Source organism: Hemiscyllium ocellatum, chromosome 19 (genome assembly GCF_020745735.1).
Source record: "Hemiscyllium ocellatum isolate sHemOce1 chromosome 19, sHemOce1.pat.X.cur, whole genome shotgun sequence".
Classification (NCBI taxonomy): Eukaryota; Metazoa; Chordata; class Chondrichthyes; order Orectolobiformes; family Hemiscylliidae; genus Hemiscyllium; species Hemiscyllium ocellatum.
In genome coordinates, this window is record NC_083419.1 from 39,301,456 (window position 1) to 39,589,813 (window position 288,358).

The 288,358-nt window shown below is 40.7% G+C and overlaps 2 protein-coding genes across 2 annotated transcripts; one reads left to right on the top strand and one right to left on the bottom strand.

Annotated features, from left to right (window-relative positions):
* Positions 1 to 21,521: 21,521 nt before the first annotated feature.
* On the bottom strand, positions 21,522 to 149,390 carry LOC132825061 (chromatin remodeling regulator CECR2; the record flags this gene model as incomplete). The annotated part of the gene is made up of 17 exons (XM_060840068.1): positions 149,262 to 149,390; positions 97,934 to 98,028; positions 82,310 to 82,493; positions 80,356 to 80,492; positions 78,953 to 79,072; positions 75,810 to 75,877; positions 68,527 to 68,702; positions 63,398 to 63,487; positions 60,070 to 60,226; positions 59,002 to 59,131; positions 52,931 to 52,968; positions 52,723 to 52,814; positions 51,291 to 51,417; positions 35,509 to 35,903; positions 28,145 to 28,961; positions 26,350 to 27,865; positions 21,522 to 21,552 (listed from the first exon to the last, which is right to left on the bottom strand). Coding segments are annotated over exons 1-17 (4,302 nt in total), but the record flags the coding sequence as incomplete, so codon positions are not given.
* A 643-nt stretch (positions 149,391 to 150,033) lies between these two features.
* ada2a (adenosine deaminase 2a) lies at positions 150,034 to 215,253 on the top strand. The gene is made up of 9 exons (XM_060839843.1): positions 150,034 to 151,072; positions 168,414 to 168,636; positions 174,338 to 174,548; positions 183,460 to 183,587; positions 187,479 to 187,569; positions 207,722 to 207,830; positions 208,386 to 208,543; positions 209,097 to 209,299; positions 213,389 to 215,253. The coding sequence occupies exons 1-9, from the start codon at positions 150,664 to 150,666 to the stop codon at positions 213,498 to 213,500; spliced, it is 1,644 nt and encodes a 547-aa protein (XP_060695826.1). The 5' UTR covers positions 150,034 to 150,663; the 3' UTR covers positions 213,501 to 215,253.
* Positions 215,254 to 288,358: the final 73,105 nt, after the last annotated feature.

A 288,358-nucleotide genomic window follows, 5' to 3' on the forward strand; every position in this document is an offset into this window, starting at 1 on the left:
TGCATTATTCTATCTGTAACTTTTTCTTATTCTGGCTTGAAGCAATGTATAAACAGAGAAATTACGTATTTCCAGAATTACAACTGGCACATTAAATGTGCCTTCCATATTGTATTTTATCTGGACAATTGTCTACATTGTGAATTTGGTAATGCTTTTTAAGGTATAATTCTGTAGGTGCTGTTGAATTGCAACACCTTACCCAAGTGCCGTTGGGTGTTGAGAGTTTAGTTATTAAATGTTGACAGGCTATTTGACTGATTGGAGTGTAACAGCTGAGCCCCATGACATCTACATGTGCGTACTTTCCAGAGGGGAATGCTCACTTAACCAACTGAGACATCAAGACTCTTCTTGTCATGGAGATTCTATAACTGTGATTGTTCTAAACAATATTTAATGGGAAATTTGCAGCATGTTTACCTGTATACCATCACCTCTTTTGTCATTAATGAAAAATGGGCTGATCTTCAATATCTGAAAACAGATTGGTTCTTTCTTTTATTTGTAGAAAAACACATTTGTGGCACAATGTATTGCTGATATATATGAAAATAGAAGTTTTGGTATCCCAGTATATCTATTCATGTGCCAGTATTTATTGCCTTCTACATTATCATTCTCTTAATTTGATATAGCAACCAGCTTTAGTATATCTATTAACAGCTGAAGGATACAGATGCTTTAGGCTTTTATATGCCAGTCACAATATATAATTTCAGGTTATTAAAATGCTAAATAGCAAAATTTATGAAGGGAAGCAAATAATGTTTTCTCTCTGTAGCAATGACAAATGCTGGAAAAAGAGTATCAATGTACCAGAAAACTCTAATAAGTCATCCAAATGATCATTCCTCATTGACAAACTTTGCCATTGAGGCCTGGAAATTGGATTGTGTCCAGCATGCTAAAGCTGATGATTCAGACACAGGATTCAATCTGGAATATTCCTGATGTATAGAATGACCATGTAATCTACTCTAAATAAGTTCATTTAGTTTCTGATGAAGGGCTTGTGCCCGAAACGTCGAATTTCCTGCTCCTCGGATGTTGCCTGACCTGCTGTGTTTTTTCAGTACCAGTCGACTCTAGATTCATTTAACTATGTTCAAGCCATAAAGAGACAGTGAAAGCTGACATGTTTTTTGGGTCCAATAATTTCAACTAAGACTTAAATTACATTATAATTTCTATTTGTTGTGAACAATGAAATGGATTACAACCTTGTACTCTGTCAACTCTTCCACTAACTTTGCCATAAAATCAAATTTCTTAATGTAAATCACATTATTCATAATGCAGGTATCTAGTTTTAATGTTGGAAAAGTCATTACTACAGAATAATTATATTCCACAATTTACAGGATTATAGTCTGTCATGGCCTGCCTCAACAACAGCTCCTGTTCTGGTCAATTACCCTCCTTTACTGGGTATACACTCTCTTGAGAGTCTGAAAAATACTCCCATACTCAGTCTCAGGCACAAACTCTAGCTTTTCACCAAACAAGAATTGTCCTCAGTTCTCCCTGCCCCTTCACCACCACCAAGCTCTAAGCTTGCTCAGCTGCATAAAACAAACACTGCTTTCAATCCCCTCTGTCAGTTATACTGAACTATTAGTAACAAATGGTTTCTTTTCGGCCCCTATAGTTCACAGGACTCTTCTGGAACCCTGATTCCAACAGTGGTCAACTAACTCCTACAAACCCCTTCTGAATTCTAACAATATTAAGATATTCAATTGTTTTAGGTTTCTCACCAAGTCCCCTATGGAGAACCTTTTTAGTGCAATTTTTTTGCTGCAAAAGAACAACTAAAAGCTGTACTGCTTATCATGGAGTCTACACCTCCCGCTCTCATCCTGACTTTCCTAACTCTCTATAACCTCTGAAACTGTGCTGAGTGACATATTGAAAACGTTACAATAAACCCAGTCTCTTTGGCTGGGCCGAATTAAATACAGCTCCTGAGCAACATTTAGGACTGAGTGTGCACTGAATGTTACAAATCACAGATTTGTGATTTTCCCCCAGTACAATTGGATACAAATAGAAATATATTTACATTTCATCACACCATACTGCTCTGTATTTCAGAGCTCTGCAATCTCTCATAATTTAGACATGCTTCTTTTTTACGCTGCTAAAGTGGACAAAATTTCATTTTCCCATTTTATACACCGTTTGCCAGATCTTTGTCTAATCAACTTATCTAAATCCCTCATGTCCTCTTCACAACTTACTTTCCACCTATCATCCCATGAGCAAAAAAATGAAAAGAGTACATGCAGCAAGTTGGGACTCAGAGGTTACTTAAACATCTTTCCGTAAAAATGATGACTGAGTTATAGGGTTACAACAACTGAACTACACTCAGCCAAGTATTCCGCTAATTGACATTGTGTGCTGTAAAGAGGGCTTTCAAGTAAATAGTGGGATTATTGAGATTCAGGAATGATCCTGTTTGAGGGTGTGGGAACATTTGGACAGATTAAAAACTTGAGCATAGGTATAAGGCATAGAGTTGAGTATTTACGTGTACCCAATCGTACCAAAATTGCAATGAATGTGACTAAAGAAGTGATCATAGAAATGATGGGATCATTCAGTTAGTCTTAGGCTCTGCTGCACTATGAGATGCCCGTTTGACGTGGGAGGTGTGAATCCAGGCTGTCTTTCCTCGGACCTTGACAGCCGACTAGGTGACAGCAGCACCTGGTGTGGGTTCTTCTCACTTTGTGCCTAAGGGTTCCTTGTGGATCTTTTTCACAAGAACCCACTCTCCTAGTACGATGCCTGTGACCTCCCTCTAGCAAGTCCTTCTGGGCACCAATACTGTGAGGAAGCAGAACTTACAGAATGGATTAGTGCTTGACAATAGGGTATCACTGATAAGATGACAGTCAGGTTCTCACCTACCACCCCACCAACCTCTGCATACAACGTATCATCCGCCGCCATTTCCGCCACCTCCAAACGGACCCCACCACCAAGGATATATTTCCCTCCCCTCCCCTATCAGCGTTCTGCAAGGACCACTCCCTTCGTGACTCCCTCGTCAGATCCACACCCCCCACCAACCCAACCTCCACCCCCGGCACCTTCCCCTGCAACCGCAGGAAATGTAAAACTTGCGCCCACACCTCCACACTCACTTCCCTCCAAGGCCCCAAGGGATCCTTCCATATCCGCCACAAGTTCACCTGTACCTCCACACACATCATCTATTGCATCCGCTGCACCCGATGTGGCCTCCTCTATATTGGGGAGACGGGCCGCTTACTTGCTGAACGCTTCAGAGAACACCTCTGGGCCGCCCGAACCAACCAACCCAATCACCCCGTGGCTCAACACTTTAACTCTCCCTCCCACTCCACCGAGGACATGCAGGTCCTTGGACTCCTCCACCGGCAGAACACAACTACACGACGGCTGGAGGAGGAGCGCCTCATCTTCCGCCTGGGAACCCTCCAACCACAAGGTATGAATTCAGATTTCTCCAGTTTCCTCATCTCCCCTCCCCCCACCTTGTCTCAGTCGGTTTCCTCTAACTCAGCACCGCCCTCCTAATCTGCAATCCTCTTCCTGACCTCTCCGCCCCCACCCCACTCCGGCCTATCACCCTCACCTTGACCTCCTTCCACCTATCCCACCTCCATCGCCCCTCCCCCTAGTCCCTCCTCCCTACCTTTTATCTTAGCCTGCTTGGCTCTCTCTCTCTTATTCCTGATGAAGGGCTTATGCTCGAAACGTCGAATTCTCTATTCCTGAGATGCTGCCTGGCCTGCTGTGCTTTGACCAGCAACACATTTGCAGCAGGGACATTGGCCTGCCTGTCACTATTTCAAATGGGCTCAGACTTGTCCTTTTGTTGGGGGCAGCTCTGGTGCTGCACAGAGCTATTGGTAGAGCCCGGGGCAACATTGTGTGGTCCCTTGTGGTGCTTAACAAGTCGCTGTTTGAGGATCTGATTCATTCCTTCTACCTGGCCCGATGCTTGTGGGTGATAGGGACAGTGAAAGTTCCAGTCAATCCTCAACAGCCGGCAAAACTCCTGACACACTGTCCCCATGAAATGGATTCTCTGGCTCGAGTTAATTCTGGTGGGTGACACCCACTGGGCATATAGATGTTACACAATACTTTGGCTGTGTGATTGGCTGTGGCTTTCACCCACCTGGAAAACTTGCCCACAATTACAGCCTGAATAGCCTTGACAGCGTGAGAGTGAGAAATAATCAACCTGCAAGTCCTGGAATGGCACTGGAGGTGCTGGTTCTATCAGTTGGGAAACTTACACTTTGGTTCTAGTTCTTCTGGCGAGCGAGGCAGTGGTCCACGACCACGCGGGCATTTTTTTTAAAAACTGGGCTGTCATTTATTCAGGCCCCAAATGTCCCTGGGAATGAATTGTACTCGGTATGGCATCAAGGCAGGGGGTGCGACTCATCGATTTGATTCCTGATATCTCCAAACTCCATCCTCCCATAGACCAGTTTTGTTCCATTCCCACTTCTCTCCCTGGGAACATTTATTCTGCATTGTCTGCAGATTTTGATTTGCGGTCCCAATGTTGAGCCAGCAGATGTGTGCTTGAGGCTCTTGGCAGGAATGATTGGCTGTGTGTTTTGGCTGCTTGATCTTCCAGTGCATAATCCTGAGCTTCTATTGTGGTATCTTGAGCGTGGGATTTGCACTTCAATACGAGCACTTTTCTGGGCAGCTGGAGAACTTCTTTTGCCTTCTTTCCCATTTCTGATGGGGTTTCCTGCAGCTGTTAGGAATCCACGCTGTTTCCACAGTTGGCCAAAGTGGTGGGCAACCCCAAAAGCATAGCGCGAGTCTGTATGAATGGTGGCAGACTGATCCACTGCTTTTCTGCAGGCTTCGGTCAGAGCCTGTAATTCTGCTTGCTGTGCCAATTCTCCAAGGGATAGGCTTCATGATGCTATGATCGGTGAAGTGTGGTGACAGCCCAGCCAACTTTCTTTATACTCTTCTCCACGAGAAAAGATCGGTCTAGGATTTGCAAGGCTTCATTTCTCATATGGTTAGTGTCCTCCAATTCCTGCAGGATCCCATTGCAATCATGGTCACCTCCTTCCCCTTCTGTAGGCATAGGTAATAGTGAAGCTGGGTTGACCGGGCTCACATGAATCTATGTGTAGATTAAGGGCTTCTAGGACTGTTCTCCATTGGGTCCACCTGACAGGGTTTACCTGGGACACTCTGTTCATGGAAAGCAAAGTGTGTACAGCATGTAGGCATTTAACTATCAAATTCTGATCTAACACCAGATTCATACTAACTTCCACTCCCATGCACACAACTTGCACCGCTCTCAAACTGCTCCCCTATCCGAGGACTACACTGTCCAATTTCCCAGAGTAATATCCAACAGGTCTCACCTGTCCCCAAGTTCATGGGCCCACCCCGCTATCATCTCGCCCTCCGTCCCGTGAACAAATAAAGTAAAGGGTTTCCCGTTATTGGGGATGCCTATGCTGACGCGGAACAAAGTGCTTTCTTTAGGTCCTGGATGGCTTTTTCCTGTTCCCTTGTCAGTACAATTCGTACTTTGAATTCTGTTTCCCTTTCAAGATGTCTGTCAAAGGCTGGACTATTCAGGTGTATGAATAGCGCCTCATCTTCTGCCTAGGAACCCTCCAACCACAAGGGATGAATGCAGATTTCTTCAGCTTCCTCATTTCCCCTCCCCCTCACTTTATCTCAGTCCCAACCCTCAGACTCAGCACTGCCTTCTTGACCAGCAATCTTCTTTCCGACCTCTCCGCTCTCACCCCCTCTCTGGCCTATCACCCTCACCGTAATCTCCTTCCACCTATCACATTCCCAACGCCCCTCCCCCAAGTCCCTCCTCCCTACTTTTTATCTTAGCCTGCTTGGCACACCCTCCTCATTCCTGAAGAAGGGCTTATGCCTGGAATGTCGATTCTCCTGCTCCTTGGATGCTGCCTGACCTGCTGCGTTTTCCAGCAACACATTTTTCCGCTCTGATTTCCAGCATCTGCAGTCCTCACTTTCTCCTGTATGAATCAACCCAGCATCAATTAAAGTTACACAGACCCAGGAAAGCCCTTAGTTCTTGGATTGCAGTGGGCTATTTGGCAGCCTAGGTGAAAGTGAGGATTGCAGATGTTGGAGATCAGAGTCTAGATTAGAATGGTGCTGGAAAAGCACAGCAGGTCAGGCAGCATCTGAGGAGCAGGAAAATTGACATTTTGGGCAAAGCCCTTCATCAGGAATGAGGCAGGGAGCCTCTGGGTGGAGAGATAAATGGGAGGGGAATGGGGCTGGGAGAAGGTAGCCAAGAGTACAATAGGTGGATGGAGGTGGGGATGAAGGTGATAGGTCAGAGAGGAGAGTGGACTAGATAGATGGGAAGGAAAATTGGCAGGTAGGACAGGTCATAACATTGGTGCTGAGCTGGCAGGTTGGAACTGGGGTAAGATGTGGGGAGGGGAAATGAGGAAACCGTTGAAGTCCACATTGATGCCCTGGGTTGAAGTGTTCTGAGATGGAAGATGTGGCGTTCTTCCTCCAGGCGTTGAGTGTGAGGGAGTGGCAATGGAGGAAGACCAGGACGTGCATGTCCTTGGCAGAGTGGGAGAGGGAGTTGAAATGTTCAGCCACGGGGCGGTTGGATTGATTGGTGCAGGTGTCCTGGAGATGTTCCCTAAGGCTGCAGTCTGGATTTGGGTGATTTCCCTTTCACATATGAGATTTTTTTGTCCAAGATAGACAACCTCTTTCTGGGCGAGCTGAGCCTTCTCAATACAGGCCTTATGACCTTTCTGTTGCAGGTGGTTGAGAAGAGAGGTGGTTTTGTAAGGCCATGTGGTATTCAGTCGTGTTGTTGTGGAATCCCTGTGGGAGTCAGGTCCATGTGCCCTATTGTTTCTGTACATGAAAGGCAAACCATAACTGTACTTCAGGTGCTAAGGATACTGACCAGAAGCTATTAGCCATATCTATGACTGAGAACCGCTTGTGGTCTGATGTTAGGGCATTGAATATTGTTGAGGGGTCAGCTACCAGTGAGGTTTGTGGTCAATATTTTGGTTAACTTTTCTATAACCTATGGTTAATCTCCATTCCCCGTGTGCCTTTCGCACGGGCTCCACTGGGCTTTTAGAGGTGTTGTGGGTTTTTACCAGGATTCCTTTCTCCTCTAACTTCTGTATTATCAAAAGGATTCCTGAAATACACATCAAGCTGATGGGATACTATTTGATACAAGGTGGGGGTGTTCCTGCAAAGGTGGCAGGTTCCATTTTAAATAATCCTGACCATTCTGCCTGACCATTTTTTCAATCTTTATTTTCCTGTCTTAAGGGGATGTAAAAATGGTACCAAGGATATACAGTTCTAATTGCTTTCACTGCTGGAGTCCCTCTTGTTTCCCAAGGGCATAGCTTTGTTTTCTTGAATCACTTCCTGGATGTCTGGGGAGGTTGGGTACAAATTCTGTGTGGGAACCGGGGAAGAAACTGATAGGACAGTTGTTAAGGATGAGATCACGGTCCTACCTGCTATCCCCACTGCTGCAACACTAAAGTTGAAAGGACTTTACTTGAGCTTGCCTGTAGGTTTTGCTGAGCTATTGCTTTCCAAAGCCTCTTGAGCCAAACATCACTACTTACTCTGCTACCAACAACATGTCTCTCTCTACCCCTTCACATTTAGTTTTGGTTAGGGAAGGAAGGAGACACTGCAATGATGCAGCACTTGGTCATTAGGCACTCTTTGACACCTGGCCACTGACCACCTGCTCTCCCTACCGGGGCAGCATGGTGTTTGGCACTGCTGCCTCACAGAGCCAGAGATCCGGGTTCAATTCCTGCCTCAGACAACTGTTTGTGTGGAGTGTGCACATTCTCCCCGTGTATGCGTGGGTTTCCTCCGGGTGCTCCGGTTTCCTCCCACAGTCCACAAAAAAAATATGAACTGGCCATGTTAAATTGCCCGTAGTGTTAAGTGTAGGGGAATGAGTCTGGGTGGGTTGCTCTTCGGAGGGCAGGTGTGGATTTGCTGGGCCGAAGGGCCTGTTTCCACTCTGTAAGTAATCTAATCCTTCAGTTTCTTGTTGTCTTTTTCAAGCTCCTGATTCTTAAGGTGAACCGTTTCCTGTTTGGATCTTTCTTTCTGCAGCTGTTCATACCTTGCTATTAATTGCTCCGTAAGTTGGGACATCGGGACATGATTCCATTTCGCTGGCGAACTTGTCCCATTAATGCAAAGACCATTTCATTCTGTCTTTATTTTTATGTCAGGTAGTTTCTCCTCAGACCCATCTTAAGTCATCTAGGGTCGGTCATCCTTGGAGCATATTATACTTCTGCCCAATTTTGGTTAGGGTCTTCCTGAACGAGAACTGTACCTCAAGCTAGTTCTGCAACTGCTGCAACATTTCTTCCTCAGTTATGTCAGGAGGGAGTAGCCCACCTCTGGACATCGTAGACAGGTTCCAGGGTCACTCATGATTCACCCTAATTCACGAGTTGTGCGTAATTCTCTGCTGTGGGTAATTCCTGGTCGTAGACGACGATAGCCGAGCTGAGGGATAGATGTGGGGGATTCAAAACAAAATAGCCAACTCACGAAAGGTTCAGGATTGCGTTCAGGGACTAGATCATGACTTAAGAAGGAAAATTCTTACCCTCAAAGAACTGTCAGTGACTCGTCAGTTCTTACAAGGGCAGACAGTAATGGAATTTTAAAATATGTAAGAACTATGGTGTTACATTTCTTTATCTATAGTACACAAAGGTTTGACGGACTTCTGTTCTGGGAGTCAGGAGACAGGTTAAAGCATGTGCTAAGTGCTGGCTGCTACTTCTGATGGGATGTCTGTCTAGACTGCTTGCATAATTAGGAGGTGTTAGCCCTTTTGTCTTTTAAGTTCGTAACTTAGTCAAAAACCAGGCCTGTAAGTTAGAAATTGTACATATACTTAATAAATAAAGCATATTAAACATATTACTACAGCAGGGTTGTGAGATTTATTTACTATTTGCCGGCATGAGTTTCATTCATTGATATAACTTCATGGAAGTACTGTTTTGTTAGTTAGTTTCTTAAATACCTTTTAACTGGGCCACTAGCCCTTTAACAGGTAGTTAATCTATTCAGGTTCAGGAGATGGTTGGTAAGGGCTGAGTAATATTATAATGTTTCATGGCCACTTGATGGGGATGGTATTATTCTGCATGCTACACTTAATCAGAGGTAATCAGTGTTTGTAGATAAGGTGTGAAAATGCAGTATAATAGAACCTCGATTATCTGAACGTGGGTTGTATTTTGTTTGGATAACCAGAAACAAGAGGTAATTTATGAGTTCCTGATGAAGATCTTATGCCTGAAACATCGATTCTCCTGTGTGTCAGATGGTGCCTGACCTGCTGTACTTTTGCAGCAGCACTCTCAACAGTAGTTTACGAGTGTCCGACATCTGAACATTTCTCGGTTATCAGGCAATGTAACGCCATAACGCTGTTTACCCAATAACTGCTCTATCATAAACAAGCGGTAATTAGAGTGCCGGTTATCGAACATTTCTTGGTTTTCCGGCAACGCAAGCCATAATGCCACTGAGCTGATAACTAAATGTTGAGTTGCCGAACGCAGTTTTTACAGGATCTTGAGATCTTGTTTGCATAATCCGAAATTCGGCTAACTGATGTTTGGATAATCCACTGTAATGAGTTTGAAAGGGCTGTTTTTAAATTTGGATCCTATAGAACTGCGATTTAATGAATGAAACCGTGTTTAGTAAATAACAGGTTAGGATAGGGTTGTGAATGAACGAATGGGTATCCAAAATTAATTAATATAGCGAGTTGGTGAGTGAGTAATAAAGACAGCCTACAACACAATATCTCACATTAAAGATGAAGTGCCAATCACGTCAGCTATGTTATCATGGAAGATATCAAGCTTTTTGAATGCTATTGGTGCTGTACTCTTCCAAGCTTTGGGAAATATTTCAATACACTCCTGACTTTTACTTGCAGATGTAATTTAGCATATCAGCAAGTGAAGTCAGATAATTTAAAGCATTTGTAATAAATAACCTGACAGCTCAAATAGAAATAAACGACTAAGATATGCTAGCTATTGAAGAGACATGGGTGAAATGTTCCCATTCGTCAAAGCACTTTGACAAATTATGTTTTTGGTGCCTGGTCTGCCATGGCTTGGAATGACTTTCTTCATGTAGTCTTCTGTTCTCCACCTTATTAATTATGTATCCACGTCCTTGGGCATTTTTCTCAGGGAATCATGTGGCTAGAGAAATGGAAGGGTTAGCCATTGCCAGGATCAGCTAGTTTTCATCCCTCTGGTGTCACATTTAAACCCAAGATTCTGCAAACCAAGAATGACTCATTGTGCTCCACTGTTATCATCCAACATATGACCCAAAGGAAAGCAAATTTTATGCCCAAGTTCCTGGATAGGCATTTGTGTGGTGCTGTTAGAGAGGAGGGCCAGTTTTTTCCTGCTGACTGCAAAATGAGGACATGTCACCACACCAAGGCAGCCTGCACTCAAATAGTGGATGGTTACCGTGGTGTCCCAGGTGATTGTAGTATGAAGCAGCGCAGGAAGGACATCAATTATCTTCTGTGTTACAATAAATACTGTCACCATCTTCTCTCTGTTACCAAAAACTCCACTATATCGGCTATTGCACATAGCTCACACCAAGGCTTATGGGCGATGATGCTCAGTGAATGGAATTTTGTATTAATGGGTTTCATCAACCCCATCCTCCCAAACTACTAACATTTTCTGCCCTCTGAGTTGCCTATTCACTCGCTAGGGACACCTCATCATCTCCCCTAAATTATTCCTCACTGTTCTTTCATTCATTTCTAACACAAGCCTTCCCTTATTGGCTCATTGCAGGAGAAATGGGCCCCAATTAGCATGCATTCCTCTGGCTGCTTTCATGAACAGATTGGTGACCACCTTGGATAGCTAGGTCCAGCAGACTCAATATCTGTCAGGGAAATGCACAGACCTGCAGCATTGCATCTCTCTGGCCATCATCATTAATAGCCAGGTGTGGCGATAGGTACCTTGACCTCATTAATGGTGCCCATTTCTCTCAGGGAGACAAGTTGGGCAACTGGAGCCAAACACAGGACCGCAGATGCTTCCTCTGCAGATATACCTGACTCCTCTACCCACTTCCTGTCTGTCATCCACAAGCTTGCAGAGATTCAAGCTGAGGATGCTAAGCCTGCTTCTTGACAAAATAATCAACTGGCCTGGGTACTAAAGGCCCAAAGGCACTAGGGAACAACCAACCAAAAGCCCCAAACCAACAGGATTAGGTGAACTCAGCTGTGAATATCAGGCCAACACTTACATGTAGTGGGAAGCAAAGGAAGGAAAGAAACTGAGGCCAATTAGGTATCTATTACTTGCTTTGTTAAAATGTCTGTTCAAATGTCATTTTCATTTTTGGACCTGGTTAAATTGCACCACGCAGCCATAAAGGATGAAAGCCATAATGACCAAGCATTGCTCATCTCATGAGCAGAAGATTGTCTCAGACATCAGGGATTCATGAACCATTGCATTAATGACTGCAGTCAAGGGGATTGTCCTAGACTCTGGTCTGCACATAACATTCCACAGTTACACCCACATTGCGGGAGAGAGGACAGAATCAGTGATTATTCCACACAGTTCTAGAAAGGTTCAGGGCTGGGAGATGTACAATGGGCTCTTCACAAGTTCACTCTCCCCAGTAATACATTTGTTTGCTGGGAATAGCTGCTTAAAGCTCTACTTTTCACAGGTTTAACACGAGCCTCGATAATGTCCAAACATTTCAGGGCAACTTTACAACCTGCACACATACTTGTGTTTGTATAATAACATTACATGCCGCAACCATGAATCTAAATATTAGCAGATACAGCCATGAAAACATGCCCATGCTGATTTTAATTCTGAAATCATCACTTTCTCTTTTGTAATTCAATATGCTGAAGGTTGTTAACTTTTAGGAGTTTATAATTTTTCTTTTTGAGCTAAGCTTTAACACAAATGAGTTGGTGCCACTACAGTGAGCTATAATTCAAATCAAATTCAGAATATGTCTTGTTGTACAAGTGTAATATTTATCAATTATTCCCTTCTTTGCAGATGATTAGGCACATAGGTGAAACTGAGAGATATGAGAACAAGTGGTGTCCCTGCTAAAGGAAGGATATTGTGAAACTTGAAAGGGTTCAGAAAAGATTTATAAGGATGTTGCCAGGGTCTGAGCTATATTAAGAGGCTGAATAGGATGGGGCTATTTTCTCTGGAGGGTTGACCTTATACAGGTTAATAAAATCATGAGGGGCAGGGATAGGGTGAATAGCCAAGGTCTTTTCCCCAGGGTAAGGGAGTCAAAAACTAGAGGGCATAGATTGAAGGTGAGAAGGAAAAGATTTAAAAGGGACTTAAGGAGCAACACTTTCACAGGGGTGGTGCGTGCATGGAATGTGGTGCCAGAGGCAGCTGGTACAATTACATTTAAAAAGGCATCTGGATGTGTATATATATAGGATTCTTGATGAAGGGCTCTGGCCCGAAACGTCGAATTTCCTATTCCTTGGATGCTGCCTGACCTGCTGTGCTTTAACCAGCAACACATTTTCTCCTGCCATGACAACCAATCACAGGCCAGTATCGATGGTCCTGAGCAGTGTCAAGGGAGGCATTGGCTGCTGCAAGAAAGCCACCTACCAGAGTTCTAGGATCGCAGAGCTACCCTGGCCACAGGCAAGCAATGCAGAGATTACCGGAGGCTCATGCAGAGAGGGTGCAGGAATGCCAGCAATATTGGCAGGGAAGTGGCCCTTAACTGATACCACTCCATCTACTTTCCAGATCCTCAATCAGGCACCAAGGTGCCAAGCTGGCCACAAGGTTTTTTTGCCATGATCAGTACAGTGACAGACTCATTCCCCTTGTAATTTAATGCTACGTTTTTAAAAACATATCTCCTTTCAACTTACATTATGCAATGATTGTATGCTCAGTTTAAGTATATAATAATGTGCAAACGTTTACTGGTTTCATTAGAGTATATAATAATAGAGGCATCAGTTTCTCTATCTGTGTGCATGCGCCTGTGCACGTGTTGAGATACAATTCAACCTGCATTCAATCTGTAGAGCAGACAGAAGTCCCAAACTGTAAGTAGGAAGCTGGGCTCAAATGAGGTGGGTGAAAGGACTCATGCACATATATTTAAAATCAGCAGGATTTTTAGACAGACAATGGCCTTCACACACTCATTGCCCTGTATTTGTTCTAGGAAATTGAGGATAACTTTAACAGTGATCCATATGTTAGTTTTAAGAATAATTCTAGAACTGCATTTTTATTCAGACTTATATTTTACATACTTAAAGATAAAGGAAATGTCATTATATAATCTTACCAGACCATAGGGCTGCTTTCTCATTAGAGATGTGACTGGTGGTGATTTAATTGGAAGGCCACCATGTTTAAGTGAGGGGTGAGACTGAGAAGGACAGTCCTTTGTGGTAACCTCAGCTGATGCAGAAATCGAAACCACACTTGTATGCTCAGTTAGCTGGATGGCTGCTTTGCAATATAGAGTGATGCCAACAAGACTGAATTATTGATTCAAATAAAGTTTTACTACAGTACAACACATAGATAGACTCCACTAGTTTGAGAGTTTCAAACATTTATTCTAAGTATGTACAATATAGAAAATAGTAAATTCATATGGAAAATAATCTATGTCAGTCAAGCAACAATAAAAATGTTTTCTTACATAAGGGCCCTAGTACAGAACAACTGAGGTATGTGTCACAACTGTAACCAAAGTGACTTGACATTGCATTTCATTAAAAAATTTCAACATATACAAAATATAAAGTACAAATAAATAGGTTTTATGTTTCCCAGCATCTAGTGCCTTGGAAAAGATTAAAATACTGGCTGTAGCTAGTGCAGACTTGGTGGAAGACTGCAAGACTGACAGTCTGAGGTATGTTTTGTCTTTTATATAATTAAAAAGTAGCTAAAATCCACATGGTCAGATCAAAGATCATCAATTGTTGGAGTGTTTAAGTTGTTGTATGTTAGCTGCCTTCAGACAAGACAAATATCCTTTATTAAATGGGAACATCAAATGCTACAGCAAGACATTGATAAAGAAAATGTGTGAGATTATTGCTGCATAGATTTTCCAGAGTTTTTGGAAACAATTCAAGAGGCTGCAAAGAAAGTAAGAAATCGAGAAACAGAATCCAAAACATTTTCATTGTTCTCAATTTTTGTTCCACTTTCCCAAAACGTGCTGACACTAGTGCCAGCATGGCTCAGTGATAGCACTCTTAACTCTTAAGTCAGAAGGGTGTGGATTCAAGACCCACTGCAGGACTTGAGTGAACCTAGGCAGATGTTCCAGTGCAGTATCAAGGGGTGCTGCTTTTTTGGAGGCAAGTTTTTGGATGAGACATTAGACAGAGACCCTGTCTACCTGGGATGAGTGAATGTAAACAATCCCATGCCACTGTTTAAACAGGATCATCTCCCCAAGTGTCCTGGCCAACATTTATCAATAATCACAGAAACAGATTATTTCAATGTTGTGCGTGAAACCCTCCTGTATGCAAACTCACCACATTTGTCTCCAAAACTACAGGACCCACATTTTATAAATATAGAAGGTAATCTGATACATCGCAAGGATGTGAAAGCCATTAATTCAATGCAAATTTCATGCTTTGTATTAGGGTACGGATGCACAGGTGCTGGCAATCCTCTTGTAACTCAAAAATGGCCATTCTTCATTTAAGAGTGCAAACATTACATCAGCAAATGTTTAACTGAAAGCAGCTTCATAATCTAATCCAAACCTGCCCTGATTCAATTCCATACATACACATACATGCATGGGTTTCTAAAAAGGACTAACCAACAGTAAACCATAATGGGAACCTTTACTAGTTTTCCCCTGCAAGCCCAGGAAATTTAAAGATAGATGTCACTGACATCTCTATCCCTGAACAAATCACTGCGTTGAAATAATTGGTGAAGAGGGCATAGGAGCTGGTTGGTACTGATAAAGTACAGCAGATTCATGTCACACTTCATGCTTAAGAATCGTAACAGCACTTTTGTATATGAGCCATGCCCCACCTGGTCAAACATGACCCTTAACTTTTTAAATTTTTAGATCAATTCAAAAGGACTAAATGCAAACGTCCTTTCACTGGTGCAGTTTGGTGGTGACCATTTGTACTGATTAATAAGCGCACAAGAGGAGAGTGATGAGGACAGAGGCAATATGCGTCTGAATGTGCTGAGGCTTCATTTGTGAGAGATAAATTAACTTGCCCATTTGACAACCAAAATAAAAATGGAGACGATTGACCAGGATGAGGGGACCCAGAGATCATACTGACTAATTCCAGTACCCAACTGGTGTATTTTTAAAAACATGTTATGCACAATTGCGCTATTTGTGTTTTTGAGGCTGCAATACCATGGAGTTGCTGATTGCATTCAATAATAAAAGACCAATATCCTATCTTTTACCTCAGTTGATTTATACAGTACAGGAACAAATGGTTTGCTGGTGAACCTGTATCAAATATTTTAAATAAAATAAAGTTTATTTTAGTGTTGTCTCGGGTTTCTTACCAGAATTTAGTATTTGTGATATAGCCACTGCAAGCAAACCTGAGACTGGCGATTAAATATTTCAATTTCAGCAGCAGAGAACACATCAAATACAAAAAGACAATATTAAACAAAGAAATGCAGAACAACTAACATTCTGTGCATCAGTGCAGAATGATTTTCATGTCAACAATTTAGTGTATCAAATGTAACATTGTTGAATAACGAGGAGGAAATCATACAAATTAGAAAATAGCAATCCTGCAACTAAACTACTGTATCACAAAAAAAAACCTGTTGCTGTATGTATTGGTAACAATAACAGATTTCTACAGAAATCTAAAATGATTCTGAGCTTGTTAAAAGGATGCTTGAGTATCTCACTGCAGTGCTACATCCATAAGATATTGCTTTTTTTAGTTGCTACCTGTTCATAGATACATTCAACAGACTAGAGAAAAAGGCATCATTTATTCTTGTAAACCAGTTTTAACCAAGTCCCTACACAGATAGAAATGCTACAATTTAAAGTACATTTTTTACACCTGAGATTCTCATAATACCTATTTTTAAAAAAATGAAAAATTGCATCTACCCATTGAACTAGAACACTGAATTGCTGTCACAACAATGTCCTCTTAGATCTTGGCTCCACTCACAACCATCCATCTTGCTCATTTCTGTGGGATAGAAAAGGACATCAGTGTTCATTCAACCAATATAAATGAATAATAACCAGCATATTAGTTTAGGTAGTAGTTGCAGGTCAAAAATATCCATCTAAATATAAGTGGATAAGACTCATTCAGCACTTTGATAAACAAGACTCATTCAGTAGTTTCAGTTAGATAACTATACTATTTGATATAATAAATAAAATATTCAAGCAGAAAATGTAAGTTTTTGTGTGTCCTAGTCATTATAGATGCTCATTTGCAATGAAGCAATTAAATGGAAATAAACATATTGTAAAACTAACTTTAAAATAGAAGGCACAATTTGAAGAATTGCAATAAGTTTTATAAAGCCTCATTTTGCATAATTTTGCCACTTCCCCCAAGTCATGATCTCACCAAATCCTCCAGTGGCATGAGAATCTTTGTGCATTTTTGAAAAGGATGTAATATGCTTTAAATGTACAGAATACTGCAATAATTAGCACTGGACTTGAATTAGTACTGCAGTACTATTGCCAACAAGACATATACAGCAGGGAGGAAATCTAGCATGTGCTTAAACTCATCTTATGTAAGAGGCTCCCAATTCAAACTGGAAACCTATGTTTTTTAAGAATCCCTACAGTGTGGAAACAGGCCTTTCAGCCCAACAAGTCCACACCAACCCTCTGAAGAGTAACCCGCACGGTGGCTCAGTGGTTAGCACTGCTGCCTCACAGCACCAGGGTCCCAGGTTCAATTCCAGCCTTGGGTGACTGTCTGTGTGGAATTTGCACATTCTCCCCTTATCTGCGTGAGTTTCCTCCAGGTGCCCCGGTTTCCTCCCACAATCCAAAGATGGGTCTGGGTGGGTTACTCTTCGGAGGGTCGGTGTGGACTGGTTGGGCCAAAGGGTTTGTTTCCACACTCTTTAGAATCTAAACTAAACCCAGACCCATTTCCCTCTGACTAACACTATGGACAATTTAGCATGGCCTATTCACTTGACCTGCACCTCTCACTATGGGCAATTTAGCATAAGCAATCCACGTGATCTGCACATCTTTTGGACCGTTGGAGGAAATCCACGCAGACATGGGGAGAAGGCTGGAGTCGAACCTGGGTCCCTGGTGCTGTGAGGCTGCAGTACTAGCCACTGAGCTACTGTGCCGCCCACCACTTCTGTTTCCCCATCACATTTTCCTGTCAGTCAGATGCCTGTTCACAACAGTCTGATTACTACTTTGACCATATTGTAAAAGTAGTTCATTGGCTAGCAAATACATTCTGTATTCATGACACATGCTAATTAATGCAGATCTTCTCTTCCATACTTAGCATGGTGTGAAAAGGACTTCAATCCATAAGCACCTGCATGGCATATAAATTCTTCTGAGATGCTCCAAGGATGTGAAGAAGTTTTAAAAATTAGAATAGTAGCTGGCCATTCAACTGATTAACCTGCTCTCTTACTTTATAACATAATGGCAAATTTGATTGCAACCTTAAATCCACATTCCTGCCTGTTCACCATAACCCTGAGCTCCGTTGTTTCCGAAAGTATGCTCAACTCAGCCTTAAATATATTCAATGGATCTGATTCAAATGTGTTCTTGGGAAGAACATTTCAAAAGGCTATGAAACTTTGACAAAAGAAATTCCTTTGCATCTCAGTCTTGAATGTAGGACTGGGGTGGACAAAGTTAAAAATCACACAACACCAGATTACAGTCCTTTCAGAGAGTTGTGAAAGCTTGTACTTCCAAATAAATCCGTTGGGATTATAACAGGGTGTTGTTTGATTTTTAACTTTGAATGTAGGATTTAAAAAAAATATATTCTGGATTTCCCCATGAAGGGGAGCATCTTCTTTAGCATGTGAGGCAAGGTATCTCATGTTTGCCAATAAGATGATCTCTAGGTACGGAGTTCAAAACTGTACACTTTATTCTTTACGCGATCTCACCTATATCGATACCGTTGTTGCAGGACCTCCCTACGTTTATACTCCATCCACCTTACAATAAAGGCAAACATTTCATTTGCTTTCCTAATCATGACATGGTTTTGTGATTCATGCACAAAGGTTATAAGTACACTTTGTACCCTAGCATTCTTCAGTCACTCGTCATTTAAATTCTTTTTGTTTTTTTCTACTCTTCCTGCCAATATAGACAACATCACATTTTCTCTCACATTAAATTCCATTTATGAAATTTTACCTATTCACCTAACCTACCTCCAAATGTTTCTACACTTCACAACTTGCTGTCAGGCCTGTTTTTGAATCAGCACAAAAACCAGCTACAATGCAGTTGGTTCCTTCAACCGAGTCATTAATCCAGACTGCAAATAGTTGAGAAACCATTACTGTAACATGCCACTAGTTACAGTGTGTCACCATGAAATTGATCCATTTATTCCAACACTGTTTCTGGACAAATAGCCAATCCTCTATCCATTCTAATATATCACTCCCAAAAGCATAAGCTCTTACCTTATGCCATAATACTTAAGTGCCATACCTTATCAAATGCTGTAGGAAATTCAAATATGCATATTCAGATTTTCCTTATCTACCCTGCTTGTTATACATGCAAAGAATTCTAATAAAATTATCAAATATATTTTCCCTTTCACACCACCACACTGACACTGCTGATTGCAATTTGACTTCCAAATGTCTTGCTACTGCTTTCTTAATGATGAATTTCAAGATTCCAATGATAGATGTTAGATGAAAGGTAATGGCCTATAGGTTCCTGGTTTCTGCCTCCATCCTTTCACTTGTTACATTTGTGATTTTCCAATTGATTGGGACATTTCCAGAATTCAAGGGTTTTTAGATTATAACCAATACATCCAATGATTAAGCAGTCATATATTTTAAGATCATAGCATACAGTCCATCAAGTTCAATATTTGGACCTTTAGATGCATTCATTTTCCTAGTGCATTTTCTTTCATAATTGCGCCAATTTTCATTTTCTCCCTGGCTTCAACCTTTCGTTTTTCCACCATTTTTAAGACTTTTGTCTTCTAGTGTGAAGACAAATATAAAACACTCGTTTGAAATATCTGCCATTTTCTTGTTTCCCATTATATATATATAATGCTCACTTTAGATATATTTTCTTTTTGCTGTCTGTTTTAATGTGTCTTTCTTTTGTACTTCAACTTCTCCCTGATTTTGAATCATTTGGTCTTCTTTGCTGATATCTCCTAACCTTTGCAGCATTGTACATCTTTTCTTTCAATTTTATATCAAGCTAAACGTCTTTGGTTAGTCATAGATGGTGCATCCTTTTTGCAGAATCTTTCATTTTCAATGTAATATTTTTGTTGAGAGTTATGAATTGAAAACTGAAAGAACTGTAATGCTGGAAATTAAAAAAAAACAGAAATTGCTGAAAAAACTCAGCAAGTCTGGCAGCTTCTATGGAGGGAAATCAAAGTTGACTTTTTGGGTCCAGTGACCTTTGTGAATGATTGCTGAGTTTTTCCAGAAATTTTTGTTTTTGTAACTATTTACCTAGTCCAATTGAGACAGTCCATATCTTTGTAACTGACTTCAAATAAGTTCAAACTTCAGATCCACACTTCTTATTTTCAACTTAATGTGAAAATCTGTCAGGTTAGAATTATTCCTATCAAGGATCTTGGACTATGGGGTCATTTGGTAACTATGTCTCATTCAACATTACCTGGACTAAAATACTCTAAGTTAATTGATTCCAGAATACATGCTTCTTAGAGACTGTCTTGAGTACAAGACAGTTATCCTCCAGGCTAACTTAGCTGATTGATTTGTCCAATATATAAGCTGATTGAAATATCTACAATAATTGCAGCATCTTTCTTGTAACCCCCAATTTTTCTCAACTTATACTTTATGCCACACTGTTGCATTGTTAGAGAGCATACAAACAGCACCCAGTGATTTTCTTCTTTTACTTTTTTTGAAAACTGATTCCATATTTGAATTCTTTGAACCAAGGTCACATCTCACTACTGTACTGATCATACCACCATGCTGCCTCTGCTGATTGCAATTTGACTTTCAAATGTCTTGCTATTGTTTTCTTAATAATGAATTCCAAGCTTCCAGTACTCTCCCAATGACAGATGTTAGATGAAAGGTAATGGCCTAGACTTTCCTGGTTTCTGCCTCCATCCTCTGCAGTGATGAGGAAATGTATTTATTTTTGGCAGCAGGCAGGGGAAACAGCTTTCGAGTCTTGTGCTCTTAATTGTAGAGGTCAATATCTATTTCCTTAACAATACTGTCCACTACCACAACTATATTCCTTTTAATTCCCTGACTTGAATTACTCCTGCACTACAGTTCTCTGTTCAGTTTACTCTTCCTCCCTGCAATCCCGGTTCTTGTCCATACAAATAGCAGGAATTTTAAACTTGTTGAACAAATACAAAGGTTAAAGTTCTTCCATTGATAGAGAAGCCTATACCTGCCACACATTGTCAAACACACTCTCTCTTGACCACAGAGCAATTCTGAAGTACTTAGCTTAAGTGCATAATTGCCTTAAGGAACGAAATGCCCATGGTACTCTCTCCTTGAACCATCAAAGTGTCCAAAGCTTCAATTCTGTGGTATTTGACATAAATAAAAATTTTGATTCTTTTTTCAAATGTTTTAAATTTAATATTGGAATATGGTCAAATAGAATCACGATGGCATTATTCCCAGAACACACTAATATTTAGAGAGAACTTCATAACTCGAAATAATTCCCTTATTTTCAACTTTAACTCATACTTAAAGTCATAAGCACAGGAGCTAGCCTAATGCCTGCATCCTAATCACACACAAAGTCCTGAGCCACACAATCTGGAATTCTCTCTCAAAAGTATTGATCCCCAGGATCTCATTCAAGATTCCCATAGAAGCTATTTGTTTGACCAAACGTTCAGTCTTTCCCCTACAACTTCTCTCTTTGGTGCAACATACTTTTTTTTTTATTCTGCCTTGGGATGTTTTTCGATGTAAAGACTCCATATGAATACAAACTTTTGAAATGTTCTCAATGCAGGATGTAAAGAATAAAAGTACCTTTATTGGATTTTCAAATATGTAAGAATGAATACTCACATCAGAAAATGAAGCAGGTATCTTCTGCTCAACTTCCTTACCCATTTCTGTTCCTGATACAGATTTCTGAAATGGATTTTCCTGTACTGACATCCTATGAAAATCAAAATTGAAAGTAATATCAAAAGTATTATAGAACTCTATAATGCTTCCATACCAGTTTGTGAAAGTATGTTTCCTGAATTCCAGAAGAGGAGACAGCTTTATTTGGCATTTAAGGAGTAAGTATTTTTAAAAATGCCAATAATTGTTTCTCAAACAGGGGATGTCATAGTTCATTACAAATACAAAGACTGGAGGACTGTAAATTCCGCTGTGGTCATTTAGAGTCAGAGTTATAGAGATGTACAGCACGGAAACAGATCATTTGGTCCAACTTGTCCATATCGACCAGACATCCTAAACAAATCTAGTCCCATTTACCAGCACATGGCCCATATTCCTCTAAACCCTTTATATGCATATACTCATCCAGATGCCTTTTAAATGTTGTAATTGTATCAGCCTCCACTACCTCTTCTGGCAGCTCATTCCATATACACACCATCCAATAATTGAGAAAGTTGCCCCTTACGTCCTTTTTAAATCTTTCCCTTCTCATCTTCAACCTATGCCCTCTAATTTTGGACTAACCTACTCTGGGAAAAATATCTTGACTGTTTTTTCTATCCATGCCCTCTCACGATTTTGTAGACATCTATAAGGTCACCCCATAGCCTCTGACGCACCAGGGAAAATAGCCCCAGCTTATTGAGCCTCCCCCTAACAGCTCAAACCCTCCAACTCTGGCAACATCCTTGTAGATCTCTTCTGAACCCTTTCAAGTTTCACACATATAGCAGACAAACCAGAATTGCATACAGTATTCCAAAAATGGCCTAATTAATGTCCTGTACAGCGCAACATGACCTCCCAACTCCTATAACCAATGCACTGAACAATAACGGCAAGCATACCAAATGCCTTCTTTACTATCCTGTGACGCCACTTTCAAGGAACTATGAACCTACACTTTAAGGTCTCTTTGTTCTGCTACACTCCCAGGATCTCACCTTTAATGGTAAATCCTGCCCCGGTTTGCCTTTCCAAAATGCAGCACCTCATATTTGTCTAAATTAAATTCCATCTGCTACTCCTTGGCGCCAATCTGATCAAGGCCCCGTAAAGATCCTGAGAGGTCTTGAACAGGTGGATGCTGAAAGGATAATTCCTCTGTGGGAGAATCTAGAATTGGGGTCATAGTTTATAAATAAGAGGTAGGTCATTTGAGACAGAGATGAGGAACCCTTTTTCCCCTGTCTCAGAGGGTTGAGTGTCTTTGGAATTCCCTTTCTCAAAATGCAGCAGATCCAGAAGCTTTACATAATTTTAAGGCAGAAGGCGATAGATTTTTGACTACCAAGGGAATGTAAGTAAATATTATTATTGGAGTAATGCAGAAATGTAAAGTTGCAATTAAAATCACATCAACCACGATCGCTTTGAATGGTGGAACAAGCATGAAGGTTTGGGCAGCATACTCTTGTCCTTTGTTTGCATGTTCACATCAGTAAGTCCATGACAGTCATCAACTGGAAAAGAATCTGTAGCATGACTGCCAGCGGGCAAAATATCACGACTGACAAATTTAACCTATAAAATATATTAGAATAATTGCCCCTTGGGTAAATAGAACTAACAAAATCCAGACCCCTCGATAGTTTCTATTGCTTTTCTTAAAAATTACTACTGACATATTGGTATGAATTTCTATTATCTATTAAAAGCCTAGCTTCTAAACATGTGGCTAAGAATAACTACCAAACAAGGGACTGAAACTCACTAACAACACATTTCAAGAAGTGAAAAGGCAACATTTTAATCCACTTTTTTTGTTTGAATAAATACAAGGTTTGTTTTCTGCACTATCTGAAAGCAATTAGATTGGTTGCAATACTGCTGTATTTCAAAACCGAAATTTTGTGCTTCTGTTTGTTGGTTAAGAACTTTGAATCATTCAATTGTTGAATGTGATTAACAAAACATTTTCTCTTGTTTCTTATGGGAAAGGGAGGCCCAGCCCAGTAAATCTGTTCTGCCATCCAATTACGTAATGACTTATCTACACCAATGCCACTTTCCCATGCTATCCTGATACGCCTGATGTCAGTATTATTCAGAAATGAAGGGATGTTTGATGATTGAGGTGGAAAATTCCAAAGAGACATTACCCTCTGATTAAATAAACTTTTCATCCTAGTATTAGAGGTTTTACCCTGTAATCTGAGATTATGCCTCTAATTCTAGATTCACCAGCTAGGGGAAACAATCTATCCATTTTCACTCTGTCATATCCTGTAGGATTTTGCAAGTTTCAGTGAGTTTACCTCTCATTCTTTGAAATTCTAGAGAAAACAGGCCAAGTCTCTTCAATCTCTCTGCACAAAATAATCCTGCCATTTTAGGGCTTAATCTGATAACCTTTATGGCAAGTATACCCTTTGTTTTCTAAAAAGGCCATAACTGTACATAATACTCAAGGTGTAGTTTCACTAAGGCTGTATTTAATTGAAGCCAAGACATTTTTATTTCTGTACTCAAATTCCCTTGCAATGAATGCCAGCATACCATTTACCTTTCTAACTTTCAATGAATCAAGAACAAGGACATCAAGGTTGGATATCAATACTTGTAACACCCTCACCATTTAAGAAAAATACTGACTTTCTGTTTACTAAAGTGGGTATAATCTCTATTCATGAATTAATTTAGATGTAAGCAATTGGTTATACATTTCAGCATTATAGCTAGGATGTTATGTGGGGCTGTAGCTACTGCTGCATCCAATGCAAATATGATGCAGTGTAGGCTACATCACAGTTGAGCTATATAAAATGGTGAACACTTCAGGAGGAGGCTGAGTAAGATCATCCACTCACCACTTTGACTAAAGACAGTGAAAAGCAATCTTGTCTCTTGCATGCACCTACCGACAATCATGGCTCAGATATAATGATTCTGCCGCCAATCTCAAAATAGATGTAAAAGGGAGAAAGACCTTTGTTCTGAAATGTAAATGGAGGACCAGCCCCTAAATATTTAGAGTTTAGAATATAATAAATCCAGTGTGGTAGGTCTGACAGGTTCAATCTAAGCTATGCCTGCCACTGTTAATGTTACCATTACAATATGCTTTGAACAAGAAGTGAGGTATGTGCTGGACAACGAGATTAAGATGATGTACAATTCTATTACTAATAGTGATCAAAGCTTCATGAATTCCACTGTCATTAAAACCATCTATTTCATTCTTCAGATATTTGTCTAGTTTTCACTCAAATACATTAAAATATTTGCTTTAATCTATACCTGTGATAACAAGTTCCACATTCTTATAACTTCTGTGAAAATAAATTTATTCTGAATTCCCTGTGGGATTTCTTGGTGACTTTCTTGTGTTGATAATCTCTGGTTAAGCACTTCCCTACAGTTGAAGCATTTTCCATGAATCCATCTCAAAACCTTTCAGGGTTACAAAGACCTCTATCAGTTTATTCTGATTTACTTTTTTCCAGAGGAGACTGTGAATAATTTCATGATATGGGGCGGCACTGCTACCTCACAGCACAAGGGACCCAGGTTTGATTCCAGCCTCTGGTGTGGGTGTGTGGAGTTCGTACATTCTCCTAGTGTCTGTGGGTTTCCTCCGGCTGCTCCGGTTTCCTCTCACAATCCAAAAGATTGTAGGTCAGGTGAATTGGCCATGCTAAATTGCCCATATGTTAGGTGCATTAGTCAGTGGTAAATATAGGGTAGGGAAATGGGTGGGTTACTCTTTGGAGGGTCAGTGTGGACTTGTTGGGCTGAAGGGACTGTTTCCATGCTGTATGGAATCTAATCTAATATATTTATCCAAGATATTTCTGGTACCATCCTCTGCATCCTCTCCAATACTTTAACATCTTATGTTAAATATGTCTGCACAAAATACTCTTAAGTATCATTTAAACCAGGAAGCAGTACAGGTTGAACATAACTTTCCTTTTCAATTTTATCCCTTTATAAATAAAACTTAGTGCTTGGTTCGCCTTTTTTTTAATGACCTTGCTAACCTACGGTGTAACTTGTAACAACTTTTAATATCAGTATTTGTACTGTTAGATCGCTTTACTCCTCCGCTTCACCTGGAAGAGCAGCTCTAAAATTTCAGCCTCTCCATATTTCTCTCAGGGTTTTTTTGGCACGTTGTTAGCATCCAGGTTCTAAGCTAGTGGGTCCAGGTTTAAATCCCACACTAGGAGTCGATGGCCATGGAAGCGGTGCTCAAAGTGACTAAAATAAGTTTGATTATCCACTTGTAAAGTTTTCAATACATCTTTGTCAGGCAGTAAGAGGGTTAGAGTCTCTTGGTCCATTCCTGTTTCAGATGGAATGGTGACTCTTAAGCTACAGCCTCTGGTGAAAGCTGATACTGACTTGGCCCAGGAGACGTAACCATGGAAATAGGTGTAAACACATGTTTTGTCTGCTGCATAGGTGGAATGGAATTAAAGATGATTTTCTCTCTCTCAAAATGTACTACCTCACATTTATCTGTATTGAATGCCATTGCCAACTATTTGCCGATTCTGCAAGTTTAGCAATGTCTACCTGAAAATTGGTGGATTCTTCAAATTTACAATAGGTTGCACAGGTACAAGACTAATAATTATTTAATTGATCAATATGTTTAGTTAGAGTATTTTAAGACGACAATTTATAAACTGAAAGCATTGCATACTGAGTGTGCTTAGCTTGTTATATTTATCAACAGGCCCTGTTGGTGAAAGAGCTTGGGGCCAGTCCTCTGTAGGAAACTCTTGCCCTTGGAAATAAACACTACATGAAAACAAAATGCAAGAGATTGCCTTACCCTCTTATGTTGTAACGTTCTTCTGCTGGTGGTCTAATTCTCTGTTGCTGCATCATTATATTTTGATACTGACCCATTCTTTCATCAGATTGACTGTACAAAGGCATTCTGGTTTGTGGCTGGCCATTTATCTGACGAGGTGGGATACGATGGCGTGAAGCTCCCAATATGGCCTGAGGTGGTCGCCGAGTTGCATAAGGATTAGTGTTAAAAAGAGATGAAGACTGGGCTGTATAAACAGATGAATGTGAAAGAATCCCATGGGGGCCTTGAATCCCAGGATGTACAGCAGGTCCTCTGTATATCAGTCCACTTACAGGTTGTGCATTGTGTCTTTTAGCAGCAGCATTATGACTGTCTAGATCCAGGATTTCCTTTGGACTTTCAGGCCTTTCGTGTTCTTTATTTAATTTTTCATCCTTTATGGTGTGTGACATATTATTAGTCCCCTGGCTCATGTCATTGTTTTCTTTAGAGTTTCCATTCATCACTTCCTGTGTTGCATTTGCTAATGTGTGACTGTCTGATGATCCCTCCGAACCCTGCAAAGGAATACCAGACACTGATGTTTTCCCATTTCCATTATGTACTGATAAATGGCTAGACTGCTGGAGATGAGGGCCTGTTGGTGACAGGGCTTGGGGCCAGTCCTCTGTAGGATACCCTTGCCCTTGAGCATAAGCATAGTAATGAGAATGTTGATATTGGTGGTATGGTGATTGAATTTGTTGCTGGGAAGCATGATATGGATAACATTGGACTTGGTGCTGATATGCAGGGTATATCCCCGGTGGCAACTGCTGAGAAAACCTTGGATTGGGAAAAGGCTGTGTGTTCGCAAATGTCTGGGGTCCACCCATATTTCTTCCAAAGGGTCTGCAACCATGATTCATACCATACTGACCTGCAGCAGAGTACTCTGGATTATGTCCATATTGTGTGTGTGCCATAATTCCCATCATCCCAGGATTAGTTCCATTATTTTTTCCCTGTTTGCCTTGTATTAAGGTGTTCGTATTTTTTACAGACTCCTCATTTGTGTTCAGCAAACTATTGGAGGCTAATTGGTCTAAAGATTCAGCGTAATGTATGAGGTTGGGGGTACTTTGGTTGACCAGGTTATCATTATGGTTCTTAACCTCAGCTTTTGTTTGATTTTTGACTTTTTTCTCTTTGTTTACTCTGCCACTGAATTTTTTATTATTCTTTGCTCTGCTCTTTATGGCCCTTTTTTTGGAATCTGCAATTTGTTTGCTCGTCTCTTTCTGTGTCCTTCCAACTGAACTACTAATATCTTTCAATTTAACGTCACATTTTTCTTCGTCTTCAACTTTGATGGGTCTCAACCCATTACTTTCACTTGTGTCCGATTCAATAAAATTGGTTGGATTCAGTTTGATGTCACCTTCGGAGGGCTGTTGTGCTGTTGGTTCGGTATTTGGAGGAGAGATGCCTGAATCTTTGCATTGTTGTTTTTGTTCACCTCCAGTTAATGTGTTTTTGATTGACTCCGTTTCTGTTCAAGGATAAAAAAAATTGCATTTAGTAACAGCCATCAACAAAGTTAGATTTTCAATCTCAAGTTTTTTCAGGAAAGAAGGGGGGTAACTGGTAGTCAACACATCCATTATCAATTGGCTCCACTCACTTTAAAATAAAATATTTGTATGGGAAAGAGGAAAAGCTATTTGGATAAACAATTTTAGCTTCTACCATCAACCCATTAAAAAGGTATCTTTTTTCCAAAATCTCCTAGTTTTCTGGACTTCAATGTTTAACACACAAACACACTTACCTTGAGTTTCTTCAATATCTGTTGGCATATCAGTATGCTGTGATGCCCCTAATGAATCAGCATTACCCTCCAAAGCGTGTTTGTGAGATTGCTGGGCTTCACCATGTTGCTGCTGTGGTGCTGGTACACGGGCACCAGAAAGATATGCTGAAGAATGCCCTGGTGGACAGACGGGGGCAGAAAGTTGCTGCATTGCAATCATCTCTGGACTAGACAACATCGAATCAATGTGGAGACCTTGATGTGGATGTCTCAGGAAAGGAGGTGGCATTCTCTGTACACTAGGTGCTTGAGGTGAATTTGGAAGTCTGGGATATCCTGGTGGCCCATTTTGAGGTAGACAATCTGGTTGATCTGGCCAATGATTGAGTGGCACACTTGGCCTTATTAGACTGCGCTCCATCATTTGGGGAAATGGACGATGCTGTGACTGTGGGGACTGACCTGGAGCAACCAGTCGATTGTTTTCAACAGATCCTAAAGGTCTTTCAATTGAACCATCATTATTACTGTCCCAGACATGACGAGGCCCATGACATGGGCCATTTGGGCGACCATATGGATTATAAACATGCCTCCCCTGAAAATCAGAGTTTGGATGGTGAACTGGTCCTTCTAAACGGTGCGCTGTGTATCCTGGTTGAAAAGGTTGGCTTGGGTACATACTTCCTTCCTGAGGTGGAGCATTCACTGTTCCATGAGGCACTGATGGGGGTCTAGGACCGAGAGAAGGTCCATGTACTGGCCCAGGAAATGTTGTTTTATTGCCAGCTGCTAACATCCGAGGGCCCTGACGGTCATTCACAGTTACTTGATGCTGTAATTAGATAATAATACACCATAGGTTAACTATTTTTGTATCTCCAAGCAGGTTTAAAAAGTTCATACAGTATCCAATCAGACTCAATCACTATTACAGCCGAGGAAAAACCTGTTCTGAAGTTGTTACATAATTAGCCAAGAACTACTTTGATTTGTGTTGACAGATTTTCCATGATGTACCAAAACACTGAATTGTAACATTGCTCTTATTTAAATCCTCTTCAACAGACAGTGATTGGGGATACAAGCTCAAGCTGAGGCAGAGACTCAGAAAAGCTGAGGCTTCTAAGTTAAAATCTGTATGAAGATAATTTTAAAGGAAGGACTAATTAATTTATGGTGAGATGTTTTATTTGATTTGTGTTTGTGTTTTACAGTTTATTTCTAACCATTTTATCTGTGAAAAGTGAGTTGGGTGATGGGAAATACTGGAAAAATATTTTGGGTAATTGAAGTTCAGGTTTTGCTTTTTGGGAAAAGAGTATGGCAATTCTTCTTGTTCATTCCAAATTTCTTCCTTTTATCGACTTTCAAACAAGTAATAGCATGATATCAGAGTATTCTGACTGATATGAGGATGATTACAAACTACTTCATCAAGTTCTATTCATTTCACATATTTATCGTGGATTTTATGTTCAATTGTTCACAACATTAAAATGTTATTTTGTAAAGACAAAAATATTTGTAATGAGGTATTGATTGCTCTGCCATAAAGGTTTAAATAGGTACTTCCCTTTAGATTTGAATTCTCATTGCTTTAAGTCAACTGCAGCCAGGATCATTGAATTCTTTTGTTATCTCAAAGTTGTGCACCTTTGTGAATTCCTTCCACACCCTCCCTTCTCTGATTAATCTGATTTCTCAACAGTGGTTTGTCTACAAATTTAAATACATAAGGCAGCATTTTCAAGAATTCTGTCCCAACAGAAAGACTGCTATCTTGGTCCTGGGTCTGATTAGAGGAACCTCGATTATCTGAATACCAATTATCCGAAAATCGAATTATCCAAAGGAGATCTCGAGGTCCCGATAGAAACATTACATCAAAGACATGCTTCCAACAGTGATCGTGTCATTTGTTTACAGTGATTAAACAGGGACCGTCTCCAAATGACTAACCTCTCACCCTCTCTCTCTTCCTACACTTTCCCTGGAGTTCTACACAGGGGTGTACTCTAAACCACAGCCCCTCCCCTCCTTTCCCAGATAATCTGACCAACATTGTCTTGTACAGGGCAGAGGTGGAACTTGTCAAAATGTTGCAGTAAGAAATTGTGTGGGGGGCTGTGGCTGTGCGTGTGTGCGTTTGGAGACTTACCCCACAAAGGTAGCAGCAGCAACAGAAGGAGTCTTGTTGTTGGTGTATAGTCTGGCTGCCCCGGAAAGAGGGCAGGAGGGGACGGGGTAGTGGTGTGGACTGGATTGGGGGTGGAGGGCAGTGTTGGACAGTTGGGAGCGGAGGCAGGCGAGGGGGCAGTGTTGGACGGGGATGGGAGATAGTGTTAGGATGGTTGGAGGGCCGGGACAGTGTTGGACAGAGGCGGGGGGTGTTGGATGGGGTTGAGGGGCGGTGTCTCACGGGCTGTGTGCTGCTGCAGTCTCCTGAAGCAGATTTTAAACACTCTGAGCTCCTGAGGAAAGGCATTTAATCGATTAACCAAATAATTGATTATTTGAACAAAAATAGTACCCACCCATCTTGTTCGGATAATTGAGGTTCCCTGTACATTGTTTCAAGTATTTACAGAACTTTTACTACCATATTGAAAGACAGTGGCCAAGTCATAGATCAGAATAATCCAGAAAGAGTTAGAGACAGTTCTTAGGGCTTAAGGGATCAAAAGAGTATGAGGAAGAAATAGCTGCTGAATATTGAATTAGTGGATCAGTCATGATGATATTGAATGGCGAAGCAGACTTGAAGGGATAAAATAGCTGTTCCAACTCCTATTTTATAAGTTTCTACACCATGATGGAATTTGAACCAATGACCCCAGAGCATTTGCTTGGATTTCTGTAATACTAAAACAGTGACATTATCACTGCGTTACCATGTTGGTTTCCAAGACTGACTCTCACAGACTAATTAATTGATGGGGAAAAAGTATTTACTAATGTCAGAATGTGTGTGTCAAACTGATAGCAATCTTTTGCATTTATTGATTTTAATATGTCAAAATTTTCTAATCAACCTGTTCAGACTTCTTATGACATACCTCTCAATCAAGTGAGACTTGAACCTGACCTTCCCAATTCAGAGGTAGAGACACTATTACTGCACTACAAGAGCCCCAAATTAATTGTTGTTACTATAAAGGATAGAGTTATAGGACACAAACTAACAATAACATGCACAATTCTGTACTTAAGAGCAGATTGCTCTCTACATAACTGCTGTTGTGGCACAAATTGTGATGTTGCTGTCACTTTCACAAAGTTATTTTGTTCTTGGGTTTTTTAGAGAGAGGTTGTAAAGGCAGAGATGCTAAGGGAAGAGTCTGGTTTAACAATGGAGGGGAGTGGGCAGTTCTCCCAGTTCAGGTTTTATTCTGGATGGGTTTAGGTGTAGCAGTCAGAAGATGCTGCAGTGCAGAAAAGTTCCAAGCTTCAGCAGGTGATTCCTGAGTGACTTTTCTCTCTGAAACCTCTTTGGAAGTTGCTCTTTCCTGCCTGTAAGAACCTGTGTTTGAATTTACCTTTTGCCAAGGGGGCTGTTTATGGGATGTTAAGGGATTGAAACAACTCCCTCGTTAATTTCCTGTTTCGGTTACATTAAGTTTTCCAATAGTTAAGTTATTCTAAATTCTTTTGTTTGTGTTTTAACCATAGTGTTTAAATAAATTCTGTTGTGCTTAAAGCTGAGTGGTTTGACCAGAAACACCTGGAATATCAACTTCACATCTGCTTTTAAAATAAGAAAAAAAATTAGGGTCCAGGCTACCTTCTTAAAATATTTTTGAGAGGTTCTGGCCTGGTCCACAACACAATTAAGCAGACAAGTTTTAAAATGTGGAGATCCATATTCAGCAACAGTTTTAATTCCATCATGGCCTTTCAAAAACCTAAGGAATTTCAATTTTTTTCAAGCATTAGAGCAAATTTCAAAAAAGATTTGGCTAAACATTAAATATGAATTGTAAAAAAAAAGTGTTTATAATTAATAAAATTGACCATTTAAGCAGCTAAACAGATCTATCTAATAAAACCATTCTGTTGCTTTTTTCTGCTTAAGAAGCAGAGCTAAAAAGAGGCAGATTAGGCCCGAAAATCCTGGTCACCAGCAAAAGGGCGCACTGCCCCAAGTTGGTCTTGATGGAATTCATAAAGAAGTAGGGGTTGGAAGCAGCACCTTTCATTTAGGTTTCTATCTCCTCTGGCCCAGTGGATGAACAGGGAGGAGAGAGGAGGAGGAGAAAGTGTGTGTCCTTGCACCAAGCAGTGTGTGATACATGATTCCAGTTTACTTGTAAACTCAGTTCTCACTCATTTCGTTTCATTCATTCAGGCTACTATATGAATGAGAGTGTGGTGTAATCGTCTGCAGGTAAGGAAGAAGGAATGAGTTTGGGAGAGAACCGGAGACAGGCAGTTATGGTCACTCACTCACAGACACTCATCTCTTAGGCCCAGGAGATTTAAAGATTAATTTTGCGGTTCTTTTCTACCCTGGGACTCCAGCTTTCCTCAATACTAGCGTTGCTGCAACTGTCACCCTTGTGGCATTTCCTTCAGCTACCTCGACTCCAGCAGTCCACTGTAGTAGCAGAGGTTGAGCAGGAGGGCAAGAGCCCTTACTTTCTACTTTAAACTATAAAGACTAGTTTTACTTTCAAGCTGATCTTCATACAGAAGATCACCTACTTTAGAACAAAGCTCTTATAATGTTACCTGCATGATAAATTGGTGATGCAATTGCTGCCGTACTTGATGTGTCAGCTGTGGTTCCCTTGGGGAACAATATTGATACTGGGTCTCTAAAGTAGGCCGAGATCCAAACATACATGGCACCGAGGGTCTCTAGATGAAAAAAACACTTCATTTGTGGGCTATCATCTTGAACAGAATGGGAGAGGTAAGGGGTAGGGTTGTGGTGGGTAGGGATGGGGAGAAGGAGGAGGACAGAACTTGCATGTATATATCATCTTTCATGACCTTCAAACATACCAAAGCGTTTTAGGACCAATAAAGTATTTGAGACGCAGGCACTGCTGTAATGTAGGGAAATGGGGTGGCAGAACTTGCACACAGCAAAGTTGGACAAACAATGATTAGGCAAATTGCTATACAATCTATTTCACTACTGTTGACAGATAAATATAGCAAGAGAACCCCTTGTTCTTGTTTAAATATGCATCAGAATTTCTTACACTAATAAATTGCATTTATAACGTGGGTGTAACATTTCTTAAGCTTCTATACATTAAATTTAATGTGCAGCACCACAGAAAGATATTAGAATATATGACCAAAACCTTGGTCAAAGAAGCAGGTTTTAGAGGAACAATTCAAAGGAAGAAAGAAGCAAGGAGGAGGAAGAGGATCAGGAAGGAAATTCCGGAGTTGAAGTCTAGCCAAGTGTAGACAAGGCTGTGAATGGTAGAGTGGAAGTAATTAGAAAGTGCAAGTAACCAGAATTGAAGGCACATAGATATCTCTGAAGGTTGTACGATTGAGGTTATAGGAATGAGGTTACAATGGCAAGGCAATGGAAGAATTTGAAACAAGGATGGAAATTTTAAATGAGTTATTCCTCAAAGTTCAGGAATGAATAATCAGGATTTGGTTCAGGTTGGAAATAGGTGGCAAAACTTTGTTTCAGAGACTGATGGAAGACTGGCCAACAGAGCATTGGAACAGTCAATTCTGGAGGTAACAAATGCATGATGTAGATTTCCACACAAGGTACTCAGAGGAAGTGATGGATGTACCAAAGAAAGTAGACGTTGCCTTGATTTAATGTATCATTAGAAATGCGACATTTCTGACAATCCAGCACTCCCTCAGCACTGCACAGATGCATCTGCTAAGATTATACATCTCCTGATGTTAAGGCTGAATCCACAATCATCTGTTTCAAACCAGATAACTTTTTAAATTTCATTAAATCTAACAATAGATTTTCTATTATTTTTCTATGCGTTACTAGACAAAATTTTACTTAGCAACAGTGTTCACTTCATTAACTCAAATGAAGCCCAATTGTGATCACTGGCTTAAATAACAATAAGTAAACTCAACAGCACACTTGGAATCACAACTGCACTATTGGATTAGTTTCTGTCTTACATAAGGTTGCAATGCTTTTTATAAATTATTGGATCCTATCAGTGGACAAATACCCAGCAAAACATTCTTCTTCACTATTTTAGTAGAGGTGTTAATCTTACGTAACATAAGTGGATTAATAATCCCAGAAAAAGTAGAAAAATGTCACATGTTTGTTAAATATGATCTGCTAATATCAAGAACAGCAATGTTTAATTTCAGTACAAGTAATAAGAGACCAAGTTACAAAACATGGAAACAGACCTTTCAGTCCAACTTGTCCATGTCGACCAGATATCCCGATCTGACCTTGTCCATTTGGTCCATATCCCTTTACAGGTAAACCCCTTCCTACTCACATACCCATCCAGATGCCGTTTAAATATGTAATTGTACCCACCTCCACCACTTCCTCTGGCAGCTAATTCCATACAAGCACTGCTTCCTACACAAGAAAGGCCCCCTCAGGTCCTTTTCAAATCTCTCCTCTCACACCCAAAACCTATGCCCTCATTTTGGACTTTGCCAGCCTCGAAAAAAGAACTAATCTTTCAGCACTGAAAATAATTAAGATCCTGTTTATTTGATTTTTTAAATGTTTTATAATTCTATTTTATACTATTAGATCACAAATCTGATCTCATCTGATTTTGTAGTCAAATGGCAAAATACTTGTACAATTAGAAGAAACAATATTGATTTGATCGAAAAAAAACTGAAATGATACGTTTTAATTTGCCCATTTCCACAATTAATGATTGTGTTAAGATCCCAGTAAACAACAATAAAACAAATTTCTCTAACAGGATTGCACTGTGTATAATCAAATATTTGATCATCTCATGCAAGCTCTTGTCCATGGGTCACAATAAAAAAAGGGCAGCAATGATGACTGCAAAAACTAAGGATCATGTCTCCTTCCACATTCTCATTTTGAACATTCCTTCAATACTTGCCAAAACAGATGTTAGGGATTGCTACAACTGATATGAGTGTTTATAGACTGATAAGGATGAGTTAAAACTAAGATTTTCATTATACCTGTTTGCTGCAACTTGTATTGGGCTTCAGGCAGTTGAATGTCAGACAAGAGAGAATATGGCGGTTTTTCGGTTGAATAGTCTACAACTGGCTAGGTGCACAAATGAACTTGCAAGTGCACACCAGCAAAGAGTTAAGAAATTCAGGAAAGGTTAGCACAAAACTAAACGGGGGAGCAAAGTACTTAATTACCAACACAAATGTAAAATTCAAAGCAAAGAATTACATCTTACTTGTTGGCCTTGAAGAGGATACATTTGACGTGCTGAATCAGTACATGACATTCCCTTGTACGGTGGTGAAAGAGGATAAGTCTGCCCATTTACTAGTCCTAATGTCCTTAAAGGAGGCCCATGCTGCAATTGGTCACTGTTCCTCTCAGCTCCAGCACTTTGCACTTCTCCATTCACTTGTTTTTGCTGTCTTAGAGATTCATTGGTCATTTTACTTAGAGTTTCAGTGGCTTCTTTTCCAAAGCGGCTTGACTTAGTCCGTCTCCGGTCTTTCTTTTCCCTATCTTCCCACCTTAAATTGAACTCTTCATCACTGTCAGCATCGTCTGCAGGGAAGTGTTTTAACATTGATTTGTTAAAACACCTATCTAGAGCTTCAGCCATCTTTGTGTATTCTATGAGAAAATGAAAATTTAGTGATTATCAATGAGGGCATATAACCAAAAATACAGTCAGTCAGTCAGTCACCAATAATGTTCCAAATGATTTCATACAAGAAAAAATGTATAACTCTTTAGAAATAACTGGTACAACTTAACGGTAAACCCATAGTTTAGTACAGTAACAGTAAAAGAATTAGCTTAAGAAAACAAGTTGTAAAAATTATTAACACTGAAACATGTTGCATTAGTGTGATTCTTATTTCGTTCAACCATATAAAACTTTCTCCCAATTATGGACAGGATAAATAGACAAAATCTTTCCCTGGGGTGGGGGAGACAGAACTAGGAGGCATAGGTTTAAGGTGAAAGGGGAAAGATAGAAAAAGGGACCCAAGGAGCAATTTTTTCATGCAGAGGGTTGCGAGTGTATGGAATGAGCTGCCAGAGGAAGTGCTAGAGGCTGGTACAATTGCAGCATTTAAAAGGCATCTGGATGGTATATGAATAGGAAGGGTTTAGAGGGAAAAGGGCCAAGTGCTGGCAAATGGGACTAGATTAGGTTAGGATATGTGGTCGGCATAGACGAGTTGGACCGAAGGGGCGGCATGGTGTCTCAGTGGTTAGCACTTCAGCCTTATAGCACCAGGGACCTCGGTTCGATTCCAGCCTCGGAAGACTGTTTGTGTGGAGTTCGCACATTCTCCCCATGTCTGCGTGGGTTTCCTCCGGGTGCTCTGGTTTCCTCCCACAATCCAAAGATGTGTAGGTTAGGGTGAATTGGCCATGCCAAATTGCCCACAGTGTTAGGTGCATTAGTTACAGGGAATTGGGTCTGGGTGGGTTACTCTTCAGAGGGTCAGTGTGGACTTGTTGGGCCACATGACCTGTATCCACATTGTAGGGAATCTAATCTAAAAAATGAGGTCTGTTTCTGTACATCTCTATGACTCTAGGAGAAATGAACTTGAATTCTACCCACATCTTCAATTTGTTACAATGGTGGATATTTAAAAAAAAATCAAAGCATATTTGTTAAGTTTGACACTTTTTTTTTAAAAAAGGTGAATTATAAAACAAAACAACACACAATATATCACTCACTTTATATGATTACATCATTGGTTTAACTAACAAGCAATGGCTTTCTTTTTCTGGTTATCATCCAAGTTTCATTAGGCAAGATTTCTTTTTGAATTTCCGGTGATAAACTATTGATTTCATTAATAAAGTAAAAATCCAGATCTAATAAGTAATAAAATTTACACTTTCTTCCTTGGTACAACAAATTTATCCTAAGATATAGAAACATCAGTAAGTATCAGTACAGTTATGTCTTCAGAACAAGAAAAGATGCATTGTTGGGCTTGATTCTTGGAAATGAGTGGATGATGTCAGTGGGGGAACATTTAGGAGATAGTGATTATCGCATTGTAAGGTGTAGGATAAAGGTGGAGAATGACAATGGTTAATGCAGAGTTTAAAAAATATCAATTGATTGAGAAATGATCAACGGGCATGAGCGAAGCTGGGCAGATTGACTGGAATGAAAAGTTGGTGCGAACAATTATAACTGAGCAATGGGTTAGCTTCAAAGAGAAGTGGCAGGGAACCTTCCAGAAACACATATTAGCAGTTGAATTAGTAGTAACATGAAAAAAGGTGGATTGCTTAGGAAGAACCAGCATAGATTTCTCAACGCAATATCATCTTTGATTAACTTGGGAATTTTTAAGATATGGAGCTAGATAGTTGGATACAAAATTGGCTTGAAAGCAAGAAACAAGGGTGGTGGTAGAGTTGTTTTTTAGACTGGAGGCCTGTAACCAGCAGTGTGCTACAAGAGTCAATGCTGGGTCCACGGATTTTCATCATTCACATAAATGATTTGGATGTGAATATAGGAAGTATGGCTAGTAAGCGTGCAAATAACACCTAAATAGGTGGTGTAATGGACAGTGAAGTAGATTATCTCAGTACAACAGGACCTTGATCAAATGGGCCAATGGACTGAGGAGTGGCAAATGGAGTTTAATTTGGATAAATATAAGGTGTTGCTTTTTGGTAAGGCAAACCAGGGCAGGACTTATACAGTTAATGGTAGGGTCCTGGGGAATGTTAGGCAAAAGTGAGGACTGAAACGTTGGCTTTGGCCTGAAACGTTGATTTTCCTGCTCCTCGGATGCTGCTTGACCTACTGTGCTTTTCCAGCACCACTCTAATCTAAACCCTGGGGAAGATTACCAAACAAAGAGACCCGGGGCGTAGGTGCATAGCTCCTTGAAAGTGAACTCACAGGCTGACAGTGTAGTGAAGCAGGCATTTGCCATGCTTGCCTTCATTGATCAGAACATTGAATAAAGGAGTGGGATGTCATGTTGTGGCTGTACAGGACATTGGTGAAACCACTTTTAGAATACTGCATACAATTCTGGTTGCCCTTCTACAGAAAGAATATTGTGAATCTTGAAAAGGGTTCAGAAAAGATTTACAACAATGTTGTCAGAAACTGGAGGGTTTGAGAAAGGCGAGGCTGAATAAGCTGGGGCTTTTTTTCCCCTGCAGAGGAGGCTGAGAGATCACCTTATAAAAGTTTGTAAATTCATGAGGGGCATGGATAGGGTAAATAGACAAGTTCTTTTTTTCTAGGGTGGGGGAGTTCAAAACTAGAGGACATAGGTTTAAGGTGAGAGGAAGCTTTAAAAATGATCTGAGGGGAACCTTTTTCACGCAAAGAGTGGTGCATTTATGATTAGATTTGATTAGATTACTTACCGTGTGGAAGCAGGCCCTTCAGCCCAACAAGTCCACACAGACCCTCTGAAAAGCAACCCACCCAGACCCATTTACCCCTTCACCTAACAGTACGAGCAATTTAGCATGGTCAATTCACCTAACCTGCACATTTTTGGACTGTGGGAGGAAACCGGAGCACCCGGAGGAAACCCACGCAGACATGGGGAGAATGTGCAAACTCTACACAGACAGTTGCCAGAGGTGGGAATTGACCCGGGTCTCTGGTGCTGTGAGACAGCAGTGCTAACCAATGTGCCACTGTGCCGCCCAAGGTACAAGCTGCCAGAGGAAATGGAGGCTGGTACAATTATAACATTTATAAGGTATCAGGATGGGTATTTGAATAGGAAGGTTTTAGAGGGATATGCTGGAAAATGGAACTAGGTCAAACAGGGATGGCTAGTTGATGTGGATGAGTTGGACTGAAGGATTTGTTTCCGTGTTGGATGACTTTGTAACGCGAAGGGTGAAAGGTAGTGCTGTTGATGTAAAATCTGAAAGAACTGCAGATGCTTTAAATCTGGAACAAAAACAGAAATTGCCAGAAAAGTTCAGCAGATTTGGCATCAGTGGATGAAAATCGAAATTAACATTTCAGGTCCAGTGATCCTTCCTCAGAACTGATGCTAGCAAGAAAAATGTTGAGAATAAAAGCACTTTGGAGTACAGACCAAATTACTGGAAAATGAAAGACACTGCAGAAGTCTGCTTTATTGAGGGTCAAGCTATATTGATGATTGCTAAGCGCCTAGTAACGTAGGCCATGTTCAGCAATGAAGGTACACATTGAAATACATAGTAAAAAAAAGTTAAAAATTTGTGAGACACAGGTAAGGCTGTTTGATACCTGGGGGATCCATAAGAACAACATCTGCTTCTGGGGATGAATAAATTTCTGCTAATGTTATTCTAATTCAAAATAGCAATAGCAATATGATACCATAATCAAGAATTACACATCCATTGGTTTAAATTGGGTAATGGAAACTATTGTTCATTAATAACTTGCAAAGTTATATAAAAAAAACATTGTATTATCAACAATAAATCAAATAAACATTGTATTATCAACATGACCCACAAATCAACAATATTATCAAAAGTCAATATGTGGACCTTTAAGAGAGAAGTGTGGTTTACAGAATGATTGGATTTTTTTGATTAAAGACTGGCTTGACAAAAGGTTACTGCAGGTTTTTATAAATGTTGCAAGCTCTTTTATTGTTCCCAGTAGTAGGACCAGAGGGCACAGCCTCAGAGTGAAGGGACGACCCTGTAGAACTGAGATGAGGAAGAATTTTTTAGCCAGAGGGTGGTTAAATCTGTGGAACTCACTACAGCTGAGGGTTTTGGAGGCCAAGTCATTCAATGTATTTAAGAAATAGATAGGCTGTTGATAAGGGGACCAAAGGGTTACAGGAGAAGGCAGTTAAGAAACATTAGCCATGACCGAATGGTGAAGCAGACTCGATGGTTGAATGGCCCATTTATGTTCCTAAATCAACACCACATAAAATTACAAGTAGTACATGACCTCAACAGGATTTCATCATTTAGTACAACCAGCAGAGTGCATCATGTAAGGAGAGGGCAGCAACAAATTCAAGCAACAATCTCATGCCCTCCTACCCATCAACAGCACAGAGGTGAAATGAATGGAGTCTGTCAAGCTCCTGGGAGTGGCCATCCACAACAAGTTTTCTTGGACTATTCACGTGGACACAAACTGGTTACAAAGGTCCAACAACGTCTCTTCTTCCTCAGGCAGCTGAGGAAATTTGGCATGATGGCAAATACCCTTGCCAATTTTTATAGGTGTACCATCGAGAGCACTCTGTCTGGATGTATCACTACCTGGTATGGCAACTGTACCATTCAAGATTGGAGACGGTTACAGAGAGTGGCGAGCTTGGCCGGACAATCACAAAGGAGAAAGTGAGAACTGCAGATGCTGGAGATCAGAGCTGAAAATGTGTTGCTGAAAAAGCGCAGCAGGTCAGGCAACATCCAAGGAGCAGAAGAATCTATGTTTCGGGCATGAGCCCTTCTTCAGGAATGAGGAAAGTGTGTCCAGCAGGCTAAGATAAAAGGTAGGGAGGAGGGACTTGGGGGAGGGGCGTTGGAAATGCGATAGGTGGAAGGAGGTCAAGGTGAGGGTGATAGCCGGAGTGGGGGTGGGGGCAGAGAGGTCAGGAAGAAGATTGCAGGTTAGTAAGGTGGTGCTAAGTTTGAGGGTTGGGACTGACGGGATCGACGATGCACTCCACCGCATCTCCTCCACTTCACGCTCCTCTGCCCTTGAGCCACGCCCCTCCAATTGCCACCAGGACAGAACCCCACCGGTCCTCACCTACCACCCCACCAATCTCCATATACATCATATCATCCGTCGTCATTTCCACCACACCAAACAGACCCCACCACCAGGGATATATTTCCCTCTCCTCCCTATCAGCGTTGCAAAAAGACCACTCCCTCTGTGACTCCCTCGTCAGGTCCACAACCCCCACCCGACTCAACCTCCACCCCTGGCACCTTCCCCCACAACTGCAAGAAATGCAAAACTTGCGCCCACACCTCCCCACTTATTTTCCTCCAAGGCCCCAAGGGATCCTTCCATATCCACCACAAATTCACCTGCACCTCCACGCACATCATTTACTGCATCCGCTGCACCCGATGTGGCCTCCTCTATAGTGGGGAGACAGGCTGCCTACTTGCGGAACGTTTCAGAGAACACCTCTGGGACACCTGGACCAACCAACCCAACCACCCCGTGGCTCAACACTTCAACTCCCCCTCCCACTCCACCAAGGACATGCAGGTCCTTGGACTCCTCCATTGCCAGACCATAGCAACACGACGGCTGGAGGAAGAGCGTCTCATCTTCAGCCTAGGAACCCTCCAACCACAAGGGATGAACTCAGATTTCTCCAGTTTCCTCATTTCCCCTCCCCCCACCTTGTCTCAGTCCCAACCCTCGAACTCAGCAACACTTTCCTCATTCCTGAAGAAGGGCTCATGCCTGAAATGTCGATTCTCCTGCTCCTTGGATGCTGCCTGACCTGCTGCGCTTTTCCAGTAACACATTTTCAGCTCAGACAATCACAAAGGCCAACCTCTCATTTATAGCATCCATCTATTAGGCCCGCTGTCAAGAAAAGGCTGCCAGCATTCTCAAAGATCCATCCCACCCTGGCAATGTTTTTCTACAAACTCTATCATCAGGGAGAAGGTACTGAAACCTGAACACACGCACCAGCCTGTTTCGAAACAGTTTCTACCCTATTGTTGTTAGAATACTGAATGGACTCTCAAACTTTTAACATTTGCCTGTACCTGTGTTTTTTTTTATTTTTGCTGCTGTTTACCTATTATTTACTTATCTATGCTACCTAACTATGTGATCTGCCTGTATTGCTCGCAAGATAAAGCTTTTCACTGTGCCTCGGTACACATGACAACAAATTCAATTCAATTAAAGAAGTTAGACCAATTTAAGAATAGGATTTAAAGCATATGGAGTTAAGCACTAAAATAATCTAAACTAACTTGAAACAAACAAGATTTTTCTCCCCTTTACACTAAAAACACTGCTCTAGGTCTCTTCATTTGGTTGCTTATCTCAGTGTATGAACCAGCATGCATTCCAGAATGGAGGAGGGAAAATTACAAAAGCACTAATCCTGTTTCCCCCCAAAAATCATTACCAGAATTATGTCAAATGAATAGAAGGGAGAAAACAAACCCAAAACTTCCACATAAAAACTGGCTGAACTGCAGATGCTGGCAATCAGAAACGAAAACAGAAATTGCTGGAACAGCCCTGCAGGTCTGGCAGCAACCGTGCAGAGAAATTAGTTACTGTTTTGGGTCCAGCGACCCTTCCTCAGAACTCAGCTGGCCCTTCCACATGTTACTTTCAAGTTGTACACCACCATTAGTAAAGTGGCAGATCAGCTCAGGGAAAAAAATGGTGAAAGGAACTATAACTTGAACAATCAGATCCTTAAAAGAGTAAAGAGGAGAGATTGAGGAGCATGGATGGTAGTGCAGGTAGGTAAAACCAACAATATGTCAACTGGAAGAATGAAAAATGTTGTGTTAAACACAGGAGGCCATTCAACATCATATCAGAGCTGGGAACTTATTATGTAAATTGTTGTTTATTCTGATCCCATTTCTTTGCCTTTTGCTCATATTTTTCAATCTCCATTTTTTGTTTCTCCCAGCAATTGCTATTTCAGCTGAAGTATTCTAAGTTCTATCCTACAATTTATAACCTATCCCACAGATTCACCAAACAGCAGACAAAATATCTTTTGCTATTTACTTAAACTCACTTTGATTAGGTTTCATCTATTTGTTCAGTAAGAAAAGCCTCAATTTTTCTAACTTTTCTTCATAACTATAATCTTGTACCATATAACATTCTTATGAATCGTCATTTTATATTTTTCACATCCCTGGTATCATTTTATGGAGGAACATTAGAGTTGCGTGCAACACTTCAATTGTGGCCTAGGTGTCAGTCTTTGCTCACAGTACAGCTTGCTATTGAGTCCTCAGCTTTAGTGCCTAATCCCTTAACTGAAGCAATGTAACACTGTGGAAGGTTCAATTTTTAGAATAAGCAGCTATACTGGAACCCTGTATTTCTACTCACTGGACACAAAAGACACAACAGAATAACATAAACAGGAGCAGTACAGTTTTCATACTGTCCTGACAAATAAATAAAACTAAAGAAGAAATGGAATTTCTGGACACTTTATTGTATAGTGGGAGCTTGCTGTGTACACATTGGCAAACATTGGATTGAGATTTTAAAAATAATTCATTGTCCAAAAGGTACTTTGGGACATAATGAAGTTGTGAAAAGTTCTATATCAGGGCTACCTAAATTTTGGGGACTTTAGGCGTTGCAAACTCTGTCGCAGCTTTGGTTGTCATAATGCTGGGGCTGAATACTAAGAGCTGTGAGGGCTCTTTAAATCTGTACTATTTTTCTATTGGTAGTCATGGCCTAATGGACTGCGCCCTCAGACCTGACTCTTCCTACAGAAAAGCCTGTGAGGTAGATTTTATTTATTGGAGGAACCTACCGTTTTCATCAACATTATTTGCCATCTTTTCATCAAGAATCAAAACCCCCACTCCTCACCAAATGAAGTCTTCTCCTCCTTCAGCAATTTAATCTCAGCCCTCTGTCCACCTTGATTGCTCAACAATTCTCATAAACCTGAATTACTTACTTGTGTTACACAGTCAGAAACAAAATATAGCATCACATGGGAAAAGGTGAAGGAAGCACTATATACATGCCAATTTTTCTTTTTCTGAACATCTAAATTAAAATAGTTCAACTGAATTAACATGCCACCGTTTATTTTGTTCACACAACACCTCGTTCCATAATTTCATCCTTTTTTTATCCTTTTCTACTAAATACTTCTTCACTTGCATAACTTACCTCAATTTTTTTTGTTGGTGCTTCTTTCTTAGCTTATATTCTTTGTAAATGACTTCCCTTTCATCTGTTTGTCAGTTCATTAGTTTCCTTCAGAATAGCTGCATTTTCCATAACTCCCCCATCTTCTGCAGAACTAGAGTCCATTAAAAAAAACCTCATCCTGACACCATCTCTATAATGATATGTTCAGCTTCCTAATCACCTTGTCCCATATCTGAAGGATTAATCCAAAGATTACCATACGTAGTAATGCATAAATGTATCCCTTAATCACGTGTGTACCTTTTCCAGAACATGGGTCCTTCCTTTCACACGTGTAATGAGTCATCGTTCTGAAGTTTCCTGTAGTAATAGTGGAAGATGATAATCTGTCGTGCTTATAGGCTTTGTATGCAAAAGGTGGCACAGCTTTCAGGAAGGCACTAATTGTCATGTTTCGTGCATACACAATGCTGGCCATCACCTTATAAGAAAGATGCAAATATATTTGAGAGTGCCAAAGTGATTTATTAGAATGGCACCCAGTATGAGACTTCTGCCACAATGATAGATTGAAAAAGTTGGGACGGTTTTCCCAGGTACATCAGGTAATCAGGAAGGCAAATGGAATACTGGCCCTTATTTGAAGGGAATTGGAGCATTAGAGTAGGTATGGAGAACTTGTCTTATGTGCAAAGGTTAAACTGTTTGGGACTGGACTCACTGGAATTTAGAACAACAACAGATGGTCTCATTGAGACATAGAGGATTCTAAAGGGACTTGACAAGGTAAATTCTAAGAAGGTGTTTCAACTCATGGCAATGTCTGGGGCCAGAGGCATAGTCGCAGAATTTAGGGGAGGCAATTTAATGCTGAGATGAGGAAGAATTCCTTCTCTCAGTGGGCTGTCTCTCTTTGGAACTCCCTGCCACAGAGAGCTGTGGAGGCAGAGTCTTTGTGTGTAGGATTTACAAGGATGTTGCAGGAGTTGGAGGGTTTGAGCTATAGGGAGATACTGAGGGAGAGGTTGGGCCTGTTTTTCTTGGACTGCTGGAGGCTGAGGGCAGACCTTATAGAGGTTTATAAAATCATAAGGGGCATGCAAAAGGTATGTAGACAAGGTCTTTTTCCTGGATTGGGAGAGTCCAGAACTAGAGGGCACAGGTTGAGAATGAGAGGGGAAAATATAAAAGGAACCTAAGGGGTGACTTTTGCCCGCACTGTATAGAATGAGTTGCCAGAGGAAGTGGAGGAAGCTGGTACAATTGCAACATTTAAAAGGCATTGGGTAGGTATATGAATAGGAAGGGTTTAGAGACATGGGGTCAAATTCTGACAAATGGGATAGATTAATTTAGGATATCTGGTCAGCATGGATGAGTTAGACTGAAGGGTCTGTTTCCATGCTATATATCTCTATGACTCTATATTTAAGGCCAAGATAGATACCCGATTCTTCATCAGCAGAAGAAACAAGGGCAGGAAGTAGGCATGAGGAGTGGCGGATCAGCCAAGACCCTATGCAATGACAGCGCAGGTTCAAAGAACCAAATAGCTTATTCCTATTTCTTATGGTTTCAGGGAGTGAAGAGAGCTGAGAAGTCTGACTGAGGTTTTTAACATTGTGAGCAGGCCGCACAACATAGATAGGATGAAACTGTTTCTACTTCTAAAAAGAAACAAGAATGACAGGGTATAGATTTAAAGTGATGTGCAATCAAAGCAAAGGTGATGTGAAAAAAATCTTTTTCATGCAGTGAGTCATTAAGGTCTGGGATTGACTCCCTTGAAATGTGGTGGAGGGAGGTTCAAGAGGACATTGTTTCTATCCAGAAATCCATCCAGTGTCGAGGGATATGGGAAAGAAGGCAGATCAGCACTAATTAATAGACTGTGCAGGCTCAATGCGCCGAATGGCTTCTCTCTGCGTTGCTATAATTCAGCGATTATTCAGCTGCTATTGCTTGAAACTTGAATGAACTCAGGTTGTAAGTTTGCTTAATGAGCTGGAAGATTTGTTTTCAGGCATTTTGTCACTATGCTTGGTAACATCATCAGTGAACCTCCAGTGAAGCGCTGGTGTTCTGTTCCACTTTCTATTTATGTGTCTTGGAGATACCATTTTTGGTTCTTTTTCTCAGATGTTGGTAAATGGTGTCCAAATCGATGTGTTTCTTGGTGAAGTTCTGGTTTGAAAGCCAGGCCCTTAGGAATTCTCATGCATGGCTTTGTTTAGCCTGTCCTAGGATGAATGTGTTGTCCCAGTTGAAGTGGTGTCCTCCATTGCCTGTGTAAGGATACTAATGATATGTGGTCATGTCAATTGATGGCTAGTTGGTGCTAGTTTCCTGCCTGTCTATCTGATGTAGTGTTTGTTGTTGTCCTTGCAGGGTATTTTGAAAATGACATTAGTTTTGCTGGCTATTGGCACAGGTTCCATTAGGTTCATCAGCTGTTTCAGTGTGTTGGTAGGTTTGTGGGCTACCCTGATGCCAAGGGTTTGGAGTAGTCTGGTCATCATCTCAGAGAGGTCTTTGATGTGTGATAGTGTGGCTAGAGTCTCTGGGCATGTTGTTTTCTCTTGTTTGGGTTTGTTGCTTAAGAATTGGTGGACTGTGTTTATCAGGTATCCGTTGTTCTTAAATACGCTGTATAGGTATTTTTCTTCTGCCACTCATAGTTCCTGGGTGCTGCATTGAGTTGTGGCCTGTTTAAATAATGTCCTGATGCAGCTCCATTTGACAGTATTGGGATAAACAATAGACAAGAGGTGCAGGAGTATGCCATTCTGTCCTTTGAGCCTGCACCACCATTTGATATGACCATGGCTGATCATCCTTAATCAGTGTCCTGTTCCTGCCTTATCTCCATAACCCTTTATTCCACTATCCTTCAGAGCTCTATACAACTCTTTCTTAAATGAATGCAGAGGCTGGGTCTCCACTGCCCTCTGGGCAGAGCATTTCACACAGCCACCACTCTCTGGGTGAAGAAGTTTCTCCTCATCTCTGTCCTAAATGGTCTACCCCGTATTTTTAAGCTGTGTCCTCTGGTTTGGAACTCAATAAAGGTAAACTCACTACTCGCAGATACCAACCCCTAACAACAGGTGGCGATGGACCAGACTCTACAGCTAGAAAACTGTATCTCAGCATTACTGAAGAAACTTCACAAAACAGGTAACAAGACAGATCCAAAACACCACATTTCTATGGATTACCTAAGGTACACAAACCAGAGGCCCCCCTCAGACCCACAGTCTCACTTCCTTGCATACTTACATACAGACTAGCAAAGAAACTTCATCATAAACTGAAATACCTCATACAAAACTCATGCCACACCACCCACTCCACCGAAGAATTCCTGAACATCAAAGATACCAAAATAGAAGAACACAAAATCATGGTTTCCTTCGACATGATGGCCCTATTCACATCCATTAACATCAGCCTGGCCAAAGAAACACTGACCTTACTACTAGATGAAACAAGGACACAAACACCAGACAGCACCAACTCCATCAGCAAGGACAGCATTCTCAAGTTAGTAGACCTGTGCCTCAATACCCATTTCACCTTCAGCGATAAGACCTACAAACAAATCAATGGAACACTCATGGAATTACCAATATCAGGATTCATAGCAGAAGCAGTTATGCAGAGACTCGAATGAACAGCCCTCCCCACGAGTCAACCCAAACTTTGGATCCGCTGTGTAGATTACACCTTTGTCATCACGAAAGGAACAAGTTGGAAGAAACCTACAATATTGTTAGCATCCTTACTGGCATACATTTCGCCAAAGAGGAAGAGAACAATAACAGACTCCCCTTCCTCAATTTCACAGTAAAACGAACAGTCAATGGAAAACTGCAGACCGGCGTCTATAGGAAAGCAACACACACAGACCAGATACTCAACAGACTAGATACTCATCCCAACACCCACAAATGGAGCTGCATGAGGACATTATTTAAACAGGCCACAACACACTGCAGCACCCAGGAACTACGCGTGGCAGAAAACAATTATCTATACAACGTATTTGTGAACAACGGGTACCCGATAAACACAGTCCGCCGATTCTTAAACAACAAACCTAAACAAGAAGACACAACACGCCCAGAGACTCTAGCCACACTACCATACAAAGACATCTCTGAAATGACGACCAGACTACTCTGAGTCCTTGGCATCATAGTAACCCACTAGCACATGGAAGCAATTACTGATGACCCTAAAGGACCCTGTACCAATTGCCAGTAAAACAAATGTCATGTACAAAATATCCTGCAAGGACTGTAACAAAAACTACAATGGACAGGCAGGAAACTACCTCCAGGATATATGAGCACCAACTAGCCACCAAATGATACGACCAACTATCACTAGTATCCTTACACACAGGCGAAGGAGGACATCACATTCATCCAAGACAGGCTAAACAAAGATGCACATGGGAATTCTTAGAGGCTTGGCATTCAAACCATCAATAACCACATCGATTTGGACCCCATTTACTACTCTCTGAGAAAATGAACCGGAAATGATATCATCCACCTTAACAGACCAAGACACAAATAGAAAGCGGGACAGACACCAAAGCCTTCACTGGAGGCTCACTAATGATGTGTCTTAGCATGGTGACGAAATGTCTGAGAACAAACCTACCAGCTCAGTGAACAAGCTTACAACCTGAACCTCAACCTGAGCTTCAAATCTTCTGAAATATCTGAATGAACCAGATTACAATTCACTACATAAACGGGGTCCACAATGGTATTCCTGATCAGTTCACATCACTCCCTGAGTGATGGGAGCAGTTAGTGAGAGAACTAAGAGGAGGGAAAAACATACTTGTCCTCAACCTAACCTATCTACTGACCGCAGTTACAGGTCTCCCAGATATTATTGGTTGGAGTGACAACCACAGTGTGTGCATGGAACCAAAATCCCATCTTCACATTGAGGATATACATCATGTTGAGAAGCATAATCACCTTGCTAAATGGGATGGATTTCAAACAGAACTGGCACCTCAAAACCAGCCATCCATGAGGTGCTGTGAGCCAACAGCAGCAATTAAATTAAATCTGACTACAATCTGCAACCTCATTCCCAGGCATCTGACCCACTGTACCATTACCATCAAGCTGGGTTGTCAAGAGTGCAGGTGGATATACTAGGAACATCATCAGTCAGATCAATTTTCTTGCATCCTGCCACATCCAGTCACAAATTATGATGGAAAATTAAATAAATAGCAGCAGGCAGCTCCGCAAATATCTCCATCCTGAACGGTGGTGAAGCCAAGGACATCAGTGCAAAGACTAAGCTGAAATATTTGCTAGCAATAACAAGTGGATGACCCATCTCAGCATCATTCACAGGTAGTCAGCACCACAGATAAGAGCTAGAAAGAACGTAAGGCACTGCATACCACAAAGACTATGGTCCTAACAACATTCCAGCAATAGCACTGAAGACTTGTACTCCAGAACCAGTCATACCTTAGCCAAACCCTCCCAGCACAATGAGAACACTGGCATCAAACTGGTAATGTAGAAAATTGCCCAGGTACGTCTTGAGCACAAAAAACAGGACAAATCCAATCCACTTGTCACCCCAGTCTACTTTTGATCATCAGCAAAGAAATGGAGGGGGTAATTGACAGTGCTTTCAAGCTGCACTTGCTCAGCAATAACCTACTCACATGCAATTAATTTGGGCTCCACCAGACCATTCAGTTCCTGACCTTATGATAGCCTTGGTTCAAACAGTGACAGAAGAGTTGAACACCTGAAGTGAGACATATGTAACTACCTCTAGCATTAAGGATACATTTGATAAAGTATGACATCAAGGCACTCCAGCTCAATGGGAGTCAATGGAAAATCAGGAAGAAAGCCGTCCATTGTTTGTAGTCATGCCTAGCACACAGGAAGATGTTTGCAGTTATTAGTGGCCTATTATCTTAGTCACAGGACATCACTGCGTGAATTCCTCAGGTTAGGGCTCTCCTCAGTCCAACTATCTTGAGCTGCTTCAGCAATGAACCTCCTTCCATCATAAGGGCAGAAACTTGAATGTCCACTGGTAATTGCACAATGTTCAGCACTGTTCGCAACTCTTCAAAAAATGCAGCAGCCTGTGTCTATTTCAAGAAAGAGTTGGGTAACATCCAGTCTGAGGCTGATAAGTGGCAAGTAACTATTCCACTACACAAATACGAGGTACTGATCACCACCAATGGGTGAATTTAACCACCTCCCCTTGACAGAATGGATAGCTATAAATAAAGCCACATAACAACTCTTGCTTTAAGTACAGGATTGAACTAGGGATTGCATATGCCTAGATAAATGCAACTCCAGCAATACAAGCAGCTAGATAATGCAGCTCCAGCTTGATACCATCCAGGACAAAGCAGCAGACTTAAATGGCACCCTCTACATTACCTTCAGCATTTGTTTCCTTCTCCACATACATATCATGGCAGCAGAGTTTATTAAACACAACATACAACGCATTGCAGTTCACCAAGACTCTTTTGACAACAATTTCCAAACGTCCAACCTTTACCACTTCGAAGGACAAAGCCAGCAGACACCCAGGAGCACCAACACATTGTACATTATACATTATAAGTTTCCCTCCAAAACATATATCATCTTTACATAGAAATACATTACCATTTTTTTCAACTGTTACTGGATTCAAATCTTTAAACTCCCTTTCTAGCAGCATTATTGAAGTACATACACCCCAAGGATTGCAGTGGTTAAGAATGCAGCTCACCCCAGCTCCTTCTCAAGGCAATTAGATTCGGCAAGAAATGCTGACTCATCAACGCCTATAACCATGAACAAGTTGGATACGTTAAGAAGCGAATTTAATCCCTCAAGAGTTCTACAACTTAGTCTAAACAGGTCACTTCTGGTTGACGGTGGATGAAAATACTTCAGCCTTACCTTTTGCACTGACGTGCTAGAGTCCCCCATCATTAAGGATGAGGATACTTATGTAGCTTCCTTTTCTTGTTAGTTGTTTAATTGTCCAGCACTGTTCATGACTGGATACTTTGCTCTACTAAAATTAATTGTCAAAACAATGTTGATAAAAATTGTAAGAACTTATTGCTCCAGACTCACCATTTCCTTCGCCATTATATTCCAGACAATCTTCAAACATAACCTTCATATCAGCAACAAATTCTTCTTTCACGGTATATTGTTTTTCATTAAGTTTTCTTTCAATGGTGGATAGATCCATAGGTGTCTAAAATGTTAAACATAGTTTGACGTGGTTGTGAAAAATTGTTTAACAATACTGTATGCCAAGCAATGGCTGCTCAAGAGATTTCTTAAAAAAACGAACAAAAGAAACTTTTTTCTGGTTACGTATGAATTACTTAAATTTTCATAGCTAATCTCTCTGGTTTCAATTACATTTTGCTGCACTGTAGTTTGATAGTACGTATGGGTATTAAGAGTTCACCATAGTTTCACAATCAGAATTTAATTGAGTGAAATTTCCTAGTGACAGAGGGCTGATAGCGATAGCTTGAATGTGTTCCTTAAACAATATTAACTGGCAACTATATTCAAAGTACATTGAATGACTAGAAGAGCAAATGGCAAAAATGTCAGGATTGCTGCAACAGCAGTTTTCTGAAATAGACAAGGAGGAGGCTGGAAGAACACAGCAAGCCAGGCAGCATCAGGAGGTGCAGAAGTCAATATTTCAGGTATTGGCCCTTTTTCAGGACTAGTCCTGATTGCTGCCTGGCTTGCTGTGTTCTTCCAGCCTCCCGCTTGTCTACTTTGGATTGCAGCATTTGCAGTTTTTTTGTCTCTAGCAGTCTTCTGAAGACAGGTATATTGTACAGCAGAGTATTTGTATTTAACAGTTCCAAACTTGAATGTGCTTCCTGCTGACATGAGGTACTTAAAATGGAACTGTAACACACAAGCACTAATTTTCCTAACCTTTGAGATCAACAAAAAAATCAGATTCTGTTCATATTGATTCACAGAAATTCAGTTTACTGAGTGAAAATTTCCTATTTGCATGCCACTAGAGTTGGTCCAAAGTGACCAGCAGTTGCTCAATGCATAACATTAATCTATTATTACCAGAATAACATTAGAATTACTTTACTGCCTGCACTTGGAAATGAGCGATCCAAAGGAGACTAAGTTTTCCATGTAACAATTCAGCACATTCACTTCAAAACTGAATTTAATAGATGACACCAGTTCAAATTTCCGTCTCTTTACTTATCAAAGCAAAGGCAAACAAGGAAAATGACTTGACATTAATTCATAATAAGTAGATATAAGTGATCCCATCTTTCTTCTAGAATCACTTTTAAAATATTGTGCCTAATCATCTCTGCAAAAAAAATCCTATTCTTAATCTGTAATTCATTGTAAACCCATAAGTTTTGGCAATAGCAGTTCTATTTTGGCATTGTCAAAAATGCCTGGCTGATTTACTTTTTCTTCTCATTTTTACTGAGACAATCCATCCAAAATACATTTTAATAATAAATACAGGATGCAACAAGAACAATATTCTTACTTCAATTATCTCGTAGTAATTTGGGGCATATGATTCATCTACAGGTTCAAGAAAGGGCCAAGAATCCTTGTGAGCTTTCACAGCATCTAGGACTGATGGAGAAAAAACACAATGAATCTCAATGTACAATGTAAATAAGTTCCTACTTGTGAAAAGACACCCAAGTTATTTAAAATCAAACATCTTTGAAAAAAAATTACTTGCTTACCTTTATACATAGCAATATAATCTTCATCGAGTTCAAATCTACAACAGAAGAGATTTAAAATGAATCAATAATTTACTTTCCTTTACCGATTAGGTTTCTCTAATTATTTTTGGTCTGCGATAAATTCTAATTTTAACATCTATAACCCAATGCACACAAGAATGATTTTAAAAAGAAACTCCATTTAGAATAAAAATATACAGCACTTGTCAACACAATCTACTCCCATTACTGACATGCAATAGATATTGCTTCTTGTTAATATATCCAAAATACCAAATCTACTCACAGAGTAGTACAACTAGGAACCAAATCACCATCAGAAGTCTGTGTACCAACAGCGGGCAGCGCTCTAGTGTACTTTGTAAAACTCATAATTCTGAAGCACATTTTGTTACTTTACAGAAGTGCTAAATGCCAAATACATTCTATACTTCAAAACATTTGTTTTGATTGTAAATTATAACAGACACAAAGTGAAGAGAAATGAGCAACAGTATGAGATGGATGGCATTATAGAAAGGCTTGGGGGGGGGAGGGGAGGGGAGGGGGGTGGGCGGGGGGAGTCTCAGATACAGTCACATAGATGGGCTAACTCCAGGAAAGGTAAGAGAGGTAGGCAGCTAGTGCAGGAGTCTTTTGTGGATATACCCATTTCAAACAGGTATGCTGTTTTGGAAAATGTAGGGGGTGATGGATTCTCAGGGGAACATAGCACGATCAGCCAAGTTTCTGGTATTGAGACTGGCTCTATTGCAACGAGGGGTACGTCGGGTTCCAAGAGATCAATTATGTTAGGAGATTCTCTAGTCTGAGGTACAGACAGACATTTCTGTGGCCAGCAGTGAAGAAGCAGAATGGTGTGTTGCTTCCTGGTGCCAGGATCAAGGATGTCTTAGAGAGGGTGCAGAATGTTCTCAAGGGGGAGAGGGGACAGCAAGAGGTCATTGTAGACTTTGGAACCAAGGACATAGGAAGGGAAAAGGTTGAGATTCTGAAGAGAGATTTCAAAATTCGGCAGAAATTTAAAAATGAGATCCTCAAGAGTAGTAATATCAGGATTACTCCCAGTGCTAGAAGCTAGTGAGAGCAGGAATAGGAGGATAGAGCAGATGAATGCATGGCTGAGGAGCTGGTATATGGGAGAAGGATTCACATTTTTGGATCATTGGAATCTCTTTTGGGTAGAATTGACCTGTACAAGAAGGACAATTGCACCTAAATTGGAAGGGGACTAATATACTGGCAGGGAGATTTGCTAGAGCTGCTCGGGAGGATTTAAACTCAAAGTTTGGGAGAAGATTTGTAGCTCGGGTACTTGTTGTTGTGGTTCTGTTCACCGAGCTGGGAGTTTGTGTTGCAAACGTTTCGTCCCCTTTCTAGGTGACATCCTCAGTGCTTGGGAGCCTCCTGTGAAGCGCTTCTGTGATGTTTCCTCCGGCATTTATAGTGGCTTGTCTCTGCTGCTTTCGGTTGTCAGTTCTTGCTGTCCGCTGCAGTGGCCAGTATATTGGGTCCGGGTCAATGTGCTTGTTGATAGAGTCTGTGGATGAGTGTCATGCCTCTAGGAAATCCCTGGCTGTTCTCTGTTTGGCTTGCCCTATAATAGTAGTGTTGTCCCAGTCGATTATTATAGGGCAAGCCAAACAGAGAACAGCCAGGGCATTCCTAGAGGCATGGCATTCATCCACAGACTCTATCAACAAACACATCGACCTGGACCCAATATACCGGCCACTGCAGCAGCAGAGACAAACCACTATAAATGCCGGAGGAAACGTCACAGAAGAGCTTCACAGGAAGCTCTCAAGCACTGAGGATGTCACCTAGAAAGGGAACGAAACGTTTGCAACACAAACTCCCAGCTCGGCGAACAGAACCACAACAAGGATTTAAACAAGTAAGGTGGGGCGGGGGTGGTGGTGGTGGGAACCCATGGAGATAGTGAAGAAGGAGATCAATCTGAGACTACTACAGTTGAGAACGGAAGCGAGTCAAACAGTTAGGGACAAGGTAGGACTAATAAATTAAACTGCATTTATTTCAATGCAAGGGGCCCAATAGGGAAGGCAGATGAACTCAGGGCATGGTTAGGAACATGGACTGGAATATCATAGCAATTACAGAAACATGGCTCAGGGATGGGCAGGATTGGCAGCTTAATGTTCCAGGAAGGATAGAAAGGGAGGCAAGAGAGGTGGGAGAGTGGCATTTTTGATAAGGGATAGCATTACAGCTGTGCTGAGGGAGGATATTCCCTGAAATACATCCAGGGAAGTTATTTGGGTGGAACTGAGAAATAAGAAAGGGATGATAACCTTATGGGGATTGTATTATAGACCCCCCCCCACCCCCAACCGAAGAGAAATTGAGAAACAAACTCGTGAGGAGATCTCAGCTATCTGTAAGAATAATAGGGTGGTTATGGGAGGGGATTTTAACTTTCCAAACATAGACTGGGACTGCAATAATGTTAAGAGTTTAGATGGAGAGGAACTTGTTAAGTGTGTACAAGACAATTTTCTGATTCAGTATGTGGATGTACCAACTAGAGGAGGTGCAAAACTTGACCACCTCTTGGGAAATAAGGCAGGGCAGGTGACTGAGGTGTCAGCGGGGGAACACTTTGGGGCCAGCAACCATAATTCTATTAGATTTAAAATAATGATAGAAAAGGATAGACCAGATTTAAAAGTTGAAGTTCTAAACTGGAGAAAGGCCAATTTTGACAGTATTGGGCAAGAACTTTCGAAAGCTGATTGGGGGCAAATGTTCGCAGGTAAGAGAAAGGCTGGAAAATGAAAAGCTTTCAGGAATGAGATAACAAGAATCCAGAGAAAGTATATTCCTATTAGGGTGAAAGGGAAGGCTGGTGGGTATAGGGAATACTGGATGACTAAAAAAATTGATGGTTTGGTTAAGAAAAAGGAGGAGGCATATATAAGGTATAGACAGGACAGATCGAGTGAATCCTTAGATGAGTATGAAGGAAGTAGGAGTATACTTAAAAGGGAAATCAGGAGGGCAAAAAGGGGACATGAATTAAGGACAAATAGAATTAAGGAGAATCCAAAGAGTTTTTACAAATACATGAAGGACAAAAGGGTAACTAGTGAGAGAATAGGGCCCCTCAAAGATCAGCAAGGTGGCCTTTGTGTGGAGCCACAGAAAATGGGCGAGATACTAAATGAGTATTTTGCATCAGTATTTACTGTAGAAAAGGATATGGAAGATATTGACTGTAGGGAAATAGATGGTGACATCTTGCAAAATGTCCATATTACAGAGGAGGAAGTGCTGTTTGTCTTGAAAAGCGTAAAGGTGGATAAATCCCCAGGACCTGATCAGGTGTACCCGAGAACTCTGTGGGAAGCTAGGGAAGTGATTGCTGGGCCTCTTGCTGAGATATTTGTATCACCAATAGTCACAGGTGAGGTGCCAGAAGAAGAGAGGTTGGCAAATGTGGTGCCACTGTTTAAGAAGGGTGGTAAGGACAAGCCAGGGAACTATAGACCAGTGAGCCTGACCTTGGTGGTGGGCAAGTTGTTGGAGGGAATGCTAAGGGACAAGATGTACATGTATTTGGAAAGGCAAGGACTGATTAGGGGTAGTTAACATGGCTTTGTGTATGTGAAATCATGTCTCACAAACTTGATTGAGTTTTTTGAAGAAGTAACAAAGAAGATTGATGAGGGCAGAGCAGCAGATGTGATCTATATGGACTTCAGTAAGGCGTTCGACAAGGTTCCCCATGGGAGATGGATTAGCAAGGTTTGATCTCATGGAATACAGGGAGAACTAGCCATTTGGATAGAGAACTGGCTCAAAGGTAGAAGAGAGAGGGTAGTGGTGGAGGGTTGTTTTTCAGATTGGAGGCCTGTGACCAGTGGAGTGCTACAAGGTGCCAGGTCCTCTACTTTTTGTCATTTACAGAAATGATTTGGATGCGAGTATGAGAAGTACAGTTAGTAAGTTTGCAGATGACACCAAAATTGGAGGTGTAATGGACAGCGAAGAAGGTTAGAGCTGAAAATGTGTTGCTGGAAAAGTGCAGCAGGTCAAGCAGCATCCAAGGAACAGGAAATTCGACGTTTCGGGCATAAGCCCTTCTTCAGGATGCTTATGCCCGAAACGTCGAATTTCCTGTTCCTTGGATGCTGCCTGACCTGCTGCGCTTTTCCAGCAACACATTTTCAGCTCTGATCTCCAGCATCTGCAGACCTCACTTTCTCAGCGAAGAAGGTTACCTCAGATTACAACAGGACCTTGGCCAGATGGGCCAATGGGCTGAGAAGTGGCAGATGGAGTTTAATTCAGATAAATGCAAGGTGCTGCATTTTGGGAAAGCAAATCTTAGCAGGACTTATACACTTAATGGTAAGGTTCTAGGGAGTGTTGCTGAACAAAGAGACCTTGGAGTGCAGGTTCATAGCTTCTTGAAAGTGGATTTGCAGTTAGATAGGATAGTGAAGAAGGCATTTGGTATGCTTTCCTATATTGGTCAGAGTATTGAGTACAGGAGTTGAGAGGTCATGTTGCAGCTGTACAGGATATCGGTTAGGCCACTGTTGGAATATTGCGTGCAATTCTGGTCTCCTTCCTATTGGAAGGATGTTGTGAAACTTGAAAGGGTTCAGAAAAGATTTACAAGTATGTTGCCAGGGTTGGAGAATTTGAGCTATACGGAGAGGCTGAACAGGCTGGGGCTGGTTTCCCTGGAGTGTCGAAGGCTGAGGGGTGACCTGATAGAGGTTTACAAAATTATGACGGGCATGAATAGGGTAAATAGGCAAAGTCTTTTCCCTGGAGTCAGGGAGTCCAGAACTAGAGGGCATAGGTTTAGGGTGAGAGAGGAAAGATATAAAAGAGACCTATGGGGCAACTTTTACACACAGTGGGTGGTACGTATATGGAATGAGCTGCCAGAAAAAATGGTGGAGGCTGGTACAATTGCAACATTTAAGAGGCATTTCGATGGGTATATGGATAGGGAGGGTTGGGAGGGATATGGGCTGGGTGCTGGCAGGTGGGACTAGATTGAGTTGGGATATCTGGTTGGCATGGACCTATTGGACCGAAGGGTCTGTTTCCATGCTGTACATCTCTTTGACTCTATGAGAAGCAGAAGAGTGTTTAAATGATGAAACATTCAGGAAGTTGACCTCTAAATGCACAATGCTATTTTGTTGTGGAGAATGAACATAGCTTTGCTCAAATGGTAAACTTATTAACTGTGCACTTTTAATTTGGAACTTCACCTGTTGGGGGCTGATTTGGGAAATTATATACATGGTTAGAATTTGAAACATGCTACCACAACATATAATGTAATAGTATAGATGCCTATAAGAGTAAGTTAGATAATTACATGACTGAGAAAGAAATGGAAAGATATTGTGATAAGATTAGATAAAGTTAATTGGAATAAGGCTCATGTACAACATACTGAAACCATCACAGACAAGTTGACTTAAAATGGGTAAATATTGCAAATTGTATATAATGAATAGAAACTGTAGTGTACACATACAAATGTCTCCTGATGTACCTGACTGGCAAGGCTTCTCGTTAGAAACATACAAATATAATATTTCTATCTCAGCTTTTCGCATAAAGTATAATTTAAAATTCTATTAGTCTGGTGGACTTTACTCATGCTGTTAAGTAACTGTTTTGGTATTATATTAAATTAAATATCAAAATTAATATTAAAACAAACATTATACTGGAGATGCAATTCCCTTTTTGTCTACAACCAGAAACTAAAGCCATGGTTGAATTCTCATTGATGAGAAAGCATGGCTGCCATATGGCTTCCACCCTCATGTGCATAATAATTCCTTTAATTCAATTTGAAGAACCATGCAATTCTCTCTCTCATTTAATTATCAGTCTCATAAATATCATCCAGATGGGGTTTTCCAGCTTGATTCCATTAACCATTAAACAACTTCTTCCACATTAAGGCTTTACGTAAATTTTATTATCTTTTGCTATTTTCATGAAGAATCAGTGACTGTATATAAGACAAACTCAGCTTTCACTATCCACCTGCCCAAGAAAATACATACAAGTCTTTTGTCTTCTTATCTTTCTTTTTAGGGAACAGTGGTTCAAGGTTCAAAAGTTCAGGAGGCAATTCTTTTCCCTGAGATAGTAACCAGGCTCGCTCTTCTCTCATCTTCCTTCTTTTAGCACGGCCTGGAGATAAAGCAGCAAATTGATATTTACAACATTTGAAAAGTTTAGGAATGTGTAAGCCTACCTTGGAAGATAAATGCACCTCCAGCTTAAAGATCAAAATAACTAAGCAAAAATAACCTATTTACTTGAAAATTGAATTATAACATTGGAATATAAATGGCAAGATCTTTCAAAAACAGAAACTAATTGTTGAAATTTCCATCTGGAGATGTTACAGATTTCCAATAACGCAAGAGACAAAATGGATGAATTTGGACATTAGATGTACGTTGTCTCATTTCAGATTGGTGATCATTAAAGAATAAAATATACAACACATTTTTCATCTTTCTTGAATACCCTATTCCATGCCAACTTAATTATTTACCATTGTTAGCATTGTACTGAAACTTTAGATTAGTGTTACCCTGATTCCTATATCAGGGTAAAAGCTGTAGGTTGCCTGAAAATTTTAGTAACTATAGACAGGAGAGCTAGCCCTGAATTATAGGTTTGCATTCAGTGGTATATTTATATCAGGTGGGCGTGGGTGCCATCCTCATCTTATGCTGACAATCCCACAAAACCCTCCCACCACGTGGAAATAACCATATTATTCACAGAATAAACATTGTTACGATTGGGGTGCACTTTAGAGTTTGTGATTTTATCAATTTGCCTGTGTCCCACTACTACATCAGGGCTAATGTAGGGCAGAGCACAAAGATACAAAAACAACATCTTATTCTCCAAGCTCAAAGTCAGCCACATCAACAAACTTTGCCAAAATCTCTTTCATTTCAATAAAGAGCCAATATGTATCTAACAACATTCTTTACTTTTGGGCAGCGCTGCGTAATTATGGGCAGAAACCAGCAACAGTCTGGTGGCTGCATTCCTGCTTCATGAACCACTCACTGCAACTTCTCTATTGCTTGTCATTCCAGATTTTATACCTTCTACAGCTTTGACTCTTTCTTCAAACTCCCTCCTCCTCTCTTCTTCCATGAGTTGCTCTTGTTCTTTTTTCTGCACAGCCAAAAGTAGTTGACGTTCTGCTTCCTCTTCTCTTCGTTTCTGTTCTTCTACTTTTGCAATTGCAGACATTTTTTCCTGAAATATGCGTTAATACCTAATTAGCTTTTATATCAGCAACAGGGTAATATTACATAAGGTTTCTCTTTGATATGTTTTTCTCTGAAAGTTTAGGTAGACCAAAATATAGCAGAGTAGAATTATGCTTCATACGTGATCATGATGTTGAACTAAATTGCACTCAAAATTGTGTTGTTTAGTTCAGTTCTACATATAGGTGAAAATAATTCACATAATTGGAAACGTAAAACATTTGGTGAATTGAAGCTATAGTGCAGCAAAACAAAACACATGGTTTGTTTTTCTTCCCTTTGCACTTAAAGATATTCCTTGATATATTTAAAAGTGGCAGCCTGATAGAATGTTCTTAAAGCAGCTGAAAATTATTATTATCACCAAAAAAAAGCCATTTTAAAGGTGTCCAATCATTCAACTAAGTAAAACCATGTAAGTCAATAAAAGTGATTTCAAAACAAAATATTCTGAATTACTGATGTGTACTGGTCAGTTTCTTATTAAAGCTTTTTCAAATGACTACGAGTGCCTGTGTGCCTAGGAATATGAAAGCCATGCGAACAGCGTTTTTGAGTCACGGTGGAAACTTTCAATTTTGACTGGGGGACGGGCCAGCTTTGTTGGGTGGGATCTGATATCGGCAAATTAAAACTTAAATTATTGTAAAACATGAATGCCAATAGTTTTGGGCATCGCTCACCAACTTTTAAGGTTCTCTGATCTTCTGGATAACTTTGCTCTATTCCACCCCAATGTGCTGATATTGCTAGTGTTAAACGGGGACGAACTCTAAGCTGTATTTTAGCAAAGTAACTATAGTCAGCTGTATTTCAAAAAGACTTGTTTTGATTTAGTCTGTGTACTGATTTTTGCACACAATCTCGGGAAATCTATAGTGCTTAGGGAAGCTATCTGGTTGAGATAGATTCCTGGACTGAAGTTAATTGCATCAGAAATTCCCTCAGGCTTTCGAATTCTTTAAAAAAAAAAGTAATACCTATTCATGTATTTAGAGGTTGTTGCTAAAGTTAACTAGTTGCTCTGCAAGTTATGTATGAAAAGCTTAAAGTACCAGAATGGAGTGAAGCCTACCATTTATATATTCTTTATCCAAAAGGGCAAAATTGATTAACATTATTGCCTGCCTTGTGAGAAACAATTCTTCTGTTGCTTCTAGAAATTGGTCTTCATCTCCAAGTGAAAAAGGAAAAAAACCGTAGGACTGCTTCTGTAATGTTCAGTTTCCTACTTATAATGAGAGTACTTTGCAGTTGACCAAAAATTTGAGTGAAAGCTTAACTGGGAAGTTTTACTCTTTGTAACATTTCCAAAACAATTTGAAGTACAATTTAAGTATTGTGTTTCCTCTATTGAACAATTGAAAAGAGTTATGCATTCCACTTTTGAGAGTAAAGAGCACCATTAAGAAGCTATGCATGTCTCCAGTATTCAATGTTCCAGTAAACCATCAAAGGTATGTCCAGGAACATATGAGACATGTGTGAGGCTGTATTTCAGTTCCAAGGAGAGGTTTAAATTCCTCCTCAGTAGCTGATCTCAGTTACTGATGGATTGGTTTTCGATGAATTGAGCATCTCAGTTGAAATCTTTGGCTGTCCTTAGCATACATGATGGAGGCATTCCAGAACTCCTTTAAAGAAACAGTTAAATTAATTGTGCCAAATGATTAAATATCAAACAACTTCAAAGGTATCTGTAAGAATTTATGACTGCTTTGACAAGCAAATCATGTCTTTCTCTTCATTGTTATCCCTGAACACACGTGCAGAAATACTGCAGTTGCACAACCATTTGAGGTACATGTAAGACTTGCTCAGTGAAGAGGAAACTGCTCTTTTGCCGCAAACCCAATACATTTTGGAAAAAGTCCAAATTGAAACCCATACACCACATTTGAGTAACTTCCAAGTTACACCATTTATTTGGATGCATTTAATGTAATAGATTCAGCTGCAAACAAATCTGTTGGTGATAGTGGTTAATAGTTCCAGTTTGCAATATAATGAGGCTTTTCTCCAGTTCCTCCTGAAAAAAACTTAAATAATTCTAAGTTCATACATGACATTGATGCACAAGGATTTTTCACTCACTCTTTTTGAAGCTGTTGATTCTTTGCTTGGGCACAGTCCCAAGTAATAGCCTTTCTCCAGAGCTTTTATTAAGAGTTTGGAATTAAGATTCTGACTATAACTATGTCATCGATTATCCGAAGAAAAAATCATCTGGTCAACTAATGTCCTTTAGGGAAAGAAACTGCCATTCTTACCTGATCCAGCCTACACATGACTCCAGACCCACAGCAATGCGTTTGGACTCTTAACTGCCCTATGGGCAACTAGGAATGGATAATAAATGCTGGCCTAGCCAGTGATGCCCTCATCCACGGAATGAATTCAAAAAAAGCACTTCCAATAGAGACTACTAGTTAGGAACCCGCTAACTATACATAAATTACGTAAACTGTATCAACTTGAAACAAAGCCAGAGTCGTCTTAGTCTCAATGACTGTTGCTCATTCAACTGATCCAAAACAATACAATAATGAATGTTGCTGATATCCAAATCAACAAAAGAACTGGATAAAATGATGCAATACTTGTGTGGTTAACTATTTAGTTCAAAAGAGCCAGTATTATTGTTCACATTACTGAATTTCCAATCTCAGGCAGATCCACGTTGCATGATGTAAGCTGAGACTGGATATTTCCCCACAGGCAGGGAAGAGAGAAAAAAATCAGAGGCAATTCTATTACTGAGCAAGTCTCACACATCCCTTAAATGATTGTGCAACTGCATTATTTCTGCATGCATGTTCAGGGGTAACAATGAAGGAAAAGACTTATTTTGCTTGTCAAAGCAGTCTTAAATTCTTCCAGGTATTTTTGAAATTGTTTGATATTTAATCATTTGGCACAATTAAGTTGACTGTTTCTTTAAAAGGAGTGCTGGAATCCAGAATGCCTCCAAGATCATCATGTATGCTAAATACCATTGTAGATTTCAAATGAAATGCTCAATTCAATGAAAACTCATCTATCAGTTGCTGAGATCAGCTACTGAAGAGGAATTTAAATCCCAGAGAGTTTTATGAGCGTTAATGGAATGACCAAGTTTAGCTTCAAAACTGATATTTTGAAACCTGATCTGCTTTACCTCTTCCTCCTGCTGCAACCGTTTTAGGGTCAGGCGGTCAGAAATTCTCCTGGGAGCCATTTCAGACAGCTTCTTCTGCAGCTGTTTCTCCTGGAAATGAAAGCAAGAGGGGTCAGAGGTCTAACACACAGCTATTACAGACAGCCTGTTAATGACCATGCTTGGCACTGCTATAACCCCCTTTCGGATACAGATCTGATAGATTGATCACAGACTATATTCTGATACTTGTCAGTCATCATAAACTAATCATTACAACTTTTGATTTCCATTTGCCCTGCTGGGTCAATCCAACTCACTATTTTGTTTTTATATGAAGCCCCATTACCATGATGCTACCTATCACTCCAAAACTCAGCCAATCATTCTTGTAGAAATAAATCAACTTCTCACAAGAAAGCAGGGTGATTTTGATATGCATGGGTGCTGCACAACAACAACTCAATCCATATCTGCCTTGAGTAGTATGTTCATAATAAATCAGATGATTTAATATACTAAGATTTTGGCGTGAGATGAAGTGAGGAGGAGTGTTCTGACTGCTAAGGTTAATAATTCTGCAAGTAGAAAAAATAACAGAGTTCAAATAATAAGTCAGAGTTCTGTGGGCTAAACATACCCAGGGCTCAATCATCAATCTTTACAAAGTGACTGAATGAGAGTTCGAATACAGTAGCAACCATTCTCAGCACTCCTGCATTAGGGAAATGAACATTGACCTGTTTCCAATTATTATCCTGTGATCTTTGTCAGGTCATGTTTGGCCTCAGATTGAATTGGCCTTGACTGCCACTGAGCAGATTCCCAGAATTGACCATGCCCCACACTGCAGACAGTTAGACAACCCTGACTGCCGAGTGGCCAGATCCCTAACTGATCTACACGCAGTTCTCTGAACTGGCTGCACTGGACTTCCAAGACTGAGCACAATCCATTGCCTAGAGTGTTGTGATAAGGAAACCCTAACCCTGAACCAGGTTGGATGACCAGAGGAATAAATGGTGAGCTGGAGTCCCCAAGTACCTGCTCTGACATCCATGTCAGGAATAGTTACCATTTAGCTTCAATGTAGTGAGTGGGTAAATGGGAAACTGCATAAAAATGAGGCAAGATAACAAATAAAGAGATGCTAATGCAAGAAAAGGAAAGAAAATAGGCCTATCACCTATTCCTCCCCAGCTGTATAAAACTTTTGCTTTCTATGCTGAGAATCTCTTTTCTGCCAATCTCACTCAATTTTCCCAAATTTTGCCCCATTGCCTGTGTCAAAAATTGAGAAGATTCTACCTACTAATTTCTTCCTCTTAATTAACATCCTAGTCACAGATTGTAAGTTTGCTCGCTGACCTGGAAGGTTTGTTTTCATTTGTTTAGCCACCATGATAGGTAACATTATCAGTGAGTCTCCAGGCAAGCACTGGTGTTCTTTCCCGCTTTGTATTTGTGTGTCTTGGTCTGCTACAGTAGGTAATATAATTTCCGGTCCTTGTTCTCAGAGGTTGGTCAATGGGGTCCAAATCAATGCGTTTATTGATGGAACCACAACCACCTGATGAAGGAGCAGCGCTCCGAAAAGTATTGTGCTTCCAATTAAACCTGTTGGACTATAACCTGGTGTTGTGTGATTTTTAACTTTATTGATGGAGTTCCGGTTTGAGGGCCTGGAATTCGATTTAGACCACATTTATCAACCTCGGAGAAAAAAGATCCAGAAATGACATCACCCACCTTAACAGACCAAGTCGCATAAATAGAAAGCAGGACTGTACACCAGCTTCACCAGAGGCTCACTGATGATGTTACCCAGCACGGTGACGAAACGTCTGAAAACAAACCTTCCAGCTCAGCAAGCAAACTTATAACTTGAACTTCAACTGAACCAGAAATCTTGTCAATAATGATGTTCTAGTCACATCTGCTGTTCTTTATAATCTGAGCAACCACTCATGTTTGCGTAATTGTATACTTTTGCCTTAAATTGGATGGTTCCCCGAACTTTAGTTAAGTAAGGATATTGGGTCATCCCTTTGGAATTTTTCTTTACAACATGAATACATTTACCTTGATTATTCTGAGTATCCCTTTGTACACATTTGACACTTCTGTATTGATCAATCCCCTAGACTAGTAACCCCATTCACTTCAGCTTGGCCAGCTTTCTTGCCCTTATTTAGGTTTGACATAGAAGTCTCAGACACACTTTTCTTTTTAAACTGGATGTAAGATTCAATCAGGTTATCACCTAGAACACCCTTCACTCTGACATCATTAGTTATTCCAGTCTCATTACATGACGGAGTCTAATATAAACCTGCTATTTAACTGTGTTACTCAAAGGATTTCTATCTAAAGCGTTCTATAAAATCCTTTTCCATGCCATCATTCCCAACTTAATCATCCAGTAAAAACATATACTAAAATCACTCACACTATTGCCATTCCTTTTGCATAACTGTCCAATATTTCCTTTTAGTTACCTTACTTTCATCCTATATTGTAATTACTGTTAACAGGTCTGTAAACCACTCCCACTAGTGACTTCTTTCCTTTACTATTCCTCACCTCCAAACCAACTACCACAATATTCTGATCTTCTACTCCAAGGTCATCCTTAACCAAAGAGTCAATGCCATCTTTAGTTAATGATGTTATCCCTCCATCTTTATTTGGCTTCCTATTCTGCTTTAATGTCATATGCCTCTCAATATTCAGGACTCAATTTTGGTTATTCTGTAACTATGTCCCTGTAATGGCTATCAGATCACATTTATTTACTTGGAAGTGCACCAGTGTGAATGCTGTGTGCATTCAGATATATAGCCTTTAGTTTTGTCTCTTTGCTATATATGTGAGACTATTTTGATTATTAATGTATTCTTATTTTTCCCTGCCATTCTCTGATTATTGCTCTTCTGCCTTGGCTCACCCTTCATTCGCCACATCTATCCAAGTTTGATCCCTCATCTGTTATTATTTCAAGTCTCTCTCCATTTCCCTATCTATGTGGCTCACTCACTCAAACACCAGCAAGGTTCAGGTGTAGATCAGCCCAACTGTCCAGATCCCCTTTCCTGGATACTGGTATCCATGTCTTGTGAACTGGAACACATTTCTCTCAAAACAATGAGTCATTTTTTAAAAAATCATTCCTAAGATGTAGATATTGCTGGCTGGATGAAGTCAGAATGGGAAGTGGGTTCAAGGAGAACTTGAAGATGTTGGTCTTCCCAAATATTGGCAACACTGTCAGTATAAATGGTAGTGGTCCTGGATTTCAAAGTTATGATCTAATCAGCCTGGGCGAATTTCTGCTGTGCATTTTGTAGATGTTTTACTTTGCTACTACTGAGCATCAGTAGTGGAGGATTCAATACCTTTAACCTGCTCTTGTACCCTTATCCCAGTTGGCAATAAATCTTAGAGACCAACTTGGGGTGTATATGGTTGAATTTTGCCTCAGGTGTAAAGCCAGCTAAATGCCCAATTTATTACTGGGTATCCTGCAGCTAATACTAGCCAGAGTCAAAAACTGGAATGCCTTCTTGACCCGACATCCTTGTCCATCTTTCTTCCCACATACCTACTCCATCCTCCCCACTGACCTGACACAATCATCTCCTACCCGCATCCACCTATTGTCATCACTCATTCCCCAGCTCCGCCTCACCCCCACTACTTATCTCGCAGTCCACTGCTCCTACCACATTCCTAACGAAGGGCTAATGCCCAAAACATTGACTCTCCTGCTCTTTGGATGCTGCCTGACCTGCTGTGCTTTTTCTAGTGCCACGCTTTTCGACTCGGACTCTCCAGCATCTGCAGTCCTCATTTTCTTCTAATATCAGCCAGTCATGGGGTCTATCTAGTTGGTGCATGTGTTATTTTTTGAATTATGCAATTAATATAATGTGTGCAACTTGGCCACTGTAGATTTTGACAGAAAATATAATGGTTTATGGCCTGGTTGAGGTTCAAGTTAATAATCTTGGCTGACTTTTCTAAGTCCATTTCAGTGTTGGTTTGCTCAGCTTTATTGAAATCATAATTTGAGATGGGTTTCTTACAGGAGTGCTCTTTCAACACTCAGAATATTAATATTTTAAAAGTACTTTATGATCTAGAAATGAATCAGGAACAAAACCAACATTCTTGGACAGAAAGTAAAGTATTTCTGGAAGCTAATTTAAAACAAATAAAGGTTTTGTTTAGTAAACTACACTATTCACTAAACATGCTTTTCAATATATTTCAAAAGACCACTTTAATTTTCACTTAATGAAATGGTGGAATAACTTTGCATCATTGCTTCTTAATCATCTTTTGCCACCAGCCCCAAACTTTGCCTAAACGAAACATTCTTAATATGCTGAGTCAAGCAAAGTGATTTTTGCATCTTCCACAATTTCTAAACACCATCACTACTTTTTACCCATAGCAAGACTGGAAACTGAAGGCTTAAATAGCAAGATATAATTGGTAAGTGCCTCCAACTGGAAGCCCTTTTGAGCGCTGCAGCTAAATTACCCAGTCAACAGGTAATTTGAGGAAACTCATCAACTGACACCAATGGAGCTGAACCAAGATCTGAACTGTGATCAAACAGGTTAATATGGCATTTACTCATTCTGCTATTAAGGCAGCTCAAGAGCAATAATCACATTCTCCTTTATAGACATTTGCTTTAAATTACATTTGTTCAAATATCTTCTGTGCAATCTTGAGAGCTGACCGATTATTACAAGGGAGAGTACAGTTAATCACACCCTTAATACTTATTAAAGCACTAGTGTTTCAATACAGGATGCAGATTGCGAAGACGCTGCAGAAAAAGTGACAGTAACACTGGGATGGCTGTTTCCACAAGTTATAGTGCTATCCACAGTCACATTATCATATTCACTAAATTGATTATTATCCATTAAACAAGACTTTTTTTGTATATAACTGAACGTACATTAAATGTAATGTGCTTTGAAAATGTTTATTGTAATTTTCCAATGGAGAAAACATCTTTAAGTTGCAATTTCTCCTGTTAAATGAAATAGAAGATTTCATAAAACTTTACATATTTTGTATTATTCAAGGTAAATTCTGGAGCACTGCCATGAAGTGCTAGATTGTCAACAAACCTTATGAGCAATCATATTGCAAATTTCAGGAAGGAAGTCTTCAGTGAGAGTTGCATGCAGCTGTCTTTCTTTAATAGAAGTGTTTGTCTGGAGGCCTTCCGTTAATTTCCTCCATTCTTCCTCTGTCTGACACACTAGCTCCCAAGTGCCACAACTTCCAGGGGTTTTCAATGGATCTGGAAGGCAAATCTCAAACAATATAGTCCAACAAACACACCATGTTAAAATAGCCATCCCCAATACATCTGATTCTTTCTGATTTGGAGGAGGAAGCAGAGCTTGCATATCACAGATCAACTACAACAAATCCTGGAGGATACCAAAATGCATAATTCAAGATGATTAATATATCTTACTAAAATTCTCAGCCATATGTATTCTATGTCCTGAAGACCCGCCCACTAGAGTATGCAGAGGAACCTATGACACACTTTTCTGTTGTGCCCCACTGTATTATCTACCACCCTGTCAAACAGTAGAGTCATCAGTCCTAGACACAGATGGACTTTGGTGTGCCTTTTTCAGTATTGGAGCTGATTTCCTTGACTTCTACGAGCAGTAATTACTGTTTTATAAGCTGTTGCATTGTTTTGGAACTTTTGGGGGGGAAATAAGATCAAAACAACAGCACTTTAAAAAGGAGGAAGACAAATAAAGGGTAGTGACTCATGAGCAGTGATTCAAACTGAGATAGAAACCGACACTGCTATCTGACCCAGCAGTAACCTTACAGTTGCTGCCTTTGCTGTCTGCTTTCAAGTATCTCTGGACATTGGAGCTCATTGTAAGAAAAATAAACAAATGGCAAAATTCACAGCTGACATTGGAGAAACCTCTGCATGGAAGCTCACAGCAGGGGAGCAGCTCAGCAGCTTTTTAAAATGTAACCATTCTGTTATTATTTTGGTAAATTCACAATAGTGAGTAGAGCATTTTCTTTCTGACTATATGTTGTTATTGAAATCTGTCTCTGAATTAAACTTTAAAAATATAAAAAGATAAGTACTAAGCTAGCTTGTAGCACTGTTCTTAGAGCAGTAACACTGCTATTTTCTGGGTCTGTGGCACGGTGGCACAGTGGTTAGCACTGCTGCCTCACAGCGCCAGGGACCTGGGTTCAATTCCCGCCTCAGGCGACTGACTGTGTGGAGTTTGTACGTTCTCCCCGTGTCTGTGTGGGTTTCCTCCGGGTGCTCCGGTTTCCTCCCACAGTCCAAAGATGTGCGGGTCAGGTGAATTGGCCATGCTAAATTGCCCATAGTGTTAGGTAAGGGGTATATGTAGGGGTATGGGTGGGTTGCGCTTCGGCGGGTCGGTGTGGACTTGTGGGGCCGAAGGGCCTGTTTCCACGCTGTAAGTAATCTAATCTAATCTAAGGTGCAAAGATGGCCTTTAGGAGAGTGACGTGCTCTTCCTGTTGGATGTGGGAGATTAAAGAGAGTTTCCATGTTATTGATGATTATGTCTGCAGGAAGTGTGTTTGCTTGAGAATCATATTGGATTGCAAGGATCAGTTAGAGCTGCAGTTAGAGGCAACAAGGAAGTTACAGGAGCAAAGCGTTATGATGGATGGAGGTTGCAGGGAGAAGATAAACCACAGTCAGGTAGATGGGTGACCTCCAGGAAAGGTAGGGGAGAGAGGCAGGAGTCTCCTGTGGCTCTCCCCATCCCAAACAAGTATACTGCTTTGGAAAATGTAGAGGGTGCTGGACTCTCAGGGAATGTAGCACTGACGCTAGCTCTAATGTAATGAGGGATACTTCGGGTTCCAATCTTTCTAGCTGGAGGCACAGACAGGCATTTCTGGGGACAACAGTGAGACATCAGAATGTTGACTCCCTGGAACCAAGATCAAAGATATCTTGGAGAGAGTGCAGAATATTCTCCAAGGGGAGAGGGACCAGCCAGATATCATTGTCCACATTGGAACTAATGACATAGGAAGTTAGGCAGGAATTTAAAAAGCAGGCCCTCGAAGGTAGTATTATCTGGATTTAATCCTAGTGGCATGAGCTAGAGAGGATAAAAATGGAGGACAGAGCACATGAATGTGTGGTTGAGGAACTGGTGCATGGGAGAAGGATTCACATTTTTGGATCATAGGAATCTCTTCTGGGATTGCACCTGAATTGGGAAGGTGACTAATTTACTGACAGATAGGTTTGCTGCTCGGGAAGATTTAATTTGATTGTAGGGGTGCTGAGAGATAGTAGCGATCAGTCTGAGACTGGTACAGTTGGGGGAAAAAAAAAGAGTAGATCTAATAGACAGGGCAGGTAGGACTGAAATAGAGAATGAGCTAGGACTGATATATTAAACTACATTTATTTCAATGCAAGAGGCCTAACAGGGAAGGCAGTTGAACTCAGGACATGGCTAGGAACATGGGACTGGGATATCACAGAAATTACAGAGGCGTAGTTCAAGGATGGACAGGACTGGTAGCTTAATGTTCCAGGGTATAGATGCTATAGGAAGGACCGAATGAGAGGAGGAGGATTGGTGTTTCCGATTAGCGATAACATTATGGCTGTACATAGGAAGGATATTCCTGGGAATACATTCAGGGAAGTTATTTGGGTGGAGCTGTGAAATAAGGAAGGGATGATCATCTTATTGGGATTGTACTACAGACCCACCAATAGTCAGCAGGAAATTGAGAAACAAATTTGGAAGGAGATCTTGGTTACCTGTAAGAATAATAGGGTGGTTATGGTATGGGATTTTAACTTTCCAAACATAGACTGGGACTGCCTTAGAGTTAAGGGTTTAGATGGAGAGGAATTTGTTAAGTGTATACAAGAAAATGTTCTGATTCAATATGTCGATGTACCTACGAGAGGTGAAAAACTTGACCCACTCTTGGAAAATAAGGCTGGGCAGGTGACTGAGGGATCAATAGGGGAACACTTTAGAGCCAGTAAGCATAATTCTATGAGCTTTAAAATAGTGATTGTAAAGGATAGATGGGATCTAAAAGTTAACATTCTAAATTGGAGGAAGGCCAGTTTTGATGGTATTAGGCAAGAACTTTCAAAAGTTGATTGGGGGCAGATGTTTGCACCTAGAGGGACGGTTGGAAAATGGGAAGCCTTCAAAAATGAGATAACAAGAGGCTGGAGACAGTATGTTCCTGTTAGGGTGAAGGGCAAGGCTGGTAGGTGTAGGGAATGCTTGGTGAATAGAGGTTTTGGTTAAGAATAAGAAAGAATAAGAAAGGTGTAGACAGCAGAAATCGAGTGATTTCCGACAACAGTATAAAAGCAGTAGCAGTATACTGAAGAGAGAAATCAGAGGAGGACAAAAAGGGGACATGAGATAGCTTCACTAAATAGAGTGAAGGAGAATCCACAGAGATTTTACAAATACATTAAAGACAAAAGGGTAACGAGGGAGAGAACAGGGCCCCTTAAGATTCAGCAAGGCCACCTCACAGGAGATGGAGGAGATACTAAACGAGTATTTTGCATCAGTGTTTACTACGGAGAAGGACATGGAAGATATTGAATGTGGGGAAATAAGTAGCAACATCTTGAAAAATGCTCATAATACAGAAGAGTTGGTGCTGGACGTCTTAGGACGTATAAAGGTGGATAAATCCCCAGGACCTGATCAGGTTTACACTACAACTCTGTGGGAAGCTAAGGAAGTGATTGCTGGTCCTCTTGCTGAGATATTTCTATCACCGATAGCCACAGGCGAGGTGCCAGAAAATTGGAGGTTGGCTAACGTGATGCCAATGTTTAAGAATGGTGGTAAGGAAACGCCAGGGAACTATAGACCAGTGAGCCTGACATCGGTGGGGGGCAAGTTGTTGGAGAGAATCCTAAGGGACAGGATTTACCTGTATTTGGAAAGGCAATGATTGATTAGGGATAGTCAACATGGCTTTGTGTGTGGGAAATCGTATCTCACCAACTTGATTGAGTTTTTTGAGGAAGTAACAAAGACGATTGATGAGGGCACAGTGGTGGACGTAATCTGTATGGACTTCAGTAAGGCGTTCGACAGATCCTTTATGGTAGACTGGTTAGCAAGATTAGATCACAGAGAATAGAGGGAAAACTAGCTATTTGGATACCGAACTGGCTCGAAGATGGAAAGCAGAGGATGGTGAAGGGTTGCTTTTTAGATTGGAGGCCTGTGAACAATGGTTTGCCAGAAGGTGCGGTGCTGTGCCCACTGCTTTTCACCATTCATGAAAATGATTTGGATGTGAACAAAGTAGGTATGGTAAATAAGTTTGCAGATGATAACAAAATTGGAGGTGCAGCGGACAGCGAAGGTTACCTCAGGGTATATCGGGATCTTGATCAAATGGCCAATGGGCCGAGAAGTGGCAGATTGAGTTTAATTTAAATAAATGAGAGATGCTGCAGTTTGGAAAGGCAAATCAGGGCAGGGCTTGTACATTTAATGCTCAGGCCCTGGGGAGTGAACAAAGAGACCTTGGAGTCCAGGTTCATAGTTCCTTGAAAGTGGAGTTGCAGGTAGATAGGATAGTGAAGACCGCGTTTGATATGCTTGCCTTTATTGGTCAGTGCATTGAGTATAGGAGTTGGGAAGTCATGTTGCGGCTGTACAGGGCATTGGCCAGACCACTTTTGGAATTCTGCGTACAATTCTGGTGTCCCTGCTTTAGGAAGAATGCTGTGAAACTTGAAAGGGTTCAGAAAAGGTTTACAAAGGATGTGCCACAGTTGGAGGGTTTGACTTATAGGGACAGGCTGAATAGACTTGGGCTATTTTCCCTGGAGTGTCACAGGCTGAGTGGTGACCTTATACAGAGGTTTCTTAAATCATGGTTTTGGTTGGGGGGGGGTGCAGAGAAAGAGGAGTGTGGATAGGGTAAATAAGCAAAGTCTTCTCCCTGGGGTGGGTGAGTCCAAAACTACAGGGCATGGGTTTAAGGTGAGAGGGGAAAGATTTAAAAGGGACCTGAGGGGCAACTTTTTCATGCAGCCAGTGGTGTATGTACGGAATGAGCTGCCACAGGAAGTGGTAGATGCTGGTACAATTACAACATTTAAAAGACATCTGGTTGGGTATATGAATAGGAAGGGTTTAGAGGGATTAGAGGGATATGCGCTGGGTACTGGCAGGTGGGACTAGATTGGGTTGGGATTTCTGACACTTGGGACTAAATTTATTTAGGATATCTGTTTGGAATGGACGAGTTGGACTGAAGGGTCTGTTTCTCTGCTGTAGATCTGAATGATTCTATATTCTCTGAGATTCATATTAGGTATGAGTTCCTTCCCTTTTTTAAAAAAAAGAACATAGCACAACATTAAACAAAAAGCTTACTTTGAAGATGCTCACTGAAAGAGTACCATTTGCATCTCTACAATTCTGATATAGGAGCCAGTGAGAGACTAAGAATGGAATTTGGTGTCACTTTCCCTGCTCTTTACAGTTCCAAAATAATGTCAGATTGGATCCTTAAGGTAAAAGTGCAAAATAAGATATGTTACAGGATGACGACAATTTTTTAATCGTCTGGTATTATTCCAATTGAAGGACAGTGGGGTGGAAACAAATATCTTTTGTTCAAATATTCTAGTTCCTAGGATGCACAATGGCACAAAGGATGAAAAAGTGATTCCTGCATCATTTTCGAGAGATTCTGCAGTGCAAAAACATGGTTTGAAGATCAGGAGTTAGAGGTTGTTGGGGTTCCCTGGTACAGTGAAGCATTAATTATTCCCTCCCATTTCTGTTCCACCCGAAGGTGTACAATGTTCATAATGTGGGCGGCACGGTGGCACAGTGGTTAGCACTGCTGCCTCACAGTGCCTGAGACCCGGGTTCAATTCCCGACTCAGGCGACTGACTGTGTGGAGTTTGCACGTTCTCCCTGTGTCTGCGTGGGTTTCCTCCGGGTGCTCCGGTTTCCTCCCACAGTCCAAAGATGTGCAGGTCAGGTGAATTGGCCATGCTAAATTGCCCGTAGTGTTAGGTAAGGGGTAAATGTAGGGGTATGGGTGGGTTGTGCTTTGGCGGGTCGGTGTGGACTTGTTGGGCCAAAGTGCCTGTTTCCACACTAAGTAATCTAATCTAAAAAAAACACGCAGTACGTCAGGATCCCAGTTAAAGCAATAAAAACGGTCATGTTGTGAGCCAATTTTTATCCTTCATTCATCAGTTCATGCTCAAATTTGTTGTGATATTCAATTCTAAATTCAAAACTAAATTTTCCATGCTATCTTACAAATGAATTAGGAGGAATAGGAGACCATTCAGCCTGCTCAGTAATTCAATAAGATTACAGCTGACCTAATTGCTACCTCAAATCTATATACTCACTTACCCTGATAACCTTCCACACTAGCTTAACAAGAATCTGCCAATCGCTGTCTTAAAAATATTGCAGGATTCTGTTTCAACCACCTTTTTGAGGAAGAAAGGTCCAAACACCCACTATCCTCACTACACCTTTTACTCTTCCAAAGTCCAGCAGGACAAGAGCCTGCTTGTCCAACCGATCCTAATAAGGCAACCTGCTCATTTTAGGTATTAGTCTCATAAACCTTTTCTGAACTGCCTCCAATTCAATTACATCCTCCCTTAAATAAGGAAACCAATACTGTGTACATTAGTCCAGATGCCACTGCACCAGTACCCTTTATAACTTTAGCATTACCTTCCCAGTTTTATATTCAATTCTTCTTGTGATAAATAATGATATTCAATTAGCTTCCCCAATTATTGGCTGTATCCATACAATAACCTTTTGCAAATTGTGTGCGAGGACACCCAGATCCCTCTGCATCTCAGTTTGCAATCTGTCAATATTTAGAAACTGCCTTTTATTTCTTCCTGTCAAAATGAAAATTTTCATATTTCCCATACTATAATCCACACACATCTTTGCCCACTCAATCTATCGACAGGGAGTCCGTAGGTTCTGAATTGTTTCAATTCTCAAGTATGTTCTTAAGTTGCTTTGTATGCAAATTGGGGCATTGAGCAATATAGGACAATATAACATAGCAATTCATAAATACCGGGAAATGTTCGTTTGTTGGATCTTTAGAATTAATATTAGTACACCTCTATATGGGACCTCATCCATATGTCAAGCACTTGTAAATCGAGGATCCCCTTTACATGTTTTTGAAGCCTCCTTGTATCTCCATCATAACTTACTCTTCCTATTAATCGTTGTGTCATCATCTTAATTATTCTCAGGGTGTTCATAACATTAAAAGCATCAGTGCAATATTTATTATGGAATATGCATTGTGATAATAGACACAAAGATAAAAATATTGTTCCCTTACCACGACTTTTGCATTCTTGTCGGGAATCTTCAATAGGAGGCACTTCTCGGGTTACAATCGTGGATTCACTGTAAAATACCATTCAGTAACTTGAAAAACTATTTGCCTTCATTTATGTCATCATACTATATTATAAGATAACATTCCACTTAGATGCCTTCCAATGTGTGGATGGGTGATGGGACAGTATATGGGCAAAGGTCATCGTAGATATAAACTCAAACAACACCCGAGAGTACCATTCTTATTCCTGAACGATGAGGGCACACTAAGGTAGAATGCAATAAAAACTTGAGTTAGAAAGAGAGATGGAAATAAACAGATACCAAGAAAAGATAACGAGAGAAAAAAAAGGGGAGAAAAATTACAGATACGCAATGCAACAGTAGGGAGAAAAAGCATGTTTTAGAAAAGTTTAGTTTCAGGAATCAGGATTTAAGAATCTTAATTTAGTGATATCGATTATTAAAATTGTATCCATTTTGAATTAGAAAGATGTGCAATGCTGATGAATTCCAGCCTTAATGCACAGCCTTGAACACGAAGTAGCAACTGCAATAAATGCTGGAAGTTCCCTCCTCAGAATCAGAACTAAATCCTCTTCTGCTCTATCAAATGATCCTTTTCTTAAAGGATCCAAATTCAAGTTTAAAGGAGGACCAAAGGAATGAGTTCTTCTAGTATTGTTGATAATTCTTTTCCTGAACTAACATTAGTAATCAAAATGAAGTGTAGGAGTAGGTCATCTGGCCCTTCGAGCCTGCTCGAGCATTCAATATGATCATGGCCAATCTTCTATCTCAATGAAGTATTCTCAATTTCTCTCAACATTTTTTGATATCTAAACATTTATCAATCTCTTTCTTAAGCATATCCAGTGACTCAGCTTCTGCAGCCTTCTGTGATAACAAATTCCAGAGGTTGACCACCCTGATTCAAGAAATGTTTCCTCATCTCAGCCCTAAATGGCCAACCTTGTTTCCTGAAACTTGGACTTTTAGTTCTAGATACCCCAAGTCAGGGAAAACATCGTCCCAGCATTTAGTCTTTTTAGCTCTGCTAATCAGATCCCCTCTCATTTTTCAAAACTCTAGTAAATACAGGTTTTGTAGAACCAAACAAAATATTTGGTCATTTATTTTATGACAATGTTTTAAGGCCAGGATGTTGTCCAGGTCTTTCTGCAAATCAGCACAGGTTACTTCACAATTGGAGATTTTGTGAATGGTGCTAAACATTGAGCAATCATTAGGGGTGTATTCCACACAAAGGAGGACAGCAACAACATACATCAAGCCATTAAAAAGTTGACAAATCAGCATGCAATTGGTATATGAACTTCATCATAAAAAATTGTGTTTGGTATATTTTGGTAGAAAAAATAATGCGGTCAAAGATTTCCTGAAAGTGAGTGTCTAAAATCAGGTAGGGGGCAGAACGATCTCAGATTACAGAAACACAAATCACTATAATGATGTTAAAAAGCACACAACACTAGATTATAGCCCAAGTGGTTTATTTACGTCGATAATGATGTCAGACTAAAAGGATTAGTCTGTGAGGGAAGTTTGAAAAGGCTGGGGCTCTTTCCTCTAGAGAAAGGGAGACTTGAGGGATGACCTGGTAGTTAATATAGAGAAACCTCGATTATCTGAAGGACACGGATGGGGAGTGTTTCATTTGGTCAATTAATTCTGGATAATCGAATCCTGCATAACATTGTTTAGCTGAGCACTGGAACATTGCAATCTTGCCTGATAATCCAATATTCAAATAATCGAATGCTAGATAATTGAGATTCCTGTATTATGGAAAGAGTTCATAGATGAATTTTTTTTTCTCACTTGCAAGCAAGAACTGAACTAACGGTCATATATACAAGATGATCACTATGACATCTAATGGAAAATTTAGGAGAAATCATTTTACTCAATAGTTAGAATGTTGAGTAGTTGAGGCTAACAACATAGATGCAGTGGGGAAGCTAGGTGAATACAGGATTAGAAGAGGCTTATACGGAGCATATCAACATGGGTCCATTGGACTGAATAGCCTTGGTGCTATTTGATACTGTATAATATTAGAAATCCTACTTCACTTTCAATGTAACTATTTACTTTCAGTGGTTATCGAATTTTACTTAAAACATAAAAAAAAATCAAATCAAAAATTAAGAGCCATGATACCTTCTGCTAAGTGACACTTAGGATAATGTGGTGTTTAACTATTTTTACATAACCAATATAATACTGCTATATCGCCAGTTTTCTCACAAGGTGCCATGTTAGGGTGGTTTTGGGGTGAGAATCCTAGAATCACTACAGTGTGGAAAAAGGCCCTTCAGCCCAACAAGCCCACACTGACCCTCTGAAGAGTAACACAGCTAGACCCATTCCCCTGAGTAATGCACCTAACCTACACATCCCTGAACACTACGGGCAATTTAGGATAACCAATTCACCCTAATCTGCATATCTTTGGACTGTGGGAGGAAACTGGAGCACCCGGAGGAAACCCACACAAACAGAGGGAAAATGTGCAAACTCCACACAGACAGTCACCCGAGATTGGAATTGAACTCGGGTCCCAGGTGCTGTGAGGCAGCAGTGCTAATCACTGAGCCACAGTGCCACCCTGAATTATTTGCAATTTATATTAAATTAGAAGATGCATGCATTTCAATCTTAAAACTGAAATTTGCTGGTGCTGCCAGCTGTTGTAGTAACTATTTTAACAATTTTATCCATTTCAGGCATTTTATTTTTTTCAGTAGAAAGGAAGAACTGTGACTTTTTGTGCATCATTTCTAGTTCTTGTAACAATTTTAGTGCAAAACACATTTAAAGAATTTTTAACCATGCAGGCAGAACTTTCAGTTGTGGGTGTTCATCAGCATTGCACCTTGTTTAATAGATTGTTTTGGAATCACTAACATCAGAATGCCTTTCATTTTTCCATCAGTTTTTTTTTTGATTTTCTTAAGCTCGAGACAAGTTATAATTCTGATTTGACAACCCAGAGAGTTGATTTGACATTATTTTTCTATGATGGACATTAATAGAATGAGGCTGAGCCTACTGAATCAGCTACACTCCAAGCCATTAAGTAAATGTGCTATTTACAGTAAATGTGAAACAACTCACCTCATTGTTGTAAAATAATTATCTTCCAGTTTTTTCCGTTTTGATGGTCGACCTCTCTTTTTAAGTTTCAAGTTGGTAAGTTTATAATTGGAACTATAGGTGTTTAGTTTTCCATTTTCACTGTAAAATTAAAAAACTTCAATGGAATGGTGTCATCAACACAACTATTAACTATCCATTCAAAATAGAACTCATGATTGGTGTAACCCTAATGTATAAAATTTTTGATTTGCTTACATCAATTATAGAAGAATACATGCACAATTCCTCCTGATATTATCTTCGTTGTGTAAACTTTGTTTCCATGTCACATTTGGACCATCTTTTTTGCAAATTAATTTATTTTTGAACATTTATAAACAAAAAGTATTCTTAACGAATGTTATGCTGTAGAAAAAGGGAGAATGAGGAAGTGGACCAAATGTTAATGATGCCCTGGGCCAAAAGGCAAACAGTGTGACCAAGAGTAGAGGAGGGATGTGGATGAAAAGTAGGTATTATTAGCAGAAAAAAGGCTAGTTCTACCAAGAGCAAGTCCATACAAACAAAACAGTAGGTTCTAGTTGATTGAAGTGGAAACTAGAGCTTGTGGTTAAAGTTGTTGGTTCAAGTGTGTAAGTGGACAGAAAGGTGCTTTTCTTCTAGCTTCTGGAGCACTCCAGCAAACCTCAGATAAAGTCTCATATGAGAGTAAGATAGTATTTTTGATATGACAAGGGACCCAAGATTAGGCATTGGTTGGGAGTTCTTGCATGTGGAAAAGGGAAGACATGTTGGAAGTACCCCTGTGGAAGGTGGTATTGTTGTAACAGATGCAAGAGAGGTTGGGAAACTGGGAGGAATGGAATGAGTTCTTACAGGAAGCAGGGTGTAACGAAGTACAGTTAAGGCAACTGAGAGAGTTGATGGGTATGTAAGAAATATCATTGGTTACCTATCCCAAGAAATGGCAACAAAGAAAGCAAGGAAGGGATGAGTCAGAGATACACCAGGTAAAGGTGAGATATGGGTGAAAATGGGATGCAAGATTGACAAATGTTTTAGAATCCAGACAGTAAGGAGTAGATACAATCATCAATAGAATGGAGAAAGTGTCACGGGATTGAGGTTCAGTCTTTGCAAAGCCAAAATTGAAATGCCAGACAACAATAGCACTACCCAAGGCTTGATAAAGTCAGGGTTAGACCCGAGAGAACAGAGAGCAGCAAGTTCAGGGGAAACATGTCAGAATGGGTAAGGATGACAGCAGAGGACTTAAGGTGGCTGATGTTACATTGTCAATTCTTGAAGAAGAGTAATTAGTATATCCTTGACAGGTTCACCAAAGCCCAGCCTTAGAAACAGCACAAGTTTTAACAAATCAAAAATTATACATGTAAACAAAAGTATTAATTAATTATTACATTTCTTCAACTTGATTTTTCTCCAGTATGAAAGATGGTCCCTCTTTATATAAACGAGTGCCATAGAAATACCAATAGGTTGCTCCAACAGCATCTTCTCCTAAAGGTTCCACTCGTAAATTATCAGCATCCAGACCCTGACAAACAATTAAAGCCAAGTTAAAAATATGCCAAACACTTCAAAATTCTAAACTGTGCACAGTATGATGTCCCAGTGCATTGATAAACCAACCATATTATAAAGGCACCAGATGATTTCAGATTTTGGAACATAAGTTCGGAACTACCAGGCATCACAGGAAAATGATAACAGCCATATCATCCACAAGAATCAGAAGTAGAATACTCCACCCCCACCCTCCTCTAGCTTTTCTGTCCACGCTTCAGGCTCTCTGCCTTTATTCCTGATGAAGGGCTTTTGCCCGAAATGTCGATTTCGCTGCTCCTTGGATGCTGCCTGAACTGCTGTGCTTTTCCAGCATCACTAATCCAGAATCGGGTTTCCAGCATCTGCAGTCATTGTTTTTAACCTCGTTGATTTTAACCCTATTGTGAATCCTCTTGCAAGGATGCCTGCCTTGAAGAAGTTTTCCTCCTCTCTCTACAAGAATCTCAGGGATTCCCTCTCCCACTGCACTATGCTACTTTCTCCCCACCCTCACCCTCCTCTAGCTTATCTCTTCACGCTTCACGCTCTCTGCCTTTATTGCTGATGAAGGGCTTTTGCCAGAAACGTCGATTTCGCTGCTCCTTGGATGCTGCCTGAACTGCTGTGCTTTTCCAGCATCACTAATCCAGAATCTGGCTTCCAGCATCTGCAGTCATTGTTTTTAACCTCGTTGATTTTAACCCTAATGTGAATCCTCTTGCAAGGATGCCTGCCTTGAAGAAGTTTTCCTCCTCTCTCTACAAGAATCTCAGGGATTCCCTCTCCCACTGCACTATGCTACTTTCTCCGCACCCCCACCCTCCTCTAGCTTATCTCTCCACGCTTCAGGCTCTCTGCCTTTATTGCTGATGAAGGGCTTTTGCCCGAAACGCCAATTTCACTGCTCCTTGGATGCTGCCTGAACTGCTGTGCTCTTCCAGCACCACTAATCCAGAATCTAGTTTCCAGCATCTGCAGTTATTGCTTTTACCAAATCGTAAAACTGTTTACCAAGTTGATAACCAGAAGAAAGATATTAACTTGTATGAACTGCAGCATTTTTCATTTCATTTGAAGTGAATAAAAGATTAGCCAAAGTGCTCAAAATCATGGAAGGATTTCATCAAATAAAGGAATGTCATCTCCACTGTAGCTACCAGATATAAATTTAAGATGGTCCTTCAAAGGAGTTGCTTGAAGACATGGAATGTTGTACCAAAAACAGCAGTGTTAGCAGAATCCATAGCAATAACTAACAGCAAAGTGAATGTATATCAGAACAGAATAAAGAAATGAAATTCAACTAAGTGGCTAGGTTTGTCAGAAAGCTGCCAGGGGTGAACTGGTCAAATGATCTCCTTCAGAGCTGTTGCTATCAAATTCAATGCTTTTAGAAGTTCAAAAATAAAGTGGAGAGGTAGGGTGGAAAGTATTCAGATCTGAAAACTTTTGGATCAAAGAAAATAACAAGGCTTTAATAAATTGCCTGGTAGATTAATGGGGAATTGTGTCAGATATAAAAGTGTATAAGAGCGGATGTGATTTTAACAGGATGTTTTTGCTTCTGCTATAGTGTTGAACTTTAAGAAGTTGTGATTTTCGGGCAATTGTAAATAATCTGCTAATGCTTAAAATCTGTGCTTATAAAGTAACAGAGCTTTCTTGAGTGAAGAATTATTGGGGCTATGGGGCTATTTGCAGGAATGAATTACTTTGGAGAATGAGAAAAATTAGATAAACAGGAGAAAATTGTTTCTGTAAGTAGTTAGTGCGAAACAAACACCGCCCCTTCCCTTGAAATTGTACCTTTAAAAGATCAAACACATCATCTGCATCTAATCTGTAGTCGCATAACCTGTGCAACAGCTCAACACGTAAACGAATGGGTAATTCTTTGAACTTGGTATTTTTCAGTGGGTTCGGTCTCCCTTCTTCAAGTTCCCATCGGTGTTTTATAATGTCTTCCAAGTACATGTCACAACTGTCAGGTCTGGAGGTAAAGCATATCAGTAATAAGGAATCAAACAATTCCATATACCCAGAATAAATTTTCCATTTTTGTTTTAGTGGCAAAAACAAGCGCTCGCCAGGATTACATAACACATTATGACCCATACACAGGCACATTATACATGGCACAGAAACAAGCTAACAGGCCCATCCAAGCTACTGTGGTGTTCATGTTCTGCTTGAGCCTCCTCCCATATATCTTTATTTAAATCTACCAATGTAACTATCTATCCTCTTCTCCCTCAATAGCTTGTCTTTAAACACATTCATATTATTTGCTTCAACTACTGAGTGATAGGGAGTTCGACATTCTCACTACTCTTTGGATAAAGAGGTTTATTTGAATTCTGTATTGAATTTCTGGAACTGTATTTACTGGAAAGTTACATTTAAATAAATGGACAGAAAGCTTAGAGTATTCACATACACATATTTGTAGGAGAGGTTTCCTGTTGTGCACTTCAAAGACAAAAAAAATTTTCAAAGGATCTTATTTGTGCAGCATTTTCTGTAACATATAATTTCATTTTAAAAATCCCGTTATTTGCTGCAAAAGACTTTTCAGCAGATACAGTTAACAACATACTTTACAACATAATGGATATAGCACACAATGGAAAACTACAAAACACAAGTATGGCAGTGGAGTCTAAAGCCATGTTATTTCTCTCTGAAAGGCAGAGAATAGCTGGCATCACTGAAATGCACATTCAGCTGCTCTGACAATGATAAGCAAACTCTTTTGTGTTAGATGTGGCTGGAGTACTGTTGACATTTTATACTTGCAAACTTCATGGCATTTCATTGCAGACGCATTAAAGGATTGTTATAGATTTGAATTCAACTACAAGAAAACCACTTATCTTAGGCCATGCTTTCTCAAAATGTTAAATCAAAGTACCCAACACAACAGAATTTTTAAAATTAAATCTTGAAAATAGTATTTACAAAGTTGAAGCAAGTTACACAGGGTTAAAATCAGTCACAGAGAGCTACTGTTCGCAAGTTGCAGACAATTTACATTAAATTAGTATTCAAAGGTGTCACTTCAGATGCATTGTTGCTGAGAAGCTTGTGTGGACTCTGCTGTTTTAGGTGTCATTCTACACAATTTGCTCAGCTTGAGATGTCAGCCACAGACAGACAGGCTACAAGAAGTCTCGACATGACAATGGAATGTAAATAGTTCTTTCCTTATCACCTGGAGGTAAAGTAAGACCAAACTAGCAATTGCAAAATGCCACATCATGGCACTCAGCATTACCCCCAAAGTACTTTGCAACCAAAAAGAGTGCCATAAAACTGATAAAGTAGAGTTTATTATTTTAAAAGAAAATTTGATACATGAAAAAAACTACTAGAACAGATCTTACTGATAAAGGTCATATTTGGAGATGCTGGTGTTGAACTGGGGTGTACAAAGTTAAAAATCATACAACATCAGGTTATAGTTCAAAAGGTTTAATTGAAGGCACTAGCTTTCAGAGCACCGCTCCTTCATCAGGTGGTTGTGATGAAGGAGCTGTGCTCCAAAAGCTAATGCTTCTAATTAAACTTGTTGGACTATAACCTGGTGTTGTGTGATTTTTAACTTACTAATAAAACAATGTTAAAAATCACACAACATCAGGTTATAGTGCAACAGGTCTATTTGGAAGTACTAGCTTTTGGAGTGCTGCTCCTTCAAGATTAGAGTGGTGCTGGAAAAGCACAGTGGGTCACGCAGCATCAGAGGAGCAGGAAAATTGATGTTTCGGGCAAAACCCCTTCATCCAAACCGTCGATTTTTCTATTCTTCTGATGTTGCCTGACCTGCTGTGCTTTTCCAGCAAACTTCTCCTTGGTCAATAGTGCAGCATGATATATACTGTTTTTTTTTCTCTACTTGCATGCAGCTCAGGTCTATTTAATAGTGATTTGTTTTGGCTTAACTTCTGTAAGTGAGCTGTAAACTCACCAAACAATGCCTATAATCATTTCTTCTATAACGCGATAGTCATGTTCCTGTGTAACCCCACACTAAATAAAAATCTTGAGATACAAATAACACAAAGTGTTGGCGATCTAATGGCATTATAGCCACACCTTTTACAAGTTCGCATTTTAGAAACAGCATTCCCTATTCAGCAATTGCGTTATAGCCAATTTGTCTTAACGGAAGACACATTGTAGCAGAACTGACTGTAATTCAGGGATAAACTGAGACCAGAGAAATTTATGAAACTCCAATTATTTCCATGGCAATGTACTGGGGAATATACGTGGGGACACCACCTACCAATTACCTAGCAGATACCCATGTGATTTGGCCAATGTTGTGTATCTCATATGCTGCAGGGTATACCTCAAGGCAGGGTATATTGCTGAGACTAAACAGACATTATGACAACGGATGAATGGACACCGCGCAACAATCACCAGACAGGAATGTTCCCTCCCAGTTGTGGGACACTTCAACAGTCAGGGACATTCGGCCTCGAGTGACTATCCTCCAGGATATGTAACAATGCACAGTGGCTGAGCAGAGGCTGATAGCGAAGTTCAGAACCCATGAGGGTAGCCTCAATCAAGACGCTGGGTTCATGTCACACTACAGGGGACCCTACTACACTAAATACTCTCTTGTCTCTCTCTCTCTCACACACATACACACACACACACACAGGCTTATACACATACAATCATACAGACTCTCTTCTGCACGCACACAGACATATACGTCTATGGGGTGGATTTGCATTTACAGAATTACATTTACAAATACATTCTATTTTGCTCAAAAAACACACAATGCACAGGCAGTCAATCCACATAATATTTTATAAATCTCTACTTTGGAAATCGAACCAGTCTGACTTAAGATTGGGATACAGACTCTAAGCTCACACATTTAATGCATTGTCTGAGCTGAGATGTCATTTTTTTAATAAAACCTGAAGTTATCTCAAGAATGTGACTTAATGGTAGTTCTAGGTTACAATCTTTTCAATAGATCATTTCAATTGCATTACACTGTAATCTTTTACTATACGTTCTGTGTCTTATCATTTTGCTCCACATCTATCTAATGAAGGCGCAGCAGTCTGAAAACTAGTGCTTCCAAATAAACCTGTTGGACTATAACCTGTGTGATTTTTTACATGTTAATGTAGCATGTGTTGGGCTGTCCACAACCCAACCTTCATGTTAACTAACAATTTGAAATTGATTTACAATTGCTTCTTTGACATGATAAATGTTGGTAACCTATTTTAGCTCTATCTCCCAAAACAAAGAGATCTCTCTGAACAATATTTCTTTACAAGCAGTGTTGACATCACATCTCCAATTCTTCAGTTAAGTAAACCCACCTTCTGTTTTATGATTATACCTTTCTATCTATGATCTTCAAAGTTACATGGCCTCAAACCTAGTGCAATAGACTCCCAAGTTGATTTAACTGCATTTATCCAATTTTCTACAGCTAAACTTTAGTTCCTAAAACTAAAAAATATATACCAAAACACACGAATCATAAACTAGACATTCACAACACAAGCAGATGTTGCTTTGAGTCAGGAGACCAAAACCACATTCAGTATTCCAGGTGTGGCCTCTCCAAACATTTTCATAATTCTAAACCTGAGTGTGTGTGCCAAACTGTTACAAAAATCAACATACCATTGCTTGTTGAATCTGCATGTTAACCTCTAAATTAAATTTAAGGAAACCTGGAGATGAATCTCACTATTAAGGAAAGATTCTGTACTTTTATTTTTGCTCATTCGGTACAGCATACCAGGTCAGCAGTCTGATAATTTAGCAAGTGAGACAGGTGGTGCTGAGGTGGAGCTGGATGTCAGTGTCGAGGCAAAGAAACTAACACTACACATCTGTGTGATGTCACCAAAGATCAGGATGTACATTAGTAATTTTATAGCAAAAGATCCGCTGGGATATTGTGATCACAATACTCCCACCATAAGCAAGAATCTCAAAGTTATACAAAGACAATTGTATAGGTATGAAGGGAGAGCTGACCAAGGTTGAATGATGTTATTGTCTCTGGAGGGGGGAACCAATAGTCTGATAAGATAAGGATCACAAGTAACTCTGAAGAAAGAAATTGATGGAAATATGCCACTTTAAAAACTTTTACTGTAACAGTCAAACTCAACATCAACATAAAATTAAGTATAAATCAAAAGACAAATGGTATTTCATTTCAGATAGCTGAGGCAAAGAGATGCTTCAATTTCAAGCACAGGTGCAGCACAAAGTACAATCTCTCATTCTTTCTATTTCAGCCTTTGGTAGACATGATTGCTCACTTCTCCTACTCAATGGATTGTTCCTCAAGTTACTTTCACTAGCAGCCAGATTCTTACCAAGGCTCTCAGTCATGACTAACATTTACCAGATGCATGTCCACAAACCATGTCTCACTCAGGTCATGATAACCCTGATGGCAAGGTTTTTTTTAAAGAAGTGAGTTCATTTTCACTTGACCAAATGACTCACCTTATTCACATTCTTGTATTGATAAGGAATTTTACTTGCTTTCCATCACATGAATGTTGGTGTTCTGACAAGAAGCCAAAGAGAAGTCAGAAACTTGACATCTCCCTAATTAGCTGTTATCTCCATAGCAAACTCAACCAGAGTTTAAATTCAGAACTGATAGATTCATAGAGATTACAGCATGGAAACAAACCCTTTGGTCCAACACGTCCATGCTGACCAGATATCCCAACCTAATCTAGTCCCACCTGTCAGCACCCGGCCCATATCCCTCCAAACCCTTCCTATTCATATAACCATTCAAATGCCTCTTAAATGTTGCAATTGTACCAGCTTCCACCACTTCCTCTGGCAGCTCATTCCATACAAATACCACTCTCTGTATGAAAAGGTTGCCCTTTAGGTCTCTTTTATATCTTTCCCCTCTCACCCTAAACATATGCCCTCTAGTTCTGGACTCCTTGACCCCAGGGAAAAGACTTTGCCTATTTAGCCTATCCGTGCCCCTCATAATTTTGTAAACCTCTATAAGGTCACCCCTCAGCCTCCAACGCTCCAGGGAAAACCGCCCCAGCCTGGTCAGCCTCTCCCTGTAGCTCAAAATCCTCCAATCCTGGCAACATCCTTGTAAATCTTTTCTGAACCCTTTCAAGTTTCACAACATTTTTCCAATAGGAAGGAGACCAGAATTGCACGCAATATTCCAACAGTGGCCTAACCAATGTCCTGTACAGCCGCAACATGACCTCCCAACTCCTGTACTCAATACTCTGACCAAGAAAGGAAAGCATACAAACACCTTTTTCATTATCCTATCTACCTGCGACTGTACTTTCAAGGAACTATGAACCTTCATTCCAAGGTCTATTTGTTCAACAACACTCCCTAGAACCTTACCATTAAGCGTGTAAGTCCTGCTAAGATTTGCTTTCCCAAAATGCAGCACCTCGCATTTATCTGAATTAAACTCCATCTGCCACTTCTCAGCCCATTGGCCCATATGGTCAAGATCCTGTTGTAATCTGAGGTAACCTTCTTTGCTGTCTACTACACCTCCAATTTTGGTGTCATCTGCAAACTTACTGACTGTACTGATGTCCTCATAACATGTAATCCAAACACATTTCATCCCACAATTAGCTTACTTCTGCTTTGAACTTAAAGGACCATTTTATAAGAAGATTACTTTTTTCCTCCCTCCAAAGTACATGGATTATCACATTGGGTAAATAGATGAAAAGTTAAGACAATAAATAAAGTGGCAAATATTTAAGGAAACAATACAAAATGTTCACTAAAAGTAAATTACACTGAAGGACAAGCTGTCTACAAATTGAAGAGAAATGTAAAATTAAGCATCGGTTTAAAAGACGCTTATAACATTGCTTGGTAAAGTTTTAAGAACCAACTGCAGGTCACAAAGAAGGGGGAACATTATGGCAAAGTAGTCAGAAATATGAAAATGGATTATAAATGCTTCTATGTATATATAAATTGACGACAAAGTTGAAGCAAATATTAGTGTCTTAGAAGCACAGACAGGAGAAATTATGATGGGGAAATAGCAGAGACATCAAGCAAATGTTTTGCAATTTTCTTCACAGCAAAAGACAAGTTCTACACTGGACTTATCAGACAACCTCGGAGGTCAAAAAGAGCAAGGAAATTTGTGGTCATTTTGTATGAAAAAAAACCTTAAGGGACTTAAATCTAATTAAGTCCCAGGACTAGATGGCCTCCATTATAGGGTTCCAAAAAAAATGGTTGCAAAGATAGTGCATGTGCTGACCATGATTTTCTAAAATTCCCTAGACTTTAAAATGGTGACAGCAGATTGGAAGCTAGAAAAAGTGATCTTACTATTCAAGAAAAACAGGCGAGAAAAACAGAACTACAGGCCAAGTTAGCCTAACACAAGGTTAATGGACAAAGAAAAGTGAGAGGTGAATCAAATTATTTTTACTGATCATAACTGTGATGCATTTCCCCAAATCTGGTTTGTGAATTCCGATTTTAAATTACCAATGGAAACTTTATATTTTCATTTTTTAAGATTAAGTATGGTTTATTCCTGCATTCAAAACCAGGGGAATAATGCACTCCACAATTTCAAACCCACACGTATCCACGAAAGAAAAGAGAATGGAAAGGAGAGAAGTTATAAATTACGTAGAAATCAAAGATCACAGAATTAGTGAATTAGAGAATCCAATGTCCAGTTGAAATTCTGACATAGCACTCAAGACGCCTTTTCAGAAGCTCAGATGCAGTTAACATCCTGGTGAAAGTGTGGTAACTTAATCTGGGAATTGGTTCACTTTCCTGGTGAAGCACAGGTTTCTTTCCAGAAATGAAACTTGAAGGTATTAAGACCACAAGTGGGAGGTTTCCCCAAGCTTGGAGATTTTTACTTTTCTGATGCTACGAACAGACTGACAACAATAGTCAACGAACCATCACCTTCAATCATGTGACATTGATTGAGACACTCTGCTAACAAGGTAAATTTTCACGTTCACTCCCAGGAAACCATTGGATTTTGCTGCAGATAACTGCAAATATTTGCACCAAGTCAAGTTGTAACATGTATCATTGGTCTCATTTGTCAGAACTGACAAAGTTCATGGTGATACTCCTTACAACATTTCAATTGCTATTGTTCTTTTGTGTAGGCTTGGCTGGAATGTTCATTCGATGTAAGGAGCATCACTTTCCAGGAGGTGATGACATCACATTTGTTCTGGTAATTTGTCCTGGAAATTTTCTGGCAGCAATCAACTTGCCTATTCTACACTTAACAGCGGCCATATGAAAATCTGGCAAGAGACCATTTTTAAAATGAACTGCAAAAGATAAATGTAGTTTTTCTTTCAAAAATAGGGTCTTTTTCTCCTGCTGTCTGGACATTGCATAATTTCTAAATGATTTGCTAGAATTCATTAAGGAAGTTTTAGCAATGCATTTAGAAAATCCTAGACTAATCAGACAAAGACAAACTGGTTCAATAAAGGGACACAGTTTGACAAAGTTATTTTTTTTGAGAATTTGGCTAGGTAGCTAGTTAGGATAGATAAAAGGGAACTGGTAGATCTGGTCTATGGTACTATAAAAGATCCCAAGCAACATGTTAAAACACGAAAACAAAAACTCATGGATTTGCTGATAATACATTTACATAGCTGGAGGATTGGTAACCTGGGGGCTAATGGGCAAGCAGCAAGGAATAGGCATAAACAGGACAAATTATCAAATTGGCCTGCTGTGATTAGTGGATTAAGTCAGCTATATCAATGACTTAATACATCACTCTCTGCCTCTTTGTTTCGTCTGCTGCCGATATAAAGCCGAATGGATATGTAGGTTGTGAGAACACTATAAGCAAAGAGACAGATTAAGTGAGCCAGTAACAGAGTTATAGCTAGTAGTATGAGATGAACTGCAAAATTATTCACTTTGATTCTAAGTTGAAGTTTTTTTAAACTCAAAACTGTTGTGAATCTTTGAAATTCTCTATGTCGTCTTGCTTCCCCCCCTTCAGTCGAAGCAAAACGCTCAGAGACACAGTCTGCTTTTATCTCCTTCGTTTTTATTCTGGGCCCTGGAGGGAGAGAGCACGATTGCCCATGTACACAGAGACATGAGTTCTCGGTCTTCCCTGGAACTGCAGTTTCTCAATTAACTATGTAGTCATTTTACAGGGAGGAGCATCCAGATAAGGCAACATACATATTAACTGGGTGACCATGACAATCAACGAGTATCAATAGTAAAGATTAAGCCATCTGTTGTTACACAATGAATACCTGACTTCACATAATGAATACTTTTCACCTTGTTAAACTGACTTCACATACTGAATGTTTGCAATATTGTAAAATGGCTCTACATAGTGAACCTTGTTAACCCATTACCCTTGCCTCCAGCACCCCTTTGATAACTGTAAGTTCTTATCTGATCTGAGTCATGCTCAGCTGAACCTCATTTCACAAAACTCAGAACTTAATTCTTTCCCTGCCTGCTTATAGCCCATACATATTTTCATTCCCTCCTTTTATCATTTCATGATAACCAATGGCATTACGAGCTTTCATAAGACTTTGACAGCCAGTATTTTAAGCAGTTTATGACACACAGCACACAATGATTATAACAACAAAAATTACTAGTTCGTTACAGTAATTAGAATTTGCAGAATCCTTCCATGTGGAAAATAAATTCACCAGTAAAGTTCTTAAATCAGCAGTCCCAGTGACCACTCCATCCCCTCCAAGTAGAGTGAAAAAGAGCCAGTTCTCCAAAAATCTCCTTCATAAAGTCCAACCCGAAAACAAAATTCAGTCTGTCTTTGCATAGAACTCCTCAGAGAAATCTAAATTCTTGGATAAGGGCAGTTAAATGTTTCACAAAACTGATGAGACTTCTATTCTTCTGGAGACATTTCAGATGGAGGATACCAGTGCAGCTGAGCATGCAGTGCAGTAGTTGCAACTGTAGACTAGATGAATGCAGCATTCTTTGCTGCTTCTGCTCCTGCTCTGCTGTTAAATGTAACAAAACTGGCTGTTTTGATGTTAGCTTGATCAGTGAACCTTCATATCCCTCAAATGCTTGAAAGACAAGGTAAAGCTCAAGTGGTTTAATGTCTGTAGGAAGGCCACTGACAAAAAGCGTATCGATCTCCTCTTCATTGCTATTAACTTCTTCACTTTTTATGCCCATGACTGGGGAGCTGATTGAATCCCTTGGATCAGGTTGTGAGGGGTGGGCGGTGGTCCAAATGGTGTGCTTTATCTGTGAATTCGGAAACTCTAGAGACATTAGCTGCAGAAAGTTATCTTTGCATTTCCTCTCTCATTCCCTCCTTACAATGTCTGTCACACATTTAACGACACTAAATTGTGTCTGCCTAAATGCAAAAATCTAGCGTGAAAATGTGAGATAGCAATGCTTCAGATGGAGTTATGTAAACATATTTGCCACTAAACTTTTTTGCATGAATTCATGTAATGTGGATGTTACTGTCCAGACTAGTAATTTTTGCACATCCCAAATACACTTGAGATGGGTGGTAGTGAGCTCCCTTGTTAAACTGCTACAGTCTATCCGGTGCAGGTACAACCACAGTGCTGTTGGGATGGCAGTCCCAGGATTTTGACCAAGCAAATTTTGACTAGTGAAGGAACAGCAATATCATTCCTATACATGCTTGTGTGTGACTTTGGAGGGAAACTTTGTGCTGTTCTCATGAGACTGATGCCCTTATCCTTGTAGGTGTGGTGGTCCTGGATTTGGAAGATGCTGTTCAGAGCATCTTGGTAAGTTTCATTTTGCATGTACAAAGGAACCTTGATTATCTGGCATTCGATTAACTGAATTTCACATTATCCAAACAAGACTGCAAAGTCCCAATGCTTGGCCAACTATGTTATCCGGCAGTCGATTATCTGGCATTCGATTAACTGAACAAAATACTCCCCACCCGTGTTCTTCGAATAATTGAGGTTCCTCTATGGTACATGCTACTGGCACTGTGCAGGAAGGGTGGAGGGAGTTTTGAGTGAGTGCACAGGCAGCTAAACAAATGAGCTGCTTTGGTTATGTCTGGCGTTGATATTCTTGAGTGTTATTGGTGGTGTACTCACTCAAATAAGTGGAGAATACTCCATAACAGTCCTGAGTTGTGCATTGTAGACAGCCATGCTTCTGACATATTCTTGGAGCTGTATTATTTATTTAGCTGGTCCAATTCAATTTCTGGTCAATAATAACCCCACAGGATATTGATAGTAGGAGATTCAGCCAAAGTAATGCCATTGAAATGGAGGTAGTAAAATTCTTTCTTGTTGGGAATGGTCAGTACTTGACACTTATGAGGCACAGATGCAACTTGTCAATCCATGTGGCCCAGATCTCGTTGTGTACCATCATGGACTCCTTCAGTATCTGAGGAGATGCAAATAGTATCAGTCATCAGTTCTGACCTTATAATGGTGGAAAGGGCATGATGAAGCAGCTGAAGATGGTTGGAATTTAGGACAGTATCCTGAGGAACTCCTACAGTGATGTCCTAGGACTGTGGTGATTGGTCTCCAACAATTACACTTCGCTTTCTCCGTCCTAGGTATGACTGCAATCTGTGGGTAGTTTCCCCAAATTCCTAAATATTTAAATTTTATCACGGCTCCTTGATGCTATACAGACTTGTGTCAAAGTGACTGCTACATCCCATGGTGTTCAATTCTTTTCTTCATGCCTGGATCAGGACTGTGCAAAATCAGGAACTGAGTACTCTTGATAGAACATAAACTGAACACTTGTGAACAAATGCCACTTGACTGAAATAATGACTACACCTTCTAGTACTGTGCCGACAATCAGGAGAAGACTAATAACATAGTAAAAGGTTGGATTGGATTTGCCCTACATTTTGTGAGCAGTATCTGCTTAACTACTGGGCAGGTGTCAGTGATGTAGCCAAGCTGTACTGTACTGCTTACCTAGGGTTTGTCAATAATTGTGGAGAATGAGAACCCACACTATTTGCCATATCTGGTGCCAACAGCCGTTTCATGATATCATGTGGAGTTAAATTTTCTGAAGTCTGGTAACTGTAATCCTCAGAATGAGGCCAAAGTGGAACATCCAATCAACATTTTGGGTTGAAGATGCTTGATCCTTATATGTTGCACTGATGTGCTATGTTCTCTTATCACGGAGGATGGGGACATGTGTATGTCCTCCTTTTCATGTCCTGTGTTTAACAGTGCACTACCATTCACATCTACATGTGGAAGGACCATACATCTTTGAAATTACCTTTTGTTATGGAATCAATTATTTCTGTCTATTGTTTGCTGCTTCTGTTTGGCATGCAAACAATCATGTGTTGTAGCTTTACCACAGTAGTACCATCGGGCACATATTCCACTGTCCAGACAGCTGATATGCCAGCATATATAGGAGTAAATAGTAGGGCACCTTCCAAATTTCTTTTGTATCATACACTGAAGGAATTGCCAGGGAAAACGAATTTGTTGTTGGGCAATTTATCTACGCAAGGATTCCAGCAAAAGTCTAGATTTTAATGAGAGACATTGGATGGTTCTTTTGAAATTTAGGAAAATAGTTACTCAGGAAAAGACTATTAAATATGTAGTCGAACTTCTGGCACCCTGCCCCTTACCTATCTGGCACCCTATCCTCCCAGAGAATAAGAGGATAGAGCAGATGAATGAATGGCTGAGGAGCGGGTGTATGGGAGAAGGATTCACATTTTTCGATCATTGGAATCTCTTTTGGGGTAGAAGTGACCTGTACAAGAAGGACGGATTGCACCTAAATTGGAAGGGGAATAATATACTGGCAGAGAAATTTGCTAGAACTGCTTAGGAGGATTTAAACTAGTAAGGGGGGGTGGTGGTGGAGGTGGATCCAGGGAGATGGTGAGGAAAGAGATCAATTTGAGAACAGAAGTTAGTCAGTCAGGGCAGGCAGGGACAAGGTAGGAGTAATAAATTAAACTGCATTTATTTCAATGCAAGGGGCCTAACAGGGAAGGCAGATGAACTCAGGGCATGGTTAGGAACATGGGACTGGGATATCATAGCAATTACGGAAACATGGCTCAGGGATGGGCAGGACTGGCAGCTTAATGTTCCAGGATACAAATGCTACAGGAAGGATAGAAAGGAGGCGAGAGAGGTGGGAGAGTGGCATTTTTGATAAGGGATAGCATTACAGCTGTGCTGAAGGAGGATATTCCTGGAAATACATCCAGGGAAGTTATTTGGGTGGAACTGAGAAATAAGGAAGGGATGATCACCTTATTGGGATTATATTATAGACCCCCTAATAGTCAGAGGGAAATTGAGAAACAAACTTGTAGGGAGATCTCAGCTATCTGAGACAATAGTAGAGTAGCTATGGTAGAGGATTTTAACTTTCCAAACATAGACTGGGACTGCAATAGTGTTAAAGGTTAAGATGGAGAGGAACTTGTTAAGTGTGTACAAGACAATTTTCTGATTCAGTATGTGGATGTACCAACTAGAGAAGGTGCAAAACTTGACCACCTCTTTGGAAATAAGGCAGGGCAGGTGACTGAGGTGTCAGTGGGGGAGCACTTTGGGGCCAGCGATCATAATTCTATTCATTTTAAAATAGTGATGGAAAAGGATAGACCAGATTTAAAAGTTGAAGTTCTAAATTGGAGAAAGGCCAATTTTGACAGTATTGGGCAAGAACTTTCGAAAGCTGATTGGAGGCAGATGTTCGCAGATAAAGGGACGGCTGGAAAATGGGAAGCCTTCAGAAATGAGATAACAAGAATCCAGAGAAAGTATATTCCTGTCAGGGTGAAAGGGAAGGCTGGTAGGTATAGGGAATGCTGGATGACGAAAGAAATTAAGGGTTTGGTTTAGAAAAAGAAGGAAGCATATGTCAGGTATAGACAGGATAGATTGAGTGAATCCTTAGATGAGTATAAAGGAAGTAGGAGTACACTAAAAGGGAAATCGGGAGGGCAAAAAGGGGACATGAGATAGCTTTGGCAAATGGTATGGAATGAGCTGCCAGAGGAAGTAGTGGAGGCTGGTACAATTGCAACATTTAAAAGGCATTTGGATGGGTATATGAATAAGAAGAGTTTGGAGGGATATGGGCCGGGTGCTGGCAGGTGGGACTAGAGTGGGTTGGGATATCTGGTTGGCATGGACAGATTGGACCGAAGGGTCTGTTTCCATGCTGTACATCTCTATGACTCTATGAACTGGTATTAAACATACTTGGACAGCTATTGTCAAGGTCGCTGCCAGGAATTTTAAATTTCAGAACATGATAGTTGACTGCTGTGAAAAGGGGGTGTGGCTTGTCATTCTCTGATAGCTCTATACTGTGAAAGAGCAGTCAGAATTGAAGTATGTCTGGCATTGCTGAGGGGACCCAAGTGAAATCTCCCAGAAATGCAGAATTCCTTTCTTTAGTTATTAAGAAAAGGGCCAGAACAGCAATCTGCATGAGAGTAAAAAAGCTTGACTTTTTAAAAATAAAGGTATACCTCATGCTGCTCCTAGTTGCTCTCCTGCAATCTTGACCAATCCCTTGGTTTGAAGATAATAGTACTGTCAGTGATAAAGTGGGTCAGGAGATTGTAGTTGAATACAACACTGCTGCTGCCAATGGCCCATATTCCTGCAGGCATGTCTAGCTTTGAGTTGAGTTGCTAGATTAGAGTGCCGTCAGCTGAAATTTGACCATTACCAATTGGGGAGGCTTTGGTGTAGCAGGTATTATTGCTGGACAGTTGACCCACAGACCCAGATATTGTTTGGGGATTCAGGTTCGAATCCTGCCACAGCAGATGGTGGAATTTGAATTCGATAAAAATATCAGGAATTAAGAATCTAACGATGACCATGAATCTATTGTCAGATTGTCAGAAAAACTCATCTGGCTCGCTTGGGAAGGAAACTGCTGTCCTTACCTGGTCTGGCCTACATGTGACTCCAGACCACAGCAATGTGGTTGACTCTTAACTGGGCAATAAATGCTGCCTGGCCAGCGACGTCCTCATCCCATGAATGAAGAAAGAAAAAAATTGTCGGTGCAGAATAACAAGAGTCAAAAGTTACTTCCAAATTTAAAAAAATGTCTAAAATAGATTAAGCTCGGAGAAACAAAAGTTCTTCCTCACATGGTTTACATCAACACACCAAAAGAAACAGCTTGTAACCCAAAACATCTACATAATCACATTTTTAAAGAAAATTAATTCATAAGGTATGGGTGTCACTGGGTAATGTTCGCCCATCCCTAATTATCCAGAAAGCAGTTAAGAGTCAACTGCATTGCTGTGGGTCTGAAGTCACGTGTAGACCAGTCCCTCAAGGACATTAAAGAACTAGATGGGCTTTTCTTGACAATCAGCAAGTTTCATTATCATGAGATTCGCAATCCAGCTTTTTACTGAATTCAAATTCCACCACTGCCATGTTGGGAATCGAACTCGGCTGCTCAAAATTACCTGGATCTCTAGTTTAATAATCTAGTGATAATATCACTAGGTCATCATCTTCCCCATCACATGAAGGATTACATCCTGCTGCAGGAGAGATAAAGATCTACAGATACTGGATTGCAAATAAAAGGGAAAGAAAATCAATCTGAACACAAGCACAGAAAATAACAGAATCACCCTAAATCCAAGAACTCTGAATAAGAATTATGTACAACTTAAAAGTCAGAATTTCAAAAAAGGAGAAACAGGACATTTACATTGGATTATGCAACATCTGTACCTTCATGTTGCTCAAACATTTTGTGTGAAGTGAAATAAATTGCCAACACACCAATTGAAATCAGAAATGCATGTTTAGCTATTGACAATGATTAGGTGCCTATTTACTATTCACTTTGAATTCTTGTGGGAAGTATATATTGTTGAGATTGTGGCTGCAGTTTCTTGAAATTATTTTAAATATATTTCTAAATATGAAAAATACCTAAGTTTAATGAAATGTTTGTTTTGCTAACATTATTCCCCTTTGCAGTACATTTGCTTTAAAACTATGCTTAACTATAGGACTACAAATTCTGGGACAGCTAATGTTATTCAAAATGCATTTTGTGAAAACCCTGATTTCAGGGTTGGCAACCATTACACAAAAGCAATGTGAAAACAAGAGCCACTGAGGTATGGTACTGGAGAAGTCAATATTCACTATTATATAGTATATCAGGAGTAAATTTATAATGCTTATTTTTAATTGATTAAACATTAAGCTAGCAAACATGACTCTTCCTTTGGATTTCAAAATTTTACTTATTTTCCTGACAAATTTGAGTAGAAACATCAATAATGGAATGCTTAAGCTACAACCATTCTCATAAAACTGTAAACAAGAAAAGGATTTTTATACATACGTGATGTCTCTACGCTGATAGCAGCCTTGAAGCAAACAAGCAATCAGGTCATCAAGAAAGTCAATATCATTTATCAGGAGAGCCTCTTCTAGTTCCTGTTTAAGTGGAAGACAGAAAAGATATATGAAATTCCGAGCAAGCTAAATTAAAACTTGTCACTTTCACCAAACAAAACAATGGACGTTTTTCAGTATCGATATCATCCCAGCTAACAAAATTGTCAAAATCATGTTTCTGTAACCAAAGTTTCATAACAGACAAGAGATGCAAATAGCACAGAGAAATGATTGAACAGGTTGTTCTGAAAATTATGCAGGGGTTCCAAGAATACCAGACACATCATAACTGGCATCTCAAAACAGTTAAGTTTGTGGTATTTATTTCAAGTTACTAAACAGATTTAGCCACCAGGAACATCAGTTTATGTTCTTTATGGAAAAGTGGACGACACCTAGGAATGTGATCAGCAAAGCACTAATTTAAAAAACCAGAGTCTCACATAATAAAATGCTAATTTCACACATGTAGCGCCTATATACCTTAAAGGTAGGTAAACATAAAAGCAAGATGACATAAAGAAGCCACAAAAGGTAGGTTAAGCAAGTTGGCAAATGGAGTCTAATGTGGGAAATACCGAATTATCTATTTTTGCAAGAATAATAAAAAAAGCAACATATAGAAACAGTTAGAGACTACAGAACTTAGAAACACAGTTCTAGGAACCCTACTGCATGAATTCTACAAAGCATGCGTGCAGATATATAGTAGTAAGTAATTAGCTAATAGAACATTATTGTGCATTGTGAGGGAAATTGAATACAAAAGATTATACATTAGTTCAAATTCCAGTTGAAGTGAGAAGGTATCTATTTCATCCATCACATTTTACCTTTACAGAAGTTACAGAGCTGTGGTGATTCCCACCCTCCTATATGACAATGAGATTTGGACTATCTATAGCAGACAATTCAAGTAGCATCATCAACGCTGCCTGTGCAAGATCCTGCAAATCCACTGGGAAGATAGATGCACCAACATCAGCGTCCTTGACTCAGCCAACATCCCCAACTTCGAGGCATTGACTACCCTTGATCAGCTCAGTTGGGCTGGGACATGCATGGACAACATGAGACTCCCCAAGCAGATGCTCTACTTGCAGCTTCAAAATGTCAGGCAAGCCCCAAGTGAACAGAGGAAGTGTTTCAGTGAAACCCTCAGGCCTCACTGGCAAAGTGCGGCATTCCCACAGACACCTGGGAATCATTGGCCCAAGACTGTCCAAAGTGCAGAAGTATCCGGGAATGCATAGAGCACTTGAGGCCTGCCTTCGGGAAAAAGCAGATGAAAACAGTGAAAGGAGTGCGCTGTCACATCAACACCTCAACCATCTCTTCCCACAAGAACTTCTGTCCCAAGTCTAACAGAGCTTGCAGAAGCTGTCGGTCCATAGAACCACCTACGGACTCACCATGAGATTGGAAGAGAGTCATCTTCATTTGTGAGGGATTGCCAATGATTAGCAGGAAATGGAGATCAGCGTAAATGGTGTTGACTTTTGCTGTGACTTGGCAAGATTTCTGCTGACGAGAGTCTAAAATCACTAATTAGGAGTTTCCAAAGTGTGGTTCAGGAAGAATATCTAGAACAGATTGGATTTTTCCTTTCAGGGTTACAATGGGGTTTTGGTAAGGAATGGAAGGAGTTACAAAATTCCATTCAGTACTTGAATATAGTGGAAATCAAGAATGCTTTGTAGGCTTGTTCGTGCATCTCACATCCCAGAAATCATCACAGCTAGACTTAAACTTCTTTCAAATTTTCTGTAGTCTGCTCTTAAACAGATATCCATATTTCCCTCCAAGATTGACTCGAGAATGTTATGTCAGCAAATTTAAGCAAAAATCCCCTACAAAAGGAAGACAAATCAAGCCTAGAGATATTAATGGTGATAAATTTGCTCAGAACATTTCTTAAACTAATTCCACAGGATTTTGTTTCAAGATCCACCTTAATCCACTAATCCAAAAGATGGTAATTCATACACTGTTCAGCTCTAAAACACATCATCCTATATTGAAACAATATCATTGTTCCTTTACTTTTGTTGGGTCAAGATTCTGGAATATTCTCCCCAGTAGCTCTAAGTGTGGGCCTAAACCACATACATTGCAGAAGTTAAACAAAGCAGCCCACCAACAATTCTCCAGAACAATTAGGGATGGGCATAAAACACCACCAAATGGTCGCATCCCACACTCTATGTCAACTAATAACGTGTGTTCATGTTTATACTTTTCAACTTTTCTAGACAGAATTGCTACTAAAATGTCAAATGGACAAAATCAAAATATTAATAGAAATAAATGATATTCAAAATCAGGAACATATTGAGAAAAAGAAACAGTGCAATTATTAAACCATTTTAAATGACATCGACACTTCAATGTTTAGTAGACATAGTTATTAAAGCCAAGAATGGTAATAAACTTCTGTCCCACTTCAAATGAAACATCTCAGATTTTTTTTTCTTGTTACTTGTAACTTTGATTGAAGTCTTTTGATAATAATTTCAGGTTACAAATTAGCATTACTGGATCTTGGTAGAATTTCAAATTTGCTATATGTCTAACATAGAGATAAGATAGATCTCTACGTTGTAAAGTTACGCCTCACTAGGGTAGCACACTGGAAATCAAACCACGCTAATCCCAGAGCTGACACAAAACAAACATTTAATCAAAGTACACAAAATCCCTAATTTACCTTTGTGGTAGACACAGGTTAACGGAAAACAGACCAAGTTTCTGTACAGGTTGCTCTGCTATAACGTGACAATTGTGTTCCTCCCGTGCTATAGAAAATAAAGTTATGGAAAACTGCTATAGAAAATCGCTATACCCATTCAATAGAAAGTTTGCATTAACCAAATAGCATCCGCCATTCTTCAATCATGTCGTAGTCAATTCATGTTAATGTAATGTGCATTATACCAGAACAACCTGTATTTAACAAGAATTCTTATTAATTACAAATAAAAAAAGATTCAAACTACAGATAATCAATTATGAACTTCTGACATATAATATATGGTTAAAAACTCTAATCCCCTACAATCCCCCATACACACACAAAAAAAGAAATGGTGTTATGGATGTAGAGGATAAATGGGTGAGAAGTACAATAGCACCAGTCCTCTGGAGATTCCTTTGGTTTCTTAAATCCTTCAGGTCTTTCATTTGTCTACAAAAAGCACAAGGCAATTGGTTAAAAAGTCATAAAGTCTTTGATTTACTGCTTAAAAGGCCACAGCTTACTGGTTGGAGAAAATAAACTGGATTTCTTCAGGCTTTAGGTATTTCACTGGAGAGACACATCAACTGAGCTTTTCGCAGTCTGAAGGCTTTTGCCACCACTATTAACAGCCACAAGCTATTCAGCTACACAAGAGGCAATCAAGTGGTTGCTGACGGCTTTTGAAATCTACAACTGGTCACAACTCAACAAACCAATCAGCAACCTGTTATAGCTGAATCTCACTTCGTATATAGACCACCAGTGCAGTGTGATCAGTTTATACTTTTCCCCATTATCTGCAAAGCAAGAGTGTGAACGCAACTTAAAAACAGAGCTACTGAAACTCATCATAGAAGTACAGCAATTCCCTCTGTAGTCATTTGTTGTAAAACAGTTATTTCCGCAGTTCAGTCCACTATAGAAAATAAGTGAAATAAAAATATATGGTCCTCACAACTTGCTTAAATTGGTGATTGACAACTTAACTTCAGATATATAACATTAACAGGCGAACACGGTCTAAAACGCAGGAAAATCTTGCTCATTTTCAATTTTATATATAAAAATCACCCATCTTTTTTGAAGAATTATACAAATACCTATTTTATATTGGAAAATAAAACCGATTGTTCCTTTGTAGACCATAAATTAAAGTTTGGCTGGAGAGACAAGTCATCAGCATGAATTTTATTCCAGTTTTCCTCTGTCTCCCTATTTTGCTTTATTAGTTTGATGTAATGGCACAGAGGAAAATTACTGAATTGAGATTCAACAGAACATAAATTTAACCCAGGCGCAAGCCAAGCACAAAAGTTTGAGAAACTCAGCTTTAGGGAAAAAGAGTATGTGAAATTCAATTTATTACTGCTCAAAAAGTGAAATGACAAGCTTTGGTCCTGTATGTGAGAGCAAGCTATTTTCATTTCGGAATTTCTGTGAGTTATTCCCATTGGCAATTATTTTTCCTTTATTAAATATGATACAAAAGGTTTTTTGGAAGAATTAAAGCTAAGCAGTGTGTGGCATTCTCACGAGCCACAAATGGTTAAAAATTCACAAAAATCCTTTAGGAGATAAAGGCAACTTAATAGAAATGGTTCAGATTTTGAGCTTGGACCAACACCACCTCAACCGTAATTCACAGAGATCCTTACATGGCTGAACCCATCAGTCACTCGGCAAAAACTACTTTCATCAGCTCGGCGAAAGTCCATAATGAAAAACTTAACTTCTTCATGTTGCATATTAAATTTTCCTCAAAATGTCAAATGTTCAGTATTGGATAAACTATAATTTTAACCTAAGCATTAAATGAAGCTATTGTTTTATGACCCAGCAAACCTTTGCTCCCTCACCACTGATTCTTTTCCTTGGACATCAGCTCATACAGAAGCCAACTATTTGCAATTACTGTCGCATTTGACCCCAAGTACAGTTTCTGACTACATAGCCTCTCCATATAAAGTTCATTATGACCAATACTATTAGATGGCTTAAGGTAGACAATCAGGCTACTGATTTTGTACAACAAATCAATGATTGTTGCTAGTTATGATTGTTGAGATTCTCTTTTTATGTCCCAGATTTACTAATTGAATTTAATTTCTATTTGCTGCCATCTTGGAACATGAATCAGTGCTGTCAGGGCATTAGCCTAGATCTCTGCATTACTAGTGCAGTAAAGTTACTGCTAAGTAAACACAAGTTGATCTCAAATCTTTAGAATGGGGTTTCAAGCTCAACAGTAATGACAACTACTTGTATTTGTATAGCATCTTTACAAAATGACAAAATGCTTGCTGTCAGCTTTGAAAAATGGAATTTGGTGCCTTGCAATCTAAGGGGACATTAGGGCAGAAGACCAAATGCTTGGTCAAAGTAGTAGGCTTCGAGAATCATCTTAACTGATTAAAGATATGGAAGAATTAGGCATAGAATTCCAGAACTGATAAACCCAGACAGCGAAAACGTGGCAGATGACAGTCGATTGATTAAAATCTGAAATGCTCAAGAGGTTGGAATCAGAAGAATGCAGATATCACCTAGGACATTTCAGACATGTTATGACATACCTCTGTGGCAGTTGGGATTTGAATATGGACCTTCTGACCAGATGTAGGGACATTAGAGGGCTCTTGTAGCACTAATAGAGAAGATTAAAGGGCTTGCTTTGAAACACAGGTGGGTGGCACAGTGGCTAGCACTGCTGCCTCACAGCGCCAGAGACCCAGGTTCAATTCCTGACTCAGGCGACTGACTGTGTGGAGTTTGCACATTCTCCCCGTATCTGCGTGGGTTTCCTCCCAAACACCAAAGATGTGCAGATTGGGCAATTTAGCACTACCAATTCACCTATTGTGTTCTGGGGTGTGTAAGTTAGGTGCATTAGTCAGGGGTTACTGTAGGGGAATGGGTCTGGATGAGTTACTCTTCAGACAATCTGTGTGGACTTGTTGGGCTGAAGGGCCTGTTTCCACACTGTAGGGATTCTATGGATCACTCCTGTAATTGCAGGAAATGTGGCATGCAATTAGCTCAACCAGTAGCTCCAACAAACAGCAATGTGATAATGACCAGATAATTGATTTTTGTGATGTAGACTGAGGGATGAAGTTTGGTCAGGACACTGGCATAACTTCCCTGGTCATCTTCAAAATAACACAAAAGAAACTTACATTCAAGCTTTGCAGGCACATAGGGCCTCTGTTTAACATTTCATTCAAAAGATGACAAGACTGACAGTGTAACACTTTAGCAGTACACTACAATGCTGGCCTTGGTTTTTGCATTCAAGCCCTACAATAGGACTTGAGGCACAGATGACAGGGAGAACTCAAATTGAATTCAAGTTGGAAAAACAGGCAGTACGCACTGTAGTTTTGACTGAGAACAATAATTATTCATTAGATGCATTGAAGGAAATCAAATAAGGTTGGTAAAACTGTTGAAAGGGAGCAAGATTCTGTGTGGTAGGCTGCATTTTGGATGAGCCAGTTTATATGGAGCAGAAGTTTATCGACTGCAAATTATTAAATGTGGGGTTGGAAGCTAATGCTGAAGTTTCATCAGCAGTGGGATTTGGTAGCAGTACCTAGGCAGAATACGATCAGCAGAAATGGCCAACCTTGGCTCTCAACCACATTCCTCAAGGCATTTACAGATTTAAAATAAATGCTGATCTTGCTGGTCCACAAAATGATGGCTGAGCTATCCTACATAAGAACATTGACTGTTGCAAAGTAAATTTATAAAGTTCCCTCCTCAGCACTTGTGGTTCCTTCTATTGAGAAACCATTTTAGTGCCTCGAACTTTACGAATGAGATGTCAATTGAAAATGGAACCATCAATGTAAATAAAACATAACCATAGTATCAATATTATAATGGCTAAGTCATAGAAATACAAGATTACTTTTTCTGAGGATGCCATCTTCAGAATGTAGAAAAAAGCCTTGTTCATTTTGGCCTAGCGGTATCACTTTCAGCAATACAGAATTATATGTTATTTAAATAATTTGCTATATTGTTTTATCAACAGGATCCAAACGTTGTTGGCACATTATGAACAACACCACACCTCAGCAATTGTGGACAATTTTCAAATTGTATGCACATTACCCAACACTTCCCTTCAGTCAACTGCATCTGGTTTGGTCTCTAACCAAGACCCAATTTACTTTGCCTTCCTGTCTTTTTGTTATGAAGGTGTAAGGGGTACGGTATCTTTGAGAGAGTTGAAAGCTAGCAAGGACTTAGAGAGGCACACAAAGTACTGGAAAATTTACAATGTAACATTTTGTCCAGCTGTTAGCAGTCTCTGGGTTGCTATGAGATAAAAACAAATTCAAATTCAGCCAATCAGTTTAAATTATGCACCAAGATACTAAACTCCAATCAAGTTTGTATTTGGTATTTTGACAATATTAAAACAAATTAAATGATCTGATGCTTTTGGGTATAAATATTGAACAAATTAAACAGTTGGGGGAGAACTGCCAAGCCACCAAAATATGCAGACTGCCCGCAGAACAGTCCTCTTGCAAGGTACCTTTATCTATCAACGACCTATGAAACAGAAACCCTAAGACAACGATGACTGAGGAAGATACAAAGAGAAGATTCAACACCTGGCTGGTTTTGAGATTTGAATGTTATGGTAAATCTTAATCAGGGTTTTATCAGACCAGTATTACACAAGGGAAAGTATAAGATAAGTTAGAGAAAGGGGTTGCAAATAGTTGTTAGTTAATTATTCTCTGTTAGAGTTTTTAAAAAGTAATTAATTTTTACTTTAAATAGTGACCTTTAGAGGATAGTTCTAGGCTTCTCGAATTTTTGGAAATTACAGAAAGGGATAAATCTTTTCTGTGTTGCTGGTTTAAATTAGTTTGTTTCTTGGATTTAGGATTTGAACGGGTTTAGACAGATTTGAATAGATTTGGGGGTTTGAAAAATCCTAGCAGATTTAAAACACATGCAAGTTAGTGTCCTAGATCTTTAAATAAAACATAGGTGAGACAATTTATTTAATTTCAGGTGACTTGTGGCTATTAAATTCAAGATGAGAGAAATGGCTCTTAAAATTGCTAAAGAGGATTTGAAGATGATTTTCAAATTTGCCAAGAAAGTTTAGAAGGAAAGAAAAAGGCCATACTTTTAGAATTAGCAAAGAAGTTAGATTTAGGTTTAACCAAGGACAAAAGAAAAGCTGAAATTGTAAGGGAGTTACTTAAACACTTAGGTGAGTCAGAGAAACAGACAAGTGCAGTAGAGGTAGAAAAGCTTAAATTACAATTGAGGAAAATGGAGTTAGAAGATAAACAAAGAGAGAGAGAGAGAAGAGAAAGAGGGGAAAAAGAGAGAGAATGTTCTCGGCTGAGTAAAGAGAGAGAAAAGAAAGGGAGCGAGAGAAGAGACAGAGGGGAAAAAGAAAGAAAGGGACAGTTCTTAGCTGAGCAAAAAGAGAGCTTGAACTTGAGAAGTTGTGACTTAGTCAGCAAAGTCAAATTAACAAGATGGAGATTAAAAGCAATGGTTGTTACATATACAGATGTGTCAAAACTCTGCCACATTTTGATGAGAAAAATGTTGAAGACTTCTATATTTCATTTGAAAAATTGGCTAGACAGATGGAGTAATCTGAGGATTTAAGGGAAAAGCCAATTAGACTAAACTGGTAGGCAGAGCTAGTGGTGAGGTATTTGCCGCACTGTCAGATGAGGGGTCAAGAGATTATGAAGAGATCAAACAGGCTATTTTAAGTGCTTATGAATTGGTACCAGAAGCATCTAGACAGCAGTTCAGAAACACAAAGGAGGAATCAGGTCACACTTATGTTGAGAACGAAAGAATTAAACACAGATAGATGGGTAGATAGAGGGGTCCGTGATTTTAAAATAGGTAAGACTTTAGAGGCTACAAGAGACTATTTTGCTGGAGGAATTTAACTTCCAGAGATGGTAAGAATTCACGTGCAGGAACAGAAAGTTCAGGAAGTGAGAAGGGCAACAGAATTAGTTGATGAATACATGTCGGTGCATAAGACAAGCTTCCGGCCAGAATTTCATCCTGTGAGGGGTAGAAATTGAGAGAATGAGAGATCCTACACTACAAAAGCAAGAATAAAGTAAGAGTTTACCACAGGTTAAAAAGGAAGCCCAAGAGGGTGGAAAGCCTTAGGTGTTTCCACTGTGGTAAAGTGGGACACATAAACTCAGTGCTGGTCATTAAAGGAAGGTACTGTGGGAAAAGAAGCTAAGAAGGTAGCATTACTGAAGATAGTAAGAAGAGCAGAGGAGTGCAGGAAAGTGCACAGCTTAGGCAGGGGCTGGGAATGGAGTTGGTACCTGATCTCTACAAAGAATTTGCTTCTGTGGGTAAAGTTTACTCAGAAAGAACAGGGGGAGAAGAACAAGTAGTTATAATTTTGAGAGATACAAGATCTAACCAGTCGCTGATAGTAAGGGATGAGCAAATATGCACTCTTTTTGATTTATTACCTGACAGTGTGGTAACTTGTGGATAGATGGATAGAAATTTAGTATTCCCCTAAGAAAGATCAGGTGGGAGTGCCAACTCAAGACTGGAGAAGTTACAGTGGGAGTGATTGACAGAGTGTCAGTTCCAGGAATTCAGTTTGTTCTTGGGAATGATTTGGCAGGATCCAAGGTAGAAGTGACACCCCTCTGTTGTGTAGAATCCCAAGGAAGACCAAGAAACTGAGGAGCTAAAACAGAAATATCCTGGTATTTTCCTAGATTGTGTAGTAACCAGATCCCACTATCATAAGTCACAGCATGAAGCTAAAAGTCAAGGTTCAGTTAGTGGACACCTTGTTTGTCATAATGGAGCAGGAAAAACCTGAACAGACAGAGGGTCAGGCAGATATATTTAGTCCTGAAAGGCTAAAGGACTTGCAACAGCAAGTCAAGACGATAAAAGAAACATTTGTGGATGTGTACTCCGAAAAGGACGTAGAGAATATTGTGGAGGGTTATTATCGGAAAGATAAAACCTAAGATGGAAATGGAGACCACGGCAGGTTACTGCAAAGGAGAAATGTGCTAAAGTGCACCAGATTGTGTTGCCGGTAGCATACAGGCAGGAAGTGTTACGGGTAGCACATGAACTACCTGGAGGTGGTCAGCTAGTGGTACAAAAGACTCAGGCTAAGGTACAAAGACATTTTTATTGGCCCGGAATGCACAAGGATGTCATACATGCTAAACAGTAGGTAAGTCACAGGCTGTAATAAACCTAGCGCCTTTGATGCCAATTCCCGCACTTGAAGAACCTTTCACGCGGGTTATATATTATTGTATAGGTCACCTCCAGAGAACTAGGGGAGAGAAAGAACGGGAGAAACAGGCATTAGTTACTGCCCCACAAAAGTGAGGAATTAAATCCAGATGATGTGAATTTTGATGTGCCTCAAGACAGATTATAAAAATAAAGTCGTCCTTGAGGAGTGGGATAGGTTAGTAAACTATCTGTCTCAGGAACAGAGAACACAATTGGAAGATTTGTTACTGCAGTGTAAGGACATATGTAAGAATTAGATGGGGAGGACTAATGCTATTGTACATGAAGTAGACTTAAAAAGTACTGCTTCAATAAAACAACACCCCTATAGGCTTAATCCTTTCAAAGCCAGACAGGTCCAGAAGGAGGTGGAAGCCATGCTCTACAACAATATAATCAAACCCAGCCAGAGCGAGTGGAGTTTGCCGATCGTCTTAGTTCTCAGACGTGGGTTATTGGAAGGTCAACACCTTTACAAAATTAGACTCCAATCCAATTCCTCAATTGAAGGACCGTATCGAGAAAGTCAGACAAGCCAGTTACATCACCAAGTTGGACTTACTGCGTGTTTACTGGCAGATACCTTTATCAGAGATGCCAAAATAAATTTCTGTGTTTGTCACCCCAAATGGGCTATATAAATTCACAGTGATGCCCTTTGGAATGAAGAACTCACCCACCACATTCCAAAGACTCATGAACATAGTTGTGGTTGGGTTAACAAACTGTGCAATCTACTTGGACAATGGAATGATCTTTAGTAAATCCTGAAAAGATCACATGGTACAGTTGGCAGAGCTCTTTGAATGACCATGAGAAGCAAAACTGTTAATAAACTTAAACAAAACTGAATTCAGTTGAAAGCAGAAGTGATGCTCTTGGAACATAACATTGATCATGGAAGGTTGCCGCCATGGAACACAAAGACGAAGGCCATTGAGGAATTTCCATGACCAACCTCGAAAAAAGAGATGCTTTGATTCTTAGGACTCAGCCAACTCAATTGGAAGTTTGTTCCAAACTTCAGCAGTGTCGTGGCACCGTTAACCGATTTGCTGAAGAAGAACACAAAGTTTTGGTGTTGGAGGTATTCGACCATTTGAAAGCCATAATAACCATGAAACTAGTTTTAGCTACACCAAACTTTTCAAAACCTTTTAAAGTCGCCATCGACGCTCGTGACATAGGAGTTGGAGCTGTACTGCTACAGGATGATAAGGATGGGATTGAACTGCCAGTTGGTTACTTTTCAAAGAAGCTCAATATCCACCAGAGGAAATACTCCACGATCGAGAAAGAACTATTGAGTTTGGTACTAGCCTTACAACATTTTAATGTGTATGTTACAAACAATGTGTTGGAGATGCTTATGTACACGGATCACAATCCTCTTATATTCTTAGAACACTTCAAAGACAAGAATATGAGAGAATTCATTGGAGTCTTATGTTGGTCTTTCAACTTAAAAATCGGACATGTTGTGGGTGATAAGAGTGTAATCACAAATGCATTATCGTGAATTTAACTGATAAAGTATAGATAAGATACATCTATCCAATTATATATTATATTTATATTAATATTGTGGGAAGATGTTAAGGTGAACAAGAAAACAAAATAAAAATGGCTACTGTAAAATGAAACCACATCAGTAATACAAATTAATTGATATTAACAAATGTGACCCAAATACAATTGAATATAATTAGTTTGAAGTTCAGGCAAGAGACATTCCACCTGCCCAATCAAATGACATGCCCATCAGCTGATGAACTACATTTGCCAACAACTATATTAAGTCAATATTGTAAATGGTTCTTACTTTCAGACGAGGTGATAAATTGAGGCCCAGTTGCTTGCACGGGTGGATACAATAAAATGTACTGTGGTATTTCACAAAAGCGGGAGTTATCCATGGCATCTTGACCAATACTTTTCTCTGAATGAACATTGTTTTTAAAACAGTCACCCGGCTGTTATTACATTTCTGTTTTTAGAAAACAACTTAAACAGCAAACCCCTATGTTCTTTTCAAGTTACAAAAGTACTTCATTGGGTGCAAAATATTGGACGGCCATGGAAATGTACCATAAAAAAGTAAATCTTTCTTTTTATTTTTTTCTTCAGGTGTGGCCTCTACTTTAAATCTACAGTCATTACCCCATTCCTCAAAAAATCCTTAAATAATAAGAAATAGAAACAATTCAACCCCTCAAGCCTAATTCTGCCATTCAATAGGATCATGGTTGATTGGACATTCCTTGTGTCCTCTTTCCTGCCCTTTCCCCCTAAACATTTGATTTGCCTATTAATCTCAAAACTCTGCAGACTTCAATTCCAATGTACAATTCCTTTTGAAACTTCTTGAAAATGTTCTCCCAAATCCATTCACAATTTTTCCAGAATCCATGTTTAAATCCCTCCAATTTGGTTTCCAGCCCTACCATACCAAAGTAGATCTCAAAGTCACAAACAACACTGTGACTGTAACAAACTTTCTATCCTCAGCCTTTCTGCAAACTTTAACAACACTGGCCATTCGATTCTTTCCTCTTTCCACTGTTGTAAAGTTGGTTTGAATGGCTGTCATCTGGTTCTGCACTTACCTGTCATACCACAGCGAGATAATTATTGTAAGGGCTTTGCTTCTTGCTTCTGAAATGTCATCCCAGATGTCTTTCATCTATTCTTGTCACCCTCACACTTGCCCCTTATGTGCAAACCCCAGGTCGTCATCTCTGCCTTGAAGCTCTTCAACCATGTACTGCAACAGAGTCGCTACTACAGCCTAGCTGCCAATCTCCCTTCCTACTTATCCATTCCACCCTCCCCTCTGACATATCACCTCCATCCCCACCCCTATTCACCTATTGTACTCTTTGCTACCTTCCCCCACCCTCCCCTCTGACCTATCACTTCCATCCCCACCCTCATTCATCTTCTATACTCTTTGATACCTGCTCCCCAGACCTACCCCCACCCCCCCACCCCGGAGGCCCCCTGCCTCCATTCATGAAGGGCTTTTGCCTGAAACGTTGATTTTCTTGCTCCTCGGTTGCTGCCTGACCTGCTCTGCTTTTCCAGCACCACTCAGATCTAAACTCTTGTTTCTAGCATCTGCAGTCCTCACTTTTGCCTTATGTTCTGCCACTCAGTATCATCATCCAAATACATGGCATTATAGTTTTCGTATGTATACTTACGATGCCCAACTCTACCTCACCATCACCTTTCTTGATTCCTTTGCTGCTGCCAGGATGATCAAACTGCTTATCCAACATCCAATCGTCAGTCATAAAGTCTAATATCTGACATTCTGGATGAGCAGAAAAATTCCTTGGACTAAATATCAGGAAGATTGAAGCCATTGCTTGTGCAACCATCTCTAAACTCAGTTTCTTAGTGCCTACTCCATACCTCTCCCCCTCAGGGTTAGAAATTAAACTAATCCGTTTGTAGACTTGGTGTCATTTCATATTCATGATATCACTAAAGACCACCTACTTCCATTCATAGAGCATCACTTGATTTCACACATTTCAGCTGATCACCTGCTGGTGAATGGGTTGAATTTGATTAGGAATTACCTTAAAGGTAGACATGTTGGACTGAATGGACTCCTTCTGTGCTGTAAGAATTCTGTGACTCTGTGAAGCATCAATTTTGGAAGGTTTCATGGAATGCTTTTGGTCATTATATTTAACGGGGTTTCTCATGCTCTCTTCCTAAGTTTGCCTCATTACCTTTGCACCCCTCTCATTGTATTGTCCCTTTAACCACAGTAGTAGCACATTCTTGCCAGGACGTTCAAGGATTCCCAATACCAGTGTTATATTTAAAACAAAGTCATACACCAGATCAGATGCTGCCAGTTTGGAGTTACCCTATTCTTATTTGCTCCAGACATGGCAGACTGAGGGAAATTGGCACCCTACTTTGTTGGACAGTGACCTGAAACTCCACTCCTGGTGATGGGGTGGTGCATTTTAGGGTCATCCTCTTCAGCAGGACCAACTAAGGAGGCCACAACATCAGACCCTGCCAGCCTAGTCCAAGGTTGCCACCTGGGTCAGCGTGGGATCCCTGATTCAGAAGTCTGCCCAGCAATGATACAAGGAGGTCAATTACATTGTCTGCTCCTTGAAGGCAGGTGCCATCATTATCTCACTATCATTACTGCACCTACCTCCCACCAAGGCTCATGTTTTACCATTATCACTATTGTATGCAGTAGATTCCCTCACATTCTCACCAACACATTCCCCTATCCTATTATCCCTGCGTGACGTGTGTGTGTGTGTGTGTGTGTGTGTGTGTGTGTGTGTGTGTGTGTGTGTGTGTGAGAGAGATCACAATACAGGGAACAGATAAGACAAGTGATGGGATGCCAACAAACAAGACAAGTGATGGTTCAACTCCTCACGTGCTACAAGGAAAGGATCCTGACACTGGCTGGTGAGAGCAGTGATCGCTCACAGGGTGATGCTGAAATCTCCATATCCCAGCAAACAAGAAAGAATAACTAGCTTTTGCTGTGCTGCTCTCCCATTTCTGCAATTGTTAATGGAGTCTTAACATCAAACTCATCAAAGATCCTTAGATAACATATTCTAAACCCACGAACACATTCATTTAGAAGAACAAGGGCAGCAGATACATGTGAACACCACAATCTGCAAGCTGCCCTCCAACCACACTCACCATTCCTACTTGAAAATATATAGTTGTTCCTTCACTATCGTGGGGTCAAGATCATAGAAATCCTTCCCTAAGAGCATTGTGGGTCAACCTACAGCACATGGACTGCAATGGTTTAAGAAACAGCTCACTACTACCTTCTCAAGGGCAACTAGGGACAGGCAACAAATGTTGACTAGCCAGTGGCACCCACATCCCATCAATGAATAAAAAAGCTGAACTTCTGTCCCTTGTTCATGATGGCATTCCCTCTTTTGTTTCCTGCAGGCATGAATATGCTTCCACATGGTCTCAGTGGCCAAAAGGTGGACCCATATGACATATCCTCCTCTAACTCTGAGGAAGAAACCAGAGATCACCTGGACATCATCAGCGCTACATGATGCTTTATGGTCATATGTGTGAACAACTCCTATACCATGTGCAAGCTATGGGACCATGGAAGCGCTTGCCACTTGTGCAACCACAGTGAATTTTTCCAGGCTGCAATATATTGCTTTGCATCATTGCAGTGGGATGGAATTGATTCCTTATGCTATAAGATGTATGTCCAGGACCAGAATTGGTACTTTACATAGTAGGTTAATATCTAAGGTTTACATTGAACCTGCAAGCAAGAAATATTCTAAGGCACCTATTGTGTACTATATTGGTGTCTGTTTGATCCTATTTGCCCTTCAAAGGCCATTACCTTGCACAAATGTGATGCCCTACCCTCTCACACCAATCTAGGTGTGGCAGCAGTCAATTTTATCTTCACTACACACTTGCTATTTGAATCATGACAGAACAAAACATTGGTTTACTTCAGGTGGTGAGTCACATAGTCAGCCTCTCAGTCTACAAGACCCCACAAATCTTTATATTTCCTTCTTGTGTGCCCTTCTTATTCATCCCAGTAGCTTTGACATTTCTCACAACTTGACTGAGGACTATTCTCTTTTGATGTGGAGACATGGCCATTTATTGGCACAAATGCAACATGTTTGTTATTTAGGCTACAGGAAAGTGAGACTTATGTAGCAGAGAGATGTGCAAAGACATGTCCAACCCATTGACTTATAACTGCTGACAACCATGACAAGCTGCCTGACTTTGTGACTACACTAAATACAAGGCTGTAGAGAAGTGGCCTTTAAGCTCTGGCTAAGGGGGCAAATTTGGTTATCTGATTTGTTTGGATAGCCAACATATCCCTTTGGAGAGGTAGGTTACCCCTTTGGATCTACACTTGGGACACCATTTGGGCAACATGGTGGCTCAGTGGTTAGCACTGCTGCCTCACAGCAGCATGGACCTGGGTTCGATTTCCGCCTCTGGCGACCATCTATGTGAAGTTTGCACATTCTCCTTGTGTCTGCATGGGTTTCTTCTGGGTGCTCCAGTTTCCTCCTACAGTCCAAAGATGTGCAAGTTAGGTGAATTGGCCATGCTAAATTGCCCATAGTGTGCAGAGACATGTAGGTTAAGTGCATTAGCCGTGGGAAATACAGGGTGATAGGATAGGGGGGTGGGTATGGGTGGACTTGTTGAGCAAAAAGACCTGTTTCCACACAGTAGGCATTCTATGGTATTCTAAAATCATGCACCCTTTAGTACAGGTAAGATGCCCTTCAGGATTATTAAATGTAAACATTTGTGCACAAACCCATTAACAGTAAGTCATTCAGGTGGTCAGCTAATCTGTCAAAATTAAATGTAAAATGATAAAGGGAGCTGCAAAGGATGCCAAAAAGACTTATGGAATTCAAAAGTATTGCTCTTTAAATTTTGAAATAAAATATTTGGAGAGATAACAAACCAGATTACTTGTCACTTCACCGGTGTGATGCCTTCCATTTCAGATTGACAGATACAAGTGGTTTTGGATACTTTGATGTGATACTGTGAATTCTGATGCTTGTCCTGCTCGAATTAAATACTTGTTGCTTTATGGAATGTTGATGGACAGCAAATTGTATAAATGGGTTTTTCTGAATGATCATGATTTCTCAATATATAGTGAAGATTTGCCTAAATATAGGACTAAAATATAAATCAAGAATAATAGATGTGGGTAAGAAGGCCACTAGAACTGTCATGGGTGCATGTTGACTTGACAAATCAGGCAGTGTACTGCACAACCTATCTGGAACAATGTTAAAAATCACACAACACCAGGTTATAGTCCAACAGGTTTACTTGGAAGCACACTAGCTTTCGGAGCGTCGCTCCTTCATCAGGTGGTAGTGGAGGGCTCAATGTGTTAGGATTCTGTGTGTTAGGATTGAGCCCTCCACTACCACTTGATGAAGGAGCGATGCTCCAAAAGCTCGAGTGCTTCATATTAAACCTGTTGGACTGTAACCTGGTGTTGGGTGCACAAAGTTAAAAATCACACCAGTCCAACACCGGCATCTCCAAATCATATCTAGAACAGGCTACTTTAGATCTAGTGATATGCAATAAGGAAGGATTAAGTAGCGATTTTGTAACTAAGGATTTTTGGGAGTAGTGATCATGATGCAGTAAATTTTGAAGTTTAGTTTGAGGGAGAGCAAACCAGTGTCCTCAACGTAAATAAGGGAAATGGCAAAAAATAGATGGCTAAAGCAGGCTGGGACAATCGACTAAGGGGCAGGTTAGTTGATGAGTAGTGATAGAGATTTAAGCAGTTAATTCATAATTCGCAGCAAACATTTATTTTGGTCAAAAAAGAATTTGCAGAGAAAGGTGAACCACTGGTGGTTAACAAAGATGGTTAAGGAAAGTATCAAATCAAAAATGACGGCAGGCCAAAAGATTGGGAATCAACAATGGAGGACTAAAAAGCTAACGAAGAGGGGAAAAATGGATTTGGATAGTAATTGGGCAAGAAAATCAGAAGGAACCTTCATGGTTATGAAAAAGCAAAGAACAGTTAAAACATTTGGTGGATGTGCCTAGGGAATTGATAACATTGAAGAGGGGAGTTGCAGATAATTTAAATATTTTGCATTGGTCTTCGCACATTTTTAGCATCCCAAAGATAACCGATAAGCAAGGTAATAATGGAAGTAAAGGTCTTGTAACAGTCTCTATCATGAGGGCCAGAAGTATTTGACAATCTAATGGAACTGTAGGCATTCAAATTGCCAAGAACTGATGACCTGCATCTTATTTGTTTTTAAAAAATTGCCTCAGAGTTAGTGAAAACGTCAGTCAAACTATTCCAGGAGGGTTCCAGTGGATTGGAAAACTGCTAACTTGATGCATCCATTCAAGATGGGAGATAAAGCAGGGAACCTTGCCAGCTAGCCTAATATCTGTTGTTGCAAAAATGCTAAAGTCCATTTTTAAAGAAAAGGCAAGACATTTAGAAAACCTTCATGCATCGAAACTAAGACAACATAGTTTTGTGAATGGGAAGTCACATTTGAAAACGTTGCTGAATTTCTTTGTGAATACAATAAGCAGAGTTGATAAAATGAACTGGTACATGTGTTTGGATTTTCAGAAGGCATTCAATAAAGGTGTCACATTAAATGTTACCAAGGTAGGGTTCACAGTATTTGGGGTAGAGTTTCAGCAGGATTTGAGAAGATAGAATCAGATTAATGGGTCTTTTTCAGGTTGGAAAGACAAAGTGCCACAAGGATCACTCTAGGGCAGGGGTGGGCAATTAATTCTTCCAAGGGGCCACATGAGAAACCAGAGTTGTATTGGAGGGCCGAACCAATAATAAGTTGAACATAATTCTGCTCAGTATTAATTTTCTCCCATTGTAAAAAGTACTAAATTATATAGTTTTGCACTGAAACTTATAATCAAAAGAATAAAGATATTCTGTTACAATAAAGATATGAAATTGTGCAGTAGGTCAAATATAGAAGAAATAAACAGTAAAAACAACAATTTCAGTATTTCATTTTATTTTTAACATGTTAATTTCACAAACCAATAATGAAAAGTTGTTTCATTATTATTCAGTATTACAAACAACTCTATACAAAAAGCAATAAGTGCTTTTGATGTTTTTCAGTTCATTTTGCTTGTTTAGTGAGAAAAATCCAGTCTGTTTTGGGCTTGAACGAGTGCATTGAAATCTGGTTGAATGTCTGAGGTGGATATGCGAAGGACAGTTGAGAGGTGATTATCAGTGATAGAGGATCTGTATTTGGATTTTTGCTGAACTTCATCACCGAGAATGTCTGTTCGCATATATAGGTAGATCCAAAGACGACTAGAATCTTCTGAGCATGCCTCCTCATGTGTGGAAAGTTCTCCTCTTTGAGGGAAGAGTAAAAATCAAGCAGTGAGACTGACCTAAAGTACTCTGCCAGAAGTGTGTCAGACTGCAGGTCAATAAGTTCAAGTTCAACATCACCAGGTGCATTCTCCGCATTGCATGTAAATGGGGGGAAAAAAATCACGTGCATTTCATTCATAAGTGCAGTCACATCAACAGCAAAACCAAGGTCTGCAATCCAGTCTACATCTGAAAGCTGTGGAATGCCATTCCCTTTCTTCACACAGAAATCTTGAATCTCTTCTCTCAGGTCCCATACACTTTTCAGCATTTTGCCCAGGCTGAGCCACCTGACAGCCGTGTGCTAGCCTATGTCACAATGTTCAGTCTCATTTTCCTCGAAAAGTGCAACAAACTGCCTGTGATTCAAAGCTCTTGCCCTGATGAAGTTAACTATTTTAGTTACAACATCAACCATCATGCACAATACTTTCCTGATGTATAATACAATGCAAAAATACCAATTTCTGTTCAGGGTCAATTTCTGTCACTTTATCCTCATTCTCTTCAAGAGTCCAACATTTTTTCCCCGTTAGATTTGGACAGCCATCAGTTGTCACACCAGCCAGCTTGTTCCATTTTAGTCCCAATGTGTCCAAACATGAATTTACCACCGTGAACAAATCATTACCAGTTGTTGCTCCTTTCATTGACTGCATGGCTACCAGCTCCTCCGTGATTTTAAAGTTCATAGTTATCCCACGTACAAAGATGAGTAGCTGGGCTGTGTCACGTACATCGCAGCTCTCATCCAAAGGCAAGGGAAAAAAAGTCAAAGTTGACCACTCTGTGCTGCAGCTGAAACTCCAGATTTCTCGCGATGTCTCCAATCCTTCTCGGTACAGTGCGTCGGGAGAGGGGCACATTCTCAAATGCCTCCTTTATCTACGGGTAGATAAGTTCTGCAGAGTCCCAACAAGCACTCCTTAAATAACTCTCCAACAGAAAACTGTTTACGGTTTCTGGCGATTTTGTGGGATATGACATAACTTGTCTTGGCGTGAACTGACATTGAGGGCTAGCCAGCAAGCATCACTTTTAGCTGTTCATGCACGCACGCACATACATGCGCATGTGCATCCATACGTAATTTAAAAAAGCATTCTTTTCAAAACAAAAGCAACATAGTTGTATTGCGTGCATGGCATAAATTAGAACATAAATGAAAAAGTATTTAAGATTGACCACATGCGGGCCCAGACAGGAACGACCAAAGGGCCGGATATGGCCCGCGGGCCGTAAAATGCCCAGGTCTGCTCTAGGGCCTCAAAACTTACTATTTGTATTAATGACTTGTAGAAGGGTAGAGTGTAATTCAACTTTGTATCCTCAACAAAGATAGATAGAAGGCATGCTGTGATGAAGACATAATAAATCTGCAAGAGGATACAGATTGGTTGAGTGAGTGGTCAAAAACTTCACAGGTGGAATTTTTCTGCTTCAGTAGGAAGTTTTTTTAAATTCATTCATTGATGGGGGCATCACTGGATAGCCCAGCATCATTTGCCCATCCTAATTGCCCATACAGTAGTTAAGAGTCAACCACATTGCTGTGGATCTGGAGTCACATGTATGCCAGACAATGGTGGCAGATTTCCTTCCCTAAAGGACATTGTTGGAAAGACCTATCTGGTTCACCAATCAGCAATGGTTCATAGTCATCATAAGAGTCTTAATTCTAGATTTTTATTACAATCATATTCCACTAAATCCCATGGCAGAATTCAAACCTGGGTCCCCAGAACATTACCTAGGTCTGTGGGTTAACAGTCCGCTGATAATACCACTAGAGCATCGTCTTTCCCAATTAAAAGGAGGACCTTTACTTAAATGGAGAGATGTTCCAAAAAGTGCAGCCGTGTGGGTGACCTGGGTGTTCTTGTGCAGGAAACACAAAATTAGCATGGAGGTACAGCAAGTAATTAAGAAGGCACACAGAATTTTGGCCTTTAATTGCTTGGAGTTGGAGTTTAAAAATAGGGGAGTTATGTCACAACTGTACAGGGTTTTCTACACCTGGAGTATGTGTTTGGTTTTAGTCCCTGGAGGTTAGAAAAAAGATGTACAGGCATTGGAGACAGTTCAAAAGAGATTTGTTAGGCTGATCATTGGGATGAAAGACTTGACTTATTAAGAATAGATAAACAGATTAATCCTTTATTTGTTATAGTTTAGAAGAATGAGGGGATCTTATTGAAGTATACAAGGTTTTGAGGCAGCTTGACAAGATAGATAGATAGAAATGTTTATACTTGTAGCGGAGTCTTGAACTGGGGGGGGGGGGGGGCATAGTTACAGAATAGGGGCACATTTATTTAAACAGACGCAAAGACATTTTTTTCTCAGGGGGTAGTTAGTTCCGGAAGCTATGTCACAAAGAATTTAAAAAAGGTAGAGAGAAATAGAGGAATTAAAATAAGAGGAATTGGCATGAAAAGAGGAATTGAGGCCTGGGAAAGATCAGCCAGGCTCTTCTAGAATGGCAGAATAGGCTTGGAAGGGATGAATGCCCTACTCCTGTTCCTATTTCTTATGCCTGCAGTACATACTTAGAACTCTAATTGTATTTACTCTCCAGATAGGTCCTGAAGTCTCTTTATTCAAGTTTACCTAACTAGGTGGGACAGCTTGGTAGATAAGGACAAAGAATCAAGGCTAGTGCTGGCACAAATTGGCAGGGGCTGTACAAATGACCACTGGGTGACAGGAATTTAGATTGGCAGGGGAGACATGAGTGGTGAGGTATGAGGGACAGGAGTAGGCAGATCACATTCAGGTGCCTTGAGTTGGCATGAATGGAACACAATGAATTTGTCTTGAAATCTTTAGTTTTCAAGATAAGGAGGTGCCAGTGTTGGACTGGGATCGACAAAGTCAGAAGTCACATGACATCAGGTTATAGTCCAAAGGGTTTATTTGAAATCACAAACTTTTGGAATAGAGCCCCGATATCAGGTAAAGTTTTTATTTTTCAAAGTTTGGACAGAGTGACCTGGCAGTCTCCACAATTCTTCTGAGCCTCCAATTCCCTAACTTCTAATCCAGTCTAGCTGACTGAAAAATCAGAAATATGAGCCCCAATTTTAAATGTTAGACTTGCTGAAACAGGAATTCTCATGCCTCTGAGCATTTGCCCAGACCAAATATTGTTTACAATTTCAACAGCAAATATGCTTGCTCATCCAATGAATAAACCTACAGCTTCAAATATATTTTATATACACATACATTCGGTAGATATTTTATTTATTTTAGAAGTGTTTAGTACCGTCTGTGACCTTTGCATTTGGGAACCACAAATAACAGATAAGCTTTCATCAGCTAAACTTTCAAGCTTGGTGTTGCCTGTGCATCTTCCCAGTTATCAAGAAAGGTGCTTAGAATAGCATTGCACTGTACAGAGGAGGCCCTTCAGCTCGTTGAGTTTGTACCACCAAAACTATGGAAAATCTATACTAGTCCCACAGGCTTGAATGTTATGAGAGTTCAAGTTCAGCATCATGAGAAATGATACAAAATGCAGGAACTCAAGATATAGGAGTGGATCATTCAACTCCCGTTCCCCCAAGTTGAGCAATGGAGATGCCAGTCGGGCAACATTCGAAGTAGTTGAGGAAAAATTAAAAACAGGAGGCTTTTTTGTATGTACAAATCGGCATTGGAAATACAGTTTTTACAAATTAGCTACATTTACTATTAAGGATAATTAATTATAAAAACATATTCTTAATGTCATTCATTAAGACTGAGGAATTAACTATTTTTCTCAATACCTAATTTTAGTCAAAAGTGAATCTTGTGTTTTTGAAAAGATATAAATTACGTTTAATAGACAGTTAAACAAAAAAAAGATGAAAACTCTTTCACACAGAATACAGAAATACAAATGCAATACTGGCTCCTAGTTAACCAATGTTGTTTATTACCTTTGCAACATCTGTAGCCATCTATCCAACTGTAATTTTCAGTTGCTTTCTCATAAATTTATTAAAAGTTATGCTGATCTAACTTTCCCTTAAAAGCTGATATATTTCATACCCTAATAAAACAATTTTAGCACAAAGTTAATTCTTTCTTCATGCTTTGGGCAATAACTCTAATTATATTTCCACTTATTACTAATTTATTAGAGTGAAAATAACTCTTCTGAATTTTGAACCTTTCCACAAAACTCCCTTTAACATTCCCTGCTCTGGTGAATATAAATATTCATTGTAAATATCTCAATATAATAATATTCTTATCCATTATGGTATTGTAGTTATTGTTCTTACTAATAGGATTACATTCATATCTTGCTAAACCAGAATTCTATAATTTTATTTCCTTCCTGAAGGCCTTGCAAAAAAAGACTTTCACGATTCCTCTTGATAACGACTGAATGACTCCGGGTTGCTGTGGAGAATCACTTCTAAATTGGTTCCAGTTATTGTGCTGCTAAGGACACACCAAGCCCCACAGTCCCAACTCAAGCTGAGACCCCGACAGACACCATCTCTTCCCAGCATCATACTCTGTGAGAACTCAAGCCATAGGAACAGCGCATGCAAATACACTCAAAAGTGATCTATCTTCTTTGAACTGTTGATGCATTCTCTTTTAACTACATGCAACCCCAGAGTCAACTCTACTGTCAGTCAGCATATCTAGACAGTGCTCCCATACCAAGATTAAAAGCATCTGCTTTTTTTTGTAAGTAAATTAGATCTTTGCAATATATCAGGCTAAGGTTTCCTCAAGGAAAAGTTTGAAAAACAACAATTTTGCATAAGTATAACCAATTTACACAATTCATAGTAACTAATATTTAAATATGTATGAATTTAAGTAAATGTTGCTGCTTAAAGTGGTAATTAATTCTACTTCACTATATTTTACTTACATTGGATTACTCTAAATATATTATCTTAAAAGGGCATTCATTTATGATTTACTGAAAATCAAATTTAAATTAAAAGATGGGTCTTTCCTAGAATCATCTCAAAAATGTCATGTTGCTTTTATACGCATCTGCATTTTAATCATTGGATTTCAAATGCTTTTCAAATGGAAAAGAAGGTGGACAAGGCAAAAGAGAATTATGCCAATGAAATGAATAAGATAGGCTCTAGGGAGAAGTCAGACTTCATTACTGCCCAGATGTTTAATTTACTGATAGTCAAATTGGACTTCACTTTGCTTTGGATTGAAGTGCCTTAAGGTTAGTAACATTTTCAATGTTAACAATTCTAAAAATGGTGTGTTTTAAAATAGACACTTTAATCTCCACAGTACTTTTAAAAAATTCAGTGGAAATAATATAAATTGTGAGAAAAGGCAATAAAATATATATTTCTTGCTAGTCGACTTTACCTCAAATTTTACATGCGAATGTCAGACTAACTAATATATTTTAGATATTTTCTAATCAATCTGTTTAGAAATATTATTACACATCTTTGGAGCAGGTGAGACTTGAATCCAGCCCTCCTGGCTCAGGGGTAGGGATACCACCATTGCGCCACAAAGCCTCCAATTATCATGTTTTTAGGTGAAGCAGAACTAACAAATTGGGTTAATTGGGTCAGGCTGGCCGACATTATTAATTCCATGTTATAACACTACAAAGGTGCCTTTGTGGCATAGTGTCAGTGCCCCTATCCCTAGACTTGGAGGCTTCGATTCAAGTTCCACCTATTCCAGAGGTATGTAATAACATATCTGAACAGGGTGATGGAAACTATCCTATAAGACTACAAAAACCTTACACACTGATTGCACTTGACCACCAGGCTGACACTATAGCTCAAAGCTAGAATTGCAGAAGTTCAGTGTATCCTTACACCTCATTCAGTTCATGAGACGACTGTTGGGAGTTATGAATCTGTAGATGGTGCTGCAGTTGGTTCACCAGAATAGCTATGCATAGATGCAAGCACCAGGGTAATTACCAAATATTAAGACAATAACCATTGGGACATAGGAGCAGAAATTAGGCCACTCAACCCATCAGGTCTGCTCTGCCATTAATCATGGCGGATAAGTTTCTCAATCCTATTCTCCCACTTTCTCCCTGAAACCCTTGATACTCAAGAATCTATCTCAGTCTTACATATACTCAATGACTTGGCCTCCACAGCCTTCTGTGGCAATGAATTCCATAGATTCACCACTCTCTGGCAAAAAATGTTTATCCTTGCCTCCATTTTAAAAAGTCTTCCCTTTATTCAAAGACTGTGCTCCAGGTCCTAATCTCTCCTACCAATGGAAATATCTTCCCAACATCTACTCTGTCCAGGTCATTCCATATTCTGTATGTTTCAGTTAGATTTCCCCTCAACTTTCTAAACTCCATCGAGCATAGACCTAGAGTTCTCAAATGTGCCTCATATTTTAAGCTTTTCATTCCTGGGACCATTCTTGTGAACCTCCTCTGAACACACTCCAGGGCCAGTACATCTTTCTTGAGATATGGTGCCCAAAACTGCACACCGAAGTCTCGGAAGTACGTCCTGCATTTACATTCAAATCTGCTCAAAATAAGTGCTGCAATTGCATTTGCCTTCCTAACTACTAACTCAACCTGCAAGTTTACTTTGAAAGAATCCTTGACTAGAATCCCCACGTCTCTTTGCACTTCAGTCTTCTGAATTTTCTCCCCATTTAGAAAATGGCCCATGCCTTTATTCTTCCTACCAAAGTGCATGACCTCACACTTTCCCATATTGTACTCATTCTGTCACTTCTTTGCCCACTCTCCTAACCTAAATCCTTCTGCAGGCACTCCACCTCCTCAATGCTACCTGTCGCTCCACCTATCTTTGTAACATCTGCAAACTTGGCTGGAATGCCATCAGTTCCTTCATCTAGATTGTTAATGTATAAATTGAAACGTTGATGTTCCAACACTGGGCCTCGCGGATCACCATTTGTGACCAGCTGCCATCCTCAGAAGGACCCATTTATCCCCACTTTCTGTTTTCTGCCAGACAGCCAAGCTTCTACTCATGCTAGCAGCTTGCCTCTGACACCATGGGCTATTATCTTACTCAGTAGCCTCCTGTGTGGCACCTTGTCAAAGACCTTCTTGAAGTCCAATTAAATAACATCCATTGGCTCTCCTTGATCCAAAATGCTTGTTTCTTCCTCAAAGAATTCTAGCAGATTAATCAGGCATGACCACCCGTTGATAAAACCATGCTGGCTTTGCCCTATTTTACCATACACTTCCAAGTATTCAGAAATCTCATCCTTCACAATGGATTCCAGGATCTTAATCAAGACCAAGGTTAGGCTAATTAGTCTGTAATTTCCATCTTTTTTCTTACTCCCTTTTTAAACAGAGCATTACGTTCGCGATTTTCTAATCTTCTGGGATCCTTCCTGATTCTAGTGGTTCCTGAAAGATCACCTCTAATGACTCTACTATCTCTTCAGATATCTCCCTCAGAATTCTGGGGCATAGTCCATCTGGTCCAGGTGATTTATCCACCTTCAGACCATTCAGTTTTTCTACACCTTCTCCTTGGTGATGGTCACTATACCCAGCTCTGCCCCTCACTTTCTTGATTTTTTGTGATCTTACTCATGTCTTCCATCGTGAAGACTGAGGTGAAGTAATTATTCAGTTCCTCAGCCATTTTCTTGTTGGTCAATGTGGTCTCAAATCCAGCTTGACCTTGTTGGATTGTTACCAAAATAAAATCTTTTATTTTACATTTGACAGATAACCAGTGGAATAACTATGCTACTAGCTGTAGTTCAGCTAGTAGAACTAATTATTGCTCCCAACTCAGAAGGTTGCAGCATCAAGTACCTCTCCTGGACTTGAGCAGAGAATTCTAGGTTGGCAGTCCAGTCTAGTTCTGAGGGAGTGTTGCACTTTTGCTGAACATTGTAAATCAAGATCCCATTTGCCCTTCTGAATGGTCACAAAAGAGACACCATGCAACTATTTCAAGATAAGCAAGGGGATTCTCCTTGATATACTGGTCAACAATTAGCCTCTACCTTAAGGATTGATATGATTATTATCTCATCTGTTGAGTGCAGTTTGGCTGCCACGTGTCCTCTATTATAACTCAGCGACTACAACTCAAAGTATAAGGGCCCTCTAGTAGCTCAGTTGTACTGTTCCTACCCCTGGACTGAGAGGACTGGTTCAAATCTCACCTGCTCCAGGGGTTGATAATAGCTTAAAAAAAAGTTTTATAAAGTTTACAATTCAAGAAACTCGATAGGACATAAAGAGAGAGAGAAGGAATCCAGTTGCCATCCACATCGGCTTTTTGGGAGTGGGGGGTAGTTGAGCTACCTTCCTAGAACCATATGTTGTGGACCCAACACAGGGGCATGGCTCACTTACATCTGGTAACATGCAATGGGACAGGTTTAATAAATGATGTCAGAGTAGTAGATTGCTAGTAAAAGAAAACAGCTATTGCATAGTCGAATTTAGCATTCAGCTTGAATGCGAGAAACTTGGATCAGAAACAATTGTGCTAAAATTAAATAAAAATAATTACAAAGCAAAGCAGAGTTGGCCAGACTGGATTAGGAAACTAGCCCAAAACAAAAGGATGGTTGACGAACAATGGCAGACATTTAAGAAAACGAATCATGACTCGTAACAAAAATATAACCCAGTAAGCAAACAGGATTCGAAGCAACAGATAAACCAATCATAGTTAACCAAAGTTAAAAGGATAATACCAAATTGAAAGAAAAACAACAGACATTGGGTTACCACAAATCTTTGTCACAGATCTGGGAACATTTTAAAAACCAACAAAACTTGAACAAACAATAAACAAAGAGGGAGAAAATAAACAGTAAACCAGCAAGTAATATAAAAATGCATCATTAAGAATTTCTTTAAATATATAAAAAGGGAGACCAAAGTGAACAAAGGTCCTTTAGAGAATGAGGCTGGGGAAAATTGTAAACCAGAAACAGAGTCATTGAAGAAATACTTTACAATCTTCACATTAGAAAGCACTAATAGCATTCCAAGAATACAAAATAATCAAGAGGCAAAAGGAGGGGAGGGAATAACAATAACTATCATTTGAGAAAAAGGAATATAATAGTTGATAAACCCCTGGGAACGAATGGGTTGTATCCTAAGTTTTTAAAAGAAGTATCTGGAGATATTAGATGCACTGGTAGTGATCTTACAAGAACCTTAGATTCTGGGGAAGGTCCCAGAGGATTGAAGAACTGCCAATTTAACATCCTTATTCAAAAAGGACAGTTTAAAACAATAACTACAGACCAGTCAGCTTACCATTCATCATTGGGAGGACGTTAGGGTTTATTATAAGGGATGGACATACCAGAACATTTAGAAATACTTAATCAAACAGAGCCAGAATGGGTGAATATAGGGAAAATAATGTCTAACAAATTGTTTGAGGAGATATGTGGGATGGGTAATGGGAAGTCAACATAATATTTGCATTTCCAAAAGAGGTACAATTAAAAAAACATATAAACGATTACTTAAGATAAGCGCCCATGGTGTTGGAGGTAGTATATTAGCATAGATAGAGGATCGGCTAACTAATAGAAGTTAGAGATGCAATGAATGAGGGGTGACCTCATTGAAGCATACAAGATGTTTGAGAGGTTTGACAGAGATAGGTGGGGAGGGGTTCCTTTTGCTTGAGGGAGAGACTAGAAACAGAAGGAGTATTCTCCGAGTAAGGATCACCCACTCAAGACAAATAGGAAAGAATTTATTCTGTGGGCAGTGTATCTGTGGAATTGTTCACCACTGGGAGCTGTACTGGCTTAGTCATTAAGAGTATTCAAGGCTGAGATGGATAGATATTTAAGTGGTAACCAAAATAAAAGTTATGGGGACAAAGCAGATAAAAAGAATTGAGGACTTTCAAATCAGCAATGATCTCCTTGAATGGTAGAGCAGACTTGATGGGCTAAATGGCTTATTTCTAATCCTACACTTTAAGACTTGGAACATGCAATATAAATGCGAGATTCTCTTCTACATAGGAATACAACAGCTAACAATACTGTCCAAAGCATGCCAGTCCTTCAAGAGTTTTAAGATAATTATAAAGCACAAACTGCAGCAGGAGACAAAGTTAGTTATATTGCAGGTGTTAACTTCATGTTGATACTTGCTTCCAGACAGATTAGTTGGCTCACTTTGGCAAATAATCTTTCGATCATTTAAAACTTCAAGCTAACCAAATTTTAAAATTTTGCAATTAACATTATATTCTTGCTTAGATGAAACTCGAAAAACACAAACTGCAGTAAAACAAGTGAGAGATAATAAGTAATTAGGTTTAACAAACTGCCATCTCGCTCAAAATGAAGGTGTTTTTCAATTTAAATTATGTGACTTGTTCAACACAGAAATGGACAAGTGACAGCTTATATGTAGAAGCCATAAAATTAAAATGAATTTTTGACTATGCCAAACAATTACATCCCAAACAAAAACATACTCTCAGAATTCTGACTAATCAAAATACAAAAATATACTTGCAATATCATTGGAAAGTGAATGCTCAGAACATTAATCTGTGAAGAGTTGAATATTTGTCATCTTGAAAACAACATGTTGGCTCCATCCTACCCTAGCTTCCTTGGTGCTATGCTGATTATAAACACAGTTAGCTAATTATATTAAAATAGATAATTTATAAGAAATTAGCTGGAAAAAGGCAACTTGTAATGAATAACTAACCACTTCCAGAAAACAGAACAAACTGACATCTTCTGTACTCTAACCTAGTTAATGATCATACGTACTCTCTAAGACTCCTCATCCTTCACTCAACCATAGTCTCCAGCCACTATTTCCAGTTTCTTCAATCTATATTGTAAGAAAATATATCTAGTTACAGCAACTGAATCTGCCCCCAAATACTAACAAACTAAGTTATGAATAATCTTGATTTATCAAAATCTAAGTAGGAAGTGGAATTTAAAGACACCAATTTTATCTTCTAGTCTGGCCCTATTTTCACAGTGAAAAAAATGATTAAACAATTAATCTTACATTTTGCAGTTACATTAAATTATATTAAGCATTGCATTAAAAGTCATTTTGCCAGAGGATGCTGCCAAAGTACTCAGTTACTACAGTTTGTATTCATATTTCATTGCAATGGCTATTGTATCCATTAAGAACAAAAGATTTTGTGCTTGAAAATAGAATAACTTCATATCTTCGCATTTTTATTGCAAATTTATGTTTTTGGATAAATGAGACATTTTAAACGAGAACTCAACTTTGTGGAAAACTGACAATCGCCAAAACTGAAATCTCCAAGACTGTTAAATATCTAGTAATATTTAATTATTGAACAGCTGTTTTAAAATTTACAGATTAGGTTTAACCTCTATTAACATTAGTCATCCTCAACCCCGATTACATTTGTTCTAGATATACATTAAGCTTTCCATCAAAAGATGGTTGAAAAATAATGAAGAGTAAGCAACAAATATTTGGCACAAACAGACTATATATGATCTATTAATGTGGCATTTATTAAAATGTGTGCATTAATTACCATAAGTTTACATGTTGAGAAAAGTGATACATTAGGAATAGACCTCAATGTGGGTGGTACGGTGGCACTTGTGCCTCATAGCGCCAGAGATCCGGCTTCAATTCCCACCTCAGGCGACTGACTGTGTGGAGTTTGCACGTTCTCCCCTTATCTGCGTGGGTTTCCTCCGGGTGCTCCGTTTTCCTCTCACAATCCAAAGATGTGCGGGTCAGGTGAATTGGCCATGCTAAATTGTCCGTAGTGTTAGGTAAGGGGTAAATGTAGGGGTATGGGTGGGTCGCGTTTCGGCAGGTCGGTGTGGACTTGTAGGGCCGAAGGGCCTGTTTCCATACTGTAAGTAATCTAATCTCAATTACAATTAAAGTTAAAATTCCAACCCTGTACCATAACTTGTCTCTAAAGAAATTTTCTTCTGATGCCTGATGAGCTTCATCTATATCGCTGATCTAATGGATGACTTCTGAAAACAATTGTTCTTTTTTTCCCATGGACAAAACAAAAAAGGTGTCATCAGGAATTCTGGCACACTCTACAGTATTATTCACTGTGTAGGAGGTTTTTCTTGGTAGCAAAGAGCAAAGCTGATAATGTTGTCTCAAAAGCTCCAATGTAGATACTGCTATTACTTGCAATACTTCTACAGGATAAGGTCTGGTTAGCTCAATTGACAGAATTGGCTCAGTATATGCACCCACATACAGATTTCCTTCGACGCCCTAGCTCAGAATAATGCCAATAGCACAGGTTCAATTCTTGTTCTGGCTACGGTGGACTTACAGCAGAGCAAGGAAGCAGATCCTAACAGTGAAACACCACTGAAAAAGACTGCCAAGAGAAATGGCTTAGGAGGAAGCATCAGCAGACAATGAGTGAAGTGTTTTCTTGCGGGTAGAGCATTTGCATGGAACTTCTGATGGGATTAAGTTTCTCATAGCAAGATCCAAGTGTGCAAAACAAAAACAGGTTTAAAAAAGGTCTGTTGGCTCACCGCAGAAAAACCTAATTCTTCTTTTTCATTCTTAGAGACCTCCCTGTGTAGCTGAGATTGCACATTGTTGTGCTCTGTAACTTTTCTTTCCTTTATTCTTTCATTGCTGGCAAGGTCACCATTTGTTCTCCGTCCTTAATTACAGCTGAAATCAGTGGCCTACTTCAGATGACAGTTCAAAGTCAAAACGCATCATTGCAAGTCTTGAATTCATGTAGGCCAGAGCAGGTAAAGGGAGCAGATTTCCTTACCAACAGTAAAACAAATTGTATAACAATTGCCATAGCTGTCACTGAGTGTAGTTTTATACCTCCAGGTCTTAGAATCATAGAATCTCTAGGGTGCAGAAAAGAGGCCATTAGGCCCACCAAGTCTGAACTGACCCTCCAAAGACCCTCCATCTAGACCTAGACCCTCTCACCTTATGCCCAAAACTGACATTTAACATGGATAACCCACTTAGCCTGCACACCCCTTGACACTATGTTCAATTTAACATGGGGGGGGGGGGGAAGAGGCGTAGAAAAAGAGTGCATGTGAACTCCATATGAACAGACAGCCACTTGCATCCCTGTTCTGTGAGGCAGCAGTGCTAACCACTGTGCCACCAGTCTGCTCATTTCAATTAATCTTGATTAATTAAGTTTAAACTTTTACCAGCTACAGTGATAGGATTTGAATGTATAATCCAAGCATTAGCCTGGGCATCAGGGTAACTAGTTCTGTGTTGCTGCCACTATGCCATCTTGCCAATAAGCTTATCTCCGAAAGTGACATTTAATAATCTACACAATGTGGTCTCTATGTTTTTCAAATAGTGTTTTGCATATGAAGATTATATGGTTATGTTGAGAATCATATCAGCCACGATCTCATGTTGGAGACAACTCAGTGGGCCAAATGGCTTGATTCTACTCCTATATTTCATGGTCTTATGAAAACAGGGTACCTCTTGCCAACACACTAGCAGAGAAAATTGGTGATATTGATATCATACACTGTGCCCACATACACATTTCCTTTGACATCCAGGAACTCTTGCCATCCTCACAGTGCTCACAGCTCCATAATGTCTTCCATGCCCAGTTCTTCATCTTCCCCCTTTCCTTGGCAGTGTGTGAACTTTTTACAAAAAAGGGAGGCCTATGTCTTTAGACTGGAGCCAGAAAAGGGCCATCTCTGTAGAATGTTGGGAACAAAGATTCTACTTTCGAATTGCAGAGAATAAGAAACATTTTTCTTCAAAGTTCTTGAATATTATTCAAAAAATCATAAACACATTTCCAACTTTTATGCACTCGTTTGCACATGCACACAAATGCTACAGAGCAACAAATCAGTTAAATTAAAAAAACAGAATTTGCAGAATTTCAAAAATGTCAAATGAAAATTCAGTTTAACATAAATCTGAATGATTGCAGACTTCTATGCAATGTATTGCAAACTTTACAGTATTACTGGCATTTAGATACAAGGTGACTTTTAGTTGCTCATGTGCTCTGATTTCTTACACTGTATCCTAAATCTTTCAACAATGTCTGAATAAATTCCAAAAAGGTATTTTCCAGTCTTGTGAATCCCGATGTACCTAAACACAGCCGCATACTTGACATTGCTTTTAGGCATTTAATAAACTCGACTATTGTGATGTTTAATCTTAACTTTCAGCATGCTCAAACTATAAGGACTGCTTGAATTCATTATTCTGGAATATGAAATTCAAAACCATGGCAATTTTTTTGTGCTCATGCACATCACTACATTCTCATTTCATGTTAATACTTTGGCAAGGCGAACTTTGACTAAGGAGTTGTTCAGTTCATCTTAGTTTCTTGTACAAAGATTGTGACTAAACATTACATTAAGGTCCTGTGTCAACCTTAAAATTATAGTCGTCATTTGCCTGAGGCTTGCAAAGATTTTAGAAGAATTTTATATTGAAAACTTCTGAAGCAGTTCTACAGCATAAATCCTGAGCAATGTTTTATGTAATGGGGAAATCTAGAACTCTGGGAGGCAGAATTTCAAAATAAGGGATCTTCATTTAAGACATAAATAGAGGGAGGATTTCTTCTCTCAGAAGGCAGCTCGTCTTTGAAAAACTTCCACAGCAAACAGTGGAACCTGGGTCATTTTAATACATTCAAGACTGAGTTAGTCAGTTTGTTTGATCAACAAGGAGTCAAGGGTTACAGAAGACAGGCAGGAAAGTGAAGCTATGGCCACAATCAGATCTGCCAAGTTCCTACTTGAATGACAGAGATTGAATAACCAGCTCTTACTCAATTTTCTTATGTTTATTATCATTTGTGTGAATCATATCAACATCACTTATAATCTAGGACTGCTCTTCTTTAGGGACACAAAAAGACTCTCATTAAATATCTTTGATCTTTGTTGACTAGACAGGTCTCATTTTTCTTTTTATTTTATTATAGCATTCTACTACACATCACTTACTGGAATGTCAGCACTGCAAAATTGTTTTTAAGCTGGGTTTTCATAGCTTTTGTTTCTGTGTCATATAAATTACCTTCTGTTGATCTAGATTTCCTCCCTTAAGTGAACTGACTTTGGCTTCATTAACTGGTTGCTCAATTGCAATCTTTAATATGGTAGATTATACATGAACTTAGACCAGATAACATACTGATCTTTAGATGAAATATTTTTTCAAGGTATGAAATATTCCTCAAACTCATTCATTAACCAATTCAGTTTCCACTAAATTCTTCCAATATTCTTATTAAATGTTCATATAAAAATTTATGTACTCTTGCTTCAGCACAAAGTCAAAATGTCAATCCAAGGTGATTTCTATTGCAAATAAAACATTTTTATATATTCTCCACACTTCTGCATTGTCTTCTGGGAAAGTAATTTTAAAGATTTAAATCTGCCATTGTGATATCATTTTAACATCATATTAAAAGTTTCACACTGACTTACACAAGCGGGAGACTAGTTGGAGTATCTTTTAAACTTTATTCCAAATCCCTCCTTCAAGATAAAATGGAATGGAATTTACACCTAAGCCCTTTTGAGAGCTGATTTTACTGATGTCTATTTACACTTTAACTTCTCACAGATTTGATTAACATGTCAGAAATAAAAATTACTCACTTGCGTCTATATTTGCTTGATCTTTTATGCTGAATGTTTGCTTTCCATTCCAATTACATGAGCAATAATTATGATATTGTCCAACAGTAGGGTGAAGAGCAAACCTAGGAGGGAGAAACACTCCTGACATCTGCTCAGGAAGCATGGCAGTAGCTTGCGAGAATCCCAAATGCCCACTTACTCAGCTGAAGTAGTGGTGTGAGAACAGGGAGACAAAAAATAACACACAAAGCCAAATAAAATAGTCAAGAAAACTGAACAATAAACATTCATAAGAGAGATGAAACTGTTATGAAAAGATTTCAATTTTCCCCTATTCATCTGAACGGTTTTATGATAGTGCGAGAAAAAAAACTATTGTTCTTCAGTAAAATGAATCTACTTACACAAATTGAATGTTATTGTGACAATTATTTCTCAGCATTCCAAAATTAATCACTCCATAGTCACAGGCTATCATGAAGTATCTATGAAACTGCATACCCCACAGACTAAGCTGCACTTGTTCAATCCCAAAAATAGTACAACATTGAAAATCTATTGAACGTTACTTTTGTTCAAAAGTCATTATTTAGATATACAATTAAAGTTTGGAAAAACCCATCCTGTCTAAATAACGACCAATTGAATTTCAAGCTTTAATTCTACATTTCTAAAGTTCCATTGAATGGCAGATTGTTTTACATGCAAGTGATTCTGACCAAGAAGCACAGAATCAATAATTCATACATATCTGAACAACATTTTGCTGGAGCATTCTCAAGCAATTTCGTAACTAATGATTAATGCCTAATGAAGGAGCAGCGCTCTGAAAGGAAGCATTTTCAAATAACCTGTTGTTGAGATTTTCGACAATATTAAAACAGAATGTCAAAGTTAGCATTGTAGATTGAACTTAACTTATTAAAACACAAAAAATTAAAGGATTTTGCCCCAACTCAATATTTGCGTAACGTTTAGAAGAAATTAACATTGAAATTAGTTATACAGAAATGGCCAGCACTCCTCATAATGGCTTATGCCACTTGACAGGCACACAGATCTGCAACCCTAGTCAAACACCTCTGAAGAAGGAAAAAAACTGTATGGCTTCCTGCACTGATTACAATTCTATTTCGTTTTTAATGCTTATCAATGGTTTCAATGTCAGACACAGGTGTCAAAAGCTAACATTGCATTCACTAGAAGAGCAGGTTCATTCGCATTTCCGTTGAGCAAGAACTAGGCTGCTGTTGCTAAGTCAAGGACTGTTAACTTGACCAGACACCTTTTGGCAATCTAATTGAACCGGAGGAACTTCAGGGAAGCAGTTCATCACATTGTTACAGGAATTGCATCCTGAGCTTTCATCTTTTGTTTGAAATGTTAAAGCTCAGCACACAAAAACTAAAATGCTTAACTCACTTCCTGCCAACAATCCTGAAACAAATACAAGACAGGATTCCTGCTAATAGTCAATTTACACTGTTAATCTGCCATTGTCTTTGTTACTGAAACCAGTAGCAATTGCTTTAAAATGTGGCCTTGGTTTCAAGACAGAATATCAAGCATGCGTCTCTCCCATACATACAACTTTCCATGTGAAACAACTGCAAAGCAAATCCACATCTGTGCCACACATGCAGGCTAGTTTTGATGGTGTAGCAGGTGTGCATACACAAAGAACAAATGAAATTAAAATTATACTGCACACTTCACATACTCAGGATGTCTGAGGAATCATGCTGCTGTTGTATAAGTGCTTTTAGCGGATCCAGATGAAAAACAGTGAAGATAAGTACACAAAGTAATTTTACAAGAATGGTTTCGGTGTTGTATAGATGAGAAGTCGGAACTGTTTATTTTCCTCGGCAAGGAAGCTAAGAGAAGACTAATGGAAGTTTTCAAAAACACAGAGTTTGGATAGAGTAACTAGAAATAAAACTCCTTTGGAAAATTACATGTGAGATTTGAAGTCAAATTAATTAAGACTTATGCCACAAAACTAATCTGGTGACTACACTTAGTGCACCAAGAGTCAGTGTCAAACAAAAAGATTTAGAAGTAGTCCACAAAGTGGTTAATGTACTGCTTATTATAGTTTTGCCACATGGATGTGGTTCCCGTTTTCCAAGCTCTGCCACGAATGCCTCATCAGCATAATTTGAAGATACTTTGCAGTGGCAGCCTCCATGTGGACCAACAGGGGCTGACTAGACCTCCCAGTAATCACCCATTTCAATTCCCCTACCCACTCCCTTTCTGACATGACTATCCTTGGCCTCCTCCACTGCCACAATGAACCACACTGTAAATTGGAGGAACACCACTCATCTTCCAACCTGGGCAGCCTACAGCCTGGAGGACTCAACATTGACTTTTCCAATTTCAAATAGCTTTCCTTCCCATCCCAACTCCCTTCCTAGCCCCTGTCCCCCCATCCCCAACCAGAGTCATTCCTCTTATTGACCAACCAGGTTGTACCCTCTACCTGGCCCCACCACCCAATTAATCTGCAGCTCCCCCTGCACCCTTCCCCAACCCTGAAAAGGTTTACACCCGAATGTCGACTTCTCCACCTCCCAATGCTGCCTTGGTTGGCTTAATTCTTTAAGCCTCCTGCCTATCATCAGCATAAATGGCAGTAGTGAGAGAGATGCAGCCACCACTGACCTGCATGGCTCAAAGTAGTGCCACTGGAATTTCACAAAGATAAAGAAAGAACTGTCAGTGTACAGTTTTCCCAATCTATTATTGAACCTGCCAGTGCTGTTAAAGCAGTCTGGTTCCAGTAAAAAAAGAGGAGTGTAAGTGAGAGAGTGTGTCGCATTTGGGTGTCATAATAACTCCTTCCCAGAGCAAATAGTCTATAAAATTCAATTTTGCCCAATTTAGCAAATTAATAAATGAAAATACAGTAACTGAAAAAAATTGCTTGACTTTTATAGTGTCTTTTATATTCAATATATCCCAAAGCACTTTAAAGGATACAAAGTTCTGGCTTAGACAGCGATGTCCACACTGCATTAAAGAACTTTAAACTACAAGTATTGTTAATCTCTCTTTACTGCTTTTAAAGTCTCATGGGAAATAGTTAAACTGCAGAAAAGTGCAGGTAATCCAAATCACAGCTTCAAAAACTGTTACGTAATAATATGAGTTGGTTCTTGGGGGCTTTAATGTGATCCAAAAGGAAGTATCTAATTTATTCTTTACGAATGTGTACATAGACCCTGCAGCATAGTAATGCCTTCTTAAATACTCAGAAATTAAAACGATCAATGTGTAATTAGAAGACCAACTTAGAATACCCATGGTCGTTATTTGAAGACAGCATCTCTGCTTAGATGTTTTAATCTATAGCATGTATTTTAACTGCTTCAAAGTATCTTTTGAAGACTCAATATGCTTTTATGTATGCTGCACCTTCATGTGCATTTTTACATAAACAGCGTTTTTATTTTAAAAAAAGGCAGGCAGACTCAGCTATAAGAAAATCAAAATTCACCCAAAAGATTTTGCCTGAAGTGACTAAAGTTCTGGTAATGATAAAAGCACAACTTTACAACAGTTAAAAATGTCATTGTACAATGCCTTCAGGGCATTTTCACTTTAAAGTGTCTGAGTTCACTGCCTCGTCTCCTCCCCCACAAACATACATATGTATTTCACAAGAAACCAAGTGCACGCAACACTCATTTTGTTTGAATAACAATATTACAATTGGTATAACAGTTTAATCATTTTTCCAGAAGATTTTGGTCTACATCATGGAATTCAAAGTTTGGGAGAAGATTTGTAGCTCGGGTGCTTGTTGTTGTGGTTCTGTTCGCCGAGCTGGGAGTTTTTGTTGCAAACGTTTCGTCCCCTAGAAAGGAGACGAAACGTTTGCAACAAAAACTCCCAGCTCGGCGAACAGAACTATATCATGGAATATAAGCTGAACAATTTTAACAGTTCACTGACCATTCGCAACATGCCTGCATTTCATGAAACCTACATTATGTTAACATCTTACTCTTGTTTGGAAATTCAGGAAGGAAATTTTAATCTGTCTATTGCTAATTTCAAATATACTGTATATGAATTCACCAACTGGAGGGAAAAAAAAGTTACATTTCTTATATTGTGGCATTGCATTTCATTTAAGTTTGACAGCAAAACTCTGTCCCTAATCAATGTCGAAATTTTTAAACCTGTCTTTTATCCATGATACCAAGATGTGAGCATTAAAAAGGAGAGATTGATTTTAAAAAATTATTAAATTGAAGATAACATTGTAACTCACTGGAAACTTTGTGTTACAGGACTTTGTGGACTTCCTTTAAACATCAGTTTATGAAATAGGTAATATAATAACTCAGAGGGAACATAAAATAGCTCAAGCAAACCCATTCTACGATCTAATTTGTTCATAATAATTATGGAGTTAGCAAATCACAACCATTTCTTCCAAGCTCAAAATACTTTTTTGGCAGCCTTTCATTGAGTGGCTGCACACTTGAGCGAATAAAATAAAGCATTGAGGTTTTAAGTAATAGAACTCCTGAACTACTCTTTCCTGTTGCACGACAACATTCCTGGGGTTATCTATAAACTTGTAAATGGTTTTCACATAGATGCCTAAGAAACACAGCAAGATCAACTGCAATAATACACAGTAATCTAGGTCAAATCAGCCTAGATCCATTTGGTTGCTACACTAAATGCAAGTCAGTAGCTATTTTTGACATTGGGACTGGGCTAAGTATAAGTGATAGTAAACCATCCAAGTCTGAACTAGATGGAGAACCCTGCAGTACTGAGTAACTTAGCAGTCAAATGTTCAGTATATCTACATCAGTGACTCTCAGAGACTGGAAAAACTGACCTATTTCAAATAAATCAAGTCTTCATTGCCTACCTAAAAATAGTAAAAAAAACAAAATAAACAAGTAATTCTGTTTCATCAACAATGCATTTAAGCAACACAGCAAGAATAACAATTACTAAAACCAAATACAAAGTGACTTTGATGTGATGGATGGGAAAAACAGTTAGTAAGGAGATGCTGCTTATTTGGTTTTTGAACTGTAGCATGTTTTTATGCATTTCAACAAGAAAATACTGGGAAAAGGCCTTTGGACATTGTGTAAATTAAGCTACTGGATGACAAGGAGGTAACAGACACGTACTCAATGCACTTCAGTTGACAATGCAAAGCTCGACTGTTTATCGTGGTCCTTCAAGCTGTTGAGGACATTCACATCCCAGTTTTGTATTGCGGGTGACATGATGTATTGATGACTGACACTCTAAAACATTGTGCTGTCCTTTGTTAGTGTATGCAAGTTGTTGTTTAGATATGCAACTACAAGGAGGTATTGATCCGAAGGAAATCAATTCATTTGAAGTTCTGTGACACCAAAGTTGGGATACATGAAGGTTAAAAAGGAGAAACTGGAAGGGGAATTTGTAACAACCTTCCTACTAGGAGTTGAACTGTACAAAGAAAAACAAATTGCCTACTGACAAAATAACAAAAAAGCAAGTACTTTTTTAAAAAAAATCTTTCAAGTCAGTCTTATTTTTATAGATAGCTCAAGTTTTCAAAAATTCAACCTTGAACACCATTGTTGGCCTTTTTTTTAAGTTACTGGCCACATGCCAGCAGAGTGGAGCTTTAGTTACTATAAACTGTCAAGAGACTCCAGTTAATTTGTATGCTACTCAATAAAAGGAACATAAGGGGCAGCATGTCACACAGTCAGTGTTAGTGCTACACAACACCTCAGTGACTAACCACTGTTCATGGTCATGTCTAATCAACTACAAATCTGGCAAGACAAGGGAACACCTAAGCCAAGTGAATAAAGTCAAATAGTATCTCCCTGCTGTAAAGTTCAAAATATACTTAGGAAACAAGCTGCATTTATCTTTGGAAAATATTTTGGAAAACAAAAGTTCCGTATTTCATTCATATATGTAAAGTATCAGATGTTCAAAGACCTAGCAGTTCCTTACAAATGAGTTAACAACCTTCATCGCTTGCCATCAAGCATTATCCTTATTATATTCTATACTCCTGGGTATAATCTATCCACACTGCATCTGGATATTCTACTCTGCTTATTACATCAATGTCTTTTCTAAAATGTTGTTAAATCTCAAAGGAAAACAGTGGAAAATAAACTAAACCAATTTTAAGTACTAAAATAAAACCTGTTGTTACATAGCTTTCCTTTTGAACTGGATTTGAACAACTTTACTGACACAGTTTTGTCAAATTCAGTTCTGATTAATCAGTAACTTGCATTGTTGTCTCTTTACTGCATATACATCAGAAGGTATTAAATAATACTTTCAAAGATGCACTAAATTTCTGAAACAAGATTAAAAGAATACACGCAGAATCTAAAGTATAAAACTTCCGAGGCAGATACTTTTCTTCTCGTCAATGTGATTCCACAAAGAAAGAGATTTAACTTTTTCTCTTGATGCAGATATAGCTTGCTAACTTCCAATAGCTTTCCTCATGTGAATTTAAGAAATAAATCGCTATGCTGCGTTGAAGGAAAAAAGTACTGACTTGCAAATTGAATAATTGCTTATTAGTGTGCAAAGTTCTTACCTATACACACTTAACCATGCTCATATGGTAACTTGAAAATGCATTTTTTGACCTAACATTATATGTGTTTTTTTCTTGGAATGGAGTAATTTAATCTACTGGTGGATGAACCATTTGAGAGAACTGAACAGCTCATCCAAAGCTCTGCTATAATCTGACCAGCATCCATTTCCTTGCCAATCACTCTATTCTTCAAAATTTGAAAGTTCTCATTTGTGTTTGCTCCTCTCCATTGCCTTGCTCTTCGAGCGCTACAATTCTCTTCTTACAAAGTCATCAGACTCTCGCATCCACTGGTCCCACCTGATAACCACGTCCTCATCTACCAGTCCTTTCCACATCCCTCATGGTCCCTTTAAATACCATTGTTTAGTTTTCAGTCTTCCTCCCAACTTACTTCCTCTTTCAGTCTGGCAACAAATTTTTCATTAAATGGCTTTGAATATAGAAAAATATGTGAAGGCACTTCAAATGCAAGCTAAATGCAAATCTTATTTAATTGCACTGCTGAACATTTTTACAAAATTTACCGTTCCTTTACCACAACCCTTATTTAAAAAGGTTCTTTAAAAAGTTCTGGCGTAGTCACTTCACACACTAAGGTGTTTAGGACTCTTACTGACACTTTCCTTTTTTGCACCCTCTTTGTGGTAAAGCAGCATTTTCAATGCAACTGTGCAGAAAGACTGAGGCTGGAATCCTTCAATGCAATATACATTAGCTTCTAAGCAAATATGACAAATTATATTCAGCAATGTAATGTACTAATGGGTTACTATTAACAATAAAATGTAAACTATTTACTGAAGTGAAGTAACTTTCGAATGATATACATTAATACACTTAATTTGAAAATCAAATGATAATGTTTCATTACGCATGACCAGTGTTAATACCTTCCAGCTTATAATACTAATACAAATTGTCTGCAATAATTGCAAAAGATACCTCCGTGTGAATGAACATATTTCTATTAGGTTGAGATTTTATAAAACACCACACAGTTTTAATAAAAACACCTTCAAAATTATTTGAAATTTCAACTGACAAAATATTATGATGACTGCAAGTTAATGCCACAAATGTAAAATCACCAGTTTGTATTTGAAACTCTCTCCAGCAGCATTATGGGTGCACCTACATGAAATGAACGGCAGAGGTTCAATACAGCTCACCACGACCTTCTCAGCGCAGTTATGGATGGGCAACAATTAATAGTCCAATTAATGATACCCATTTCCCTGTTTGCCTAAAACAATTTGCATAACAATCGACAAAGATGCACCTCAATGTATGTCACAAACATTCAACAAAGGTTTAAAATACAAGGCAGACCATCATACCTTCGAACACGCTATCACATTTACCCTCCCCTCCCCTTTCACCTTTCTGAAGGTTCCATTCCCGGTGACACACTGGTCCAGTCCTCAGTCATCCTGGCACACACTCCCTTCTCCATGGCACCTTTCCACGCCAGCACATGGGGATGCAACACCTGTCCTTTCACTTCCTCTATTCTCACCATTCAAGGCCCCAAACAGTCACTCAAAATTATTGAGCAATTTACTTGAATTTCTTTCAATTTCACATATTGTATTTGCTGCTCACAATGTGATCTCCTCTCGTTTTAAGGAGCAGCATCATAGTGATAATGGACAAGTAATCAAGAGGTACATGCTAATGTTTTGGGAACATGAGTTTGGATTCCATCATGACCGTGAAAATTGTATTTCAGTAAAATCTGGAACTAAAAGTTTAAAAGTGATCATGTAACCATTGTCAATTGTCAAAGCCCATCTAGTTCACTAATATCATTGGGGAAGGAAATTTGCCGTCTTTACTGGGTTTAGTCTACATGTGACATCAATGGGGCTGAATTTTAACTACTGTCTGAAATATCCTTGAAAGCTATTTGATTGTATCAAGCTACTACAATGAGTTAATTGAACACCTCTGTTCAGTCTGCAAACATGACCTTGAGCTTCCTGTCATTTGTCATTTTAATCCTCTTTTGCTCCTCCACTCTAACCAACCTTTTTGTCCTTGATTTGCTGCAGTGTTGTAATGAAACTCAACACAACCTCTCAAAACAGCACCTTTGCACACTGCAGCCATCTGGACTCAAAATTGAGTTTAATAATTTTGAGACAGCCTCGACTTCTTTCAGGTGCGTTCTTTTTGCTAGTTTGTTTCTCTCCTTACCCCTTCATGTTGTACACAGATGGCTGCTACATAGCCAATCATGCCTCAACGGGACCTAACTTAGTCCCTTTCGCTGGCATTGTAAAATCTTCTGCATGTTTTTGCTGCGGCCCTCCACCCTGTCACAGTCCTGTTCTTTTGATTTTCCTGCCCCTCCCCACTTCTTCTGCCTTAAAAAGGCAAAATACTGGGGATACTGGAAATTTGAGACAGTTATATAGCATGGAATCAGACCCTTCGGTCCAACCAGTCCATGTCGACCATAATCCCAAACTAACTAGTCCCACCTGCCTGCTCTTGGCCCATATCCACCCAAACATTTCTTAATGTACTTACCTAAATTTCTTTTAAAACATTGTAACTGTACCCGCAATCACTACGTCTACTGAAAGTTCCAAGATGGCAGCAGAGTAGGAAGTTTCAGCTGGAGCTCATCCACTCTATCCATTCCTTTTTCTTGCTTTTTTCCAATCAGCAACGCCCTGAACTCCTAGCCTCAATGCAGACTTGGCGAGATGATCCCCCAGCAGTACTGCGTGGTGGTCTCAGCATGAACTTCCAAAATGGTCTCCTGACCTCAAGAATCTTGAGGCGAAACCTGGCACAGTCTGGAGTCAAGATGTAAACGTGACATCTGGAAGGACTGTTGTTCTGAACTTCTTGTTATTTCTCTATTTTCTAATTTATTGCTATAATCTGTATTGCTGGACTTTGCATTTCTTTATTTTTCTAGCTTAGTAATATCCTTCCTACAAAAAGGCAGCCAGAACTGGACGTAGTACTCCAGAACAGACCTCACCAATGTTTCGTACAACTTCAACATGACTTCACAACTCTATAGTCAAAGGACTAAGCAACAAAGGCAACTGTGCTAATGCCTTAACCACTGCATCCATATGTGACACAAACTTCAAAGAATTATGTACCTGAACCCAGAGGTGCCTCTGTTCTACAACATTACCAAAGGCCCTACTTTTAATTGTATAAATTCTGCCCTTGTTTAGTTTATCAAAATGCAAAACCTCACATTTATCCAAATTAAACTCCATGTGCCACTCCTCAACCCATTGGTCCAATTGATCAAGATCCCTTTTGTAATCTTAGATAACTTTTTTCATTCCCAATATACCACCAGTTTTTGGTGTCATCTGCAAACTTTTATATTCTCATCTAAATTACTTACATAAATGACAAACAAAAGTTGACCCAGGACCAATTCCTGTGGAACACTGGTCATAGGCCTCCTGTCCAGAAAACAAACCCCAACCATCACTCTCTTCTCTTGTCTTTAAGCAAACTTTGCATCCAATTGGCAAGCTCACCACAAATCCCATATAATCTAACATTACTAATTAGTCTACCATGCGAATCTTGTCAAAAGCTTTACTAACGTCCAATTAAACAATGTGCACTGGTCTGCCCTCAATCTTCTTGATTACTTACTCAATCAAATTTGTGAGGTACGATTTCCCTCATTCAAAACTAAGCTGACTACCCCTCATCCTTGCTTCTCCAAAATACTATATAAATATAAATTCTATCTTTGCCCGCCACTGAAATCACAGGTCTATAGTTCCCAGGTTTCTCTTTACACCCTTTCTTCAACAAATTAATCATCCAGCATCCCACCTGTAGTTGATTTTTGATCAACTTCTTTGATCTTTAAGGGGCCCCTACTCTCTCTCTTTCTCTTTTACAGATTAGATTTACAGTGTGGAAACAGGCCCTTCGGCCCTACAAGTCCACACCGACCCGCCGAAGCGCAACCCATTCATACCCCTACATTTACCCCTTACCTAACACTACGGGCAATTTAGCATGGCCAATTCACCTGACCCGCACATCTTTGGACTGTGGGAGGAAACCGGAGCACCCGGAGGAAACACACGCAGACACGGGGAACTGAACCCGGGCAGTTGTCTGGTTGTCTCTTGTTCTTAATGTACTTGTAGAATATCTTTAGGTTATCCTTAGCCTTGGCAAATAAGGTTATCTCATATCCGCTCTTTGCCTTCCTGATCTCCCTCTTAAGAATGTCCTTATACTCTTTGTACTGTTCAAGAGATTCATTTGAACCTAGTGGTCCAAATCTAAAATACAAAACCTTTTTACTCTTGACTAGAACCCCAGTATTTTTATTGTTACCATTCAATTTACTCTAATTCTACTAGCCTTACCTTTCACTCTAACAGGAACATATTGACTCTGAACTTTCAACACCACACTTTTCAAAAAAAAAAGCTTCCCACAAAAAAAAGCTGGAAAACTCAGCAGCTCTGGCATCTTCCAGGGAACAGAGACAATAAGATATAGATGCAGTTCTAAAGAATTGCCTCTTTATCTCTGTGGTGAGAAACAGATAAGGTTTTAAGTCCACCATAATTCTTCTTCAGATATATTCTGAAGAAAGTCATACTGGACTCAAACCAAAATGTTAACTGCTTCTCACTCCACAGATGCTGCCAGATCTCAGAGTCAGAATCATACAGACATACAACATGGAAACAGACCCTTCGGTCCAACATGTCCATGCTGACCAGAGATCCCAACCCAATTTAGTCTCACCTGCCAGCACCTGGCCCATATCCCTCCAAACCCTTCCTATTCATATAACCATCCAGATGTCTTTTAAATGTTGCAATTGTGCTAGCCTCCACCACTTCCTCTGGCAGTTCATTCCATACACGTACCATCCTCTGTGTGAAAACGTTGCCCCTTTTTCGTCTCTTTTATATCTTTCCCCTCTAGCTCTGAACTCCCCCATCCCAGGGAAAAGACTTTGTCTATTTATCCTATCCATGCCCTTCACTATTTTGTAAACCTCTATGATCCCGTCTCAGCCTCCAATGCTCCAGGGAAAACAGCCCTAGCCAATTCAACCTCTTCCTGTCGCTCAAATCCTCCAACCCTGGCAACATCCTTATAAACCTTTCCTGAACCCTTTCAAGTTTCACAACATCTTTCTGATACAAAGGAGACCAGAACTGCACGCAATATTCCAACAGTGGCCTAACTAATGTCCTGTACAGCCGCAACATGACCTCCCAACTCCTGTACTCAACACTCTGACCAATAAAGGAAAGCATACCAAATGTCTTCTTCACTATCCTATCTAACCGTGGCTCCACTTTCAAGGAGCTATGAACCTGCATTCCAAAGTCTCTTTGTTCAGCAACACTCCCTAGGACCTTACTATTAAGTGTACGAGTCCTGCTAAGATTTGCTTTCCAAAATGCAGCACCTTACATTTATCTGAATTAAATTCCATCTGCCACTTCTCAGTCCATTGGCCCATCTCATCAAGATCCCATTGTAATCTGAGATAACTTTCTTCGCTGTCCACTACACCTCCAACTTTGGTGTCATCTGCAAACTTACTAACTATACCTCTTATGCTCACATCCAAATCATTTATAAAAAACTGTTGAAAAGTAATGGACCCAGCACTTGTGGCATTCCACTGTCACAGGCCTCCCAGTCTGAAAAACAACCCTCCACTAATACCCTGTCTTCTACCTTTGAGTCAGTACCATATCCAAATGGCTAGTTCGCCCTGTATTCCACGAGATGTAGGTTAGGTTGTTGCATTGACCTGTGAAACCAATGAGGGCCGAAGGGTCTGTACTGTGCTGTAATATTCTATGTTCTATCTAACCTTGCTAATCAGTCTCCCATGGGGAATCTTGTCAAATGCCTGAATGAAGTTCATATAGATCACATCTATCACTCTGCCCTCATCAATCCTCTTTGTTACTTCGTCAAAAAACTCAATCAAGTTTGTGAGACATGATTTCCCACGGACAAAGTGATGTTGACTATATCCCTAATCAGTCCTTGCCTTTCCAAAGACATGTACATCCGGTCCCTCAGGATTCCCTCCCACAACTTGCCCACCACCGACGTCAGGATCACTGGTCTATAGTTCCCTGGATTGTCCTTACCACCTTTTGTAAACAGTGGCACCATGTTAGCCAACCTCCAGTCTTCTGGCACTCATCTATGACTATCAATGATACAAATATCTCAGTAAAAGGCCCTGTAATCACTTCCCTAGCTTCCCACGGAGTTCTAAGGTACACCCGATCAGGTCCTGGCAATTTATCCATTTTTATGCATTTCAAGACATCCAGCACTTCCTCCTCTGAAATATTGACATTTTCCAAGATGTCACTATCTATTTCCCTACATTCTATATCTTCCATGTCCTTTTCTACAGTAAATACTGATGCAAAATACTCGTTTAGTATCTCCCCTATCTCCTGCGGCTCCACACAAAGGCCGCCTTGCTGACCTTGCAGCTAAACCTGCTGAGTTTATCCAGCATTCTCTGTGTGTATTAAAAATTCTTTGCATTTGAATCTTTCCTCTATTCTGAAGAAGTCATCAGCCTGAAAGTGTAACAATTTCTCTCCACAAATGCTGCCTAACTTCCTGCACAATAATCCATATTATTGTTTTTATAGAAGACGAATGTTTCTATAAAATATGTAAAGCAATGACTTTTCATAAATAATTTTAGTGATCGCTTTCTAGCCAGAGATGAATACATCCCCATGAATACAAAAATGTAACTAACAGCTGACCTGTTTAGCTTAAAATGTAATAGACAATGGTAGCTATCTATTTTACAGATGAATAGCATTAACGTTAATTTCCTCAAAAGCAAATGTACAGATTAAAATACAGTGATTGCATTAGATAATAGACACTAAATTATGAGATCGACATACAGGTAGTCATGCTAAAGAAATAAATGCGATTACTCTATAATAATGTCTTTGGCTTTGCATTAAAACATTTTGCTAATTTATATAATGAAAAATACAAATTAAAGTGCTCACGAAAAGAATATGGATCTGTGTCTATATCAGCTCTAGAGCAAAAAGTATATTCTGAAAGATCTAAGTGTTTTCTCTGCTTTCTCTCCAAATGCTGAGTTCCTCCAGCAATTTCAGCTGCTGTCATATAAAATACAATTCTTTTTCTTCAGTTTATAAAGATTCAAATATGCTAAGAATATATCTGTTCTTTAAACTACATTTTTCAACAGACTAAGCTGGGATTTCAATGGGATGAGAATTATTGCAAGCTCTCAAAGCACATGGTTTAACTCAGCCTTAAAGCTGTCACCAAACATTCAGGAAATAGTTCTACAAGCAGCAACAATATATTCAAAAAAAGGTGCATATTTATCTATTTCAGTCTTCCAACTGCAGTACTTCAGCTGGAATGAGTTTCGCTACCAGACAAACCCATAACATACCTCCTTTTTCATGACTGGTTTTAAATAATTAAACATTATAGCTTTATGCAACTAAGAAATTACTTTTGCAGCTATATCTCTCATACATAGTTCATTATTTTCCCCATTCTTCCCTGAAGGTACTGAATCATATTGGTCGACAGCTCAATGAATGCCATGCACCATCTGATGTTTTGTCTAACTAGGCATTCACATATATATGACCAAAGCCAGATCCTATTTTCACTACACATTCAAATACTACCATTGAAGTACTGAAGTCCATTGTAACCAAAGTCAGGTTACTCAGCAGAAAGCCAGGAATTGAACTTATGGTCCTTTTAGACACCATAGTAGTTTTACACACATTTACTATTTCTGCCACTGGCAAGAGTTTTTGAATCAAAAGTAACTATTTCACAAATAATCTACTTTGTACTAGGCATATAGTCTCTAAATTGCACATCAATGACTAGCTGAATGCGAGTAACTGACAGGTTTAAAACAAAGATACAGTCATCTGCTAAATGTATGAGAATTACATCACAATCAACTTATATTGTATGACTTTGTCATCTGATTTCACAATGGTATCACTTCACAGCCAGAAAAATAAAGGTAATCTAGAAACACCATTTAAATTGCCTTGATAAATACCACATGTGCTGTACAAATGTAAGTTGAGGAGTAGGAAGGATTTATGGAATAAGAATTCCCTGTGTAGTTGGTGCCACTCAATGAGGTAAAGCACCAGTACCAGATTGTTTATGGATTGAGAAAACTCTGGAGAAATTGATATAACTAACCACCCGCCCCCCCTCTCAAACTGAGATTTACCTGGTAAAATAGACTGTTACTATTGACAAGTGAAATGAACATCAACTTCAACAGAAGATTATTCAAACCACACGCCAACTGTAACCAAAGCGTATGTATTCAGCCAAAATAAAATCGCTACCAAGGACAGCAACAAGGTTGAAAAGCAAACTGTGAAATCAAAACGAACACGCATAAAAATAGCAATTTCATTAGGGCCCACAAGCAAAACAATTTGAAGAGTGCCAGGATACAGTCTGTTATTGAGGTGCGGATAGGTAGATTATTTAAAGAAAGCACGGGAAAACAAACAAACCAATGAATAGATTTCGGGGGGAGGGGTGGCCGAAAGAGAAGGGCAGCAGGAGGTTAAAAGGTAAAATGCCCTTAAAGATAAAATGGAAGTGGTCACTCCATCTTAGGAGTGGGCGCTCGGTCCTATCAACATGTTAACAAATTTCTAGAATGTTCTTCATATATTACAAAGAATGCAGCGTACTTTCAACTGCAACTCTATAATCGAGAAAATAAACAACTTGTTGCATTTCAGTGAAAGAAAAACAAACTTAATCTTCAAAATAAACTGAGAACATACATAGTCCAGCTGATGGTTGGCTGACACATTGAGACCCACAAAGATAGCACGAGAGAATTTTGATCCGGGTTGCATTCTACCAGAAGTATAAACTCAGTTTTAAAAAGCTACAGAACACGCCTCACACAAAACGTATACTGTTTTCTACGTTTAAAACAACACAAACCACCAACACAATTCAGAGACTTGGTTTCTTGATTGCAACTTCATACATACAAAAGTCATCGTATTTGGATTTTAAACAAAAACCTCTCCCAGAATCAGAGCAAACATTCGTTGTGAATTAAGCCTTTCAACACCCCGCCCTCCCTGAGAAACAACTTTAAACAACGGGCTCGCCGAACAAAAAAACAACGGGAGAAAGGGGGTAGATATCGGAAAGAACAGGGTGAATAATTGTGTTTGTTAAATTTTACTTAAAACCGAATGATTCTGAATTTCGTTTCCCACTCTGATTGAAGAGCATTAACGAACGTGCTGTCTTCTTTTTAAGATCTATATGTCAGAATTCGAATTTAACATTGTCTAAGTAAGTTTAGTTCGTTACACTTGTATTTTAACAACAGTGGCGAAATAGACCGAAATACTCTACGCCTCGCCTTTGAATGAAGCTGTTCGCGAAGCCCAGTTAAGCTGATGTTGACTCCGTTTTGTTAAAATGTACATTTTTAAACTAATTGGGCATATTTTGATCTTCGGGTATTTTTTACTTTGAAAAAATGTAGTTTAAAAGGGTAATCTGTTAACTTTGTTAGCAGCATGTGGCTCTTCTTTCTCCTAACAATGCCATGGCTATGATGGATGTGTGGCAGAGCAGATCATGAAGAACAGCAGCACCTTATCGGGAGACACGCTCCTTCTTTACTAAAGAAACACACCATGTCCTCCCCCTTCCAAATCTGGGAGATACCAACTTTATTAAACTTTTTTTTAAAAAAAGACAAGCGTTTTATACAAAAAGGGTAAACCACGATGATTAAAGTCCACACCAGTCTATCGGTGAGTGCAATCGAGCGCTTTTAGAACCACAATAGAATTGAGCCAGCAGCTGGGAGGCGAGATTGACATCCTGCATCCACATGATTACTAACTTTGAATTTTTTGAAATGACAGGGGCTTCGAGAGGCAACTTAGTCATTTACAGGAAAGAAAAGTCTCATAACTCATTGAAGGGAAAAATAGAATTACCTCAATTTCGAAGTCTGGGAGCCCAAATGCTGTCCTGAATAAAGAGCAAAAGTGTGCGATGGCGGGTACTTCCCACCAAGAACGAATTTCTTCTACCGAAACGGTCGAAGATGTACATTCCTCGAACATTTTAAATGGCATCAAATAAACCCCTTTCCTCACATAAGATAGTTTTCCTCGAACTTGGTTTCCTTGTGTTAATTTCTACCCCCCCAGCCTCCTCCCCCCACCCTCCCCAACACCAGACCCCCTCTGCTTCCAGTCTCCTAATGCCGGTTGGTGTAAAGAATGTGCTGGGTGTTAAGTGTGTGCGCTGCCTGCCATTGCCAGCCTGTTCCTCTCCTCACTCTTCTTCTTTCCTTCCTTTTCTCTCTCTCTCTCTCTCTCAGTGCAGGCGTGCGTGTGTAATCCTGGAACAATCTCGCAGCCCCATTCTCAGCGAGGAACAGATGGCCGGACAACAACAGGGGAGTGCTCCAATTTCTCAACACGCCGGAGGGAGACCAGGACACACTGGGCCACTCAACGCCCGGCGCATCGCTTCACCGAAACCGCCACCGACGCTTCAGCACTGCTGTAAAGAACAGCCACCACCGGAGCGAAGCCGAAGCGATGCGACGGCCGGGGCTGTTGAGCGGCAACTGCCGGGCTCGGAGCTCGGACACCCCCGCGGGGAAATGGAATGGCTCGCTCCCACCGACAGGAAGTGACGCAACCGTCTCCTGGGTACCAGCCAATGGGCTAAGCCGTGCTATCCTGGGGGTGGGGGCGGAGAGAAGCGCTTGCACACATTGTGCACACCCCGGGGGTTTTAATGTCGAGTTCTTTAATGAGGCTGGCCTGTGGACTTTGAGGATGGGATAACAGGGGGAAAACATTGATGAACGGAGCTGTTCTTTAATCTCCTTCGTCTCCCCGCTAGGTCCTTGCGTTCTAGATTTAGTGTCGAGATCCTGATCTTCAACTGTTGGCGGAGTGCGTGCGCGCGTTTCTGCTGGATCACCCAACGTTCCATTCCCAGGATCTCTGCGTTCTAAACGGTTGTCGTCCAGGAGCCCACCCTCGGGCTGAGGCCCTGCTCGTTCCCCAAGACATCTCCATCTCCATCCCCTCCCCTGGGGAAAGGGCCAGTGACATGGTGCACCGCCCGGCCAGTTCTACACTGCAGCCTCCCAAAACATCCACTCCCTTTTACTTCCTTGTTTAATTATGCTCAGTGCGCTCAGCTTCTCGTTCTGGCCCCCTTTTGAAAAAGTTATCACTGCCCAGTGATCAGCAGAGAAATGACTGCTAAAGTCATCATTTTGTCGTTGGCATTAGGACACAGAAGTGACCTTTTTAAATAGGGTGTACGCGTTAAAAAACGGTTGAGTTCACTTCAGGTGTCCCCTTAAAGGGAAGTATGAGTCACTCGCAGAAGCGAAAGTTACACGTTTCGACTTCTCAGTTCTCGCTAACGTTTGAATATTGTACACAACCGTGTGGCCTTTTGAAAATGAAGGCACCACATTTCAGAAAAGAGGCAGCTGTGTTTTTCTTTTTCTTTTGTTTGCTTGCTGTGTGTCAAACCTTTCCAACCCCGGCCGACCGAGATACTTTGATGATACTGGAACAGTTCCAATTTACAGGCGGTAATCTCCTCATGACTGAAAAAGAACTGCAGGTTAATTATATACTTAAGAAAATCAAAGGAAAGGAGATAATGGAAGGAATGAAAACTGGTAAATTTGCCCCAGCCATGCACTTTTTCAGAGCAAAAGAATTAATTGAACAAAGTCCAGTTTTTAACATTATACAGATGATGCCTAAAGGTAAGCATGATATGAGGTTTATTAATCGACTATGATGTACTGGGTTGCGGATATTTTGGAAAACCGAACGGGTGTTTTAAAATTTCAAATTAAGGTAAAATGACCACTTTATATCAAATGATACCCGTTTTGGTGAGTGGTTGGATTAAATGATATGTGACTCTTGGTAAGGATATCACGAATCCGGAGGTGTACTGCAACGATCAAGGGATTGGGGAGGAAGTACGTATCAAAGTTGTTTTAGTTTGTGCGATGAATGCGAGGTAAATTAGAAAGCATCAACGAGGGAACGTAACACCTTTTGTATTAATTTTTGGTGAATCTCCCACGGTGCGAAGCTGGAGAATGTCTTAAGTACAGTATTCCATGTAATATAAGGTGTTGGTGTATTTCCTTTTTAAAATGAAAGGTAACACTCTGCATTCTTGACAGGCCGGTTCAGTGAGAGTTCAAAAGGTTGTAGATGACTCCGATTTTCTCCCTTTATGGATTTATAGATGATATGAAATTGATGAAAATGAGTTGGAACGTTATTTTGTATATAGAGCTAAGAAGTGACTTTCTGAAATATAGAAACTTTTGTATTTTGTATTAAACTTAAATCAATTTACTTAACTTTTTTGTGATGTAACCTGCAGTCTAGAAATAAAAGCGAATTCAGGCGACCAGGGTTGAGCGGGGTCAATTATGCAAAGAACAATCTAGCAACATGTGCTTGCGTAAATACGTTTTTGACTAGATCTTGAATTATTCTGTGTAAATGAAGTGACAGTGCTATGTGCAAAACGTTTCATTCTAATCAACTTTTTTTGATCTGTAGTGACAGTGCATGTCGAAAATCCATCTGAGCACACTTAGTTATTTTTAAATCCGGCAGGTTTTTGGAAATAAAATAAGAGTTAATGTTTCTAATCCACTTTGAATTCAATAATACCATAGGTAGATGAAGGTGGGGTAATGGTGATATGTCAGAGAGGAGGGTGGAGAAGGTAGGGTGGGAAGGAAGGTGGATAGGTTGTGAGGGAGATGCCGAGTTGGAAGTTTCGATAAGGTGGTGGAGGGGAAATGAGGAAACTGGTGAAATCCCCATTGATGCCATGGGGTTGGAGACACTCTTCCTCCAGGCGTCGGGTGGTTAGGTTGTGGCGATGGAGTCAGCTCAGCACCTGCATGTGCTTGGTGGAGTGGGGATGGGGGGTGAATGTTGAAGTGTTCAGTCATGGGCCAGTGGGATTGGTTGGTGCAGGTGTACTGGAGATGTTCTCTGAAGCTCTCTGCAAGTAGGCGTCTCCCCTGCACTTCCACACATGTTATTTCTTGTGTCTGTTGCTCCAGATGCAGTCTCCTCTACTTCGGGGAGACAGAGAACATCTCTGGGACATCTGCACCAACCAATTCCGCTGCCCTGTGGCTGAACACTTCAACTACCCCTCCCATTCTGCCAAGGACATGCAGGTCCTGGGCCGCCTCCATCACCACATCCTAACCACTCAACACCTGGAGGAAGAATGCCTCATCTTCCGCCTTGGGACCCTCCAACTACATGGCATCAATATAGATTTCACCAGTTTCCTCATTTCCCCTCCTCTCCTACCTTATCCCAGTTCCAACCTTCCAACTCAGCACTGCCGTCATAACCTGTCCTACCTGTCCATCTTCCTTCTCACATATCTGCCCACCCTCCTTTCTGACCTATCACCTTTACCCCCACCTCTATCTACTTATCACACTCTCAGCTACCTTCCACCCCAGCACAATCCCCACCCCCCCTCCCAGTCATTTATCTGTCCACCCTCTCAGCCCTCAAGCCTCATTCTTGTACAAAACATCGATTCTCAGATGCTGCCTTTTTGAGTACCCCCTTTTGACTTATCTCCAGCATCTGCAGTCCTCACTTTCTCCACTTTGAATTCTCCTGTTTTCTCTCCACAGATGCCTGTCCTGCTGAGTTTCTCCTGCAATTTCTATCTTTTTTTTGTTTCAGATGCCCATTTCGTTTTATTTCTAAATCTGTTGAGGCTTATTATTTAAGTTAATGGTAATCCAAACTTTAAGGCTAAGTCCTTTAAGATTTCATAAAGTAATTCGCTGAGTAGAATTAAGTTGTGTCAGTGATTATGTGTTCTTCCCAAATTTATTATTATTATTACATTTATTAAATTATTATTATTAAATTTATCATTTTCATTTCTAATTTGAGGGAGTCTGCCATGAATGTTTATATGTTGCACAGATATCGCAAAATTAATTGAGCAAGCATTTAACTGAAACGTCCAAGATTTCATTACTTTGCTTCTCACATAGATTCTGTTATTGGTTAATGTGTCAGATGCTTTCATTCCATAGATTTTATTATAATATAGCTCACCATCTGCCAAGTATTAATATTAATAATAATGTTTTTAAAATAGGAAGTGAGATTGATGACCACAATTGCTGCAATTGGACACACAATTTGTTTGGGGATATAGAAAACTCTTGCAGTTTGTTTTACTTTATTTGGTTGGTAGGGACTGTCTTAATGTCTAATAATTTAGTGTTTTGCTTTGTGAAAAATAATTTTGGCATGAATAGAACTAGCAAAAAACAGAAAATTATACCTGGCTTGGAATTCATCTCAAAATGATCGATAAACTGAAATAATCAATACCAAAGGTGTCCAGCCCCTCATTCTCTGGTTATTTAATTGTGGAGTACTCTTGACTATGGGTTTTTTTTTGCTTTTAGTTAGAAGCAAATGGAATTTGATTTGGCTCCTATTATTATTGGGCTTATCAGCTCCTGGCCTTGTTTAGATAATCAAATGCAGATCTTTGACCCATATGAGTAGGAGCACCAAAATAAAAACGGACAATTAAAGTATACTTATGAGTGTATCAGTGTACACGTTTGTTTTAACGTACATCCTCCCTGCCTAATACTTAATAAAATAAAAATACAAAGTAAAGTGGCTTTGGAAGTAGAAAGAGAAAGAAAGGTTTAGGGTGAGTAGGGAAAGATATAAGAGACCTAAGGGGCAACGTTTTCACACAGAGGGTAGTACGGGTATGGAATGAGCTGCCAGAGGAAGTGGTGGAGACTGGTACAATTGCAACAGGTAAAAGGCATTTGGATGTGTATATGAATAGGAAGGGTTTGGAGGGATATGGGCCGGGTGCTGTCAGGTGGGACTGGATTGGGTTGGGATATCTGGTCGGCATGGACATGTTGGACCGAAGGGTCTGTTTCCATGCTGTACATCTCTATGAATCTAGCATTTTTTTTCACGTTGTTTCTTGTATTTAATACCTCTTGTTGTCAAATCAAAGTGCCCTGGTTGCATAGACTCTGCTGCAGTGATAGTACTTTGAGCAGGAAGGCCTGGGTTCGAGTCTCACTTGTTGCAGACGTGTGCAATAACATATCTGAACAGACTGATTAGACAATAGTTTTTTTTCTTGCACAGACTCTGATCATCAGTTTTGTGTCTAGCCTTGCATTGGTTACCTTCCCTCTTAGGGAATCAAGATTTAAAGAGGCTACAACATGAAGAACAATTGTGAAAACTCACTTAAAAGGTTTCACAGGGTCCAGCTAAACTAATTCTAACAAATCACATCTGCATTTGGCAGCACCAAGCCTTTTGCTATTCAACTTGAGTTTTTGCAATTCTAAGCACCCTTCTAATATGTCTAACACCAAGACTTGAAATTCTTCAGCAATGACGAGTAATTGACCTAGCCTCTCTCTGGTTTTTGGTCCATCTTTGCCTTGCTGTAATTCAATTTAAATGGCCATGGGGATATCAAACCAGTTTATCTTCCAATTCAACATAAACATTACTGAGAGCTGCTAAAACGGAACAACTTGTCTTTCTTTTTCATGTCTGTAAGACATCTCAAAGCACTTCATTTCCAATGAGTTACATAGAAGTGTAATCGTTTTTAGGCTAGCCTGGTGGTCAATTTCTACAAAATATGGTTCCATAGAGAGGAATTTTAAGTTATTGCTATTTTTCCTTGAGAGTTAGAATTCCTTGTTCATGTAGATGAGAAGGTATGGTGTCAGTTTAATATCTCCTCTGCATTATAAACAATTTCAACAGTGAAACAGTCTGTCAGTACTATATTGAAATGTTAGCATAAATTGTGCTCAAATCCTGAGGTGAGGTTTGAATTCTAGTTCTAATTTGGAGACAAGAACTAACTAAAAACCCCAACTGATGAAGCTACATACAAATATAAGAGTAAAAATCGTAGTTTCGTACTTTGTGATGTAATATTTTTTCCACAGAGAACACTGGATAAAATAGCTAGTCTTTAAAAGCATTGTACATTCATAAAACTTAGTCTCAGTTTGTATTTTTTTAATCTTTTTCTTCTCTAAATCTATAATTCTTTCCTACCACTAGTAGATACTAGAAAGCAAGCAGGCTGTTAGCATGGAATAAAATACTCTCATTAAAGTTGAGATTGCAGCATCCTGCTTTCTGTCTGAAGTTCCCTGGAAGCTTCCCTAAATTTCTTCTGGTCCATCTGAAGAAGACAGCTCCCATCGAGGACTGCTATCTGACTCTGAACACTTTGTTGATATACTGTTTTTCTAGGGGCTGGTGGTAGTTTACACTGTCAATCTTCATTTAAATCCTTTCAGCCAGTGGACTTGGAGCAGCAACCCTTGAAATCATAGTGATGATGGTCCCCGTGCCCACCTTCTGATGGTTAGCTTGTCGTTCTTTCTGAAGGCAAAACTTATTATTTTCCTAAACACTGCATTGAAATGGGGTACATAGGATGACAGATAAATCTTTGACATCAATTTGATAGAATCTCATGACCTCTGTGATTCTGATGATTTTTTGTGACCTTTTGAGTTTATTTCTGAGACATGTGGCAAGCTAGTTACTGCTGCAACAGCAGGTAAATGAGATCTTAGTGTGTAGTGTAGATATTAGGAAAATTCAGATTGAAGAGGTTCCCTGTTTGCCTACTGCGATCTGGCTTCAACTTTGAAACTCTTGTCCCCACACTGCTTTTTCCTCAGAGCTCCCTTTTATCGTGGTTGAGGGGGTCCTTGGCTGTATCCGTCTACCTGCACTTCTCTCTCACCTCCTCCCCCCTCCCTCCCACCTTGCATCCCACCAGAAATGTAGGATCTTCTAAACTTGTAAGCACTGGAGTTTAGATCTGAAAAAATGTGTTGCTGGAAAAGCGCAGCAGGTCAGGCAGCATCAAAGGAGCAGGAGAATCGACGTTTTGGGCATAAGCCATTCTTCAGGAATGAGGAGGGTTTGCCAAGCAGGCTGAGATAAAAGGGAGGAAGGAGGGATTTAGGGGAGGGGCATTGGGAATGCGATAGGTGGAAGGAGGTTAAGGTGAGGGTGATAGACCGGAGAGGGGTTGGGGGCGGAGAGGTCAGGAAGAAGATTGCAGGTCAAGAAGGCAGTGCTGAGTCTGAGGGTTGGGACTGAGAAAAGGTGGGGGGAGGGGAAATGAGGAAATTGGAGAAATCTGAGTTCATCCCTTGTGGTTGGAGGTTGAGGTGCTCTTCCCCCAGGCGTCGTGTTGCTATGGTCTGGCGATGGAGGAGGCCAAGGACCTGCATGTCCTTGGTGGAGTGGGAGGGGGAGTTGAAGTGTTCAGCCATGGGGGGGGGGGGGGTTGGGTTGGTTGGTCCGGGTGTCCCAGAGGTGTTCTCTGAAACGTTCCGCAAGTACGCGGCCTGTCTCCCCAATGTAGAGGAGGCCACATTGGGTGCAGCGGATGCAGTAAATGATGTGTGTGGCGGTGCAGGTGATTTTGTGATGGATATGGAACGATCCCTTGGGGCCTTGGAGGGAAGTGAGGGGGGAGGTGTGGGCGCAAGTTTTGCATTTCTTGCAGTTGCAGGGGAAGGTGCCAGGAGTAGACGCTGGGTTGGTGGGGGGTGTGGACCTGACGAGGGAGTCGCGGAGGGAATGGTCTTTCTGGAACCCTGAAAGGGGAGGGGAGGGAAATATATTCTTGGTGGTGGGGTCTGTTTGGAGGTGGCGGAAATGACGAAGCATGATACGATATATCTGGAGGTTGGTGGGGTGGTAGGTGAGGACCAGTGGGGTTCTGTCCTGGTGGCGATTGGAAGGGCGGGGTTCAAGGGCGGAGGAGTGGGAAATGGAGGAGATGCGTTGGATAGCGTCGTCAATCACATCTGAGGAGAAATTGCGGTCTTTGAAGAAGGAGGCCATCTGGGTTGTTTGGTATTGGAATTGGTCCTCCTGGGAGCAGATGCAGTGGAGGTGAAGGAATTGGGAATATGGGATGGCATTTTTATAGGGGCAGGGTGGGAGGAGGTGTAATCTAGGTAGCTGTGGGAGTCAGTCAGTTTATAATAAACGTCCGTGTTGAGTCGATCGTCCGAGATAGAAATGGAGAGGTCTAGGAAGGGGAGGGAGGAGTCTGAGACGGTCCAGGTAAATTTGAGGTCGGGGTGGAAGGTGTTAATAAAGTGAATGAACTATTCAACCTCCTCATGGGAGCATGAGGTAGTGCCGATACAGTCATCAATGTAGCGGAGGCAAAGGTGGGGGGTGGTGCCAGTGTAGCTGCAGAAGATGGACTGTTCCACATATCCGATGAAGAGGCAGGCATAGCTGGGGCCCATGCGGGTGCCCATGGCTATTCCTTTGGTTTGGAGGAAATGGGAGGATTGGAAAGAGAAGTTGTTCAGAGTGAGGACCAGTTCAAGAGTAAGTAGTGACTTGAATCAAACAGAATATCACCATGGTCTGAACAGGTTGGATGTGGAGAGAATGTTTCCTATTATGGGAGAATCCAGAATTAGGGATTGCCATTTTAAACCTAGGATCCTGCAACAGGGACAAGAATCTCATAGGAGTCAAGGCAATCTGAGTTTTGAGATTTGAGGCAGAATCACTTGAGAAGTATGGTGAGGCCTTTCTCGACATCTCCATGGCAGTCCCCAACCTATCCATGCAAGTGGCCAGACTCATTGTGCTGGAGCAGCATCTGGGCAATGAAAGCCATTGCATCCTATCTGCCACTCTGTTCCTTCCTGTGCATGTGGATGAACTCCCTTGAATGCTGGCACCACAGGGTTATTGTAGTAAGTGTAAGAAATCAGCCAGGTGGACCTCATAGAATATGAGTTCCCTGATTGTGGTTGTTAATCTTGTCTAATCATGGAGCCCTGTCTCACAGACATAATTGGGAGTGTCAAGACTTTCTAAGACTCTGAGGAAGTTGAATCAGTGTCATGGACTGTGCATATGCAAATGAAGGGTGACTTGGTGATGGGATACAGGCCTCTGGAATTATTCCAGTGGTGATGAGAGAAAAACACACTCCTGAAAACATTAATTGCAATAGTCCTCTTTGAGTAGGGGTAAGCATTTCTGATATAATGCTTGATTTGTTCGATCCTCCCTTCGAAGACTGGGCACAGTATGTGGAAAGAATGCTTTTTTTTTGCCAGGCAAATGACATTGGGGCAGATTGAAAGCCATGAGTAATTCTCCTGACAGCTTGTGGACCTGCAGCTTTTTCAGTTATTAGGAGCCTAGCTTTCCCTGAGGCACCATATATGAAGACTTTTCAAGAGTTAACAGATTTAGTTAAGCAATATTAAGATGCCAAGCCTCGTCTAATTCTGAGATGCTATTGGTTTTCCTCTGCAAGACAAGAACCAGGGCAATCTGTAACTGGATGCTTGATTAGGTTAAGAGAACTAACAGGGGCATTTGACTTTGGTTGAACCCTTAATGAGATGCTGAGAGACTGTTTGGCATGTAGGATTAATGATGTAACCATGCAAAAGCACCTTCTAGCTGAAGCCCAGCTCGACTTCAAACAGGTACTGTAATTGGCTTTACCATCTGGCAAGTGGAGCATATGAGTTGCAAAGTATTCTGATGGAAGTGAACTCCTTTGCCAGTCTGAGCTTGGGGAACACCACTTCGCAAAGGCAATTTCATAGCCTCCCTCAGGAGGCGTTGGCCGAGTGGTATTATTGCTGGAGTGTCAACCCAGAGACCCAAATAATATCTGATGGCAGATGGTGGAATTCAAATTCCACTTAAATATCTGGAATTAGGAGTCTAATGGTGACCATTAATCCATTGTCAATTGTCAGAAAAACCCATCAGGTTCACTAATGTCCTTTAGGGAAGGAAACTGCCATCCTTACCTGATCTGGCCTATATGTGACTCCAGACCCACAATAATTTGATTGACTCTTAACTGCCCTCTGAATGTTTAGGCATGGACAATAAATGCTGTCTGGTCAGCAAATGCCCTCATCCCATGAATGAATATTGGAAAATAAAAGATAGATTTTGAACAGAAGGATTCAACATCAGCCCACAATAAAGCCCCAAAACAAAGTCAAATCCTGAATTTTCTTCAGGATACTTAACCCACTGTAGTTGTTGCTGGTCAGTGGACTTAAGACAGCAAAATAATCACTGTATACCTAAATGGAGTAAGGGAACTCATAGGCTGTTATCCATGCCCTAGAACATCTATTTACACGTGGTTTGGAACAGTTAAATTGCTTAGCCGCATCCAAATCAAAACCAATCAAAATAAACATCAAGTCAAATGGTCACCTGGTTCTAATGGAGCAGTTGTTTCAGTGATCGCAGAACCAATCTTTGACAAAATTCGCTCTGGACTCCCAACCCTTAAATTTGTGCGAGACCTTGGCTAGACTGAGAAGCTATACTGGAGAATCTTTACAGATTAAGGGTAAAAGTTGGATTGATGGGTCTGTTTCTGTGCTATATTGCTTTATGACTCTGATTCTATTAGTTCTGGTCTGGTCTGTTATGAGAAGCAGCTGGTTCAGTTAGTACTGATTGTAGTAAAAGGCTTGGGGCGAAATTGGTTGAGAAAAATTCACCTAGATTGGCTCAATATTTTTCAATTAGAAAATAGCTGCCTGAGTGAAATCCTAATGAAATACCTGGATGATTTTCAGGAATAAAGGGACTATCAGAGGAGCCAAGACTACTTTGCATGTTGACCAGAAAGCAATTCCATAATGAAGGAGTAGCACTCCAAAAGCTTTTGATTTCAAATAAACCTGTTTGACTATAACCTGGTGTTGTGTGACTTCTGACTTTGTCCACCCCAGTCCAATATCGGCATCTCCACATCACAATTATACCCATAATGGTTTGTACCAATATATGAGATTGCTATTTGAGTATTGTGAGTCTGTGCAATTTTTCAGCGGAGGATAGAGAACATTTTATAAGGTATATCTAGATGACGTGCTAATAATGGAAGACCAATAATGAGCATTTAGAGAACTTGGATATCGTTCTTAGATGTTTCTCCCAGGTGGGTGTATGACTTAGTAAGGAAAAATGTGTGCTCCACACAACCAAAGTGACCCAGTTGAGTGACAGAGTTGACGAGACCAAGTTGCACTCATTTGAAGATAAAGTGAGTGTGATTGAAGGCATCCAATGTCTACCAGAGCTTAGATCTTGGGCTGGTGAATTATTATGGAGAGTTCACACATGACCTGGCCTTTTTCCTGGCACCTTTAATCAACTCTTTGAAAAAAGGTCAGCCTTGGAAATGTTTGCGTAGCCAGGCCGTAGCTTTCAGTGAAGTGAAGAAACAGATATCGTCCTCTGAGGTGTTGGCACACTATGCTCCTAACCGAGATCTGATATTGGTACGCAGCGCCTCCTCATACAGCATCAGGGTAGTATGAATTCATAGATGACTTAATGGAGAGGAATGCCCAACTGTGCATGCATCTGGACTTTAGCTATTGCGGAGTGTAAATCTGTCCAGATAGAGAAGGAAGACTTGGTGGTCATATTTGGAGTCAAAGTTAAACCAATACCTTTACAGGCATAAATTTGTAATAATAATGGATCACAAACCCCTGTTATGCTACTTAAAGAAAAGAAGACAGTGCCACCCATAGCTTCAGGCCAAATTCAGACCATTGCACCAGAATTGAAAGCCTTTTTGAACCTGACGAGACCAGATCACCGTAGCGAATGGCATATTTTGGGGAGTAAGAGTAATTGTCCTGGTTAAAGGTTGCTGCCAGATACTTGCTGAACTCCACCAGGGTCATCTGGTGTGTCCAAATTGGCAAGAAGTTATGTCTGGTGGCTAGGATTGATACATTGATGGAGCAGTGCCCAGGGTGCCAACAAGGACAAAAACTACTGCCAGCAGCTACCACACATTCGTGGGATTGGTCAGGTAAACCCTGGACTTGGTTACACTTTGTCTATACAGGTTCTTTCTTGGGCTCAATGTTCTTAGTCATTGTGAACACCCAGTCAAAGTGGCTGGGTGTGCATAGAGTTTGTTTATAAACATAGGGTGACAATAGAAAAACTGCACCTTTCTTTTGCAATATAAGAAGTTCCAGAAGTGTTTGTCAAAGATAACAGGCCATTATTTAACAGCAGGTAATTTGAAAATTTCCTAAAGTCAAATGGTATTCATCATATAGCACCACATCATCCATTATCCAATGGTCTGGCAGAAAGAGCAGTCCAAACTTTGAACACAGGCTTAAAGGAACTGCCTACAGTTTCACCAGATACCAAACTGTCCTGATTCCTATTTGATTACAGGACCATTTCTCATACAACTACAGGGATAGCTCCAGCAGTGTTGTTAATGGGGTGAAGACTCCACACCAGGTTAAATCTGATCTTCCGAGAACTGGAGGAGGTGAAACGTCATTGGGAACACCAATGCAGATTACAGATTCTGTTACAAGAGAGAAATGTTTTACTTCAGAGGACGAAGTTTGTTGTAGGAACCATGGGAATGGCTCTGCATGGGTAAGAGGCATGGTCGACACAAGGTCTGGACCAGTGATGTATAAAGTTTGAGTTGGGGCAATAGTCCTGGACCATATGAAAGTTGCAAATGTTGCGGGAGCAAAACTCCTCAGCTTTCCGATTATTTCAGAACCTGTGATTTCTCCCCCTCTTTCAAGCTTTTAAGATACCTCAAAATCTGAGATGGACATGGCCAATGTCACTGTCTCAACCCCTTTGTTGTTTAAAGAGGAGAATGAATTTCTTCCGAGATACCCCGGGCAAGAGGTGAGCTACTGTGCATTACCCATGCCCGTATCAGTGGCAGAGTTGGAGGAACCTGATTTGGTGGCAAAACACCCCAGGTGGAGCTACGCAAAAAAAACTGGCCTGTATCCTGGACATGGGGGAAGGGATGTAGCGATCATAGTGAGGTCAGCCAGGTGGACCTCATAGAATGAGTTATTTGATTGGGGCTGTAAACCTGGTCCCATCAGGGAGCCTTGGCTGACAGATATAAACAGGAGTGTCCAAGGTTATGTTCACTGAGATTTGGCTCTGAGGAAGCTGGATCAGTGTCAGGTACTCTGTACGTTTAAATGAAAGGGGACTTGGTAACGGAATACTTTGTGGAACTATTTCAGTTATCTTCTGGCTGGGGCTGATCAGTTGCCTTGTCTCCTGCAGTCCTCTGGGTGACAGTGGCTCGGAGAATTTCTTGGCCAGTGTGTCACTATTGCAAGGAGGTGTTGACCAGACTGTGGCCCCACACTTTCTAAGCTTGATGTTTTCACTAATGTATCAATACATGAACTGGTGTGGGGATTACAGGAGGTAGCCTTGCCACTGTTTCCTCTGAGGACTCCAAATTCTTTGCAGCAAAAGTGGAGATGGAGCATTTTTGGGAGTGGCTGATCCACCTGGAGGTGGTGGATGTATTAGCGGTACTTGCAAGACAAAGAAAGAAACTATTGCAGCTCGGGGTTAGAAGTGGTGTGCAATGAATGTGACTGACGGTGGGGTTACAATGAGAGTTGCAGTAGAATGAACAATGGGACTTATCAGTTATAGAGTCATAGAGATGTACAGCACGGAAACAGACCCTTCGGTCCAACTTGTCCATGCCGACCAGAGATACCAACCTAATCTAGTCCCACTTGCCAGCACCTGGTCCATATCCCTCCCAACCCTTCCAATTCATATACCCATTCAGGTGCCTTTTAAATGTTGCAATTGTACCAGCTTCCAACACTTCCTCTGGCAGCTCATTCCATACACGAAGCTGCACCACCTTCTGCATGAAAAATTGCCCTGCAGGTCTCTTTTTTTTATATCTTTTCCCTCTCACCCTAAACCTATGCCTTCTAGTTTTTAACTCCCCTACCTCAGGGGAAAGACCATGCCCCTTATGATTTTATAAACCTCTATAAGGTCACCCGTCAGCCTCTGACGTTCCAGGGAAAACAGCCCCAGCATATTCAACCTCCCCCAATAACTCAATCTCTCCAACCCTGGACATCCTTGTAAATCTTTTCTGAACCCTTTCATGTTTCACAACATCCTTACAATAGGAAGGAGACCAGATTTGCGTGTGATATTCCAGATGTAGCCTGACCAACGTCGTGTAAAGCAGCACATGACCTCCCAACTCCTGTACTCAATACTCTGACCAATAAAGGAAAGCATACCAAACGCCACACTTCACTATCCTATCTACCTGCGAATCCACTTTCATGGAGCCGAACCTGCACTGCAAGATTGGGACATTTATGTTTTGGCCTCATCACAAGAGCAATTCTAGCCTTTTGCTGCAAGGATCAAGCTATTCTCTTTGTAGGGGTGAAGAGCCTAAATTTGGGGACCTCTTCATCTGTACTGGCTCTGTTTGTCCTGTTCTGGGCTGTTTTCTCTAATGAGAAAAAGGGAAGAATTGGCTGAGATGAAATGGGTGGTAAAGTTGTTAGTCTTGGTGCAGTTAGATGAACAGTGGTGGGGTGCCCTGCTAAGTGAATAGGCTGCAGAGAGGGTTTGCAAGGTTAGTGAAGTTTGAAACTGGGCGAGGGAAGATGTTGCAGACAACAGTGAGAGCAGTAAAGTATGAGTTTTGTTGGGAAGTGGGTGCAGTAGCAGAGAGTGATTGAGTGCATTGTAACAGTTGGCTCAGTGGTTAGTGCTGCTGCTCCACAGCACCAGGGATTGGGTTCAATTCCACCCTCTGGTGACTGTCTATGTGCAGTTTGCACATTTTACCCATGTCTGCGTGGATTTCCTCCCACAGTCCAAAAGGTGTGCAATTTAGATGGATTGGCCATGCTAAAAATTGTCCCATATTATCCAGGGATGTGTAGGTTGGGGTGGATAAGCTGTGGGAAATGCAAGCTACAGGAATTGGGTAGGGGATGGATCTGGGTGGGATGATTTTCAGAGGGTTAGTGTGGACTCTGGATCAAATGGCCTGCTTCCACACTGGGGATTCTATGATTTATGATAGAGTGGCATTTAACCTGGTACAGTGGAGAAAGATGACAGATCCTCTTGCCTTTCCTCTGCATTGTGGAGACAGCACTGAGGGTCTGGTATATTTGTGGTCTTCTCTACCAGTTCACTGGGAAGAAGACTCTTGACCCAACCTCCAGGTCCCTGTTGGAGAACTGCAGTGCTATCGCTATCAACCCCTTCTCTGGTGTTTGGTAAGATGGGACCTGGAGGTCCCGCTCAAGGATTTGGTACAAAAGAGTCTTCTTCCCAGTGAACTGGTAGAGAAGACCACAACCGTACCAGATTTTCAGTGCTGTCTCCACAATACAGAGGAAAGGAATTGAAAACGGGGGATTCCACAGAGGTGGGGTGGAAAGTTAATGAGGTGCATTTAGTAAGGTCTGAGAAGAATCCGTGTTAGGCCTCAAGCAGGAATTCCTCCAAAGAACTTGACATAATTTGTACTTAGTCAAAAACAAGGAAGAATCAGCCCAAAGTATTTGAATATTTTTAGTGCAGAGGTGGATAAATTCTTGGTAGACAAGGGGATGAAAAGGTTTTAGAGATAGGTGGGAATATGGATTGAGGTTATAATTCAATCAACCATGATTATATTAATTGGTGGAATAGGCTCAATAGACCAAATGGTTTCCTGCTTTTAATTCTTGTATTTGTATTTGAACTGCAAAGGTCTTAGAAATAGAAGTAAGTTTATAACTAACGATTATAAGAAGGTTTAGGTATTAGAAAGCATGTTAAAAAAAAAATTCATTATTTGGATCATTTGATTCAACTTATGTGGAAACTGTAACCTATTGTAATATAAATTTTCCTATGTGAATTGAGTAACCTTTGTTCTGTATGTTTACTGTGAAATAGAGCAATGGTTTGATTTATATCATGCCTCATCTTGTGGATTGTTAGCTTAGGCAGTTTTAAGAAATTCATCAGGAAAGAATCCAGTTCAGGTTACAATTAAGTACAGTTATTGCCAGTAGACTTTGAGAAGTATGTTAAAAATCACACAGCACCAGGTTATAGTCCAACAGGTTTATTTGGGAGCACTACAACCACCTGATAAAGGAGCAGCGCTCCAAAAGCTAGTGTTTCCAAATAAACCTGTTGGACCATAACCTGGTATTGTGTGATTTTTAACTTTGTCCACCCCAATCCACCATTGGCATCTCCAAGTCATTGAGAAGTATGACTCAACACCCTTTACAGTAAGGTGCTAAAATAGTTTATTGGACTGTCTATAATTACTCGATGTTTTACTCTCTTGGAACACCCTGTTAAGTTTGGTGTCCTTTATAAACAAACAAATTTAATGAAAGCAGCATGTTCCCAATCAGATAAATGGTCACTGTTCTGTAGAATTGGTCTTCTGTTTATACTTGCCTGTGATCACTGTGATGTCCATTCGGATATGATATCATTGCATTCAGTGTTCATATCGGCCTAAGATTTATCCAGTTTATACTGATAAATAAGGGTGGTAATTATCCTGCAGCTGCCCAATTTTCACTTTTTAAAATGCCAAAAGCATGAGTTCCTTTTGAGTATTGACGTAAACCAGGCCTCTGTCAGGAGTCAGGGTCTTGATAATTGCGAGTAAAAGCTGAGTGCATTGTAATCCAAATTTTTGTCTGGCGACAGTATTCTAGTATTCGTTCATTTCTGTCCTGACTGCCACTCACACCCATCAGTACTGATTCTTGCTTCACATGAGGACCTTCTTGAGCAGGAAAGAATCCACAAAACAAAACATGAAAGTGCTGAAATGGCTTGTATTTATATATCAGATTAAGTGGATGGAGGATGGATGCCCAGGTTAAATTCCTGATCTGCAGTTAGCTCTCCTAATCCAAGACAGACATTGATGTCAATATTCGCTGGTTAGCAGTATTTTTTTAAAGAGAAAAGCAAATACTTGTCCTCTGAATTGCTATCTCTTAACTCCTGGCATATATGAATGGTGACTGGATTCAGCTTTGATGTCAAATAGCTTCAGGGAATTGCAGGCAAACTTTATCTGGTCATTTACTGTAGGGTTGCTATGACTGATGAACTGGTATCTGCTGTGAATCAGCAATTTTAGAAGAAATGGAGTCAGTATCAGTGAATGGGTAATGTGACCATGCAATATTTGATGCATGTGTGTGTACATATCTCAGGTATGAAATAAAATAAGCACTTCTGAATTGCCCAGCAGTATATAGAGTAACTCCAGTCTGTCAGAGGATGTGAATTTGTTTACAAAATTAATCTCCAGTGCAAATCATAATTCAAAGTTTATAAAAGATAAACAGATTCCTTATTTTTATATCTTTGGGAATAAGATAAAAACAAAGACTGCAATATTGAACTTAAACAAGATGTTCGGTACAGTTGGTGCTTTGAGTTTTAGACCAGCGTTACAGGAAGACTGTGGAAAGCATTTGTTCTCCTTTTGAATATTATGATGAGGTGCATAATTGCAGATTATTTCTGATGAGAAGGTGCAATATTTAAAATTGCAAAGAATTAAACAGGAGGTTCAAAAAAATAATCTTGACACGGATGGCTCACTGAAGATTCTTCACATAATCAATTGTCGAAGCAGATTCCATTAGTTTTTCTGAAAACTTAGTAAATGCAAACTTGGAATAGACAAAATTGTATAAATGAGGAGATGGAGGAATGACGGAGTCAGGTGACAAGGTTGTTAGATTAGACAGTTAATGTTGAGAGAGACAAGTGCACCATATCACCTATTCTCCTCTCACGTTCTGTCAACTTAGCAAATATCAAAATCCTTGGACAATTAAAATAATTTTTTGTTTGAATTTATTTATTTCCTCCTGTTCCAGAAAGTGTTTATCTATTACTAGTCTATGATTCCTGAAGTGTTCTGACTGTATTTTTTTTTCTCGGGTTCAAGTAATTTGTCCAAGTAGTGGATCATTTGACGTAAGCAGGATAATATTAAAGACCAGTTAATGACTGAACAAGTGCAATTTAAAGCAGCATTTCCTGGATAAAGATTGCGATTGAAATGAGAATGTTGACTGAATTTTTCTTTCTTGAGCCAAGTGACATTCAGGGTTTCTTGTGTGATCAACCAACCAAACTAGCTGAGTCAGTGCAGATGAAGGATCTATTTCCTGCTTTGTACTGTTCTATCATACTGAGAGAGATATTTAAATATAGACCTTTATTGTCTTTGATGGTTCTAAAGTCTGTCTATATTCAGCATCTGGCAGTTAAGTTACTGAAGCAGTGCAGCAACTTGTAAAGCTGTCATTTTGTACACAAACCACATGAATAAATAAAACATGTCAGAATTTTTGAAATAGTTTCTCAATTCGAGTTTGAAGAATGACCTCGTTCTCAAGTTGTGGAACTTTGTGGTTGCATCCAGCTTGCAGACTTCAAAGTCCTTGTTATTTCAAGGGTATCATTGTTTCTGACTGATCACTGAATTGGTGGTGCACTTGTCTCATTGCTTACTTTACTAATCTGTTTTGAATGAAAAAAAGTTTGTGACAATCTCATTTTTGGTAACATAAAGCACTATCTGTATAGCCAAAATATTTGATTGAACTTTGCACTATCACCACTCGATTGTATTTTCACTCAACATATGTTCCTGAAGTTGGAAGCTTACCTTGAGTAGTTTTATTTATCCATTGTTGGTTGGGATTGTCTTAAAAACTTATTGTCACTTTTGGGATTTTCCCATTTTGAAATAAAAATTGCAGAGTACAACATCATTTCACTGTATCAAGAAGATTAGGTGATTCAGTGTTGGGATTTCTTCAAGTATCAAGCTGCTTAATGTTATCCAGCAGAAGTAATCACAGTGGGGTAGGCTATATTAGCATTTTCTCACCATTTCCTCAACATCTTTGTGAATCAAATTTCAATCTGATTGGATCTGGAAGATATGTATTGACAGCCATGAAAGTCTGCAGTCGAATTGGTTAATTATGAAGTAAACATTGTTGTCTTTGTACTATCTGTAAATATCAGATCTGCAATTTGTTGATTTTAATGGTGTTTTAGACCATGAACTTTATTAAAATGCTACTGGTTTTGTTTCTTCAGGTGCTGGTTTACATCTCCATGAATATGCCTTATTGAGTGTCGACTGGCTTGTGAAGAATGCCACTTATTTGCCTAATTGTTACATTTGTTTCACACCCGTGGGAGGTGTCCGGTTTCATTATTTCCACAGAACGCAACAGAGAAAAATGGTGAACTGCTCAGAATGGGTTTTGCTTGAGCAATACAGAAAGCAAATTCAAAATGTCACAGAATTTGATAACAGGTATGCATTATTCAGTTTTAAATTGAATCATTTGGCTTAAGCGTTGTATTATTTTCCTAGTTATCCCAACCGTGGGCGGCATGGTGGCACAGTGGTTAGCACTGCTGTCTCACAGCGCCTGAGACCCGGGTTCAACTCCCGACTCAGGCGACTGACTGTGTGGAGTTTGCACGTTCTCCCCCTGTCTGTGTGGGTTTCCTCCGGGTGCTCCGGTTTCCTCCCACAGTCCAAAGATGTGCGGGTCAGGTGAATTGGCCATGCTAAATTGTCCGTAGTGTTAGGTAAGGGGTAAATGTAGGGGTATGGGTGGGCTGTGCTTCAGCGGGTTGGTGTGGACTTGTTGGGCCGAAGGGCCTGTTTCCACACTGTAAGTAATCTAATCTAATCTAACTTCTGTAAAAAGATGATTTATGTTGGTGTATGCTTCCGTGGAGGGGTGGTGTAGGGGTGTGACACTACAGGCCTGGTAATCCAGTTTAATATGTTGGGGACAGGGATTCAAACAAAAGAGGCTCTTGTGGTGCAGTCCTTGCATCCTGGGCCAGGAGTTCGATTCCCACCTGCTCCAGATGTGTGTCTTAACTGTCTGAACAGAATGCTTAGAAATGTCTGTGCTTTCATGGATTATGAATATTCTCATAACACCTTATCCAAATGGCCATTTCTTATGTTTGCACCTTGATTGTGACTTTTTGCTGGTTATAGTCTAGGTCAAATTTGACATTATCCATTATCCACATTTTGCAACAAAGAGCACTGGATAGAATCAGGAGTAAAAACAATGGCAAAGTTTCTGCTGCTGTGGTTGCCATGGATACTTTCGGTTAATTCATTTTAAATAATGATATTATATGGTCTTGCCTTATGTGATAACTTGGCTCCATCAGGAGGCTAAATGTTTAGCCTCTTCTGACCGGACCAAATGATGTTGCATCACTTCTGGCAAAACCATGTTGTCAGGTGGTGTTTCCAAACTCTGAGCTATAATCTGAATTATCTCACTGAAAGAAGCACTAATATACAAATGAATATTAAGGATAAAGAATTTTAATTCAGGCTCCAGAAATTTCAGTTATACAACCTCTGCAAAGCTACATTACTCCAAGTTCAATACAGTGATAGATTAGAATACATATGTAGAATAATTTATTGTACAAGTCATCCCACCCAATTACATTGAATTCACATGTAAACCAAAACAGCAGCAGTAAGCTACTTGACAGTGAAGAATATCTCATCCAATGCTGATATTGTCTCTTGGAATCTCAAACCTCTGCCTGTCCACCCAGTTTCCAAATGTGTGGTGCTATGTGTAATTGAATGGGAATAGAAATTGAAACTGGAGATGATCCCTCCACCTTCACCAATAACACAGCAACCTCTTCCAAACCTGAAAGTCAACTGCAGTGTCACAACTTGTGGAAAGTCAAGGAGAGCATTTGAGGAACCAGCAGTCTATACTGATGTTGTTCTAACTTGGCAATATGGGAGAAATATAACCTTGGATTTTAAATGTTTAACTTTTCGAAAGATGTGGGCATTTCTGGCTGGGCCAGCAAATATAGCCCAAGCCTAATTGTTTTTGAAGTGGTGATGAATGCCTTCATGCCCTGCTGTAAACCACATGGTGCATGTAAGTAAACCAGCAGTGTTGTTAGGAAAGGAGTTTCTGGATTTTGAAATGGTTTCATATTCCTAATTCGCTGAATTTACAATTGTCATTGTCATTAACAAATTCTTTGGTCTTGCCCCTCTTTACTTTTGAACTCCTGTACAGTAGCATTTTCCATTCATCTGACTCCGACCTCATTTGATTCACCTTTTCCTTTGTTCCTTTCAGTGCTACAGTTATCTAAACCTTTCACAATTCTTGCTAACGTGAACCTCCGCTTTGTATCCTCTCTCCCCATCTTCATCCTCTAGTCATCTTTCCTAATTCTTCTAACTCCTCTAATTCTTCTTATAACCATTCATGTTAGTTTTAAGTTGTCAGCTTGTTTTAGTTATAGCAATCTCACTTCAGCAGGCCATGAAACCAAGCCTCTATCCTGGATTTAAGCCCCGAATCTATGACACTGTAGAGTAGTACTTGGGAATTGCATTATTGTTGGTGATGCAAACTTTCAGATGAGATGTTAAACCAATGCCTTGTCTGCCTGTTGAGGCAGAAATAAAAGATACCAAGGTGCTGCTCCTGCTTAACATCCTCATCACTCTCCCTCTTTCAGTGAAGATACTAACTTCTATTGTTATGTACAATTTAGCAGCCAAGTTTTACCTACAGAAAGCAATTACTTGATTTAAAAAGTCAAAAATCACACTACCTGAAGAAGGAGCAGGTTCCAAAAGCATGTGGTTTCATATAAACTGATGTCATGTGATTTTTGACTTTGTCCACCCCAGTCCAATACCATCACCTCCACATGATTTCAAAAATAATTACTTAGTCTGCAATGTTTTGAGATAGTTTTCATGTTTTCAGAATATGTTTATTTCAATGTATTTCATTCTACCTTTCAGCGTATGAAATATTATTCTGCTAAATTAAAGGTGAGATAAATAAAGATGTACCTACCACTTTATTTCATTCATTACTTTTGAAATAGTTCCTGTTGGTGTGTTGACACATGCTGCTAATTGCATGGAGAATGTTAATGGTTATTGAATGTTTAATCTGTAGTTTTGGTGGAGTTTGTGGTTGAAGGCTTGTATTATTGCACAGGGTATCAAAATAACTCTACTCTTTGAATTGTACTATGGAATCGTTTACAGTTCCCTGAGCAGGTAGCTGAGCCAACTCATGTTTTTAATGTGTTAACTAAAAAATGGGTCCTCTTAAATACTCCTAACATATCTGCCTCCCCACCACCCCTGGCAGCACATTCCTGATTCCTACCACTCTGTGTTTAAACTTGCCCTTCGCATTTCCTTTAAACTTTCCCCTTCTCACCTTAAATGCATTCCCTCAACTTTAATTTAGATAAATGTGAGGTTCACACTTTGATAAGGCAACCAAGGCAGGGCTTGTACGCTTGATGATAGGGCCCTGGAGAGTGTTGCCAAACAAAGAGACCTAAGGGTGAAGGTGCATACTTTCTTGAATTGGAGATGCCGGTGTTGGACTGGAGTGTACAAAGTTAAAAATCACACAACACCAGGTTATAGTCCAACAGGTTTAATTGGAAGCACACTAGCTTTCTGAGCGACGCTCCTTCATCAGGTGATAGTGGAGGGCTCAACCTTAACACACAGAATTTATAGCAAAAATTTACAGTGTGGTGTAACTGAAATCAAACATTGAAAAGTTGATTGTCTGTTAAGCCTTTCATCTGTTAGAATACAGTGATAGTTTCACTTCTTTCATGTGTAAATCACAAAACTTTTGTGATTTACACATGAAAGAAGTGAAACTATCACTGTATTCTAACAGATGAAAGGCTTAACAGACAATCAACTTTTCAATGTATAATTTCAGTTACATCACACTGTAAATTTTTGTTGTAAATTCTGTGTGTTAGGATTGAGCCCTCCACTATCACCTGATGAAGGAGCGTCGCTCAGAAAGCTAGTGTGCTTCCAATTAAACCTGTTGGACTATAACCTGGTGTTGTGTGATTTTTTAACTTATTTTCTTAAAAGTGGAGTTAAGGCATTTGGTACATTGCCTTCATTTGTCTGAATGAGTTGAGAGGTCATGTTAAGGCTGTAAAGGACATTGGTGAGGCCAATTTTAGAATACTGAGTACAATTCTGGTGACCATTCTATGGGAAGGATGTTATTAAACTTGAGAGGGTGCAGAAAAGATTTACAAGGATATTACCAGGACTAGAGGGTTTGAGTTATAGGTGAGAATGAATAGACTGAGCCTTATTTCGTTGAAGTGTCGGAGGCTGAGGGATGACATTTATTGAGGTTTACAAAATCATAAGGGGCATGGACAAGGTGAATAGCCAAGGCCTTTTTCCTATGGTAGGGGAGTCCAAAACTGGAGGTTAAAGGTGAGAAGGGAAAAAATTTAAAAGGGACCTGAGGGGTAATTTATTCACACAGAGGGTGGTGTGTGTGTATGGAACGAGCTGCCTGAGGAAGTGGTGGAGGCACATATAATTACAATATTTCAAAGGTATCGGGATTGAGTACATGAATAGGAAGGGTATAGAGGGATATGGGCAAAATGCTGGCAAATGGGACCAGGTCACATTGGGATGTGTGGTCAGCATGAACAAGTTAGGGCCTAAGACAATGTCTCAATGCTATATGATTCTAAACTAAAAGTGAGGCATCAGTGTCTTTATTCTAAAACGTGAATATTCGAAGAATAAGGAGTCAGAAATAAAATTGAGATCTTGTGATCGTTTCAGCTGGTGACCCAGCAATGGCGTCGGGGCACTTTTTATTTGTTGAAATGAGACAAAACAAGCTAATGACCGTAGGGAATGCTTGTTTTTGGAGCAGATTTGCAGGGGTTGGTCTCACCGGTTCCTCCTGGATCAAAAGACTCTGCGCACCACTGGCAGGCTCAAGGTTCCCACAAACTCTGTAAATTGCAATTTACTCTATGTTCCATTGAATTTCAATTCTGTATTGGTTCAGTGCACAATGTGGAACAGATTTAGGGCCATGAACAGCCAGAAATAGTTGAGTTAAGCAGAACTAGAAAAAAATGTCCTTTATTGTAGATGAAACATTCATGGACTTGTTCCTCCTTTAGTTTGTTGTGTGCACTATGTTGCAAACCTTTCTCATAAAATCGTATCCATAGTACAGTAAATGGAAGTAAATGTGATGTTTAAGAGCAATGAAATCAGCTGACAAAATTGGCTGTGCTGTGGAATTGTTTTTCACTGTGAAGTGTGTCATGTTACCATTTTGGAACCACTGATTTAGATACAGGTATCATCTTGAACTCTGGTAGCACTCCTCCCTCTGTCATAAAGTTGCTGACTAAAGTGACACACACGCACATATTCTCGGCTGGCACTTCAGTGCAGTGCCAAGAAAATGCTGCACTGGTGAAGATCCTTTTTCTCAGATGAAAGCATTAAATCAATGTTCCTTTTGACTCCTTGGTAGGATGTAAAGTGCCGTGTTTAGAGAACAATGGGTGGTTTATCATGAAATTTCATTGCTGTTGGTGAGTTCTTGCTGTTTACAAATTAGTTGCTGTGTTTTTGACATTTACAGCAGTGACTACTTTTAAAACTTACTTTGTTGAAAGTACTTTGCAATATTCAAAAGTCATGAAAGGTAGTACATAAAGCCATTTTTTCAATAGTCTTCTATGTAGAGCCTGTCTAGAATAACATGAAATGTTCCATTGTAAGAGAGTTATTGAAAGTAATCAGGGGCTAAAACTGTACATAAACACGGAAAAAGGAGTGAACAGACAAATTGTGAAAATATATTGTTGTAATAAAAATACAAAAGTTGTAATAAACAACAGATCTTTAATTTGATTGGGTGACTGTTGAGGCTGTCAAAGCTGATGAACAACACACTATAGGGAAGTGCAATGCTTGGCTCTGCACATCTAATTTAAGTTAAATTGTAAAGGACTAAGAAAATTCTTTGCCTATTATGTGTTATAAAAAATTGTGACCTTCAACATTCTAAAAGTTATTTTAACTTGTAATTTGCACAAAGTTGAATATTGTTAAAAGAAATTCACATATGGTAAATATGACTTTTGTTTTCGGACAGTCTGATGAGAAATCTAACATTGATAACGGAAAATCCAGAAGAAGCCTACCAATCGCAAAACATCATTTGGCAAAGATTTTCTGACGCATTTGCTGCTGCTAGCAGTCTCATTTCGTATGCCCCAGTATTTAAAACCTACTTCTATGAAGCTTTGAAGGAATTCTATCATGATAACGTACAATACATAGAGATACGAGCATTACTGCTACCGGTATGTACAAAATGCTTCGTTATGAGGGAATGTTTTTTGTAACCAAGTTGTTTTAGACCAAAGCAGAAACTTAAGAAAGCAATTTTCCTCTCTCTATTTTCTAATAGTCTAAATGTTTGAGCTGTGCAAGTCCATATAATGACTGTTTCACAGGCATGGCTGTGATGGCTGATGACCCACATAACAGGTGAGGTATAACTATACCTAACTAAGTCCCTATGTTACCACAGTAATATGGTCTTCACTTATATACAGTACAGTTTTTTTTTAGTCCATAACTTTCTGTCATTATTATGAAATGGCAAAGTCAAATACAAGTCAGAAGGGAACCAATAAACATCTAGGAGAAGTGCAAGCCAAGAGTAACTTGGCAAAACCAGCTCTTTTTAAACTTGTTATTTCTAATATGCATGCTGAACCCCCCCCCGCCCATACCTTTCTGTAGTTTCACAGCCTAGGCCTCTCAGCCACTTGTCTTCCTGATTTTGAACAAGCCATCCTGCTCTTCCAGTAATCATTCTTGTAGAATCTCATCATCGTGTTGCAGGACATCCACTGCATAACTCCATCTCGCTCACTTATGTGTGAGCTGCTGTCGACAATGACACGGACTCCATATTCAGATACAGAAAATATTCTGTGAGACAATAGCAGTTCTGAATTGGTCTCCAAGGAGAAAATGAGGACTGCAGATGCTGGGGAGATCAGCGTCAAAAAGTGTGGTACTTGAAAAATGCAGCTGGTCAGGCAGTATCCAAGGAACAGGAGGTGGTGGGGTTGGTGCCAAGGGGACTGAGAGATAAATGGGATGGGATGGGGTGAGGGTGGGGGAAGGTAGCTGGGAATACAATATGTAGATGAAGGTGGGGGAGTATGGTGATGGGTTGGAGCAGAGAGTGGAGTGGATAGGTGAGAAGGAAGATTGACAGGTAGGACAGTTCAAGAGGGTGGTGCCGAGTTGGAGGGTTGGATCTGGGATAAGATCGGAGGAGGAGAGATGAGGAAACTGGTGAAATCGACATTGATCCCATGTGGTTGGAGCATCCCTAGGTGAAAGATGAGGTGTTCTTCCTCCAGGTGGTTAGGATGTGGCAATGGAGGAGGCCCAGGACCTGCATATCATTGGCAGAGTGGGAGGGGGAGTTGAAGTGTTTGGCCATGGGCAATGGAGTTGTTTAGTGCGTGTGTTCTCTGAAACATTCCACAAATTGGCATCCTACCTCCCCATTGTAGAGGGGACCACAGACACAGTAGATGACGTGTGGAGGTACAGGAAAATCTCTGTCAGATGTGGAAGGATCCTTTGGGGCCTTAGATAGAGGTGAGGGGGGAGGGATGGGCTCAGGCTATCCTACACTACCTGCAGTTGGTTTGGTTCTACAGTGATAAAGGTATAGGTGGGCATGATCTCCAAACATGTAAGTTAACTCTTCAGCCAAGTGCTGGTTAAGCAAACTTGCGCAGGTTCAACAGAAGTTTGTGTGTTTTAGAAGAATTTATGAACCTACACTACCTGCAGTTAGTTTGCTTGTGCAGTGTTAAAGGTATAGGTGAACTAGCAAATGCCTGTGGACCTCCAAAGTGTATTGCACACATTAGAAGAAATGGTGCATCAATATTTTTCTAATCAATTTATTCAAGGATGTGAGAAGTGGTGCACAGCTACAATTCTCAGTAACATGGTTAAGCTCAGATAATCTTCTCTGAGATAAACAAGTGCCTGGAAGGCCATTCCCTCACACATGTTATGACTTGGAGAGTAGCTCCAGAAATTTATTGGGTTGCCAATTATATTCCCACATATTCATTAATGAAAATTTATGACTTGAATTATCATTTATTCAATCATGTCATTTGTATTACACATATGTCTTAATTTATTAAGCATGGTGCCTTGAAATCATTAAGTAAGTGATCTTCGAAGAAGCTTGGTGTTCATTTAAGAACATAGCAGATAGGAGCTGGAGTGGGTCAATTGGCCCCTCATACAACTATTACTACCATTCAATTAGATCACAGCTGATCTCCCTCAACTCTGCTTCCCTGCACACATTGCTAATGAGAGTTTAGGCCACAACATCTTGGGCTTTTTTTCTGATTCATTAAAGAGATGGTAATCTTGGTCAGCTGACAATAGGAGGATACAGTTCATTTTTGGAGGAGAAAGTAGGCAGGAACTCTGCTCTGATCACAGTTTGAAGAGAGAAAAGTATTATCAAATTATCAAATACTTTTCTTGCCATGATCAAATAGATTGTCAATATTTTGTCAAGGTTCACCAGTAAATTAGTAGGAGTTTGCTTAATTTTTCAGAAGAGGATAAAATTAAATTGTTCCAAAGCCTATCTTGCGTTAAAGACATCTATAACCACAGTTACTTCAATAGAATAAATGTCAGTTGAAAGATAGTCTTAGATTTGTTGAAGCAAGAGCCTCTTCAGTGAGAACCGTAGTTTCAACCTTGTTTGATGGTCAGTTTTGTTCTTGAGTATGTTATCAATGCTAAATCCAATTTTGACCATCTCGCAACTTAAAACTACTGTGGCCAAAATCATGATTTATATCCTCTATGGCTGTCAGTATACAGCATTCTCCTCTTTCAGTTGACCATGTCATTCCCCAGTAGCTTTCTGTGGGTCAGCTTTATGGGTTGTCCTTGCATTGTTTCTGTCCAAATGCAGCCATTCTATCTCTAGCATTGGTTTGTTTTTTTTCATTTCTACAAAATTTACCTCCAGAGCCCCATAAACACCCAGGCTTGATCCTCTCTCTTCCTCATCCTACTTGGGTATTGTTTTCATGCATTTTCATTCACCTTAAACACACACACACACATTAAATATATATGCTAGTGCATGAAGCTCTAGATCAAATGCCTTGGTCTTCTCTGTGCTGTGAGAGTCCCTGATTCAGATTAAGTTGTAGGTGAACCAGTCTTCAGCTAATTCCATTCACTCCATGTGATATTATTATAAGCAAATGTTTGATGCAAAGATTATGGACCCTGTCAACACTCTCGCAATAGTACAGAAGACTTGAGCTCCAGAATTTGCCATACCTCTAGTCAAGCTATTCTAGTACAGATACAATGCTGGTATCAACCCAACCATGTGGTAAATTGCTTAGGCACATTCTGTAGAGATAAAGCAGGACAAATCAAACCCAACTATTTACCATCTAATCGGTCTACTCTCAATCATCAGTAAAGAGATGGAAGGAATAATCAACAGTGCTATGCTTAGCAATAACCTTGTCACTTTGGGTTCCATAAGGACCATTCAGCTCCTGACCTCATTATCGCCCTAATCCAAAAATGGACAAAAGGATTGAATTGCAGAGGTGAGATGAGGGTGACTGCACTCGCGTCAAGGCCACCTTTGACTGCCTGTAGCATGAGGAGCTCTAGCAAAACTGGAGTCTCTGGGAATGATAAGGAAACTCTCTGATAGTTGGAGACATATCTAGCACAAAGGAAGATGGCTGATGTGGTTGGAGGTCAGTCACTCAGTCTCGAGGACATTTCTGTAGGAGTTTATCAGGTTTGTGTCTCAGGTCCAACTATTTTCAGTGGCTTCATCAATGACCTCCATTCCATTGTAAGATATGAACTTGGAATGTTCGTTGGTGACTACAAAATAATATGCACCATTTGTGACTCCTCGAGTAATAAAGCAGTCTGTGTCCAAATGCAGAAAGGCTTGAACAATATCCAGATTTACTCTGACAAGTGCCAGTCGCAAGGCCACACAAATGCTAGCCAATAACCATCTCCAACAAGAGAGAATCTAACCAGCACCCTCAACATTCAATAGAAAAAATAACTGAAAAGTGGAAGACAATATAATTAATGAGAAAAAAAATTGTTTTTTCGTCACTGAGATGATAACTTTCCTCGATGAAACCTGTTTGCAAGTCCATTAGCAAAGTGCAAACTGTTGAAGGTTTGCCAGAGGTTCAAAGTTTCTGCACAGAACCAAAATATTTTAACGTTTAAAATGAAGCCTGTGTGCAAGCCTGAAGCATGACCTTATGTCCCTTTACGCACCACAAATGTCTCCTAAATGTACGCAGTGCAAGAAAGTAAAACTGGAGGCAATTCATCTGACAATTGCATTGTCAATTAAATTTCAGTAGCTCACCGATACCTTTAAAATCTTTGATATATAATTACAATATCTTAATTATGTATTCAGAATTGGAAGATGTTGCCAATATGATTTACTTGTACTAAAATGAATTTGTAAGGTTTCTTTTGGCTACTAGTCACTGTGAAAGATCTGTGATCTTGCACAAAAGCTAGCTGAGACGCAGGATTGAACAGCCATAGAACTGCCCTTGCAATGGCAAAGTGACTCTTGTCTTGCAGTTTAAATGCAAAAATCACTGCATGATAACTTAGCCTAAGGATTTTGTTTTGAGCTTCAATTAATGACTCAATTAAAGCAGAATCAGAATGGTATTAAATCACAAATAAATTATTTGTTAAAATAAGTGCTGAAAAGAAAAGGGAGGAAAAGGTAGATGAAAGAATGGAATGGACAGTGAGCAATTTTGGAAGAACTAGGAGAGTTGACACAAAGCTTAGATGAAGAGATGATTTTTATGAAGATTTTAAAAAATGGAAATAAAATGCAGAGGCAAAGAGGTTAAGCAGAATGTCGTGGAGAGTGAAACTGATTAGCTGAAAGCTCTAACATAAATGATAGAAATGGCTTAACGATGCAGTAGCCCCAAGTCATAGGACTGAAAGATGTGGGAGAGCCACAAATGAGAGACGATTACAGCAGGTAGTGAGAATTTAGTGTATAAGCGGAGCTGAACCAATGTAGGAAGTGATTTTGAATTCGAAGCATTGAGGGACCCTGAATTGGTAATGATAGAGTGATTGTTAAACGGGGCTTAGTATAAGACGGTACAGAGTCTAAGCAGTGCACAAATTGTTGGGAAATCAGCAAGGAAAGCATTAGAGTATTCTGACAACTTTTCAGCAACAAGACTGAAGACTTTTGGTCCAGAAATAGTTGCAGACTTAGCAATGCTTTCTGGAATTAGAATTCCTACAGTGTGGAAACATGCACTTTGGCCCAACAAATCCATACCGACCCTCCGAGTACCCCACCAAACCCATTCCCCATTACTCTACATTTACCCTTGACTAATGCACCTAACCTACACATCCCTGAATTCTATGGGCAATTTAGCATGGCCAACTCACCTAACCTGCACATCTTTGGATTAAAGCAGGAAACCAGAGCAACTGGAGGAAACCCACACAGACACTGGGAGAATGTGCAAACTCCACACATAGTCGCCCAAGACTGGAATCAAACCTGGGTTCAGGGGGTTCTGTGATGCAACCGTGCTAACGACTGAGCCACCGTGCCACCCTTAAAGCACAGTTACAATGTAGCATGTACCTGAAAATGTAGAAGATTGCCCAGGTGTGCCCTGTCCACAAGAAAAAGAAACAGGGCAAATCTAGCCCAGCTAATTACCACTCTATCTACTCTCAATCATCATCCAAAGTGCTGGGAGATATTATCAAAAATCCTATCAAACAGCATTGCGGTTTGTAAACGTGAATAATGCTGCAATGGTTCTAAATAGAAGGTCAACTCCACTTTCTCAAGTGGAACTAAGGATAGATAGTAAGTGCTGACCCAGACAGCAATGTTCACATTGCATTAATGGAGAAAACATACTCAACAATAATTTGCTTATTGATATTTAGTTTGGGTTCTGACCCACTCAGCCCCTGGACTCATTCCTGATGAATGATTTTTGCCCGAAATGTCGATTTTTCTGCTCCTCGGATGCTGCCTGACCTGCTGTGCTTTTCCAGCACCACACTCTTGACTCTAATCTCCAGCATCTACAGTCCTCACTTTCGCCTCATTACACTTTTGGTCCAAAAGAGCTGAACTGCATGCCCATTATAAGATCCAAACAGCTCTATCAGCTCAGCAACAGCTAATAAAAATCAATCTGTAACTAAAAATAGTTGATGTTTTCTTTAAGCCCTTCCTGCTGGTTGCGTCTGTGGTGTTAAGAAAGGGTGGATATCTTGAGTACTGACTTCAACATCAAATGTCTTTGAAGCTTGAAATCTGTTTGCCATTCCATATCCACCACCAGGAACAGAAAGTTGTCCAGTTTTGATGCAGTGATGGTGGATATGTCCTATAGATTTGTGTTTCCTACAGATAACAAATCACATTCAACATACTATTTGTTTCTGTTAATAGTCTGTAATCTTTTATGTAATTCATGCCACATATGTGACCAATGAGGTTGGAAGAATAATATTGGTAAAATTCTCCTGAGGATGGACAGCGTGTGCATTTAGCTTGATAGCATATCGTTGAATTGTTTTATCTCAGGTGATTGAGCTTTCAGAGCAGCAGTTGTGATTGAATTCGGTGGTTTTATCAGTATAACTTGATGTTTTTCTTAAAACTTTGCTTCAATATTTGAAGTTTGAGTTTTTGTCACACTCTAAACGCATGACTGTTCTCATTGCACTTTTGTTTGGAAAAAATCTCTGAAGTATTAGCTCTGTTTTCTCTGCAGCAGCCTGATTTTGAGTTTTTACAGCATATCCTGTTTGTGTTTTTGTTATCCCAGTGCATTTTGCTTTTCAGTTTATCTCTCTTTACAAAGGTGAAAGGATTTTCAAAACAATGGGTGTGAGGATGCTCCTCGATTTAGACAAAGAAGTTAATAGCTATTGTTCAGCCTCTGGAGGGAACAACTTTTATTTAATATATCAACCTTTCAGTAGAAAAATGGTTAGAAAATCCTGTAATATTAGTGAGCAAAATTAATAATATCACCAATGTACCTCTCAAATAAAATGTAGATCATTTCTAAGGGGCTTATGAATTCATGGTGGAATGAGGAGTGTAGTTATCTTTCAGGTTTTCCCTGATGCTTAATTTGTGCCAAATACAAACTGTTAGAAATCTCTTCTCCAAACAACTCTCACTTTGAATTTTACTGTTATGTAGTCTTTCAGTCCCAAATAAGGCCACTATTGTATTTCAAGGAGCAACTCTGGTCTGGTAGCATCTGTAGAGGGAAAAACAGAGTTAATGTTTTGAGTCCGGTCTCTTTGCTAGGACTGATTAGGATTAGAAAACAGTGGGGTGAGTATAGAGAGGGAGGAGGAGCAGGTAGAATGGATGTTGAGGGTGTCAGAGCAAATAACCAACGCAGTACGAATGGTAATAAAGGAGGGATAGATATGCAAAAAGGTGTAAATGGCAGATAAGAAAGGAGAAAATGGGTTCACTTTGCTGGGGCAAAAAGCTAGCAAGGCAACAAGGATGGGGGAATGTAATCAAAAGATAGGACCTTGGATCATCATTGGTTCATTAACATCTTTTCAGGAAGAAAATCTTGTCATCCTTACCTGATCTGACCTACATGTAACTTCAGACCCATCACAATGAAATTGACCTTTAATTGCCCTCAGAGATACACAGTAAGCCAGTCAGTTGTATCAGACTACTACAAAGTCTTTTAAAAGAAAAGGAATAAAATCAGATGGGTCCATTTAGGTAGGGGAAAAAATGACAGCAAACCCAGCCATGGAAGGCATGAAATGTAGGATTTGCTCACTTGGCCAGCATTTATTGCACATTCATAATTACTCTTGGGAAGGTGGTGATCTGCCTCCTTAAATTACTGTAGTCTTTGGGGTATACGTACACCCACAATGCTTAGGGAGGGAGTTCTAGGAGGGTGTAGCTCTGACAGTGAAGAAGTAGTGATATATTTCTAAGTCAGGATAGTGTATGGCTTGGAGAAATATTAGCAAGTGGTAGTGTTCCTGTGCATCTGCTGCCCTTGTCCTTGGTGGTAGAGGTAATGGGTTTGGAAGATGCTGTTGAAGGACCCTGGGTGTGTTACTCACATGCTTTTTGGAGATGGTACACAGTTTTGCCATTGTGCATTAATTGTAAAAGGAGTGAATGTTCAAGGTAGTGGATGGGATGCCACTTAAGTGGATCGCTTTGTCCTGGGTGGTGTCAAACTTCTTGAGAATTGTTGGAGCTGCACCCATCCAGGCAAGTGGAGAATGTTATATTATGCTTCTGTCTTGAGACAGGTAGAATTACTGTAGAAATCCTAATCTCTGACTTGCTGTTGTCGCCACAGTATTTATAGATATTTTCTAATCAACTTGTTCAGAGATATTATTACAGACTTCTGGGGAAGATTGGACATGAACCTAGGCTTCCTAGTTTAGAGGTAGAGACACTACCATTGCACCACATGACCTCACCACAGTATTTGTATGGTTTGTCCAGTTCAATTTCTGGTCAATGATAACTGGAGGATGTTGATTAAGTGATTCACTGACGGTAATCAGTGCCAAAAGCTGGTGATGGTTAATTTCCTTTGTGAACCTACAATCCATCGTGACTTTAAATTATGTCTATCAGCCTCCTACTAAAATTAAATGTCTGTATAAGAAGTGCATTTGTCTTTTATGATCTTGCAAGCTCTTGTTTCTTCAGTGCAGAAATGTTTCTGTGGGGAAAAAATGTGCATTGTATACTTAAATGAGCTGACAGAGGGAATCTTGTGGGATATGTCATTTTGAGCCCATGATTTGGCAATGAATTGTTATTGTATAATTTAAATAAGAGTAGAAAGTAAGATAGAAGTCGATCGAAGATTATTGAGGAAGAGGAGCTCAAGTTCACAAACAAATCGGCCATGAACTGACTAAATTATGGAGCAGAATCCAAATGCAAAATGGCCCCCTCTTACTTCTAAGTCCTATATTCCTATATAAGGTGTAATTCCATCTACAATGCCTTTTCCTATAAATTCTACAGTTTATTTGCAATGTCATCTCATAATTGATTTAATGTGTTATTATCTAACATATTGCATTTTTTAGGTCTATGAACTTGATGGAACCTTACAAAACAAGAATTGGTCTATTATGGCTTACCACGAGGTTGCAAGACAATTCAAAGATGATCATCCTGACTTCATGGGAACTAAAGTCATTTTTTCAGTACATAGGTAGGATTTGATCATTTAGATTGTTTGTCTGATGTTCACGATACCCCTACTTTAACATGACTAGAAATTATGCTATGCACCATTGCATCACAGTAGAACCTTCCCTCATGTCAGTTTACAAGTTCAAAGATCTTTTTCAAAAAAGTTAGTGTTTTGATTATGCATCCTGTTTTACTGTTTCACACCTTGAGATGCAACCAGTCTAGTTGGATGAAGGAAAGCATCATGATACAATGAAAGCTCAATGGGTTTGACTCGATTGTCCAATAAATTGAGTTTCCATGTGTCATTTGTCCATGTTGAAACGGCACGGTGAGCAGGCTGGAATTTCGAAGGTGACTGAGATGTACATAGAGATGTACAGCATGGAAACAGACCCTTTGGTCTAACTCGTCCATGTCAACCAGATATCTCAACCCAATCTAGTCCCACCTGCCAGCACCCTGTCCATATCGCTTCACACCCTTCCTATTCATATACCCGTCCAATTGCCTTTTAAATGTTGCAATTGTACTAGCCTCCACCACTTCCTCTGGCAGTCCATCCACGCATGCACTACCCTTTGCATGAAAAAGTTGCCCCTTAGGTCTCTTCTATATTTTTACCCTCTCACCGTAAGCCTATGCCCTCTATTTCTGGACTCCCCCACCCCAGGGAAAAGACTTTGTCTATTTATCCTATCCATGCCCCTCATGATTTTATAAACCTCTAGAAGATCACCCATCAGCTCCCAACGCTCCTGGGAAAACAGCCCCAGCCTATTCAACCTCTCCCTATAGCTCAAACCCTCCAACCCCAGCAACATCCTTGTAAATCTTTTCTCAACCCTCCCAAGTTTCACAACATCCTTCCCATAGGAAGGAGACCAGAATTGCAGGCAATATTCCAAAAGTGGCCTTACCAATGTCCTATACAACTGCAACATGACCTCCCAACTCCTATGCTCAATGCTATGATCAATAAAGGAAAGTATACCAAACGACAAAGTATACCAGTAGACAATAGGTGCAGGAGTAGGCTATTCTGCCCTTTGAGCCAGCACCACCATTCATTATAATCATGGTTGATCATCCTCAATCAGTATCCTGTTCCTGCCTTATCCCCATAATGCTTAATTCCACTATCCTGAAGAGCTCTATCCAACTCTTTCTTGAAAATATCCACAGACTTGGCCTCCACAGCCTTCTGGGGCAGAGCATTCCATACACCCACCACACTCTGGGTGAAGAAGTTTCTCCTCAACTCTGTTCTAAGTGGCCTACCCCTTATTTTTAAACTGTGTTCTCTGGTTCGGGACTTATCCATCAGCGGAAACATGTTTCCTGCCTCCAGAGTGTCAATCCTTTAATAATCTTATACGTCTCAATCAGATCCCCCCTCAGCCTTCTAAACTCAAGCATATACAAGCCCAGTCACTCCAATCTTTCAGCGTAAGATAATCCCGCCATTCCAGGAATTGACCTTGTGAACCTACGCTGCACTCCCTCAATAGCCAGAATGTCTTTCGTCAAATTTGGAGACCAAAACTGCACACAATATTCCAGGTGCGGTCTCACCGGGGCCCTGTACAGCTGCAGAAGGACTCTTTGCTTCTATACTCAATTCCTCTTGTTATGAAGGCCAGCATGCCATTAGCTTTCTTCACTGCCTGCTGTACCCTCATGCTTGCTTTCATTGACTGATGTACCCTCATGCTTGCTTTCATTGACTGATGTACAAGGACACCTCGATCTCGTTGTACTGCCCCTTTACCTAACTTGACTCCATTTAGGTAGTAATCTGCCTTCCTGTCCTTGCCACCAAAGTGGATAACCACACATTTATCCACATTAAACTGCATCTGCCATGCATCCGTCCACTCACTTAGCCTGTCCAGGGCACCCTGTATTCTCCTAACATTCTCCTCACATTTCACCCTGCCACCCAGCTTTGAGTCATCAGCAAATTTGCTAATATTACTTTTAATACCTTCATCTATATCATTAATGTACATTGTAAAAAGCTGTGGTCCCAGCAGTGATTCCTGCAGCACACCACTGGTCACCGCCTGCCATTCCAAAAGGGAGCCGTTTATCAGTAATCTTTGTTTCCTGTTAGCCAACCAATTTTCAATCCATGTCAGTATTTTGCCCCTAATTCCATGTGCCATAATTTTGCTCATTAACCTCTTATGTGGGACTTTATCAAAGGCTTTCTGAAAGTCCAGGTATGCTACATCCACTGGATCTCCCTTGCCCATCTTCAGAGTTACATCCTCAAACAATTCCAGAAGATTAGTCAAGCATGATTTCCCCTTCATAAATCCATGCTGACTCTGACCTATGCTGTTATGGCTATCCAGATGTGTCGTAATTTCGTCCTTTATAATTGACTCCAGCATTTCTCCCACCACTGAGGTCAGACTAACTGGTCTATAATTGTCTGTTTTCTCTCTCCCTCTTTTCTTAAAAGTGGGATAACATTATCCGCCCTCCAATCCGGAGGAACTGATCCTGAATCTATAGAACATTGGAAAATGATCATCAACACATCCACGATTTCTAGAGCCACCTCCTTCAGTACCCTGGGATGTAGACCATCAGGTCCTGGGTACTTATCAGCCTTCAGACCTAACAGTCTCTCCAACACCATTTCCTGCCTAATATAAATTCCCTTCAGTTCAGGTCCATCAGCCACTATTGCATCTGGGAGATGACTCATGTTTTCCCCAGTGAAGACAGATCTAAAGTACAAATTCAACTCTTCTGCCATTTCTTTGTTCCCCGTAATAAATTCACCCATTTCTGTCTTCAAGGGCCTAGTTTTAGTCTTAACCATTTTATTTTCCTTTCATAATACCTAAAAAAAAAGCCTTTACTATCCTCCTTTATATTTTTGGCCAGTTTGCCTTTGTACCTTATTTTATCTTTGAGTATTACCTTTTTAGTTATCCTCTGATGTTCTTTAAAAGCTTCCCAGTCCTCCGATTTCCCACTCATCTTTGCTGTGTTATACTTTTTCTCTTTTGTCTTTATATAGTCTTTAACTTCCCTCGTCAACCATGGCCACCCCTGCCTCCCCTTAGGATCTATCTTCCTTTTTGGAATAAACTGATCCTGCATCTTCTGCATTATACCCAGAAATAACTGCCATTGTTGTTCCACTGCTAGGGTATTGCACCATTGAACTTTGGCCAGCTCCTCCCTCATAGTTCCCCTTATTCAACTGAAATATTGTCACTTCCGATTCTACCCTCTCCCTTTCAAACTGCAGATTAAAGCTTATTGTATTGTAGTCACTACCTCCTAATGGCTCCTTTACTTCGAGGTCACTATTCTATCTACCTGCGACTCCACTTTTGAGGAGCTATGAACCTGCACTCTAATGTCTTTTTGTTCAGCAACACTCCCTAGGATCTTACTATTAAGTGTATAAATCCTGCTAAGATTTGCTTTCCCAAAATGCAGCACCTTGCATTTACCTAAATTAAACTCCGTCTCCCAGTTCTCAGCCCATTGGCCCATCTGATCAAGATCCCTTTGTAACCTTGTTGTTATTTTGTCCTTGAACAAAAGGAAGTGTGAACTCCTTGAGGGCTATGCATGCCATATGTAATTGGGCATTTGCCTGAGATGCAAGACTGTCTGGAGATCAAAGTTCAAAGGGTCATTAGTAATCATTTTAATAGTCTGTGTTAAATTTTAAGATAGTGACATATAGTTCATAATAAACCTAAAAATGATAGAATCACAGAAGTAAGTGAATAATATTAGTGTGTTCAGTGATATACCTACTAGAGTCCTGGTTCTGGGAATGACCATGATTCAAGTCTGATCATGTTTTTTGTGTGAAACTGCATTGTTTTGCCCTGTTTATGTCTGCCACTGACATTTCTTGTGTACTTAATTTTAGAAAATTGAATAATACAGAAATGAAGACTGCAATATATGAGGCCATGGAGCTTTACAATAAATTTCCAGAGACTGTGGCTGGATTTGATATGGTAGGTTTTCCATGCTACTTCAGTTGTTCTGTTCCAGATCGCCTTGCATTTATTAGACTTGGAATTTGTTTATTTACCATACAGTCCTATTTTTATGTATGAATGTGCCTGGGTATAAGAAATAATGGCAACAGGGTTATTCAGTATTTAAATGACAGGCAGAAAATGGAGACTAAAGATTAAAAAAAAGGTAAATCTTAAATATGGATGCCTCTCGTCAGAGAGAGACAACTTGTGATTATTTAACTTGAAGGTCACCAGGCCTTATGCAAGGGGTAAGGTTGAGAAGAACAGTTCTAATCTCAGCCAGTGCGGGAATTCTGCCCATGCAAGTGATATCACACTGCATCACAAACTGGTCGTCCAGCCAACTGTATTAACTGACCCATTGGCATTAGTTAGCTATTGAAATTGCTTCTATTATCCATCCTATTATTTAAAAAGAGACACCATTTATTGATAGTTTGTTTAAAGTCTGGCAGTCAAAGTTATTTTTAAAAGGCCACGGAAGTACAACATGCATATCTCAAAGATTAGGTGTTAGAGATGCAGGAAAGGGAGTGATAGGAAGAAGATAGGTACACATGCAAGAAAAGGGTTCTTAGGAAACTTCTGAAAGCAAGGCAGAGAAGAAATTATTTTGAAATCAATTCAGGAAGATAGAGAAGTGTGTTTCCCTAAAAAAAAATGGCCAGTCTTGTTGGTGTGGAAAGTAGGGGGCATGAGATACTTTCTTCTGTTAGAAATGTTGATGATGTGGGATTTAATTGGTTGGAGGCGAGTGGCAAATTCAGTAAGAGATTAAAACACATGAAGTCAATTTGTAAATGTTAAAAATACTTTATTTGAGCTTTCTGAATGTTGACATTAATGCTTGTACCTATGATTGTAGCTTGTTAGACCTTTCTAACCTGTATCACTTGATAATCATAGTTACCAGGAGCTGATCCGTTAGCAGCTTAGAAAGCTAGAAAATGTAACTGAGACATTAAGAAATTGAACAAAACAATATTGTTTTGAAACTATCTATTTTCACATCCTTCTCTGGCCCCATTATTTCCCTAGCTTTTTCATTCCTTTTGACTTTAACAATTCCCTTACTTCATGCAACATGAATGATTATGCCTTGAGCTAACTTTATCTCAGTGCCTAGAATTTCATCCCCATGTCCTTTGCCACTCCATTTCCCTTTCCCTTTGGAAGGGTTGGAGGGTTTAAGTTCCAGGGAGAGACTGAATAGGCTGGGGCTATTTTTCCTACAGTGTTAGAGGCTGAGGAACATCATAAAGATTTATAAAATCATGAGGGGCATGGATAGGGGGAAAAGCCAAGGTCTTTTTCCCAGGGTGATGGAGTCCAAAATAGAGGGCATGGGTTTAAGGTGAGAGGTAAAAGATTTAAAAAGGACCTAGGCGATAAATTTTTCATGTAGAGGGTGGCACGTGTGTAAAATGAGTTGCCAGAGGAAGTGGTGGAGGTTGATATAATTACAACATGTTAAAACATTTAAAAATGGATAGGTACATAATAAGGAGGGGTTTAGAAGGGAAAGGGCCAAATGCTGGCAAATGGGACTAGATTAATTTAGGATATCTAGTTGGCATGGACAAGTTGGACAAAGACTCTGTTTCTGTGCTTTACAACTCTATCGTTCTATATGCCCAGTCAGATATATCAATAAATTCCAACTACTGCTATAGTTTGAATTCATCAGGGAGAGTGGAGCATTAATAACAGAATATTATGCCATTAACCTTTGATCCAGTATTGGCAAGTTCATATAATTTTGTAATGCAGGTGAGAAGTGTGAAAATGCAAGTGACTTTTTTCCAGTCAAAAGCAGGTTTTAAAGGTAATTGACCTCCGTGTTTAGCTTTAGTTAGCTAATGATCAAAAGCTGCAATTATTGAGCTGAGAAAGACATGATAATCTTCATTTGTATCTTCTGTTGTAACTTATAATCCTAATCAATTAATAAATTTTATATAGTGTTCTTTCTCTTTTTTTTTGAAATAATATGCCTTGTCCTCCAGTTAGTTTGTGAGTACTTGCCATCCACTCCAGATATCCAGACACGTAAATTAAAGTTTGTTGCAAATCAAACTTAATGGTGCACAAGAAATGTCTTGCATTTTTCTGCATTATATGCCTCTACACATGGATTTTAATGTAATTTAATTTTCTGAACGTTTAATAATATCATAAAATATAGCTGAATCTATTTTATTACATCCAATGTTGAATATTTTGGCCATTTAGCTCTTCCATGAAAGTTGACAGCACAAATAAATTAGAAGGTATGAACATGTAAGAAATAGAAGCAGGTGTAATCGAAAGGGCCTGTTGAGCCTTTGACCGTTCAGTATAAATAATGTCTGTGCTCTACCCTTTTAAAATGTCTACAGAATCCTGCATCTTTTCATCTTTTTTTCTAAATTTCAGAAAATATAGATCAAATTTACTCAGTCTCATAGTCTATTTAGAACAACCAATCTAATCAACCTTCACTGTAAGAGCTATTTTTTTTGTTGCAATCCTGGCTGATGTCAATACTGGATTAATCAGATCATAAAGTGAAATACATTGTTTAACAGGTGGAAGTACGTTACTGAACACTTTTACAAGAGTCTGCAAGTGTACCTTCAAAATAGAGAATAAAACTTTCTAGTAAACAAGGAAAAAAACATGAACCATATTAACTTGAGAAGAATGTTGGAAAACTTTCAGTATGAAGTAAAAAGGATTTAAACTCTCATGCTATTTCTTTTTATCCCAACGATATTGTTACAGACATCAAATCGTAGTGAAAATTCACTTTCATCTCCACACACTCGCTTCTTTAGGCTGGCACAGCTACACCCAGTTTCCTTCCAATGAATTTCTGCATGTTCACTAGATGCTTTCCTTCAATGGTTTGTTCCTCTCTGGGACACCTAAAACAAAATGCAAATTAAAATCACTGTTACTTTAACTTCAGAACAAACATATAAGTTCCTAAACTCCGTTCTAGGTTGTATTGCAGGATTCCTTAGTAGAGAGTTTAAACCCCCTCTAGCACACAACTATTGACTGACATCTGCATTTTTATACCTGGATCTCTTCCTGGACAGAAACAGTAGTTTTTTTTTCTCCCACTCTTTTTAACACATTAAATCTCCAATCTCATTCTTCAATTAAGGGTTTAAAAACTTATTGAAAACATTTGTATTTATTAGATCTTCAGAACTCCTATCACCAAACCCACAAACCTAAAACTTAAACTGAAACCTGGCTCCCCTTCTAAATACAAAACACAAAAAAAATCTGTCTAACTGGGCAGTATGGTGGCACAGTGGTTAGCACTGCTGCCTCATAGTGCCAGGGGCGTAGGTTCAATTCTCCACTCAGATTACTATCTTTGGGAGGAAACTGGAGCACCCAAAGGAAAACACACAGGACGAGGTGTACCTCATCCCACTCTACTTCCTGCAAAAATGCTATCCCGTTGTTGTGGTTCTGATGGCGAGCTGGGAATTTGTGTTGCAGATGTTTCGTCCCCTGTCTAGGTGACATCCTCAGTGCTTGGGAGCCTCCTGTGATCTTTCCTCCGGCAATTGTAGTGGTTTGAATCTGCCGCTTCCGGTTGACAGTTCCAGCTGTCCGTTACAGTGGTCAGTATATTGGGTCCAGATTGATGTGCTTATTCAATCAATCACAGATTCAATCAATAAGCACATTGATCTGGACCCAATCTGCTCTCAGGAGGACCAGTTCCACCACAGAACACAGCAAACCTCCTTCTTTAAAACCGCAATTTTCCTTCCCACGTGGTTGAAGATGCCTTCCAATGCATTTCATCCACATCCCGCACCTCCTCCCTCAAACCCTACCCCTCCAACTGTAAGAAGGATAGAACCCAAGCCCCCCCACCCCCCGGTCCTCACCTTCCACCCTACCAACCTTCGCATAGACCGCATCGTCCACCGCCATTTCTGCCACCTTTAATTGGACCCCACCACCAGGGATATATTTCTCACCCCACCGCATTCCGCAAAGACTGTTCCCTCCATGATTGCCTGGTCAGGTCCACCCCCCCCCCCCCCGCCCCCAACAACCCACCCTCCCTTCTTGGCACCTTCCCCTGCCACTGCCGGAATTGCAAAACCTGCACCCACATCTCCTCCCTCACCTCCATCCAAGGCCCCAAAGGAGCCTTCCACATCCACCAGAGTTTCACCTGCACATCCACCAATGTCATATATTATATCCGTTGCTCCCGATGCAGTCTCCTCTACATTGGGGAGACTGGATGCCTTCTTGCAGAGCACTTTAGGGACCATCTCTGGGACACCCGCACCAATCAATCCCACTGCCCTGTGGCCCGACATTTCAACTCCTCTCCCACTCTGCGAAGGACATGGAGGTCCTGGCCCTCCTCCACTGCCACTCCCTCACCACCCAATGCCTGGAGGAAGAATGCCTCATCTTCCGTCTCGGAATACTTCAACCCCAGGGCATCAATGTGGACTTCACCATTTCCTCATTTTCCCTCCCCCTACTTTACCCCAGTTTCAACCTTCCAGCTCAGCATCATCCTCATGACTTGTCCTACCTGTTAATCTTCCTTCCCATCTATCCGCTCCAACCTCCGCTCTGACCTATCACCTTATCCTATGCCCATCCACTCATTGTACTCTTTGCTACCTCCCCCCACCCTCCTCTCTGACCTATCACCTTCATCCCCACCCCCATCTACCTATTGTACTCTTTGCCACCTTCTCCCCACCCCCAACCCCCTCCCATTTATCTCTCCACCCTGGAGGCTCCCTTCCTTCAGTCCTGATGAAGGGCTTTTGCACGGAATGTCGATTTTCCTGCTCCTTGGATGCTGCCTGACCTGCTGTGCTTTTCCAGCATCACTAATCTAGATATCCAAAATAAATCTAGTCCCATTTGCCAGCGTGTGGGCCATATCCTTCTAAACCCTTCCTATTCATATGTACATCTTGATGCCTTTTAAATTTTGTAATTTCCTTTCTCTGGCAGCTCATGCCATCACCTTTTACCCTCTGTGTGAAAGGGTTGCCCCTTAGATTCCTTTTAAATCATTCCCCCCTCACTTTAAACATATGTCTGTGATGCTCCAGGGAAAATTGCCCGAAACTATTTAGCCTTTTCCCTAGAGCTCTAACCCTCCAACCCTATCAGTATCCTTGTGGGAGACCAGAATTGCAAATAGTATTCCAAAAGTGGCCTAACCCATGTCCTGTGCAGCCGCGACATAAACTACCAACTCCTGTACCCAGTGGTCCGACCAATAAAGGCAAAGATACCGAATGCTGCCTTCCTACCTACCTACCTACCTGCAATGCCACTTTTAAGAAACTATTAAACTTACTCTCCAAGGTCTCTTTGTTCAGCAACACTCCCCAGGACTTTACAATTTGCCTTTCCAAAACGCAGGACCTCAAATTTATCTAAATTAAACTCCATCTACTACTCATTGGCCCATCTTATCAAGATTTCGATGCACTCAGAGGTAACCTTCGCTGCCACTACACCACCAATTTTGGTGTCAGCTGCAAACATACTAACCTACTTTGTTCACATCCAAATCATTTATATAATTGACGAAAAGTAGTGGACTTAGCACCGATCCTTGTGGCACACCACTGGTCACCGGCCTCCAGTCTGAAAAGCAACCCTCACCACCACCTCCTGTATTCTACCTTTGAACCAGTTCTGTAGCTAAATGGCTAGTCCTCCCTCTATTCCTTGTGATCTAACCTTGCTAACCAGTCTACGATGAGGAACCTTGTTGAACGCTTAACTGAAGTCCATATAGATCATATCCCCTACTCTATCCTCATCAATCCTCTTTGTTACTTCATCAAAAACTTAATCAAGTTCATGAGACACAATTTCCCACTCACAAAGCCAGGTTGCTTATCCTTAATCAGTCTTTGCCCTTCCAAATAAATGTAAATCCTGTCCCTCAGGATTCCCTCTAACAGTTTGCCCATTATCAAAGTCAGGCTCACTGGTCTGTAGTTCCCTGGCTTTTCCCTCCCACCATGTTAGCCAACCTCCAGTCTTCTCACACTTCACCTGTGACTATCACTAAAACAAGTATCTCAGCAAGGGACCCAGCAAGCACTTCCGTTGCTTCCCATGGAGTTCATGGGTACACCTGATCGGTCTTGGGGATTTATGCTCTTTTGTGCATTTTAAGACATCCAGCACCACCATCTTTGTAATATGGACATATTTCAAGGTGTCGCTATTTATTTCCCCATGTTCTCTAACATCCATGTCTTTCTCAATGGCAGCCACTGATGCAAATACTCGTTTAGTATCTCTCCTGTCTCCTGCAGTTCCATACATGTACTTAGAGGTCTCTTTGTTCAGCAAAGATCTTTAAGGAGTTCTATTCTCTCTTTAGTTATCCTTTTGTCCTTAATGTATTTATAAGATCCCTTTGGATTCTCCATAACCCTTCAAAGCTATCACATGTCCTCTTTTTACCCTCCTTATTTTCCTCTTAAGTATTCTCCACTGCCTTTATAGGAAATCACTTGATTTCTGCTGTCCATACCTGACATATGCTTCCTTCTTATCCTTGACCAAACCCTCAATTTTTCTAGTCATCCAGCATTCCCTAAACCTACCAGTCTTGCCCTTCACCCGAACAGGAGCATACTATCTCTGGAATCTCATTTCATTTTTGAAGGTGAAAATGTGTTGCTGGTTAAAGCACAGCAGGTTAGGCAGCATCCAAGGAATAGGAAATTCGACATTTCGGGCATAAGCCCTTCATCAGGAATCACAGCTGAAAATGTGTTGCTGGTTAAAGCACAGCAGGTTAGGCAGCATCCAAGGAATAGGAAATTCGACGTTTCGGGCATAAGCCCTTCATCATTTTTGAAGGTCCCCACTTTCCAGCTGTCCTTTTTTACTTACAAACATCCACCATCCACCCCCATCAACTTTTGAAAGGTCTTGCCTAATGCCTTCATTTTGCCTTCCTCCAATTTAGTGCTTTAACTTTTAGATCCAGTCTATCTTTTGAATCAGTATTTTAAATCTAATAGAATTATAGTCGCTGGCCCCACTGACACCTCCATCACCTGCCCTGTCTTATTTCCCAAGACTAGGTCAAGTTTTACACCTTCCCTAGTAGGTGCGTCCACATACTCTCTCCATTCAAGCCCTTAACACTGTGCCAGTCTCTGTCTATGTTTGGAAAGCTAAAATCCCCTACCATGACCATTCTATTATTCTTACACATAACTGAGTTCTCTTTACAAATTTGTTTCTCAATTCCCTGCTGCCAATTGAAGGATCTATAGTACAGTCCCTTCCTTATTTGTCAGTTCCACCCAAAGAACTTCCCTGGACATATTCCCAGGAATATCCTCCATTTTTACAGCTGTAATGTTGTCTTTGACCAAAAATGTCATCCCCATCTCTCTTGCCTCCTTTTGATCCTCCCTATAGGATCTAATCCCTGAAACATTAAGTTGCCAGTCCTGTCCATCCCACAGCTGTGTAATTACTTTGATATCTCAGTTCGATGTTCCTAACCATGCCGAGTTCATCAGCCTTTTCTGTTGGGCCACTTGCATTGGAATTAATAACTGTTTAAGTTATCGGTCCTGGGAGAAACTGAGTACTGCAGATACTGGAGATGAGAGTCAAGTGTGGTGCTGGAAATGTACAGCAGGTCAGGCAGCATTCGCGGAGCTGGAAAATCAAAATTTTGGGCATAAGCCCTTTATCAAGAATAAGCTCTGATGAAGGGCTTATGCCCAAAACATTGATTTGCTTGCTCCTTGGATGTTGCCTGACCTGCTGTGCTTTTCTAGCACCACACTACTTTATCAGTCTTATTCAAAGTTTGTGCGAAGATTTGTAGCTCGGGTGCTTGTTGTAGTGGTTCTGTTCGCCGAGCTGGAAGTTTTTGTTGCAAACGTTTCGTCCCCTGGCTAGGAGACATCATCAGTGCTCTGGAGCCTCCTGCGAAGCGCTTCTTTGATGTTTCTTCTGGCATTTATAGTGGTCTGTCCTTGTTACTTCCGGGTGTCAGTTTCAGCTGTCCGCTGTAGTGATTGGTATATTGGGTCCAGGTCGATGTGTCTGTTGATGGAGTTTGTTTATCAGTCTTATCTTGTTCTCTACATTGTTCCTGCCGGCCTCGTCTGTTTGACTGAGTCCTTTTCCCCAATTGTGCCAGTTTCAGGCTGATGACATTCCTCACTATCTCCCTGGTTCTTCCCTGCATTCTCCTCTTCTCTCCGCCTCCCCTGACTACTTTAAATCCTCCCAAGCAGCTTTAGCAAATCTTTCTATTAATATATTAGTCCTGCAATCCATTTTTCTTATGCAGGTCACTTCTACTCCAGAAGAGATTCCAATGATCGAAAAATGTAAATCCTTCTCCTTTGCACCCGCTCCTCAGCCATGCATTTATTTGTTCTATCCTCCTATTGCTACCCTCAGCTCGTGGCATTGAGAGTCATCCAACTAGAACTACAATTGGGGACCTACTTCTTAAAATTCCTGCCTAGCTTCCTATATTCTCTCCTTTACCCTTAGTGTCCGGGGATGTGCAGGCTCAGTGGATTAGCCATGGAAAATGCAGCTTTACAGCGATAGGGTAAGGACGTGGGTCTGGGTGTAATGCTCTTCGGAAGATTGATATGGACTTAATAGGCTGAATGGCCGACTTCCACACTGGAGGGATTCTTTGATTCTAAAGTTGTACCAGAACCTCACGCTGCATTCAATCTGTAGTCTAAGTGTTTTTAAACAGTAGCAAGGCTTTATTTTTGTACTCTAATATCTGGACAATAAGTTCAAATTTTAAGATTCTGCTAGTTTCTTGACCAGACAAAAAAATTGGAAAACAGTAGTTTCGGTGTAATAAATTAAGAGAATTTATTATGTAATGGCACTTAACTTAAACAGCCAGTTGATACTTTGAGTCAACATAACCTTTGCTCTTAAGGGGAAACTTGGACAACAATTTGATTTGACACCTATTATAGACAATCTGACTTCTTTCTTTCATTTCTTTCTTTGATTTTCCAAAAATGTACGATATTTTTCTTGCACAAATTTTGAGAGTAACAAGCCGACAGTTTCCAGACACTCAATGTACTATGACTGAAAGTCCTTAGACAGTGACCTTTCCATATTGTACCTCAGCAGTGGCTGCTCCATGCTTTAATGTGCCATTCAGTAATTTGTACTGAATTTGGACCCTTTCGGACAGGCGTTGTTATCTATCTGTAGCTTTCGTATCCCAAGATTTCTCCTGCTGCATTTGGTGAAAGCAATTCATTTGTACTATTTGTAACACAATCAATATGGTCAATACAGTATTCACAGTTGCATTAACAGACCATCAATATGCAATCAATAGTACATCCTGAATTGCAGTTTTAAAAAATCTAAGCATGCAGACGGTTTGGAGCCTCAACTGTTTCATGGTAACAAGTTTGATAATACAACTGCAATGGTAATACAAGTGAAAATATGCAAACAGCTTAATTATTTCAAATCCTCCTTTACCCATTGTTAGATTGTACATTCCCAGACAGTCTGAATCATTTTAAATTGTAAGCATTCTAAATTGTTCTAACTTCTTACCCATTGTGGCTCCTATGTGATCACGTGATCTCCTCTATTTACACCTAATCAATGCAAATTAATTACAATTAATCAATGAAAATAGCTCTTCACATACCAGCAGTTCCACTTCCTTGTTTATAAAGAACAATAAAGAGCACTGCAACATAGAAACAGTCACTTTGGTCCATCAAGCCTGTGCTAACAAATAACACCTTAAGAGAGGTCATTGGTTTTTTGGATAGTCAAAGTTCAATGTTTGGTTTATTTACTCGCTCCTCCACCCTTGAGCCCCGCCCCTCCAATCGCCACCAGGATCGACGGTGCTCTCCACTGCATCTCCTCCACTTCCTGCTCCTCCGACCTTGAACCTCGCCCCTCCAATCGCCACCAGAACAGAACCCCACTGGTCTTCACCTACCACCCCACCAACCTCCATATAAATCGTACCATCCGTCATCATTTCTGCCACCTCCAAATGGACCCCACCACCAGGGATATATTTCCCTCCCCTCCCCTATCAGCGTTCTGAAAAGACCACTCCTTCAGTGACTTCCTCGTCAGGTCCACACGCTCCCACCAACCCAACCTCCACTCCCAGCACCTTCCCATGCAACGGCAAGAAATGCAAACCTTAGGCCCACACCTCCCCCCTTACTTCCCTCCAAGGTCCCAAGGGATCCTTCCATATCCGCCACAAATTCACCTGCACCTCCACACACATCATTTACCGTATCCGCTGCACCTGATGTGGCCTCCTGCATATTGAGGAGACAGGCCACTTACTTGCGGAATGTTTCAGAGAACACCTCTGGGACACCTGGACCAACCAACCCAACCACCCCGTGGCTCGACACTTCAACTCCCCCTCCCACTCCACCAAGGACATGCAGATCCTTGGACTCCTCCATCGCCAGACCATAGCAACATGACGGCTGGAGGAAAAGCGCCTCATCTTCCGCCTAGGAACCCTCCAACCACAAGGGATGCTCAGATTTCTCCAGTTTCCTCATTTCCCCTCCCCCCACCTTGTCTCAGTCCCAACCCTTGAACTCAGCACCACCTTCCTAACCTGCAATCTTCTTCCTGACCTCTCCGCCCCCACTCCAGCCTATCACCCTCACCTTTACCTCCTTCCATCTATCGCATTTCCAACACCCCTTCCCCCAGTCCCTCCTCACTACCTTTTATCTTAGCCTGCTTGGCACACCTTCCTCATTCCTGAAGAAGGGCTCATGCCCGAAACGTTGATTCTCCTGCTCCTTGGATGCTGCCTGACCTGCTGGGCTTTTCCAGCAACACATTTTCAGCTCTTTATTTACTTGATGTCCAACTGCACAGAACCGAACTACTGTTGTGACAATGAATATATGATGCATTTTTTTATGAATAAAGTATGTTTTTGAAATCTTTTTACAAATCACATGACATCTTTCTCAATTAAAAACCTTTTGTTTCTATGCAGTTCATATCCCTGTATTCCCTGCCTGTTCCGGTATCTGTCAAGATACCTCTTAAATGTTGTTATTGTATCTGCTTCTACCACCTCCTCTGGCAGTGCATTCCATGCACTTACCCTCTCACGTCTTTTTTTTAAATTTCCCCCTTTAATCAAATCACCTATGTCCCCATGAAATTGATATTTCTATTGTGTTGAAAAAGACTCCCACTATCCATTATCTCTCATAATATTACAAGCTTCGTATCTCATCACACCACACCCTCTGATGTTCAAGTGACAGCAAACCGAGCCAAAAGTCCAAAGAAGTATTTATAAAATGCAATGTGTAAAATGTGTAGTACAAGGAAAAATATATGAAGACCTATATTTCTTACACGTTTGTCTTTCTACTTGCCTCCTGTTCCTGCATGCTTCCTTGTATGTGTATTGCCACTTCCCTCTGAACATTGGAGCTTAACAGTTTTAAATAATCCTTTTTTAAGAATAGTCTGCTTTAGGAGGTGCTGTCACAGTTTCATTAGCCTATATTATCCTGACAGTGGCCTGGATTGTCTAATGTCTCAGAAATGATTATCTGACCATATGCTGGACATGGGGATGTTGCAGAATCTCCATCAAAGCAGATTTGAAGGAATTGGAGATTCTGCTCAGCAAATCCACATGCGCCTGTTATCCTCCAGAAGTATACATCCAAATCTAAGAGTTCGGCAGTGGCTTTTTAAAAATTCATACACAGGATATGTGCATTGTTGATTAGACAAACATTTAGTACCACCTCTAATTGACCATTAAGAGTCGACCACATTGCTTGTGGTCATGTGTTGGCTAGACCAAGTAAGGACAGCTGATTTCCTTCCTTCAAGGATATCAGTCGACAGTGGTTATTTGGTTTTGTCCCAGATTTGGATTGTAATTTTACCATCTGTGGTAGGATTGGAATCCCATAGCATTGGCCTGGGGCTCTGGATGGCTAGTGTATTGATAGTACCACTACATCACCACTCTCCTAAGTTCAGTGAATAGTTACTCAGGAAAAGTCTCACATCGGATTTCTGCCCCATCTTACTATATGCCATTTCCCCAGCAAACTGCCACTCAGTTGATATCTGGAATCAAGGGTTATGGAGATAAGGCAGGAACAGGATACTGATTAAGGATGATCAGCCACGATCATATTGAATGGTGGTGCAGGCTCGAAGGGCAGAATGGCCTCCTACTGCACCTATTGTGCATTGCCTTAAGGCATCCCTTACACTGTGTCATCTTTGAAAGGTTACCTTTGACCTGGAGAAGCTTTGACAATTCAGCTTTGCCACTCACTGGTAATGTCGTGGAGTAACTAACACAAGGTTACACTGTCCATATAGCCAGCATGGCTAACAATCCCTTGCACATACAACCCCATTCTCTTGTCCTATTCAATGTCTAACCATCTGGCCACATTCTTGTCATTATCCAGTAGGAGAACATCAATTACAGGCAAGCAATCAGACAATTACAACAAAAATGAGAGTTTTATTTACAGCATGCAAATGGGAATAAAAATGAAGCCACCAAAGACTGAAAGTCGCTGTCCTGGCCAGATTTTATCATCATGATCAGAAAAGGTAACAACTCTCCAGTCCTACCCCAACCTCCTGCACATTTTACTGCAGTGTCCTGGGACATATGAAGTCTGTGCACCATTGTGCCTCACTTGTGTGCAGGAAATTAAGTCTGTGTTGGAAAATGGTCGATTATCTGCACACCCAAGCATCCTGAGATTTTATTTTATTTGATTTATTGTAGTCACATTACCTAAATGCAGTGAAAAGCTTTGTTTTGTGAGTGGTACAGGCAGATCATAGCAAACAAGGCCACCTAGATCATAGGATGCTTAGACAAAGCGAGGCATACAGGTTACAACTGCACAGGAGATACACAAAGCAAGCTCAACATTAGCAAGATCGACATTTTGAAGTTAGAGAGTCCTTCAGCACTCGAATAATGGCAAGGAAGAAGCTGTACTTAAACTTGTTTTTGCATGCGTTTAAGCTTCTGTATCTTCTGCCTGACAGAAGAGATTATAGGAGAGCAGTACTAGGGTAGAAGGGATCTTTGAGGATGTTGGCAGCCTTTCCGCAGCAACGAGAAGTGTAGGTGGAGTCTGTGGCTGGGAGGTTGGCTTCTATGATGGTCTGGGCTGTGCACACAACCTTCTGTAGTTTCCTTCTGGTCCTGGATAGAGCAGCTGGGGCATACCAGGCCATTATGCACCCAAACAGAATGCTTTCTCTGGTGCATCTGTAAAGGTTGCTGAGGGTCCTTGTGGACTTGCCGAATTTCCTCAGCTGCCTCAAGAAGAAGAAACGTTGTGCTGCCTTGACTATTGCATCTACGTCGGAAGGCGAGGACAGATTGTCGGTTATCATCACTCCTAAGAACCTGATGCTCTCGACTCTCTCCACCTCAGCTCTGTTGGTGTAGATGGGAGTGTGTCATCCTCCTTTCTTCCTGAAGTCAATGATCAGTTTTTGTTTTGTTTTGTTGACAATGAGAGAGAGGTTGTTATTGCAAGACACCAAGCCTTCTATCTCCTTTTTGTGTTCTGACTCATTGTTTGATATCCGTGTTACCTCAGTGGTGTAATCAACAAACATGTAGATGACATTTTTTCAAAATTTGGCTTCACAGTCTTGGGGGTGCAGAGAATGCATCCTTGGTGGGTGCTCCACTGTTGAGGGTTATCATGGAGAAGATGCAATTGTCTATTTTCACTGATTGCAGTCTGTGCGTCAGGCATCTGAAGACTCAGTTGCAGCGGACGGAGTTTTGGAGTTTTGAGATTTGTTTGGAGGTGATTATGCTGTTGAAGGCAGAGCTGTAGTCCATGAATAGGAGTCTGATGTAGGTATCCTTGTCATCCAGATGTTCCAGGGATGAGTGTAGGGCTTGGGAAATGGCATTTGCTCTGGACCTATTTCATCGGTAGGCAAACTGCAGAGGATCGAGGCAGGCTAGGAGGCGAGAGTTAATGTGACCATGACCAACCCCTCGAAGCACTTCATGATTATGACACTTCTCTGTGCCAGGCTGCTTCATCTGTTGGGGGTTGCCATCAGTTCTCATTGTCCTGCATCTATCTTTAATTTCTAAGGTAGGTAACCACAGTGACACATGCTGTCAGCAGCAGGGTCCATCACACTTTGTGGAAAGGACCAATGCCTGACACAAAGGAACAAAAGAGTTTCTTAAATTTCGGAACAGTCATCAGTGGTGAACCTTGCAGATGAGGGCTCAGCACTCCTCAACGCACAGTGAGGCATTTGAGCATCAACAACATTGTATTGAACATTCACATTCTGCGTCTGGCTGAGTGACCACCACATGCCAGTGTGACTGGGCTGCATGCAGCAGAATACCTACCTTCCAAGTGTAAACCCATATTAAATGTTGAATTTGGCATTGCATTCAATACACACAATGGTGACACTTGCATAACAGAGGAGAGTTCAAACTTGTATGGCTTATATGGGTTGGAGGTTGTGCTAATATTGGTTTTATATACTATTATCAAGGAAATTACTTGGTCTGAGAGTTCAAGTCTTGTTTCAAGAAGCTTTATTTTTAGTGAGTTCACAGAGAGGCTGAGATAGTCTCCACTGTCTAACAGCACTCTCCCAAGCTGAACAGTTAGCCTACATTTATACAATGATACAAACAACTTTGCTTACAATCTGCACTTCACAGTAATTCAAGACAAAGATAAGCACATTGCAACTATCACCTTGTTGCTCAAGGTCAGAAAAGCTAATGAGCTCAGGAAGAATGCCTACTAATGAGCCTATGATATCCTCCCTATATTTCATCAAATTATAATTACACAACCTTGGTCTTTATCTCCAGCAATATTTTCCCATTAAAGCGAGAGAATGAGAGCCAGGATAGCTTTTACTTTGGTAATTTATCCCATCATGCAACAGTATGCCGATTTCTTACTACTACCACAACTATTATTGCTGATAACTTCAGTATTTTTCATATGTTTAGGTTCAATGTTCAAAAGCCAATGGATTGTATGTAATTTCCTTTTTGACCCACAAGCACCCTCAAACCCAGGCAATTTTCCAGCTGTTTCTGGAAATATTTTGCCAATAGAAAAAGGAAATGCCTGACTCCAATTTTACTGGATTGTCAGATATCCCTCCCCATAACTTGCAGTTCCCCATTACCTCATGCTGCCCTGGCAACCCATTTCGATCCATCCCTTTAGTGTGGAGACCTATCGCATTAAACTTTGTGTACAGCTATCCTCCCTGCTCCCTGAATCCCGGCATTAAATCATGTTGATTAGTATCTTGTTCTTGTATGGTCCCCCTTTGGAGACAATGGTGGTTGTTAGAGACAATAGCGGCTGTCAAAGTCAATAGCCTCCCTCCCCGCTTTCCTGTATGCCCTTGATGTTGTCCCAGATTCCCCATATTTGACTTGAGATTTGCCCCATCACCATCCTTAACCCCATAGCTATAAATATCTCTGCTTTCCCTCCAGCCTTGACACTCCTACCCTTTCTATCATTGATCCCTCCACAATCCCCAAAACTTAGTCTTCCCAACAAAACTCCTTTCGAAGTATCGATGAACAGTGTTACAGTACTGTGTTCAGCCTTGACTTCTGATCAAGTCTGATGATCTACTCTGAGACTGAGCAGATCCTGAGCAGACTGAGCAGATCCTGTGTTTACTACTCTCCAACTGATGACAAGTGATTCTGCTGCCTGCTGATGCTGGCCTGACAGGAAAGACTGTGATCCAGTCCCTAGACTGCACTGGGATAGATCCCCTGATCTTAAGCATCCTGAACAGATAGCAGTGATCAGTGACAAAGCGTGATTGTGCCTGTGACTGACAGTAGCAGCATCCCCAAAACAGACAGCAACAGCTCTCTCAATTTGACTTAGGATGAGCCCATACCATTCTTTGCCATTTCTGTTTGGTTGAATGCACGTGCAGTGTGTTTGCAGCACAGGCAGCCAGGACATAAAGTCATAGAGATGTACAGATGGAAACAGACTCTTCAGTCCAACTTGATATCCTAAATTAACCTAGTCCCATTTGCCAGCACTTAACCCATATCCATGTAAACCCTTCCTATTCATATACCCATCCAGATGCCTTTTAAATGCTGTAGGAATTAGATTGCTATCTTGGTGTGCCAGACAAAAGATGTCTGCTTCCTCCTGCATCAAAGGCAATCCCATTCTGACCAGAATGGCAAGCAGCTGTTCTATGTGCCTGTGCTGAAAAGGCCCTTAGAATGGAAGTGATAGCTCCAAATGAGAAACCAGCACAGGAAGAAGCATAACATAGCAAGACGAGGCATGGATAGTGCAAACATGCAGATAGGAGCAAAGAAGCAGTCCTGAGATGTTGTCTGGTACGTTCTGTGAGCTGTGTCTTTATCTGTGCATGTAAATTATACCTGCTGCAGACTTCTCAGTTCTAGTTACTGCTGTGCTCTGCAATGCCTATCTGTGCCAGGCAATAGAATGCCAGTGCATTGGAGAGTTGCTGCGATGGTCATAATGGATTGGCAGGTATCAGATACCTCTGTCTGTGGTGGTGATTGGTTCCTCTGTATCATGCCCAGTTGCAGTCCACTGCCCAAAATGGAAATCATTTAGAGTTAGCGGTAAACTGAATCTGTCCGGTATGCAATCTAGTAATCTTGTCCAGTCTTCCAGAACTTGAGCTTATTTGGCGAGTTTGTTAACATGGGCAATGTCTGTGTCTTCCTTCTGGCCCCATTTGATTCCCAATTCAAATTTACACCATTTCTGTGCACATTTGCAAAAGTTGGCATTGCATACATACAGGACCAGAACTGTGTGCATGCACATTGCCATGTGAGCACATATATGCAGTTATCCTAAAGCTCTGGTGTCACCAAACTCTGCCATCAGGGAATCAATAGCAGTTTGTAAATGTAACATTTGATGCGATATGAAACTAGATTGGGAAGTGTCAACTGAGAACAGCTCCCATGTCAGAAAAATCTAGGGTTAAAATTGGATCATTTCTGCAATCAATAATAAATTAATTTATTGGATCAACTATTGAAGGTGACTCAGTGATGGACAATACTGGCAGCTTAATGTTCCAGGATACAATAGCTCCAGGAAGGAAAGAAAGGGAGGTAAGAGAAGATGGGGAGTGGCATTTTTTGATAAGTGATAACATTACAGCTGTACTAAGGGAGAATATTCCTGGAAGTACATCCAGGGAAGCTATTTGGGTTGAACTGAGAAATAAGAAAGGGATGATCACCTTATTGGGGTTGTATTATAGACACCCTAATAGTCAGAGAAAAATTGAGAACAAATTTGTAAGGAGATCGCAGTTATCTGTAAGAATAATAGGGTGATTATGATAGGGCATTTTAACTTTCCAAACATAGACTGGGATTGCTTTGTGTTAAGGATTTAGATGGAGAAGAATTTAAGCGTGTGCAAGAAAATTTTCTGATTCAGTCTGTGGATGTACCTACTAGAGAAGGTGCAAAATTTGACCTACTCTTGGAAAATAAGGTAGGGCAGGTGACTGTGGTGTCGGTGGGGGAGCACTTTGAGGCCAGCAACTATAATTCTATTAGTTTTAAGATAGTGATGGAAAAGGATAGACCAGATCTAAAAGTTGAAGTTCTAAATTGGAGGAAGGTCAATTTTGATGGTATTAGGCAAGAATTTTCAAAAGCTGTTTGGGGGCAGATGTTCGCAGGTAAAGGGACAGCTGGAAATTTGGATGTTTTAAGAAATGAGCTAACGAGAGTCCAGAGAAAGTATATCCCAGTTAAGATGAAAGGAAAGGCTGGTAGATGTAGGGAATGCTGGATAACTAGAGATATTGAGGGTTTGGTTAAGAAAAAGATGGAAGCATATGTCAGGATAGATCAAATGAATCCTGAGAGTATAAAGGCAATAGAAGTATACCTAAGAGGGAAATCAGGAGGGCAAAAAGGGACGTAAGGAAGCTTTGGCAAATAGAGTTAAGGAGAATCCAAAGGGTTTTTATAAATAGATTTAAGGACCAAAGGGTAACTAGGGAGCGCATACAGACCCTCAAAGATCAGTGAGATGGCCTTTGTGTGGAGTCGCAGGAGATGGGGGGGATACTAAATTAGTATTTTGCATCAGTGTTTACTGTGGAAAAGGACATGGAAGATTTTGAACGTAGGGAAATAGATGGTGACATTTTGAAAAATGTCCATATTACAGAGGTGGAAGTGCTGGATGTCTTGAAATGCACAAAAGAGGATAAATCCCCAGGACCTGATCAGGTGTACTCTCGAATGTTGTGGGAAGCTAGGGAAATGATTGGGCCTCTTGCTGAGATATTTATACCATCAATAGTCAGAGGTGAGATGTCGGAAGACTGGAGGTTGGCTAATGTGATGCCACTGTTTAAAAAGGATGGTAGGACAAACCATGGAACTATAGACCAGTGAGCCTGATGTCGGTGGTGGGCAAGTTGTGGGAGGGAATCATGAGGGACAGGATGTAAATGTATTTGGAAAGGCAAGGACTGATTACGGACAGTCAACATGGCTTTGTGCATGGGAAATCATGTCTCACAAACCAGATTGAGTTTTTTGAGGAAGTAACAAAGAGGGTTGATGAAGGCAAAGCGGTGGATGTGATTTATATGGACCTCAGTATGGCGTTCGACAAGGTTTCCATGGGAGATTAGTTAGCAAGGTCAGATGCCATGGAATACAGGGAGAATTAGCCATTTGGATACACAACTGGCTCGAAGATGGAAGACAGAGGGTGATGGTGGAGGGTTGTTTTTTTTTTAGATTGGAGGCCTGTGATCAGTGGAGTGCCACAAGGATTGGTGCTGGGTCCACTACTTTTCATCATTTATATAAATGATTTGGATATGGCATAAATGGTTTAGTTAGTAAGTTTGCAGATGACACCAAAATTGGAGGTGTAGTGGACAGCAAAGCAGGTTACCTCAGATTACAATGGGATCTTGATCAGATGGGTCAATGGGCTGAGGAATGGCACATGGAGTTTAATGGAGATAAATGCGAGGTGCTGTATTTTGGGAAAGCAGATCTTAGCAGAACTTATAAGCTTCATGGTAAGGTTCGAAGGAGTGTTGCTGAACAAAAACACCTTGGAGAGCAGATTCATATCTCCTTGAAAGTGTAGTCACTGATAGATAGGATAGTGAAGAAGGTGTTTGGTATGTTTTCCCTTATTGATCAGAGTACTGAGTACAGGAGTTCAGCTGTACAGGATGTTGGTTAGGCCACTTTTGGAATATTGCATGCAGTTCTGGTCTCCTTCCTTTCAGAAGGATATTGTGAAACTTGAAAGGATTCAGAAAGGATTTTACAAGGATGTTTGCCAGGGTTGGAGGATTTGAGCTATAGGGAGAGGTTGAATAAGCTGGAAATGTTTTCCCTGGAGTGTTGGGGGCTGATGGGTGATCTTCTAGAGGTTTATGAAATTTATGAGGGGCATCGATAGGATAAATAGACAAAGTCTTTTCCCTGGGATGGGGTGGGGGTCCAGAAATAGAGGGCATTGTTTATGGTGAGAGGGGAAAAATATAAAAGTGATCTAAGGGGCAGCTTTTTCACACAGAGGGTAATATGTACATGGAATGAGCTGCCAGAGGAAGTGGTGGAGGCTAGTACAATTGCAGCATTTAAAAGGCATCTGGATGGGTATATGAGTAGGAAGAGTTCAGAGAGACATGGGCCGGGTGCTGGCAGGTGGGACTAGATTGGGTTGGGATATCAGGTTGGCATGGACTGGTTGGACTGAAGGGTCTGTTTCCGTGCTGTACATCTCTGTGACTCTATGACTTGCATCTAGTTTGGCTTGCACTTGCTAACAATGATACTTGAATACATTGTACTGTCTTATATATTAAAAAAATACATTTTTTACATTTTTAGACCGTTTTTGTCTTGCCCCTTTGTGTTTCATTAATGGACTTATATTCTTGCTGTTGCAAATGTCTTTTGTGTGGGCAGTATCTTGGAAATCTTAAAACAAATGTGAAAGAAGGTTGTGTTAACTTCTTACAGGTTGGCCATGAGGACGCTGGGCACCCACTATGGTATTTCAGAAATGAGCTATTAATTCCGGCAAAACTTGGAGTTAAGCTGCCATACTTTTTTCATGCAGGGGAAACTGGTAATACACACAATTTTTTAAAATTTCTAAATCAAATTAATGCAATATGTTCCTTCTATATCATGTTTTAGCCATTTTTAAATTGAATAATGATTTGTGCTAGAGTTTGCACCCTTGCAGGTTACTATTCGCCATGGATCTTCACACTGTCTGGAAGTTGAACCACTCATAGTATGGCTTTCTGGCAATGGGAATGTCTCTTTTCTGTCTGGAGTTTCATCCAGAAAAGCTCATTCCCTTGAAATGGGAAGGTTTGAATGACCAATGTCTCTGTCATTTAAATATCTATTTTACAGAGAAGATTGATTCACAATAAGACTGGAAACATTTAGCAGGTCAGGCAGCATGTATGGAAAGAAAGAGACCTAATGTTTCAGATTGATAACCATTCCAGACAATTACTGTTCCTGCTTCAGATTTTGGAAATTTGAAACATTTTGCTGTTGTGTTAGAATGATCTGTAGCTTGCTTCATCCAGTGACCCTCAATATAGCCAAATGGGGAAGAATATGTCTTTAGTAGAAAATCTTTAATGCTTTCTGTTTTAACTTACAGACTGGGAAGGTGTACATGTAGATGAAAACATTTTGGATGCACTGCTGTTGAACACAAGTCGAATAGGCCATGGCTACAGCATAAACAAGCATCTTGCGGCAAAACAGTTGTCCCAAAAGCTTGATGTGGCACTAGAAGTGTGTCCAATCTCAAACCAGGTGATGGTATAGTGAATGTACGGAACAAATTGTGTGAACAACAATACCTTTCTCATTTAGGAACTGATGATTGTAAAATAAGCCTCTTGTCTCTGTTAATCACTTAACTTTGGAAATTCTTGCTGAATTGAAATAGGTATTTAAATGCAGCAAACTTAGCCTAGTGAAATTATCAGTGCATTTGTAAAGACTATTGAAAAGTAACAATCTTGCAAATTATGTGTATCTAACTAGCTTTCACCATGTCTAGGGATGGGGAGTAGCTGACCAAGTCATTCAGTGTTTGAGTTTAAAATTTTGTCATCAAGTTCCATGTTACATCTTGTTTTTTTCCGTATTTTACTTGAACAGATTGTGAACTTTGCTTAAATTTTGTAATGTGTACATTTCTGAGGGTAAATATAGTGTATAAATCTGAATGTACTACTTTTAATGCAATTGTTGTTAATCCAAAGGTACGCAGTATTACGTTGTCTGTAATTGTCCTGATTGCCCCTGATCGGGTCCTAATTTACTGTGGCGCTGATGTTTTCCGTTGGTTTCTTTATTGTAGGTGCTTATGCTGGTGAGTAATCTACAAAATCACCCAGCTGCAGCTTTAATGGCAGAAGGTCATCCCATGGTCATTAGTGCTGATGATCCAGCTGTGTTTGGGGCTCGTGGTTTATCGTATGACTTTTATGAGGCCTTCATGGGAATAGGAGGTTTGAAAGCTGAGCTGACAACATTGAAACAGTTGGCTTTGAACTCAATCAAGTAATTTTATAATTTATTTCTTAAATAGTTTTGTTCATGTCATACATATAAAGTCAATTAATGATTCCACTATGCCCTCCCTAAAACTTAGCTCCTGACCCACTTTACATCATCTACCCCTGCAGTTGTCCATGAGTACACACCATGCTGACCAACTAATGTTTCAGAATCTAAGTTTGGTGACAAGCTGTTTACTGAATTCATAACATGACACGTTTTAGAGTCATAGAGATTTACAGCACGGAAACAGACCCTTCGGTCCAACTTCTCCATGCAGACCAGATATCCTAACCCAATCTAGTTCCACCTGCCAACCCTTCCTATTCGTGTACCAATCCAGATGAATTTTAAATGTTACTAGCCTCCATCACTTCCTCTGGCAGCTCATTGCATATACATACCACCCTCTGTGTGAAAAAAATTGCCCCTTAGGTCTCTTTTATATATTTCTCCCCTCATCCTAAACCTATGCCCTCTACTTCTGGACTCCCCGACCCCAGTGAAAAGACTTTGTCTATTTATCCTATCCATGCCCCTAATGATTTTATAAATCTCTATAAGGTCACCCTTCAGCCTCCGATGCTCCAGGGAAAACAACTTCAGCCTATTCAACCTCTCCCTATAGCTCAAATCCTCCAAACCTGGCAACATTCTTCTAAATTTCTTCTGAAACCTTTCAGGTTTCACAACATCTTTCCAATAGGAAGGAGACCAGAATTGCACGCAGTATTGCAAAAGTGGCCTAACCAATATCCTGTACAGTCGCAATATGACCTCCCAACTCCTGTACTCATTATTCTGACCGATAAAGGAAAGCATACCAAACACTTTCTTCACTATCCTATCTACCTGTGACTCCACTTTCAAGGAGCTATGAACCTGCACTCCAAGATCTCTTTGTTCAGCAACACTCCCTAGCACCTTACCATTAAATGTATAAGTTCTTCTAAGATTTGCTTTCCAAAAATGCAGCTCCTCTCATTTATCTAAACTAAACTCCATCTGCCACTTTTTAGCCCATTGGCCCATCTGATCAAGATCCCAGGTAACCTTCGCTGTCCACTACAGCTCCAATTTTGGTGTCATCTGCAAACTTACTAACTATACCTCTTATGCTCATATCCAAATCATTTATATAAATGATGAAAAGTAGTGGACCCAGCACCGATCCTTGTGGCACTCCACTGGTCACAGGACTCCAGTCTGAAAAACAACCCTCCATCACAACCCTCTATCTTCTACCTTTGAGCCAGTTCTGTATCCAAATGGCTAGTTCTCCCGATATTCCATGAGTTTGTTGGAGAATTTTCTTTCTCTGAAATGCAAACCACATTTTTTTAAAGGAAGAAAAGATTTCTGCTTGAGTAGTGTTTTTCACGCTTTCAGTTTATCCCAAGACAATTTACAGCCAACTATTTACTTTTAAAGTATTTTTACATGGGCCACAGACCAACTTTCGTTGCCCATCCCGAATTGCCCTAGAAATGAGTTGCTTTCTAAACGATTTCACAAAACAATTAAGAATCCCACATTGTTGTGGATTTGGCATCAGTTATAGTCCAGATGGGTTGGGAAGGCGGTTTTCAAGCGTGCACATTGTTGTTAAACGTGACAGCCATTCTGTGCACAGCAGTATCCCACAGACCAATTTTTCTGCTTAGATTTAGTATTCAGTATTAACCAGGATGCAAGGAGCTACAGTCCTTTATCTTTAAATAGGTGCTTGTACATCACGATGGATTAATTCATTTAACATTTAGAATAACTGGCAATGTAGCACATTCAATACTATCCTGAAATACCAATTTAGATTATGTAGACTGGACTGGGATTTGAACATGTGACTTTCTCAATGGAGGCAAGAATACTGCTGTTGAGCTAAGCTGACATTTTTCTCTGCATTGATAATTTATGGTGGGCTGAGAATTCAACTCTCAATTATTTGAAAAATGATAGTAATGTAACAAGTCCTGGATGTGCCATCAGCTTGTAAAATTATGCACATTGTACATAGCTTGGTTCGGAAAAACATTGAAAGCTTTCACAAGCTTAATGCAAATTGGCAGTAGTGCCTAATTGCTATAAGTTTCTTTTGCTCATCTGGTGAAAATCATTTCATTCCCCTTCTGTCTTCTATTGATCAGTCTCCAAGTCCACAGAAGAGTGGACAAAATAACCATACAAAAGGCTATGTTATTCTTTGTTTACTTCATCAGAATCTCTCAGTTCAGTAACCATGGAAAGGAGTGAAGACCTTTTGTTCAAACGTCATTGTCCTCACATGTATTGCCAGTCCAGCTATTGTTCTGTGTGTCAAAATTCTGGTATACATACCACAAGAATATAACCGATCCACACTTTATCTCAACTTCATTATTGAATGAGTTTTAGGGAACACTAAAAAAAATTATTTTTATGAATATTTATTTGAACATAGGTTGACTTGCTATAGTGACTTTTGAGATTATACTATAGCATTTTTTAAAAAGAGAATTAAATATATATTTAAAAAGGAAAATCTTAAAGAATATGGCAAAAAAACAAGGAAATAGCATTGATGTGATTGCTTCCAGTTGAAGACTTTATACTAATATCCTATGTGACCTTCCAAACTGCACTTTTTATGCTTTTACAGCACTTCTTTCTGATAGGTGTTATGAATGTGAAGTTTTATAGAACAATTGATTGTTTTAAGATCTCTCATTAAACCATGGTAACATGGAGAAATGAAGAAGGTTCAAAGCCAAAACAGAAGTTGCTGAAGAAACTTAGATCCAGCAAATTCTATGGAGAGAGAAACAGAGTTAAATCCTCAAGTCCAGTGACCCTTCCTCAGATCTAAAGAAATGAATTCACAACAAGCCTGGGTGGTTTTGTTAGTATGGAACGTGGGTGAGAATCTTAGACTGCAAGTTACAAAATTTTTGTACCTGACAGTAAGCTAGAGCAGCTGATTTAACTATAGACAGACCTTTGTGACCTTCGAAGCACAAATTCCTCCTCTGCTCCACACCCACACATCAAACAAATTGGTCAAGAACCTAACCGTGGATGAGTGCACTGTCTTCAGCAATTGTATGTTTAGTGATGCATTAATTAGCTCAGAGCCAGACCTCTGCCCCCATTTTGGGAGGAAGTCTCACCTTATATCACTGATGGTCAATGCAATTGGATGGGAATTCTGTCGTATCATCCCAATAGAACTAGATTCGAACAGTGGCTATTACTGGGGCTACAGCCAAAACCTGAAAAAGAGAATATCATGGCAGACCAACTGAATATTAAAGGAGGGGAATGTCCTTTAGCACACACACACTCTTTGCCTTATGCCATCTTGCCCAGTAAGACCTACCAGACTACATGCTTATAATTGGCTGTCTACTGACGTGGGTAAAATTTTTGGCATGAATTGGCCTCATTTGGCCAAATGATGGGAAGGTGGTGTGGAAACAGGCTGTTCAGTGTTGCTATTGTAGACAGTGTAATCCCTCTGTAAAATGGGAGTTTGGGTGAGGCTGGGCGGTAAGCCACACATTACATTTTATCCGCTCCCTACCCCCTTCACCTCAGCTAGCAGAATGGATAACCTCTAGACCCATGTTGAGCCTTTTTGAACAGTATGAGAGAGAGAGGGGTCTTGGACTAATGTAGTTAACAGAAAGAAATGTGCTGCCTTTCTAAACCAATAGGTGAAAACTTTTTCTTTATTCTTTCATGAGATGTGGGCACCATTGGCAAGCTCAGCGTGTGTTGTCCATCTCTAATTGCTCTTGAACTAGGTGGCTTGCTTGACCATTTGAAAGGTTCCAGTTACCTACTAAGAAATATTGATTAATATTGCTTTAGTTTTGTTACAGTAAAAGACTTAAAACTTGAAAACTTGGTGTACCTTTACTTTAAGAGGGACATTAAGAATTTAGATGTCTTTCAAATTATTGCTTTCAATGGGGATTGTGACAAGGATCACACTCAAACAAAGTAGACAGTTTTCTTATTCTTGCATTTGTATGCCTACTTATTTTGACTAACATGTATTGTGATGAGCTGAATAGATATTCAATGCCTTTTTCTTTTGATTTGTTTTTCTAGCTACAGTGCTATGTCTGCGCAGATGAAAGTTGAAGCCATCAAACTCTGGCAAAAAAAGTGGGATCAGTTTTTGGATGTGGTTGTTCACATGTTCAACAGTGATGAATTGTGAGAAAAGGTTTTCTAACAGAGTGATTTTAATGTTTTGAATCAATTCTGACTTAGAATTGGTTATCTGGCAATCTTGATGTGGCTACAAGAGAAAATCTTGTATCTGTATATTATGTTGCATGATCTCAGGACAATCCAAATGTGCTTTACAGCCAGTTGAGTTACTTTGGCATTTTGTATTAAATGTTGGATCCTAGGTTGTCCACATTTGATAAAATCTGGTACATAAATGTGTATTGGGCCAGATTTTATATTCATTCAGAATATGTTTACAAAGAATGATTTACATTTGATTTGTGAATGTGAATTTTCTCTAGTAGGGGGAAAAAAAGCCATCAATCTTGATTCTGTTCCTTTCCCTACAAAACTCTGATATCGATACCATCAATCTTCTTGGCTCCAATCATAAGATCGTAAGAAATAGGAGCAGGATTAGGCCATTTAGCCTATTGAGCCTGTCCCACCATTCGACAATATTGTGGTTGATCTGATTTTGACCTTAACTCTACTTTTCGGAGCTCTATTTTTTGGCGATCCCATAACCCATGATTCCTCTTATCTAAGCATCTGGCAATATCAGGGCGAGCCTAAAGCTTTGCAACTTTGGTGTTTTGCTAGCTTTGAAGCTAAAATTCCTTTATTACATCCATTTGGTAGCTAAACTGACTGATCTCCACTTACTACTTCCCTACTGGTTCTGACACCATTTTAAAGTTTGAAACTTAATATCTTAGATGCTCCCCCAATCTGTTTCCTTCTCTTAATTAAAACATGCGCTCTTCTGAATTTTCATTTCCACAAATAAAGATCTTAAAATCAACATGCAATTGTGCAATGATTATCAAATCTATCCTTGCCAATCTGTATTGGCTGCTTATGAAATTAAGTTGATTTTAAGGTCTTTATTTAAGATTTCATAGCCCTCTGGTGTCACACACACTTCACTTCATTTTCTCTCTTTTGGCCTTTTGGCTTTCAAAACAGCCTTTTGCATCAAACTGTTCCTCCACTGTTCCCTCAGTTAACCTTCCTGCCCTTGTCAATCCCCCTGTTATGTTGACAGCCTCCCTGCATTGGAAAACGTTTTGAAAAGCCTAGTGGTCAACTCTGCTTTCAACTACACCTTTTTATTATTTCCTTGTATCCTCCCATACTGTATGCAATTTATTCTGCTACTCTGCAAAATGCTTTTCTATTTACAAAACAGCAATATACAAATACAAAGTATTCAATACTATCAATTGTAAACTGAAACTTTGACAGTCCACACACCCAACACTAAAATTACATCCTTGACTTTTAAAAATTATGGACAAAAATATAAAAGGCTGTTGCATTTTTGATTATCAGTTTGTGATACCAAGTTGCAAGGGGATGTGCAGTAGCAATAGCGGAGAGTAAACGTTTAGCTGGTGAATCTTGCTGGGAGCTAAAACTGACAGTGAAATATCATTGATCCTGATATGGCTTTTGCTGAGATTGAGCCATTTTAGATGTGGAAAGTCGTCATATTTAAAAACGAATCTATCTTGCACTCTATCTTTAATCATTACTGTTTCTTAGATAACGTTAGCTCCATTTTTATGTATGGCTTATGAAAAAGAAAGAAATGCTTGAATCTCTTTTATTTTTTAATGTCTGTGACATTATTGAAAAGAATGTACACTGTAAGAATGACCTTGTACCATGGCCCATGTAAGGTTATACACAACTTGCACTGGCACCTTATTCAATAAAGTTCACAGGTGTTTGCAGATTGAATACATCTTGTTTTCTCTGAAAGCAACAATATAATGCTGAAGAAATTATATGCAATGTATTTTAACAGCTGTTACGTGCATTTGTGAATGCATGTGACTTTCGAGATGGGTGAAAGACTAACTGCATAATGTTTTAAATGTAATATAGTTGTCACATAAAAGTTGCCAAAATCTTTCATTTACTACATAAATATTTGTGGAAGGGCTTTTATATGACAGAGCAAAGATTCAGGTTCCTCATCATTTGTATTCAAGTAGAATCTCTGCCATCTGCATGGATATCTATTCATCCCAGCAGGATAAGGAGCTATTCATTCAGCTGAGTGCGAGGAACCTGATTAAATGACTACTGAAAAAGGGGCTCTACATTATAAGTAATGAAACATTGCTCAAATGGACAGATTTTTTTTGAGTATTCACTGATATGGTAATAGGACTGTTGACAAGGTGAAATGTTACTGCTTGCTTATTAGCATTACCACGTGGTAAAATGATTTATGCAAGTCTGGCACATGAATATTGTGTCCAACTGCAGTATGGATCAGCATATGGCACGTTAGTTTAAAACTGAAGAACACTTAATTGATGAACTATTTTGTGTCAATGGCACTGGACTGCAGGACTGCAGTCTCATCCCTGAACCTTTTATTTAGCTTTATTTTTCATGAAGTTAAACTTAGTTGAGTTGTGTAACTCATCTCCAATGACTCTTCCTTTCCATTTTCATATTAACTGATAAAATATTGTTTTGGATCAGTATTGAGCGGTTTTGCTTTGGCTTGAATCTAGTTTTCTCTTTTGAAATTCAGAAGACAGTGGCATAGAAATTTGGTTGTGCTTTTTGGGTACTCCTATATGATGGAAAGGAAGCATTCACTCATTGGGAGTTAGAAATGTACTTCCTGCTATATTGGCTATAGCCAAAAAAATTGGAGCGTAGTGCCTATGTCTGAAGCATGCCTTTGAGCATGTGAGGACTGTAAGTCCCTACTATAAGATTAGTTTGTCCTGAGGCATCTGACCACTCTGTAGAGAAATAGGCCTCTCTGCAGCCTAATAGGTGTCCTTAGGTTTTTAAATATTCTGTATTGTACATTGAAAGGGGAGGAAGAACGATGCAGTGTCCTCACACCAATTTCAGTCACTGCTGTCTCCAAACCAGTTTTCACCCTTCCACACTTCCACATGGGTAGTTTTTTTCACAGCTGACCTGTTTGCTGGAAATGAAACAAGAGGCCTAATAGGAAAAATTGAGGGGAAAAAATATATTTTTGAAATATATAAATGATTAGATTAGGTTAGATTCCGTACAGTGTGGAAATAGACCCTTCGGCCCAACCAGTCCATATCGACCCACTGAAGAATAGCCCACCCAGACCCATTTCCCTCTAGCTAATGTACCTAATGCTACGGGCAATTTAGCACGGCCAATTCAGCTGACCTGTACATCTTTGACTGTGAGAGGAAACCCATGCAGACACAGGGAGAATGTGCAAACTCCACACACAGTCACCTGAGGCCTTTAATGAAATATAATCAACATATTGTGCATAACTGACAATGTTGATAGAATGTAGTGTTTGGAAGTGAGGTAGTTTACTCTGAAGGGTGTTAACTTTGAATAAGGAAAATTATAAGGGTATGTTGCATAGATTGGCTGGGGTACCTTGGGCAAATACATTAAAAGGACCCTTAGGGACATTGATATACAGAGAGATCTTGGGGTGGAATTCCATAGCTTCCTGAGAGTGTCAACACAAATGGATAAGGTGGTAAAGAAGACATACAGTATGCTTGCCTTCGTCAGTTGGGGTATTAAGTATGAAAGTTGACAACTCATGTTACAGCTATATAAAACATTTGTTAGGGCACATTTGGAATATTGTTGCAGTTTTCTTTACTGAAGGAAGAATATGGAGGCCTCGGCAAAGATATAGAGGAGGTTAGTCATGATGTTGCCCCCAGATTGGAGTATATTAACTATGAGGAGAGGTTGAACAAGTTGGATTTTTTTTTAGATTTCTTAGTGTGGAAACAGGCCCTTTGGCCCAACAAGTTCACACTGACCCTCCGAAGAGCAACCCACTCAGACCCATTCCTCTACATTTACCCCTTCACCTAACACTATGGGCAATTTAGCATGGTCAGTTCACCTAACATGCACATTTTTGGACTGTGGGAGGAAACCCACGCAGACACATGGAGAATGTGCAAACTCTACACAAACAGTTGCTTGAGGCAGGAATTGAACCCGGATCTCTGGCGTTGTGAGGTAGCAGTGCTAATCACTGGGACATCAGAGACTGAGGGGTGACCTGGTAGAAGTATGCACAATTATGAGAGTCATGGATAGACTGGATAGTTGAACGTCTTGTTCATAGGATGAAACTGTCAGATACTAGGGGGTATAGGTTTAAGGTGAGGGGGGAATGTTTAAAGGAGATGTGAGGAGAATGTGATAGGTACCTAGAACAATGGGAGGAGTGGTGGCAGAAGCAGATACAATAGCAATGTTTAAGAGGTATTTAATTTGCAACAACAGGCAAAGAATAGAAGGATAAAGATCATATACAGGCAGATGCTGTTAGTTTAGAATGGTGACATAGTCTGCATCGACATGGTGGACCGTAGGGCGTGTACCTATACGGTTCTATGTCCTTCTCTGTTCTATGTATGTAGGCAATGGATAGTTTTTAAAGAACTATGCCATGACTTACAGTTACTGTGTTTTCCTTTAAGGTGTAAAATTCAATTAACCATAGCTACCAAAAGAAGCGTAAGATTCTGAAATAGCAGTAATTCTGAAGATTGAGAGGATTATAGAATACAGCAAAGGGGGACCCAAAAAACTGATGAGGAAAAAGAGAATAGAATAGAATATGAATGCAATCTAGCAAAAAAAATGACTAAAAGTGTCTATAAGTATGTAAAGAGGAAACATTTGGTTGAAACAAAAGCGGGTCCTTTAAAGACAGTGTCTGGAGAATTTTTAATGGGGAATAAAGAAACAGTAGGAAAGTTAAATGGTTATGTTGTGTCTTATTTTCACTGAGGAAGATACCAGAAATTTCCCTGAAATGGAGATTGAAGTGGTTAGGAAAGAATTGAAGGAAATTAGCATGAGTAAGAATAAAGTACTGGTGAAATTTATGGAGTTATCTAATCCTCAGGACCTGATATTTTTCATCCCAGAATACACAGATATGTACTGTAGAGATAGTCAACTCATTCATGATTATCTTGCAAAATTCTACAGACTCTGGAATTGTCAGTACTTGGACCCTAGCTTTCACAATATACTTCAATGATTTGGAAGTGGGATTAAATGTAATATTTACAAATTTGCAGATAATACAAAGCTAAGTGGGAATATGTGTTGCGACAAAGACGTAAAGCAGATTCAGGAAGATTTGGACAGGCTTGGTGAATGGGCAGTGATTGAATATAATGTAGAGAAATTAGAGTTTATCCACTTTGGTGGGAGGAACAGATGTGCAGAGTATTTCTTAAACAGCATGAGGTTGGCAAGTGTAAATGTGGAAAAAGTGAGGACTGCAGATGCTGGAGATCAGAGCTGAAAATGTGTTGCTGGAAAAGCGCAGCAGGTCAGGCAATACCCAAGGAGCAGGAAAATCGACGTTTCGGGCATGAGCCCTTCTTCAGGAAGAACTGACCTACTGCACTTTTCCAGCAACACATTTTTAGCAAGTGTAAATGTGCAAAGGGACCTAGGAATCGATCAACAAACCTCTGAAGGCTAACATTACAGGTGCAGCAAATTATTAGGGAGGTCTGTGAAATGCCTTTATTGCAAGAGGATTTGAGTACAGGAATAGTGAAGTCTTGCATCAATTATACAGATGTTGATTGGACTGGATTTGGAGTACTGATAACAGTTTTGGTCTGTTTATTTCAGGAAAGGTATCATTGCCATAGGAAGTGCAATGAAAGTTCATGAGACTTGTTCCGGGGATGGCAGGACTGTCCTGAGAAAAGAGATTGGGACGATATTCTCCAGACTTTAAATGAATGAGAGATGATCTAATTGAAACATGCAAAATACTTGAAGGGGTAGACTGAGTAGCTGGAGGTAAGATATTTTCCCTAATTGGGGAGTGTAGAATGGTCGTGGTGAAGGTTGGGGGGGTTGGGAGGGTCGGAGGGCAAGATGCCACTTAGATCTGAGCTGAGAACTTTTTTTACTCGGAGTAGTGAACCTTTAAAACATTCTACCCCAGATAGCTGTGGAAGTGTAGTCTTTGAATATGTTTAAGGTACATATTGATAAATTTCTGATTACCCATGGCATAATGGGTTATGGGGATTGAATGAGTAAAAGGCATTGTATTGCTTGATAAATCTGATTGATGCCCTGACCAGTCAGAGTTAACCTCTGTGGTTTAAATTTTAAACAAGATCTGGTGAAAATTGTCAATCAGCGTTAATGGCTTCATTCTCAAGACAATACCACTATAATCAAAGTCTACTTGCCAGCCAATCAGACTCTCCTCTCATGCAGTATAAATGTTTTTTCAAGGAAATGTCCTGATGAGACAAGACAAAAAGCTTTGACAATATGGGAGGTTTTCAGCAATACCTGAGTTCAATCCTACCAAATGAGGATAATAGAAAAAACAAAATAACATTGATATTTCATCATCTTGATTTCTTTCTATCTATATTTTGGATCATATGTGTTTTTGCAGAAATTATTCTATTCTTTGTTCTCAGGAATAATATTAGAACCAATCTTCTTTTGTGGAAAATATCTCCCATCTCTTGCATAGGTTTAGAGTGAGAGGGGAAAGATATAAAAGGGACCTAAGGGGCAACTTTTTCTCACACAGGGTGGTGCATATATGGAATGAGCTGCCAGAGGAAGTGGTGGAGGCTGGTAAAGTTACAGCATTTAAAAGCATCTGGTATTTGAATAAGAAGGGTTTTGAGGGATATGGACCAAGTGCTAACAAATGGGACTAGGTTAGGTTAGGATATCTGGTTGGCATGGACGAGTTGGAATGAACTCGTGCTGGACTGAACTATTTCCATGCTGTACATTTCCATAACTCTATGACCTGGTTTTCAAGGTATGCTCATGAAAAGTGAAAAAAAAACTCATCTCGGCATTGTCTGATTATTCTGCAATTTGGCAGCTTTTTGTCCCTAAGCAGCTTCCTTCCCCCACATCCTGTTTTAAAATACATTTTAATTTTTACATTTTGTAGTAGAGGCTTGGATGACTTCAAAGACAAGGGGAGAAAACAGTGTCAATTGTGGGCGGCATGGTGGCACAGTGGTTAGCACTGCTGCCTCACAGCACCTGTAGACCCGGGTTCAATTCCCGACTCAGGCGACTGACTGTGTGGAGTTTGCACGTTCTCCCCGTGTCTGCGTGGGTTTTCTCCGGGTGCTCCGGTTTCCTCCTACAGTCACAAAGATGTGCGGGTCAGGTGAATTGGCCATGCTAAATTGCCCGTAGTGTTAGGTAAGGGGTAAATGTAGGGGTATGGGTGGGTTGTGCTTCGGCGGGTCGGTGTGGACTTGTTGGGCCGAAGGGCCTGTTTCCACACTGTAAGTCTAATCTCACTCAGTTTTCAATTATTTCCACCTAATGAAAAAATATTAAAATCAAGCTGTCTCTTTTATTTAAAGCTATCCATTAAAGTTTGGCAAAATGTGAAGTTGCTTATTTTGGAAGAGAGAACAAAATAACAGTATGACTTAAACAGAGAAAAATTGGGGAAAGTTGCAGTACAAAGGGACTTGGGGTTACTTGTCCATGAAACATAGAAAGTTAGCATGCACATCAGCAGGCAATCGGGAAGGCTAATGGATTGTTTATTTCAAGGGGGTTGAAAGGTAGAAGGAAACTCTTACTACAAATCCTCATGGTGCTGGTGAGAACACATCTGGAGTATTGTTAGCAGTTCTGCACTCTTATTTAAGGAAATATATCATTTCACTGAATGCAGTTCAGAGAAGGTACACTGGGATGATCCACAGTATGAAGTAATTGTATTATAAGCAAAGTTTAAACAAGTTAGAACTATACTCATTGGAATTTAGAAGAATGAGAAGTGATCTCTTTGAGGCATCTTAAGAGTGTAGACAGGGTAAATTCTGAGTGGATGTTTCTCCTTATGCATAGGACCAGAGGCCATGGTCTAAGAATAAAGAAGTGTAATTTTAAAATTAGATGATTTTCATCTCCAAGGGTTGCATATCTTTGGCACTCCTTGCGACAGAGAGCTGCGGGTCAGGGTCCTTTTGTATCTCTAAGACTGAGATAGATTCTTCTTCAATAGACTAATGAAAGGTTATAGGGAAAAAGTAGGAAAACTGGACATGAGGAATGTTGGATCAGCCACGATTCTACTGAATCGCAAAGCAGGTTTGAGCAGCAAATGGCTTCTTCCTGTTCCTATTTCTTACGGTTTTGAAACAATACAAAATGGGTAGTAGCAAATGAGCTGTCTTTATGCCTACCCATGATCAATGGACTGTAAGAACAGTTCAGTATAATGCACTTTACACCAAGTTCGTATTGGCAGTGCGCTACCTGTACCATCCAAATGTGCACTCAACTTTGATCTAAGAAGCTGATTTCAAAATATTAACTCCAAACCTCTTGCTGCAATATGTTTCAAACTGTTCATAACCATTAGGAGCTGTGCTGGGCCCATATCAGAAAATCCAAGCCTCTCTGGTTTGAACTGAAATCCAATTTAGCTTAGTTATGGAGTTTGGCTGATATACACCAAATATTTCAAGTTGTCACAAAGCATCTCTTGTCTCCTTTGTTTTTCACTCCATGTTAGTAATATTTGTGCTATTGAGTAGTTAAGTTCAAATAGTGATTCTGCAATTTTAACCTGTATCAATTTTGTTGTAAAGATTTTTATTGTCTCAAATAATGAATGACTATCAAATATTTTGCATGAATACAATTTACAAATGCAAAACATATTTAGTAGGACAGCTACAAGTTGGTGGTGTAGTGGACAGCAAAGAAGGTTATCTCAGAATACAATGGGACCTTGATCAGATGGACCGAAGAGTGGCAGATGGAGTTTAATTTTGATAAATGTGAGGTGCTACATTTTGGAGAGGCAAATCAGGGCAGGAATTATATACATTTGATGACAAAATCCTGGGAGTGTTGCTGAACAGAGACCTGGGAATGCAGGTTTACAGTTCCTTGAAAGGGGAGTCAAAAGTAGATTCAATAATGAAGTAGGTGTTTGGTGGTATGCTTGCCTTTATTGGTCTGTGCATTGGCTATAAGATTGGGAGATCACGTTGCGGCTGTACAGGACATAGGTTAGGCCACTTTAGGAATATCGCATTGATTCTAGTCTCCCTGCTATTGGAAGGATGTTGTGAAACTTGAAAGAGTTCAGGAAACATTTCAAGAATGTTGCCAGAGTATGAGCTACAGAGAGAGACTGAATAACTATTTTCTCTGGAGCATTGGAGACTGAGGGGTGACCTTATAGAGGTTTATAAAATAATGAGGGGCATGGATAGCAAAATAGACAAGGTTTTTGCCCTGGGGTGGGGGAGTGCAGAACTAGAGGGCATAGGTTTAGGATAAGAGGGGAAAGATTTGAAAGGGACCTATGGGGCAATGTTTTCACACACACAGTGGTGAGTGTAGGGAATTAGCTGCCAGAGGAAGTAGTGGAGGCTGGTACAATTACGACATTTTAAAAAACATCTGGATGGGTATATGAATAGATAGGGTTTACAGGGATATGGACCAAATGCTGAAAAATGAGACTAGATTAATTTAGGATATCTGGTCAGTAAGGTCAATTTGGGCTGAAGGATCTGTTTCCATGCTGTACATCTCTATGACTCTAAATAATTTTGTAAATGCACCTCATGACTGATAATTTCAAAATCTCTGAGGTTTATTCCGCAGCCTCTGGTTGATAAATTGTAGTGTTGGGGAATAGTACAATCAGCCTTCCTGAGTTTGAGGAGGAAACAAATCATTAAGGGTTCTGACGCCTAATTATTATCTGGTGATCCCTGTGCAATTGTGGATCCCTGATGAACAGGATGAAGTTAGGCTGTAGAACACCTCCCCATCCCTCATTTCTCCACTGAATTGAAAGCTATGCTGATATTTAGATAAAGATGGTTTTAAAAAATGGGCAAAGTTGTACTGCCTTTGCTGTAAATTATGTATGTTTTGCCCTGTACTGTTGTAGTGTCAGAAGCCAATCTCTGGTCTGTGCTCCATGTCATTATTTACTACTGCTGCTTGCCCATGTTTTACTGGGAAACATGACAGCCAATTCTTTTTCAGTTTGATTGTACACAATAAAATAATTAAATCCATTGGTTCAAAATTACTATATACTATCATGAATACTATTCAAAAACAGTGCAACTTGAGTACAGTATGTTAATGGTAGAGATGAATTATCATCAAACATTTGCTTCTTAGCTATGCCTCTTTGTATGCAAGCAGTCCTAGCACAGAATAGATGGTACACTCCAGGGAAAGAGGTACTACCCTTTCCCCAGCAAGTGGGGTGCCTTTAGGGGTATCAAGCTCTGCTCTGCCATCTGGGCTTACAGTTTGCAGATGCATGCTGTCGAAGCTAGGGACAAGAGACATGACCCAGAAAGGGGGAGCTGAGAGAGAGATCAGCTTTTAAAGAAAAAATAAGGTCACTCTCCACTACAAAGCAGGCATTAATTATACATGCTGTAAACCTCAAATCAACTTAGTGGAACCAAAGACCTTTTTAAAAGGAGTGTAATTATTGGATGTAAAGCATCTGTGTGTAGCCCTGAAGTCTATGAAGTGTTGGATCCACATGAACTGAAATTGAGCATATTATAATTTCATTTTATAAATCAGGTTTGCTATCTCTTACTGATCAATCCTTAATGATACTCAATTTAAATCAGAAGAAAATGTCCATTACACCTACCTCCCTAGGACTCTTTTACTGTTATAAGGCTCACATGACAACAGCAGGATAAAGCATATTTATTCCTTCATATTATGTCAGTCAAATTTTGCATTCTGTTTCAGTTAAATGTCAGCATTGAGGTGAAACAATTCTATTTAACTATCTTAAATACATGACTATTAAAAAAAAACTTGCCTTTCATTATTGAATTCTGTGCCTGTTTAACTACCCTGTGCCTGTATTATTAGTTTTTCATTAAGATCGGCATCTTAAGTTGCTCATTGGGACTACTCCTGCCTGCTTGTAATTACATGGCATTAACAGTCCCTGCTTTCCAGATGAGTCTGCATTGTACTTTACTCTTTTATGCAATTGGATAAATGCAATGGAAGAACTGTGAGCAATGATAAAAACAGACATCTCACATAGACATTTGCATTGCAAATGTTTAGTTAGTCCTGTTTTGTTGTTCTCGGAAGCTTCAATTTGCATATTCCTAGGATTTGATGTCCTCTTGTTAAAAAAGAGAAAGGGGCCCAGGGCATCTTCCATTAACACAAATCTGTCACTCGTTAAAAAGGGTCACGTGATTCAGACAGCAGTGACATAGCTGCTCTACTGGAATCGTGCTGAGGTGGAGGTTAATAAGGAGCACACACAGTTCTAGTACAAACATAGTAATGTCAACAACAAAAAAAAATGAATGGCACTGTCACAGCACCTCACAGCCTTTAAAAACACTTTGTTAAAGAGGATGGACCTTTTTGTTTCAGCCTGGTTAAACTGCAGTTCAAAATGATCAAAGATCAAATCGTTGCAACATACTTTTCCAACAAGGTTTAGCCTAGTTTTTTTTCATTGGACAATTTCATGGGCTTGTCAAAATCACTGTGATTAGCAAAAAGAAATTGCAATTCCTTCCGAAATGTCTGGAACAGGCATTTTGTCACTGTCCCGTACAATGCTATCACTGCATCACCAATGAAGATATCTCATCAACATCTTCATCATTGATGTATGAGTTTGCATTGTAAGTGATCACAGAGCTGTAACAACACAGAAGCCCATTCAGTCCATCAGTTTTTGCTTTCTCCAAATGAGCAGTTCACTTTGTGTTACTTCATCTTCTATCTGTAACCCTGCACTTTCTTTTTGCAGGTAACAATATAGTTTCTCCGAATACCTCAATTTAATCTCCTTACATTGCTGTCTGGTAGCCTAACCCATATCTTAACACCACTGCATGAAAAAATCTTTTTGCATTTTCAATACATCTTGCATTAATTAGCTTAACTCTATGCTCCCTTTTCTTGATCTTTCCCTCATCCTTGGAATTGTTCTTATGAAACTTTTTTCTTTCTCTAAGCTCTTTTCACATCTTTCCTGATGCCCAGGACACAATATTCCAGTTGAGTCTGAACCAATAATTAATGGATGTTTCATGTGATTTCTATGCTCTTGCATTCTATGCACATATTAATCAAAACTAGGACAGAAATTAGAGGAGAAACTCAACAGGTCTGGCAGCATTCGTGCGGAGAAAACGGACTTAATGTTTTGAGTCTGATGGCAATGAGGAAATAGTGGTATTTATGGTGAAGCCTGAGGATCCACTATTACTGTGCTTCTCCAGCACTTCTACCATCACTTCTTCCCTCCCACATCAATGATGGGGTCTCCTGATCCTCATTTACCACCCATCAGCCTCTGCATCCAAATGATCGTAAGCCATCACTTACACCCCATGCCTTGTCAGCATTCTACAGGGACCATTCCCTCCAGGACACTCTGGTCCACTCCTCCTTCACTCCCAACATCTCCTCATACCCCCGCTGCACCTTCTCCTGTGATCGCAGAAGGTGTAACACTTGTCTGTTCACCTCTTCCTTCTGCACCATTCAAGGCCCTAGACATGCCTTTTAGGTGAAGCAGCAAGTTAATTGGCACTTCTTTCAATCCAGTGTCATGTATTCACTGTTAACAATGTTGAATCCGCTACATGGGGCGACAAAACGCAGACTGGGCGGTCTGCATTGTGTTAGTAAAAATGACCCCAAACTTCCAGTTGCTTGCCATGTCAACTCACCACTGCGTACCCTGGCCAACATTCTGTCTCTGGCATACTGCAGTGCTCCAGCGAGGCTAACAGCATCTATTACTTGTGGACCTTGCAGCCTCGAATTCAACCTCGAGTTCAATGACTCTAGAGCCTGATTACATCCTCCCATATTATTTTGCCCCCCACTCCTAGTCCTGACATGACACAGGTTTCTTTCAGCACAGGCTGCCCATTTTCTCCTATCACTTATTCAGCTTCCCTTCTGCCCTGACCTACAATAAACAATTCCCCCTGTCTGCTACCCCTTTTATGTCTCTCTCTCTCTCTATCTATCTATCTCAGGGCTCCATTTCCACATATCTGCTCACCTCTCCTTCTCTCGACCCTCCCCACGACCCCCATTTTCAACAAATGCTACATTTTCCTTGCTGCTGTCAAACATTAAATTTGTTTTCTCCGCACCAATGTTGCCAGACCTGCTGAGTTTCTCCAACAATTTCTGTCTTTGTTTCAGACCTGCAGTTTTTTTGTTTTATTTTAATAAAAATTAGTTTACTGTTGCTTTATTAAACACAATCTGAACCTGTCCTGCCACACTCAATGATTTCAGCACAGATATACTAAGATCCCTCTGCCTATACTCTCTTTGGAACTAATCCTTTATATTTTTCAATATATAGGAAGGACAGGCAAAAAGGAAATGGTTGTGGAATTGCATTGCTGGATAAAGAGGAAATTAATGCAATAGTGAGAAAGGATATTAATTCCAACAATGTGGAATCTGTATGGGTAGAACTGATAAATATCCAAACATTTTTTCTGTAGGGGTGATGTTGGGAATGGCAGCAAAGAGGAAATTAAAGACACATGCAATAAAGTAGTATGGGTGACTTTAATCTGCATATATTATTGGGCAAATCAAATTAGTAACTATACCATTGAGGATGAATTCCTGAATGTAAATGGGATGGTTTTCTGGACCAATACATTGAGGAACCAACTAGAGAACAGGCCAATCTAGACTGGATCTTGTGTAAAGAGGAAAAAAAAGGCAATGTAGTTGTGCTAGACTCCTTGAGGTAAATGACCATAATATGATAAAATTTCTCATCAGTATATTGTTGATTCTACAATTATGGTCCTGTATCTAAATAGAAGAAATTACAGTGATATGAAGTGGGAAAATTACTTAAAGGGATGATTATGGAAAGGCATTGGTAAACATTCAGAGAGTGCATGGTGACAATTCTTCATTCCTGTCTGGCACAAAAGTAACATGGGAAGGGTGGCCAATTAGAGATCGTATTAGATCCAAAGAAGAGGCAGAAAAAATTGGCCAGAAAAAATAACAGACCTGAGAAGTGGGAATAATTTAGAATTAAGCAAAGTGGATAAAGGGATTGATTAAGAAATGGAAAATAGGGTATGTTATTAACTTGCAGGGAACATCATAACTGACTATAAAAGTTTCTATTGATACATGAAAAGAAAAAGATTAATGAAGACAAGTTTAAGTGCTTACAATCAGATGTAGGGGAATGTATAATATGGAACAAAGAAATGGCTGACTGATATACTTCTGTCTTCACAAAATGAGGACACAAACAACATTTCAGAAATATTGGGGAACACAGGATTTAGTGAGAGGGAGGAACTGAAGGAAAGCAGTATTAGTAGGAAAATGGTGTGGGGAAATTGATGAGATTGAAGGTCGATAAATCCCCAAGGCCTAATAATCTCCATCCCGGAGTACTTAATAAAGTGGTCCTAAAAATAGTGGAAGCATTGGTGGTCATCTTCCAAGATTTGTTAGCTTCTTGAATAGTTCCGTTAGATTGACCATAAGACCATAAGGTATAGAAAAAAAATTGAGGCATTTGGACAATCAAGTCTGCTCAACCATTCGATCATGGCTGATATGTTTCTCAAACCTATTCTCCTGCCATTTCTTTGTAACCCTCAATCAGTTTACTAATCAAAAGATTGGAGGATAACTAACATGACCCCTATTTTGGAAGAAGGGAGGCAAAGAGAAAATCAAGAATTATCGCCTGATGTCGGTAGTGGGGAAAATATGAGAGTCTGTTATAAAAGAATTAACTCTGCATCTGGGAAACAGTGGCAGGATCAGACAGATTTACAAAAGAGCAATCATGCTGGATAAATCTACTGGAATTCTTGGAGGATGTAACTGGTAGAGTTGATTAGGGGGAGCCAGTGGATGTGGTTTATTTGGACCTTAAGAAGTCTTTTGAGAAAGTCCCACTTAAGTGTATAAGAGTAAAGTGAATGGGATTTAGTGTATTGAGATGGAAAGAAAACTGATTGGTAGGCAGGAAACAAAGAGTAGAAATGAATAGTCTTTTTCCAAATGGCAAACGGTGACTGGTGGAGTACCACATGGATCGGTGCTAGGATCCCAACTATTCACAATAAATATTAATGATTTGGATGAGCAAACTAAATGTGATATCTCCAAATTTGCAAATGATATAAAGCTGAATGGGAGGGTGAGCTGTTTGGAGGATGCAGAGATGATTCAGTGTGATGTAGACAAGCTAAGTGACTGGGCAAATGCATGGCAGCTGCAGTATAATGTGGATAAGTGTGATGTTACCCACTTTGAGAACAAAAACAGATGGCAGTTTGTTATCTGAATACTATATGACAGATGGGAATGTGTAACAAGATCTGAGTGTCCTTATACACCAGTCACTAAAGGTAAGCACGCAGGTGCAGCAGGCAGTAAGACAGCAAATGGTATGTTGCCTTCACAGCAAGAGAATTTGAGTAAAGGAGCAGGGATGTTTTGCTGCAATTATACAGAGCCTTGGTGACACCACATCTGGAGTACTATGTGCAGTTTTGGTCTCCTTATCTGAGGAAGGATGTTCTTGATATAGTGGGGGTGCAGTGAAGGTTTACCAGACTGATTCCTGGGATGGCAAGACTGATGTATAAGGAGAGGTTGCATCAACTAAAATTATATTGGCTTCAGTTCTGAAGAATTAGGGAGATCTCATAGAAACCTTTAAAATTCTAATATGAATAAATAGGGTAGGTATAGAAAAAATGTCTCCGATGGCAGGGGAGTTCAGAACCTGGGTTCACAGTCAAAGGAAATGGAGTATACCATTTAGGACTGAGGTAAGAAGCAATCTGTTCACCTAGAAAGTGATAAATCTGTGCAATTCATTACCACAAAAATCAGCCAAGGCCAAAATATTGTGTGATTTCAAGAAAGAGTTGTATATAGCACTTGAGGTTAAAGGGACCAAAGGAGTTTGGGGGTTGGGCAGGAAGCAGGAACAGGCTGTTGAGTTGGATGATCAGCCAAAATCATAATGAATGAAGAAGCAGGCTCGAAGGGCCAAATGGCCAACTCTGGTCCTATTTACTATGTTTCTACATTTCCCTGTGGATGAACAAAATTAACTGCTTCATACTTCTCTGCATTGAGTTTCATCTTCCAATTGTTCATCCTCTGCATTAAATTGTTTGTGCCCTTTTTAAGGTCAACATTATCCTCACAATTCATAATGCTTCTAAGTTTCATAGCGGTCACAGCACAGAAACAGATAAGTGAATAATTTTAAGTATAGCCTTGCTGTAAATCTGCAGTAGTGAGTAGAATGGGTTCTTTCTTGATTATAAGTTTTTATTTGTGATCTGTCTCTTGATTAAATTTTATAAATATAAGCCATAAGTATTAAGTTAGCCTGTAGCAGTGTTTTGTAGAGCAATAAGGCTGTGCTATTTTCTGAGTCTAAAGGCAAAATGGCCTTTAGTTGCATGATATGCTCTTCTTGTTGGATATGGGAGTTTTGAGAGAGTTTATGGGTTACTGAGAATTATATCTGCAAAAAATGTCATTGGTTGTGAATCCTGTCAGATCAAATGGATCAGTTAGAGCAACAGTTACAGGAAATGAGGAATTTGCAAGAGCTAGTGGGTGTGATGGATGGCAGTTATAGGAAGGGAAAAAAAGCTGCAGATACAGTCAGGTAGATGGGTTAACTCCAAGAAAGGTAGGCAGGTAGTACAGGAGTCTTCTGTGGCTATCCCCATTTTGAACAAGTATGATGTTTTGGAAAATGTAAGGTGTGACAGATTTTCAGGGTAATGTAGCTTTAATAGCCAAATAGACAAATTTCTGATATCAAGATAGACTCTAATATAATAAGGGGTATGTTGGGTTCCAAGCAATTGATTGAGTTAGGGAATCTCTAGTCAGAGGCACCGACAGACATTTCTGCGGCTAGCTGCAAAAAATCAGAATGGTGTGTTGCGTCCCTGGTGCCAGGATCAAAGATGTCACCAGAGAGGGTGCAGCATGTTCTCAAAGAGGTGAGGGACCAACAGGAGGTCAATGTACTCATTGGTACCAACGACATAGGAAGGGAAAAGGATGAGATTCTGAGGGGAGAATATAGCGAGTTAGGTAGGAATTTAAAAAGGAGGTTCTCGATGGTAGTAATATCTTGATTACTCTCTGTGCTATGAGCTAGTAAGGGTAGGAATAGAAGGATAGAGCAGATGAATGCATGGTTGAGGAGCTGGTGTATGGGAAAAGGATTCACATTTTTGGATCATTGGAATCTCTTCTGAGGTAGAAGTGACATGTACAAGAAGGATGGCACCTGAATTGGAAGAAGACTAATATACTGGCAGGGAGATTTGCTAGAGTTCGTCAGGAGGATTTAAACTAGTAAGGTGGTGGTGGTGTAGGGTGAGGGGTGGAGGGATAAAATCTTACACTGATACAGTTGAGAAAAGAAGCGAGTCAAACAATCAGGTCAGGCAGGGACAAAGCAGAGAAGGTAGGTCTGATGAATTAAATTGCATTTATGTCAATGCAAGGGGCCTAACAGGGAAGGCAGATGAACTCAGGGCATGGTTAGGAAATGGGACTGGGATATCATAGCAATTACAGAAATATGGCTCAGGAATGGACAGGACTGCAGGATACAAATGCTACAGGAAGGATAGAAAGGGGGGCAAGAGAGGGGGAAAGTGGCATTTTTGATAAGGGACAGCATTATGGCTGTACTTAGAGAGAATATTCCCAGAAATACATCCAGGGAAGTTGTATGGGTAGAATTGAGAAATAAGAAAGTGATGATCACCTTAGTAGGATTGTATTAGAGACCCCCTAATAGTCAGAGGAAAATTGAGAAATAAATTTGTAAGGAGATCTCAGTTACCTGTAAGAATAATAGTGTGATTATGGTAGGGGATTTTAACGTTCCAAACATAGATTGGGACTGCTGTAGTGTTAAGGGTTTAGATGGAGACAAATTTATTAAGTGTGTACAAGGCAAATTTCTGATTCAGTATGTGGATGCACCTACTAAAGAAGATGTAAAACTTGACTTACTGTTGGGAAATAAGGCAGGGCAGGTGACTGAGGGGTCAGTGGGGGAGCACTTTGGGGCCAGCGACCATAATTCTATTAGTTTTAAAATAGTGATGGAAAAGAATAGACCAGATCTAACAGTTGAAATTCTAAATTGGAGAAAAGCGAACCTTGACGGTATTAGGCAAGAACTTTCAAAAGCTGATTGGAGGCAGATGTTCTCAGGTAAAGGGACGGCTGGAAAATGGGAATCCTTCAGAAATGAGGTAACAAGAATCCAGAGACAGTATATTCCTGTTAGGGTGAAAGGGAAGGCTGGTAGGTATAGGGAATGCTGGATGATTAAAGAAATTGAGGGTTTGGTTAAGAAAAAGAAGGAAGCATATGTCAGGTATCAACAGGATAGATTGAGTGAATCCTTAGAAGAGTATAAAGGAAGTAGGAGTATACTTAAGAGGGAAATCAGGAGTGCAAAACGGGGACATGAGATAGCTTTGGCAAATAAAATTAAGGAGATCCCAAAGGGTTTTCACAAATATGTTAAGGACAAAAGGGTAACTAGTGAGAGAATAGGGCCCCTCAAAAATCAGCAACTCAGCCCATGTGCGGAGCTGCAGGAGATGGGGGAGATACTAAACAGGTTTTTTGCATCAGTATTTACTGTGGAGAGGGACATGGAAGATACAGAATGTGGGAAAATGGATGGTGTCATTTTGAAAAATGTCCATATTACAGGGGAGGAAGTATTGGATGTCTTGAAATACACAAAAGTGGATAAATCCCCAGGACCTGAACAGGTATGCCCTCGAATACTGTGGGAAGCTAGAGAAGTGATTGCTGGGCCTCTTGCTGAGATATTTGTATCATAGATAGTCACAGGTGAGGTGCCAGAAGATCGGAGGTTGGCAAACGTGGTGCCACTGTTTAAGAAAGGCGGTAAAGACAAGCCAGGGAACTATAGACCGGTGAGCCTGACCTCGGTGGTAGGCAAGTTATTGGAGGGAATCCTGAGGGACAGGATGTACACGTATTTGGAAAGGCAAGGATTGATTATGGATAGTCAACATGGCTTTGTATGTGGGAAATCATGTCTCACAATCTTGATTGAGTTTTTTGAGAAAGTAACAAAGAAGATTGATGAGGGCAGAGCAGTAGATGTGATCTATATGGACTTCAGTAAGGTGTTTGACAATGTTCCCCATGGGAGACTGATTAGCAAGGTTAGATCTCATAGAATACAGGGAGAACTAGCCATTTGGTTTCAGAACTGGCTGAAAGGTAGAAGACAGAGGGAGGTGGTTGAGGGTTGTTTTTCAGACTGGAGGCCTGTGACCAATGGAGTGCCACAAGCATCGGTGCTGGGCCCTGTACTTTTTGTCATTTGGATGCAAGCATAAGAGGTCAGTTAGTAAGTTTGCAGATGACATCAAAATTGGAGGTGGAGTGGACAGCGAAGAGGGTTACCTCAGATTACAACAGGATCTTGACCAGATGGGCCAATGGGCTGAGAAGTGGCAGATGGAGTTTAATTCAGATAAATGTGAGGTGCTGCATTTTGGGAAAGCAAATCTTAGCAGGACTTATACGCTTAATGGTAAGTTCCTCGGGAGCGTTGCTGAACAAAGAGACCTTGGAGTGCAGGTTCATAGCTCGATGAAGGTGGAGTCGCAGGTAGATAGGATAGTGAAAAAGGCTTTGGTATGCTTTCCTTTATTGGTATAGGAGTTGGGAGGTCATGTTGCGACTGTACAGGACATTGGTCAGGCCACTGTTGGAATATTGCGTGCAATTCTGGTCTCCTTCCTATTGGAAAGATGTTGTGAAACTTGAAAGGATTCAGAAAAGATTTACAAGGATGTTGCCAGGGTTGGAGGATCTGAGCTACAGGGAGAGACTGAACAGGCTGGGGCTGTTTTCTCTTGAGCTTCAGAGGCTGAGGGGTGACCTTATAGAGGTTTACAAAATTATGAGGGGCATGGATAGTATGAATAGACAAAGTCTTTTCCCTGGGATCGGGGAGTCCAGAACTAGAGGGCATAGGTTTAGGATGAGAGGGGAAAGATATAAAAGAGACCTAAGGGGCAACTTTTTCACGCAGATGGTGGTAAGTGTATGGAATGAGCTGTCAGAGGATGTGGTGGAGGCTGGTACAATTGCAACATTTAACAAGCATTTGGATGGGTATATGAATAGGAAGGGTTTGGAGGGATATGGGCCAGGTGCTGGCAGGTGGGACTAGATTGGGATATCTGGTCAGCATGGATGGGTTGGACCGAAGGGTCTGTTTCCATGCTGTACATCCCTATGACTCTATGACTCTAAAGAGCAAGAGGGAAACTAGAGAAATGGTTGTCCCACTCAAGGACAAAGGAGGGAAGTTATGTATGGAGTCAGAGAAAATGGATAAGATTCTTAATGAGTACTTTGCATTGGTATTCACTGAGGAGAGGGACATGATGGATGTTGAGATTAAGGATAGATATTTGATTATTCTAGGTCAAGTCTAAAAGGCATTAAGATGGACAAGTCAGGTCAGGATGGAATCTGTCCCACGTTACTGAGGAAAGTGAGAGAGGAAATAGCTGGAGCCTTAACAGATACCTTTGCAGCATCCTTGAACATGGGTGTGGTTCTGGAGGACTGGAGAATTGCTAATGTAGTCCTCTTCTTTAAGAAGGGTAGCAAAGATAATCCAGATAACTATAGACTGGTGAGCCTGACATCATAGGTAGGGAAGCTGCTGGAGAAGACTCTGAGGGAAGGATCTATTTATATTTGGAAGAAAATGTGCTTATCAGTGAAATGCAGCATGGTTTTGTGAAGGGAACTTAATAGAATTCTTTGACGAAGTGGCAAATATGATTGATGACAGAAGGGCTGTAGATGTCATATACATGGACTTCAGTAAGGCATTTGGTAAAGTTCCCCATGGTAGGCATATGGGGTCCAGGCTGTAATAGCTAGATAGATAAAAAACTGGTTGGGCAGCAGGAGACAGAGAGCAGTAGAAGGGCGTTTCTCAAAGTGGAGAACTGCAACCAGTGGTGTTCCGCAGGGATCCGTATTGGGACCACTGTTGTTTGTGATATACATAACTGATCTGGAGGAAGGTACAGGTGGTCTGATTAGCAAGTTTGCAGATGGCACTAAGATTGATGGAGTAGCAGATAGTGAAGGGGACTATCAGAGAATGCAGCAAGAATATAGATAGATTGGAGAGTTGGGCAGAGAAATGGCAGATGGAGTTCAATCCGGACAAATGTGAGGTTATGCATTTTGGAAGATCCAGTTCAAGAGAGAACTATATGGAAAATGGAAACACCCAGGCAAAATTGACGCACACAGAGATTTGGCTGTTCGGGTCTATTGTACCCTGAAGGTGGCAATGCAGGTCGATAAAGTGCTCAAGAAGGCATAAGACATGCTTTCCATCATTGGATGAGGTATTGAATACAGGAATTGGCAGGTCATGTTACAATTGTATAAGACTTTGGTTCAGCCACATTTGGAATATTGCATACGGTTCTGGTTACCACATTACCAAAGAGATGTGGATGCTTTGGAGAGGGTGCAGAGGATGTTCACCAGGATGTTGCCTGGTATGGAGGATGTTGGCTATGAAGAGAGGTTGAATTGATAGGATTATTTTCATTAAAAAGACAGAGGTTGAGAGGTGTCCTGATTGAGGTCTACAAAATCATGAGGGGTATAGACAGGGTGGATAGCAAGAAGATTTTACCCAGAGTGGGGAATTCTATTACTAGGGATCATGAGTTTAAGGTGAGAGGGGAAAACTTTAAGGGAGATGTGTGGTGGAAAGTTCTTTATGCAGAGGATGGTGGGTGTCTGGAACATGTTGCCAGCAGAGGTGGTGGAGGCAGGCACAATAGCATCATTTAATATGTATCAAGACAGTTACATTAATGGGCAGGGAGCAGAGGGATACAGATCCTTAGAACATAGGTGACAGGTTTAGTTAGAGGATCTGGATCGATGCAGGCTTGGCGGGCTTAAAGACCTGTTCCGGTGCTGTAATTTTCTTTGTTCTTCTTTAGATCACAGCTTCCAATGGGATCCCAATGCTATATGTGAAAGACTCTGGGGTTGACCTTGGCCTCCATCCCCCATGTGTCAAGAGTATGTCCCCCTCTCTACGCATGATCATGGCAGGAACCTGAGGCACCAGTGAATCTGCTTGCCTTACTTTGATACTTTAATCAGCCTTATTTTCCTGGGCAAGTCCAGGCCTGTTCTTCCTTGCCTTTGTCTTGTGCACATGCTTTGTGCTTGACCTGTCCTGAAAATACCATGAGGCCTAGCTGCTAAAACATTGCCCATTCTGTTTGCGGGCCTATCTGGTCACAAAACCCTTCTGAATAACCTTCTATAATATTGTGATCTGGTCACTATATCCTTTCTTAGTAAAGTCGGATGTTTTCATTTTATAGTTATGCCCCATGTTAATTCCTCATGGTCCCAATTCAGCTCCACTCTCTTTTAACCACTGTTTTGCTATTTATATGTAAACTAATCAAATGTATCTATGATCTGAATGATGCCTCCAGAGTCTGTTTTATTTGTTGAGGTCTATTTATAGCTGAAATCAGATCCTGTAAATCTTTTTTCGTACAAAGGAAATCTTTCAGGCATCTTTAATTTACATATTGATAATCATTTGTGGAATGGTGATAATTTTGAGAAACCCGTATTTAGCAACATTAGTGTAGAATTTAAAATTGGAATTTAGTCTTTGATCAACTTTCAAACATATTGGCTTAGATATGAGGCAGAGTAGAGTCACAGAGTCATAGAGATGTACAGCATGGAAACAGACCCTTCAGTCCAACCCATCCATGCTGATCAGATATCCCAACCCAATTTAGTCCCACATGGGCATATGTGGTAGTGTGGTTCAAGTCCTTCCTGTCCCAGAGATGTTTCATAACATATTGGACAGATTGATTAAAAATACTGAAACATGGTGAAGCTCACTTTCGAGGTCACTTGCTGAGGGTATTATTACTCCTCATGTCCTCGGGAAAGGGTTGAGACAAGAGCCAATCACTACCCTTGCAGGATATCATCTGATTCAAGTAAGGCAATCACTAGGCATCTGATCGGGGCAGTAGCAGAAAGCAGGAGAAGCAGTCCCTTGAATGATGTGGATGCAGCTTCTACCCAGAATGGGAAGAGCTTCAGATTGGTCTTGTGAGTTCAATGTGTGAGATGAGTCAAACAAGACTCTCAACCCAATTCAGACTTCTCTCACCCCTCACAACTTTATGGGTGACATGGTAGCTCAGTGGTTAGTATGCTGCTTCATGGGACCCAGGTTCAATTCCAGTCTCTGACAACTGTCCGTGTGGAGTTTGCACATTCTCCCTGTGTCTGCATGGATTTCCTCCCACAATCCAAAGATGTGCAGGTTAGGTGAATAGGCCATGCTAAATTGCCCATAGTGTTCAGGGATGTGTAGGTTAGGTGCATTAGTCATGGGTAAACGTAGAGTAATAGGGTAGGGGAATGAGTCTGGCTGGGTTACTCTTCAGAGGGTTGGTGTAGACTTGTTGGGCTGAATGGCCTGTTTCCAAACTGTAGGGATTCTGTGATAATGGGAGACTTTTTAATGTTGGATAAATTAAATATTCAGTCCTTGTTTCACGTTAATTCTGTCCTATTTTTGAGTTTTGTATTATCTGTGAAATCCAGACAAATAAACACATCAAAAATGGATACCTGGAAAACAAAACACCTTGTAAACATGCTGAAAAAAATTACATTACAATTGAAATAAGAATTACAGGTGTCTCTGCATCTAAGGCTAACTTTGCTAACAATGTACAATAGAAGGTGAGCAGTCCCATGACCCCCACATGGCCCATTGTCTGAGAGTGTTGCTATCAATAAGATTGATTATACAGACACTGCACTTGGCACATGCGTTTTGCTGTTACATAAAAAGTATAATACTGGAGATACTGGAAATCTGAAATAAAAACAGAAAATGTTGGAGAAATTCAACCACTCTGACAGCATCTGTGGGGAGACCGCATCTGTTGAGAGAGAAGTAGGGCTAATCTTTTAAATCTAATGACTCCTGTCTAGAACTGAAGAAGGTTGGCAAGTTATGGTTTTTATGCTGTTGGCAAAGGGGGAGGAGGAGTGACTGGAACAGATGGTGAAGGTGCCCATAGCAAAAGATAAAGAGAATGCGAATGGTTGTAAAGGAGAGCTCGGGATTACTAAAAACAGATTTTTTACTGAAAAAATGTCTCATAAACCTTTCTGTTTCTGGCCTTTCTCATGTTTCCATCTATTTTCTCTTCAAATATCTCTTTCTCTGGTTAATGAATCTTTACTTCTCTAACCTCCAACTTGTTTTTTTCTTTTTTAAGTTAATTCCAATAAGGCAACAAACAGCCTGAGAATGCTGTCCTGTCTATTAGCCCACAGAAATAGTTTCCCCAGATGATTTACTACAAGCATTTCCAGTGATGAATAACAGCGTAAAATCCAGCTAAGTGGATGGTAACTGTATCCAACTGAGTGAGTGGGAATTAAAAATAATAATACTTTACAGTAGATTTTGGCTGATTATCTCCAGTTCTGTAAGGGTCAACTTTATACTTTAACTCTGTTAACCCATTCATATATGATGCTAGATCTGCTAAGAATTCTCAGGATTTTATTTTTAAATTTAGATATTGTCTTTCCATGATACTGAAAAATGGGTTGTAAAGGATAAGCTGTCCATTTTACAACTTTCCTGATATTTATTTCCATGTATTTCCCCAGTAAATACCCCTTACAAAGTCAAAGAAGGTGGCCCAAGGAGGGGGGAGAGTGGGTCAGCACGGCACAATGGATTGAAGAAGGCAGCACAACGGGGGGCAGTGGAGATGGGTGGAGCTGGTCCGAAGAAGGCTGAAGCTTTGTCTAGGAAACAGGAACAAGAGTAGCCCAATCAGAACATTGAGCTTGGTCCACCAATCTTCAAAATCAGAACTGATGTAAATCATCCCCTTATTTCTTTACCCTCCCTGAAACCCTGAATATCTTTCATCCAGAAAGTTCCATTGTATCTTCAGGGAAAATGTCCACTATCTAATGGCGAGTAGACTTGGAAACCCTCACAACTCCCCCAAAAAATGAAGGCCCCTATATCTCAGTCATATATTGGCTACTTGTTATTCTAAAAATGTTTCTCTTGACTCTGGAGATCTCAGGCAGGGAAAAAAAAATCTTTTCTGCCTCTACCCTATAGGGCTTTTCTAGATTTCTTCACATCTGACATGAATTGTCTCTGCAATGGTATGAAAAATAGGGCCAGTCTCCTCATTCTTACCTCACCAGATAGCGCCACCTCCCTGCAATCTGTTTAGATATTTTCTAATCAACCTGTTTAGTGATGTTATTACATACCTCCACAGCAGGTAGGACTTGGGCCCTCACCTTCTGTTTTAGAGGTAGAATCACTACCCCTGTGCCACAAGGGCTCTGAGCAAATATGTTCTTATCATTCCATTCAGTGTTGTTATTACACAGGTAGGATTTGAACCCAGACCTCCAGGCTTAAAGGTGGCAACCCTACACTGTGCCACAAGAATCCCACAGTTAGGTTTATCCTTGCTGATACATTGAGATCAAAATGAGGCATACAAAATGCTGATGAAGTGAAACAATAAGTAGTGTTGCAATGGAAAACCATCATTGCATTTTAAGAGGGGAAGATAATCCATTTCCTTCACCTCAGCCAACCATGTCAGCATAATGAGCCTCCAATATGTATATAAGCAGGGAAAGTGAACATATGTTTACATATTGCATAAATTGCATTGATTACACAGTCGTGCCACCCATGAGCATTTTTTTCTGTGAGAACTGCAGCAGAAGAAAGAGGATGTTGTCCACATTTCAAGATGTCATGGCTCCTGCATGCCTCCATAGAAATGCTGGATATCTGCTTTAGAAACCCAGAACACACCGTGGCTGCTGGACTGGTGCTTGGAACTGCACTTTACAAACGTAACCATGGACAGAAGGAAAAGGTGGGGGAGTGGAGGTGTGGCACCTCTACCTCTCTCCAGATGTCCCTTCTTTCCAAGGAAAATGCCATCGGGCACTCACAGGGTGGAGGAATGTCAGTTAGGTACTGCAGGCCTCCATCACTTCCTGTCTCTTCCTTGTCAAAACATGTGGTGCTGGAAAAGCATCCAAGGAGCAGGAGAGTCGATGTTTCAAGCATCAGGAATGTGGGGAGTGCCCAAGGGGGCTGAGAGATAAATGGGAAGGGGGTAGGGCTCTGGGAAAGGTAGCTGGGAATGCAATAGATAGATGAAGGTGGGTGGTGATGGTGTTAGGTCTGAGTGGAGGCTGGAATGGATAGGTGAGAAGGAAGTTGGACTGTTAAGGCAGTTCAAGAGAGCGGTGCCGAGTTGGAGGTTTGGATCCGGGATAAGATCGGTGGAAGGCTGATAAGGAAACTGGTGGAATCGACATTGATCCCATGTGTTTGGAGGGTCCCAAGGCAGAAGATGAGGCATTCTTCCGGCAGGTATCGGGTGGCTAGAATTTGGCAGTGCAGGAGGCCCAGAATTTGCATGTCTGTGGCGGAGTGGGAGGGGAAGTTGAATGTTCGGCCATGGAGCAATGGGGTTTTTTAGTGCATGTTTGGTCCACATACATTTGTACACACTCATTCGATTGGCTGAACTGGTCCTCACTCTCAACAATTTCTCCTTCAAATCTCCCCATTCCTTCAGACCAAAGGGGCAGCCATGGGTACCCGCATGGGCCCCAGTTATGCCTGCCTCTCCATTGGGTATGTGGAACAGTCCATATTCCGCAGCTATACTGGCACCATCCCCTACCTTTTCCTCCACTCCATCAATGACTGTATCGGTGCTATCTCGTGCTCCCATGAGGAGGGTGAACAGTTCATCAACCTCACGAACACCATCCACCCTGACTTCAAGTTCACCTGGACAATCTTGGACACGTCCATCCCATTACTGGCAACCAACTCAACATGGACATCTACTTCAAACCCACAGCTATCTGGACTACACCTCCCTTACTTTCAATTACTCTGCCTCTGCTGTATCTGTTCCCAAGAGGACTAATTCATCCATAGAACACCCCAGGTGGCCTCCTTCTTCAAGGACTGCAATTTCCCTTTTAATGTGGTCAACAATGTCCTCCATTGTTTTTCTCACTTCTCACACCTCCGCCCTTGAACCCAACTTGGGGCATATTTTTAAGGTGGAAGGAGAAGGATTTAAACACATAGTCATAGAATCCCTACAGTGTGGAAACAGACCATTCAGCCCAACAAGTCTACACAGACCCTCCGAAGTATAACCCAACCAGACCCATTCCCCAACACTACTACTCCACATTTACCCCAACTAATGCACCTAACCTACACATACCTGGACACTATGGGCAAATTAGCATAGCCAATTCACCAAACCTGTGCATCTTTACATTGTGGGGGGAGGCCAGAGCACCCGAAGGAAGCCCCACAAACATGGGGAGAATGTGCAAACACGTCATGTTCCTGCAATGTTTTTTTTCAGACTAGTTCGTGTGAGAAATGAACTTACAGAGGAAGTAGTGGATGTGGCTACAGTTACAATGTTTAAAAGACATTTAGATAAGTGCATGAATAGGAACTATTTGGAGGAATATGGGCTAAGAGCAGGCAGTTGGACTAGTTTAGTTTGGGATTATGGTCGGCATGGACTGATTAGACTGAAGGGTCTGCTTCCGTGCTGTATGACTCTATAATCGATAATCTAAAAAATCCCTACAATCTCAACAAGAATAGAACTCCCCTTGTCCTCACCTTCCACCCCATTAACCTCCAGATGCAACACCTCATCCTCCGTCATTTCCGCCACCTATAGTCAGACCCCACCATCACAGATATATTTCCCTCCCCACTTTTATTTGCATTCCATCCGCAGTTCCCTTTTTAGGTCCATACCCCCCACAACTCTCCCTACACTCCTGGCACTTTCCCTTGCCACCATAAGAGTTGTAAAATCTATGCCCACACCTTCTCCTCACCTCCATCCAAAGTGTTAAAGGATCCTTTCACACCTGATTCAGATTTTTCTGCACCTTCACATACCTCATATATTGCATCCATTGCTCTCGATGTGATCTCCTCTACATTGGGTTAAAGGACACCAACTTGCAGAACTTTTCAGAGAACATCTCTGGCAACACACGCATTAAACAACCCCACCACCCCATAGCCTCCCACTCTGCCAAGGACATGCAAATCCTATGCCTCCCCCACTGCCAAATTCTAGCTATCCAATGCCTGGAGAAAGAATGCTTCATCTTCCGCCTTGGGACAGTCTAACCACACGGGAACAATGCCGATTTCACCAGTTTCTTCATCTCCCCTCCCCAACCTTATCCCACATCCAACATGCACCACTCTTTTCAACTGTCCTACCGGTCCATCTTCTTTCCCACCTATTCACTCCACCCTCCACTCTGACCTATTACCATCCCCCCCCCACCTTCATCCACCTATTGCATTCCCAGCTACCTTACACCCAGCTGCAACCCCCTCCCATTTTTCTCTCAGCCCCCTTGGGCCACACATTCCTGATGAAGAGCTTATGCGTGAAACATTGACTCTCCTGCTTCTCAGATGCTGCCTGACCTGCTGTCCTTTTCCAGCATCACACTTTTTGTCTCTGATCTCCATCTGCAGTCCTCACTTTCTCCCTTCCTCTCCCTGGGCACAGGCTTGGTCATGATTCCCTCCCTGCCAGTGTGACCGCTTCCTCATTGAAAGCCGCCAGAATCTGAATATCCAGCACCTCAGGTCATTCTGCTCCTGCTGGGTTCCCTTTGTGTGTAACCTTCTCCTGCAGACAGACAAAGAGACAAAGAGGATCATTGCGTGTCATCCCAAAGGGTGCTTGAGGACCTCATGAGCAGTTATAGTCATGGCAGCTCCTGAATCCTCCCCAGTAAATGATTGACAGCTGCACAGTTCTGCAACTGGTGGAGTTCTGACAGCATGAGCTGCCCACTACTAATCTAGTGCAGCTATTCAGTCTGCTGCTGAGGCTTACATCCAATTGTACTTACTGACATCTCTCTGCACTGGCACAGTGAGACTGAAGGATGTTGGATTAGTGGTGCTGGAAGAGCACAGCAATTCAGGCAGCATCCAAAGTGCAGCGAAATCGACGTTTCGGGCAAATGCTCTTCCAGCACCACTAATCCAGAATCTGATTTCCAACATCTGCAGTCATTGTTTTTACCTACCTGAAGGATGCCCCAATGAGTCTCCATCTGCAGTGCACCTGACTCTTATGGACCACAGGGTATCATTCACTCTCATCGGGAGAAATGGAAGTCAAGCGAAAACAGTGAAAGGAGCCATACTAACGTTCCACCCACCCCTTCCCAGAACAGCCACATGCCCCACGTGTAACGGCGCCTGTGGTAACCCTATCAGTCTGCAGATCCATCTACGAACTCACCCTGAGAGTGGAAGAGAGTCATCCTCGTCTGTGAGGGACCATCAATGATGATGATGATTCACCAGATCTGGGTTCTGTTATGGTGTCCATTGGCATTAACTCTCAGGCTGCCTTGGTTTAATAACTTCTGCTGCATTCTCAGGGGCATGGAAAATGGAGCAGAATCACAAGGAAGAAATCATGGAAACCTAGGGCCATGTTCTGTCTTTTTTGATCAGTGTAGGGTTTATTTGGGGCAGCAAAGGCCGAGTTACTGTCTTACAGTGAGTGAAAGCCTGAGAGTCCATCAAATATGCAAGCATCTTCAATATCAGTGGCACGGTGGCTCATTATTTACCACTGCTGCCTCACAGTGCCAGGGATCTGAGTTTGATTTCTGCCTTGGGCAACTGTTTGTGTGGAGTTTGCACTGGGTGCTCCAGTTTCCTCCCACAATCCAAAGATGTGCAGGTCAGGTGAATTGGCTGTGCTAAAGTGTTAGGTGCATTAGTCAGGGGTAAATATAGGGTAGGGGAATGGATGGGTTACTCTTCGGAGGGCCAGTGTGGACTTGCTGGGCTGAAGGGCCTGTTTCCATACTGTAGGGAATCTAATCAGAACTTCCTGCTTACTCTCCTCATTTGCCATTCTCCTCGTATGTATAATGAGCAGATCACCATGTGATCTCATAAGAAAAGCTGACCTCTCCATAAACAGGAGGGACTTGCAGTTCCATGCCTGATGTTAGGCTAATAGAAGATTTCGCAGATGCTGCCAGTATCTCAACACACTGGTTCTAAGTAATGAGTGTTACAGATTCTATGTCTCTTTCCAACCTTACCTAATGCATTAGCTTTCCAGCAAGGACCACCTTGGATACTAATCATAAAAAACACTTCAGTTCAGGAGTACTGCAAATGGTATCAGTCTGGTCAGCACAGACCAAAGATCAGGCATTGGAGCTCGGCCTGTATGAATGAAAGCCTGAGAGTCCTTTAAATATGCAAGCACCTTCAACATCAATACCACATTGACTCAGTGGTTAGCACTGCTGCCTAGCAGTGCCAGGGACCTGGGTTTGATTCCTGCCTCGGGCTGCCTGTTTTTACTACCTCACTCATCAATGGAGCACATTTTGTGTTTACTCAAAAAGCAAAGCAAAGCACAGTCCTACCAATCATTAAACCAAAAATCTGGGTTCGCTACGTAGATGACACCTTTGTCATCACAAAACGAAACAAGATAGAAGAGACATTTAACATCATCAACAACACCCTCACAGGCATAAAGTTCACCAAGGAGGAAGAAACTGACAACAAACTCGCATTTCTGGACATCACAGTAGAAAGAAAGGACAAGGGAGAATTACAAACCTGCATATACAGAAAACTGACAAACACTGACCAAATACTCAACTACACCCGCAACCATCCCAACACACACAAACGAAGCTGTATCAGAACACTATTCCAATGAGCCACCACACACTGCAGCACAGACGAACTTCGAAAAACAGAGGAGAACCACCTATACGACATATTCAAGAAGAATGGATACTCATAAAACACACTACGCAGATTCCTCAAGAACAAACCACGACAAGCAGACAAAACACAGCCAGAAACACTAACCACCTTACCATACATTAAAGAAGTTTCAGAAATGATAGCCAGACTACTGAGACCCCTCGGAATCGGTGTAGGACACAAACCCACCAACACTCTCAAACAAAAACAAACAAACTTAAAAGACCCAGTACAACCCATGTACAAAACCAACGTCTTCTACAAAATTCCATGCAAGGACTGCCACAAACACTACGTAGGACAAACAGGAAGAAAGTTAGCCACCAGGATACATGAACACCAGCTAGCCACAAAAAGACACGACCCCCTCTCCCTCATAGCCCTACACACGGATGAAAAAAACACCAATTTTATCTGGGACAACACATCTATCCTAGGACAGGCTAAGCAAAGACATGCCAGAGAATTCCTAGAGACCTGGCACTCCAACCACAATGCCATAAACAAGCACATAGATCTAGATGCCATCTATCAACCCCTCAGAAAACAAACAGGAAATGACATAACCACAAACCCCAGGAATCCCATCCAGGAGAAAGATATAAATAGAAAGCAGGAGACAACAGCTTCACTTCACTTGGAGGTCGCCACGGATGATGTTACCTAGCCAGGTAATGAAACATCTGGATATCAAACCTACAGCTCAGCGAGCAAACCTACACCCTAAGCAAAGTAATGAGTTGCATTCATGTACCTCCTAAAATATCCAAGGCACTTCATAGGCATAGTAGCAAACAAAATTATCCACCAAGTTACTGAAGGAGATATTATGACACCAGAAATTGGTCAAAAAGGTAGATTTAAGGAGGGTATTTGATGGTGAGGGAGAGATAAAGACGTTTAAAGTTTAAAGATGGAATATCTGAGCTTTGGCCCTCTTTAACTGTTGAAAATGGATATCAATCGTAGAGTAATTATGATCAAGTATGAAGATGCCAGAGCAGAATGCAATAATCTTGTAAAGCTGTAGAGCTCCAAGAGGTTACACTTGGAGAGGGGAGATGGCATGGGGTAAGAGTGATTGAAATAATGGAGGAATTTGAAGACAATGAGGAGAATTTTAAAATTGAGCATTTGCCAGACCAGGTATATTCAATAATTAGTTCCAGATCAACTTTAATTTCTTCTACAACATTTGATAAATGCCGTACATTTGAGTAATTCGTTCCCTCTCTTGTGTTATGTGGTTGTTGAATTGTAAATGTTACTTTACAACATAGTTCTCTGTAGACACAATCGTGTGAGTAACAGATGCAGAACTATTAAGGTGACTATTAATTATAATAACAATTTTGTTTTATCATGATAATAATGTCAGATCCTGATCAGATTGTACATACTTTTAGCCTTGTATTTAATCAACAGAAGTTCCCCAAAACCTGGGAAAGCAACCTGGTAAACCAGTCCAGGAGTAGTACCAAGATACATTCTAATTTTCACTGTGTAACCCTAGCTCCAACAGAAGTCTTGGTGACAGAAATGGTAACAAAAAATGTTGGAGATCATAGTGGGTCAGGCAGTATCCATGGAGAGAAAGCAAGTTAACATTTCGAGTCTAGATGACTCTTCATCAGAGCTGAAGTATGAAGTATTGCCACAAGCTATATTGCACTAATATTTAAATAAGATAAAAATCTCTGCAGACAAATTGTGACGATAGACATTTTAACATTTCAATATTTATTCCTTTGATTTCAATTGTTATTTTTTCTCCAAAAATGTATTTCTGAGTTTGTTAAGAACTTTTAAAAACTAAACTCCACTATTAGCTTAGTGGATCAGTGCAACATGAGAAGTGATACTGAACATGCAATCCAGGAAGATCTCAGCTCTAACTTTTGGTTTAAGTGTGTCGTAATGTTAACAGAAGGGGCCATTGTTGAAGAGTAGTTTTGGTCCACCTCCCTGTGAGTGTGGACAATAAAGTTCTGCCCAAGATCATTGCCAACTGGATCAGGTCTGCTCTGTAGTCTGTGATTCACTCTGAACAGGCCTGTGCTGTACCAGGCTGCAATTTCTTTAAGAGCCTCACACTACTCTGGGAAACAATTGCCAAGGTGCAGGATGGGGTGGGTAGATATCCATCTCAACTGGATCCCAGGTCTGGAAGTCTGTAAGGAGGAATACGGGTTTGAGACAGGTGACTATCCCAGGCAGTGGAGGCCTGCAGGTCAAAGTGCCCTTTACACTGGTAATGTCACTGTCTTTTGCTTGGATCCACTGTCGATGCACAGATTCATGAGACTCTGTGACCAGTTCAAATTGGCCTCAGGAACCAATGTAAATTGAGACCTGTTCTTTGGGAACAGAGCCAAACAATCCTTTATCCCCTTCACCATCAGGACAGATAACCTGAAGGTGCTGATGATATGGTTTGGAGAGACTGGGGTGTGGGCTGAAAACTGGAAGGAGCCAATTGCCAAGTTGAGGCAGAAACTGTGCATGTAAAAGTGATGCTACCTCTCATTGTGGGTAAAGACCTGGCCATTAAGTAAAAGGTGCTCTCAGTGTTTCGGTACATGGCCTATTTCCTGAACCTGCACTGCAGCAGTCAGCTGAGCTATCTTCTGTTTTATCTGGAGGGCAAAGAAGGATTGTGTTTGCAGGTACACAAAGTGCAGAACCTGGGATAGAGACGGTATTTTATGCTGTTTAATCACTTTAAAAATGTCATACAATACATTTTTAAAAATTTTATGAACAAAGTATAATTTTGGGTTAAAAAAAGTCTTGAGCACAGAGTGGAGATTTGACATTCATGTACTCATACAAATGTACAGCATGGAAACAGACCCTTAAGTCCAACTCGTCCATCCTAGTCAGATAGCCTAAATTAATCTAGTTCAATTTGCTAGCATATGGTCCATATCCTTTTAAACCCCTCCTATTCATAAATACATCCAGATACTTTTTAAATGTTGTTATTGCATCAGCCTCCAATACTTCCTCAGGCAGCTCATTCCATACATGCATCACTCTTTATGTGAAAAAGTTACTCCTCAGGTCCCTTTTAAATCTTTCCTGTCTCACCTTAAACCTATTCCCTCTAGTTTTGGACTCCCTTACCCTGGGAAAAAGACCTTGCCTATTCACCCTACTCATATCCCTCATGATTTTATAAACCTCTATGAGGTCACCTGTCAACCTTTGATGCTCCAGGGAAAACATCGCCAGTCCATTCAGCCTCTCCTTACAGCTCAAACATCCAACCTTGGCAACATCCTTGTAAATCTTTTCTGAACCCTTTCAAGTTTTGCAACATCATTCATACAGTAGGGGGACCAGAACTGTACACAGTAGTCCAAAAGTGGCCTAACTATTGTCCTTTACAGTCGTAACATGACATCTGAACTCTCATATTCAATGCACTGACCAACAAAGGCAAGCATGCCTAATGCTTTCTTCACTACCCTGTCTTCCTGTGACTCCACTCTCAAGGAACAATGAGCCTGCTTTCCAAGGTCTCTTTCAAAAGGGAAAAATAAAGAATGTAAATGTATACAGCGACTTACAATCTCAGAATGCCCCAACTTATTTTACAGCCAATGAAACACTTCAGAAATGTAGTCACTGTTATAATATACATTTCTGCTGAAATGCACTTATGTCATGTAATGGGACAATTATGCTCAGTCACTATGTTGCTCTGTTGGCAATCGGAACTTTGATTTAGATATGATTAATAAACTCTCAAGGGAGTTACTGGCAACTTGTATGGGAAGCTGCAGTCATTACTTTTAAGAAAGAAGGAAATGGAAATGTGTAGTGATGAGGGAGGCAGAAGACAAAGTAGTAACAATTGGAAAGCATCTTGATGTTGATAATGTAATTAAGAAGATCATCTAGGCGGCTGGGTAAGGGAGAGAGAAAGAGAAACAGAGACAAAGGAACGAAAGAGTCCCACGGGATCAGTTGTAAACCATATGCAATGGAGGAAGTAGAAGCAATTGAATTCTTCACATTTCAATTTATAACAATAATTTGTTTATAATATTTAATTAGATTTGTTTGCTCTGAATTGAAATAAAATGTTTTGGCATTTCGTGTTGAAAATTAAAGTTGAAGGATGGGAGTTTGAAAACATCTGAGGTCATTTTGGCTAACAGGTGAATGCAGAGGTTGAAATGAGTGTAGCTCATCAAATGTCAAGCCTGCCCAAACTCTGAGAATCTGTGCTTTCAGAGAAGACTAGAAAGCTTTTAGAAATGCATGAGTTAATCAAGGACAGTCAGCACAAATTGATTAAAGGCAAATTACATGTGAAACATTTTATAGATTTTGTTGAAGCAGGGAGGGAATGAACAGTTAATGGGAATGGAATTATATCCTTAAGGCAGATGTTCAGAAAGACCATAATGTTTGGTTATGCAGTGCTGGTAGTTTTGGCACTATGCCAGTTGTGAAGAGTGGAGTGATATGACTGAGGACATAAGTGTGGACATTATACACAATGGCAGAAATACAAATGACATCACTTAGCACCTAATGCTGGCAACTAACAGAGGGATTTGGGTGCCCTTGTCCATGAATTACAAAAAACTAGTCTCCATGTTTCACTTGTAATAGGGAAGGCGTGAGGGCTGAAAAATGTGTTGCTGGAAAAGCGCAGCAGGTCAGGCAGCATCCAAAGAGCAGGAGAATCAACGCTTTGGGCATAAGCCCTTCTTCATTTTTCAGCTCTGATCTCCAGCATCTGCAGTCCTCACTTTCTCCAAGGCATGAAGGGCTTTTGCCTAAAACATCGATTTTCCCGCTCCTCGGATGCTGCCTGACCTGCTGTGTTTTTCCAGCACCACTCTAATTTTGACTCTGATCTCCAGCACCTGCAGTCCTCACTTTTGCCTAGGCAAATGGAATGTTCGCTTTTCTCAAGGGGGATGATGCACAAAACCAGAGAGGTTTTGGTAAATCTGTACAAGGCACAAGTCAGACTACAGCTGAAATACTACGAACAGTTTTGGGTCCCCTTATCAAAGGAAGTACATATTGACATTGGAGGCAGTCCTGAGAAGGTTCACAGGGCTGATACCAGGTGTGGCAGGAATGTCTTTTGAGGAGAGGTTGAGTAGGTTGAGCCTGTACTCATTGGAATTGAGAAGAATGAGAGATGACCTGGCTCAAACATACAAGCTTGTTAGGGGACGTCACAGGGTAGTTGCAGAAGCATTGTTCCCCCCACCCCCCCACCCCCACCTCCCTATGGGAGTGTCCAGGACCAGGGGTTATATTCTCAAAATGACAGGTCATACATTTAACACAGAGATGAGGAGGAATTTCTTCTTTCAGAAGGTTGTGAATCTGTGGATTTTTTTTACCACAGAGGGCTGTTGAGGCTAGGTCATCAAATATATTTACAGCTCAGATAGAATTTTAATCAGTAAGGGAATCAATGATTATGAGAAAAAAGACAGGAAAGCGGAGTGGATGATTAGTAGAATAGCATGATCTCATTGAATGGCAGAACAGACTGGATGGGAGAATAGCTTACATCTGCTGCTATGAAGGAGGGCAAGGTATCTCGTGCTGATCTTGCCTCATCATTGTTGAACATCATCCATGGCTGTAGCAATGGTGTGTGGCTCTGAGCATAGATCCAGCAGCCATAACGTATTGTGCTGGGTTTCTGAGATGTCTACTATATTTTCCATGGAGGAAGCTAAGTACTTGTAGCCAGGAACCATCACATGGGACAGAAGTCAGACACACTCCCCCAACTCTCACTCTAGGAGAAAGTGAGGACAGCAGATATTGGAGATCAGAGTCAAAAAGTATGGCGTTAGAAAAGCACAGCAGGTCAGGCAGCATTCAAGGAGCAGGAGCAGGAGCAGAGTGCTGATAGGGATGGGGAGGGGAATATATCTCTATTGGAGATGTCTGTAGGTGGCAGAAATGGCAGAGGATGATGCTGGAGATTTGTTGGTGGAAGGTGAGGGTCAGGGCGGTTGTATCCTTGTTGCAATTGGAGGAGTTGGGTTCAAGGGTGGAGGTATGGGAAGTGGAGGAGATGAGTTGGAGGGCATTGTTGATCACGTGGGAGGGGATATGTGGTGCTTGAAGTAGGAGACCATCTGGGATGCCCTGGAATGGAATTGCTCCTCCTGGGAGCGAATATGACAGAGGCAGAGGAATTGGGAATAAGGGATAGCATTTTTACAGGAGGCAAGGTGGGAGGTGGCGTAGTCCAGGTAGCTGTGGAAGTCAGTGGGTTTGAATTAGATGTCTGCGTTGAGTCAGTTGCTGGAGATGGAGATGGAGAGGTCCAGGAAGGGGGGACGGAAGCGTCAGAGATGGCCCAGAAGAACTTGAGGTCAGGGTGAAAGGTGTTCATGAAATTGATGAGCCGTTCAACCTCCTTATGGGAGCACGAGGTAGCGGTGATACACTTATCGATTTAGCAGAGGAAAATGTGAGGGATGGTGCCAGTGTAGCTGCGGAAGATGGACTGTTCCACGTATCCGATGAAGAGGCAGGTATAGCTGGGGCCCATGTGGGTGCCTTTGGTCTGAAAGAGATGGGAGGATTCAAAGGTGAAGTTGCTGAAATTGAGGACCAGTTCCACCAATTGGATGAATGTGTCGGTGGAGTGGTACTGGTTGTGTTAGCGGGAGAGAAAGAAATGGAGGGCTTGGAGGCCTTCTCCATGGCAGATGGAGATGTACAGGCTCTGGATGTCCATGGTGAAGATGACGCTTTGGGGACCGGAGAACTGAATGTCTTGGAGGAGGTGGAGGGCAATGCTGGTGTCCCAAATGAATGTGAGGTATGAGGAGATAAGTTTGGGTGGTGGGGGGATAAGGGCAGGCAGGAGCAGGCAGAGATGATGGGTCACCTGGGGCAGTCAGGTTTGCGGATTTTAGGTAAGGGGTAGAACCAGGTTGTGTGGGAGTTTGGGGACAATGAGGCTGGAGGCTGTGGATGGGAGATCCCCTGAGGTGATGAGGTTGTGTACAGTCTGGAAGATGATGGTTTGGTGATGGGAGGTGAGGTCATTGTTGAGGGGGCAGTAGGAAGCGGTGTCTGTGAGTGAGTTGGCACCTGGCTTCAGCAGTGTTGAGGCCAGTGTGCCAAACTACCACTGCACGCCCCCCTTGTCTGTGGATTTGATGGTGAGATTGAGGTTGGAGCAGAGGAAGTACAGGGCTGTGTGTTGTGAGGGTGGGAGTTTGGAGTGGGTGAGATGGGTGGACAGGTTGAGGCAGTCAATGTTGTGGCGGCAGTTGGAGATAAAAAGGTCAAAGGTGGGTAACAGATTAGCATGGGGTGTCCAAGTGGATGGAGTGTGTTGGAGGCAGGAGAAAAGAGTCTCAGGAGGGTGGGTTGGAGTCACAATGGAAAAGGTAAGCCCAGAGATGGAGGCGGTGGAATAAAAGTTCAATGTCATGACGTGTATGGCATTTATTGACGCAGGAGTACAATGGGATGAAGGTGAGGCCTTTACTGAGGACTTGTCATTCATCCTCAGTGAGGGAGCAGGGCTGAGGGCTCAGACCTGGTGTCGAGCTGGAGTTGGGAGTGGAGGTGGAGACTGCTCCTGGAGTGTGGGCGGTCATGGGATCATTGGTGACATCACCAAAGAAAGTGATGCAAACAGCATTGGTCAGGGGAGTGAAAGCGATGCATTCGGTGGCAACCGTAGGGGTGGAAGTGATGTTCTGTGTGACATTCGTGGTGTCTTCAGCGGCGGCTGCAGAGGCAACATGATCAGTGGGGCTTCGGTGAGTGATGTTAATGGGAGTGGAAGTGGCACATTTGGCAGCAACTGTGGGGGGCGGGGTGGTGGCACCTGCAGGGGCGATGTGTTATTGGTGGTGTTCTGGTGAGTGACATTGGTGGGGGTGGAAGTGGCGTAGGTGGTGGCAATCATAGGGCGGACATTATGTGATGAGCAGCCTTCGCTGTGGTTTCAGCAGTGATGGTCCTGGCGGTGATTGTGGAGGATCTGGATTAGTGGTGCTGGAAGAGCACAGCAGTTCAGGCAGCGTCCAAAGTGCAGCGAAATTGACATTTCGGGCAAAAGCCCTTCATCAGGAATAAAGGCAGTGGAGAGATAAGCTAGAGGAGGGTGTGTGTGGGGAGAAAGTAGCATAGAGTACAATGGGTGAGTGGGGCGGGGATGAAGGTGATAGGTCAGGGAGGAGAGGGTGGAGTGGATAGGTGGAAAAGGAGATAGGCAGGTAGGACAGGTCTGGACAAGTCATGGGGACAGTGCTGAGCTGGAAGTTTGGAACTAGGGTGAGGTGGGGGAAGGGGAAATGAGGAAACTGTTGAAGTTCACATTGATGCCCTGGGGTTGAAGTGTTCCGAAGTGGAAGATGAGGCATTCTTCCTCCAGGTGTCTGGTGGTGAGGGAGCGGCGGTGAAGGAGGCCCAGAACCTCCATGTCCTCAGCAGAGTGGGAGGGGGAGTTGAAATGTTGGGCCACGGGGTGGTGTGGTTGATTGGTGCGGGTGTCTCGGAGATGTTCCCTAAAGCGCTCTGCTAGGTGGCACACAGTCTCCCCAATGTAGAGGAGACTGCATCAGGAGCAATGGATACAATAAATGATATTAGTGGATGTGCAGGTAAAACTTTGATGGATGTGGAAGTCTCCTTTAGGGCCTTGGATAGAGGTGAGGGAGGAGGTGTGGGCGCAGGTTTTACAGTTCCTGTGGTGGCAGGGGAAAATGCCAGGATGGGAGGGTGGGTTGTAGGGGGACGTGGACCTGACCAGGTAGTCACGGAGGGAATGGTCTTTGTGGAAGGCAGAAAGGGGTGGGGAGGGAAATATATCCCTGGTGGTGGGGTCTTTTTGGAGGTGTCGGAAATGTCGGCGGATGATTTGGTTTATGCGAAGGTTTGTAGGGTGGAAGGTGAGCACCAGGGGCGTTCTGTCTTTGTTACAGTTGGAGGGGTGGGGTCTGAGGGCGGAGGTGTGGGATGTGGACGAGATGTGTTGGAGGGCATCTTTAACCATGTGGGAAGGGAAATTGTGGTCTCTAAAGAAGGAGGCCATCTGGTGTGTTCTATGGTGGAACTGGTCCTCCTGGGAGCAGATATGGCGGAGGCGGAGGAGTTGGGAATACAGGATGGCATTTTTGCAAGAGGTAGGGTGGGAAGAGGTGTAATCCAGGTAGCTGTGGAAGTCAATGGGTTTGTAAAAAATGTCAGTGTCAAGTCGGTCGTCATTAATGGAGATGGAGAAGTCCAGGAAGGGGTGGGAGGTGTCAGAGATGGTCCAGGTAAATTTAAGGTCAGGGTGGAATGTGTTGGTGAAGTTGATGAATTGCTCAACCTCCTCGCGGGATCACGAAGTGGCGCCAATGCAGTCATCAATGTAGCGGAGGAAGAGGTGGGGAGTGGTGCCGGTGTAATTACGGAAGATCAACTGTTCTATGTAGCCAACAAAGAGACAGACATAGCTGGGGCCCATACGTGTGCCCATGGCTACCCCTTTGGTCTGGAGGAAGTGGGAGGATTCAAAGGAGAAATTGAAGGGTGAGGACCAGTTTGGCCAAACGAATGAGAGTGTCAGTGGAAGGGTACTGTTGGGGACGTCTGGAGAGGGAAAAACGGAGGGCTTGGAGGCCCTGGTCATGGCGGATGGAGGTGTAGAGGGATTGGATATCCATGGTGAAGATGAGACATTGGGGGCCGGGGAAACGGAAGTCTTGGAGGAGGTGGAGGACGTGGGTGGTGTCTTGAACGTATGTGGGGAGTTCCTGGACTAGGGGGGATAAGACAGTGTCGAGGTAGGTAGAGATGAATTCAGTGGGACAGGAGCATGCTGAGACAATGGGTCGGCCAGAGTGGTCAGGCTTGTGGATCTTGGGAAGGAGGTAGAACTGGGCGGTGCGGGGTTCCCAGACTATGAGGTTGGAAGCTGTGGGTGGGAGATCTCCTGAGATGATGAGGTTCTGCATGGTCTGGGAGATGATGGTTTGGTGATGGGGGTTGGGGTCATGGTCGAGGGGGCAGTAGGAAGAGGTGTCCTCGAGTTGGCATTTGGAGTTGGCGGTGTAGAGGTCAGTGCACTAGACTACCACTGCGCCCCCTTTATCCGCTGGCTTGATGGTGAGATTGGGATTGGAACAGAGGGATTGGAGGGCTGCGCGTTGTGAGGGTGAGAGGTTGGAGTGGGGGAGGGGGGTAGACAGGTTGAGGCGGTTAATGTCCCGGCGGCAGTTGGGAATGAAGAGTCGAGGGCAGATAATAGGCCAGCGCGGGGTGTCCTGGTGGATGCAGTGTGTTGGAGGTGGGCGAAGGGGTCCTCTGAAGGTGGGTGGGAATCCTGATTGTGAAAGTAAGCTCGAAGGCGGAGGCGACGGAAGAATTGTTCAACGTCATGGCGTGTATTAAATTCATTGATGCGTGGACGGAGGGGAATGAAGGTGAATCTTTTGCTGAGCACTGATTGTTCATCCTCAGTGAGGGGGAGGTCTGGAGGGATGGTGAAAACTCAGCAGGGCTGGGAGCTGGGATCTGGTGTGGGTGTGGAGCTGGGAGTGGGGTCGGAGCCAGTAACTGGAGTGGGTGTGATGGTGGAGTCATGAGCAGGGGTAGTGTTCCCCTCGGGGTTCTGGGGGGTGGGGATAGTGACAGTGGGGTCTGTGGGAGGTGTGTCAGCAGAATGCAGGTGAGTGGTGCTGGTGGGGGCGGAAGTGGTGGTGACCACGGCAGTAGGGGTGGCAGAAGTTATTGAGCGTGTAGCATCAACGATGATGTGAGGGGCAGACGTGATGTCACGTGTGATGCATGAGGATTTGTGAGGGGCAGAAGTGGTTGTGGGAGTAGCCGTTATTTGGGGCGGAAGTGACATCATCAATCAGTGTGGGGGTGGTAGCTGCATCAGCCGCATGGCTAATGGTGTCTGAGTTGTTTCCGAGGCCAGGGGAATCTTCTGGAATGTTTGAGGAGCGCTGGTTATGGAAGTGGGTAGATGAAAGTTTGTTGTACTTACAGTTTTTGATGTTTGTTTGGATGTAGTCCTAACGGTGATTGTGGAGGATGTGGCCCTCCTGGTGGTGATTGTAGAGGGAGAGTGTGGCCCTGAGCTGGGTCAGGTCTGACTGCAGGGAGAGTGTGGCTCTGAGCTGGGACAGGCCTGACTGCAGGGTGAGTGTGACCTTGAACTGGGACAGTCCTGACTGCAGGGAGAATGTGGCCTTGGGCTGGGACAGACCTGACTGCAGGGAGAATGTGGCCTTGGGCTGGGACAGGCCTGACTGCAGGGTGAGTGTGACCTTGAACTGGGACAGTCCTGACTGCAGGGAGAATGTGGCCTTGGGCTGGGACAGACCTGACTGCAGGGAGAATGTGGCCTTGGGCTGGGACAGGCCTGACTGCAGGGTGAGTGTGACCTTGAACTGGGACAGTCCTGACTGCAGGGAGAATGTGGCCTTGGGCTGGGACAGATCTGACTGCAGGGAGAGTGTGGCCTTGGGCTGGGTCAGGCCTGACTGCAGGGAGAGTGTGGCCCTGAGCTGGGTCAGGCCTGACTGCAGGGAAAGTAGGTGGCGGCACACGGCTGCGAGTGTGGAGCAGAGTATCCACAGGGAGAACCATTTCTGGAGGTTTTGGTCTTGCTGTAGGTAGTGGTTGTCCTGGTCAGTTCATCAACTTCACAAGCACTTTCAACCCTGCACTCAAATTCACGTGGACCATCTTGGACACCTCCCTCCACTTCCTGGACCTCACCGTCTCCATCTCCAGCAACCGACTCAACACGGACATCTACTTCAAGCCCACTGACAGTTATCTGGACTACACCTCCTTCCACCCCTCTCCTGTAAAAACGTTATCCCTTACTCCCAATTCCAGCACCTCCGCCACATCTGCTCCCAGGAGGAGCAATTCCACTTCATTCCTCCCAGATGGCTTCCTATTTCAAGGACTGCAATTTCCCTTCCCATGTGATTAACAATGCTCTCTAGTGTATCTCCTCCACTTCCGGCACCTTTGCCATGGGACCCCATCCCTCCAACTGCAACAAGGATAGAACACCCCTGGACTTACCTTCTACCCCATAAATCTCTGGATACAACACATCATCTTCCGCCATTTCCGTCACCTACAGTCTGACCCCATCACCAGAGATACATTTCCCTTCCCATCCCTATTAGCTGTTCGCAGAGACCATTCCCTCCACTACTCCCTTGTTAGATCCACGCGCCCCCACCAACCCACCCTCCACTCCCAGCACCTTCCATTGCTGCCGCAATAGGTGCAAAACCTGTGCCCACACCTCCCCCCTCACCTCCATCCAATGCCCAAAGGATCCTCCCACATCTGGCAGAGATTTTCCTGCACCTCCAAACACTGTATTCATTGCTCTTGATGCAATCTTCTCCACATTGGGGAGACAGGATGCCAACTCGTGGAACGTTTCAGGGAACTCTCTCGGACACATGGACTAAACAATCCCACTGCCCTGTGGTGATTACTTCAACTTCCCCTCCCACTCTGCCAAGGACATGCAAGTTCTGGGCCTCCTTGTCCACCAAATCCAATGCTTGGAGGAAGAAAGCCTCATCTTCTGCCTTGGGAACCTCCAACCACATGGCATCAATGTCGACTTCACCAGTTTCCTCATCTCTCTTTCCTCCACTTCATCCCAGATCCAACCCTTCAACTCAGCATCGGCCTCTTGAACTGTCCCACTGTCCATCTTCTTTCTCATCTATCTGCTCCACCCTCCCCTTCAACCTATCACCATCACCCCCCACCTGCATCAACCTATCACATTCCCTGCAACCTCACCCACCTATTTGTCTCTCAGCCCCCCTCCCCCTCCACATTCCTCAGGAAGGGCATATGCCCCAAATGTCAACTGTCTTGCTCCTTGGATGTTGGCTGCCCTGCTGTGCTTTTCCAGCGCCACACTTTTCGACAACTTTCAGTCTAGTCTAGTGAAGACCTTTCTCAGGTCTGCCTAATGTTCTTTTGTCTGCCTTGATGAATCCACCATTTTCCTTATGACCAAGTACAGAAGCTCCTCATTGATATTGGGCTGAGCAGGGACCTGGTCCCCAGCGTCCCTTAGATTGTCAGAGACATTCGTCTGCACACGGCAGACCCATGACTGTGATGTTCTGCCCAGATTGTGCTCCCAGCATAAACTAGAGTGTGTAGCCAGTGAGACCACCTCTGTGCAGGGGGAGGGGGCACCTGAATGCTGTGCATGTGCCTCCGCCAAAGAGTTGGAGAAATCGTTCCTGAGGGTTGGTGCTTGTGGTGCTGGAGGCTGATGGTAATCTGGGTCAGAGGCTGCACTCGATCCAGGTAGTCCTGTGAGTCACAATGAAAGACTCCACGCCAAGATACAAAGGAGACTTTTAAACGTTGACAACTTCAAAAGGAGATATCAAAAAGAAACCTGGGACAGTGAAATACCAATCAGAGCTTCCGGGAAGGTTGGTCCAATTAGATGAGCTGAAATGAGTGTTAAACTTCACCAATCAGTTATAATCTTTCAACATAAATAGGATTTCCAACACTAAACATTCGATTGTTCTGAATGAGATTTCCAATCCACACTCAACTAGACACCTTTGTATTCTTCTCAGGTTCAGAGATGTAGACTTTACCGAGATACCTGATGAGACAGTGACACATGTAAGAAATGTCTGTTAAATGATGTAATGCATTGTGTGCTGTACATTATTCAGTCCATGCTGACAGTGTGCCTCATACACCTGTCTAAAACAGACATTGGGTACATCGCCTACGACCTAATTGGATCATAACCTTGTGCATAGCGACTGCTGGTTGAAAGTTGTACAAAATTTGGATACACTCCAATTTCTCTGTCTCAATTTCTCTGTCTTAATTTCTACAGTCTGGACTCAGTTCAGATGTCAGATGTAAAAGAATAATGTAACCCCCCTGTACACTGCCAATGTCCCAGAATTGGTGTGAATTATACAGTCATAGAGATATAAGCACTAAAACAGACCCTTCAGTCCAACTCACCCATGCCAACCAGATATCCCAACCTAATCTAATCCCATTTGCCAGAATTTGGTCCTATCTCTCTAAACCCTTCCTATTCATATATCCATTCAGATGCCTTTTAAATATTGTAATTGTACCAGCCTCCACCACTTCCTCTGGCAGCTCATTTCATACACATACCACCCCCTGTGTGGAAAAGTCGCCCCTTAGGTCTCTTTTAAATCTTTTCCCTCTTGCCCTAAACCTATGCCCTCTAGTTTTGGACTCCCCCATCCCAGGGCAAAGACCTTGTCTATTTACCCTATTCATGCCCCTCATGATTTTATAAATTTCTATAAAGTCACCCCTCAGCCTCTGATGCTCTGGGGAAAACAGCCCCAGTCTATTCAGCCTCTCCCCATAGCTCAAATTTTCCAACCCTGGCAACATCCTTGTAAATCCTTTCTGAACCTTTTCAAGTTTGAACATTTTTTGGGCTGGATATTGTTTTGTTCCAAAGAATAGCCACCCAACCACCCCTCTTGCAGTTAGTTGTAGAACCAATGAAAACCTCTCATTACTTTCTGGGGAAAGGCCTGACATGCACTTTTACTGGCTACTGCCCAGCCTTCTGTGTGATAAAGGACCACAAAGGGCAAATGTACCAGCTCAGTGGGCTACCAGCCAATCAGAAGCAGTCAGCTTTCCATTGCAGCTAGGGCCTGGAATGATCTGAACAACAGACGTATCTGAGATGCTTGTGCAGTCAGTGTTGGTGACAAAGCCTGTTTCTGAGACAACATTTTCATTGTTTGTTTCTTTGTTCTTTTAATTTACTCTTGTGATGCAGTATTGACATTTTGATGGTCAAAGTCAAGTCTGTACAGATGCAGAATCATAGAGATCTACAACATGGAAACAGAACCTTCGGTCCAACTCACCCATGCCGCCCAGATATCCCAACCTAATCTAGTCTCATTTGCTAGCATTTGGCCCATATCCCTCCAAACCCTTCCCATTCATATACCCATCAGATGCTTTTTAAATGCTGTAATTGTACCAGTCACCACCACTTTCCCTGGCAGCTCATTCCATAAACGCACCACCCTTTGTGTAAAACAATTGCCCCTTAGGTCCCTTTTATATCTTTCTCCTCACACCCTAAACCTCTGCCCTCTCATTCCACACTCACCCAACGCAGGGAAAATACCTTGTCTATTTACCTTATTCATGCCCCACATGACTTTATAAACCTCTATAGGGTAACCCCTCAGTCTCCAGTGCTCCAGGCCCAGCCTATTCAGCCTCTCCCTACACCACAAGTTCTCCAACCCTGGCAACATCTTTTCAAGTTTCACAACATCCTTCCTCTAGGAGGGAGACGAGAATTGCACATATTATTCCAAAAGTGGCCTAACCGATGACCTATACAGCCGCAACATGACCTCCCAACTCCTACACTCAATACTCTGACCAATAAAGGAAAGCATACCAAACACCTTCACAAACCTATCAACCTGCAACTCCACATTCAAGGGATGAACCTGCTCTCCAAGGTTATAAACAGATCTATATATATATGAAATCAGATTTGATGTGCAGTACTGTACGATGCTCACATATATTCCCTCTCTAATCCATACTCATTGAGACTAACTAGCTGTGGTACTCCTTGTGGATTCTGATTGAAAGCAGCGATGACCATTACCCAGTAACTGAAGCAGGAATCATTCTGGTCTTTATTAAAGGCTTTTGATATACAATCTATGCTAAATTAAAAAAAATCACACAACATCAGGTTATAGTCCAACAGTTTTATTTGAAAGTACAAGCCGGTGTTGTGTGATTTAACAGTCCAGCAGCAGCACCTCCATGTAATATGCTAAGTTACACATTGTAGTAACATTACGCTACCTTGTGGTCAATATGTGAAATACAGCAGAGAATCAGCATTACTGGTGTGTTGTGAATGTAACAGTTAACAACATCTGTCAAGTGATCAGAATGAAATAATATGCAGGGTGCAAGGTTCTTTTGATTCTGCTTAATGATTACTTCCAACTGTCTGATCCATGAACAATAATAAGAAACTAATGACTTTATATTGCACCGTTAATTACATTTACAGAAACACATTACCAGTCTTGCACATAGTGAGTTAAGAATCACACAACACCAAGTTATAGTTCAATAGTTTAATTGAAAGCACTAGCTTTTGGAGCACTGCTCCTTCATCAGGTGGTTGTGGAACGTAAAACCATAAGACACAGAATTTATAGTATAAGTTTACAATGTTTTGCAACTGAAATGATACATTGAACAAACCTGGGTTGTTGTTGAACCAAAACCTGCAACCCATTCTAAAAGATGAAAGACTTAACAACAATCCAGGTTTGTTCAATGTATCATTTCAGTTGCAAAACATTGTAAACTTTTACTATAAATTCTGTGTCTTATGGTCTTATGTTCCACAACCACCTGATAAAGGAGCAGTGCTCCGAAAACTAATGTTTCCAAATAAGCCTGTTGGACTATAACCTGATGTTGTGATTTTTAACTTTGTACACCCCAGTCCAACACAGGCATCTCCATATCATGTACATATGAGTTTTGATGCCTGATGTTTTATAAAATTAAAGTCTTGGAGTTGTCTCCATTAGTGACCTCAGAATATGTGAATGAAAACAGCCCTGTTGTGATTAGAAGTAAGGCTGGGATGTGAACACAAGTGTAAAACACAGAAGTATCCAACATGAGTATTTCAATTGGGCTCTTGGATCAACCTGGCTTATATTTTAGTTCAATGTGCGTTATCCAAATGCTATGGTCCTTATTTCCTCTGATTTAACATGAAGAAATTGCTTTTGGATCACTTACAAACTCAACCAGTGAGTAGCCAAGCAATACGACCATGATTCTGAAGAAGAGTCTTGGACATGAAATGTTACCTCTGCTTTCTCTCCATAGATGCTGCCAGACCTACTGTCTTTCTCCAGCTTTTTTGTTTCTGTTTTGGAATACAATCATGGTCTCAGGTCCAATCTTCGTTCATCTACTGATGGTGTACTGGTCTCTGTGCTAGGAAGGTAAATCACAGCAGAGGCTCCCCCTTTTTGCTTGCTATTCAGTGATCTACTGGAAGCATCCATGCACAGTTATCCGACGAGGATTGGACCAGGTCCAGAGCTGATACACCTTTTGGAATAAGCCAAGACCTGGTGCTAGTAGTTCTGTTGTTATTCCCAGTATTAACACGAACATACAGATGCACGAACATTTGAACAAGGAACAAGAGTGGGTCACCAGGTACTCGATGTTTGGTGGGATAATATCTGTTTCGATTACTCCACCTTCATGCCTACCACTGCTAACCTTGCAGTCAAGCACATCAAAAATCTTTCCACCTCTGCTTTAAAAATATTAAAGGAACCTTCTTCCACCAAGGAATAGTGTTCTAAAATCTCACAGTCTTCTGCGAGAAAACAATTATTCTTATCACTTGTCTTAAATGGGTGAACCTTTATTTTGAAACAGCGATCCCTAGTTCTAGATTCTGCAATATAAGAAAACATCATTCTCGCATTCAATCTGTCCCCATGTCTCAAGATCAATATTGCAGATGTAATGAGCATTCTCCTAACAGGATAGTGCTTGGAAGATTAAGATGGTCACTAACCAGATACTTTGATGTGTTCTATTTACATTTTCGAGGAAAAAGTGAGGACTGCAGATGCTGGAGATCAGAGCTGAAAATTTGTTGCTGGAAAAACGCAGCAGGTCAGGCAGCATCCAAAGAGCAGGAGAATCGGCGTTTCGGGCATGAGCCCTTCTACATTTGCCAACATATGGAAACCAACCTTTGTACATTGCCCTTGTGGTCGTTTGAGATAGCTCCACAAACTCACCCTTCCTCTTGCGTATTCTCCTCCAGGGCTGCAATCCGGCTGAAGTGTTCCCCTGACTCTGGAATCATCTCCATCTCTTTTCTTTGCTTCACTATTGATAGCTGTGCCTTGAATAATTCAGGCTCACTGTATGGAACTTCCTCATGGAAATCTTGTCCCTCTCTATCCTTCACAACCTTCTTCATGACTTCACTGAAACCCATCTCTTCTACCTCTCCTGATATATTTCTTTTAAGTCCAGTTATGGGTGAAGGCCTAACTAAATATGGTGCTGGATGTTTCTTCAGAAAGATGCAATCTAAGCGCATCATTCTTTGTCACACAAAAGAACAGTCTAGGGAAACTACTGCAAACCTTAAATGGTCATAATGGCTTTGATACCACCAGCTACATTTACTGGCATTGTGATGGTGACCTGACAAAAACCTGGCTTGAGGAAGCCAAGTATGGAACTATTTCAGATGCTACAATACTGATGATGCTCCTGAGATATCCTGGAAAATTTTAAAGCATTTCGCCTTTTGCGGTTCTGGCAGAATTAGTTCTTAACCATTGAACCTGATGTTGAACCAGAGTCAAAGATTGACCAGCTTCTATCAAAATTAAAAGTTAAATATCTTTCTTGTTGATCTGTTCTTTCAGTCACATTTGATGAAAATTTAAAGGGTCTGAATGACTTGGGCTGTGGCAGGATTTGTGACAGACACTGATGAAGTCTATCTCGATGTCAGGAGCATTTTGCTCAATGTTTATGCTTGAACAGGTGATGTGGTGGGTTCCTCAGCAGGCACAGGCAGGATTCCTTATTAAAGGCTCAACACACCTCAATCACGTTCAACTTCCTATCTTAGCAAACATGTCTAACAATCTAGATATTGAGAAAACTCACCATAGAAAATTGGAGTGGGTACCAGCTGATCCCAGCTTGCTGCTTACTCCGAGAGATTTCCATGTTTCAAACCGAGCAAAAATCTCAGGCATACTTCATGAGCACTGACCACATGTGTCCTCCATCCAGGGACATTGGTATTTGACATGTACCAGGCTGTAAGAACTCTCACAGAACATCTCTGATCCATTTACAGGACACTTCTGTACTTAGAGCTGCTCTGCAACTGTTATTGCCATGCTGTGGCAAGGTCACAGTGAACGCAATGACCTGCGTCCAGCACATGGACAGGACAAGGCTGCATCTCACAGAGTCATAGAGGTATACAGCATAAACAGACCCTTCGGTCCAACTTGTCCATGTCGACCAGATATCCCAACCCAATCTAGTGCCACTTGCCAGCACCCACCCATATCCCTCCAAACCCTTCCTATTCATATACCCATCCAGATGCCTTTTAAATGTTGCAATTGTACTAGCCTCCACCACTTTCTCAGCTCATTCCATCCTCTGTGTGAAGATGTTGCCCCTTAGGTCTCTTTTATATCTTTCCCCTCTCACCCTAAACCTATGCTTTCTAGTTCTGGCAGCACAGTGGCTCAGTGGTTAACATTGTTGCCTTACAGCCCAGGGTCCCAGGTTCGATTCCAGTCTCGGGTGACTGTCTGTATGGAGTTTGCACATTCTCCCCGTGTCTGTACTGGTTTCCTCTGGGTGCTTCGGTTTCCTCCCATAGTTCAAAGATGTGCAGGTCAGGTGAATTGGCCATGCTAAATTGTCTGTAGCGTTAGGTGCATTAGTCAGAGGTAAATATAGGGGAATGGATCTGGGTGGGTTGCTCTTCGGAAGGTTGGTGTTCACTGGTTGGGCCGAAGGGCCTGTTTCCACACGGTAGGTAATCTAATCTAATCTCCTACCCCATGGAAAATATTTTGTCTATTTATCCTATTCCTGCCCCTCATGATTTTATAAACCTCTATGAAGTCATCCCTCAACCTCCGACACTCCAGAGAAAAAGCACTAGCCTATTCAACCTCTCGCTATAGGTCAAATTCTCCAACCCTGGTAACATCTTTGTAAATCTTTTCTGAACCCTTTCAAGCTTCACAACAACTTTCTGATAGGAAGGAGACCAGAATTGCATGCGATATTACAACAATGGTCTAACCAATGTCCCGAACAGCCGCAACATGACCTCTAACCCCTGTACTCAATACTCTGACCAATAAAGGAAAGCATACCGACTGCCTATCCTATCTACCTGCGCCTCCATTTCCAAGGAGCTATGAACCTGCACTTCAAGGTCTCTTTGTTCAGCAACACTCCCTAGGACTTTACCATTAAGTGTATAAGTCCTGCTAAGATTTGCTTTCCCAAAATGTAGCATCTCGCATTTATCTAAATTAAACTCCATCTGCCACTTTTCAACCCATTGGCCCATCTGATCAAGATCCCATTGTAATCTGAGGTAACCTTCTTCATTGTCCACTATTCCTCCAATTTTGGTGTCATCTGCAAACTTACTAACTGTACCTCTTATGTTTGCATCCAAATCATTTGTATAAATGATGAAAAGTAGTGGACCCAGCACCAATCCTTGTGGCACTCCACTGGTCACAGGACTCCAGTCTGAAAGACAGCCCTCTACCACCACCCTCTGTTTTCTACCTTTCAGCCAGTTCTGCAACCAAATGGCTAGTTCTCCCTGTATTCCATGAGATCTAACCTTGCTAATCAGTCTCCCATGGGGAACCTTGTCGAATGTCTTACTGAAGTCCATATATATAACACCTAGCGGCTGTTTGCATGCTGCCATAATATTCACTTACCCTGAGCCTATCTGGACTACCACAACATTCTTGTCATACTTTTCCTTTCCTTTATGTGCAGTACTTCCTCAGCCAAGTTTCCAGGCTCATATTACTTCTATCTTACCTTACCATTTAGTGCACACACAAATGCAGGAAGTTTGACATGGTTGTGACCAGGCTTCAGTCCAATGAGGACGAATATCCTTGGGTCAATAGTTACAAAGTAATTTAAGGTTAACCTCTGATACCAGGCCAGGACTTGGACATAGCTGCCACTTGGGGCAGTCAGAACCAGATGGTCTCCACATAGAGATAAAGATCTGAACTTTGGGGAGGCCACCACCTGTGTTGACTCTGAGTGCCGTAATAGGGCTGTTTTCCACTTGCAATGTGACAGAGGCAAGCTATTAAGAAAGATGAAAGTTGACGGCACAGTTGATACTTTTGATGCAGGTGGAAGATTTGCTGAGTGAGTGAATAAGTAGCACAAGAGGGCCTGCAGGCATACTGGTGCTGGGGATTAGGGTGGAGTGAATGGGGAAGATATAGGTAGTGATAGTGACAGTGGTAGAACGTGAGCCCTGGTAGGTGAGTACAGCAGCAGAGATCGAGTGAATGTGAGATATTTGACTGAACTTGGTGGCTATTATGATGGTGGAGTGGAAAAAGTTCTTCCTACAATGCCAGCCATTCCTTCAGGTACAAGGCAATCTGTTTTCGCCTGTAGTGTTTACAATAACCTGTTGTTATCTGATATTGATCCTTTATATTGCTTCAGATACAATTCCTCTATGTACGTCCACTGTTTCAATCCACTTCAATTATTCCACTCCTGCTTGGAATGCTGTTGAGTGATCTCTAATCTGATACTCTCATTTCCTTTGGCTGCTAACACTGCCTTCCTCCACTTTGCCTTCAGAACCACTCAATCAGTTGGCAGATTTGGACTGACACCGGTTGGAATTTTATCAGCCCTTTAAGGATGGACTGGGAGCTCAAGGACATTTTATCAGTGACAGATAAATTGATAAAATGTGTGCCCACCCAACGACCAAGTAGGATCACTTCCTGCCTCTCCTAATGTTTGTCTGCATTGGAAGAAACTACTCGAAGCTAGGTGTCCTGTTAGTTGGGGGCCTGATTTTCTGTCAGCTTCATGGCCCAAAGTAGGCTCCAAGTAACAATGGCTGTTCCTATATGGCAACAGTTCCTCTGGCACCTCATGGCATCACTCCGCTGTTTCTGAGGACATTGTAAACATCAGAGTGCACAAATGCTGTTGCTGACAACCTATCCTACACTGAATCCTGTTTATCTATTACACCTGTTCTTGTTCAACTGTATTGGGCTCTTGATTCTCTTGTCCTTCCAAATAATTCTCATTTTTAAATCTGTCTATGGGCTCCACCATCTTTTCCAGCCTTATATACTGCAATCATCTCCCTCACACCACCAAATTTATCTGTTCCTCTATTTTCAACCTGTTTAGTCCATCCCCTTCACTTTTCTGTCGGTGGATGTATAGGTTCCACATTGTTGTATTCCCTCCCTAAACCCTCTTTGACCTCCTCTACTCCTTTAAGTTCTTGCTTAAAAGCCATTGCTTTGTGTCAGGAGAGGCTGACATATTTAAGCTCATCAGTGCATAAAGAAGGTGACTGAGAGGTGATATTAGGGGACCCAGCAATGATGACTGGAAGTTTTACTCCTGCACCTTGACTGGCTTCCACAGAGCAATGCTGCAGCAGTTGCACAAGTCCTGGAAGTTCAAATTAACCAGAACATAGAACATAGAACAATACAGCACAGAACAAGCCCTTCGGCCCTCAATGTTGCACCGACCTGTGAACCAGCTCGTCCCCCTTCACTATCCCAAAATCATCAATGTGCTTATCTAAGGATTGTTTAAATCTCCCTAATGTAACATATAATATTGAAGTCAAAAGGATTTGACATTCACTTTGGGTAACCAGTGCCCCACAAAACCCTGCACATTCCTGCACGTTGTCACTCTTCATCTGATTCTTTCCCCTGGTTAAAAACAGGGCTGAAGCATTAACTGTCTTTCTGTGCCTATTGAGAAGTCAGTGCTGAAAATTCGTATTTTTGGAGGTGGCTTTTGCTTTGCTGGGCTCCAAGGCTGTTTGATCATTGAAGAGCTGAAGTTGTGTGGTGGTCTGCTTTTATTAACCAAATATCATTCAGAAACTCTATCAAGAGTCGAAGGAAAACATTTGGAGGTGTTTATACACAGATCATGGTCTTACTATTTAGCTAATGGTAATGCTGGAATTAACCAAGCATATTATTATCTCTCACTGGGGAAGCATGCTGTAAATTGAGCCCCACTATTATCAGAGTTATCATAAAAGGTAAAGATTTTATCAAAATACCCAGAATTCCTCAATTTCCCTGACTTTCAGACTTAGGCTTACAGAAAGCCAGCTGACTGTACTTAACAAAAATTACTGTTTATTATAAATAAGCAGATTTACAATTATGAACCACTGGCATATAATTCTACTATTTAGAACATAGAACAATACAGTGCAGAACATGCCCTTCGGCCCTCGATGTTGTGCCGACCCATGAACTATTCCCAGCTCGTCCCCCTACACTATTCCAAAATCATCCATGTGCTTATCTAAGGATTGTTTACATCTCCCTAATGTGGCTGAGTTGACTACATTAGCAGGTAGGGCATTCCACACCCTTACCACTCTCTGCGTAAAGAACCTGCCTCTGACATCTGTCTTAAATCTATCACCCCTCAATTAGTAGTTATGCCCTCTCGCACAAGCTGACGTCATCATCCTAGGAAAAAGACTTTCACTGTCCACTTTATCTAATCCTCTGATCATCTTGTATGTCTCTATCAAATCCCCTCTTAGCCTTCTTCTTTCCAATGAGAACAGACCCTAGTCTCTCAGCTTTTCCTCATAAGACCTTTCCTCCAGACCAGGCAACATCCTGGTAAATCTCCTCTGCACCTTTTCCAATACTTCCACATCCTTTCCGAAATATGGGGACCAGAACTGTACACAATATTCCAAGTGTGGTCGTACCAGTGTTTTGTAACATGATATTGCGTGTCCAGAACTCAATCCCTCTATGAATGAAACCTACCACACCATATGCCTTCTTAACAGCACTATTCACCTGGGTGGCAACCAGATCTAAACTTAAAAGTCTAACCTTCTTATAAAGTCCCCCTGTGCACATGAACACACAGAAAAAGACAAAAGAAATGGGTGGATGGAAAGACTAGGAAACAGATCAGTGGTTCCTCTTCACAAAGTTTGCTGAGATAATTCTTGTACTGATCAAAATGCTGCATCTTGATCTTCCTTCTCCAGGAGGCACAGGGTGACTGGTTCACACTTATAAACATCTCTGACTTATTAATTATAAGTCACAGCTTACAGCAACCACTGAAGGAAAAGTAAACTAGTTTTCTTCAGATTTAATTTTTTTAAAATTGTGAGAATACAGACAGCTCCTGAGCTAGTGGAGAACTGATGACTTCTCACTATCTAGCTCATAGCCCCAAGCTATTCATCTTTAGGTGTTCTGCTCCCTGGGTGCCAACAACCACACGGTTGTTCGCAGGCAGGATGCGATTTATCATCAACAATGCTAGCAATCAGCTACTTGTTGCTGGATGAATCTCCATTTGTATGCACCCTTCGCTTCAGCTTGTCCATAAAATTGGGGACAGCATGGTGGCTCAGTGTTCAGCATTGCTGCCTCACAGTGCCAGGGACCCGGGTTCGGTTCCTGCCTTGGACAGCTGTCTGTGTGGAGTTTGCACATTCTTCCTGTGTTTGAGTGAGTTTCCTTTGGTGCTTCAGTTTCAAGAAACAAAAAGACTGTGCTAGAAGTAAGAAATGGAAGACTTTCTTTGATCCATGTCCTAACAAGTGTTCTCCTCACATTTTAAGCATAGAATAGGAAATCTAGGGCTGGGTAGTGGGAAGAAGAGGAGGAGGAATCTCTGTTATGGTTCCTCAAAGGCATTGCCTTCATTTTCAATACTGAATACTTGCTCCAGGAACCATAACTCAAAATGGATCAACCATGAGCAAAGCTAATCAACCCATAAAACAAATGGTTTAAGGAGCGAGGGAAAGTTAGCTGTAGAAATGCTGTGGAAATGGAGAGAATGCTTGTTAATCATTTCCAATATCCTTGCATGAGAGTCGTTTGGAGGGCTCCTATTTAATCAGGCTAACAAACATTGCAGAATCGTTGCTAATGTTTGTATTTGCAAAAGGATCAGCTGAAAGTAGAAGGTCCATGTTGGAACAAACAATGTGTGGATGGACAGGATGCAAGTCCTGCACAGAAACAGTGAGGTAAGGCATTCCAAGAATGGCTTCGGATTCACTGGACTTTGGGATCTGTGACAATGGGGATTGAAATCAAAATGGGAAGTTAAAGCAAATGGCTTCCTCCACACTTTACTGACAAAAAGAAATTAATATATGGAAGCTATCCAAACTTATTGTGTAGGAGGCTGGAAATTGAAGAAAGATGCATAAATGCAGTGGATATGAATGCAGCCTGCTTAGAGTCAGGGTCCCTGCATTGTGGAAGCAGGCCATTTGGCCTATCGAGTCCACACCTACCGTCCAAAGAGCATCTCAGCCAGAACCATCCCATCCCTTTTTCCCTGCATGTCCCATGGCTAATCCACCTAGCCTGCACATCCCTGGACACTATGGGCAATTTAGCATGGCCTATCCACCTAACCTGCACACTGTTGGACTGTGGGAGTAAACTGGAGCACCCAGAGGGAATCCACACAGACATGGGGAGAATGTGTAAATTCCATATAGATGGTCACCTGAGACTGGAATTGAACCCAGGTCTCTGGCGCTCTGAGCCATCACACTGACCCAGATATTGCCACCCCAAAGGATTATAAATACTCAGGAGCGGCAGAGGAATATAAAGTGTCCATAGCAGCACCGACTATAGACAATGGGCTGAACCTTAGTTTATTTGGCTAACTGCCAGTGCATTTTGGAGAGTTTTGTTGCGAGGCCCAATGTATCTTCTCACTGTATCCTACCCAAACCCAATTTCATGCCTCAATGATGCCCACCTGGTCCTCTACAATCCCTTTGTGGAAACTATGGTGTTGGTCACTGCCAATAACACCCTCCCTCCTGTTTCCTACCATGCCCTCCAATATCATTCACTTATCTCCTGTACAACTTGTGTTTTCCCCATCTCTGTTCTTGCTCCCTTCTCTGCCCATATCTCTGTTTGATCCAGCCTGGGTATAGATTATGCTGATGATTGATAATATCGGGAACCCCCTGACCAACAGCAGTCTCCACTTGTCTGGACTGAATATAAGGCCCTGTCCAACAAGGCAATTTGGTTGAATCAATGTGCAGGCACACAGATAACAGACACATGCTGTGAATGTAAGCTTGACTCCTTTGTGTGATGTACATCAAGGTGTCACCAGCTTCTGACTTTCCCCCAAGACAGATCCCATTTGACAAGCACCCTGCCAGAGTCTCTGTGCAGAGGGGCACATCAGTCCAGTAGGACTCTATCAATTTTGACTCTGGCTGAAGCACCAACATGCTAACAGGACAAGAAGACAAGGATGCCGTGAGCATGCAGGTAGGCACTGAGTGAGTGACAGCTGACAGAGCAAGCTAGTAGCCTTGAGATACAGCCTGGCCCAGTCTGTGAATTAGCTGCCTGTTCATGTGTCCAAATTGCCCTTGGAGCAGCCTTTCAGCACTGGCTGCTGGTGCACCATGTGTGTCTGTGCTTCCTGGATGTCCTGCAAGTTGAAATGGAAAGGTACTCTGAGGATGCTGAGGGGTTGGCAAACGTTGGATGCAGATGGCTGTAGAGAAAAGGTATGTGTGGCTGGTGCTGTTTGGTACTGATTGACATGGTGGGTCCTCGCAGTCAGCAATCAGCTGAAATCACCCGACACCCACTCAGACTTCCCTGGGAGGTCATGTTGCGGTTGTATAGGACATTGGTTAGGCCACCTTTGGAATACCGTGTGCAATTTTTGTCTCCCTGCTGTAGGAAGGATGTTGTGTAATTTGACAGGGTTCAGAAAAGATTTACAAGATATTGCCAGCAAATGTATTGCTCCTGATGTGAGATACTTCGGTGGATTTCTCACATGATTCTACTTCAAAACTCACCATAGCCCAGTTCATTCAGTCCCCGATAAGTCTCCACCAATGTCACGGCAATAAAGTATGTGAGAAATGGTCAAAATACAAACCTGTCATTATAATAGAAAGTAAGGATTATTCATTTATGAGTTGCATCATCTGATTTAGACAGAAGTCACATGATGCCAGGTTATAGTCCAACAGATTTATTTGAAATTAGAAGCTTTTGGTGCACCGGTCCTTCGGCAGGTGAAGTCACCTGATTTAATACCTGGGACTTCCATGGATCAAAACAGCTGTTTTCTTTTTAAAATATTTTTATTGGAAATTTTTTTATATAAAATTTCAAAATGACAACAACAATAAACCAACAACGATACTACTCTCTACATAAAAATATATAAAAAGAAGAAATAAAAAAACAATAACACAAACAAAACAAAACTATACCCTTGTGCAAGATAAACAGTCCAGGAGAAGTAATAAACAAATAACACCACCACTCAGCGCAGCAAAACAATAGCCCCTGACCTTTGAGAGCATTGAATATAATACCCGCATTTATTCGAAATTCTTCCTCTCAGAGTGCCAAGTTTGCTAAATCAGATTTTTATGGCTACACAAAAACTCTAATTAAAATGGCAGACAAATCTGCGTCGAGGTAATCCAAATAGGGCTGCCAAGTCTTATAAAAACTTTCAGTTTTTTGGTGCACCATATCTGTAAGAAAGCCCGGAGTGGGGGGGCTATGTTCCATGATTAACTTATGCTAAGCTGACAGGCTCAGCGGTTTTTCAGACACCCAACACATCAAAATATTTTTCCTCACTCAGAAAGTAAGGATATTAAAAAGCTTTCTCCCATGAGTGTCTAAAGAAGATAAATTGGGTGAGCCCAGGAGAAGAGAAATCAAGTCCATCTTAACTTTGGTCTCCAAGATCCTCCCTATTACTCCTGCCACAGCACTCCAGTATGTACGAAGCCTGTGGCAGGATCACAGACAGTGAGTGAGAGTACCAGTACTTACTTTACATTTGAGGCACACTGAGGATACTCCCACTTTATATTTTGAGAGATGCTCTGGGGCCAGATGAACCCTATGAAGAATCTTCAGCTGCATGGCATGGGTCCTATTACAGGCCAAAATCTTTCTCGCAACCCCACATCTCAGAGAAATCTCGACTCTTGACTCTCTCTCTCTCAGACTTTGACTAAAATAGTTTTAAAAACTGAACAAAAACACTGACTTAAAATGGTCACAGACATCACCAGATTGTGAGTGGCTGTTACAATGTGCATTAGACAACAGACTGCCCAACTGAAATGAACATCTAATCCAAAGGCAAGGTATTTAGACAATGCCACTAACCTCTCTCTCCACTGAAAAGAACCATCATCTCTTATTTTTGTTTTATACCAGCATGAGAAATATTCAAAGAAGCTTAAATTTAAAAACAGAGCTGCATATGGCAAAGAAAGAAGATGGATGTTTTTGACTTTTTTTATTGCAAAAAGAACACCTGGTGAAGGTGTTCCTCTGTCTCTCAAAAAGTAAAAAATGTGTTGTGACAGCACTGATTAAAAAGCAACGCAAGACCATCAAGAAATCAAAGAAAAGCTAAAATAATTGTTACTTCTGATGACTCAAGGCACCAACCAAACTACTGTGGTTTCCGGTTAAAACCTTATGCCTGAAGAACCTTAAAATTAATTAAATTGCCTATTTTGTTCACTTTCATTTTGTTGTAGACACTACCTGTACCCCTTTTAAAGTTGTAGCTGTGTTTACATATGTTTGATGTTCTACTTTTTATTTTTTCTGAACAGATATAATTACTTGAAAACCTTGAAATTTCTGTGACAGTGGAAATCAGTTAACTATGTTTTAACTGGAGAGAGGTAAAGCCTTGTGCTAAAAAATGAATTTAAATCACCATTGCAACCAACTGGAGAGGTTGATAAAAGGGGAATGGATTCAAACCTCCTCACTGTTCATAATGATCCTTTTAGATTCAGCTCAGAAGTGGTACAGGATTGGTTATACTATTGAGAAATGTATTCCAGACTGTAGAAATGACATTAAAGCTGAAATCTGCAGACAAATTATAGATGGATTTATTATTAGTAGCTATAACTAGGAGACTTTAAATTTTCAAAGGGAGAAGTAAGGGAAGAACTTGTGTTGTAAAACTGGAATTTCATTATGGAACATATAAAACTGTTTTCGCATTTAGCAAGTTAGGCAGAATCTTCCCAAGATTTACCATCTCACTTGCTAATGCCTAAGTTGGGCATTGGCAAGTGAGATGGTAAAATATGGTGAGATTGGCAGAAATGAAATTGTTGACATTGAGAAAAAACAAGGTCCGATTCTCCAACAAGTTTTGAACAGAGAGATGAAAAACTTGCTTGTGAGGAGTGAGTGGTTTATTTGCATTTATCTGTAACTGTATTTCATTACCTCTAATCTCATGTATGGAATGTGCTGCCAGAGGAAGAGGTGGAGGCTAATATAGTTACAACATTTAAAGGACATCTGGATGGGTACGTTAATAGGAAAGGCTAAGAGGGAAATGGGCCAGCTGCTGGCAAATGGGACTAGGCTAATTTAGGATATCTGATTGGCATGGACAATTTGGACTGAAGGATCTGTTTCCATGTTGTACAACTGTATAACCCTATGATTTCATTGATATGTAGTTTTCCAATTGGAGTAGGCATTGAGGGAAAGGAATGGACTCTGAAGTGCTGGGAGACACTAAGGTCTTCTGAAGAATAGATGGCACTGAGTTGCAGAAACACTGCCTGCAATATGGTAGAGCAGTGTGGGCATAATAAGCCAGTCAGAACCGAAGTGACACATAGTTCCAATAAGTATAAGCTGGTTGAAATGATCACTAACTGACATAAATTTTTTGCCACTTGAACATATGAACAAGAAACAAGAATAGGTCACTTGGCCTACTTTGCCATTAAATAAGATCTCAGCTAATCTGATTTTAACCTCAACTCTGCATTCCTGCGTTCCCAAAATATTTCATTCCCTTGGTCGTCAAGAATCTATCAACCTCTGCCTTAAAGAAATATTTGATAATATTTAAAAATAAATCAAGACATTTGATTTAACAGATCCATGCTGAATTTTGAGCTCCATATGAGATTTGTCCCACACTTAATCTAACACTTTAAACATTTTATGCATTCTTTTCTTTCCTAGTCTTTATCTAGCTTCCCTTTCAGTGCATGTGTGCTAATTGCCACAACCATGAATTGAGGTATTGAGTTTCTACTGGAATCATTCCCTGAACAAAAAAAAAGGTTTCTTGAACTCTCTATTGGAAATAATAGTGACAATCCAGTGCAGTGTAATGAGCATGAGTTCTTGTATAGTTCATAATTTGAAGCATTAAATACTATCCTGCTAAACCCTCTCATAAGCTGAAAGACTGCTATCAAATGAGCCCTCGGTATTCATTTTACTCGAGAAAAGACCGCAGACATGTTTAATTTTTTCTGATGGGTATTATCTTTCAGTTCTGGTACTTTTCTAGTAAATATTTTTCATGCCTTTGCCAGTGCTTCAATGCCAAACTAGAACTAGTCGCAGTAGTCTGAATGCAGTCTAACCAAGTAGTTGCAGATGCTGTAAATCAGAATCAGAAACAGAAGCTGTTAGAAAACTTCAGCAGGTCTGGCAGCATCTGAGGAACTAATTCTGAAGAAGAGTCACCAGACCCAAAACATTAACTCTAATTTCTCTTCACAGATGCTGCCAAACCTGCTAAGCTTTTCCAACAACTTCTGTTTTGCAGTCTAGCCAAGGTTCTATACAAGTCCAAGCAAGTCAATCAAATAGAAGAATCAAATTTCGGAGGACATTTTTGTAGCAGTGGCCACAATATGATTCAGTGTCAGAATAGTAAAGGAAAAAAGTGAAGTTGAGAGTTTGACACTAGATTAAAGCAAACTGTAGGAAGATAAAAAGTTTTGTTTGGATTACATGGACAAGAATTTGGCAATGGATCTGTAGACTGGCAATCGGAAATATCCAACTGGAGCTGGAAATAACTCAAAAAAATTCCAGGAAGGAAAATAGAGATTAGATTGAATGTGGGATTCCATGGTTGACAAATGGGTATTAGATCAAATCCAATACTAAAGAAACTATTTCTCTTTACAAGGAAATAATTAAAATGCAAAACAGAACATGTGCAAAACATAATAAAACATCATGAAAGGTAAATTATGAAAGGTATGAGAGAAAATTAGCAAAAAGTATTCATGAGGTCATTGATATTTTCTAGAGAGACTTTAGTGATTATAAGTAGGAATGGATCCTAAGGGAAGCAAGGGAAAAACAGTGGATGTTCTGAAATGTTTTGTTGAAAGGTAAATTGTGCCAGAATACTGGAGGATTGCAGAAATGCCTAGTTCAGAAAAATAGGCAGACATGACAGAGGAAATTGTAGAACAATTACTCTTCAGTTGATGGTGCACTGGAATTAATCAGGACCAGGCTCTACAATTTTCTGAAGGTCTTTTTATGCTCAGTGAATGTCATGGTTTTCTTTGAAGGAATGAAAGAAAATATAGTGGGTGTGATTATATGGTTTTTTTTTTAAAAAAGCATCTGATTTGGCAGCACATAAGAGAGCATAGCTAGCAGCATTAAACGGGATGTGGTAAAGTATGGACAAACATGGCTGCAGGGCAGAAAGCTACGGTATTCCAGCTGAGGCAAGTTTCCAAAAGAGAAACTTCTTTTTAAAAGAGACTGGATAGATACTTGGAAAAGATGAAGATTAAAATGTGTAGGAATTGAGCAGAAGAATGTAACTGAATGAGGTGCCTCTTCAGTATTGATGAGTTGACCCAACAAATACTTAAATGCATTCTTGGATGTTGCTAATCTTGTCCTGGCATTCTTCTGAGCTGTTGGTCAGGGTGGAGGGTGGCAGGAACCTGGGCAGAAACAATGTTGGTCAGGCCCCTTCTGGACATAATGAATCGAGGTCTCTTTGTACCACTTGTCAGCACCTAGCTTATACTGGTGACGGCAGTGTTCTTCCTAGCAATTTGAAGTCAACATTTGAAGACTCCAAGTATCACACAATGCAAACCTACCAGCAATGTGAACCTCTATGGTTCCCACGATATTGCATCTGCACATCTCAGCATTTAACTTAATGTTAAGAGATTACCTGCAGCCAAAAGACACCAAGTCAGCACCTTCACCCAGCAGTATGATATCAATGTGGTTTACATTCAAGAAACACATCTCCAGTGTGATGAACCCAGGAGGTAGAAGACAAACGGTTACAACCTGAGATGCCATATTGCACAGCCATGCCATGATCATCCAACCAACTCCTGCTGCTGATGCAGATGATCTCTCTCCACTGAAAACCATCAAGTTTGGTGTTTTCCTGATAGCAAACATCCGTAAGGCCCTTGTTGTAGCTGGGACCAAAACGTCCTCCCAATCCAATCACACTCTGCTGTTTACGCTTGAGACATAACAACCACCATACAGACTACCAGGTGGTTAATGCACATGGTGAAAACTTTAAAAACAATAATTAATTACTATTCATACTGGAAGCTGCAAGTGATGACAGCTTTAGTTGAAAAGCTTAATCTGTAGGCTCATCTTTCACTCAAACCAACTACCTTCAATTACAACATACTGCACTCCCATTGTGTCCATTGAAGCTTAATAAGACAATTCATTAGTAAAAATAGCATCTTGTTGCTTGAATAGATAAATAATTTGCTGCATCTGTTATGATGTATTTGCCCCACTTCTTTCATATTTAAAGTGGACTGACTTTGCAGAAAGATATCTTCCAAATTCACAACGTATGAATTTAATATATAAAACACACGACATTATCTGTATGGGAGAAATCTGGTAAAGGTGATAAATGCTCATCTCTGTTTTCAAACAAAAAGCGAGGATATTTAAAATAAATTGGTTGCAACAGCAGTAAACTGCAATTAAAAAAAGCCAAAACAAATGCTTTGCCACTGGAATACATCACTGAAATGAAACTGAGGAGATGAAGTGTGTTGAGTACCAAATGTTCTTTGAAGTGTGCACCTTTGTTAGCTCCTGCTGAGCACTTTTTAGCTGAGTATTCTTCTCTTCTTAAACAAATTGATCCTTTATCATTTTGTAATGAGTTTTGTTTTATTGAGGGAATGGGTAAATGTGAGAGAAAGGAAACAAAGGGGTAAAAAGGGAAGCAGAGAGAGAAAGGCAGAGAGGGAGTCAGAGAGGGAGACATGAGGATGCTGAGGGAGTGGAGGGAAGGAGAAAGCAGAGAGGGAGAGGTAAGGAGAGGAAAGAGGTTGGAAGACAGAAATGAGAAGAAAAGATGGAAAATGTGAGAGGGAATAAGACACGTAGCAGAGAGAGAGTTGTGAACAGGGAATGGCGGTGGAGAGGAGAGGGATACAGAGAAGGAGGAGGAATGGAGAGAGATTTACTAACAGAGAGAGGGCAGGTGACTTTATTAGGCTCCTCCCATTTCCAAAGTTGGGCTTCATATTTTATATTTTGAAACTATAATAAAAACATAAGAAATAGAAACAGAAGAGGCCGTTTGGCCCCTCTAGCCTGTTCCACTATTTGATGGAATATGGTTGATCCAACATTCCTCACATCCATTTTTCTGTGCTTTCCCCTTAACCCTTGATTTCCCGACTGATCAAGAATCTATCTATTCCAACCTTGAATATACCCCAGGACTCTGCCTCCGATGCTCTCCGTGGCAAGAGTTCCAAAGACTCGCAACCCTCGGAGAGAAGAAATTCGTCCTCACTTCAATCTTAAGTTGGCACCCCTTTATTCTGAGACTATGCTCTCTCTTGTCCTAGAATCTTCCATGAGAGGAAATACCCTGGCAAGAACATGAAGAATCCAATGTTTCAATGAGATCACCTCTCATTCTTCTAAACACCAATATGTGGAGTCCCAACCTGTTTAGCCTTTGCTCATAAAACAATCCCTCCTCACCCGGGATCATCCGAGCGAATCTTCTCTGAACTGCCTCCAACGAAATGATATCTTCCTTTAAATAAAGGGGCCAAATGATTTGGTAAAATTTGCAAACAAAAAGTCATCAGGTGAGAAATTCTGGGAATTGGTTGAACCATGCCATTGGTGCACAGATATATATCTATAGGAGAGAAATGTAAGTACCATAAACTCTGTCCTAAGTCTGCCAGATTGGTGCAGTAAGGGATGCATTACCTGTCCAAGCATTCAGCCCAAGTTACATAAATGCCCAGCCAGCAACAGCCATGATGTTCATAGGCTGCACACCTGTTGGCCTGAGGTGTGGGAGAAAAGTAATATTTCTGACATTTTAACACAGCCAGTTCATCTTTAACCAGGAGGCGGACACTATCTGACGAATGAAGGAACTTGCACTAACAATAAAACAAGTGCTGAAGAGCACTAATGCTGTTACCCAAATGCAGGCAGAAGACAGGAGGATGGACATCCTATTGCCTGTAGGCATCAACCCAAGAGACATTGGGAATATATAATTGAGCCTATCTGTACAGGCGTTTAGTTCCTAGGACATAGCTGCATTTCCTGCAAAAGTTCAATTATCTCACTTGAATTGTCAATGTAAGGACACTTCTCTCTTACTGTTTGCTCATAACGCAATCATCTGACACTCTCTACCCATTACCTTTCCTGCTCTGCTTCTCTGTACACTCTCCTACAATCACTCCCACTCAGTTCATAGTGACACCAGAGGAGGAAAAACTCAACCTCAGGCTCTTTCTTGTCTTGAAGGAGGCATGCTAGTCATCATGGACAGGCTGTAGTGACTGACTACAGGAAACAGCAGGCTACAATTATCTCTTTAAGACTCTGATGTTTATCTTAACATCTAATCTTATTGATGGAAGATAGATGGAGGATGTTGATGGATGATAGATGCCTACAGGCCTATGTACAACAATGAACTGCAACAGTCAAAGAAGGCAGCTCACCTGCTCAAAGACACCTAGGGTTAGATAATAAATGCTAGCCCACATAAAAAAAAGCCTCATGCTAATCCTTCTCCTCTCCTATTCGTGCTACTCAAGTTGAGGTCACAATCCATTGGGAGAAAATGGAGGCTTTGTTATCTACAGGTTATTCATTGACACAGATGTTCCTCCTCTGTGAAGTCAGCAAGGGCTGAAGTTCAAATGTCGAATGCTTTGTGCTTCTCTGCTGTTACTCTTAAGACTGGTCTGGCCATCAAATGCTAGACACCTGGACTCTGAAACTCACACAGGCAGCATTCTGGTTGAAATACCAGGCTGCACATGCAAATGTTGAAGAGCTAAGGCAGTGGTAGCTCAGTTTCAGCCCAAGGTCACAGTAGAAAGAGGTATCTCAAATACTTGAACCTTTTATAATCATGACAGCAGTCCAACTACCTTTTATTACACTAGCTTTTACATTAGATATGGAAGAATCAGGAGAACAGGAGAAAATAAGGCTCATGACGAACATCCAAATTAGGAGTAGGAGTAAGCCATTTATTAAATATAAACTTTCTGCACTATTTGATAAGATCATGACTAATTTGATTCAACTCTGATTTCCTGCCTATGTCGGATGCTCTTAGCTTCTTAACTATCAAGGAAATCAATCTGTCTGTGTCTTAAAGGTTTTCAGTGAACCCATCTCCATTGCTTTCCTGGAAGAGAATTCAGAGAATTCCAGAGACTCATAACCCTCTTGAGAGAAAACATTTCTCCTCATCTCCATCTTAAGTGGTCAGATGCCTTATTTTTAAACTATGCCTCTTAGCTCTGGTCACTGTCATGAGGAAACATCCTTTCAACATCCACCCTGACATGGCCCCTCAGAATCTTATAATATCATCTCTCATTCTTCTAAACTCTAACGCGTACGGACATAAATTATGCATCTCTTCCTCATAGAATAACCTCCTCATCTCAAGAGTTAACTCAGGGCAAGGATGATGTGAGGAAAGGATAGGAATGTTTATGTTCGATTTGATTGTTTGTAATAAGAGGCCAAATGTACTTTATTTAGCATTCACATATATATGGAGATGATAGTGACTCAAGTAATGAAGACTGATGTAGTTGAATAGTACTAAAGAGGTCTGATGTGTTGTGAAGTTTTAGATTGGGTATTAGTTTGCAGGATTCATAAGAATGGATTAGCAATGATGATATTTGCTCCAAAGGGAGATTTACATGAAATATTTGTTGGCAACTTGTGCTCTGATGCCCACTTCAGTAGTTGTTGAGATCCAATAAGTGAAATCCTCCATGTTCTCTTGCCTCCAAATCAGCTGAGGGTAGGTTTCCTTCCCAATCTCCAAATCCAGACTCTTCTGGGCTACACAGTTATGTAGCATACAGCAAAATGACACTATGGAGCATGCATACTGGGCAGCATGTTGGAGAACTTTCTCAACTTATCAAAACAATGAAGGGGCTCAATTTTGATTCCTTTTGTTCCCTTGAGCACAGCTCTTGCAAAAGCACATATCTCTTTGTGGTTCTCATTAGCTGTAGGCAGCAGGGCTATGACTTCTTGTCATTACTAAGACACCAAATTACTCCAGATTATTTTGATTTTAGGACGTGAGTCATTGAGACAAGACCACAATAATTGCCAGCCTTTAGTTGTTTTCAGTGGGCGATGGTGGCCTTTTGGAACAAATTAAAAGTTGGGATTTTGGTTCTTGAAAAGGAACATCTGAAAAGTCATCATATATTGGAAGCTCATAAATTATACTGAGATCGGAAATCTGGAAAAAAATGCTTTAGACCAAGCATGGAATTCAATAGAGAATCATAGGTTTAATCACTAAAATATAAATGCTGAAATTTTTCTTCAAATATAAAGTGATGGTAACAAGGTCAGCCAAAATGATCTCATAGAATATGAGTTCCCTGATTGGGGCCGTTAACCTGATGCAATCAGGGAGCCTAGGCTGACACATTAAAAAAAACAGGAGGTTTAGACATTATGTTCACTCTGAGAGATGGCTCTGAGGAAGCTAGTTTAGTGTCAAGGAGTTTCCACATGTAAATAAAGAGTGACTTAGTCTTTGTGGAGTTATTTCAATGAACACTTGGAACGAGTCTTCAAGAGGAGTGGTCAAAAACCCTGGAATTGTTTAAAAACTATTGTAATTACATAGAATCCCTACAGTGTGGAAACAAGCCCTTCAGCCCAACATGTCCACACCGACCCTCTGAAGAGTAACCCACTCAGAACCATTCCCCTACCTTATTATCCGACATTTACCCCTGACTAATTCACCTAACCTACAGATCCCTGAACGTTATAGGCAAATTACCATGGCCAATTCACCTAACATCCACATCTTTGGACTGTGGGAGGAAAACAGAAAACCCAGAGAAAACCCACTCAGACACGGGGAGATTGTGCATACTCCACACAGACAGTCGCCTGAGGCTGGAATCAAATGTCTCTTACTGTAGTGCCCTAACCTTAGTATAATTCTGTTTTATATGACTAAGCTAAACTTCTGCTGAGATTCGAACAGTTAGCGTGAGATAAGCCCTGAGGAAATTTCCCCTCTCCAGTTGGGATAGGTATAGAGTTGATGCTTGAAACGTTGACTCTCCTCCTGCTTCTCGGATGCTGCCTCACCAGCTGTGCTTCTCAGTGCCACACGTTTTCTCCATAGGAATAGTACGCCTAAGTTAGAGGATCCTGATTAACATTCCTTACCTGTATCTATCTTGCAATATCGTGATCAAATTGAATGCAGATAAAATAAAATAATTGCTTATTCACAGTGGCAGATGAAGCTGAGAGTTTACTTATTATTTAGCAGAATACAGCTTTAATTAATCAATGATGAATAAAAACATTCTATGGATATCTTGTATTAGTTAAGAAAAACTCATCTGCCTTATTGTGCTGAAATGAATAGAAAGATGGTCCAGCAGATTTTAGAAGGATAATGTGATTTTCATTTCTGCACTTCATCCAGATAATGATTAGCATTTCATGAGTGCTTTGGCTTATTGTGTGTTGATGCTTCATGCTGATCCAAGGCAGATTTCGGGATACACAACAATGCAGAGAGCTCAACGTGGACCCTGGGTTCACGCTACAAGTGACCCCATCACAGTATACACTCTCTCACACACACTCACACACATACACATACACGCACACTCTTACACACTCACGTAGACCCTGTCTCATACACATCCTCTCTTTTTGTGACACGCGCATATATATCCTCAGAGAGGTGCACACATGCAAACACACACTCTCGTACGCACTCATATTCACATGCACACGCTCACACATTCACACTCTCTCTGCTCACCCACATGCATGAGCGCGTGGACACACACACACATGCTCTCCCCCTCAAATGTACACATATAAGTCTATGGGGTGCATTTGCATTCACAATCTGCAGGCAGTCAATCCATGCAACATTTTTTAAATTCCTACTTTGGAAATAGAACTAGTCTGACTCAAGATTGGGATACAGACAGACTCTAGCTTCACACCTTGGCATTGTCTGAGCTGAGATGTCACCTTCTTTTTACAAAACCTTAAGTTATCTCGAGAATGTAATTTGAAAAAAGTCCTGGGATTTATATATTAATGAACTGTAACCTGCAATCCATTCTAAAAAATTAAAGATGTGATAGCAATGTAGGTTTGTTCAATATATCATATCAGTTGCATGACCCTGTGATCTTTTGCTATAAATTCTGTGTCTTAAAATCCTGCTCCATAGCTACCTGATGAAGGAGCAGCACTCCAAAAGCGAGAGCTACCAAATAAACCTGTTGGATTATAACCTGGTGTTGTGTGATTTTTCACTTTATCCACCCTCGTCCACAACAGGCCCTCCACATCACTGATTGATTAGCCACTGCCTTCCCACTCTTCCAGGGAATGGTAAAAAGTTAGATTTTATATTGCAGGATTTTGTTTGCATTAAAATGTCTAGGCAAGAATTAGGTTGCACTTTGAATAGTGTTTAGTTCAATGATGGATCAACTAAATTATTGAACAAACTGTCAGGTGACCAGTGATGTTACTGGGATTGGTGTATTACTGCAGCAACAAAGGTGGGAGATGGGAGCTGGGAGATTTGGTTTTACTGCCGACTAAGAATCAATCTACCAACAGATTCTAGATTAGAGTGGTGCTGGAAAACTTACCCCACCCTCCTCCCTGACCTATCACCTCCATCCCCACCCGCATTCACCTATTGTACTCAATGCTACTTTTTCCCCACCCCCACCCTCCTCTCATTTATCTCTCCACCCTGCAGACACTCTGCCTCCATTCCTGATGAAAGGCTTTTGCCCGAAACATCGATTTTCCTGCTCCTCGGTCGCTGCCTGACCCGCTGTGCTTTTTCCACTCTAATCTAGAATCTGGTTTCCAGCATCTGCAGCCCTTGTTTTTACCTCAATCTACCAACAGACAGGAGAGTTCAATTTTGCTGCTCTCTAACTTAGCAACGTGCTTGGCAATAATCATTGCATTGGGTAATGGTGGTGGTGAAACAATTGGAGATGGTAAAAGCCTTTTTGAACAAATCTTAATTTTGCTGAGCCACATTTCTAATAATGATTTATTTAGTGATAACTCCAAAAGCAGCACACACATTCATACATGATCTCCCAAGCTTTGAGTACACTCTTTCCATGGCATCACAATTCTAAATCATATTATTTGTCCTCTCAGAGTTTATATTCCCTCGGAGGGAAGAGATTTCTGAGAGTGTGAGGTTGAATAATTTGAGATTTGCTGATGTGTGTCTTAATTCTTTTCCCCACCTGGTGGCACTGCAGTTTCTTAAAAATATTTCTGAACAAATGTTCATTTAAAGAAGAATCAAATGTAGAAACAAGGTACAAGGAATTCTTTACAATTCTGATGGTCAACACCCGACACTTCAACTGCCCTTTCTCAGTTCAGACTTTAAATGTTCAGGTATATTCCCAGAACTTTATTTCATAAAATTATTTCTAATGTCTGTAATTGGATCAATTCTTATTTCTAGTGAAGTGAGGGGGATGGCTAACCCAAACAATACAAAATTATTGGGTATAACAATGTGATTGAATAGCACTTCATCATTTTGATGATTCTTGCCCTTTAACAGCTGCTGGTATCTGAACTTCTCCCAGTCAATTGCCATTGTCCTGCTCGACCATTCTCTGTTTTCAGGAGCAACTGCAAAAGATTAACTAACCTTGCCCAATGGCAGAAGACCAGTTTGACATTCCAAGGATAACCTCAGGGTTAGATGTGTTTTGGTCCCAGTTCCATGACATAGGGGCTGTATTATTGGGTTCTCATTAATTCTGTCATAGTCCCAATTTGTTTTAGGCTGTGAAATGTTGAATCCTGGAATGCCTTCGTGGAGGTGAAATCCAGTGGAAGTTTCAGATGTGAAGCTGCACTCCGTGTTTTACAATACCGACCACTACCAGCTCAGGGGTGGGGTAGTTGCTGCTGCTAAGTGAAGCTGAACAGAAGAGAATCTTGTCTCAAACACAACTAGTTATCGTTTACGTTATTTTAAAGTAAGATAAAAATTGTTACTAAGACTAATGACAGACCTGCAGATATAGGTCTGTACTCCACAAAATCTGTATTGTCCTCAACCAAGTCAGTATTACATCAACAGTTTGGATGCAGCCTAATGCAGTCTCCAACATGAACTCTTTCAGATCCATTATCTTGTACAATTGGTGCTCTACACTTTCCAATGCTCTCTGTGTTTTGGGGCTGAGTAACAGTGTTGTACAGCACACAAAGCTCTGTCGTCCAGTCCCAGGTCTGTACCAAACCAGCTGATGGTCTGTTCTGGATGGCTTTCGCATTACTGCTATAAGTGTATGTGCCTTGACATTGGACAGGCTCAGGATTGTGTTTGACTATAATCTCATCCATTAACCCTGAATCACACTTCATCCCACAACTCGATCAAAGACTCAACACTGAAAAGTGAAAAGTGGTCATTTTATACTGCCACTAGTTCGCTGGTTATAAAAAGCTAACACCTTCAGAAGGATGGGAAAGATTGTTAAAAAAATTGACTCTTTTCTTAAAATAACAAGGCAAACTATACCCATCCATTCATTGGTAACCCAGTTTTTTTATGTATTACCATATGCTTGATGCTCTTTTGATTAAAGTTTATTGTTGTAACTTTGAATTTTGTGATTTTGTTTCCAATTATCATGGAGCATTAAGATCACTTTCTAGATTATGCCCATTTACAGCTCAAAGAACTGATATCAGACACTTTGCTGGATCTGTGCAAACCCCTCCGTCCCAGAGAGTCAGAACAACTTCCTTTGATAAATATAAAAGGCAATGGTCAATTGGCTCTGCAGTAACATCTATTCATCAGTAGAGGGCAGTAAAGCATCATATTTAGATTGAGTTTGGATTTAATAAGCGGATGCTTTCTACAATTTGATCAAAGACACCATTGTGACACTAATGGAATATTTATATTGCCTAAGGCTTCTGGTGCTGTGGCATATTTCTCACTTATGTTGTCGGGTACTTCCTAGATATTTGAAACAGAAGAAAAACTATGGCACTTGGCAGCTCATCTAAAATCATAATTAGCAAGTTTTTAGCTCAGCAGGGAGACTGGGGCCATAGAGAGATGGTTGGTTGAGTCACTCAGCCTAACTAACTTCTGATTTCAAATCTATTGGTGAAAAACCTCTCTTGTGGGTAAGTCTTCAATATAAGCAAAGTTGTGTAACAGAAGGGGGCGGCATGGTGGCTCAGTGGTTAGCACTGCTGTCTCATACTACCAGGGTCCCAGGTTTGATTCCAGCATTGGGTGACTATCTGTGTGGAGTTTGAACATTCTTCCTGTGTCTGAGTGGATTTCCTCCCACAGTCCAAAGATGTGCAGGTAAGGTGAATTGGCCATGCTAAATTGCCCATAGTGTTAGGTACATTAGTCAGAGGGGGGTGGGTTACTCTTCAGAGGGTTGGTGTAGACTTGTTGGGCTAAAGGGCCTGTCCCCACACTGTAGGGAATCTAATCTAATCTTAAAAGAAAGAAAATTACATTTAACTCGCAATGGAGGGGTTGATTAGCTTAGCTGGCTGGACAGCTGCTTTGTGACATAGAATGACACTAATAGTGTGGGTTCAATTCCCGTATCAGTTGCGTTTACCATGAAGGTTTCACATTCTTTACCTCAACTATGGCATGGTGACCCTTGTGTTAAACTGCCACCATGAGAAAGTAGCCAACTGATCTGTTTGGACCAATAAGAGAGAGATTGATGAAATATGTGGGTAATGTTTGTTAGTAATATAAAAGACTGCAGTTTTTTTTAGATATATAAGAAGTAAGAGAGAAGCAAGAGTGGATATTGGACCACTGGAAAAAAAACCACTGGAGAGGTAGTAATGGGGAACAAAGAAATGGTGGCACGACCCAATAGGTTCTTTGCATCAGCCTTCATGGTGGAAGACACCAGCAGGATACCAAAAGTTCAAGAGAGTCAGGAAGCTGAGACCATCACTAAGGAGAAGGTGCTGGGAGCTGAAAGGTGTGAAGATGGATAAATCACCCGGACCAGATGGACTACACTCCAGAGTTCTGAAGTAGTTGGGTAAGGAGATTGAGAGGTATCACTGGAGTCATGGAGGGTTCCAAAAGACTGGAAAACAGCTAATATAACACCCCTGTTTACGAAAGGAGGGAGGCAGAAGACAGGAAACTATAGGCTAGCCTGACCTTGATCATTGGTAAGATTTTAGAGTCCATTATTAAGGATAAGATTGCAGCGTAGTTGGAAGTGTATGGTAAACAGGACTGAGGCAGCATGGCTTCGTCAAGGGGAGGTCATGCCTGTCAAATCTGTTAAGATTCTTTGTCGAGGTAATGAGCAAGTTAGACAAAGGAGAACCAGTGGATGTGATTTTTTAAAAATTTCCAGGAGGCCTTCAACAAGGTGCCACACAGGAGATGGAAATAAGATAAAAACCCATGGTATTCGGGGCAAGGTACTGGTGTAGATGGAGGATTGGCTGACTGGTAGAAAACAGAGTGGGGATAAAAGAGCCTTTTTCAGGAAGATAGCGATGACTAGTTAATTACCACAGGGGTCAGTGGTGGCACCATAACTATTCACTGTAGGCGAAGGAACTGAGGGCATTGTTGCTAAGTTTGCAAATGACACAGATAGGTGGAGGGACAGGAAATGTTTAGAAGGTGGGGAGGCTGCAGAAAAACTTGGCCAGGTTAGGAGAGTGGGCAAAGAAGTAACAGATGAAATACAATATGGGAAAGTGTGAGGTTATGCAGTTTGGTAGAAAAAATAAAAACATAGACTGTTTTCTTAATTGGAAAATGCTTCAGAAATCTGGAGTACAAAGGGATTTATGAGTTCTCGTTCAAGATTCTCGTAAGTTCAACATGCAGGTTCAGTTGGTAGTTGGGAAGGCTAATGCAATGTTAGCATGCATTTCAAGAATAGAATACAAGAGGAGGGATATTTTGCTGAGGCTGCATAAGGCTCTGGTCAGAGCGCATTTGGAATAGTACGAATAATTTTGGGCCTGGTATCTAAGGAAGGAAGTGCTGGCCTTGGAGGAGGTTCAGAGCAGGTTTATAAGAATGATCCTGGAGGTGAAGGGCTTGTCATTATGAGGAATAGTTGACGACTGAATCTGTACTTGGAATTTAGAATCTGATTGAAAGCTACAATACACTTAGAGACTTGGATAGAGTGGATGAAGATGTTTCTACTTGTAGCAGAGACTAGGAGTCGAGGGCACAGCCTCAGAGTGAGTGAATGACCCTGGAATGAGGAGGAATATTTTCAGCTGAAGGGTGGTTAATCTGCGGAACTCATTGCTGCAGAACAGGAGTTGAGGCCAGGTCATTGGGCATCTTTAAGACAGATTATTTTTGAGTAGTGAGGGGAGCAAGGATTACAGGGAGAAGGAAAGGAAATG

What these genes read in the sequence shown, in the direction of transcription:
- ada2a (XM_060839843.1), top strand. Translation starts at nt 150,664, where the DNA reads ATGAGTCACTCGCAGAAGCGAAAGTTACACGTTTCGACTTCTCAGTTC. An exon ending in TACGAGCATTACTGCTACCG is followed by an intron (nt 174,549 to 183,459) that starts GTATGTACAAAA and finishes TGCATTTTTTAG; the next exon opens with GTCTATGAACTTGATGGAAC. An exon ending in CTGTGGCTGGATTTGATATG is followed by an intron (nt 187,570 to 207,721) that starts GTAGGTTTTCCA and finishes AACTTCTTACAG; the next exon opens with GTTGGCCATGAGGACGCTGG.